The sequence below is a fragment of the Chiloscyllium punctatum genome, chromosome 27 (genome assembly GCF_047496795.1).
Source record: "Chiloscyllium punctatum isolate Juve2018m chromosome 27, sChiPun1.3, whole genome shotgun sequence".
NCBI lineage: Eukaryota > Metazoa > Chordata > Chondrichthyes > Orectolobiformes > Hemiscylliidae > Chiloscyllium > Chiloscyllium punctatum.
Window position 1 is genome coordinate 26,746,162 of NC_092765.1, and position 275,239 is coordinate 27,021,400.

A 275,239-nucleotide genomic window follows, 5' to 3' on the forward strand; every position below is an offset into this window, starting at 1 on the left:
CCCTCTATCACACCCTCTGCCTTCTACCTTCAAGCCAATTTTGTATTCACTTGGCTAGCTCCCCAAGATCTACCACATGGAACCTTTTCGAATGCTTTGCAGAAGTCCATATAGACAAGATCTACCGTTCTGCCTTCATCTATCTTCTTTGTAGCCTCTTCAAAAAACTCAGTCAAGTCTGTGAGACACAATTTCCCACATACAAAGCCATACTGGCTACCCCTAATCAGTCCTCACCTTTCCATATACATGTAAATCCTGCCCCTCAGGATCCCCTCCAACAATTTACCCCTCACTGATGTAAGGTTCATCAGTCTATAGTTCCCTGACTTTTCCTTACAGCCTTTCTTAAATAGTAGCTTCATATTAGACAACCTCCAGTCTTTCAGCACCTCACCTCTGACAGTTCATGATACAAATATCTCAGCAAGATGCCCAGCAATCTCTTGTCTAGCTTTCCACAATGTCCTGGGAAACACCTGATCAGATCCTGGGGATTTATCTACATTTATGCATTTTAAGACCTCCTGTTCTGTAATATGAACTCTTCTCGTCATCACTATTTATTTCCCCAAGTTCCCTTGCTTCCATGTCCTTCTTGACAATAAATATTGACACAATATACTCGTTTAGTATCTCGAGAGTGTGGTGCTGGAAAAGCACCACAGGTCAGACAGTATCAAAGGAGCGGGAGAATTGATGCTTTGGTCCTGATGAAGGGCTTTTGCCCAAAACATCAATCCTCCTGCTCGTCAGATGCTGCCTGACCTGCTGTGCTTTTCCAGCACCACACTCTCGACTCTAATCTCCAGCATCTGCAGTCCTCACTTTTGCCTCATTTAATATCCCACCCATTCCTGTGGATCCACACATAAATGGCCACATTTAATCCTCTAAATAGCCTCTATTCTCTCCCTAGTTACTCTTCTGCCATTAACGTACTTATAGCATCTCTTTGGGTTCTCCTTAACACTATTGCCAAAGCTATCTCATATCCCCTTTTTACCTTCCTGATTTCCCTCTTAAGTGTACTCCTACTGTGTTAGCGTAGTATGGTCTCTCAGTAGTTCACATTGCTGCCTCACGACACCAGGGACTTGGGTTTGATTCCACCCTTGAGCCACTGTCTGTGTGGAGTTTGCATATTCTCCCCATATCAGTGTGAGTTTCCTCCAGGTACTCTGTTTCTTTCCCACAGTCCAAAGATGTGTGGATTAGGTGGATTGGCGATACTAAATTGCCCATTGTGTTCAGGGGTGCTTAGGTTAGATGGATTAACCATGGGAGGTGTGAGGTTACAGGGATGGTGTGGTGAGGGCTGGGTAGGATGTTCTTCAGACTGTCAGTGTGGACTCAATGGGCCAGTGCTTCTGCACTGTAGAGATTCTATGATACTGCCCTTATATTCTTTGAGGGATTCGCTTGACCTCAGCTGTCTATACATGCAGCCACATGCTGCTTCTTTTTCTTGACTACAAGTCTCAATTTCTTTAGTCATCCAGCACATAGCAACCTTGCCCTTCACACTAACAGGAACATACTGTCTCTGAACTCATATTGTCTCATTTTTAAAGGCCTCCCATTTCCCAACCATCTCTTTACTGTGAATAGCCTCCCCCAATTAATTTTTGAAAGTTCCTGTTAATACTGTCAAAATTGGTCTCATTCCAATTTAGAACTTTAACTTTTTGATCAGTTCTATCCTTTTTCATAACTTTTTAAAAACTAATAGAATTATGACCACTTCTCCCAAAGTCATCTCCCGTTAACACCTTAGTCACTTGGTCTCCCTTATTTCCTAACAGGAGGTCAATTATTGCTCTTTGTTGAGAACAAACATCAACATATTGAATAAGAATGTTTTCTGAGAGTCATGCAGCACGGTAGCAGATCCTTTGGTCCGACCAGTCCATGCCGACCTAATACCAAACTAAACTGGTCCCACCTACTTGCGCTTGGACCACATTCCTCCAAACACTTCATACTCATGTACTTTTCCAAATGTCCTTTGAACATTATAACATTTAACATCTTAACAATTTCCTCCCCATACAAGTCCTGAGCGCTATGACAGGGCCAGCCTATGTTTGGAAAGTTCAAATCCCCTACCATTACAACCCTATTATAATTACAGATGTCTGAGATATCCTTATATATTTGCTTCTCAGTTTCCCGCTGACTATGGGGGAGGTGGAGAGGCGAAATACAGTCTCAACAAGGTGACCATCCCTTTTATTCATTTCTTAGATCTATCCAGATAACTTTACTGGACCATCTCATTTCAACCCTAAATGAAAATTAAAAGGACTCGCATTCCTCTTAGTCTGCCCAGTATTTGTCAGCTTAAATCCCAGTCAGGACAAAGGTGATTTCTTGGAGTCACGGCGGCTTTTCACGTACTCTAGCAGGAAAGCAACACACCATTGTCCTTTTGAATAAAAGTTGGCGAGTAGGGGGAGAATGGAAGGACTAGCAACATTGTTGCCTTGGAGACCAATGTAAACAATGAGTTGCTATCGCGATATGAAGCGCACCCGGAATAAGCAAAAAAACCAACGAGGGGAGAAGGTTCCAGGTAAGAGAGATTCCACAGTGAGAGGGATGGGGTTGGTGTTGGAGAAAATGAAAGGCCTTTATTCCGTGAATTTCCGACGGTTCCGTCTCCGGCTAGGTTTTAACTTTACGAGTGCTTAAACAAACGGCATGTTATCTTTTTTTTAAACCAAACCTAACACTTTTGGGAATACATAAATTATTGAGTGGTATAAAATGTTCAGAAAGTAGTACAAATTTTAAAAAAAAATTTTTTTTTAACATGTTAGCTGGTTTTGTTTCTCCCCCTTTTCTGTAGAAATTGACTCTTCACGTTCCGAAAATATTTATCAATGTGAAAGTCATTCAGCCCATCTTAATTCGTCTATCCTGTGCACACCTACACTTCCCCATTTGCTGCACTTTTTATCCCTAAATAATTCCACTGTTTTTGTCTCTCACCCAGTTGGTGATACATACTGAATAGAAAAGAGACTCCCTAGCGCACTCTTTAAGTTAGTTTTTACTATTTTGAACCTATAACTTCTGTCCTACTTCCTGTTGTGCTATTTTCCATGATATTCCCCCATTTCCTCTGCTGCCACTTCAAATCCATACTGCATATCACCCTTCAGAGATGCAGCCTACTTTAAACGGTCAAGGCTCGCCTTGGTGCTAGCCACACAAAAGTCTGAGACCTCTAGCTCACTGAGCATTGGGTTGTGTGCACAGTAAGTATAATTAGCATGAAATTTGCATACTCTCTGCATGATTTTTAAGTCATGCATGCTGATCATACATTGCGATTTTTGCAGGCTAGCCAATTTTGCTTCCCCGCCCCCCCAAACCCTGGAGATGGAAAAGAAAAGCTGAAATCACTTTAAGTCACATTACCTCAAAGTCTAATAGTGCATTTCATCTACTTACTGTTCAGGCCTATTATCATCATTATTTCTCACTCTGTCTGCCATCCAATATCTAAAGTCTGCATTATTGACCCTCATTCAAGGACTGCTCAATGACACAATGCTTTATTGCTAATCTCTGGAGGTTGCAGTAGCTAAAGTGACATCTTTCATTGATCCAAGCATTATGAAACACTTTTAAAAAACCCTTCTAATTTTGCCCTTTGTACTGCTGCAAGGTTGAAACCACACATAACATCACACCGTTCATGCTGACTTTTCTTTTGTGCTTTTAGCATTGCCCAAGTCAAGCTGAGATACTGCAGTCTGAATCATGCTTTTATCAACCAACCATAAATTTTCCTCATTAAAATAGAGACAGAAATATAAAAACTTAAACACCTGTCTGAGGGGAAAAGAGACTTTTTGTAAACAATTTTACAGCACTTACTTCTGCAAAAGCGACATCACAGTTATTAGGTACTCTAGTGCTGAATCAGAGGGAAAGTCCCATTGAGCAGTTCATACAGCTGCTAGCAGCCAATTTTAGAGTGGCTCTTCTATTGGTTGTGTGGTGAGAGGAGACCAAAGTAATTGAAAAAACAGAATTTATTTTCTTACCTTTAAAGAAGAATGAAGCTGCACTTAAATTTTTAAAATAATTTTAGAAATTATTTCAGGCAGTGATGTTGTTTTCTTAGGTCACAAATTGTAATGATTCTACATGAAAGTACAAATAATCATGACCTTTGCTGTATCTGTTTTATGACACTTTGAAAGAAGCAACAGTTTGCATTCATATGGAAACTTTCATGATTTTAGTACATCCCCCAAGGTGTCTCACAGCCCAGGATGGGCTGCTGCAGTGTCAGCACGGTGGTTAAAAACAATGACTGCAGATGCTGAAAACCAGATTCTGGATTAGTGGTGCTGGAAGAGCACAGCAGTTCAGGCAGCATCCGAGGAGCAGCAAAATCGGCGTTTCGGGCAAAAGCCCTTCATCAGGAATAAAGGCAGAGAGCCTGAAGCGTGGAGAGATAAGCTAGAGGAGGGTGGGGGTGGGGAGAAAGTAGTATAGAGTACAATAGGTGAGTGGGGGAGGGGATGAAGGTGATAGGTCAAGGAGGAGGGTGGAGTGGATAGGTGGAAAAGAAGATAGGCAGGTCGGACAAGTCATGGGGACAGTGCTGAGCTGGAAGTTTGGAACTAGGGTGAGGTGGGGGAAGGGGAAATGAGGAAACTGTTGATACCCTGGGGTTGAAGTATTCCGAGGCGGAAGTTGAGGCGTTCTTCCTCCAGGCGTCTGGTGGCGAGGGAGCTGTGGTGAAGGAGGCCCAGGACCTCCATGTCCTCGGCAGAGTGGGAGGGGGAGTTGAAATGTTGGGCCACGGGGGCAGTGTGGTTGATTGGTGCGGGTGTCCCGGAGATGTACCCTAAAGCGCTCTGCTAGGAGGCGTCCAGTCTCCCCAATGTAGAGGAGGCTGCATCGGGAGCAACGGATGCAATAAATTATATTAGTGGATGTGGAAGGCTCCTTTAGGGCCTTGGATGGAGGTGAGGGAGGCGGTGTGGGTGCAGGTTTTACAATTCCTGCGGTGGCAGGGGAAGGTGCCAGGATGGGAGGGTGGGTTGTAGGGGGGCGTGGACCTGACCAGGTAGTCACGGAGGGAACGGTCTTTGTGGAAGGCGGAAAGAGGTGGGGAGGGAAATGTATCCCTGGTGGTGGGGTCTTTTTGGAGGTGGCGGAAATGTCGGGGGATGATTTGGTTAATGCGAAGGTTGGTAGGGTGGAAGGTGAGCACCAGAGGCGTTCTGTCCTTGTTACGGTTGGAGGGGTGGGGTCTGAGGGTGGAGGTGCGGGATGTGGATGCAATGCGTTGGAGGGCATCTTTAACCACCTGGGAAGGGAAATTGCACTGTTAAACTGTAAGGAAATGCAACAGCCAATTTGTTGTCAGCAGTGTCCCACCCATTGGCAGTCTGATATTGACTAGATAATCCAATTGTTCAATAAGATGGGCATGTGTGCATGTATATTCCATATCAACAGTGAGCCACCACATTGGCGAAGGCAATAGCAAAGGCATCCAGATTTTAAGATTTTTATTATTAAGCTTAAAGACTGAGTTCTACTTTTAAGCCACCTGCCCTAAATGTGGCAGGTCTGAATGAAATCAGTGGAGACCATCCCCGCAAGAGGTGAATTTTGTTAAAAACAGAACCAATTTCAATGAAGATGAGTCTGTCTCCCAACTCCAGAACTGTCCCAAAGACCATTAGCTAGTGCTTCTCCTCCTTTATCCTATCTTCTGCTCCCTGTAGCCCCTGGACCGGAGGGTGCCTGATGTGTGTTTTCCCAGTAACTCATCAATGGAAGCTAGCTGGTCTAAATCAGTAGCATAATACTTATTGAGTTATAGAGTCATAGAGATGTACAGCACGAAAACAGACCCTTCAGTCCAACCCATCCATGCCGACCAGATTTCCCAACCCAACCTATTTCCACCTGCCAGCAGCCGGCCCATATCTCTTCAAACCCTTCCTATTCATATACGCATCCAGATGCCTTTTAAATGTTGCAATTGTATCAGCCTCCACCACTTCCTCTGGCAGCTCATTCCACACATGCACCACTCTCTGCGTGAAAAGGTTGCCCCTTAGGTCTATTTTATATCTTTCTCCTCTCACCCTAAACCTTTGGCCTCTAGTTCTGGACTCCCCCACCCCAGGGAAAAGACTTTGTCTATTTACCCTATCCATGCCCCTCATGATTTTATAAACCTCTACAAGGTCACCCCTCAGCCTCTGATGCTCCAGGGAAAACAGCCCCAGCCTGTTCAGCCTCTCCCTATAGCTCAAATCCTCCAACCCTGACAACATCCTTGTCAATCTTTTCTGAACTCTTTCAAGTTTCACAACATCCTTCTGATAGGAAGGAGACCAGAAGTGCACACGATATTCCAAAAGTGGCCTAACCAATATCCAGTACACCCAAAACATGACATCCCAACTCCTGTACTCAATAATCTGACCAATAAAGGGAAGCGTACCAAACACCTTCTTCACTATCCTATCTACCTGCCACATTTACTTTCAAGGAGCTATGAGTCTGCACCCCACGGTCTCTTTATTCAACAACACTCCCTAAGACCTTACCATTAAGTGTATAAGTCCTGCTAAGATTTGCTTTCCCAAAATGCAGCACCTCCATCTGCCACTCCTCAGCCCATTGGCTCAGCTGATCAGGATCCCATTGTAATCTGAGGTAACCTTCTTCATTGTCCACTACACCTGTTCAGGCTTTGTACCTGTAGGCCCAGTTCATGCAGTTGGGTTAGCAGCATTCAATTCCTTCTTCAGTCTTCTACTCCAATCAATGGTTAGAATTGTCCAATACGCCTATGGCACTGATCTGTGATATACAGTACTTGTCAAAATCAGTATTATCCCTTTCAAATACAATCTGAACCAGACTCATCATTGAAAATAAGCATAACGTCTTGACAAAGATGAGGGGTATGATTCTCTCCTCCTGCATCTATGGGAATTGAGTTGGGAATTGATAAAATAAGGTCCATGGGGCAAGAGTTTAAAACTTACCCCACCATTACAGACTCATGCCAGCTTCCCCTGGTCAGTATTGATGGTGGCCGAAGGATAGTTTGAATGTCATGTCCATCGCTATTTGTTGTCAATGGAAGCATTGAGAAACCTGTAGAAATCCAACCAGGTTAAATCAGTGTGTGAACAATGGGGATGCTTGCTGTGAAGTTAAGAAAGTATTGGCTGATAGGATTAAAAGGTTTTGCCAATCCTTCCTTAATTCCCTTCCATGCAGCCTCAGATCCCCTATGCTGCATCCATGCTCCCATAAATCCCTAGGGTACTTCCATGCCCTCTTATTTATCCAGTACTGATTTATGCTGCCTCATAGACCCATTTACATCCAATCCCATCCATTATTCCATGCCCTTCCCTAATGAGGAATTGAAAATTTCCTTTGGAAAAATGGCTTACCCAATAAAAAATCTCAACCAAAACCATTCACTATGTCAATGAATATTGCCTAGATTCTTTTCAAACTCCTTAACCATGTCAAAAAGACAGGTGTTGAGAACAACAGCAAATGGTTTCTTTCCATGCTGTATGACTCCATGTTTCTGTAAACTGATTACACCCTCACAAAAGTATCAGTCAAACAAAGACAGCCCTCCCCTACAAACTTGTAAATGGGCCCCTCTTGAGTTAAGTCCATTATGCATTCTTAGAGCTTGATCAAGTGTTCATAATGAGGTCACCTGGAAAAACAATTGTCTGGTCATCTGTTCAAATTGCTTCTGAATAATGAACTCAGCTCTCCAAAGCTATGTCAATGCAGCTTACAGGAGGGTTTGTTTAACATTTTATGAGGCTTGAGGTTGTAATAAGTTTTTCTTCCTTGGAGTTTTATTTTCAATGCTTGTTTGTTTTACAGGGTGTGAGGAGCATGGGGTCATAAAGGGGCATGGAGATATGGGAGGGTGTAGGGGTGGATGAGGTAGTGTTGATACGATAGAGCTATAGGGCTTAATAATGACCTAATTCTACAACAATGTCTCCAAGAACAGAAGTGGACTAACTGAGCAGCCTGCCACATCACCCTGTTACATTCAGCACTATATCAGGCATGCTTGGGAAGGGGGCAGACTTAGAATTTGCCTGCCCACAGTTCACGGAGATGAAAATTCTGTGGGAATGGGATGGATGATGGGGTCAGGATTGCAATGTCAGAAAATGGCACTACTCCAGGTTCCTGCTGCCTGAGAGAAATATCATGAGTGAAATGTCATTGGGGCCTGGACCAGGTGGGCTAATGTAATGAACGTGACAAAGTCACATGTGAAATTCGGCAAGACCTGTCTCAGTATTGAGAACAATTCAGGTTTAACTAAACTCTGGGCATCGAGGCAACAATCTTGCCAGGCAGTGGTGAGTTGCTTACAAAGGGGGCTTTCATTGCTTGTTTGTGACCTTATTAACTGCAGATGTTCCCGCAGTAATATTCAGATTTCGATCTGACCATCCACTTTTAGCAAAATAAATATTACAAATTCTTGCTGTGGACCTCAGTGAGTTCCTGGTGGCTTCAGTTCACTGCTTGCACCAAACCTCCATGTTGGATACCGGGCATCAATATCACATGAAATGCTGCATTGGCACTGACCACAGACACCACATTTGCATGGACATTGGCATTCAACATGTGCCAGTCTTCAAGACCTCTCAAGAAACATCTCTGAGCCACTTACAGGATGCTTCAACTTTTCAATGTGGCACCTCTGAGCACATTGGCAATCCTCACTGTATCGCTGCAGCAAGGACACTGCTCGAGGACATGCACCCAGCCTATGAACTGAACCAGGCTGCATCACAGGGTTGTTCAGTTGCTCTCTTTGTGCTCACTCACTCTGAGGCTCTTTGGCTGGACACAGAATTTCTGCCTTTGTATTACATTGCCTTTTTGTTCTGTGTCCCCTCAGCCAGGCTCACAGCGCTGTTGTATTACTAGGCTGTTAGTACAGACACAAAGCTTGTTATAGTTGTTCTCGATCAAAAGAGATAGGCAATGCTCAGAAGGTCCCGACTCAGTCAGTCAAGGATACCGTCACTCAGGGAGATCAGAGTTGGGCCCCGCCCCTAAGAGAGGTGAGGAGCCTATTGTCAGACAGTCCACCTCCCATCATGACTCTTTCTGCTCTATAGTGGACTGTTTTCCTCCTGAAATGAGAGAGAGGCAGGTATTGAGGAAGGTGAAAGTGGATGGAACAGTGGTCACTTCCTGTGCAGAGGGCCCACAGGATTAATGGGCTTAGGGGATTGGGTTTGGTGATAGCGACTGAGGACAGATTTTGAAGGCAATCGTGAGACATGTAGAACCAAAATCAGAAACAACTGGAAAAACTCAGCAGGTCTGGCAGCATCTGTGGAGAGAAAGCAGATTTAACATTTCGGGTCCGGCAAACCTTCCTCAGAACGTGGAGACTTGTAGACCAAGTGGGAGGTGGGGACAGTAGCAGCGAAAGAATGAACGAGTATGAGATATCAGAGAGAAAATGGTGGCAGTAACACTGGTGGAAGAGTGATTGACTTTCTCCCTACGTTGCTGTGCATTCCTCCAGATGGCTGAGACTGCAATGACCTGCAAAGTCACCTTGGAGCAGGCTGGCATTGAGACCTCCTCTGCTAGACCTGGGGGACAAAGATAGTCCTTCTCTGCATCAGCCCATCCACCAGGACCTATAGGTTGCTGCCCTGAAAGGAGGCTGAAAGTGGTCCCTTGTCTGCCATGTGTGGGGCAAATGTCAGGAACCACGCAACATAGTTGCAGACTGTTAGTGCTTATCTGGGAGCACAGCTGCCTGTTAAAGGTTTGCAGGATATCCCAGAAGTGGTGAATTGTTCCGGGTGCAGTGAGTGGCAGAATGGAGCTGGAATCAGATAAGCAGGGCACCATGGAGGTGTGTAGGAAGTTAATGAGGCAGCTTTGGTAAGATACAGTGAGAAATCTCTCTCAACCTCCGAGAGAGAGAGAGACCCTCCACAAAACTTGATGAAATTAACATTTAGCCATAAAAGTAAGAGTCAACCCATCATTTTCTATTCATTTGTTCTATAAAGAAAATTTAATTTCTATAGCGTTATTCACTATTTAATTGCATTTCTTATGGTGTTTTATCTTGTTCAGATTTAAACAACCTTTCCAATATTTATCTTGTCAAAATTGCAAATGTTATTATTTGCCAAGTTGCAACTAAGAATTATTTGAAAATTTTAATTGGATATTTTCAAATGCTGAAGTTTATTTATTCTATTCACTTTTTTTCTACAAACACAATTTAAAAAGACACATCCAGATTTCCTCTATTTCATTCCTGGATTTAATAATTATGTTCACTGCTGACAATCCAATTCTCTTTCAACTTCCAAGTTCAGTTATTTTTATTTTATCTTATTCATGAACAGGTCATCAAACTTGTAAATTATCAAAACAAAATCCAGTTCCCATGTCACAGGTGCCATCTGTTTTTATTAGCTAATAAAGTTAATTTAGTTCAATTTAATTGATAAAATTAATCTGAGACCAGAAAATCACAATTAAAGGTGGTTTAATTGATGCAAAAGTCGCTGTGCACAGTAGCTACCTATTATGTTAGGAGAAAGTGAGGACTGCAGATGCTGGAGATCAGAGCTTAAAAATGTGTTGCTGGAAAAGCGCAGCAGGTCAGGCAGCATCAAAGGAGCAGGAGAATCGACGTTTCGGGCATAAGCTGCCATTAGAAAATCTTAGCAGCTCTTCTATTTGCAATCAATGGAGCCTGATACACTTCAGATTTGGATATCTGCTGCTCTCTGGTGGTAGATCAACTGCCAATAGCTGCAGAGAAAAAGAAATCGAATTAAGTGCGTGCATGATGAGGCAAGATTTTTATTAAACAAAGAGTAACAATTTGCAATCTTACGAATTAATAGTTTTTGTTTTAAATGCCAATTGTTGGACAAACCGATTGATTCATATGCAAGCTATCACATTCCAGGTGCCTGATCAAATTATCAATTATTTGACAATGTATCTCCATTTTACTTAAATACCCTGTATTTGCAGGAGTACAGTTGTAGCTTAAGAAGTTCATGCCTAAACAGAAAATCAATCTGTTCAATTGTAATAGAGTCATACAGCATGGAAACAGACCATTTGGTTTAACCACTCCATGGTGAACATCATCCCAAACTAACATAGCCCCACCTGCCTGCTCCTGGCCCACATTGCTCCAAACCTTTCCTGTTCAATTACCTTAGTGTCTTCTAAACGTTGTAACTGTGTCCACATACACCACTTCATCAGGAAGTTCATTCCACACATGAACCACCCTTTGTATAAAAGATTGGCCCCTCATTTTGAATTTTAGTATAAACATGTTCCAAAAGATTTTCATTGATGGTTTATATCGTGTTTAAAGTTGCATGGATCACATACAATTTTTGTATCCTGTATCTTTATTCTGTTGTAGTTAGTGCATCATCTTAATAGACTGTTTTCTTACAGGTATTTTACAATTGAGCTATAACAGTTATGTGTCTGATTAAGAAATTTACATAATTTCTTAACAGCGATTTAGTAAAAAGCGACACGATTTACAAGTTTATTCAGGAAATTATTGACCTATGTTCCTAATTTAGTACTTTAACTACTGGATAACGCCTGGTTAGAAAGCAACAATTCAAGTACATGTCAAAAGAAATCTTGCAGATATTAGAAATAAAACAGTCTTAAGCTCAGAATATTCAATTGTGCTATTGTGTTTTATTTGTTCACGGGTGTGGGTGTTACTGGCAACACCAGCATTTATTGCACTTCCCTAACTGTCCTGGAGGAGATGGTAGTGAACTACTGCAATCTATATGGGATAGGTGGTCCCATAGTGCTGCTAAAAAAAGGAGTTCAAGGCTTTTGACACAATGTCAGTGAAGAAATGGTGAACTTGTTCTGTTGGGATGATGAATGGCTTGGCGGAGTACCTGCAGGTGGTGATGTTTCCATGCGCCTGCTGCCCTAGTCTTTCTAAGGTGGTAGAGATTACAGGTTTGGAAGGTGATTAGATTAGATTAGATTAGATTACTTACAGTGTGGAAACAGGCCCTTCGGCCCAACAAGTCCACACCGCCCCGCCGAAGCGTAACCCACCCATACCCCTACATCTACATCTATCCCTTACCTAACACTACAGGCAATTTAGCATGGCCAATTCACCTGACCTGCACATCTTTGGTGCTGTCAAATGAGCCATAATGAGTGCGTTCTGCAGGTGACACACACTGCTGCCACTGTGAATCCGATGGGAGTGCATGTTTGTGGGTGTGGTGCTGGTCAAGTAAGCTTCTTTGTCCTGGATGGTATTGAGTGTTATTGGGACTGTACTACCCAGGCAAGTAGAAAGGACATTTTCCTGACCTATTACTGACTTATGCTGTGTAGATGTTCGAGAGGCTCTGGGAATCAAGAGATGAATTAGTTGCTGAAGAATTCTCAGACTCTGACTCGCTCTTTTAGCCACAGTATTTTGTGTGCTGATCCAATCAGTTTCTGATCAATGGAAGATGCTACCATATGAATAATGGGGGATTCAGTGATAACAATGCAGTTGAATGTCAAGGGTTATCATTAGATTCTCTCTTGCTGAAGTAGCCATTGACTGGCCCTTGTGTGTCTGCTGCTTACCATTTGTTAGCCCAAGGCTGGAAGCCATCCACATCTTACTGTATATCGGCAAAGATGCCTTCAGCATCTAAAGAATCATGAATGATGCTGAACATTGAGAAATCGTCAATGGAATTTGACACTTCTGTCCTTACAATGGAGGGAATGTCATTGTGTGTGTGATTAAAACGGCTGCAATCACAGACTTTCCATCAGTGGCTAAATAACCTAGCTGAGACTGGAATCAATATTACACACTTCTATCACTTCTACATTGCAGAAAGTAAATTGTGAATATACAGGATTAATCAAGGATGAACCCTGGTTAATAAATAAAAAGAAATATATAATAGTGAGAGACTGGGACAGAATTAGCTTTTGAGTTTTCCTTGCCCTCTCCATAGATGGGTGATGTCTTCATTCAGTATTTACCTTAGCTTTGAGATTCAAAATCATGTAGAAAGTATTTACAAGAATAAATGTAATAGTCAATATACATTAGCACACTTCGTACTTATTCCAGAACTACCTTGAATTTGTCTGGAAGATTTACTTCAGCCTAACAGTAGTTTCTGGGGTGTTAGGATATACTAAAAGAATGAAGTACCTCAAACAATGTCTATGATACATTTCCATTTCATGCGCAATTCCTGTGCATATTCAGAATGTTTCGCGTCTCCCATTTACTTGCTCAATGATTCAAATGTTCCTTTTTGAAACAAGTAAAATATCTAAAACCGAAGCAGGACTTCTCAAAGAAAATGGAAAAAGTCAAGTTTTCTTCTCTGCTGTCATAATGTTTCTCCTGGGTTCCTCACTGCAGTATCCAGAAGATTAAACTTTGCAGATAGGATGGTTACAACCCCAGAATGATGGTTTAGAATTCCAAATCATTTCCATGAGATTCTCCCAGGCATATCTCTCTTGAAAGCCCACCACTAAAACTGGACTATGGGGGTTGTGAGGTCCCAGCATCAAATTGGAGGGTCTGCAAACATCACCAGCAACTTCATCACAGATCAGCTAAAAAAAGGCAAGGTCCATTAGTACTCCAAAGTATGCTCAGATATCCATTGGCTGCTGTTGTCAGGAACCTGCACATATTATAAGCGATGACTTGCAACATTGGCATATTTTCAACCTGCACACTCTTGATTTAAAGGAATGACTCATTTCCAGATGATAAACAGAGCATTCAGAAAGAAACTGAATTTGGACACATTGCCAGCCTCAACTGCTTTCAGACCAGATGCTTGAAGAGAGCACATCATGTAAGTTGAGCTGAGGGGCGATGTGGAAAATTGGATAGGTACTTGTAATTTTCCAGTTTTTGAAAGTATAGAGTCATAGAGATGTACATCACAGAAACAAACCCTTTGGTCCAACTCATCCATACCGACCAGATATCCTAAATTAATCTAACCCCATTGCCAGCACTTGGTCCATATCCCTCTAAACCCTTTCTATTCATATATCCATCCAGATGCCTTTTAAATGTTGTAATTGTACCAACCTCCACCACTTCCTCTGGCAGCTTATTCCATACCCCCATGATTCCGAGAACAGTGGCATTGTTGATAATTAACATTTTAAGCTGTTTTAGCTTATCCACTAAGTTCCTGCCACAGTTCTGTAACTGTTCAACTGAGAATGCCCACAAATGCTCAAGAAATTTGCCTTCAAGTTTTCACTCTCTCTGGTGCCCAAGTCTAATGGACCAAGTTGATTGGAGGTAAAATCATAACCTATGTCATGCACCTGAAATGGCCACTTGTGTGCGCTGGTAAGCCATCTTTTCCTCTGCACAGGCACTGTTTGAGGAAAAGTTTGATAAATTTATTTTCTTTTTGTACCTTCTTGTATAAGCGACCCTTTGCAACTCAGAAATAAAACAGAAAATGCTGGAGAAATTCAGCAGGTCTGGTGTTATCTGTGGAGAGCGAAACAAAGTTAATGTTTTGAGTCCAGTTTGACTCGTCTTCAGATCTCCTCCATTTGGACCCTGGCTCCAAAGCCACTGCCAATGCTGTTCTACTGGATCTTGTCTGAACACAAGGAATCCGTTAGGTCACTTTCCTGCAGTTGTCAGCCTCTCCGTATGGTCAGGTACATCTGCCCTGTTGGTTGGCTGAAATTGTGAAGGCTTTAGAAGAATATTTGTGCAGAATATTAATACACAATATTTTTGACTGGAGTGAATAGATTAAGTAATTTCTCTGTTATTGCTTACATCTCATTAGATTACCTCAATTTGAGATTGGAAAACTGTCACTAGCCTCAGTTGCAATATGGTGGACTTTATTCAAACCATGGAACCTATGAACAAACGGACTCAGAGGCCTAAGTACAAATTCATTCATCACTTAGCATCTGGAAATTCTGGTAGGTAATAGTCAGAATTTTAGTTATAAGTTTATTTTCTGCTTATTGGCCTTGCGTGCACTTAGTGCTCCATGTTTCTGCTAACCCCTTTGAGTGAAACACATGCTGAAAATTCTCAGGACTAAACCCAATTTGTCATAAGCTGTTCACTTTCAGAAATGTATTTGCTTTTCTTCCCAAATTTAAATGTTCATTTTTATTAGATTAAGCCACTTCAAATACTTCCTCATTTTACAAAACCTTTAATGCCCTAACTTCCAAAGACCATAACAAAATGCTTATTTAAAATCTTTAAGAAAAGTAAAAAATTAACGTGTAAAATAAATCTAAATGTCAACAAATCAAAAATTGAAGAACGCCCAAATATCCTCACTTGTGCTTCTTTCTACTTTAAACTTTAAATCTCTGACTAGGCAATACCTTTTGATCATGTAACTTTTTAAATGAACATTGATAGTATTTTGGACGATGGTTCTTGGTTATTCTCCTGATTTCTCAACTAACTTATAAGTTAACATGCATCTTCTTTCTTGTGTCGTAGAGTGGTCCAGCACAGAAACGGACCCTTTTGGTCCAACTCATCCATGTCGATGAGATAGCCGATATCAATCTAGTCCCATTTGCCAGCATTTGGCCCATATCCCTCTGAACTCTTCCTATCTAAACCCTGTGGTTTATTCCCAATATGTATTTTCCACTATCCACATGGGGAAATCTTGTAGGACATTAGGTAGCAACTCAGCCAGAAGCCCTGGTTTTGAGACCCACTTCAGAATTTGATGGCCAAGGAAGATACATTCACAGTTTAGATCAGAGTGGTGCTGGAAAAGCACAGCAGGTCAGGCAGTATCTGAGGAGCAGGGTTCCTGATGAAGGGCTTTTGCCCGAAACGTCAATTTTCCTGCTCCTCGGATGCTGCCTGACCTGCTGTGCTTTTCCAGCATCGCTCTGATCTAAACTCTGGTTTCCAGCATCTGCAGTCCTCACTTTCGCCTAAGGTGCATTCACAACCTAACAGATTGAGTGTCAATCTGCAAATTATTCCAGCACAAGTGGGCAGCACGGTGGCAGTGGGCGGTACGGTGGCACAGTGGTTAGCACTGCTGCCTCACAATGCCAGAGACCCGGGTTCAATTCCCGTTTCAGGCAACTGTCTGTGTTGAGTTTGCACATTCTCCCCGTGTCTGTGTGGGTTTCCTCCGGGTGCTCCGGTTTCCTCCCACAGTCTAAAAATGTGCAGGTTAGGTGAATTGGCAATGCTGAATTGCCTGTAGTGTTAGGTGAAGGGGTAACTGTAGGGGAATGGGTCAGGTGGGTTGTGCTTTGGTGGGTCAGTGTGGACTTGTTGGGCCGAAGGGCCTGTTTCCACACTGTAAGTAATCTAAAAGCTAAAGGTAGGCATTCACAGCATGGGGAAATTCTGGTCATCTATGTAATGGAAGGGACCCTCTACCCTCACTATCTATAACTCCAGACAATAATGCACAGGTAAAAGTGTGTTTTGCTATATCAAGTCCACTTTCTTGAATGAACTGCCACCATCACCAATGTGCCATATACATATGTTATTATTGGTTAGCTCAGTTGGTTGGATGGCTGATTTATAATGCCAACAATGTGGATTCAATTCTTGCACACCTTGAAGGTCCTGCTTTCTCAACATCACCTTTGCCCTGAAGTGTAGTGATCCTCAAATTAAACTCACTATCAATCGTCTTGCTCTAATGAGAGAGCAGCCCCATGGTTTTCTGAAACTATTGATTTCATTTCACCATATGTGATACTACCTTAACATTACTGACAGTACACCATCACAAATAGATTTCCATTCTGTTACTAAATTTTTATGTATACATTTTAAGAACAAAATATACACCACAAAAATATAAAGCAATGATCGCGACAGAATGAAACAGGTTAAAAAAAAATTTCTACTCTCATTTACTTAGTTATATATGATTAGATTCCCTACAGTGTGGAAACAGGCCCTTCGACCCAACAAGTCCATACGGACTCTCCGAAGAGTAACCCACCCCCCTCTGACTAATGCACCTAGCACTATTGACAATTTAGCATGGCCAATTCACCTGGCCTGCACATCTTTGGATTGTGGGAGGAAACCAGAGCACCCAGAGGAAACCCACACAGACACGGGGAGAATGTGCAAACTCCACACAGACAGTTGCCCAAGGCTGGAATCGAACCTAGGACCCTGGTGCTGTGAGGCAGCAGTGCTACCCACTGAGCTGCCGTATTTGTTGTTGTAAAACTAAGTCACACTTCCCAAGGGGGTTGAAGCCAGCACCAAATAAAATGTAAAGGATACTAGGACCAAAGAGGTAAACTTCTAAAGTAGGAAAATAAGTTCTGGAAGAATGTTCTAGAGCATATGTTTTCAGTGCTGAATGATTTTTAATGGCGGACCAGAAACAGTAGGCAGTGAGCAGTGGTCACAATTGAGGAAAAAGAGTGTTAAGTATTCATTCTCTAAAGTTTTCCCGCTGAACTTCCCATCTCCACCCCTCACACCTGTTGAACAGAGAAGGTTGAAGTGAGAGCAGTGAACAATTTGAGTATGAGGATAAGGATCTTGAACTTATCTGAGACACAGAGACGCACAGGAATTTGATGTGGGTAAAGTGAGGGGTGTGTGGGACTTTGTGTGGAAGATTTACAAAGCAGTGTTCCAAACTGGCTGGAGTTTGTAGGTGGAGATGCAGAGAGTAGAGCACCTGATAATCCATCCTCCAGATAATGAAATTATTTCTCAATAACTGAAGGGCTGGTGCCAGGACTTCACAATGAATATTACCTTGAGGGATTTCTGACAAATGAAGCTTCTCTACCTAGCAATCAAAGTTAATGTTGTACAATGGGTGGAGGTGTTCTCATTCTTATGTATGTAATTAAATGACTGATCTGATTGGTGGACCTGCACATAACCATAAGGTAGAAGTCAGAAACCAAGATCCACCACAACAATCACTTCAAACTTGTCACATGATTTATCAAGCTTCATCATACTCAAAAAATGCACATCCTAAGTGATTGCTTAATCAACCGACAACCTTAAAACATTCCTGGTATTATGGTCTGTGCAGAAGACTGAAGGAAATCTTCCTTTAGAAGATCGTGGGCGGCACAGTGGCACAGTGGTTAGCACTGTTGTCTCACAGCGCCAGAGACCCGGGTTCAATTCCCGACTCAGGCGACTGACTGTGTGGAGTTTGCACATTCTCCCCGTGTCTGCGTGGGTTTCCTCCGGGTGCTCCGGTTTCCTCCCACAATCCAAAGATGTGCAGGCCAGGTGAATTGGCCATGCTAAATTGTCAATAGTGCTAGGTGCATTAGTCAGAGGGGGATGGGTTACTCTTCGGAGTCCAAAGATGTGCAGGTCAAGTGAATTGGCTATGCTAAATTGCTCGTAGTATTAGGTAAAAGGGGTAAATGTAGGGGAATGGGTGGGTTGCGCTTCAGTGGGTCGGTGTGGACTTGTTGGGCCGAAGAGCTTGTTTCCACACTGTAAGTCATCTAATCTAATCTGATATTCATAAAAAATTCATGCTTCATAAAAAGTCCATGCGAGTACATAAAAGGGAATCCCATTTGTACTCACGTCTTCACTTTGCTAGAAATTCAACTAAATCGAGATTGTATTACGCATTCAGAAGTAAATACTTTGCATACCATTAGTGCTCATCTATGCTATTATGTGTTGCAATATAGGCATACACCATTGCACAGTGCAATGCAGCAGGGCAATTAATTAACCAACTCAGAACCCTGAGGCATCCTCCAAGGTAGTGATAATGAAAACTCTGTTCTGATGAGAATTGTTGTAGATTTGATAAAAATACTATATTGGATTATGTCTGTAGCATTGTTTTACCTTCTCTCACTCTTTGCAAGGGGATCGATGCATGGATTTAATAAAACAAAGAACTGCAAATGTTGCAGATCTGAAACACAAACAAATTAATGGTGAAACACAGCAGGTCTAGCAGTAACCAAGGGGAGAAAGCAGAGGTAATGTTCCAAGTCTGGTGACACTTCTGGACCTGAAATGTTAACTCTGCTTTCTCCCCACAGATGCTGCAGACCTGCTGAGTTTCACCCATAATTTCTGTCCTTGTTTCAAATGAATGGATTTATCTAGTAATCAAAACAGGCCAGGAGCGCAATATCAAGATAGAGGGCAAGGAGATCATAGCCTCCTGAACACTGCATGGTTCCTTGGCAACTATATGCTTGAGTAACCTCGCTATTTTCCGATCAAAATTAGATTTCCCTCTTTGTATTCTGGTAGGACAGGGATTTTGCCCACCTCAAATTTCTGGGCTGAAGATCATTTCACCTGGTAAGCTGCCATTGAGACAAAGCCAGTGAATGCAACCGGGAAAGTTTGAGTGGAACTGCAGCAAGGATGACACTGTTGTAATCAGAGACAGGGTATGAGGCCTTGAAGGGGAGCAGAGTCAAAACATGTAGCACTGGAAAAGCACAGCAGGTCAGGCAGCATCTGAGGAGCAGGAGAATTGATGTTCTGGACATAAGCCCTTCACCTTAATGGGGAAAAGGTCCAACTTTAAACAAGTGAGACTTTTGGGGCAGAAACCGAGTGAGAAGATGTTTACACTGGCCTTCTCCATCCTTTTAAATAACTTTAGGTTCCCCAGGCTCACAAAGGAGTGCATGCAAGCATCAATAACTAGTGCATTAGGGTGGCCATTGACTGAGTGCATGACCTCTGTCCTCACCATTATGTCCCAGAGGCAATCTAAGGGCACAAAGACAGAGACAAATCAATATTGGCAACAGTATTGAGTCCCACTGCTCCATTCTCCTGCAGGCTTTACAGAAATCCTATGGGATTAGACAGGAACATGCAACCTCTAATTACGTAAAGTTACTGAATGATCAGACAATCAAAATAAAATTGTAAATCACTTGTTTAGACACATCAGTTGCTCAACCAGTCTGAAGAAATCAATCAACCCAGATTTAAATTAAGACTTATTTTTACATTTTAAGATCAATTTGACATGAAAGTGTGAATAAATCTGATAGCACTGGATTCAAATTGTTTGACTTGTTTTGATGAGGATTGCATTAATACATCAGATGTGCCAGCAGAATTTTCATTTATAGGCATGTATTTGGCCTTTGACTTGCAATTTATAGTTGATGATATGCAATTAGACCAGGATAATTGTGAAAACAGCACAGAGCACTTGCTATAATCATTCTACATCTCCATCAGTAAACAAATAATGCAGACGTGAGGTGCCTATCCCATGATCACCCAAGACGGTGAAAATAAATCTTTATTTCTTGTTATATTTTGCTAGCTGGTGAATGGGCTAGCTTTTCTAATCTCTATATCTAATACTATTACTGTTCTGTTGCTGTTGCACTGCAGGGTTGAGCGCATCAATTACCACTGCTACGATACCAAGCAAGTATCAAACTGTGAGGTTTGAAATTCCTGAGAGGAAGGGGTTTGGTTCTCAAACAAGAAGGTTTGATGATGATTTCCAGGTAATATTTCTTCATTGTCCACGAAATGGTGATAACTACAAGCACTTTTTTTTTCAATTATTAATTAGAAAATGTATACTGCCCATGTAAACACCCTATGCAAAAATGGTAAATTTCCTTTCAAGATGAAGGCCTGAAAAATGGAACATTGCTTCACATGGCTTAAACATGAGACACTTTTTGTTCAGGTTGAGTGTAGATCTAATTCAGAGTAATGGCCCCAAAATTTCTTTAGCTGCTTTACTACACTCCCTCTGAGAGACAGGCAGAGGCCACTGTACAAGGACATGGATCCAGTTAGTTCATCTGGCATGCAGGGAACCAAATTTCTGACCTCCTCTTGCAAGCCAACTGCTTGTCGAGATTTACTCCAGTGCACTGTCTCATGCCCCCAACTCATTCAGATTCCAGCATAGCACTGGAGGCCTGTGTGCCAGGTGAGATGAGAAAAATGGCTTTCAGCTAGCTATGTGGGTTCCAGTGGAGGGTGCGGGTCAATCCAGGCATGGGAAGCAGGCTGGACTTCAAAGTCTTTTTTTAAATCAGGGTGCTGTAAAGGAGCCAAAAGAACGTTTTATTGAAGTGGACATAAGGTCCGAGCAATCTCCCAATCATGGTATCTGATTTCTTTCAGTTTAATTGGGGATATAGGTGCTGAATGTGTATCTGCATTGACATGAATGGCACAGTGCCTTTCGTAAATTAATGCACGGGTAGCTCATTGACCAGTAAGATTATGACCTGCAAATTTACGGAAACTAGTTCTTGGTGCAAATGCTGTGATTCAGCATTTACTGCGGTTTAAAGTCATCAATTTCTTCTTCAAAGAGAAAAAATTGAGTTATTCTGGGTGTCCTGGAGAATATTTATCGCACAAGCAGCATCACAAAAACTAGTCATTTTTAATATAACAAAGAACTGCAGCTGCTGGAAATCTGAAACGCAAAGAGAAATTCTTTCATCATCCTTTGTCATCCAACCTAAATCAAATCATCTACTCCTGCTGTGAATTCAGAATCAGAATCAACCACAGAATTGAACACATTTCAATATTTCAGTGGGACTATGGGGAATATTTTACATGGAACACCATCCACCTCCAAGTTCCCCTTCAAGTCACGCATCCTCCTGATGTGGGCATGCCTTTACCACATGGACTGGAATGGATCAGGAGGGCAGCTCTCCATTGTCCCCTCAAGGCAATTGGTGATGAGCAGTGGAGTCTAGTCCTTAATTGCACGTCCAACAAATAAAACAATAAAAAGGTCCAGCAGACAGAGCAATCTTCATTACAAACCACTGTGCTATATGAGGCTCAGCGTTGTTGTTCACCATGTGAGTAAGTTTATTGCCACCATCCTCTTTTAGAGTAAGGATCTACAGGGTCCACTTGATCTGATATGGTGGAGGAAAACCACTTGCTAGTCTAAAGAGAAAAGGTTGTTTATTCCTTAAACACAATGGAGTTTATTGTATGTTAGCAACTATGTCCAGGTTACACTGATATGATAGGCATTGTTACAGTGACTGTGAGGGAGACCTGGATGGTTAGTCTCCTCCTTTGAAGCTGTTCTTTTACAAGTCCTTATGACCCATGTTGGGTAGTGCTTAAGGCATTCCTCAGTATTAACCCTTTTAGACTGTTAACCCTCAATCAAAACAAAGGACTTTTAACTCTCCGCTTTCTCACTAATACAATAATGTTTGCACTTTCCATTGGCTGTGAAACACTTTGGCATCTCCTAAGGTCAAGAAAGGTACAATAGAAATACGCGTTTTATTTTTGTTTTCTAACCTTGCTTCCAGAAAAGAAACAAATGGGCAGAATCATAATACCATAAAATATCAGTGTAGAATTAGGCCATTTGACCCATCAAGTCTGCTCCACCATTCCATTCCATCATGGCTGATATGCTTCCCAAACCCATCCTTCTGCCTTCTCCATGCACTTGATCTCCTTGTCAATCAAGTACCTATCTATCTGTGTCTTAAATACACCCACTAACCTGGCCTCCACAACCCTCTGCAGCAATGAATTTCACTGATTAACCATCCTCTAGCTGAAGAAATTCTTCCTTTGCATCTCACAGAATTGGAGCTGGAATCCTGTTCTTAGGAAGGCAATGGTCTAGTGGTATTATTGCTGGACTATTAATGCAGAGACCCAGCTAATGTTCTGGGGACCCAGATTCGAATTCACCATGGAAGACGATGAAATTTAAATTCAATAAGTATCTCGAATTAAGACTCTAATAATGACCTTGAATCCATTGTTGATTATAGGAAAAAACCCATCTGGTTCACTAATATCCTTTAGGGAAGGAAATTGCCATCCCTACCTGATCTGTCCTGCGTGTGATTCCAGACCCGCAGCAATGTGGTTGACTCTTAACTGCCCTCTGGGCAATAGGGATGGACAATGAATGCTAGTCTTCTCAGTGATGCCATCATCCTGTGAATGAATAAAAAAACAAAATTCTCCTCATCTCAGTTCTAAAGGGTTGTTTTTTCACTCTGAGGCTGTGCCCTTGGGTCCCAATCTCTCCTACTAGCAGAAACGTCTTCTCCACATCTACTCTATCCAGGCCTTTCTTTATTGTGTAAGTTTCAATAAGATCCCTCCTTATCCTTCTAAATTCCATCAAGTACAGACCAGAGTTTTCAACCATTCCTCATGACGAGCCTTTCATCCTCTTGATCATTCTTGTGAACCCCTTCTGGGCCCCATCCAACGCGAACACATCCTTTCTTACATATGAGGCCCAGAACTGCTCACAATTTTCCAAATGTAGTTTGACCTGACTGCAGACTCTTTGGCATTTATAACATTTTCTGAAAAAAGGACCATTCCTGGGTTCCTAACCCCACTTGGGTCAGGGAGGCTTTGCAGGAGGTAATCATTTAACAGGCTGCCTCCATGGTTGTTGTTGATTTGAGGGTCTCGAGTGTAACAGGAACCTGGAAGTGCCAATGGGAGATCTCACCGGAAAGTCCAGCCAGCAGCTCCACCTCAAGAGGTGACTGTTGCTGACGTAGAGGGAGTTCTTGGAGCAATTTCAAAATAGAGACACACACAAAGTTCCAAAGACAGTTTTAAAAATAACAGGGCCCAAAACTGTGAGCACCCTCAAGGTGGAAATGGTGCATCTGCCCAAGAATTCCTGTGCCTGTTCTTTAGGTATTACAGCTTGCTGCCATCAAATAATACAATATCCCTGCATGATCTTCACAGATTTCAGACATAGAAGCTTTCTATTTAATAACTTGATTGTCATTGTGTATTTTTGTCTTACAATTTTCTTATTTTTAACAACCTGAAAACCTTGCCAGACAAACTCTGTTGAACTCTCCATTTTAGGAATGTTGTGAGAAAACAAGATTGAGATGGGAGCTTGTCTGTGATATAGGAGAATGGTAATGAGGGGCTAAATAGTCTTTTCTTCCTCCCATTTCCAATGATCTCAGTTTTTAACCATTTTTTAAAAGCTCAGTTTTTATTAAAATGGTGTGAAAATTTCGGTAAATGTATAACTTTTTCCAAATCAGCTGGTTAAACCAAAGTCAGCATCTGTCTCTGGATGAGATTTCAGGATTCTCTCGAAATGGTGTAATTTATTTTAACATGAGTGAACAGCCAGTTAAGTGGGCCTACAATAATTTGAGTCAAACCTTCTCCTTGTGGCCTAAATGTCTTCACAATCATCATTATTGAGCTTGTTGCTTCTTGCCCTTGTTTGTGGTGCCTGGTGGTGAAGTGGTTGTTGATATGCAGATGGGTGGAATAACTGAAAGATTGATCTGCAATCGGGGTGTGGAGGAGGAGGTGGAGGGAAATGAGCAGTTACCAAGAGGGACGGAAGGTGTGGGTTGGAATTTATGGCTGGAAGAGATTACTGGGTGAGGCTGGGGAAACCATTCAAAATAAAGATGGAGGATTGAGAAGTTAATTTGGTGATACTGCACATGAGGGATTAAAAGGTAAACCGAGCTCGATGTGGAATGGGACTTGGCTGCAAAATTCTAGATCAGTTGAAGTTTGTAAAAGCGAAAAGCTGAAAAGGAAAACATTTCAGAAGTTGCATTTTGAAGTGTAAGGGTAAGTTTTAACACCGGTGGCAGAGAGCTAAACAGTGAGTGGACAAGCATTCGAAGCCTCAGGTCAAGGTGAAATGAGCATCCAATGCAAACACCGTTGGACTAAACCTATCCAAGCATCAGAGTATTGATGGAGGCCGACAGATACTCAGAAGATTTCAGAACTGGATGACCTCAACTTTGCCATCATTTGACCTTTATAAATTTATAACTCATCCAGAACTTAATACCACATATGAAGACAGTTCCAACCTTGTAAATGGGCTCTGTTTCGGAGTCCGATTGCAAGTCGATTTGTATACAAGTTGGAACACAACACAAGACAATATATAAGAGCTGTACATAAGTACTCAAAATGTTTGTATGTCAGATCTTTAAAATTATACCCCTGTTTAAGATCACATTCCTAAGGCTAAGTGTTTGGAAGTCAGACATTAGTAATGTGGGGTCCCCTGTAATGAGTGTATTTCTGTTTATTATACTGCTGCTGGAGTTACTAAGGTGGTAGAGAGGTGGAATTGAATGTGAGCAGTGTTCATGTATAAGCCAACTACATGTAAATGGTGTTATTGAGGGTGGCAGTACATGGGTAACAACAAACCGGGGACAGAGATTGGAATCCAGGGCACACCAAAGATGACCATGAGACAAGGGGAAGAGAAAGGATTTGAAAATGTCCAAATTAAGTGTTAACAGCAGATGAATATTAGTCACAATGTGCGAATAGTCTTGACAGTTACAAAATGTATTTTTACTTGCTGCTGAATAAATGCCTTGCTCAAAATTTAGAAATTTAATGAGTCTTCTTGTCACAAAGCCGGTCCTTTTTTTTTCTTAAAGTTGTTCCTTTTCTTAAGGAACACTGTGTCCTTGGTTGTTCTCAGAGGGATTGTAAACAGCTCCCAGTTCCGATTAGACTGGTTTGGTACAGAGATTAAAGAGTATTGAGAGGTGCTTTTATTTATGTGTAAACAGATTAAACTTCAGGCCAAAGTGATCATGTTTTAGAAGTGACCTGTATAATGCAAGAGGCGTGGTCTGCTCTCTAGCTGAGCAGTTCAGACCAGAACTAGTGAGGAGTTCAACAATGAGCTGTATGAGCAGACTGCAAACACTCTCTCTTTTTCTGCCCTTCTAACTTCAACCTGTAAGCATTTGTTCCATTTTTACTTTTATTTTAAGAGGGTTTGCTTATTGGGACTGTTGTGTATATTCAGAACAGCATATTTAAGCCTAGTTTGGATAGACTGAGTTCTGTAGGGGTACTTTATTCTGTTCTTTGTGTTTCATTGTGTAATTTTGTGAATACATTTTTGTCTGTTTTAAAACCTGGTAGTCAACCCAGCTAACTTACTGTGGGTAATTTTCACTGTGCACTTAATCAAACAAATTGCAACGTTATGGTCTGAGCTGCGTGCTTAAGAATGTTTTGAGTGGTCTGATCTAGTCCATAACATACTGAGGGCTCTTTGCAGGATTTTAAACAGCAAGTGGTAGGTGCTAGTGTCTTTATTTCAGGTGTTGGTTTGGTTGGGTAGACAAAGCTTGGGATAATAATGGGTCTTGCTGTCACCAGAGGTTTTCTGGAAATGGATTGGGTGACTTTGGAAGTTTTGCAAAAGGTGAATAAGACCAAACTGCAGGAATTAGCAGACCAGTTAGGATTAGACCTGCCCGCTTCTGTGTGGAAAAGAGATAATTACAGCAGTAGCTCAGCATTTAAACTTGCTGGAGAAACTATCAGAATGTATAGAGATGACAAGAATTCAGTTGCAAATGAAGCAGCTTGAGTTAGAGACGAGAGATAAGGAAAGGGCAGCAGAAATGAGACAGTTTGAGTTACGATTAAAAGCAGAAGAGAGAGAAAAAGAGAGAGCAGCAGAACACAGAGAAACAGAGTGCGCATTTGAACTTCAGAACTTGGCCGTTAAATAGGGAAGTCAGCTTAAAATGCTGGAGATAAAGGCTGAAGGTAACCTTAGCGAGGAAGTAGTGCAAACTCGTGGAAGAGCAGAGACTTAGTATGGCAAGGTTAGCAGCTGAAGTGGCTGATGATTACGAACTGGTCCATAAAACTCGGTTTGGCTTCCAGAATCTATTTCAGTCCATGAGGGATAGAAATTGGGACAAAGAGAAATCCTCACGTGGAAAGGGAAAGGTAGAGCTCAGTGAAGATCGTAGGGATAACTTACCACAGGTGAAAAAGAAACCCTTGAGGGGGACAAAGAAGTTAAAATGCTACAGTGTTTTCATTGTAATAAAGTGGGCCACATGAAAACAGTGTTGGTGGGCGAGGAGAAAGCCAGATGTAGGAAAACCAGGCAACCCTGGAAGTTTTGTTGGACTAATAACAAAATGCATAAGGGAAGTTAGACAACTGCCTCGGAGTGTACATGATGATCAGAGGGTGATTAAGGAGGAAGTGTCAGATCTGCTTAGAAAATATACATACAAGGGTAAAGTTTATTCACATAGGCCAGAAGGAGTAGGTAAAGAGGTTACAATATTAAAGGACACAGGATCCTCTCAGTCTGTAATGCTGAAGGATGAGGAGTTATGCACTCCTGAGGGTCTATTCCAGAGAAAGTATTGGTAACAGGAATTCATGGTGAGACAAAAAGTGCTTAATAATGTAAAGTGAGGCTGGAGAGTCCAGAGAAGAGTGGAGAATTTGTGGTAGGAGTACTGGACAAATTGTCAGCTCCAGAAATATCATTTGTTCTTGAAAATGATATAGCTGATTCACCGGGAGGCATGCTGCCTACTCTAGTTGAAAAACCACTGGAGACACAGGAAACTGAAGAAATGAAGGATGTTTATCCAGGAATTTTCCCAGATTGTGTGATCACAAAATCACAGAGGCACAAGGTGAAGCAGGAGAGATCAAAAGGCACAGGTAAGGAAGCTGAAGTAGCTTTATGTGAGACTTTTTTGATCAGATAAGTAGGATAGAGCAGGAGCAAATAGGTAAACATGTAAGTATCTTTAGCTCTGCCAAGCTGATCGAGTTACAGCAGAAAGATGAGAATTTAAAACAGTTAAATAAAAGGCATTTACAGAGAAGAAGAGTAAATGCATTCCTGTGTGTTATTACTTGACAAATGCTGTCTTCATGAGGAAATGGAGACCATCACACAGTCAAGCAGGTGAGAAATGGGCAATGATTCATCAAATTGCTTTGCCAGGAGGATATGGAAAGGAGGTACTGCAGGTGGTGCATGAGCTACCACTTGGAGGTCATTTAGGGGTGAGGAAAACACAGGCAGAAGTACAAAGACATTTTTACTGGCCTGGACGACACAAGGATGTAGTTGAATTTTGTCAGACGTGTCATACATGTCAGCTAATCGGAAAGCCACAGGCAGTAATGAAACCTTCACCTTTAATACCTATTCCAGCATTTGAGGAACCTTTCACAAGAGTCTTGATTGATTGCGTAGGTCCCCTACCTCAAACAAAAAGTGGTAAGTTGTATTTATTAACAATAATGGACATGTCAACTAGATTTCCAGAGGCAATCCCATTACGCAACATCACAGCCAAAATAGTTGTCGGAAAATTATTTAATTTTTTTACTCGATTGGTAATTTTTTTTACCAATAGAGATCCAGTCAGATCAAGGATCAAACTTCACATCCAAACTATTCAAGGAGGTGATGGATAACTTGGGAATAAAGAAGTTCAAATCTACTGCATACCATCCAGAATCACAGGGAGTGTAAGCGAGATGGCATCAAACACTAAAGACCATGTTGAGGGCTTATGGTCAGGATTACCCAGATGATTGGGATAAGGGAATTCTGTTTGTACTTTTTGCGATCAGAGATGCACCGAATGACTCGACCAAATTCAGTCCATTTGAATTAATCTTTGGGCATGATGTAAGGGGACCATTAAAATTGATGAAGGAGAAATTACTAAGTCAGAATTTAGAGACCACCCATTTCGACAATGTGTCAAATTTTAGAGAATGATTAATAGAGCTGGTGAGTTGGCTAGACAGCATTTAAAAGTATCACAGCATTCAATGAAACAGGAATCGATGAGAAATCACAAATTTGCAGTTTTGGAATTGCGGATAAAGTATTAGTGTTACTTCCAGTAACAGGTGAGCCTTTAAAAGCAAGGTTTAGTGGACTGTATCAACTCGAGAGGAAATTGAGTGAGGTGAACTACTTGATAAGGACTCCAGACAGGAAGAAATCTCACAGAGTGTGTCATGTGAAAATGCTCAAAAGGTATTTTGACAGAGAAGGAAAGCAAGAGGTGAAGGTGTTAATAATTACAGCACAGAAGGAAGAACCAAGCTCAGAGGATTCTGAATTGGACATTCCTCAAATCAAATTGGACAATGAGGAAGTTGTCAACAATTGGGATAAATTATTGATTTACCTTCCAGAGGAAAATTGAAATGACTTGAAAGAATTATTATAATCATGTGGGGCGATATCGGGAAATAAGCTGGGAAGTACTAACCTTATTGTACATGACGTAGAGATAGGAGATGCTATTCTGATTAAGAATAACCCTCTAAAGTTGACACAAGTTCAGATAAGTTAGAGCACATGCTCCAAGATGGCATAATTGAAGTGAGTTACAGTGATTGGAACTGACCCATAGTCATGGTGCCAAAGCCAGATGGTACCCAACGATTAAGCGTGGAATATCACAAAGGCAATGCCGTTACAAAGACTGATGCATGTCCAATTCCACAGTTGGGCGACTGTGTCAAAAAAGTGGGACAAGCAACTCATATTTCTAAGTTGGTCTTGCTCAGAGGCTACTGGCAAGTACCTCTGTCAGAGAGAGCAAAAGCAATTTCGACTTTCCTAACGTCAAATGGACTATATCAGTTCAAAATCATGCCATTTGGTATGAAAAATGCTCCAGACACGTTTCAGAGACTGACTAATAAGGTCATTGCTGGATTACCCAACTGTGTGGTGTATATTGATGACCTGGTGATTTTTAATCAATTATTGAAGGAACATTTACAGCATTTATTGGACTTGGTCGATTGACTTCGGAAGGCTGGTTTGATAGTGAAACTGGGCTAAAAGTGATTTTGCTAAAGCCCAAATCACCTTCCTTGACCATGTTATTGGGCATAGACAAATGGCCCCATGGGATGCGAAAATGAATGTAATTGGGGAATTTTCCACACCATCAATGATAAAAGCAGTACTATGGTTCCTGGGATTGAGTGGATTTTATCAAATGTTTGTGCCAAACTTTAGCAGTGTAGCTGCACCCCTCACTGAATTGTTAAAAAAGGGCAAGAAGTTTCAGTGGATAGCAGACTGTCAAAAGGCATTTGACAGCTTAAACTGTATTAACCACTGCCCTAGTATAAGTGATACTGGATTGCACCAAGCCTTTCAAGGTGGCTATCGATTCCAGTGATGTAGTTGTCGGTGCGGTGCTCCTGCAGGAGGATGAAGAAGGAATAGAAAGACCCATCGGATATTTTTCTAGGAAGTTAAACATTCATCAACAGAAATAATCAATGGTGGAGAAAGAGACTTTAAGCTTGGTGTTGGCCTTACAACATTTCAGTGTTTATATTCCCAGCAATGCATCTGAGACAATCGTATACACCGATCACAACCCATTGACTTATGTGGGAAAATTTGAGTACACAAATGCCAGATTGTTTAGATGGGGCTTGTTGTTGCAGCCATTCAATTTGACAATTGTGCATGTGGCAGGTTGCGAAAATGTGATTGCCGACGCGGTATCGAGACTTGAATGAGATACAGAGGCGTTCAGTGGCTGGTGTGCCACAGCTTGAATATGCATGTGGTTGTGCATATTTGCATGTTTATAGTTAGTATAATGTATAGACTACTAAACAGCTTGTTTTTAAAGTGTCTTAAAAACAAAACCATCTTTTGATGTCGATGGTTTTGTTTTTAAGGGGGAAGGTGTCACAAAGCAGCTCCCATCTTTCTAAAAGCTGTTCCTTTTCTGAAGGATACTGTGTCCTTGTTTTTTTTTCAGAGAGGTCATAAACAGCTCCTGTTCTGATTAGACTGGTTTAGAACAGAGATTAAAGAATATTGACAGTCCTTTTTGTTTATATGTAAATAGATGAAACTTCAGGCCAGAGTGGTCATGTTTTAGAAGTGACCTGTATAATGAAAGAGGAGTGGTCAGCTCTCTAGATGAGCAGATCAGACCAGAACTAGTGAGGATTTCAACAGTGAGCTATGTGTGAACAGCCTGCAAAAACTCTCTCTCCTTTGGCCCTTCTAACTTCAACCTGTAAGCATTTGTTCCATTTTTACTGTTTTTTAAAGAGGGTTTGCTTATTGGGACTGTTGTGTATATTTGGAACAGTATAATTAAGTCTAGTTTGGATAGACTGAGTTCTGCAGGGCTTCTTTATTCTGTTCTTTGTGTTTCATTGTGTAACTTTGTGAATAAATTTTTGTCTGTTTTAAAACCTGGTAGCCAACCCAGCTAACTTACTGTGGGTAATTTTCACTATACTCTGACCGAAACAAATTACAAAGTTATGGTCTGGGCTGCGTGCTTAAGAATGTTTTGAGTGGTCTGGCCTAGTCCATAACACTGCGATAAACCACTGATGGCAAAACCAATCACAGGTGGAACGAAGGAAGAGAACATATTTTTCTGATAAAGTTTGTGATCCTCTGAGCTATCCAGACTGGTAGCAGGCAGTGTTTGCAAGTGAAAGAGAAAACTCTGCTCCTAAATATGTTAAGCTTTTGCTGAAAATGTTGTGTATTGCTCGATTCAGTTTGCCAGTTTTCCATTTGCTGTCCTCACAGATCATGCTGTGACACACTTTCCTTCCTTTTAGCTCACACATCCTGTCTGCTGTCTCTCCCTCCCACTGAGACTTCCTACTAGCCTCACTCTACCCTCCTCTGTTTGGTTCTACCAGTTTCCACTGCTCTGTTAGGTACCATGGGTGTGATGTCCTCAACTTTGTAGTCCAAACACGCAGAAAACTAGCACCAGGTTACTTGAATATCAACTAGCCAGAAAACGACATGATCCTCTCTCACTAGTATCCTTAAATACAGATGAGGAAGGACACCACTTCGACTGGGACAGCACATCCATTCTAGGACAAGCCAAACAGAGACATGCTCGCAAATACCTAGAAGCATGGCATTCCAACCGGATGTCTATCAACAAACACATCGACTTGGACCTGATTTACCACCCCCTGAGAAAAAGAACAGTAAATGACATCACCATAGAAAATGACATAACCACAGGAAATGACATAATCAACCCAAAGAAACGCAAACATATAAATGGAAAGCAGAAATCATCATCAGTGCTTCATCCAGAGGCTCACTGAAGATGTTACCTAGTATGGTGATGAAATGTCTGAAAAAGAGCCTTCCAGCTCAGCGAGCAAACCTACATCCACGGCACTATGTTTGCAAATTAGCACCAAACTGGCAGTCATTATTATATATGGTGGAATTTAAGTCGTGTTTATGTATCAGTCGTCCATATGTAAATGGTGTTACTGAGGGTGGCGGTATGTGGATAAGAAAAGCAGGGAACCAAGTTTGGAATGTAGGGCACACCAAAGATGACCCTGTGACCTGAAGAGAGAAATTATTTAAAAATGGTGTAACTGATGTTATATTGACTGCTAAAGTTGCTGTCAGATTTTGTTAAATAAGCCATTTCAGAGTCAGTAAAGATCACTGAGAATTCAGAGTCACATGTAGGCCAGGCAAGGCAATGATTGTAGATTTTCTTTCCAAAAGGACATGAGTGAAAGAGATGGGTTTTTATGACAATTAGTGAGAATTTTGTGGTCACCATAATAGAGGTTGCCTTTCAGTATCAATTTTATTAAATAGATTTAAATTCCGCCACTTGTTGGGATTGGATTTGAACCCATTTCTTCAGAAATTACTAATGTAGTGACATCCACCCTCATCCCTGAAATAGTGCTATGGGATCTTTTAAGTCTACCTGATTGGGAAGATAGAAGATGGTAACTCCAACACTGCACTCCTCCCCCCCCATTCTGCACTGTTAATGCCAGCCTTGATTTTTTTGTACTCATGTCCTGCATTGGGACTTGAACCTGGAGCCTTGTGATATGCAAGTGAGTGTGTTACTGATAGAGGTACATTATTCTGTACAATTGTGGCAACCATGGCTACAGTGGATATCCCTGGTTCCATTGAATCCAATAGTTCAGTTTATCTAATCCTGCAAATAATATTACCAAAACTTATTGACTCAAAATGATTATTTTCCGGGAAGTACACATTTGTTTGTATAAATTAATTGTTATATACCATAAGACCAGAAGACATGGGAGCAGAAATTAAGTGATTCAGCCCATCGAATCTGCTCCACCTTTCAACCATGGCTGATAAGTTTCTCAAACTGATTCTCCCACTTTCTCCCCATAAACCTTGATCCTCAACAACCTATTTATCTCAGTCTTAGAATTAAAATTACTCAGTTACCAGGCTTCTGTGGCAATGAATTTCATAGATTCACCACTCTCTGGCTGAAGAAGTTTCTCCTTATCTCCATTCTAAAAGGTTTTCCCTTTACTCTATGGCTGTGCCATCGAGTCCTAGTATCTCCTACCAATGGAAGCATCTTCCCAAAATCTACACTGTCCAGGCCATTCATTATTCAGTTGTCCAAGATTAAACTTAGAAGCTTCCCATGTGTAATGAGATATGCAGCAGACAATGGACATCTGGCCATTATTTGTATAACTTGTTTTTCCCCTGGAACATATTGATAGCTTGTCACCAAATGCATTAACTTGGGCAGTGCCAATAAATATTAAGCAGTTCTGACCAGTAGACTCTCACATTCATATCACCAAGCATGTACAAGTTGATAGCTTACTTGGCCACATTATTAACAAATTTCTATGACTGTCGGGTCTTATAGTGGGTATTAAACTGAAACTTCAGGGTCAGAAGCAGAGGCATTACCAGCTGTGTCACAAAACCACCTTCCCTTGTCCACAACTGCTGGAATATGAATATGGAATGCTTTTCTATTCATTGAAGCCATGAAATTATGACCAAGGGCAAAGTTGACCAAATCAATCTACTTTCAAATTGTCATTGGTAAACGTTCTCTGACTTTTTGTGTTAATGTATACTTTCAGAGATCATTACATTCTCTACTAAACAATGATGCTATCATGTATTGAATATATTGGTACACAAAGAACTGGCTAAATTAGCAAATGTCTTCATGATGACATGAAGGGATAGTGGAATAAAAATGCAATTCAGTGGTGAGGTAATATTTGCAAAGCTGTTCTATGCTGTAATTTGTCTAGAAGTTGTAGGAGACAGCAGCACCTCTATGACAGCTACACTTATGGAACATAAATGACTAAGCTTTCTTCAGATATACCCAAGTAGGTGTGCCTAGACATTACATGCAGCTCCTTGATCATGTATGGGTGGATACCAAATGCCTGAGGTTGTGATTGTACATGCCTTTGTTCCATCCACATGAATTCCCAATCCTCCTCCAAATCAATGATGTCCACAGGAGTATTCAAAGAAATATCCAGACTGGGCAGTTTGGTTACTGCTCGTAATTAACTCACATTCTGACTTTCCAACATCCTTCAACCACCTATACGTTTCGACTCAATAATGTGATAGAATATTTGCCACTTGTCTGCTTTGCTTCTCCAACAACATGCTTGACATAGGGCAGGAAATAGAATAAGTCTGGGGAGGCTATAAACCAATTAACTTTGTGATCAGCTGCGCAAAGTTAACATAATTGTTACTCAACGTGTAATAGAAAAAATGTAGAAACCAAAAAATAAAGCAAATACCAAAAAGGAAGGTTTTGTGTAATCAACATTATTGAATTATTTGAATAACTAACCAAAAGGAGAGATTAAGGTAGTGTAGTTGATGATATGTATTTGGATTTTTAAAAGGCCTTTCATAATTTGCTACATTAGTGGACTCATGACTAAGATACAAACAAATGGAGTTGGGTGACAACTAATGGAATGGATAGCATGTTTACTGCAAAAGAGAAAACACAGAATAAGATAGTTCCTCAGACAGGGAAAATGTTAGAAGATGGAGAAATGCAATGTTGATGCTGGGACCATGATTGTTTAATATTAATTGAAATATTTTGGACCTGAGAATTGAAATTCCAAATTTTGCATATGACTGTACTTAATCTAGAGGGGAATTTCAATGAATTCTTTGAAGAGATTAAGAAACTTGCAGAATGGATGTGTGATTGACAAATTAACTTCAAAATAGGCATGTGCATGCTAGGAACGGTAAGGTGCCCATGTACTCCCTTGTAGCTAAAGTGACTAACTGTGGGAGGGAAACTGAGGGATCTGAGAGCACTGATGTAGCAATCACTAAAGGTAGTGGTGGAGGATGCATAAAAAGGGTAGAGTTAGAGGACGAAAGGATATCAGGAGGAATATAAGACTGTAGATACCTAGGATGGAATATATTAAAAATACTTAAGAGTTGCAACTATTGACAGATTCAAACTCCTTACTTGGTGTCATTATGCCAGTCTGGGACATCTTTTGAGAAGTGACCCATTCAAGGCCAACTCCGGGCCCACCACCCAATTAAGAACAGTAAGTTTCTTCCAATGAGAAGGCCTGCAGCCTTGGAAGGACACAAGTCACTGCTGGAAGTGGGCAATGCTGCTGCAGGAGAGAGCAGTTGCGTCCAGTACAACTCATCCAGGCACATGCCAGATGGCATGAGATGTTGTAAGATCCTCATGGTATTTCTAGTCAGCCCATAAATGGGCAGCTAAATTTGTTAATTGGCTACCTGCTACTGTTTGATGGTTAGCTTCTGCCAGTGATGACCCACCTCTGGGAAAATCGCTCAGACTCGAGAATGCAATGGCCTACTGCCCTAACATTAATATTTCACCTGGCTTCATATCCACCCCCTTAGGATTGGGAAGTATCCACTAATAGCGATGGAAAGGCCATGAAGAAATTGTAATGCAAAGATTAAAAAAAAGTTGTGACAGGAAACATAAATTAGTGAAGATGATAATGCTAGCCAGCACAATTCATTTTGGGCCAGGATTTAGGTAGCTTCCTTTTGAACTAATTTGACTTTGTAGAGGTTCAGAGTCAATAAGGGGAACATTCAAAGAATGGAGTCGGGACATTCCTGAGCAATTTTTCACATTGCCGGACAGATACCAATATTGTTGCTGCACTGGATTAGCTTTGCTAATGGAGTAATTAGTTATTCAGTAGAGATCCTCAGCACTATGACCCAGATTTTTTCAGTACCCTTGCTGTATTCCATGCTCTCAACTATTTTTTGACATGTGTGCATTAAAATAAATCAGTTAATGTAAAATACTTGCTTTTAATCAGTTCTCTGTTTGTTACTTTTCATTTCTGTTGCAGATTACTTTTAGTTTTCAGCTGCTGCTTTTGTCATTGTGATTTGCAACTTTGAAAAATTGCTGCACTGTCTTATTGTTTAATCAATCTGGTGGGACATGTTGCAAACCAGCTTGGGGCAAGTGGGATTTGAACACAGATTTTCTAGCCCAGACACAGGTCCACTGCCACTGTACCATAAGGCCCCTTGCATCATCTCATAGATGCTATCTAAGAAATTATTTTTATTTTTTGATAAAGTCCTGTCAGAAGTTAACTAATCAAATGAAGGCATATTTCATTTCACCTGATTGTTTATCAGCTGTAAATATCAACATTTTTAGTAAAGAGCAAGTCTCTTTATTCATTTCTATGTTTGAGAGCATTGCACACTTTTTTATATTCTGCCATGGGATGTGGGTGTCCCTGGGAAGGCCAAGTTTTGTTTCTGATCTCTGATTACCCTTGAACTGAGTGGTCCGCTAGGCTTTTTCAGAAGGCAATTAAAAGTCAATCATATTGCTATGGGTCTGCAATCATACGTCGGCCAGTCTAGATAAGGAAGGCAGATTTCCCTCGCTAAAGTGAACAAAGTAATCTTTTTGTACAACAATTGATGGTACTTTCATGGCACCTTTACTGAGATTAGCTTTACATGCCAGATTTATTGACTGAATGTAAATTTCACCAACTGCAATGTTGGGACTGAACTTTGTCTTGTCCAGGCTTTATATTTGAAAGCACAAACTGACAAAAAAATGAAGTTCGGACATCTTACGGAGAATGAACTTTTTTTTTAAACAGCTCAGAGATTAAAGGTGGAACTGTATGGTGTTCCCTTATTGGTTATATGATGAAATGTAACTTATAGAGAAACAGGATGTTTTGCTTTTGTGACATCAGGTGCCTTTCATTTGAAAAGGAAACTGTATACCAACAGACTTTTTTAAAGTGGCAGTTTGTCACAGAATGTGAGAAGGCAGTTGCATGAAGACCTTCAGAAAACCTGCAAGCAAACACAAGTGTCTCTCTCTCTCACACGCGCACACACACACACTCACTCACACACACACACACACACACACACACACACACACTCCTCACTCTGACTCTCACTCTCACTGTGTCCCCCCACAAGTAGAGGAAAGCGTCCACCCAGTTATACTCTCTTCCAAATTCAGGCAGAAGATACAAAAGCTTAAACACACGTACCAATAAGTTCACAAACAGCTTGTTCCCCACTGTTATTAGATTTCTGAATGGACCTCTCAAATTTCAAACCCAATGTTGATCTTGTCTTTGTGAACCTTCCTTGCAGCTGTAACTTTGTATTCCTCCATCTGTTCAAGCAAAATGTTTCACTGTACTTAGGTACATGTGACAATTATAATAAATCAGTCAAGTCAAATCAAAAAGAAAAACTTGTCTGTCAAATGAGGCCTAGGTCCAACTAACCAACCATGAAATAAAGAATTTTCTACAATTGACAACAATGTGATAGCATCAGCTAAAAACATAAGAGCTGTGAGCAAATCACGTAATTTCACCATTTTGATTTGGACTCTTAATTCACAGAGTATCATGGGTGAAAAGTCACAAATTCTGTCAATTCAGAGTACAAGCCACCAGAGTGAAGTTATGTGATTTTTCTGACCTTGTCTGCCCTATTTGTGAATGAATGTGATGTGTTTGGATACAGTAGGTACTGGCTAAGTTTTTATAGCAGCAATTAATAATCCATTTTGCTACATATTAAAGAATAAGTTTGTTTATAATTTTTGTTTTCTTGTTTATTAATGGAAGCTATTAAGTGAGTTTCTTTTCCCTTAGAGAGCAGTAAAAGTCAGGCAACTTAACCATCTTGGTAATTCAGTTGATCATTTATACATTTGTGGTGGATCAAGGAATAATGGCACTTGCTTACCAGTGTACTCTTCCCTTTAAGGGAATGAGCTGTGGGTTATGAATCTGCTGGCATAACCACCACACCATCATCTCTGACAATATTATTCCATTTGCTTCCACTTCACCTGAAATCACCAATTTATTAAGCTGTTCATGGATGCTCAGTTTCAGTTCTGCCAGAATTGTGTGGTGCCAAACACCATGATAACTTTAGTCCAAATTTGGACCAATGTGATAAATTTTAGAGAAAAAGTGAGAATGACTTGGCATTGAGGCAGCATTTCATGTGGTATGAAGGACTAATACAACCAAGAAATGTGAATGCTGGAGATCTGGAACATAATCAACAATTGCTAGGGAAACCAAGCAGGTTAGGCAGCAACCAAGAACAGAAAGCAGAGTTAATATTTCAATGACCCCTCTTCAGCACTGGTATTATAGGTGTGAAGGAGCCTTGGGAAAATTTAAGTCCATGTGACACAGGGGAAAACTTTCCATTAGTTGGAATCATACCTAGCACAAAGATGGTTGTGATTGACAGAGGCCTATCATCTCAACCCTAAGACATCACTGCAGGAGTTCCTTAGGTTAATGTCCTAGGCCCAAACATCTCCAGCTGCTTTATCAACAACATGTTTTCCATCATAAACACCGAAATGAGGATGTTTGTTGATTTTTGCATAGTGTTCATTCACAATACATTGGTCCACACCTGCATACAACAAGAGTTGGGCACTATTTAGGTCTGGGTTAATAAGTCTCAGGTAACCTTCATGCCAGATAAGTTCCATGTGTTGACAGTCTCCGACAATAGAGCGTCTTTGACATTCAGTGGTATTGGCATTGGTGAAACGCCACTAGCAATATCTTAGGAATCACCACTGACCAAAAACTGATTGAGTCAGCCATAAAAATATTTTAGTTACAGGGCATGCCTGAAATTAGTAATTCCGTGGTGAGCAACTCACCTGTTGACTGCTCAAAGTCTGTCCTCTATCTACAGGCATATACCAGAAGTTTGATTTATCCAGGAGCTGGATAAGCACAGCTCAATTGACACAAGAAGTTCAACACCATTCAGAATAAAATAGTGCTTGATGTGCAGACCATCACCAACCTTAAACACTCACGTGTCCCACCACCAGCACACCGTGGTTGAATCATCTATCATTTATAAGATTCACTGCAGCATCTCACCAAGGCTCCAACAACGGCAGCTTTCAAACCTGTAATCTCCATCAAATAGTTGGACAAGGGCAGTAAGTCATGTGAGAATATTCTCTTCTCTAATTTCTATCCATGTCACCAGTCAACCTGGCATAAGAGGATTGTCAGTGAGTCAAATTTCTAGAATTTCCTCTCTCCAAGATTGCTGCTGTTCACGAAGGCAGCTCACCAGTTAGGGATGGGGAATAAGTGCCCATATCTCATGAATGAATTAAAGAAATCCCTGTCATGGTGGTGATTATCAATGAATGCTGTAATAACATGTTCTTTTGTTTGGATCAGTAAGTATTTACACAGACTTTCTTTTACAGAGTGAAAACCCAGGACCAGGTTCCTATGATTACGTTCATAAATCAATCGAAACTTTCAGCACCTCAGTCTCCAAAAGAGGAATGGGTGGACTTGCAGCCAAAGTGAGTTATTGCATTTTCTCCTCATAATGTAATTGTAATATCAAGGGAAATGTTCACTCCTTGTTTGGTGATTGCTATTTGTTCTATCACTGGCTAAATCTTCATGCAAACAGCCTCTGTAAAGCAGAAAAATAACATAAACTGTATTAATATATCATCCAAGGTTTGTGTATTGGAAATGATAAATAATTCCAGATTAATCTAAATGTAATTTTTAGAGCCTGAAATAAGCTGACACATTTTGATATTGTTTTTTTTCCATGATTGTTCCAATAATTAGATCTCTTCATCTCTTCCCTCTGTTTAGGCATCCCGTCAAGGACGGAAAACCATTTCTCAGACACCAGGAGCAAATGCATACAATATTCCATCTCGATTTTTATCGAAGGTCGATTATCATCAGGGAAACAGCAGTATGTTCCAGCGTCCCATTGCTATGAAAGTGGATGATCTCAAAAACATTACACCAGGTCCCAATGAGTATAATGTGAGTAAGGCAACTCAACACCTTTGAAAGGTTACTGCAGTTACAGCAATCATCAGCAAGCTACCACTTGAGTGAAGCATCTTCTACTATGTTACAATGCACCCCAAATGGAGGTGTCAAATAATTCAGTCTTCATCATTTCTTTGAGGTTTGCTTCAGTGTTCCTTTTGAATATTTATCACATGAGTATGTAAAACATTGTGTTGACAACAACAGCAAGTATTATTTTTGTTCAAGTAAAGATGTTGTTTAGCTTTACAGCCATATAGATAGAAATGCTTTAAGAGATACAAGTGTGTTTACAATATCTAACGTGGGAGTATCACTTTTACAATTATTATACTGCTGCCTCACAGTGCAAAGGACCAGGGTTTGATTCCAGACGCAGGCGACTGTCTGTGTGGAGTTTGCACATTCTCCCTGTGGCTGCTTGGGTTTCCTCCCGGTGCTCCAGTTTCCTCCCACAATCAAAGATGTGCAGATTAGGTGGATTGGCCATGCTAAATTGCCCATGGTATTTAGAGATGTGTAGGTTAGGTGCATTAGTCAAGGGTAAATGTCGGATAATAAGGTAGGGGAATGGATTTAGATGGGTTCCTCTTCGGAGGGTCAGTGTGGATTTGTTGGACCAAATGGCCTGTTTCCACACTGTAGGGATTCTATGATTTCTTCTATGAAGTAAAGCCAAAGGACCAGGTCAGTGCATTGTGGTACACTGTTGGAATGATCATGAATGATCGTTGAATCGTATTAACAAGACGGGGCATTGATGAGCATGTAGCATCATATGGAGAGATACAACTGATGTTCAACACTTATTTCAATGTTTGTAGAAATGTAATTATTGAATAGGCAAAGTTTAATTGAAGGAAAGAGAGGCCAGAGAAAAAGAGATCAATTCTTTATATGCTGGCAGAGCATTGCTCTTATGAAGAGTGAAAGATAGAATTGATTCAAGAACAACTTCACATTTAGGATGGTAAACAAGACTTCAAAAACAGAACTGGATGATCTTTCAAGTGAAACCGCTGTACCACGGTAAAATTGAATGGGGTAACTCAGTTCACAGGCTGCAAAGAAGAAAGCAAACAAAAGCCATATTCCACCAAAATGGAAAAGAAGCAATTAACCATACTTTGAAATGTATTCAGTGTAAAGGTAACAAGCTGTACAAATGAGAAGAATATCTGCATTGCCAAATTGTGGAAAATTATTAAATTACCCTGTCATTTTAAACTGTAGAAACTTGGAAAACAATGGGATTTTGAAAACCAGCAAAGTCAGAAAGAAAAATTGGGAGAAACCAAAGATTCTGAAAATAAATCCTGGAGTGTCAAATTTGGAGACAAATCGATATCCCACAGAGTTCAGCTAAATATAGGAGTTGGCATTTTGGTATTATTGGATAAATTTAAATGGCTTAAACAAATGAAATAATAATCATTGTCATGAGATTACAAGGTCTTTGATGACCACCATTGAAAGTTGAAGACCAGCTAACAATGAGAGTCACATAAATGGAAAGAGAAATCATGGAATTGGAATCCAGAATATGCTCTGTGAAGCAGTAAGAAGTGCTTAAAGCTGAGATTAATTTGTAACGTTAATGAGATTGCTGATGCAAAGTAAGCACATTCATTTCATGATGACTTCCTAAACCTTTCCTCCAACTTTGGAAATTAAAGATAGAATACCACACCACCCTGTGAGATAATACTCACTCAACTTGCTATACATGTCGAGGAGAGTATCTCATTCACTCTTGGAAAAGGTTAAAGAAGAAATAAAATATATGCTAAGAGTATTTCACTGACCCAATGAGATGCTATTCAGATTAGGTTATGATTCCAAAACCAAATGGTTTGAAAAGAATCTGTCTGGATTAACTCAGTTAAACCAAGTACCAAAATTGAGATTTACCCAAAAACTAACCGAGAGCACCTTATTCACCAAACTGGATGTAAACGATGGATTGTGGCTATTACTTCTGGATGAAGATTCTAAAATATAACCATACTTATCACACCTTTTGAGTGTTATTGTTTTAATCGTTGACATTTGGAATCATGTCTGCTGCAGAAGTGCTTTAGGGAACAATGTCTAACACAAAGCAGCAACACATTCACGAACCCCTCCACACATCCACCTGCCCCCCCCCAACCACCGTCCCCCTCCCCCCAACCATCGTCCCCCTCCCCAACAGCAGTGTGTCCAATCTGCAAGGTGCAGCCATTCACCAAGGCTCCTGAGCTAACACTTTCCATACGACCACCATCTCGAGAAGGATAAGGGCAACTGATGCATGGGAGCACCACCACCCATATGTTTCTCTCCACTCATCATCCTGACTTGGAAATATATCAGCATTTCTTCACTGTCACTGCGTCAAAATCCTAGGACTCCCTCCCTCATGGCATTGTGGATCTACCTGTAGCGGTTCAAGATGGCAAAGGCAACTAGCAATGAAATGTTGATTGAGCCAGGAAAATTAGAAGGCATTAATAAACCACATGAATTATGTACTAATACCTGAAGAACATGACTGAAACATGAGAACGCAACGTCCAATAAATGCAGAAGTACAAGTTTGCAAGACCTTGATAAAATTTCTTTGGCTCATCGTTCAAGCTAATAGAATCACAGTTGATCCACACGAAAAAAATGTCGATAAGAGAATTCCTATCTATAGGAACATCACAGAACTTCAAAGTTTTCTCAAAGTGGGCACTTTTCAAACTAATTTGGTGAAGATTAGTGACAGCTCGGGGAGAGAGAGTGTGGTATAAGATTAATAGAGACGAATAATGATTGGAGCGAAACCACCACAACTGAGATCGTATGCACTGGGTAAATATCATATGGAGAAATAATAATGCATTGAAATCATCCAACAAAGAAATATAGAAACTTGGTCTTGTTACTCAGAAGAAGAGAGGAACACTGACACTGACAAATGGATAATGCAGAACATCCTCAACCTCAGAATGAGATTAGAACCAACACCACAGTGGCCCTGTGATATCTGAGATTTTAAGGCAAGATATTTAGATTGCAGAAATAATAGGGATAAATAGTTAGGGGGAGATGTAGAGTGATGGGATTAACATGAGGAGCACATGTGATGAAATTAAGGAGATTATGTCAGAGTCACATCATTAAATTTTGAAGGCTGGAAGGCAGCTGATGCTCTCACTCAATGCAAAAATAATGGCCTGACTTTCCCCAAAAGTCAGACAGTTATTTCTGCAGCGATGAGTATGGGGATTTTCTAGAATCTCCAACTTGGCTGACTCAATGAGGAATTGAACGTTTATCCATTTAAATGAGAATTCAGAGGTCTCCACTGCAGTTAGGAAATATTCAGCAAAAGGTGGCCTACTGATCTAATCCCTGAAGGACTATTCAACTGAGACTTACCCCACACAGACACACACACACACACACTCTCAGCTACACCTTTAGTAGAAGCAGCCGCCCCACCACCCCTGGAGTGTGACCTAACAGCTTGGCCTAACCCTGGGATCAGAAACTCCTACCTCCTCCTACAACCTGACCGCTAGCCCCCCCCCCCATCTTTCCCTGCCACCAGGTCTGAGGTGCCCTTTCCACCACCACTGCACCTGACCACCAAACTCCATCACACTCGCACCCCACCCACAGGATCTGACACCTCCTCTACCACTGAACCCGATGATCCTCCCGTCCTGATCCAGTCCCGTGTCTGATTGTCACTCCTTAGAAAATCTGGCCCAGCATGTGTCTCCATAGGTAAACAGAAATGTCCACAGAATCGGGCAGCATTGTTTTGACAGACTGAACAGAGTCAGGCTCTGCACAGAAAAAAACAGATTGCGAAGTCAATTGGAATGTTCCAAGAATGTGGCAAATGTTGAATTAAAGTAAAGGCAAGGGGTCAGTCATTCTATATATGCAACTTTGTAACATGCAACCCGAACAGCTCTGGGTGACCATGTTTACTTAATAAAAACTTGACTGAACTACTGTCCCAGAGAAGGTGTTATTTTTACAGAAAAAATTAGCACAACGCCATAAAACAAAGATAGTGAAGAATGATTCACTGCAATTATTTTGCCATAATAGATAAATGTAAAGTGTATGTCGATGTTGTTTCCATTAATGCCTTTAACAGCTTTTAATGTGTTAACTGTTGAAAATTCCATTCGGCCTTACCTATGCTCATAATAATAGATGGAGGAGTGGATAGATGTGTCATTTGATACGTGCAGAAGGATTTCAATCTACTATTTGCAAATCTTTGCACAGGTTTCTAATGTTTATCTTGGGAAAACTAACAATGTCTCTGCTGAATCAGCATTTTTATCACGAACCAGACGAGACCTGATTCCACCAGGCAAACTGAAAGGACCCTCCCCATGTAAGTATATACATTTTATGAATACAAGGAAATAGTCTATGCTTAATTGTTCCACGTATAAACATGAAAAGACTGCATTGTTCTGAAAAGAGGTGGGCCATTGACAAAGGATACTAAATGTTTGATCACTTAAGCTGCGGGTGTATGGTCACAGAATCATAGAATCCCTACAATGTGGAAGCAGACTATTTAGCCCATCGAGTGCATACTAAAGAGCATCCCACCCAGTCCCACCCCCTTACTCTATCCCTGTAAGCCTGCATTTCCTATGACTATCCACCTAACCTGCACAACTTTGGGCTGTGGGGGGAAACCAGAGCACCTGGAGGAAACCCATTCAGACATGGGGAGAAATTCCACACAGTCACCCAAGGGTGGAATCAAATCCAGGCCTCTGATCTTGTGTGGCAACAGTTGTGTCACCCTCGTCATAGATCCTAATCATAGATCACGTATAAACTTTTTAAAACTGTTTTGGCCTCTTTCCACTGAGGAAATAAAATTCACTATAAATTTCCAAACAAAAAACATCTGCATAAAACGTATTTTAAAGGCGAACAGCATAATGAAATGAGTTCAACAACTTTGTTTTCATACCAAGGTCCTCAGTAAAAATCCAAACCCCATTTACTAGACACCAGGTCTTTTCTGCTAATGTTCAGTTTCAAACCGGATTTTGTTTTGTGAGTAGAAGCCAATGTTGCCTGTAATTTTGTGCACAGTGATACTAAGTTAGCTGTTGTATATCTGAGTCATCATTTATTTCAAAAAATGAGGAGGGGGATCTGCTAGTAACCTATAAAATTATAACAGAACTGGATTGGGTAAACTCAGGAAGGATGTTCCTTATTACTCGGGAGTACAGAACCAAGAGTCACTGTCTAAGGATATAGGGTAGACCGTTACTGACTGAGATGAGGAGAAATTTCCTCACCCAGAACGTGATAAGCCGCTAGAATTGTCTTTCACAGAAAACAGTTGAAGCATTGAATATTTTCAGGAAGGAGTTATATATAATTCTGAGGTTTGAAGGGCTCAAAGGGTATAGGGAGACAGCAGGAACAGGAAACTGAGTCGGATGATCGGACTGAATGGTGGAGCATACTCAAAAGGCAGAACAAAATATCTGTGTTCATGTTTTTTATGATTCTATGTATGCTGCTGAGCTGTTTACCTACTGATTGTAGTGCTTCACCTCTCTTATTAGATGGTCAATAAAATACCTCAGCTACTCTTTTTGGTTTTGTTTTGAGATGAAGAAGAGGAGAAGTGCCGTGTCTATATTTAATACTTTTGTGTCAATGATGCAATGCAGTTGTTGAGCAGAGAAATCTACTTCTGGTCTCTTACTGTAAGAAAGCATTGTAATAGGTAAAAGAGTTTTCCTAGTTTTAGAATACATCTCTGCATGCAACAAGGCTCTTTTGCTGCATTTGTCCAGGGTTAATAAATAGTGAAGATTATCTGTTTGTAAATGTGTGAACTGTATCATTACTGCTAACGTGTCTGCTTGAAATTCCTTTCCAGGTCAATACAAAGTCAACCATTCTCTGACAAAGGAGTCACCAAAATCCATAGTCTCTTCTTTTAGATCCAAGACAATCCGCCTGAAATATCCAAAAGACTCAAACCCAGGACCAGCAACTTATCAACCCTATAAATCGATGGGACAGGAGCAGGTGCAATATGCACATTTGCATCCGTGGTATGTGTAACAGGGTCCGTTTGAATGGTAGCTACATTCCCAAATCCAGTAAATCCTATTTTCTCAAAGATCTGATTGTGGAGAAAAATTGACTGCAGATTCCGAGCTTTCAGAAGATGCAACGTTTGGATTGTCTGAGTGTCAAATGAGGACATTGGGGGGAAGGAAGGGAAGTGGCATAGTAAGTTCCCCTGTGTGGATCATTTTTTGGTTTCTGGTACTGCCATGAGCATGTAATTTTAATGTTTTGTAAAGAAAACTAATCTGCCTTTAAAATGGTCGTGGATGGCACCTTACAGAAGTCGAAGGAATGTGGTTCATGGAAGCCAAAAACAGAAATAGCTGGACCATCTCAGCATCTGGCTGCATCTGTTCTGCAGCATCTTCTGAAGAAGGGTCACTAGACCCAAAACATTAACTCTGCTCTGTCTCCACAGATGCTGCGAGACTTTCTGAGTTTTTCCAGCAAATTTAGTTTTTGTTTCTGATTTCCAGCATTTGCAGTTCTTTGCTTTGTTTTTTGTTGTGGTTTATAGAGAGATTTTTGAAGAATCAGCAAGCCCCATCTCAATGTCGGGAGCATCTTGCTGCATCTTTTATGCTTTGGCAGAGTGCATGGTGATTCTCTCCATCGACAGTGATGAGTTGCCAATTATGGGGTATCATTGCTCAGTCGCTTGTTGACAGCCCAGCTCTCCTCATCAGTAATCAGCTCTCTATCTCACCAAACTCACCAACATGGTAGATGTTGAGAAAACTCAGCATGGAAATCAGAGCAGGTAGCTGGTGATTTCAGCTTGCTGCCTTCTCTGAAGCAGCTCCATAGTTGGATACAGGGCACCAAAATCTCAGGGCAATGCTCCAAGGGCACCTATCACATGCACACCTTATCCACAGATGTTAGTATTTCAGTTGTACCCTCGGGGCACATCCCCAGCTGACGAGCTGGACCAGGCTGCATCTCTGGAATCTTTGCTCGCTGTCATTGCCCTCACTCACTCTGAGCCTCTCTGGATTCTCATGGCATCCCTGACTTACACTGCACTTGGCTCCTCAGCCTGAGTCACCTGGCTCATGATACTTCTATCCTGCCTTGCTCTTTAGCATAGATACAAAGTTAGGAAGCGTGACAAGGTTGTCAGTGAGGTTGGTAGAGCCTTGGTGGGCAGCGGATACAGTAGCACAGATAGAGTCAGTATGAGGTAACGGACAGAAGACGGGGGCACCTAAACTGACAGTTTGGAGAAGTAGATTGGTCCAATGCCTACAGTGCTGGGCATATCTCCAGCTGGCTGAGACGTCTTTAACCTGATGGTAATCTTGCACCAGGATGGCATGGTCTGCTGTCTGGTCTCCACTATTGATCCTGAGGGAGGAGAAAAGCCTGCATGTGTGTCGCTCCAGCCAGCAGGACCCCCGGTCCCTGACCATTAAAGGGACTGAAAATGTGTTGCTGGAAAAGCGCAGCAGGTCAGGCAGCATCCAGGAAAAGGAGAATCGACATTTCGGGCATGAGCCCTTCTTCAGGAATGAGGAAAGTGTGCCAAGCAGGCTAAAATAAAAGGTAGGGAGGAGGGACTTGGGGGAGCGGCATTGGAAATGCGATAGGTGGAAGGAGGTTAAGGTGAGGGTGATAAGGTGAAGGTGATAGGCCGGAGTGAGGGTGGGGGGTGGAGAGGTCAGGAAGAAGATTGCAGGTTAGGAAGGTGGTGCTGAGTTCGAGGGTTGGGACTGAGACAAGGTGGGGGGAGGGGAAATGAGGAAACTGGAGAAGTCTGAGTTCATTCCTTGTGGTTGGAGGGTTCCTAGGCGGAAGATGAGGTGCTCTTCCTCCAACCGTCGTATTACCATGGTCTGGTGATGGAGGAGTCCAAGGACCTGCATGTCCTTGGTGGAGTGGGAGGGGGAGTTGAAGTGTTGAGCCACGGGGTGGTTGGATTGGTTGATCCAGGTGTCCCAGAGGTGTTCTCTGAAACGTTCTGCAAGTAGGCGGCCTGTCTCCCCAATATAGAGGAGGCCACATTGGGTGCAGCGGTTGCAGCGGTTGAAGTAAATGATGTGTGTGGAGCTGCAGGTGAATTTGTGGTGGATATGGAAGGATCCCTTGGGCCTTGGAGGGAAGTAAGGGGGGAGGTGTGGGTGCAAGTTTTGCATTTCTTGCGGTTCTGGCGATGGAGCAGTCCAAGGACCTGCATGTCCTTGGTGGAGTGGGAGGGTGAGTTGAAGTGTTGAGCCATGCGGTGGTTGGGTTGGTTGGTTCGGGTGTCCCAGAGGTGTTCTCTGAAACATTCTGCAAGTAGGCGGCCTGTCTGCCACCCCCCACCAACCCAACCTCCACTCCCAGCCACCCCCCCCCCAACCCAACTTCCACTCCCAGCACCTTCCCCTGCAACAGCAATTCTCATCTGAACAAACCGTGAACAGCTTTTGAGAGTTGTGTTTTCTGTCTTGCTGGCAGAACCAATAATGTAAAGGGGCCTAAAGTTTAGGGAGGGGTGCACTGATATTGTAGACAACATTGATATTACTAATATCTTAGTATCTTAATATCTTCAAAGGAGGCAAAGGAGAAGATTGCTAAGGCCTTGACAAAGATTTTTGTATTCTCTTTAGCCGCAGACGAGGACCCAGAAGACTGGGAAATAGCCAAAGTTGTTTTATTATTCAAGAAGGGCAACAGGGATAATCCAGGAAATTGTAGGTCGGTGAGCTTTACATCAGTGATGGGAAATTATTGCAGAAGATTTTTTTTTGGGACAGGGTTTACTTGCATGGGAGTTATTAGGGATGGTCAGCATGCCTTTATGCAGGGGAAGTCTTGTCTCACAAACTCCCTTGATTTTTTTTTAGAAAAGACAAAAAAGATTGGTAAGTGTAAAGCAACAAATATTGACTGCATGGACTTTATTAAAGCAGTTGACAAAGTTGACTCATCCGGAAGATGAAATTGCATGGAATCTGTGGCGAGTTGAATACAAAATTGACTTGGCCAAAGAAGACAGAGGGTAGTTGTAGAGAGGTGTTTTTCTGTGAGGTCTGTGAAAGTGGTCCAAGAGGGTCAGTGGTCGGACCACTGTTGTTTGTAATTTATAAAAATGATTTTGATGAACATTTTGGTGGTCTGATCAATAAGTTTGTAGACTACATGAAAATTGGTGGAGTTGTGGATAGTGAGGAAGGTTATCAAAGGATGCAGCACAATACAGATTGACTAGAAAATTGAGTGGAGAAATAACAGATGAAGTGTAATCTGGACTAGTGTGGGGTAATGAATTTTGGCGCGTGAAATGTAAAGGAAAGTATATAGTAAATTGCTGGGAATTCTTAGGAACATTGATTTACAGAGGGATCTTGGGTGCAAGTCCAAAGTTCCTTGAAAGTGGCAACAAAAGTTGATAAGGTGGTAAAGAAGGCATTCAGCATGTTGGCCTTCATCGGTCAGGTCATTGATTAGATTCTCTACTGTGTGGAAACAGGCCCTTCGGCCCAACAAGTCCACACCGACTCTCTGAAGAGCAACCCACCCATACCCCTTTTCCCTCTGACTAACGCACCTAACACTACGGGCAATTCAGCATGGCCAATTCACTTAACCTCCATATCTTTGAACTGTGGGAGGAAACTGGAGCACCCAGACACACACACTGGGAGAATGTGCAAACTCCACAGAGACAGTCACCTGAGGTTGGAATCGAACCTGGGACCCTGGTGCTGTGAGGCAGCAGTGCTAACCACTGAGCCACCATGCCGCCCTAAAGTGAGTATAAAAGTTGCATATTTCAATTGGATAAGACTTTGGTCAGTCCACATTTTGCGTACTGTGCGTAGCTCTGGCCACTACACTTTATGTGGAGCTTTGGAGAAGGTGCAGAAGAAGTTTATCAGGATGTTACCTGGATTTGAGAGTATTGGCTATAAGGAGAGGTCACAAACCTAGATTTGTTTTCACTAGAGCATCAGAGGAGAGAAGCAACATGAAGTCTATAAAATTATGAAGAGTATGGCTAGGGTGGATAGTTAGAGCCTCTTTCCCAGCTGGAAACATCAAATACTCAGAGGCATTGTTTTAATGTGAGAGGAGGAAACTTTAAAGCAGATGTGCGAGGTAAGTTTCTTACATAGAGGTGAATAAGTGCCTGGAGTGTGCTGCCAGGGGAGGTGGTAGAAGCAGATGTTAAGAGTCAAGTTTGAGAGCCATTAAAACTGCAGAGAATAGAGGGAAATGGACCACGTGCAGACAAATGGGATCAGTTTAGAATAACATCATGGTTGGGACAGATATGGTGGGCTGAAGGGCCTGTTCCTGTGCTGTACTGTTCTATTTGGACCAATGAGGAAGCAGACCTGTAGTGGGTGGTGTCCAAAGAAGTGTACTTGGTACCTGAGAAAAGCAAATCAGAAGACTTTCTTAACAAGAAGAGAATGGAGTTGTGGAAGTGAAAAGGTGTTTTGGAGGCTGTAAAGGCCTAGATTGCCTGCTGCAGTAAATGGAGCTAGTTATTCCCCAGCCAGCCAATCAGAAAGGGATAAACTACATTCTTTCATTTAAATTTTGAATCTCCTGCCACTTACCATTGCAACATGGTACGTGCTGGTGTTCGTTTGTCCAGTGTTGTATTGTCAGATCTTCCCATCATTACAGTATTATGAACTTATCACAACTCTGCTTGAAGGCAGGTCTGGCTGACAGTGCCACAAACTCCGTCACGGGTAAGGCAAGGAGCTAAACCCTGAATCCATTGCAGCCAGGATGTGATTGAACCCATGCTGTTGGCACCAATCTGGGCCACACCAACCTTCCAGTCAACTGAGCCAACTCCAAGACCTGATATGGCCACATGTATTTTTACCTCAGTGTTTTTTTTACTTCATGTATTTTTACCTCAGGAGTTTGGAAATTGGCACTAGAGGCTCCAGTTTAATTTCTATCGCATAGATCACCAGAAATCTCTCCTGATCTTATTGTCTGCTATTTGCGTGTGCTCTGAGAATTTACAGTTTGACACTCAAACTGTTTAGTTTCATTCAAAAGACACCTGCTTTATTAATGACATCCTGACTTTGACCCCGTTTCTGATTCTGAGGCTGTTCACTGTGCCAAAAGGCCTTTACCTTTCAATATGCCCTCCCATATTTGGGAAACATATTCAATAGTTTGTCATTACTTTAGCTGAAAGTAAGCAAGATGCAATGGAGCCTGCTGAACGGCTCCCTGCAGAATTTCTCATCCTCGCCTGAGTTGGAAATGATGCCATAAAGAAAAACCCAGAGCCGAACTTTAGAGTGATGTAATTCTCTCTCATGAACTGGTGCTTACAAGCACTGCGCACACACCATTGGAGCAAAGTTCTACATTGATGGGGCTTATTGTTTGTTGATGAATGATCTCCAAAATTGTGGTCTTACGCATCTTTCAGAAATCAGTTCACTGCATGCAGACTCTATCAATGTTTCACTTTAAAGAACAATACAAACATTCAGTCCAATGAAATGAACACGCTTTCAAAGTGTATGATGTCATTTATGTGTATTTGCCTTCAGGATATCTATATGTCGTACTTCTCCCAATTTTATTCTTTAATTTATAAGTCCCAGGATGAACAACTGATTCCAGGCTGCTGACAATGTCCCTTTCTTTTGTGACAGCAGTTGATTAAAGACACCATGCCTGAATTACTTTCCCACAACAGAAACATACTTGTGAAGTTTCCAGATTGCAATCTTGGTAGTTAGTCTGGATTATGCCTATTGGTGTCATACAACACAAGACCCATGAATGGTTGATGTGGTTCATGGGAAGCCTTCTGGTTTAGTTGGGGCTGACAGGTATAAATGCCATGAATGATCCAACTCCGATTTCCGCCTGGCCAGGTATTCTGGTGTCTGCCCTACATGGAGGATAGTTCCAAGCCCTCCAAACCCAGTCATGCCTCCTTGAAAAAAGGGGGTAGTCACAAACATGTTGAGAAAAGAAGCTATCCTTTTTTAATCCAGATGATCTTCACAGTCTGGATTCCACTAATGGGCCCTACTTTTACTTATCTTATTACCTTTGACATCCAGCCATACAACAAATCTAGACTGGTCTAGCAAAAATGGTCTTCATGTGACAGTGCAAAGTGAAAGGAAAGGTTTTGCACTTTTAAAACATGTGAGAAACATCTTAATGTGGTGGATGTACAGTTCAAGCAACATGCTGTCAGCAAAACAAATCATGCTACTCGTGGATTTTCAAGGTATGGGGCTATGCTTGACAAGTTCCTAAAGCAGGAACAAGTGAGGACTGCAGATGCTCGAGATCAGAGTCGAGAATGTGTTGCTGGAAAAGCACAGCAGGTCAGGCAGCATCCGAGGAGCAGGAGAATTGATGTTTTGAGCAAAGCCTTCCTGATGAAGGGCTTATGCCCGAAACATCGATTCTCCTGCTCCTTGGATGCTGCCTGACCTTCTGTGCTTTTCCAGCAACACACACTGGACCAAGTTCCTTAAGCAGCTTGGTTGAAACCAGAAACTCAGTGGAGTGGAGGATTTAAGTAGTTTGTTGACATACTAACAATTAACAATATAATTAACGTATCACAAGATTATGTTGTGCATTTGCAAATCGTAATTTTGTGTCTTCTGGAGAACATTTCTAGGCTTGGCTGAATATATTGCTGAAACAAGAGACCGGTTGCCAGCACCTTTCATTTTGCTGTATCAGAACAAATACAAGAATACCAAATTCAAATGGTCACAACAATTTATATTACGGTAGGAAAGGAGGGAGATTGATAGGCAAATTGACTCTGATTAACTGAGTAAAAGGCATTCCAGTAATTTCACAACTGAGGTTGAATAAATAGCTAAAACACTATAAAATTACTTACATTCAGTATAGTACACAAAACATTAGGGCTGATTTGCTGTTTTTATGACATAGACTTATTTTCTTTTAACAAAATGTTCATTACATCTCATATTGTTCTGTTGTCATTTATCTTTTCTAGGAAGAAACATTATATGTGCATTTCTGCTCCTCCCTTCCCAATATGCAAAAACCCGACTCCTCCTGGTCCAGGCTATTATGACGTTGTTGATTTTCATGATCCACCCAAGCACTATATGTCCAATGCTGTATTTGTATCTAACACTAGCCGATGGACTGGGAACGCTCAAAACAAAGATGCTCCTGGGCCAGGTAGGGCGTTCTGATGGTTAGACATCAGGACCAGAATAAGCAAAATATTATAACTGTAAAAATGGATGATTGCCTTTGGTTTTGAAGGTTTGCAAGGCACACAAGAATATGGAAATTATGTCAGAAACAACTACCCTTGTTACAATCAGGTGAAACGTAAGAATCATCTTTCTTTTTAACCTTCGCACTGCAAATATTTTTTGCTTTCTTTTTGGCACATTGCTATCACACTTCAATTCGAACATAATTTACCAGAAAATGACAAAGCCAATTACCAAGGTTTTCTTGAGCAAAAGGAAGAGGAATTTAATTGCCTGTGAACTCCAAGAGAAACAGGCACAAACACAGTGAATAAGTTTAAAACAAGAAGTGACTAAGATAGAATGGAAGGTAAAAGCTTATGCAACTTTAAGTCTAAGGAGTCTTTGAGATGTGAGAGTGAAAACAGAGTCCACAACTGTTTAGCTGTTGACTTATTTCCTCAGCAATACTAAAATTTATAAAATTCTGAAATTCTCAGTGATTGGCTGTTTTCCCAAGTTGCTTTGACACTGGTCACTGACTTCATATACTGAGAGAGAGATTCATCTGTAAGTTCTGTTGTTATGAATCCATATTCTTCCTCCCTCTCTACTCTGTCAAACAAACTACTCAAATATTGTTCATTTGTTTATTCCCAAATCTGGCTCCATTGTCTTTTGAATCTGAATACTCTTAGCAATCTTTCATCTCCCAGTTTGTGAACTTATTGTGCAAGTGTGAATTAACCAGGAGATGTGAATTTCTTGACACTGACTTAGCTGCCTTATTTCACAGTCTTTAGATAAAATGACAATTACATTGTAGCCAATTTATTGTATTCTGTACAGGTCCCCTCAGTGTGCCTCATTCTGTAGTCTCAAAACAGCCAATTAAGATCAATATTTGAGTATTTTTAAAATCTCTTTATTCCATGAAGGTTGCAAATATTAACATCAGGTGATGTTAGTTTAGTATCGATAGTCCATTGTCAATACACCATGCATTGTTTACTGTTTACATTGTTTGCTGCTGATTCTAGGAATATTGGTCAGCTCAATAAGAGACTAAACCCATCCTAAATTAGATTAGATTAGATTACTTACAGTGTGGAAGTAGGCCCTTCGTCCCAACAAGTCCACGCTGACCCTCCGAAGAGCAACCCACCCAGACCCATTCCCCTACTTTTACCCCTTCACCTAACACTACGGGCAATTTAGCATGGCCAATTCACCTAACCTGCACATTTTTTGGACTGTAGGAAGAAACCGGAGCACCCAGAGGAAACCCACATTCTCGCAGGGAGAGTGTGCAAACTCCACACAGACAGTTGCCTGAGGCAGGAATTGAACCCAGGTCTCTGGCGCAGTGAGGCAGCAGTGCTAACCACTGTGCCACCGTGCCGCCCACAAATGGGCAACACAATAAATATTTTCCACTCCTGACTCAAGCAGAGCTCAGTTAATGACTGATGGCCAGCACATTGAGTCAGATGATGCATACCAGCCTCCAAACGGGAGCAAAAGAGGTTTGAGAGGAGATTTTATCAAGATATTCGGCAGTGCAGTGAGAGAGAAACTGTTCCCTTTGGTAGAGCTGTTGAGAACCAGAGTATATGGATTTGAGGTGTTTTGCATAAGAATCAAACGCACTGGTGAGGGAGGGAGGGCGGGGAAGTTGGTGGTGGTGGAGACAGGTTCCATTGTCAATTTCAAAAGGGAACTGAATAAGTTCCTGAAGATTAAAAAATAATTGCAGTATCATGGGAGATACAAATGGCAACTTGAAAGGTTGAGCTATTCTTATGAATAGCTAGCACAGATTTAGTGGACTGAACGGCCTCCTTGTTTTTACCATTCTATAATAATTTAATTGGACACCTCTGGGGGTGTAGGGTTGGAAACTGATGAGTGGAGCTGCCTAAACTCTACAAGAAAGTATTTTTTTATAACACAGCAGAGACTGTGCAGATAAAGGGGCAGAGTGACACCTTGGCTCTTCAGACTGTCTGGGGAAAGATGTTTCATTTGAGTCATGTAGTGGTGTACCTACTCTCCATGGTCCCAAGCAAATATGGTCCTCTCCAGTTACCTCTGAAAAATTTCTGCTGACTCACAGGAAATGATTGACAATATATGTTTTACATTCCATTAAGACAAATGATAAATCAGACTGACTGTGCTGGCTGAGGTTTTGGCAAGTGTTGTTTATTAATTCCCAGGAAGTCAAATACAACTGCAGAATGATTACAGAACAGTTTTGTCTCTGTAAAACCACAGATGAACCTTATTTTAAAGTCTGTTCTTGGAATGTGGGTGTTGTTGGTCAGGCTGACATTTTTTGTTCACACCTAATTGCCCCTACAGTCTTCAACAATTACAGACCTTGGACTGTATGGTCACCCACAGTGGTGTTGGGGAGTAAGTCCAGGATTTTGGCTCAGTAATAGTGGTTTTATGGTTCCAGGACTGGGTTCTGTGAGACTTGGAGGGGAACTTGCAAGTCGTGGTCATTCCATGCCTTTGCTGCCTGTGTCCTACAAGATGACAGAGGGTTGTGAGTTTAGAAAGTGCTGTCAAAGGAGCCTTTCATTGAGTAACCTTTTAAAGCTGTGAAACACAAGTAAACACTACACTTTAAGAACATTGGCACACTTGTAAGGCTTTGAGAGCTGTGTGAAGATGGATCTCTTTTTGAGAAAAGTAAAGGTATTTTACAAACGTTGCTATTACAACCACATAGCTTTTAAGGATACGAACATTTCTTTTCCACCTTGACTGCAAAATATCCCAAACATGCATTACATTTCAATTCGGCTGTTTCACAATATGTTATGATTTGGAGACGCCGGTGTTGGACTGGGATGTACAAAGTTAAAAATCAAACAACATCAGGTTACAGTCCAACAGGTTTATTTGGAAGCACTAGCTTTCGGAGCACTGCTCCTTCATCAGGTGGTTGTGGAGTATAAGACCATAAGACACAGAATTTACAGCAAAAGTTTACAGTGTGATGTAACTGGAATTATATATTGAAAAAGACCTGGTTTGTTTGTTAAGTCTCTCATCTTTTAGAATGACCTTTCATAAGTAAATCGCAAAACTTGTTAAAGTTACATTCTCAAGTGAACTTTAACAATTGGTGTCATGTCATTGAAGGTGTGAGGTGCCCTGTGTGAGACTGTCTGTGCCACAATGTTCAGGTTGATTCTCATCTTAAAAAATGAGAATCTTTTTCAGAAAGATTTTACAGAATCTTACATGGATTCATGCAGTTTTTTGAGCAAAATAAAATGTAATTCTGCAAGTATAAATTCACCCCACAAACTTAGATGTGTATGTGTGCATGTGAGTGTGTGTGGAGTGGTGGGGTGTTACAAGTGTTTGTGAGAGAGTATGTGTGTGAGTATGAGTGTAAAGGGGTATAAGTCTGTAAGAGGGTGCGTGTGTGCATATGAGTATGGGAGTGTATATATGAGCATACGAGAGAGAGCTTGTGTATGAGAGAGGGTCTGCATGAGTATATGGGTCTGTTGGAGTTTGTGTGTGTCTGTAGTAGTGTGTGTAGAAGTGTCTGTCTGTGTGTCTGTCTGTCTGAGTGTGTTTGTGTGTGTCTTTGTATAGTGCAGTGGGGTCACCTGTAGTGTGACATGACCCCACTGCAGGACACAAAGGTTGAGGCCATCCCCACGGGTACTGAACTTGGCTATCAGCTTCTGCTTGGCCACTTTTCTGTCTGTCTGTCTGTCTGTCCTGAAGTCTGCCTTGGAGGACGGTCACCTGAAGGTCCAAGGTCGAATGTCCCGGACCGTTGAAGTGTTCTCTTGACTGGGAGGGAACACTCCTGTCTATTGATTGTTGTGCGATGTTTGTTCATCCGTTGCCATAGTCTCTGTTGAGTCTTGCCAATGTACCATGCGTCAGGGCATCCTTGCCTGCAGCATATGAGATAGACAACATTGTCTGCACAGTGATATCAATGAGTTTAATCCCACCATCAAACTCACCATGGACTACTCTCTACTATCTGTCTCATTCTTGGACACGTGCATCTCTATCAATGATGGTACCTCAGCACCACACTCTACTGCAAACCCACAGAGAACCTCACGATGCTACACTTCCCCAGCTTCCACCCAAAACATATTAAAACAGCCATCCCCTTTGGACAAGCCCTATGCATACAAAGGATCTGTTCAGATGAGGAGGAATGTAATGGGCCCCCTGGAAGTACTCAAGGATGCCCTCATAAGAACAGGGTATGATGCTCAACTCATCGACCACCACTTCCAACATGCTACAGCAAGAAACCATACTGATCACCTCAGGAGACAGACACGATCTGCAACCGACTACCCTTCGCTGTCCAGTACGTCCCAGGAGCCGACAACCTACGCCATGTTCTTCGTGACCTGCAACACATGATCAATGAGGATTAGCACCTCGCTAAGACCTTCCCCATGCCTCCATGTCTCGCCTTTAAACAACCCCCAAACAGATCAGTGTTTGTAGCAAACTGCCCAGCTTTCAGGACAACACAATACAACGTTGTCATGGTAGACGCTGCAAGATGTCTCAGAGTGTGAACACGGATACCACCATGTACGTGGCAGGTACTCATGCAACTCAGCCAATGTTGTCTATCTCATACGCTGCAGGCAAGGATACCCAAAGGCATGGTACATTGGCAAGACCGAGCAGAGGGCTACGGCAGCAGATGAATGGACACCGCACAACAAACACAAACAGGAATGTTCCCACCCAGTTGGAGAACACTTCAGCGGTCCGGGGCATTCGACCTTGCACCTTCGGATGACCATCCTCCAAGGACTTTGGGACAGGCAACAACACAAAGTGGCTGAGCAGAGACTAATAGGCAAGTTCGGTACCCATGGGGATTGCCTCAACCGGGACCTTGGGTTCATGCCACATTACAAGTGACCCCACTGCACGACTCACACACAGACAGATGGGCACACACAGACTTATACCCTTTACACTCACACACACACACACTCTCACAGACACTCATACCACACCGCATGCGCACACGCACGCACTCACACAGACACTCCTACACACACACTGCCACAGGTATGCACACACTCCTACAGACCCATACACTCACGCAGACCCTCTCTCATACACAACCTCTCTCTCATATGCGCACACACACACTCCCACATTCATATGCACACATGCACCCTCTCACAGACTTATACCCCTTTACACTCACACTCTCAGATATACACATAATCTCTCACAAACACTCATAACACCCCCTGTACCCCACACACACTCACATGCACACACACACCAGTTTATGGGGTGAATTTGTACTTGCAGAATTACATTTTATTTTGCTCAAAAACTGCATGAATCCACATAGGATTCTGTAAATCCATTTTTTAGATTAGAATCAATCTTGACATTGTAGCACAGACAGTCTCACACAGGGCACCTCACACCTTCAATGACATGACACCAATTGTTAAAGTTCACTTGAGAATGTAACTTTAACAAGTTCTGGGATTTACATATGAAAGAACTGAAACCAACATGGTCATTCTAAAAGATGAGAGATTTAACAAGCAATCCAGGTCTTTTTCAGTATATAATTTCAGTTACATCACACTGTAAACTTTTGCTCCAAATTCTGTGTTTTATTATCTTATGCTCCATAATCACCTGATGAAGGAGCAGGACTCTGAAAGCTAGTGCTTCCGAATAAACCTGTTGGACTATAACCTGGTCTTGTGTTATTTTTAACCTCACAATATGTAACTGTTGACAAGTCAATTTGCAAATACCAGACAAGATGCAAATAAGTGCATTTACATTGTTCTTGCTAAGATAGACATTCACACTGCCATTTCCCTTATATGTTGCCAGGTTTTAGCAAAAATAAGCCAGCTATGTTGAAAGAAGTATTTGATTCTTGTTTAAAACTTCCTGTTTTATATTTGGAATCTGGGTAAACATTTAATTTTTCTACCCTTTGTCAGTGAATTTGGTGAGTGGAGGTGGAGAGGGGTGGGTGAGGATGGAGGATAGCTGTGTCGAATGGGACTGGTGATAGTGGATTAGCAGCTTAATTTTCCTTGAATTGCCATTTATCCATTAGTTCTTTTCCACCAATCAGTGTTTGGAATGACTACCAGATATTCAGAAATTAGCTTCGGAAAAAGACTGAAATAAGTTTTGCCTTAATAAATAATCACTTCTTTTATGTGGCCAATTTCTTTACCTTTACTTTCTATCACAGTTCTTAAAGGATAATAGATGTTAGATATTACGCTTATGCATTAAATATTCAGTCTTTCAATGTGTACAGAGAACACCTTCCAAATACAGAAATGAGCTTACCTTCAAAACTCATATTAGGTCAACTCTTGCTGAATATGTAATGCAGGCAATTCAGACAGGATTACGTAAGTAACTCTAAAATTGCAAAGAGTAAAAGAAGGCAGTTTAATTCAGATAAATGTGAGGTGCTGCATTTTGGGAAAGCAAATCTTAGCAGACTTATACACTGAATGGTAAGGTCGTAGGGAGTATTGCTGAACAAAGAGACCTTGGAGTGTAGGTTCATAGCTCCTTGAAAGTGGAGTCGCAAGTAGATAGGATAGTGAAGAAGGCATTTTGTATGCTTTCCTGTATTGGTCAGAGTATTGAGTACAGGAGTTGGGAGGTTGTACAGGACATTGGTTAGGCCACTGTTGGAATATTGCGTGCAATTCAGGTCTCCTTCCTATCGGAAAGATGTTGTGAAACTTGAAAGGGTTCAGAAAAGATTTACAAGGATGTTGCCAAGGTTGGAGGATTTGAGCTATTGGGAGAGGCTGAACAGGCTGGGGCTGTTTTCCGTGGAGCGTCGGAGGCTGAGGGGTGACCTTATAGAGGTTTACAAAATTATGAGGGGCATGGATAGGATAAATAGGCAAAGTTATTTTCCTGGGGTGAGGGAGTCCAGAACTAGAGGGCATAGGTTTAGGGTCAGAGGGGAAAGATATAAAAGAGACCCAAGGGGCAACTTTTTCATGCAGAGTGTGGTACATGTATGGAATGAGCTGCCAGAGGAAGTGGTGGAAGCTGGTACAGTTGCAACATTTAAGAGGCATTTGGATGGGTATATGAATAGGAAGGGTTTGGAGGGATATGGGCCGGGTGCTGGCAGGTGGGACTAGGTTGGGTTGGGAAATCTGGTCAGCATGGACGGGTTGGACCGAAGGGTCTGTTTCCATGCTGTACATCTCTATGACTCTATGACTCTAAGGCAGCAAAAAGGAAAAATGCTAGAGAAACAGAGAGAAATATCAGATCAGAACAAGAGGAATTAATCCTGTACAGATGGAGCAAACTTAACACCAATAACAGAAATGATGAAATGTTTGTGATTGTTACCCCCAGCTTGTAGAATGTGTTGAGGAAGGGAATGAGGCAGATGAGTTAGGATGGGCACTGAAATACTATAAAAGTTGGCTTTATATAAAACAAAATCTGTGTCTAAAATAACTATCTGGGGCCATAGCATTACTTTGTCGAGGCCATAGTCAAGGAACTGAGAAATAAGCTGACCCAGTTTGTCACTCTAACGTTTAACTACAGCCATTATCCAGCAACACTTCCTCATCCACATGGAGAGGAGTGCAGGTTGGAGGTTTCGGGTGTCACAGTTCTTGCGGATTGTAATGATCGTTGTCTTATTGCAAGGCATTATTAAAGTGCAAAGTACATATCATTGTGCTGTACCATGTTAAACTAGATAGCTGTTTAGTCCAAATCTCCTTTGGAAGGTAAGCTTATTTCTGTATTTGGAAGGTGTTCTCTGTGCACATTGAAAGACTGCACATTTAATGCATAAGTGTAATATCTAATATCTAATATCCTTTAAGAGCTATGATGGAAAATAAGGGTAAAGAAATTGACCACGTAATGGAAGTGATGGTGTGATCAGAGCCTGCATACAGAAGCTAACCTGAGATTGATCATCAGGTTTCATTGTAGTCACTTGGTGAGCTTTTGCCACTCATCATGTCTCCAGTAGTACCTTTCTCATTATAAAGTTTTCAATTTCAGGCAAGGTATTTTCTCAGCAGCAAACTTGAGGTAGGTCCTGGTAGAGGAATGATAGGAGAATGGGAAAGGACCAAGCATCAGTCCTCAAAAATGCTGTACATCTACAAAGACGTCTGGAGCATTTAAATAAAAGCTGATAGACATTGGCCTCTAGTTATGGTAGCTCATTCTGTATGATGCCAGTTCATTTAGTGTAGGGTCCTGAAATACGTTTGTAAGGGACCACAAATATTTTTCAGGCTAATGCCCACAAACACCTGTGCAACTACACATGCTAACATTTCAGTTTTCCTACCTTTTAGTGCTGATCATACCCTTAGCAGTGCAAAATTGATTCATATTGCGAAATAGCCATAATGCAGCTAATAGTTCGACCTCTCCATGTTTTAATACTGCAATTCCTTATAAATGTATTTTTGATTTCTTTATTTAACTCCAAAATATGAAGTAATTTCCTTAATCATAGGGCATTGACTTTTTCATCATCACGGTCATGGACTTCCTTCCATTTGAAGTTTCTGTTCAGTAGATGTCACCAAGTCGGGGTCAAATACCCTTGCAAGACACATTAAAACCAGCCTGATTATGAATACTTCAGATTCCTTATCAAAATATTTTGATAAATAAAGCTGTTTTTTCTCATGGATTATGAGGCAGTTGGTTATTTTCAAAGTTTGGCTGTGGTAAGAGCATGCGAGTAGACTAAAGTCAAGCCTTTTCAAGACAATGGTGAGATAGAGAAGAGTTGTGTTTGATCGTATGTACTATATCTGACAGCCAAAAAAAAAACCTTGTCAGTGGCTTTCCCACATCTCGTGACACAAGACAGCCAAAGCATATGCCTTTTTCAATTGGTAGTTTTTCATGTAACAGGTTGCCAGCCCATCATCAGATGCTATAGCTTCAGAGACACGACTCTGCATCAAACGTGGCCTGGAAATTCTCACACTGTTACTGCCTACTATAAACTTCTTGCAAAGATTTAATATGCTTATGTTAAGGACATTGATAGTTGTTAAAATACACTTTGATGGCCATCAAGACCTACAGTGAGACTTTCAAGTTTTCCTGCACTACCTAGTGTACCACAAGATTCCCTTCTGTTGAGATAAGATGAAGAAAGCACAGACTAAAACTGTGAATTGTACTCATCATCAGTAAAACTAATTCAACAGGGTAGAAGAGGCAGGTCACCACAGCTCCATTGGATCAAATTGCCTGCTAAACCCATGATTGCTTGTGCCATCCAGTGAGCTAAATCTAAGCAGAGAGCAAATGGGAATTTCACACTAATTTAGTTATGTAGACAAAATTTGCCAATTTATGTAAATTAATTATTAATTCAGCTAAAGAGCCAAGGATTATTATTACTTCTCAGAAAGAGAGGAGATTAAAAAGTGGAGAAGCAAGTTCTTATACTTTCTCTCTCTCTTTCCCTGAAATCCAGAATTGTCAATCCTTGAAGAATGTAATTAGTAAAGTCAGTCTGGGCTCTTTTAAATGGATCTTCAGTGCTTTGAAGTTGTAATTATTGCAGCAAGTGTATTTTCTAAGTCATTCTATATGGTATCTGCCAGGCTAGAAATAATTATCAACAAATCTTAATTTAAATACTAGTTGAAACACCTCCCAAATGCTATCAGGTAGTAATGCTTATCTGTTCTGCTTTTCACAGCCTCCTATGCACCGAAGAAAAGTGGAAAACAGTCTTTCCTGTACAACACTGATAACAAATGGGTGCCATCATAGATATTGAGGGAGAAACAAGCAAGGACAGATGGACTTTTCATTGATTTCACTTCAAATCAGCTTATCAGATGCAAGCTGTGCTTTGGTGGCATTGGACATGAGCATAGAGTCATCATGGATTTAAACATAATTCTATTATTGAAAAATATGATCAAGTATTTGAATTTATCATTAACCTTCAGATGGAGACAGTTTCAGTTGCGTGTATTATCTATCATATGATAGATCTCATTCCTAATCAAGTCTAAACATTTTTCCAAAAGGAAAACATTATTGCTTTCTCCAGGAATCAGTTGTTATGCCAAACCTGCTAATGAGTCAGTTTTCATGTGAACTTATATCATCCATGCATGCATTGAAAGCATAATGTTGTGATCATTTAATATTTATTTATTTATTTACTTCAAGCAAACATTTTTAGTAACACTTATTTTCCAAGGTAAAATTCCATTATTATGGCAGTAAGAATTTGGGGAGACCGTGATGATTCGATACTGCTCGAAGCAATGATTCTGTCTAAGTCATTAGTGTTGTACCAATTGAACTTTACATTGTTATTGTATCTGAATAAAGAGCAGAATCATTGTGGTAATAATGAGCCATTTTGCTGAACCTTCTTAAAATTGGTCTCTTTTTATGAAGAACTTGATCATTTGACCTAATATCATGAAGGAAGTATACTGCAGGTCCTGAAATCTGAAATAAATACAAAAAAATGCTGGAAACAGTCAGCAGTCTTGTGGAATCAGGGTGAGAGAAACAGTTATGATTTCATGTCTGCCACTTTCCATCAGAACCCATCTTGTAGATGAGTTGTATTGTCAGCCTGCCACCCACTATATAGAAAGACATTTGTAAGATTCAGTGTCTGTTTGCGCAGTGCCTTCTGATCATTTGCAAGGCTGTTGCGATTACTTTCAGGTTGTGAAGTGTTTGAGCTATTGGATATATGTAATGCGTCATGTCAGCTTCATTTTTTACATCAATGAGAAATACCACCTCAGTTGATAGCGCTCAAACCTTCTGTAATGCTTTAGCTGTTTCTTAACAAGTGCCAAGCCTCAACAATATTGGCATTGGTATACCTTTGGTAAGTAGTAATCATTCTAATGCCAGTGCAAAGTATTGCTATTTGCCATCATTATTTGTGCAAGGGATATTGATATGTACCAGCCATCATGTTTGGAATTTCAGGGGTGAGTCTTAGTGGTTGGTGTCACAAACTGAATGCTGAGTTTGAACTACCTGTTTCTTTCAAGTCCCAGTCTTGAGAGTTTGATAGTCTCTTTCTTGGTTATTCACACAGCTGAGTTTAGACTTCATCAACTTCAAATAGGGTTCTAACCAAACTCTTCTGGTCTGGAACTTATAAACTAACACTCTTTACATTGAAATAACCTATTTTATATCGGTTCTGAGCTACCTCCTATTTTCAGGAGAAACTTTCTTACATCTGATTCTTCTGGACCTCTCCAAACTGAAATCAAAAGCTTTTCAAGACATGGGCTTTTTTTCCTTAATCAAACTGAAAATCAAACCCTCTTTCTTTCTAAACCAGAAATAAGCTAAATCTTTTCAATCAAAACAGAAATTGCTAGAGAAACACAACAGGTCTGGGAGCATCTGTGGGGAAAAAAGCAGAGTTATCAGTCATCAGAAGAGTCACCAGACCTGAAACGTTAGCACTTTCTTCCCATGGATGCTACCAGATGTTTACGAATGGCCTGTTTCCACACTGTAGGGATTCCATGATAATTCTACAATGATTATCCCCACATCACATTAGCAACTAAAAATCTGTCAATCTCGGTCTTAAAATAATTTAATGAGCGAGTTTCCATAGCCCTGTGGGATAGGGAATTCCAAAGCTTCTCCAAATTTCAGTCCTAAATGGAGCACCTTTTATGCTCCGACTTGTCCTCTGGTTCTAGACCACAGAGGAAATAATCTTTTAACATCTGCATTGTCTGTCCCTGTAAGAATTTTGTAAGTATCTATGCGATTACTTCTCCCAATTCCAGGGTCAATGTACAGGCTAAATACACAAACAATGATGAAATATTTCCCTGCCTCCCCTGCTTTTGTACAGCCATGTCTCTACTTTTACATTTAACATACTTTTCAGTCATTTTTGAGGTAATGGTTTTGCCTGTCACTTTGAACCACCAGTCAATTTTACTTCCTGGCTTCAACTTGTTCACTCATTTGAATTACCTTTGTCATCCATCAACTACAAGTGCCCAGACAATGATTCACCCAAGACATCAATTTTGTCCTTAATTAAATTGATTTAGTAAATTGCCAAATTTACAGTTCTGTTCAAGTCCAAACAGAGCATTATTAAATGTTATCAATAATTTCCTCTTGTCATTGGGAATGCTTGTTAAAAGCCATCTGATAAAGATTGAATGCCATGTTTCACTGGAATAGCACACTGGGAATCAAGCTCTGCAATTCCATGATTTTACCAAAGTACACTGAAGTTCCCCAACTGATCTGTCTGTTTAGACCCAGGCAAGCAGAACACACAGACCAGGTTTTGTATTTAACAAGAATTACTATAAATTACAGCTACATGTAAACAAATGAACCATCAACATGCAATTCTCCTAGATAAAGCTCTAAAGCCCTTATTAAACTCCTCCTTTACACAATATAGATACATGCAGTGAAAAACATTGATGTATAAATAGAATAGAATCCCTACAGTGTGGAAACAGGCCCTTCAGCCCAAATGTCCATACTAACCCTCCAAAGAGTAACCCACCCAGACCCATTTCCCCTCCCCTATTATCCTACCTTTACCCCTGACTAATGCACTTAACCTACACATCCCTGAACACTATGGGCAATTTAGCACAGCCCTTTCAGCTAACTTGCACACCTTTGGACTGTAGGAGGAAACCAGAGCACCCAGAGGAAACCCACGCAGACACGAGAAGAATATGCAAACTCAACAGAGGCAATTGCCCAAAGCTGGAATCAAACCTGGGTCCCTGGCGCTGTGAGGCAGCATTGCTAACCACTGTGCCACCCGTATATAGGTGAAGGAAAAATACTGGGAAGATAGTTCAATGGCCTCTGTCCACATGGTTCATTCAAATGATCTAATTCCTTGTTAGGATTTGCTGTTCTTCAATCTCTCTTCTCCAAGTATATTTCACATCCTTGTAGGAGGCACAGAGTGACTTGTTCTCTGACTTATTGGTCAAAGGCTACAGCTTACAGCAATGAGCGTCCTTCTGTATTTGTGTATTTTCTATTGCAGAACAAACATCACCCACTTCTGTGTGTCGAAAGGCATCTGGCCATATCATTCACAGTCACAAGCTCTTCAACTACCCAGGAGTCAATCACATGGTGGTAGCCTTTGTCATCCACAGCTGGCCACAACTTCACAAACCAATCAGCTACTCGTTGCTGGCTAAATTTCACTCTGTACACACTGCCTGATGCTTGTAACTAGTCCCTCTCACTACTTGAACAAGGGAGCAGTGTAAACACCACTGACAATGAGTTTCAGTAACCTATTTCGAAGAAGTGCGGCAAATCCTTCCACAGCACTTGTTTTTAGTAAAACTTTTCCCATTTCAGTGTGCATTCAAAAGTACAGAAAAAAATGCTCTTGATATGAAATAGTCATCGTGTTTTTATTATTTTCTCGTACATAGGTTTTTTTTAATTGACTCTTTGCCTGAATAGGACATTGTCTGCACATCCATGAATTGTATGCAATAGTATATGAACAAGTTAACCCCTCAACTTCACAGCCAGGCCAAATGCAGTTAAAAAAAATCACACAACACCAGCTTATAGTCCAACAGCTTTTTTTGGACTTCCAAATAAACCTGTTGGACCATAACCAGGTGTTGTGTGATTTTTAAGTTTGTCCACCTCAGTCCAGTACAGGCACCTCCAGATCAAGGCCAGCTGCAATGTGATATCTAACAAAGCTTCAACAACAATTCAGCACATATCTGTCCGGTTGGGACCTGTAGCTCACTTCAAATTTTTCAGTAATGCAAGAAACTTTTCTGTATTGTTCTTTCACTCACTGTCATCACATAATCTTGATTTTGATGTGCTGCTAAAGAGTAGTTAGAGTCTCCTAACATGAGGAAAACATTAACTTTGTTTAAGAGAGATGCCACTTTGTTTCTTCACTAGGGTGCAAGAGGGAGCTAGATCATGTCACATTGTATCTTTTCCTGTGCTGATATATCCTGGTCTCATTAGCATACCACAGGCAGACTGACTCCCACAGTCATAATTCAAAGCTAAAAAAAATGTATCTTGCAATAATAGTTCTGAAAGGAAACACTCATTCCGGAGTATGCAGGAAAGACAGGTTATGCAACACTAGAACCATAATGGAAACAATTGTAATCATAATTGCAGAAATTATTTCAACTCATCTACAGATTTAAAAAATGTTAAGATTTCCTGAACTTGTGTGGATACTTCTCAGTAAGATGGACAATGAGTTACATGGATTTCATAACAAGAGCAGTAAATGTTAACATTTCCCTGGTTCATTTTCAGAAGTTAGATTTAAAATTAGGTTTTATTGTCACTGTACTCAAGTGCAGGAGTATCGTGAAAGGTGTACAAAGTCACCACTCACCAGCACTATCTCGGGTATAAAAGCCTGAATTTTAAAAAAAATCACCTAAATACAAAAACCAAAGCAGCCATCTAAGATACAAAAACCAGATTTCTTGAAAATAAGTAGAAATACAAAAAAAATGCAATGTCAGGGTTCAAAGCATTTTTGGCACTAATTGTCAAGAGCTCACATTACAATCATGTCTTAGCCCAACGTTGAGTCATTATACTGGCCATAAGCAAATGATCTGAAGTTTTCTGATGCATTGTAACAATTATACCCTTGGCATCAATTGTCAGCTCTAGAACCTGCTTCACTAACGATTGAAATAGCAGTGGTATTGTTCAAATTCCTCAGAATTGTTTCAGTGTTTCCTATATTTTAGGATCACCAAGGGCTTCTTGTTCACTATTCAACTGTTTTCTAAAATCCACAAAGAATCGAAAAAGCCTGAGCCCTTGGACAATATTTGTAAAGTATTGGAGAGCCATTGGTTTGGTTGAGTTTGGATTAGAGTGGTGCTGGAAAAGCACAGCAGGTCAGGCAGCATCCAAGGAGGGGGAAATTGGTTAAGTTGAGTTAATCTAATGGTGGAAGTGAGAACTGCAGATGTTGGAGAGTCAGGGTGGATATAAAGTGGAACTGGAAAAAGCACCGCATGACAGGCAGCATTGGAGGAGTAGGGGAGTCAATGTTTCAAGTCAGCACCTTGGTGTCCTGTTGAAAGTTTCCAACCTGAAACATCGACTCCCCTTCTCCTCTGATGCTGCTTGACCTGCTGTGCTTTTCCCAGCTCCACTCTTTATCCACTCTTAATCTAGTGGAAAGCAAGATCTTTGACTATGGCCAACCAATCTAGTTTCTGACGACTGGCTAGACTGAAGCAGAAATCCAGGAAACATTCCTTGTCTTTTCAATTTATGGCCTCTGCTTTGAACAATTACCATTGGTCTTATCTGAAGCCCCACACAAGAGAACTACCAAGACTTTGTTTGATTGTGGTCTCAGTATTTTCGCTATGTAGGATTTTGGTCTCAGTATTTTCACTATGTAGGATTTTAAATCATGTAAAATCCATTCACTTGTACAGCATTGAGACCAGGCCCATTCTCTTCAGCTTCTAACATAAGTATGAGAATTTGCCCAGTTGTTGAGCACTTTTACCATGCTACACCATGAATTTTAATATCACTAATATCGATTTCTTTAAAGCATCGACTACCATTACGAGGTTAGTGGGTTTTTTTACTTCATCGCAACACTATGATGTAACTTAGAATCTTAGCTCCTCTGCCCACCATTAAATCTAGAGACACTAACTAGCTTCTAGCAACACTTTGCTCCTTTTTGTACAATGATGACATTTAAACTGTATACAAAATTGAGGAAGAATTCCTCCACCTGACTATGGCTAGAGAAATGTGTTCACTCTGGTCTGTTGAATGCACTGGTACTTAACTCACTAGCAAACCTGGCAGCAGTTGACACCCAAAATGTTATTTTGGGAGTTTTAGCTGATGGGAGTCTATCTTCTACTAAAGACTTCATTGGTGACAATGAGCATTATCTCCCAGCTGCTGATCGACATGGGCTATGGAGAGAAATTTGGGAAAATTGGGTGAGGTGTCCAGGGAAGATCTTTTCAATGTCAAGAGCAAATGTTTCATTTTCCATCCAAATGTTGAATGGTGAACCAGATTCTTGCTACTAAGCTGTTAGAAGCTTATTTGCATGGATCATCACTCATTATCACCCTCATTACTACCAAGTCTCATCTTATTAACATGCAGTTTCCCATTCTCCCACCCACCACATGGAAACTAAATGCCAAAAATTCCCAAGATGAAGAATGCTGCTTACTGCTGTTGACCTCCACCCAGCACCAGCATCTTAGGGCACTTTCCATGGAAATCTCTGGGTGGGGGAGACCTAACAACACACTCAGGTCAGAGTGTACTACATAATCCTAGCATGCTAAGCTCTACACATTGGAACAGTCAAAAGGAGGATGTTGTGGAGGTTGATAAACTGGGAGAATGAGATTAATCCTTCTCCAAGGAGGATGAAGACTGTGATCAGGAAGAGCATCACCTTCTGTATGGTAGAATACCGCAGCATCAGATGCTATGAGCCAGACAGGACTTTTTGGCACCTGGTTCCGGTAACAGAGAACTGGGTGCAGTGATCACTCATTAACTGTAGAATTATTAGTGCTCAATGTTAAGCAGTGCCAAGAAAGAAATACGCATCCAGGTTTTGTTTGTTTTATGTTAGCTTTTAGTTTTGGAGAATACAAGTAATGTACTTCATGTATTTGAAGGCTCTGCTGTATATGATAATCCCAATTTGAACATGTTATGATGTTAAGCTAAAGACAACATTGGGCGATAGGGCAGCTGTGACTTTGAGAGTGATGCATAATGGGTTATGGTTATGGACAGGCATGGTGTGGCCTGGTGCCTAAGCAGCAATAGATGCAGGAATGGGCAGTTGTGTTGGTAAGGAAGTGTCACCTGTGTGTCCTGAGAATTGTTGGTCTGTGGGTTCTGTCGTACCATATGCACAATGAAAGACAACTCCAGGTTGCCAATGTTTGATCAAATGCCCAGCTGGAATTCAAAGATTTCATTGGCACAAGGGATTCTGAGGTATCCTGCAGTGGTGAGTATTTCTGCCAATGGTGAATGAGAGAATTGGGCTAGCATCAGACAAGCTGAGTGTTATTGGGGAATGGTACATAGTTAATGAGGCATGTTTGGGATAGTGGTGCAAGAACTCTCGTAGAAAGGAACCTCCCTGAAACACAACAAAATAACACTTAGATAATTTATGGTAAGATTCAGCCTAATGGTTCTGTCAAATGAAATTAAGTGGCCATTTGTGGCATCATCCAGAAACACAATAATGTCAAAGTTCCTCAGTTCTGCCATAATCTAAAAAGCAATATCATCATTTTGACTCAATTGGTTAAACTTGAACTGTTCAGTAATTGAGGTGTTTCAAATGATTTGTTCATTGACTGTTTATGGGAACATGGGATTTAAGAGCAGCAGTAGGCAATTTTGCCTTTTGACCTTCACCACGGTTCAATACAATCATAACCAATCTGGTTATAGTCTCTGCTCCACTTTCTTGTTTGTCCATCATAATCCTTGACTTGCTTGGATATCAAATATCTATCCAACTCAACTTTGAGTACGTGTAAAGATCCATCCTTCACTTTAGGGAATAGGATTCAACACTTGAACACATTCATCTCTATCTTAAAATAGATTTTATTCATAAACCATGTCCTCCTGTTTCAATCTCCCCCTCAAGAGGAGGCATCTTCAAGACATCTACCCCATCCAGTCCCCTCTAGATCTTATATTTCAATAAGATCACCTCCCATTCTTCTAAACTCCAATGGATATAAGGCTAGCCTGTTCTACATTTCTTCATAACATCAGCTCTTCTCCTGAGAAATGAGCTGAGAGAACCTTTTCTGAATTGCTTTAAATCAACTTTATTTTTATTTCAAATAAGCAGAACCAAAATTGTACACTTGATGTAATCTCTGCAGCTGTACAACATCCCTGCTTTTATAGTTCATTCCCATTGCAATAAATGACAACATTCCTCTTGCTCTCCTGATCTTGCTGTACCTATGTGCTAACTTTCCCTGATGCATATTTCTGGATACCCATGTCCCTTTTCATCACCAGTCCTGCAGTCTCTTCATTTAAGGTGCTGGCAGGTGGGACTAGATTGGGTTGGGATATCTGATCGGCATGGACAGGTTGGACCGAAGGATCTGTTTCCATGCTGTACATCTCTATGACTCTAAGTACTATGCTGTCTTTCTATACTCACTGCCAAAATGGAAAGTTCATACTGGCCAACATTATACTTCATCCGAGAATGTTTTGCGTACTTAGTCATGGAGTCATGGAGACATGCAACATGGAAATCAAGGCATGTCTGCCCCATGCATTTAGTCTTGTTTCCTTTGTCAGGAAACATTGAACTGCCCTTTTACTCTTGCTAGTGTGTTCTGGTGCCTCTCTATTGTCTGAGCTTGAATCTTGCAAAGGCATGTCCCAGAAAGAATTGACTCTGTGTCCATATGTCTTGGCTGAGATATTCCCAGCATACCTTGCTTTTTGGCCAATTTCTGAGCCTACCTAACTGGTAGAATCGTCTTTATTTTGAAACTAAATATGGAAGCAGATTAAAAGCTGAAGGGACAGAATGGGTTCTTCCACATGATTGCATTCTTCGCAGGTTATTACATATTCATGTATGGATAAAATGCCAAATCTTATACACAGGCAGACAGGCAGGAAGTACTGAAGCCTGTTGCAATCTGCTGGGCTCCAAGAAACCAGGAACCACATTTAAACAGCACCCAGCTAGCACTTCACCCTCTGCAACCCAGAAGCACCACCCAACCTCTGCTCAACCCAGCCCTTTATATGTCAGAGATCAAACAAGAAGCGGCACCACACTGTAGCAGTCCCACCAATTTTGTGAGGACTGTCACACAGGAGACTGGATGCTAGGCAATTCCATTAGATGTCTCAGTACAATCAATGCCTGTCACTTAATTGCTGTTATTTTAATTGAGCACTATTGGTATCACAGAGGTACTGCCTCTCACACATCTTCCAGAGTTCACATTTAGAACATAGAAGAAGCTACAACAAACAGCAGCTCATGCATTGTCAGCTCATTGATTGTTCATCACAACTTGGTAAGGATACACATCTATTAACTTTTAACCAAAGCTTGTGTGAAAGAAGGACACAACTGCAAAGGATGGCCCTTTAGGTTGCCCCCCATCTTGAGTTCAGGCCTGTTTACCTGTCAGGTTACTGACGTCAGCTAGAATGGACTCTCGAGCCTCAAACAATGCCGGATCTTGCTAATGTTGATCTCACGTAGTGCATGTCCAGTGCAATGGAACCTGTCTGCCTCTGTCTAAGTCTTTTTGATCTGTTTACTTGTTTACTATGATCTACCTGTACTGCTCATAAACAAAACTTTTCTCTGTACTTCAGTACATGTGACAATAAAACAATCAATCCATCAATCAGTCAATCAATAGTGTGAGTGTCTCACTTGGACAGGCCTGTTGGTGCAGTCGTTCTTGCTATGACAATGATAGTGGATGGTGCATCCTGAGATACAGCATTGAACTGCAGAAGCATTCTTTCAGGAGATCAGAGATGTGCCATGAGAGATCTTAAGAAGCTGGCATATGTCAGATACCACTGTCTGTGGATGTGGGGTGCATGTGGCCAGTGCGAATGCAGTGTGTCCTGAGATGTTTGCTCCTGGCATTCAACATGGAGATGCTTAGGAACAAGCAGTGAGCTACAGTCGCCAGGTACCTGCTGTGACTTCCATTTCCAGTTTGTTTGGTGCATTCGGTCAGATAGGAAACTGAATGTTGATGGGGTGATTTGTGCCGTTCCTAAGGCACTTAACAAATTATAATCTTTAATTTCTGCCGAGTGAGAAACTCACCTCATTCTTCAGCAAATGCATAAAGGATGCAATGAGTTGCACCTAATAAGCCTTGCTGGACCTCTTGCATGATTTTGCCAGAAGTCTAAACATAGCTCATGTCATTTAATCACAGAATTGAAAGTTAGAATCCATTTCTTCCCAACATAGAAATCCAAGTTACCAAACAATAACAATGTATAATGGACCTCCATTACAAACTGCATTCAATGAACAAATAAAGGATAACTTGATGATGGGATATCAGCCTCTTTGGAGATATTTCAGTGGCAATAAAATTAAAGCACTTTCCTGAAGAAACCAGCTTGCAGCAGTCATCTTTAAGTTGGAGTGAGCATTTCTTGCATCATGCCTTTGTTTGGGAAGCTTGACTTATTTGACCCTGCCATCGAAGACTGGGCCTACTATGTGGGAAGAATGTATTTTTTTTTCAGGCAACCGACATTGTTGCAAATGAAAAGCAGTCAGTAATTCTCTTGAGAACCTGTAGAGCTGCAGCTTTTTCTGTTGTTACGAGCCTAACTTTCCCCAAGGCACCAGATACTAAACCCTTTCAAGAATCGATGGACAATGTTCAGGATTATTATGACCCCCAAGACTCCTCTTATTTTGAAATGCTATCATTCTTACTCGGCAATCGGAGAATCAGAGGAATCCGTATCGGAGATGTTTGACTTGATTAAAATGACTGACAGAGCATGTGACTTTGGTTTAATCCTCAATGGAGTGCTGAGAGACCATCTGGGATGTAACTATGCAAACACGTCTACGAGCTGAAACACAAGTGGTCTTCAAACAGGCACTACAACTGGGTTTATCAGCAAGTGGAACATATGAGTTGCAGGGTATTCCGATGGAAATGGACACCCTCACCAGTCTGACTGGGCTTGGGGAACTTGAGTTAAGGTAATTGCATAGCCTCACTCTGGACATCTCCTGAACAGAGGGACTCTAGGTCGACCCACAGCAAAATCCCAAAAACAAAGCCAAGCCTTGGCCAAAATGTTAATATTTTCTTCAGGATTCTGGCTGACAAGCCACTGCAGTTGCTGCTGGTATGCGGATTTGAGACAGTTAAAGAATCCCACGAGACTTACATTGAGCAAGATAACTCATAGACTGGCATTCAGGAGTATACACACTCTGGAAAGTCTGTACTGGAATAGTTAAATTGGATTGGAATCTGAATTGGAATAGTTAAGTATCTTAGGAACATCCAAATCAGAACCAATCAAGATAAATGTCTGGTTAAATGGTCACCCAGATCTAATGGAGGTCATGGCCGTTTCAGTGACCTCAGAACCAGTTTTTAATAAAATTCATTCTGGACTTCAGCCCTTAAGTTTGTGCGAGACCTCGGCTAGACTGCAATCCAATGCTGGGGAACCTTTACGCATTAAGGGTACAATTTTGGTTCCAGTTTTTTATGAGAAGCAACTGGATCAGTTACCACTGATTGTAGTAAAAGACTCAGATCCAAGCCTGATTGAGAAAAATTGGTTGTGAAAGGTTCACCTGAATTGGCTCAACATTTTTCAATTAGAAAGTGGCTGCCCTGAGTGAAGTCCTAATTAAATACCTGACAGTCCTCCAAGATGGTTTAGGGACTATCGTACGAGACAAGGTCACCTTGACCAGAAGTCAATCCCACAATTCGACAATGCTCAGTGCCATTTGCCTTACAGGCAAAAGTAGAGGCAGAAACAAGAAGGCTGAAGAAATCATTAAACCAGTCCAAGTTGCAGAATGGGCAGCACCGGTCTTACCAATCCCGAAGCCTGATGGGTTGGTTTGCCTTTGTGGGGATTTTAAACAAATGGTAAGCCACTTTTCACAGCTGGATAAAGACCTAACTCCTCAATAGAGGATTAACACACAAAGCTAGTGTGGAGGATCTGTCCTTCACAAAGTTGGACATGAGCCATGTGTATTTGTAATTGCGGCTAGATGAGGATTCCCAGAAGTATGCTGCAATTAATAGACATAAGGGTTTATACCAATATACAAAACTGCCATTTGAGGTATTGTCAGCTTGTTCAATTTTTCAGACAATGATGGAGAACATTTTGCAAGGTTTACCTCAGGTCGCCATTTATCTAGCTGACATTCTAATAACAGGGAAAAGAAATAAAAAACACCTAGAGAACTTGGAGATAATCCTAAGGCATTTTTTTTTCTGGCAGGCGTATGTTTAAGAAGGGAACAATATGTGCTCCAGGCACCCCAAGTGATCTACTTGGGTGACAGAGTCGACAAGATGTGGTTATACCTGTTAGAATGTAAAGTGAAGCATGAAAGCTTTGGAGGCTTGGCTCCATTGGTAGAGGAATTGAGTTCAGGAGTCCTGAGGTCATGTTGCAGTTGTATAAGACTCTGGTGCGACCGCATCTGGAGTATTGTGTGCAGTTTTGGTCGCCATACTATTGGAAGGATGTGGAGGCACTAGAACGGGTGCAGAGGAGGTTTACCAGGATGTTGCCTGGTATGGTAGGAAGATTGTATGAGGAAAGGCTGAGGCACTTGGGGTTGTTTTCATTGGAGAAAAGAAGGTTTAGGGGTGACTTGATAGAGGTGAACAAGATGATTAGGGATTTAGATAGGGTTGACCGTGAGAACCTTTTTCCAAGTATGGAGTCAGCTATTACAAGGGGGCATAGCTTTAAATTAAGGGGTGATAGGTATAGGACAGATGTTAGGGGTAGGTTCTTTACTCAGCGAGTCGTGAGTTCATGGAATGCCCTGCCCGTAGCAGTGGTGGACTCTCCCTTTTTATGGGCATTTAAGCGGGCATTGGATAGGCATATGGAGGATAGTGGGCTAGTGTAGGTTAGGTGGGCTTGGATCGGCGCAACATCGAGGGCTAAAGGGCCTGTACTGCGCTGTATTCTTCTATGTTCTATGTGTGTCTAGGAGCTTAGGTCATTTCTTGGGAGAGTAAATGATTGTGAAGAATTCATACATTCACATCTATTCCTAACAAAAAAGAGTCAGCCTTGGAAACGGTCACAAAGACCAGCCCTAGCATAACATTATGGGTCTACCTAAAGCACATGGACAGCAGTGGTTCAAGGAGATAATCCATGCATCACCTTCTCAAGGGCAACTAGGGACAGGCAATAGATGCTGGCCCAGCTGGCATTGCCCAAGTCACAGGAGTGAAATTAAAGTAAATCTTTCAATCACCAAAGCAATTTCCCAAAAAGGAAAAATGGATAGAGCTTAAAAATCAGAAAGGAATGATCACCTTATTGGGATTGTATTATAAGCGCCCCAATAGTTAGTGGAAAATTGAGAAGCAAATATGTAAGGAGATCTCAGGTATCTGTAAGAAAAATTGAGTTGTAATGGTAGGGGATTTTAACTTTCCAAACAAGGACTGAATTTATATAGTGTTAAGGACTTGGAAGGGCAGGAATTTAAGAAGTGTATACAAGAAAACTATCTTATTTAATTTGTGGATGTACCGACGAGAGAAGGAGCAATGTTTGACCTTCTGTTGGGAAATAAGGCAGGGCAAGTGACTGAGGTGCCAGTAGGTGGGAACTTTGGGGTAAGTGTTCATAATTCTATTAAAATAGCTATGGAAAAGGATATAACTAATTAAAAAGTTGAAGTTCTAAATTGGGGTAAGGCCAATTCTGATGCTATTCGACAGGAACTTTCAAAAGTTGATTTAGGGAGGCTACTTGCAGGTCAAGGGATGGTTGGAAATTAGGAAGCCTTTAAGAATGAGATAGCAAGAGTTCAGAGGTAATCCATTCATGTTAGTGTGAAGAGCAAGGCTGGTAGGTGTAGGGAATGCTGAATGACTAGAAACATTGAGGCTCTAGTCAAGAAAAAGAGCAGGTATAGACAGCTTAGATCGAGTAAATCTCTAGAAAACATAAGGGCAGTAGGAGTATATTTCCAGGAGGGAAATCAGGATGGCAAAAAGAGGACATGATATAGTTTTGGCAAATAGATTTAAGGAGAATCCAAAGAGATCCTGTAAGTATATTTAAGAGCAAAAGAGTAACAATGGAGAGAATAAGCCTCCTTAAAGATCAACAAAGCCATCTCTGTGTAGAACCACAGGAGATAGATGAGATACTAAATGGGTATTTTGCATCAATATTTACTGCAGAGAAGAACATGGAAGCTAGAGAACTTTGGGAAATAAATCGTGATATCTTGAAAAAATGTCGTTCTTAAAGAAGAGGTGCTGAAGGTCTTAAAACGCATGATGATAGATAAATCCCCAGGACCTGATCAGGTGTTTCCCAGCACTTTGAGGGAAGCCAGTGAAGTGATTGCTGGGCCCTTGGCTGAGATATTATATCATCTATAGCCATAGTGAGGTGCCAGAAAACTAGAGACTATCTAATGTGGTGGAATTATTTAAGAAAAGCTGTTAAGGAAAAGCCAGGGAACTATGGAACAGTGAGCCTTATGTCAGAGGTGGCTAGGTTTTGGAGGGATGTCTGAGTGACAGAGTTTACATGGATTTGGAAAGGCAGGGACTGATTAGGGATAGTCAACATGGCTTTGTGTGTGGGAAATACTTGCTCACATTTGTGAATGGTGGTGGACAATTAAACAACTCACTGGATGAGGAGGCTCCACAAATACCCCCGTCCTCAATGATGGAGGAACCCAGCACATCAAAGATAAGGCTGATGCATTCACAACAAACTTCAGTCAGAAGTGCTGAGTGAATGATCCATCTCAGCTTCCTCAAGTGCTGCCCAGCATCATAAGTAGCAGTCAAGATTAGAGTGATACTGGAAAAGCACAGCAGGTTAGGCAGCATCCAAGGAGCAGGAAAATCGATGTTTCGGGCAAGAGCCCTTCATCAGGAATGAGGCTGGAAGCCTCAGGGGTGGATAGGTAAATGGGAGGGGATGGGGCTCGGAGAAGATAGTTGAGAGTGCAATATGTGAATGGAGGAAGGGGTAAAGGTGATAGGTGAGAGAGGAGGGTGTAGTGCAAAGGATGAATGTAAGATTGACAGGTGGGATAGGTCATGAGTATGTTGCTGAACTGGAAGTTTGGAACTGGGGTAAGGTAGGGGGAGGGGAAATGAGGAATCTGATGAAGTCCACATTGATACCCTGGGGTTGAAGGGTTCCGAGGAGGAAGATGAGGCGTTCTTCCTCCAGGCGTCGGATGGCGAGGGAGTGGCGGTGGAGGAGGCCCAGGGCCGACATGTCCTCGGCAGAGTGGGAGATGGAGTTGAAATGTTGGGCCACGAGGCGGTGGGGTTGATTGGTGCAGGTGTCCCAAAGATGTTCCCTGAAGCGCTCTGTGATGAGGTGTCCAGTCTCCCCAATGTAGAGGAGACTGCATCGGGAGCAACGGATACAATAAATGACATTGGTGGAAGTGCAAGTGAAACTTTGATGGATGTGGAAGGCTCCTTTGGGGCCTTGGTTGGAGGTGATTCAGGTGTGGGCGCAGGTTTTGCAATTCCTGCGGTGGCAGGGGAAGGTGCCAGGACGGGAGGGTGGGTTGTTAGGGGGCGTGGACCTGACCAGGTAGTCACGGAGGGAATGATCTTTGCGGAAAGTGGATAGGGGTAGGGAGGGAATTATATCCCTGGTGGTGGGATCCGTTTGGAGGTGACAGACATGTCGGCAGACGATGCGGTTTAGGCAGTGGTTGGTGGGGTGGAAGGTGAGGACCAGGGGGGTGCTATCCATGTTGCAGTTGGAGGAATGGGGATTGAGGGTGGAGGTTGGGGACATGGATGAGATGCATTGGAGGGCATCTTCAACTATGTGGGAAAGGAAATTATGGTCTTTAAAGAAGGAGGCTATCTGGTATGTTCTGTGGTGGAACTGGTCCTCCTGGGAGCAGACACGGTGGAGGCGGAGGAATTGGGAATACGGGATAGCATTTTTGCAGAAGGTAGGGTAGGATGAGGTGTAATCTAGGTAGCTGTGGGAGTCGGTGGTTTTGTAAAAAATATTGGTGTTGAGTCGTTCATCATTGTTGGAAATGGAGAATTCTAGGAAGGGGAGAGAGGTCCAGGTGAATTTAAGGTTGGGGTGGAATGTGTTGGTGAAATTAATGAATTGCTCAACTTCCTCATGGGAGCACAAGGTGGCACTAATGCAGTCATCAATGTAACGGAGGAAAAGGTGGGGTGTGGTGCCGGTGTAACTGCAGAAGATGGATTGTTCTACGTAGCCGACAAAGAGACAGGCATAGCTGGGGCCCATACAGGTGCCCATGGCTACCCCCTTCATCTGGAGGAAGTGGAGGATTCAAAAGAGAAATTGTTGAGGGTGAGGACCAGTTCAGCCAAATGAATGAGAGTGTCAGTGGAAGGGTAGTATTGGGGACCTTGGGAGAGGAAGAAATGGAGGGTTTGGAGGCCATGGTCATGACGGATGGAGGAGTAGAGGGATTGGATGTCCCTGGTGAAGATGAGGTGATGGGGGCTGGGGAAACGGAAGTCTTGGAGGAGGTGGAGGGCGCAGGTGGTGTCCCGAATGTATGTGGAGAGTTCCTGGACTGGGGGGGGGTGGTAGGACAGTATCGAGGACAGTATCACAAATAGCAGTCTACAGCCAATTCGATTCACTCCACATGATATCAAGAAACAGCTAGAGACACTGGATACTGCAAAGGCAATGGGCCCCGATAACATTCCAGCAATGGTACTGAAGACGTGTGCTCCAGAACTTGCCACTCCCCTAGCCAAGATTTTCCAGTACAGTTATAACACTGGCATCTACCCAACAAGGTGGAAAATTGTCCAGGTATGCCCTGTACACAAAAAACAGGACAAATCCAACCTGATCAATTACCACCCAATCAGTCTACTCTCCATCATCAGTAAAGGGATGGAAGACATCATCAACAGTGCTATCAAGCAACACCTGCTCAGCAATAACCTGCTCAGTGATGCTCAGTTTGTGTTCTGCCCGGGTCACCCAGCTCCTGACCTCATTACAGCCTTGGTTTAAACATGGACAAAAGAGCTGAATTCCAGAGGTGAGGTGAGAGTGACACACCTTGATAGCAAGGCTGCATTTGACTGACTATGTCATCAAGGTACTCTGGCAAAACTGCAATAAATGGGTATCAGAGGGCAAACATTCCAATGGTTAGAGTCATACTTGGCACAAAGGAAGATGGTTGTGGTTGTGGAGGGTCAGTCGTCTCACTTCTAGGGCGTCTCTGCAGGAGTCCCTTAGGGTAGTGTCAAAGGCCCACAATCTTCAGCTGCTTCATCAATGACCTTCCCTCTGCTCTAGGGTCAGAAATGGATGTTTGCCAATGATTACACTGTTCAGCACCATTCACGACTCCTCAGATTCTGAAGCAGTCTGTGCTCAAATGCAACAAGATCTGGACAGTATCCAGGCTTTGGCCGACAAGTGGCAAGTAACATTTGCGCCTCACAAATGCCAGACAATGACCATCACCAGTAAGAGACATTCTAACCACTGCCCCTTGATGTTCAACAGTATTACCATCACTGAATCTACACTGGAAGGCAAATCAGGGCAGGACTTATATTGGGGAGTCCTGCCAAATAAAGAGACCTAGAGGCGCAGGTATCTAGTTCCGTGAAAGTGGAGTCACAGTTAGACAGAGTGGTGAAGAAGGCATTTGGCACACTTACCTTCATTGGTCAAAACATTTAGTGTAAGAGTTGGGATGTCAAGTTGTGGCTGTACAGAACATTGGTGTTTTCTTCCTGTCCGAGAGCAGTGGGAGATAGAACAGAGATGACATTGGAGACAAGGAAGTTGCTGGGAAGGTAAGAGAACAGTATTAATTCTTACCGTCGAAGTCCGCAGCCTTTTTTCTGTCCAGGAGTAGTGGGAGACAGAGCGGAGGTGACATTGGAGACAAGGTGGTTGCTGAGAAGGTAAGGATCTAGTTTAAATTTGAGCAGCGGCTAAACCTGAGATACTATACGTGTAATATTTCACTCCTACCCACCGTCCTCTAATCAGAAGAGAAAGGATTCTGTAATATTTTTTAATCTTTCTTTTCTTTCATATATTTAAATGTATTGTTTGGTTTTAGTTAGTTGATATAAAGCTAAAGCTTACAACGGCAGGGTACCTCAGACCCATGCCTCTTGTCTGATGTGGGAGCTCAGGCAAGTGGCTGATGTCCGGCTGCAGCTCTTGTTTGACCACATGACAGCTCTGGAGCTGCGGGTGGACTCACTGTGGAGCATCCGCGATATTGAGGAGGTCGTGGATAGCACGTTTAGTGAACTGGTCACACTGCAGATTAGAATGTGCTGAGGATGACAGTGAATAGGTGACCAAAAGCCAGAGATAGAGTAGGAAGGCAGTGCAGATGTCCCCTGCGGTCATCTCCCTCCAAAACAGGTCTTCCATTTTGAATACTGTTGTGGGAGATGGCTCACCAGTGGAGGGCAGCAGTTGCCAGGATCATGGCACCTTGGTGGACACTGCTGTTCAGAAGGGCGGGAAAAAGTCTCATAGGGCCATAGTCATAGGAGATTCTATTGTAAGGGGAGTGGATAGGCAATTCTGTGGCCAAAAACGAGACTCCCGGATGATATGTTGCCTCCCAGGTGCTCGGGTCAGGGATGTCACCGATTGGCTGCAGAGCACTCTGAAAGGGAAAAGTGAACAGCCAGTTGTCATGGTGCAAGTAGGCACCAACGATATAAGTAAAAAAATGGGATGAGGTCCTGAAAACAGAATTCAGGGAACTAGGAGAGAAGTTAAAGAGGAGGACCTCAAAGGTAGTGGTCTCAGGATTACTACCAGTGCCACGTGCCAGCCAGGGTAGAAATGAAAGAATAGGCAGGAGGAATACATGGCTTGATGGATGGTGTAGGAGGGAGGGATTCAGATTTGTTGGACACTGGGATCGGTTCTGCAGAAGGTGGGACTATTACAAATTGGACGGTCTACACCTCAACCAGACTGGAACTAATGTCCTGGGGGACGTTTTTGCTACTGCTGTTGGGGAGGTTTTAAACTAATGTGGCAGGGGGCTGGGAACCAGAAGAGAAGACTACCAGACAGTGAGGTGGAAACTGGAGCATTAATAAAGGGAAGAGTAGCAAGACAACAGATGAACGCAAAAGAACTGGTGGCCTGAAGTGCATATACTTTAATGCAAGGAGTATAATGTGTAAGGCAGATGAACTTAGGCTTGGACTGGTGCCTGGGAGTATGATGTTATTGCGATCACAGAGCCTTGGTTGAAGGAAGGGCATGATTGGCAACTAAATAATCCAGGATATAGATGCTTCAGACAGGACAGGAAGGGAAATAAAAGAGGGGAACGAGTTGCATTGCTGATCAGGGATGATATCATGGCTGTGCTAAAGGCAGACACTATGGAGAGCTTGAGCAGTGAGGCGTTATGAGTGGAGCTGAAAAGTAAGAAGGGTGCAGTCACATTGGTGAGGTTGTATTACAGGCCTCCACACAGTGAGCATGAGGTAGAAGAACAAACAGGTATGGAAAGAAATAGAGACAACAGGGTGGTGGTGATGGGAGATTTTAATTTTCCCAACATTGACTGGGATAGATTTAGTATCAGAGGTCTGGATGGGGCAGAATTTGTAAGAAGTGTCCAGGAGTAGTATGTCAATAGTCTGATGATGGAGGGGCCATATTGGGCCTGGCGTTGGTGAATGAGCCAGGCCAGGTGGTAGAAGTTGTGGTGGGGGATTTCTTTGGGAACAGTGACCACAATTCTGTAAGTTTTAGAATACTCGTAGAGAAAGATGAGAGTGGTCCTAAAGGAAGAGTACTAAACTGGGCCAAGGCCAATTATATCAAATTTAGGCAGGAGCTGGGAAATATGGATTTTACACAGCTATTTGAAGGGAAGTTCACATTTGATATGTGGACGGCTTTCAAACATAGGTTGAAGATAGTGCAGGACAGTCATATCCCTTTGAAAACAAGGGATAGGAAAGGCAACATTCGGGAAGCGTGGATGACAGGAGAATTTGTGCGATTAGCCAAGAGGAAAAGGGAGGTGTGCATAAGGTCCAGGCAACTAAGAACAGAACGGGCCCTGGAGGAATATCGGGACAGTAGGACCAATCTTAAACAAGGAATCAAGTGGGCTAAAGGGAGTCACAAAATAACTTTAGTGAGCAGAATTAAGTACAATCCCAAAGCCTTTTATTCTTCTATAAGAAGCAAGAGGGTTCAAAGTTTGTGAGAAGATTTGTAGCTCGGGTGCTCGTTGTTGTGGTTCTGTTCGCCGAGCTGGGAATTTGTGTTGTAGATGTTTCGTCCCCTGTCTAGGTGACATCCTCAGTGCTTGGCAGCCTCCTGTGAAGCGCTTTTGTGTTGTTTCCTCTGGCATTTATAGTGGTTTGTCTCTGCCGCTTCCGGTTGTCAGAACCAGCTGTCCATTGCAGTGGCCGGTATATTGGGTCCAGGTCGATGTGCTTATTGATTGAATTTGTGGATGAGTGCCATGCCTCTAGGAATTCCCTGGCTATTCTCTGTTTGGCTTGTCCTATAATAGTAGTGTTGTCCCAGTCGAATTCATGTTGTTTGTCATCTGTGTGTGTGGCTACTAAGGATAGCTGGTCGTGTCGTTTCGTGGCTAGTTGGTGTTCATGGATGTGGATCGTTAACTGTCTTCCTGTTTGTCCTATGTAGTGTTTTGTGCAGTCCTGGCATGGGATTTTGTACACTACATTGGTTTTGCTAGAGGAAGGGTTGGTCCACTAAAGAATAAGGAAGGAAGATTGTATGTCAAACCTGAGAAAATGGGTGAGATTCTGAATGATTACTTTACATCAGTATTCACTGAGGAGAGGGACATGATGAATGTTGAGATTAGAGATAGATGTTTGTTTACTCTGGACCACATTGACATGAGGAGGGAAGTTGTGTTGGGTAGGCTAAAGGATATTAAAGTGGACAAATCTCCAGGACTGGATGGGATCTATCCCAGGTTGCTGAGGGAAGTGAGAGAGGAAATAGCTGGGGCCCTGACAGAAATCTTTGTAGCATCCTTAAACATAGTTGAGGTGCCGGAGGACTGGAAGGTTGCTCATGTTGTCCCCCTGTACAAGAAGGGTAGTGGGGATATTCCCAATAACTACAGACCAGTGAGTCTGACGTCAGTGGTGGGAAAGTTGCTGGAGAAGGTACTGAAGGATAAAATCTATTTATATTTGGAAAAGAATGGGCTCATCAGTGACAGACAATATGGTTTTGTGCGGGGGAGATCGTGCCTTACCAACTTAATAGAGTTCTTTGAGGAAGTGACCAAGTTGCTAAATGAAGGAAGGGCTGGAGATATCATATACATGGACTTTAGTAAGGCGTTTGATAAGGCTACCTTGGTAAACTAATGGAGAAAGTGAAGTCATATGATGTGCAGGGTGTTCTAGCTAGGTGGATAAAGAACTGGTTGAGCAGCAGGAGGCAGAGAGTAGTAGTTGAAGGGAGTTTCTCGAAATGGAGAAAGGTGACCAGTAGTGTTCCAAAGGGATCAGTGCTGGGGCCACTGTTGTTTGTAATATACATAAATGATCTGGAAGAGGGCATTGTTGGTCTGATCAGTAAACTTACAGATGCCACAAAGATTGGTGGAGTAGCAGAAAGCATAGGGGACTGTCAAAGAATACAGGCGTATATTGATAAACAGGAGAGTTGGGCAGAGAAGTGGCAGATGGAGTTCAATCCAGGCAAATGTAAGGTGATTCATTTTGGGAATTTGTACACTACATTGGTTTTGCTAGAGGAAGGGTTGGTCCACTAAAGAATAAGGAAGGAAGATTGTATGTCAAACCTGAGAAAATGGGTGAGATTCTGAATGATTACTTTACATCAGTATTCACTGAGGAGAGGGACATGATGAATGTTGAGATTAGAGATAGATGTTTGTTTACTCTGGACCACATTGACATTAGGAGGGAAGATGTGTTGGGTAGGCTAAAGGATATTAAGGTGGACAAATCTCCAGGACCGGATGGGAGACTATAGAGTGAACTATACTATAAACGGAAGCATCTTTGGAAAGGTTGATGAGCACAGAGATGTGGGAGTTCAGGTCCATTGTATCCTGAAGGTGGCTGCACTGGTGGATAGAGTGGGCAAGAAGGCATATGGTATGCTTGACTTCATCAGATGGGGTATTGAGTATAAGAGCTGGCAGGTCATGTTAAAATTATACAAGAATTTGGATTGGCTGCATTTAAACTACTGTATACAGTTCTGGTCACCACATTACCAAAAGGATGTGGACGCTCTGGAGAGGGTGCAGGGAAGGTTTACAAGGATGTTGTCTGGTAAGGAAGGTGCTAGCTATGAAGAGAGGTTGGGTAGGTTAGGATTGTTTTCATTAGAAAAATGGAGATTGAGGGGGGACCTGATTGAGGTCTAAAATCATGAAGGGTGTAGACAGGGTAGATAGAGGTAAGCTTTTTCCCAGGGTGAGAGATTCAATAACGAGAGGTCACATGTTCAAGGTGAGAGGTGAAATGTTTAAGGGTGATATACACGGCAAGTACTTTACATAGAGGGTAGTAGGTGCCTGGAATGCATTGCCAGTAGAGGTAGTAGAGGCAGGCATGGTAGATTCATTTAAGGTGCATCTGAACAGATGCATGAGTAGGTGGAGAGCAGAGGTATACAGATGTTTAGGATTTGGCCGATACAGTTTAGAAAGTGGATTTGCATCAGCTCAGGCTTAGAGGCTAAAGGAGCTCAGCAGTTCAGGCAGCATCTGAGGAGCAGTAAAATCGACGTTTCGGGCAAAAGCCCTTCATCAGGAATAAAGGCAAAGAGCCTGAAGCATGGAGAGATAAGCTTATCTCTCCACGCTTCAGACTCTCTGCCTTTATTCCTGATGAAGGGCTTTTGCCCGAAACATCGATTTTACTGCTCCTCGGATGCTGCCTGAACTGCTGTGCTCTTCCAGCACCACGAATCCAGAATCTGGTTTCCAGCATCTGCAGTCATTGTTTTTACCTTAGAGGGCTGAAGGGCCTGCTCCTGGGCTGTAAACTTTCCTTGTTCTTTGTTCTTTGTTTGTTTGTTCTTAGTGAGGCCGCATTTGAGATACTTCATGCAGTTGTGGTCTCCCTGCTACTGAAAGGACATTGTGAAACTTGAGAGGGTGCAGAAAAGATTTAGAAGCATGTTGCCACAGTTAAAGACTTTGAGCTATAGGGAGAGGCTGAATAGGCTGGGGCTTTTTTCCCTGGAACATCAGAGACTGAGGGGTGATTTTATAGAGGTTTATAAAACCATACGGTAAATAACAAAGGTTTTTTTTTCTGAGGTTGGGGGAGTCCAAAACTAGATGACATAGGTTTAACGTAAGAGTGGAAAGATTTATAAAGGACCTGAGGAGCAACTTTTGCACACAGCTGATGGTGCATGTGAAATGAGCAGGAATGAGCAGCCAAAGGAAGTGGTGGAGACTGGTACAATGACAACATTTAGAAAGCATCTGGATGGGTATATGAATAGGAGGGATGTGTACCAAATGATGGCAAATGGAACTAGGTCAGATCAGGTTATATAATCTATTTTTGCTTTTTAGAAAAGGGGTGGTACAGTGGCTCAGTGGTTAGCCTCACAACGCCAGGGACCCAGGTTCGATCCCTGCCTTGGGTGACTGTCTGAGTGGAGTTTGCACATTCTCCCCATATGTGCATGAGTTTCCTCCGACAATCCAAAGATGTGCTAAATTGTCCATAATGTTAAGTGCATTAGTCAAGGGTAAACATAGGGTAAGGGAATTGGGTCTAGGTGGGTTATCCTTCGGAGAGTTGTGTGGACTTGTTGGACTGAAGGGCCTGTTTCCATACTGTAGGAAATCTAACCTAGTTTTAGATTAGATTAGATTAGATTACTTACAGTGTGGAAACAGGCCCTTCGGCCCAACAAGTCCACACCGCCCCGCCGAAGCGTAACCCACCCATACCCCTACATCTACATCTACCCCTTACCTAACACTACGGGCAATTTAGCATAGCCAATTCACCTGACCTGCACATTTTTGGACTGTGGGAGGAAACCGGAGCACCCGGAGGAAACCCACGCAGACACGGGGAGAATGTGCAAACTCCACACAGTCAGTCGCCTAAGGCGGGAATTGAACCCGGGTCTCTGGCACTGTGAGGCAGCAGTGCTAACCACTGTGCCACCGTGCTGCCCACTAGTCGGCATGGTTAAGTTGGACCGAAGGGTCTGTTTCCATACTGTAGGGAATCTAACCTAGTCTAGTCAGCATGGTTAAGTTGGGCCGAAGGGTCTGTTTCCATACTGTATGACTCTAAAGCCACATCAGTTTCAGAGAAAGTTGCTTCAGCTCCACAGAACGCCCTGATATACAGTGCGGTCCTTCACACCTCAACTATCTAGGATGGCTGAGATAGATTTCTTGTCAGCAAAGCTTCTTCTTGGTGTTCGTCTCATTTACTGATAATGTATAGGGAAAGATGCCCACACAAAGTCTTTGAAAGAATATAGGCTCAATAGTGATAAACAGAAGAGGTATTTTACATTATATTTAATAGTTCATACATTACATCTGAGGTTCATGAAAGTCATTGGTAAGACCTCAGAGTAGACTTAGAAGGAGGTATAGGTCACAGCTACTGAAATACTCTGGTACACAAAAGCCAAACATTGGTTAGCTCCTTTCAGGAACAGTCCTGATGGGCAGAGCTTATCTGGTGATGTCAGCTAACCTTGTCGGGTACAAATTGCTTTCAACAACATTCCCAATGTCTCCCAGCTGCTCTTACTGCTCCATTACATATATCTCATCTTTCCATGACCTTCCTTTCAGTTGCTGTCAGTGTGCTATGTGTCATGAAGTTCATCCTCTTGAAGTCTGTGTGATACTCTCAGCTCACCCTAATATCAATGAGTTTCTCAGCTCACCCTAATATCAATGATTGTGTCATGGGACCCAGAGCACAACACTGATCTTAGGCCGAAAATCAAACCTAAAGAAATTTTCACCACAGCTTTGGAATGTCTTCCAAGTTAAGAATGAATGGATACAATTAACAAATATCTAAAAGAGAAGATTCTGCCAAGCAATTTTCTACAGGTCAGCTGACTCCTCTGAAATATTGCTTAACTGCTGCATATATTTGCTTAAAATTCTCTTTTCACATTGCATTAGCTACTTGTGAAAGTCATTTCAACAAATTGCTTTCAATGTACTGGACAGTTGTAAGTCCCTGGTTTAATTCCTTCATTGGAACATCAGAAACAGAACTAGGCCCTTAAGCCTATTCCGATGTTTAACGAGATTATGGCTCAGCCTTAGCTTCAACTTTACTTTCCTTACTGATCTCATTACTTTGATTCTGGTAGAGTTCAAAAACATGTCAACATTCAGTCTTAAAAAGAGTCAATGACTGAACATCTCTAACCTGCTAAGGTTGAGCACATCAAAGTTTCTTCCTAAATCATATTCTTTAGTTGCACATGCTGTTAGCCATTGGAAAAAGCTACAGCATCACAGCAACAAACGTGAAAACTGAAGCATATGCAATTGTAAATAATTTTATATACACACGTGCTCTTAAAACCCTGTAAGACAGTAATAGACTTCTTGGCAAAAGCTTCTAGCTGGTAATAGACTTCTGTGTTAGTGTCTATTTATTATTATTCTATGTTAATGCCTGATAACAGTTTATAAAATCATGAGAGGCATAGACACGGTTGACAGTCAGATTTTTTCTTCCCAAAATTGAAATATCTATTACTTGAGGGCATGTATCTAAGGTAAGAGGGGGAAAATTCAAAGGAAATGTGAGAGGCAAGTTCTTTGCACAGAGAATGGTTGGTGTCTGGAACCACTGCTAGGGGTAGCGGTGGAGGCAGGTACAACAGGAGAGTTTAAGGGACTTTTAGATAAGCACATGAATAAGCAGGCAATGGAGGGGTATGGACCATGAGCAAGCAGAAGGGATTAGTTTAATTTGGTATCATGTTTGGCACAACATCATGGACCAAAAGGCCTGTTCCTGTGCTCTACTGTTCTATGTTCTATTTTCTAATATCGTGTGCCATGGATTAAACTATTCTATTTTGCCCTTGAAATCTGTGACACTTATTATTAATAGTATTTCACAAACCTGGTCCAGCATACTGCTATTCCCAAATAACATTGCATATTAACTGTGTTGGCCACTTGCATTCCAAAGCCCTCCAACGCCTAATGTTGATTGGTCAGATGAAGGAACAATTGTGAATATACCCTTCGCCTGCACAGCATCCACCAGTACGTGCATGGTTTCACCCATGTATGGCAGCAATGGCACGTGCCCATTAACTGGTATCACTAATGATCTGCATCTGCATGCTTGATGGCATCCCTTGCTCAGCAGGGAGTAAATATAACACAGCAAACTATAAATTACATGTTTTATTTTATTTTTTTAAAACTTAAAAAAAATTGCTCACATAACAATTGTCTCCCAGTTAATAAAATCTGTTTGTAACTTGTATAATCTGCAATTTTCTAACATTATTCACAATCCAGTAAATTCAACATCACAGTACCTGGTACAAAAGGATTAATGGGATATGTAGTTTATCCACAAATAAAGGTTAACTCATAAACATAATGCAGCAAAGGGTAATCATCCATGGACCTTAAATTTCCAATGTTGATGCTTTAACTGCTGATGTCTGTCATTGCCATTATTTGCTTTAGTCAATGAACAGAATGTTTCCTTTTGTGCAGCAGTGGAAGCTTGTGACCCAAGTACTGAAGGAGAAAAGAGATTCACAACACCTTAGGAAATATTTCTCCACCCAAATACCAGCCAAAAGGTTAGGATCTGATGCTATGAGTAGTACAGGGGATATTTTTAGTTTCCTTTATTTTTTCACGGGATGTGGGCATTACTGGCAAAGCCTGTGATTTATTACTTGTCCCTAATTGCCCTTGAACTGAGCAGCTTGCTAGACCCTTTCAGAGAGCAGTTAAGGGTCAACCACATAACTGGAGTCACACATGGGCCAGACCAGGCAAGGCTGGTAGATTTCCCTCCAGAGCAAATTGTGGAGCAGATGTTAATGCAAGTAAATAATTCATTTTGCTAATATAAGAAACATATAAAATCAAGGTTTTTCAATGTTGTGGCAGATGTCATCATCATTTTCTTTTGAGATACATCAAACTATTGTTCCTCCTTTTACAAAAAGCAAAAGAGGCTGTTGCACCAATTATGGACCTGGTGTGGAGAAGAACAAGATTTCAGTGGCCAAGTAACTTCTACATTGTTGAAAAAATGTATCTAGTTTGTTACTGTCCTTTAGGGAAGTCAATCTACAATCGTTACCCAGGGTCTGAGTTATCGGTGATTCCAGACCATAGTAATGTGGTTGATTCTTAACTGACCCCTGACCTTGTTAATATTAAAACTGTTGGATCACCCAGCACTGAGCTGACATCAAATTCAATATCACTAAAGCATCCATTGCCTTTCCATATGTTGTATATGAAGCAAGTGAAGGAGGAAGGGAGAGTTGGAAGAAGAACTGAATTCTGCTTATTTATGCATTATACAGGTGTTTGATAGAAATTTATTTTCTTTGGAACAGTTTATGTTGAAACAAAAAGCACATTTTTAGCAATTGTGACCTTAATAAACTGCATCTTAATGGATATGTGAGAGATGAATGCCATGACAATGGCATATAGAGAAATCCCTGGACAGGAGGTACTTCATAGGGCAATAACCAGGGCTGCAATCCTCGGGGGATTGCTGGGCCCAGGGCAGTTCTGGGACCCAGAATAGAAGCAACACTGGAGCCTGTGATATTTGTCCTTGCTCCTGCATACAGACATTGTAGGAGTCTCAATTAACTAATTCGAAGAGAGGTGTACCAACTCCAGGAATTTCATTTTAAAAGTTACATTTTTCAATTGAAATCTTTACAGGAATTTGGCAGTGAAGTTTAGATATCATATTATTAAGAATACTCCAGGAAGCTAATTCATTTCAGTGGGGTAACAAAACTATATATGGCAATTCAGAGATCGTGCCTGTAGTTTGAAAAGTATCATGAAGAATACATGAAACATCCTTCACCATATTGTTCGTACTTGAGCCTTATTCTTTATAGGTAAAAGGTAAAGGTCCTGATGAAGGGCTTTTGCCCGAAATGTTGATTTTACTGCTCCTTGGATGCTGCCTGAACTGCTGTGCTCTGCCAGCACCACTAATCCAGAACCTTATTCTTTATATATATATAATACACGTGCTTCACAATGCAGAGCACAATACAATAAACATGACCAATGCACTGTATCTCAATTCACAAACCCCTTAACAATTATAATAAGTCAATAGAAAATGAGGCAACTCAATTCATAACAAGATATTTTCCTGCTGTTGTGCACTGATGGTAACCTAAGTGTCAACCTAATAGACATTTCTGACAAGTAAATATTCTCACATACATTACTTAAGAAGGGAAAATATACTTAGAGAAAGACAAAAATCTTGAATCACTCTGATTTGTCATATCTTCAAGCATAGAAATGTAGCATTACCTTAAGTACTTTGTAAGAAACCTATAATTACATTTGGAAGCTCAGTTAAAATGCAAAAGTTCAAGACAATGAGCCAATAGCAATCAAGGGTTTACTGCAATGTAAATCAACACTTCTTTTGCACTGAGTTTGACAAGTGTCAATACTAGAGAACATTTGCTATAAAAATAAAGAATGTATACATGATTTTTTTTAAAAGTAGGCAGTTAACACATCTCCTAATATTTTAAATCTAGCCACCTGATTTGATTTTGATAAATGAGGGATATCAGGTCATCGTGTATGACAGCCAAATGAATCCAGGATACAATATTTTACATGTATCCATAGTACATTATTTTAATGTTGCAAATCATGACATGATACCAGCACACCATGATTCAAAATCACACATGACCTCTGTATGTGGATGGTTTTAAAGATTTTGGAAATTCTTGATCATATCAGAAGGTCCCAGTATCATTCTGTGGCATTAAAATGAGTACATAACAATATTTCCTTGACCGAACCATGAGGGAACTATCTCACAGATTCAAAATGTGTGAAAGGGAAGGATATGATTTTGAAACCATTAACTTAATGAATATTTCAAGGAAAGACAACTTTTTAATTATCTTGGTATTAACGTCCCTCAAAAAGAATTTTTTCTTCTGAACTTTTTCAAATGAGCAATGCAATCTTCCACATACTTCATGAGCACCAGAAAAGACTGATATTCCTCATGTAAGTATTTCATACTGAAAAATCTGCTAAAAATGTGAAATTAATTGAAATTGCAATAACAACTGGCACATGTAAATTGCATTAAAAGATGAATAATTCAAAAATATCGCACGTTGAAATACACATACATGGACATCAACTGGCAAGTGATTCCACGAATATAGTTCAACAGTCAATAAGATGTTGTGGAGCTGAAAGCATTTAGCACTTTGACACTGGAGATTTAACAAGTCCTTTAACCAGCAGTGTAAACAGGTCAGAAAAAAAAATCTTCAAGTGGTTTCATCCAACAGGAATGTAGATTAAAAATGTTCAGTTCTTCATGCTTGGCTTCAATAAGCTCATTTATACACCTGGTCAGTAGAAAATATTGGCACAAAGATCTTGAATTCAAATATCGAAAGCAGCCAAAAGCATATGTACATGGAGAGAAAGGGAAGAGGTAGAGCAGTAACTGGTTTGTTCCTAATGTTGAGGTTTCTTTGAGTTTGTCCATGAATGTTGAGGCTCTTTAAACTTCTTTAAGTGTTATTTGACAGCCTCCATTTACGTCCTTTATTTCCACCAAAAATGCAGCATGGTTACAATAATGCTGCACAATGTTATCATCCATGTTTACCAAGATTCTATAGGAGGAAGATGGAAAATGAATGTCAATTACAGCTCATTAATTGTGGTCAAAGCTCTTATGCTTACAAAAGAAGAACTGCTGTCAGGGGATAGCTTCTCACCACATATGAATCATATGAAGAACATTCAAATGTAATTGTAAATAATCTTTAAGTCTAACCTTCCTCTGCATGACAGTGCAAAGTGGGTAAAACCACAGTTCACCAGCTAACTAGTGCTATGGCAGATCTTTCACGAAACAATAGAACACATGCTTACGGAAAATACTTTGAACATGCGATTTGCACCTCTCCTCTAATTGGTCTCTAGCTGTTGCGAATGTAATTGCGCCACTACAAGTAGCAACTTGCTTGGAAAATCAGAGCTAAAATCATCAAACTAGCTTACAACATTTATGATTTCTAAATTTAAATACCAAATTCTTTCTAATGAACTCAGAGCACCTGCTTTGTGTTCTTGCAATGAGTCATTGAGCAAGGACCAAAATCAGTGTTCAAATCAGCAAGGCCACATTCCAATCCAGTCACGAACAAACATTCCAAACATATTAACTATTTGTGCACAATTATTTCCTCTTATTCACTTACAATACCTTTTGTCTTGCCACACGCATATTAAATCTATCAACTCATAAATTATCTTAATTTAAAATTAAATAAAGCTCCCACATTGACATTTTCATTATAAGGTTGAGGAAAAACACCTCAAGGAAAGATTCAGAAATAAATTTGCATTCCTGTTTTGCCTATTGTTCAAACGTTACAATAATGTTCTCTTAGTTATTTTATAAATGAAGCTCACAAAAATTAACAAAAAATGTATCACTTAAGAAAAAAGCAGACATAAACTTTAACATTTTGGGACCTGTATCAACATTTTGCTTTGAGAATTACAATAGACAAATGAGTGAAAAGTGGTTTATCGGAACAACATCAGCATTACTTTGGGACTTTACAATTACGGTGCATCTTTCCAGCGTTTTAACATTTGTGTTGATCTGAAGTGGTGTTTATTTCAGCTACACAAGCTGTTTTGTGTAATTTGGGAGTGAAGTCAACTAGATGGTATTCTGTATGGCACCACTTTGAGGAAGCAGATGGAAGCAATACAAAAACAGCTGGCATGAGGTGAACATTAAAAATATTTGTCTTTAAGGATGCCCTGACCAATTCTTAAATGTTAACAGGGTTTATCTTAATTATCAACTTAGTAGAAAAAGTCCACAATCTCATAAATGTCTCTGTAAAAATGTTTCCCATTCTGTTTGTTTTTAATTTTTTACATTTAATCTCATATCTTCTTCCCTTCATTAAAGGAGTTTCAAAACTGGTGATAGACTTTTTCCATCTTCTCTCTCCATCCCTTATTTATTATGTTACCAGCTATTGTTCTCCCATTCCACACCTTAGTGGTACAAAAATGAATACTCTATAATTCTGGTTAGATAATGATACAAATTAAAGACAGTAAACAGGATGTAGATTCATGTCTGGTGAATGTCCACAATTAATTCATACATTACTTCACATAGTACAAACCTATCTGTATATCCAGAAACATAAACATGACAGTATGTGCATGCCAATCAATAAACTAAACAGTTCAGGTCACAAGTGAATGACTCACCAAAATGTTTAACTGAAATGAGAGTCCTGCCCATGAGCTAAAATTCTCCAATTACCGATAGCTCACAATATCAGAGCTTCCCAGTTGTACCAATATGTAGTAGCAGAAAGTCAATTTAAAAATATTATAATGTTGTTTGATTTTTATTCATTGCTAGTATGTAATTTTACAATAATGTTAATTCAGCCATACCCTTCCTTTCTTACTCTGACCACACCATCCTAGTTGCAGGATTAATTTGTTTCTCAACTTTTGTTACTATTTGATTTTTACATGCTTGCGTATTTTAAACTAACTACTTTGTCTGAATTTTCTTATTAAGCTATGCCACAACTCAGCCTTAGGATTGCAAAAATGTTCTTGGACAAAATAACACTCCTAACAAAATACCATTATGAGAGTAGTGTTGGATGATAGCTGAAATCACTCCACTGTTGTCTAACAGGGAAAGTCACTCCACAGAAGCAAGCAATAACTACATTACCCTGATTTCAAAGTATAATTGACTTAAAAATGCAGTTTGAGAAAATTTCCTGTACTGGTCCTGACTCCAATATTGTGAATGAGGTACTTATAACACAGAGATAAGATCTTTTTGATTACTCACCCTTTCATACAGTTCTTGTATATTTTTAAAATTCTCTCTTCAAGCAGCCCATACTTTTCTGAAATCTAGGTTAAGAACATTAAAATTCAATTGTCAAAATGGTCAAGTAAAATTGTATCTGAGAAAGTCAACTGTGTTTAGAGCTTTATATTGGTGAGTCCTAATAAGGGTTGAACCATGCACAAGAAAGAAAGACTACATAACAGTGGTTAGCACTGCTGCCTCACAGCACCAGAGACCCGGGTTCAATTCCCGGGCGACTCTCTGTGGGGAGTTTGCACATTCTCCTCGTGTCTGCGTGGGTTTCCTCCGGGTGCTCCGGTTTCCTCCCACAGTCCAAAGATGTGCCGGTCAGGTGAATTGGCCATACTAAATTGCCCGTAGTGTTAGGTTAGGGGTAGATGTAGGGGTATGGGTGGGTTGCGCTTCGGCAGGGCGGTGTGACTTGTTGGGCCAAAGGGCCTGTTTCCACACTGTAAGTAATCCAATCTAATCTAATCTAAAACATTTAATGGAGGCTTTTTACCATCAGTTGTGACGCTTAATATTTCCTTACATTTCCGAAATGATGGATAATAGTCAAAGACAAAACCAACAAGTACTTAAATAGTAACTTTAATGTAATTAAGCATCCCAAGACACTTCAGAGATTTATATTAAAACAAAGCATGTCATATTATTGGGATAATAGGGCTGATAACTACGAGCAAGAGCAAATCGACAAGTTTTTAATGAGCATCCTAAAGGAGGAAAATAAGGTAGAAAGCCAGATGGATATGGGAAGACAATTCCAGTGTTTAGGTTTTAGCAAAGTGAAGATCCAGTCACTGATGACTGAGCAATTAAAATCTGGAATTTTCAAGACTCCAGAGTTAGAAGAGGTACCTCAGAGGGTTGTTAGAAGGTCATAAAAAAAGGTGGGCAGGTGTATGATCATGAAGTGACTTATAAACAAAGGGGAGAATATTAAAATCAAGCTGCTGGTTAACCAATCAATATATGTGAGCATGAAAATATGGAACAATAGGATATCCTCAAGCTTACACAGGCAACAAAACATTCCTGACATATCGTTTCTTCAAGCCCAGTTCATTACTCAGTGCAGGGTCATTTGTTTTTCTATTTTTCCAAGGAACGTTTCTGTAACAATTTTAAATATTTCTTGTAAAACTTGATAGGTGCATTTGCCACATGCATAATATTAGTGAAGAAAATTCCAAGTATTGAAAGAAATCAAAATATTTACACCTTTGGACCTGTTGCTCTAGCACAAATTATCAACAGTAATAAACTTTCCTCAATAAAGTGGGGGCTGATGAACTTGAGTTTTTCTGGATGGTCTGAGCATTGTGAAAAGTTAGCGAAAACCTTAATTTGACAGGGTGAGAAGTGAGTTTTGGGGACGTGGAGCAAGTCACCATGTTTAGTAAAGTAAGGCTGCGATTATTTTAAAATGTTAATGCCTTCATTAAAGTAGTACGCCAGAAACCATTTTCACTCACTCATAAACCAATATCGCATTTTCACCTCAAAAATAATTTTTTACTTTTAGCATGGAATGAGTTATGCTTATGTGTTTATGCTTTCCGTGAGCAAACAGTTCTAAATACATTTTCCAAATCCCTATTCCTTCTTCCCATTATCCTAGTTGAAGCTGGCTATTGGCACACATTTCTTTCCCCCCAACCATGTCCATGTGTATCCCCCCCGCCCCTCCTCATGCTCTGCCATAGTTTTCTCTGCCCTCCAGTTTCAATCTCTTGTGCTTAATCCTGTCTCTCTTGCCCCCTCATTGATGACTCTGCAACTACTGGAAGAATGTTTGCTTCTATCTGCCATGCTTTCAACTGTTTAAAAACTTATGTTAGATTGCCTCTGAATCTCAATCCCCACAAATGTAGTAAGAGGTAGAAGCGCTGAAAGATTTCAAAAAGGAAATTGGATGGACATCCTGCAAGTCTCTGGGGATGAAACCATATAATGAGACTGACACCATTGCTATGTAAGAGAGCCAAATGGCCTCTTTCTGTGCCATAAATTGCTCCACATTTTGAAACAATATACTCAATAAAAGAAGTAGGAAACCTGATACTAACAGCATTCTTCAATCCGTTAAGGTCAGGCGTCTTCAACAATAGAGCATCAAAAACTTCTTCTGACTCCCTCCGCACATACAACAGCACTAGAAAGGAAAATGAATGTTTGACTTGCATTAAACTTTACACTTAGTCATTGCTCATCCCATCTTCCAATGAAAATCATGCAAACTGAGAAATCAGTACCAATATCAAATTGTCTTAGTGCATTAAATTTAACCAGTCACAGTTATGGAACAATTTAATTGGTTAAATAAAAGAAAGTTTAAACATTTGGAGAGTTGAATTGTTTTCAATAGCTTTCAAAACTGCTCAATACTCCAATAATGATTATGAATTGATTATTTATATGATAACAAGTATTATTAAAATGGTTAACGTCTGTGTACAGTGTATTAAGTTTGACACTGTACATTCAATAATAATCTACACTGCACATCCACATCATGTCTGTTGCAATCCAAACTGCTTAAGCACAACATCCATTCTATCCTGCAAAGCAAGGATCTTCATAACAAGCTATCTTCTAAATGAATAACACTATTAGGACTTTGTTCTGTTTTTGATATATTTTCCAGATGAGATTACATTATGTAATATAAGTTTGTTGTCCAATAATTAAAACCATCAGTGGTATTAAACAAAATATAGCATTTTTAACCTCCAATCTTCAAAAAACTTAAAAATGAATTGTACTCTTTATGCTTTCAACTTGGGAGCAAATGTCTAAAATAAGGATATCTGCAGAGAGATTTATAGTATACAGTAATTAGAATTAAAATTTCATTTTGATCATGTATTTTTAGTATTTTATATAGCATAAATATTTTAACTGATTTGTGTTTAGTAGGATACAGTACATATATACACACACAAATCATATACTTTCTGTAATATTTGTTAATTGTTCAGTTTTCATGTGGGTAAATATATTTTTATGATAATATTTAATCATGATGAACAATCACAAAGATGGGTTTTATGAAACAGTGATATATGGATCAGCTTGATTCACTAACACTTGTGTATCATCCATGAGAAAAAGTCAGAATTTAAACAGAACTTGTTGGTTTAGCTCAGTTGGCTGGATCAATGATTTAAGGTAAAAACAATGACTGCAGATGCTGAAAACCAAATACTGGATTAGTGGTGCTGGAAGAGCACAGCAGTTCAGGCAGCATCCAACGAGCAGCGAAATCGACGTTTCGGGCAAAAGCCCTTCATCCTGATGAAGGGCTTTTGCCCGAAACGTCGATTTCGCTGCTCGTTGGATGCTGCCTGAACTGCTGTGGATCAATGATTTACAGAGCAGTGAGATACCAACAGCATAGGTTTGATTCCCATCACTGGTTTGAGGTTACTATGAAGGACTTTCCTTCTCAACTTCTTTCCTCGCACAAGGCTTGGTGGCCCTCAGGTTAAATCACCACCAGCTGCTTCTCTCTCTAATGAGACAGCAGCTCCTACGGTCTGGTAAGACTATGGCAACACAACAACGTAGGAAAGTAGTAAAATTAAATCCCAGTGGCAGCTGCCTGAGGAAAGTCCTGAATCTGGGAAATCTTCAGCAAGTGACACAACGCTTGCCTGTGGCTGAAAAGTACTTAATTTATTCTTGACAACTTGTACTAATGTACACAAATTATATAGATTGTCAGAGTGAAAAGATTCTTTGTTAAAGGTTTGACTGTACGTTTTGATGGCGTAGGATGGAGTTGGTGGACGTCTGGCACTGTAGCCAATCAGTTTGGTCAGCAGCTGCTGGGGACCTTCTGGACATGGAGGGGCAGAATTCCAACCATCAGCCTTTTTATGCACCCCCTAACATGTTAATGTTGTAAGGCAGGCTTTTTAAAAGATGGTCCATTTGGCTACAATGCACCCGTCCATAAAATCCAGTCTTCAGAGTAATTTCAAGGCAGTAACACATTCAATGAGAGAAAAAAAGCATTTACAAGCTTTTAAATTTTGATCTTTGCCTCATCAAAACTAGTTATCTATCTCGTTACTCGGAACTTCCTTCTGATTTTTATTACGTTTGTTATTAAATGTCAGAAATCAAATACACCCAGCTTTCACAACCTTTACTTGCATTATCAGATGGATGTTTATTAGGGGAACACTCAATTAATTATTTTCCCTGATGACTTGGGAAGGTCTGTATTGTAAGTGGATATATAGCTGTTTCAGTAGACTGGGCAGCAGGAAACCACCTAATACATGGCCAAATGTGCTTCTGATGGCTATTCCAGTTTCTGATGTTGTTACTGTTTAGGTTATTGCTGCCTGCAGGGAAAGCAATGAAACCTGAATCCTTTTTTTATCATCTACAAGGACTACAGAGAAGCCACAGTGAACTACTGAGGTGATGCCATGCTAAAACCTGACACTTACAGCTATCATCCACGTTAATATTATAAACTTGTAATTAGGTTTCAAAATTAGTGTTTGTTCAATTTGATCCACTTCTGTGGATGTCATAGTTTTTAACTGAAAATCTATTATTAACCCAGCATGCTCTATCAGGTCATTACTATTTCAGGCAGGATTTTCTGATACATTCCTGTTTGTCACCACTCATCAATAAAATAGGCACAGTAGGATTATCAGCCAGAGGCTTCCTTTATATTTAAAAATTACAGGGGCCCAAACTTCTTGCTGGAATTGGCAAGACTTGTAAGAAAGACATGGAAAAAAACCATGCTAAGTATTTTCATATTTTTTTTTCTGCACTGCATCAAGAACACCAAAACTGGAAATGTAGTGAGCAGTGAAAAAGGTTATCTCAGAGTACAATGGGATCTTGATCAAGTGGGCAAATGGGTTGAGGAGTGGCAGATGGCGTTTTATTTAGGTAAATGTGAAGTGCTGCATTTGGAAAAGCAAATCAGAGTAGGACTTATATACTTAATGGTAAGGTCCTAGGAAGTGTTATTGAACAAAGAGGCCTTAGAGTGCAGGTTCATAGCTCCTTGAAAGTAGAGTCACAGGTAGGTAGGATAGTGAAGAAAGGTACACTTTCCTTTATTGGTCAGGTATTGAGTATAGGAGTTGGGAGGTCACGTTGCAGCTGTACAGTACATTGGTTAGGCCACTTTTGGAATAATGTGTGCAATTCTAGTCTCCCTCCTGTTGGAAGGATGTTGTGAAACTTGAAAGGGTTCAGAAAAGATTTACAAGGATGTTGCCAGGGTTGGAGGATTTGAGCTATAAGGAGAGGTTGAACAGGCTGGGGCTGTTTTCCCTGGAGCATTAGAGGCTGAGGAGTGACTTTATGGAGGTGTATAAAATCATGAGGGTCATGGATAGGATAAATAGACAAAGTCTTTTCCCTGGGGTGGGGGAGTCCAGAACTAGAGGGCATAGATTTAAGGTGAAAGAGGAAAAATTTAAAAGGGACCTAAGGGGCAACTTTTTCACGCAGAGGGTTGTACATGTATAGAATGAGTTGCTAGCGGAAGTGGTGGAGGCTGGTACAATTGTAACATTTAAAAGAAATCTGGATGGGTGTTTGAATAGGAGGGGGTTTAAGAGGGATGTGGGCCAAGTGCTGGCAAATGGAACTAGATTGGGTTGGGATATCTGGTTGGCATGGATGGGTTGGACTGAATTGTCTATTTCTGTGCCGTACATCTCTATGACTCCAAGAGAAATGTGACTGCTCCACTTATCCAGTAGGGATACTTGGATCTTCCTATCCCTCATCTAGCATCTTCTTCCCAGCAGTAGCTAACCTTAGCTCTCAAATCTCCACACAATCTGCCACACTAACTTTATGACATAAATTGTTTTGATATATTTCTGGGGGTGCTGGACTCCCAGCCTAAATTTCCACTCCAGTTTACTGGAGCTTAAGTAACTCATACAGGCTTGGAGCCACAAAGTAAGGGACAGTGCTCCACTATTTGAGTGAGATCCAGGGATTAAAATGAGACAAACAAAATAATGCACTTTAGGAGATTCCCTTCTTCCTGCCCAGCCTGAACACATGGCTTTAAAGACATTTTTCTTTGTACCTCTTTCTGGTTCACAAAGTCTAGCTTGTTTGATTGGAGGGTCCAATTCATCCTTGTACAGAGTCTTGTTATCCCTCTTTATTGGAAACCTGTACATTTAAAGCACAAGATTATTGATTATAAGTGATGCATAATACTATTAGGTGCCACATAAGAATGGAATTATTGTCAATTGAAGCATCTATTATCCATCTACATTCCAGTATGTGTGTAATGGAAGTTGAGATATCAGTCACCTGATGTGATTTTTAGATGAGTTGAATCTGATTCTTAAATGGCTGTATCCAGTGTGACTCTTTGTTTTGTGGCAAAAGTTAGTACGTAGGTCACTGGCCACATGTCATCCAGGCCTTCTCATATTCAACTAAAGTGCCCGTCCTAAACGGATTCCCATTGCTGTGTCAGTGCAGAGCAGGGCTACACCAAATGCAGCCCACAATATGAGCCCATGGGATGATTTGATGTTACTAATCTGTATGAATTATTGATAATACCTGTCTCAAAAATGTATCCATTTAGTCTAACATTGAGAGTACATGTCATAACCTAATACAATATTTTGAGCATATTTACACTGTAGCTACCCATCTGAGACTGATTGCTAGTGTGTAGGCTCAATCAAACTCAACACTGCCTCCATTAATTGACTTCTGCCTGGTTAGATTCTGTTTACAAGAAGGCTCTGCAAACATCTGCATGCACGATTGGCTCTTACATTTGCAAATGTAAATGTTTGCGGAACAGGTGGGAGAGCAATCTCTGATCCATTTACATTGAGGATATTGCAGGTTGTTTTGACATTCACTCCTTCTATCATTACAATTGTATGATGTCCAAGCTGCACTGCAGCAAATTACTAAGGTTTCTTCCACAGTAATCCCCAAACCTGCAACCTCCACAGAGGCAGTGAATGCATGGGAACCTACAATTCTTCTTATAGTGACTCAGTGGTTAGCACTGCTGCCTTACAGTGCCAGGGCGAAAGTGAGGGTTGCAAATGCTGGAGATTAGAGTCAAGATTAGAGTGCTGCTGGAAAAGCACAGCAGGTCAGGCAGCATCCGAGGAGCAGGAAAATTGATGTTTCGGGCAAAAGCCCTTCATTCCTGATGAAGGGCTTTTGCCTGAAACGTCGATTTTCCTGTTCGGCGGATGCTGCTTGACCTGCTGTGCTTTTCCAGCAGCACTCTAATCTTTACAGTATCAGGGACACAGGCTCGATTCCAGCTTTGTCTGTCTGGAATTTGTGTGTTCTCCTCGTCTCTGTGTAGGTTTCCTCTCGGTGCTCTGGTTTCCTCCTAGTCCAAAGACGTGCAGTTTAGGTTGATTTGCCATGTTAAATCACCCCCAGTGTTCAGATATCTGTAGATTAGGTGCCATGGGAACTGCTGGGTTACAGGAATAGGGTATTGGGATGGGTCTGGGTTGGATGCTCTTCAGATGGTTAGTGTGAACTTGTTGGGCCAAATGACTGTTTCCACACTTTGGGGATCATATTTTAAAATAAAATTGAGAGAAGTGCACTTGTACCTATTGGTTTGCCATTGGCATGGGACCTCTACCTTTGCTGTAACTTGCTCTCACTTTAGTTGTTGGCAGCCATTAAAGGCATTACTGAAGGTGTGAAGCTGATATTGAGTAAACATTTAGAACTATAAAAAAGTCAACTTAAGGAAAACGACATCAAGGAAGAATTAAGACCACAGTTTGCAACATTTTACTGCTGAATGAGTCAGAATTGCTGTGTATTTTCCATTCCTAGCTGCCATGAAAATGAAAGGTGGTAAGAGTTGGGAATGGAATTTGTCCCAGTCTTGGTGGGAAAAGTTTCAGAATTAAATTAAAAAGACCAAGCAAGTAAGACTAACAACCCTGTTATCAGTGCTGGGGAAAGCATGCTAGCCCTTACCATCTCTGCAGAGCAGAGAACCCAGACAGGAGAGACATTTGATAGCTTTCAGGACATACTTTGAACCCCCTAGTAATGTTATTTGTTATCAGTATGTTGGAGCACAGAGCAAAGGGAGGCAAGTGATCATATTGATACATTTAGTTGAATCTTAAGAGATTAGACAAGTAAAAGATTATCTCATTAGAACTAGCATTTTCTTAATTATAAGAGATCATGATATAGCAATATACCTGCTTTGAGAGGAGAAACTCTCAAGAAAGCTATGGATATGTGGAGAAGCTCTGAAGTTATCAATCATCACTCAGGTCCAGTTGATGGGGGAACAAGCAATATGCTGACAGACATTCCAGACTGAATGAGAACAATGTACGAGAAAAAAGGAAGAAACATTTGTGGGAAAGCTACCAAAAACATCAAGGTAAGAGGACAGGATATAAATATTGTGGAGGACATCAAACAATCAAAAACACGTGTATGTCCAAAATAAAGAGAACAGTGCTCTAACTGTAAGAAGCCAAGTCATTTTGCAGACAAGAGTTTTGCAGTAAAGAAGCCAAGCAAGATTAAAAGAATGGCTACTGGAGAGATGTCAACCAATGATTCTGATGAATCATTCTACACCATGAAACAAGATTGGCATTATCAGGACTATAGGTGGTTATTAGTTTGTAACTGTTAGAATAATTATCGGCATTGGGAGAGGATCAAGGCAATGTGAAGTATCAGATCGATACTGGAGCTTTTTGCAACACCATGAGCTTTACAAATCTGTATGAGGTGGCTCAAGATGGTGACACAGAAATGAAACCATTAAGGTTAGGGTTGAAATGTTCTAATGGAATAACTCTCATCCAAAAAGGACTATAAATCTGAAGAATGTGAAGAATGTGAAGAATGAAGATCTCAAATTCCAGACAGTAGATGTTAAACCAAATCCACTTGCCTCTGCTGAACCATCTCTAAAGTTTGAGCTTGTAACCTCATATTTGCTCGAGAGAATTTAGAAATGCAAAAGTTTGCAGCATTTTGAAGGCTATTGACAGCTAAACACATCCAAGAAGATTACAATAATGTTCTTATACATCTTGAAGATCTTCCAACTGAAAATCATTCCTAAGTAGATGAGAGTGAGAGACCAACTCAAGGAGAGATAAAGCTGCCCTCAAATCTAGACTGAAAAATATGACAGAGAACCAGAAAAGAATGGAGGATTCAAAAACTACTACAGACTGGATTAGCAACATGGTAGCAATGAAATGAACCCTTGAAAACTGAGAGTGTATATAGATCTAAGAAGATCTCTGTAAAGCTTTGAACAGGTCTCAGTGTGTCATGCCAATTAATGAAGATGTCTTGTCACACTGGCTAAGGCAAAGGTCTTGACTGCCCTTGTTGCAATGTATGTTTACTGGCAAGTGAAGATGGAGGAAAGCAATGGTTTTCTAAGTGTATTCTGGACTCCATTCAATTGATATAGCTGGTTATACATGCTGCTTGTCATTTCCACTGCTCCAGAAGGATATTAATGCAGACAGAAGGATACAGTCACAGTGGCTCAGTGGTTAGCACTGCTGCCTCACAGCACCAGGATCCCAGGTTTGATTCCAGCCTTGGGAGACTGCGTGTGTGGAGTTTGCACATTCTCCCCATGTTTGCATGGGTTTCCTCTGGGTGTTCCGGGTTTCCTTCAAAGATGTGCAGGTCAGGTGGATTGACCATGCCAAATTGCCCATAATATTAGGTGCATCATTCAGAGGGAAATAAGTCTGGGTGGGTTAATCTTTGGAGGTTTGGTGTGGACTTTTTGGGCCAAAGAGCTTGTTTTCCACACTGTAGGGAATCTAATCTAATCATCTTCCTAAAATGGATGATCTGTTGGGGCTAATCAGCAAGGCTATGGATGTAAAGACACACTGGAAGAAGCCTTGGCACAGCACTATCAGAATCTAGTGCAACTGCTAAAGACAGAAAGTTAATTGAACCTGAAATTGAACAAGAAAAATAATGCAATTGAAATGCCTGAAGTCAAATGCATAGGTTATGTACTGACAGCAAAAGGACTGTACCTGATCCTGAAAAGGTAACAGAAGTGAAGTGACTAACAGATGTGAAAGCGGTATGATTATTTGTTGGATTTGTGCTTTTAACAAGGCACCTACTTAACATGTCATCACAGTAAAACTCTATACAAAACTCAGTGCTAAGGATGTGCAGTGATTTTGATGCACAGAACACAAAGGAGCTTTCACTAGAATTAATCAGTAAAGACAACGCCAGTACTGAGGTACTACGATCTGAATAATGAAATTGCCTTGCAATGTAATGCCAGTGAGACAGGAGCATGCCTCATGCAACAACGGCAACAAATTGCAACTGCATCCAGGGTGTTATGCAAACTTAATGACATTACATTCAGATTGAGAAAAGGTGGTTGGCAGTTATCTTTCCTTTTTAGCATTTTAATCTACACCTGTCTGGGAGAGACAAAGTGGCATTGGAGTTCAACAATAAACCACTTCAAAATATCTTCAATCTATCTGAGATGGGAAAAGAGATGGTGAAATTCATCCATGTTAGCCACCAAGGAACTAAGTTGTGCTTGAAGAAGACAAAAGAGGTGTTCTGCTGGCCCAACATGGGCACTGAGATTGAAGACTATATCATCCAGTGCAATGTTTGGTACTGAATACAAAGCCAATCAATGACATCTCTGATAGGGCAGTGATGAAGCTTGAGTAGATCTGTTCGTTCTCAGAAGAGCTGATTATTTTGTCACTATTGACTATTATTCCGACTACTGAGAGTTAGAGCAACTGACATCCACCAGTGAGATTGGAGAATTCCTGAAAACGCACTTTAGTCATTACAGCATTCCAGACATTCTGATGACTGTTTTAGTGCTGTAGTTGTGGATATGTTTGCCAAGCTGGAATGTTGATTTGCAGAAGTTTCATCCCCTATCTAAGTAACACCTTCAGCGCTTTGGAGCCTCCTGTGAAGCACTGCTGTACTGTATCTTCTGGAATTTATTTGATGCTATTCCTGCTGCTTCCAGTTGCTGGCTCTGGTTGTTTGTTGTAGTGGCTGGCATATGGGGTTCAGGTCTATGTGCTTATCAATGGAGTTTGTGGATGAGTGTCCTATGATCGTTGTGTTTTCCAGTCAAATTTGTGGTCCTTGTTATCTGTGTGTATGGCTAGTCATGGTGTTTAGTGGCTAGTTGGTGTTTGTGGATGTGGATTGCTAGTTGTCTACTTGTTTGTCCTATACAGTGTTTCATGCAATCTTTGCACTGGATCTTGTAAATTACGTTAGTCTTGCACATGTTGGGTATAGGGTCTTTTGTTCAGGTGAGTTGTTGGCTGAGCGTGGCTGTCGATTTATGGGCTGTCATGAATCTGAGCAGTATGGTCCTCAGTGTAGAATTCAGCTGCTTCATAAAGGATTAGGAACTTCAAGACCATACATCTTCACACTCTATCCCTCATTAAACGGAAGGACTAAGGTGGCAGTGAAACTTGCTAAAGGGTTCATAAATAAATCAAGTAAATCCAGCAGAGAGTTATTCAAGACACAACTTCAATGAGAAACATGTTTAATGAAAGCATGGGAAGCAGTCCATTTCAAAGACTAACATTATACTAAAGAAACAAGAACTAGTAACAAGATTGAATGACAAAATCAAGGTGAAACAACAGAGAGCCAAATTTCACTTTTATCAAAGTGCTAAAGCATTGCCAGAGCTGAGTATTGAAGAGTCAATCAGAGTGCAGATGTTCAACAGTCTTCAATAAGAATTAGCATGCGTGGCAACTGGAGGCCTATATCGACCTGCACAGAACACTTTAATTGTATGTATTGAATATGAATGACCAGTTATATCCCTGCAGCCTTAAACAGATATATACAACTAACAAATCTGTTCCTTCAATGCAAACAGCTGATCAGAAAGATGTGATCTCAGCATTGGCCCAGAGTACAGAACAACCATCAGTCCCAGAGCTTTATCAATCTCCAAATAAATAAATTAATCAGCAACAATAGTTACAATGGAAACAGCACATAAATAACACTCACCAGAGAAAGAAAATCACACTAGGAATAAGCAGATAACTAACAACAAAGCACATATACCATTAGAAGATCAGCTGTTAAGTGGAACTGCTCCAATTACAAAACAATGTAGAATTTCCAATGAGTTGGTTCAAAAAGGCCTCTCACTATTGCCTTCTCAGTGACAGCTAGGAACAGCAACAAATACTAACATTGTAGCTAATGTTCACATCACAATAATACATTGCACAAAAGTAATGTTTGTCACTACATTAGAGTTTCCTTGCAGCAAACCGAAACAATATGAGACCATCCCCTCCAGTCTCACCTTGCTTTGCTCTAATGTTAGGACAGGTTCTGACTTCATGTTTGCACTGCTCGTTTCACATCAGTCTAAAGCTAAATTGACTTCATACTGACAGCAAATTGACAGTGAAAGTGGATCTAACAAGTAATGATCTAATCTTTTAATTAAGCCACAAGAACTGTAATACATTTTTGTAAACCACGTAATCTACAGTCTTGCCTGTGGCCTAACAAAACTGTGGAACTCATTTAGCCTATATTATGCTGCTGAAACTGAAGCTGTTTAAAATTGAAAATGAAATCAAAGTTGTAAAACATATAATTCTCACCCAAACATGGGTCAAAACATTCTAACTTCTAGTTTCAGCTGGTGGAGTTTATACCACATATTATCCAATGTGCTCTAATGTTATTTTGCAATTCAAACCTGGGGCTTATTCTTAAAATTCTTTAAAGCTTAAATACTTTCTAAATGTAGACAGTCTTGCAATTTTTCACAGTACTCCCACCATTCAGCTTCAAAGTCAGTATAATTTAGATGAATCAAACAATAATTTGCAATTGAGAGTTAATATCTGATGATGTCAGTTTAACTTTCAGAGTCATTTGAAAGTTTGCAGTAAGAATTGGTTAATCTGTTACATAGGCACTCAGAATATTATGCTGACTTCGTAAGATGTGTAGTACGATTCCATAATTAGTACTGAAAAACAGTTTCTCCATTATTTACACTGACATGAATTGCAGTGTAACTATCTCAATTTTCTTCAATATTTTGTTTTTGAAACTGTATCATGCAGGATAAATTGTTGCTGTTTGAAATTTACCTTTCTTGCATATTGTCAGATAAACCCTCACCCATCAGTTAAAAAAGATTTACATTTATATGATTCCTTTCAGGATGAAATGATTTTCCAAAATACTTAACAATCATTTAAATTCATTGAAGTGCAATGCAAGAAGTCAAATTTCCTCATCCCCTATAGGAGATGGTGTCAATGCATAAGTCAATTTAAAATTTCCCAATGCCATGCACAACATCTTCTGATGATCAAATTATAGCAGGGAGGCACATCTCTGGAAAGGTACAGAGGCAAGTCATCATCAACAATGCACATACATAGCACCATTTACATACAAAATTATCCCAAATCACTTTAACTTTAGAACAAAGAGAGAGTTTCCCTTACCTGTCAGGATTTGTGACTTCACAACTCATCGAATGCCCCTACAAGATAGAGCACCATTTTAACACAATCTTCAATTATTATGAACTTCAAAAACAGCAGTTAGTGGTACAATCGAAACAGCAAAGTAGAAGTAACTTTGTGAGTCACAGATTGAAATTTGGGAGGTCTGAACTTGGCCATTTACTTTTTAAAAGCTGTTTTAAGCTGCTGAAAATATTGCTAGAGTGGTTTATTAATGCTCACTGCTAGTGGTGTTACTCAATATAATGTTCTGGCAAACAAGGATCCTGCTTTGAAGAAGCAGTTGTGCAGAGGTACTGCAGTGCCTAGAATTCTGTGTTTTTGGTGCAGAGAATGAAGCTCGGGCAGGCAATTGATTCACTTGATGCAATACAGTGACACTTTCTAACATGAAGCAGTACCTCTAGTCGAATTAAATTAAATTGAATTAAATTGAATTTATTGTCACGTGTATCGAGGCACAGTGAAAAGCTTTGTCTTGCAAGTAATACATGCAGATCACAGAGTTAAGTAGCATAGATTGTAAATAATAGGTAAACAGCGGCAAAAACAAAAACACAGGTACAGGCGAATGTTTATTCTAACAACAGTAGGGTAGATTTTCAATAAGGAAATTTTACTCTGACCCCTAGATTCCAAACAACGTGGAGACAGGGTTTTTGTTTAAATTCATCTTCCACCTCTGTTGCCCCTCACTGTTTTATCTCCATATACTTTGATTTTCTCAGTACTTGATAATGTATCGATTTCTGACTAGAATATGCTCAACAATTAAGCACCCACAGGTCACTGAATAGAAACAATTAGATCCCCAACTCAATTCAAAATGTCCAACCCATTATTCTGCTGCTGTGCTCTGATTTGGGGAAGGTCAGGCTGGAGAAAACATCCTCCCAGCTTCTACCAGTCACCTGAGGAATTGAGTATATCGATTGGCTGAGTTTTCCAAAGAGTAGCAATCTCGTGCCAATTTCTTCTGCAAACCTTTATTCTTATGTAATGACAGATCAGGGCTCCTTCAGAAATGCAGAGCCATACTTCCATTTGACAACACTCTCATTTTGCAGAAAAAATTGAAGAAAGACATACTATGTTCCCTTTATCAAAGCAGTCAGCGGTTTATGGGTCCAGGCAGACACTTTGACCATTGTTACCAAGTTGTAAGTTCACAAGTGTGAGATTGTACTGCTGGGAGGGTAGAGTCCCAGGTGGCTAGGCTGCTGGGTTAATTCAGATGCCAGGTGGATATTTGATAGGGTGCCAGAGGATAAGTGCCAAATGGCTAGGATTCCTATTATTGTTATATTGTATTATTGCAGTTATCATCATATATACATACCAATCCAGTTCGTTGTGAATACAGAAAATGGGCTTCTGGGGTGAAGAGAATAGGAGGAGAAGTGAGATCTGTCACTGGTTTAAAATAAGTGGTGTCACTTCCTTTGTGGTCTGACAGTGGAATCCTTTTGTTATCAGTGGCTGTTAAATGAGAAGTACAAGACAGAGGATCAAGTATTAAGAATTTATCATTTGTAGACTGATCATTCATCAGATAATTTGATTTATTTTTGTCACATGCAGCAAGATACAGTGAAAAGAATTATACCAAAGCCCAATCATACCTTACATAAGTGCATCAGCATAATAGAACAAAATGTAAAATATAGTGTTACAGCTACAGAGAAAGATCAACTCTAATATATGAGGGGTCTGTTCAAAAGGGTGATACCAGCAGGGAAGAAGCTGTTCTTAATGCTCTTGGTATCTGTTCTCAAACTTTTTATCTTCTTTCCAATAGAAGAGGGTGGAAGAGAGTATAACCAGGTGGGAAGGGTCTTTGATTGTGTTGGCAGCTTTCTTGAGGCAGTGGCAAGTACAGCTGGAGTCAATGAAAGGAAACCTGGTTTTAATGATGGACAGGGCTTCATTCACAACTCTCTACTTTCTTGTGGTCTTGGGCAGAGCAGTTGTCATACCAAGCTGTGATGCATCTGGGTAGAATGCTTTCTATGGTGCATCTATAAAAGTTGGTAAGCAACATTGTGGACATGCTTAAATTCCTTGGCCTCCTAAGGAAGTAGAGGTATTGGTGTGCAGTCTTGACTGTAGTGTTGATGTGGATGGACCAGGACAGGTTGTTGGTGAATGAATGATTTTCATTCTTCAATTCTATGGAATTCTGCCACTCCATCTCAAACATTATTTTACTCACTCTCTGTGGTAGAATCAGGAAACTTGCTTTTTCTTTTCGATTGCTTGCGCTCTTCATCTCTCATTTTTCTCTCAGCACCCTGGAATGATGGATATGAGAAGAATATCTAGTGACTCTCCAGAAATTGGATTGCAGATGGATCAGTTAACAGAAGGAAATATATAAAATTCATCAAATAGTTAATTGTAACAGTAGTAAGCACTGAAGTACTAAAAATCAAACTCTCCTTAATTATTGTCAAAAGATGTTATGGTTCTGTTCGCTGAGCTGGGAATTTGTGTTGCAGACGTTTCGTCCCCTGTCTAGGTGACATCCTCAGTGCTTGGGAGCCTCCTGTGAAGCGCTTCTGTGATCTTTCCTCCAGCATTTGTAGTGGTTTGAATCTGCCGCTTCCGGTTGTCAGTTCCAGCTGTCTGCTGCAGTGGTCGGTATATTGGGTCCAGGTCGATGTGCTTATTGATTGAATCTGTGGATGAGTGCCATGCCTCTAGGAATTCCCTGACTGTTCTCTGTTTGGTTTGTCCTATAATAGTAGTGTTGTCCCAGTCAAACTCATGTTGCTTGTCATTTGTGTGTGTGGCTACTAAGGATAGCTGGTCGTGTCGTTTCGTGGCTAGTTGGTGTTCATGGATGCAGATCGTTAGCTGTCTTCCTGTTTGTCCTATGTAGTGTTTTGTGCAGTCCTTGCATCGGATATTGTACATCGGAGTTGTTGTCTGAGAGTGGCTGTTGGTTTGTGTGCTGTTATGAGTCCTAGTGGTCACAGTAGTCTGGCTGTCAGTTTGGAAATGCTCTTGATGTATGGTAGTGTGGCTAGTCCTTTGGGTTGCGGCATGTCCTCATTCTGTGGTCTTTCCCTTAGGCATCTGTTGATGAAATTGTGCGGGTATCCATTTTTGGCAAATACATTGCTTTCGTAACCACCACCCCAACACACACAAAAGAAGTTGCATCAAGACACTATTCAAAAGGGCCACAACACACTGCAGTACACCAGAATTGCAAAAAGAGGAAGAAGAACACCCCTACAATGTATTCGCAAAAAACGGATACCCGCACAATTTCATCAACAGATGCCTAAGGGAAAGACAATGGAATGAGGACATGCCGCAACCTAAAGGACTAGCCATACTACCATACATCAAGAGCATTTCTGAACTGACAGCCAGACTACTGCGACCACTAGGACTCATAACAGCACACAAACCAACAGCCACTCAGACAACAACTCACCAGAACGAAGGACCCAATACCCAGCATGAGCAAAACCAATGTAGTGTACAAAATCCCATGCAAGGACTGCACAAAACACTACATAGGACAAACAGGAAGACAGCTAACGATCCACATCCATGAACACCAACTAGCCACGAAACGACACGACCAGCTATCCTTAGTAGCCACACACGCAGATGACAAGCAACACATGAATTCGACTGGGACAACACTACTATTATAGGGCAAGCCAAACAGAGAACAGCCAGGGAATTCCTAGAGGCATGGCACTCATCCACAGATTCAATCAATCAATCAATAAGCACATCGACCTGGACCCAATATACCGACCACTGCAGCGGACAGCTGGAACTGGCAACCGGAAGCGGCAGATTCAAACCACTACAAATGCCGAAGGAAAGATCACAGAAGCACTTCACAGGAGGCTCTCAAGCACTGAGGATGTCACCTAGACAGGGGACGAAACGTCTGCAACACAAATTCCCAGCTCGGTGAACAGAACCATAACAACGAGCACCCGAGCTTCAAATCTTCTCACAGACTTTGTCAAAAGATCTAAGCATTATTTCCTGTTGAATCATTCAATCATATTATCACAGAATGATACAGCAAAGGAAAATGCCATTCATCCCATTATGCATGTGTTGGTTCTTTAGTAAAGGCAACCAATTTATCCATACCTCTGATCTTTCCCATTAACTATTCATCGTTTTCTTTAAAGTGTTTATTTAGTTTGACTTTGAAGATTCTTATTGAATTTGATTCCTCCACCCTTTCACACAGTGCATTCCAGATCATATTAACTAACTGTAAATAAATATTTCCCAATGTCACCTCTGGTTCTATTGCCCACCATCTTGAATGTGTCCCTTGTTTGCTGAACTTCTGTCACTGGAATTAATCTCTCTTTATGTACTCTATCAAAACCATTCATTTTAAACAAATTTCCTCCCTCTTAACTTCTTTTGCTCTGAGAAACCATTCCAGTTGCTCATGCATTTCTACATAACTAAAGTTCTTTATCTTTGTCACTATTATGTGAATCCATTCTGCACCCTTTCCAAGGTCTTAGCATCCCTCATAAAGTATCATTTCAGAATTGTGCATATTAGCTCTGCCAAAACCTAGGCCATGCTCTATTAGAGGGCAGGGGGAGATAAAACGTTTTGCATTCTATTAATAAACGCAAAGGCAACTTTTCGAAAAATAGCCTTCACTCCTTGTCTTGTCACAAACTCAGACATGTGTCTACGTCTCAGTTCTCCCCACTTAGGCATTGTCTTTAAAACTTGCCTATTAGTTCATATTGCCTCTTCTCTTTCTTCCTATTAAAACTTTTCACTTCACATGTCCCAAAGTTAAAATTTCATCTGCCATCTATCTGCTTTTGATTGTTTGAAGTTAGTTATTTTCCTCATTGCCATTCTACATTTGGAAATTTATATTATTTGCAAATTTTGATATTCTATCTCATATACCCAAAACCAGGTTATGAATGCATATTGTATTAATCTTTATCTTATTAGCATATTCCACATGCATATCTTAACATATATCCACATGAACATAAATCCTAATATTGAGTCCTGTATTTATATTCGAATTATAAAATTCGAACAGTGCAGATACATTTCTTGTAGCAGTCCTATAGATCTCTTCACATCATTTGATTTCCAGCTTTGCTAATCTATTATTTAATCTGCTTTCAAACACTCAAAAAATAGACTGGAGCCAAAAAATGTTTAATCTATCTCAATCTATTTACTATCTACTCGTCTATGTATGATTAGGAGACAAAACATCACCTTATTGCTAGTTTCCAAATCATGCACTTAAATGGCTTTTGAAATATACGGGTGGGGTAAAGGACCACGTACCATATCATTGAATAAACAAAACAGATTATCTCTGTACTTTGGGTGCACCTTAAACTCCAATTAGTTCTTTCTCACCCATTCTCTCTTTCACTGTCACATTCCATTTCAACTTCATCTGTTATTTTGTGATGGTTGATGCCTCAGGTATATATTACATATCTTTCAGTAATCCAGGCTTAGGTTTTAAAAGAGATCCTATCTCTTTTCATTTTTAATGGAAAAGAAAAACAGACTTACACCAAAGCCCTCTATAACATATGAGAGATGTGATGAATTGTCAACCAGTGTAAGTTTAACACAATACTCTGTAGATACTGCAGTCAACCAGGTGATATTTACCTACCATAACTAAATTGCTAACTAAGTACTGCTAATAGCTGCAAACCTTTCCGTTGCATTCAATCACTGTCCCATGAATATGATAGTACAGTTGAAAATCTATTAATGCACTGGTCAGATAATCTCCATTCAACTTAAGTTAATCATTGATACTTCTTTTAGAAACTATCTGCAGCCTCTTTGCATTTTTAGCAAATCACCCTTTCATAATATTCCATGAGTAAGACATTCACAATAATACTATGAGAAAGTGAGGACTGCAGATGCCGGAAATCAGAGCTGAAAATGTGTTGCTGGAAAAGCGCAGCAGGTCAGGCAGCATCCAAGGAGCAGGAGATTCGGTTCCTGAAGAAGGGCTCATGCCTGAAACGTCGATTCTCCTGCTCCTTGGATGCTGCCTGACCTGCTGCGCTTTTCCAGCAACACATTTTCAACAATAATTCTATGTACAAGAAAATCAAATGTGTGTAGAAATAGATGATATTCACATCCAGAAAGCAGCAGTGTCACACTATTATAAATGCAAAGTTTTCATAATTAGGTTTGCAGTCTAATGCAGTGCCTACAACATTTAGTTTCAGATATCATCTGCAAAGCACAGGTCCTAGAAGCATACTTGGAAAACCAATAATAATTTCACATTTTTATTTATAGCTTGCCCACAGGTAACTTATGACATGACCTGAAGAGAAGCCTGCAGATCTTTTCCAGTATTTTCTGCTTATCATTTCATCATTTTCAATGTACCAATCAAGCTACAAAGAGTTGACATAACTCAATCACACAAACAATATATGCACAAGTCAGGGAGCATTCCTCAACTTCACTCATCCAAACTCTTCAAAAAAATCTATTTTGCAAGTTTCAGAATTTCAGTTGTGCAACATATGTTCTGATTGCTGATATTATTGTCCCTGCAGCAGAGCTTTATCTTATACATAAGAAGAAAGAATCTTTATTGACAGACACCAATAAGGGTTTCACAAAGGGATGGGTCAGGATAAATACTATCCCATGAAGTTCACTCTTTGCACCACAAGGTATAATTTATGACACTTAAACATAACAAATAACACAATTAAACAAAGTTTATTGCAAATACATACTACAATCTGTTATTGGGCTAAAATAAACTACCTCAGCCAGTCCACTTTGACTGAGAATTCTCACAACTAGGATATCATTTTAAGAAAATAAATAGACCATTTTCTACGAATTCTAAAAATTCTATTACTATTAGCTTCAAAATAATGCTTCTCTTTATTTTCTCAAAAATTTGAATTAATCTCCAAACTCAAAAGAAATCTTGGTTGCAACATTTCCACCTTCGACACTTGTCTAAAACCATAGCTGGGCTGACAAGTCTGTCCCAGTCAGGATTGAAGGGAGGAGGTAATAATGCAGTAGTTTGGTGCTCTCTGGCAGGTAGATTGAGACAAGCAAAATTTACCATTTTCTTTTTATTAATGTCAGAACTTCTTTTTATAATTTTTCTACTTTTAATTTTCTATACTTCTGTTTTCATATTTCTTGATAGTCATACTACTAAATATCCATATCCCCTCGATACAAAACACAGTAGCTTTCAAAAAAAAACAGAACTATAGATTGTTCAGAAGAAACTGTACCTTGTCCACAAATATTTTAATCTGACAGACAGCCCGGTGAATAGGCTTTTCTGATTTGGCTTCACAGTCATAGGTGTCTATCTGGAGATTCAAGGGAAGGCCTTTGACTCCCTTCTGTGAGGAGAAATCTGTGCTAAGGCAATTAATTCCAATGTAAACCTATTGGAAAGACAAGAAAATTGAAAGATTATTTCTTGCACACTGATCAATGCCTTTGTAATAAAAATACATGCCATTCGAGGTCGACCAGTTTTTTTTGTGGATTCAGAAATTATTTATTACTTGGGAGTGGGTAACATATCAAAGTTTTCAATCTTTAAAGGTAAATCAAATTAACTCCTTATTAGTGAACTCTATAGATATTTAAATGAACACAGTGCTAAACAGGATAAAATGAATTGGGATCATGATGTCAGATGGAGTATGATGTGGGAAAGTGTGAGGAGGTTAGTCACTTTGATAATCAGATTACAAATAGCATTTTTTTTGGATGTTCTATTCGAACATCACAGAAGGTTCGCACAGGTTACAGCAAGCAAACATAAAACACTTTATTGCCAAGGGACTGAAGTATAAGAGATTTTGCCATAAATGTACAGGACTTGGGCAATATCAAAGTTGGAGTTCTATGCACAATTTGGTCTCCATATCCAAAATTTGCACAGATGGCCAGCAAACAAAGGTGCACAAGATCATTTGGGATGAGTGCGAACTTTCTCCATTAAAACAGATAGTTAAACTTCAGAATTGTCTGTCTTTGAGGATTGCAGTTGCTCCATCATTGGATGTTTCAGGTTGAGACAAACAGACTTTTGGTGTCTTGGAATCAATAGATTTGGGAGTTGGTGAGAAAGTGGAGTTCTATCATGATTATGGAATGATGGAACAGGTTAGAGGGGTTCATACCTACTTCCATTTCTCTTAAATACAGAATGCGATTACACTATTTATTGGCGATGATGATGTTTCTGAACACTATTATTTCTAGAAATAACCAGACAACAGTGATACAATTTCAAGGGTTGTCTTGGTGTGGAATTTGCATGGTGTGATTTTGTTTTTAAGCCTGATTTGTCATTTTATTTAACTTATTAAATAACATTCATAACTAAGGTTATAAATTGACAGTTGTGACAATATGACAAGATCATAAAACCTAGTTGAAGGTCTTCAGAGTATTTATTGTATAAAATACACACAACATCTGCTGCTTTGCCTTCAGGATAATAAAGTATGAGCTATAATAAAACAAATCATGTAAGAATATTGAAATTCAAGTCAACTGCTTGCTATGTTCTTTTCAGGTTCACACAACAAACAACTAGATTCAGTTAGTCAATCACTTTATTGGAATTGTTTCTGACTGCATCATTCATGACTATTAAAAAGGTTAGAGACCAGTTGGGTTTTAACATCCAAAATCAACCAATTGAATGAACTGTGTTTCAATTTCAGTTATCTGATAATCAGCATCCATGTTCTCCATGCAATTTAAAAAAAATAAGCTGTAGAGTTCACTGGACTTTCTTCTAAATCAGCGAACCCACATATGATTCATTTTGGCAGGACAACATTAACCTTTAACAGCATGTTTCAAATGTCTTTTGTGGTCTTAATTTTATTGTGGACTTCGAAACCCTGATATTAAGATGAAATTGGGGGTCCAGAGCCCAATGCTGCCAATGAACAAAGGTCAGTGATATTAGAGTCATAGAGATCTATAGCACGGAAAAGAGCTCTTTAGCCCACCAAGTCTGCACTGGTCAAAAACAACCAACTACGTATTGTAATCCCACTTTCCTGCACTTGGCCTCTCGACTTGGCGATGCAAGTGTACATTTAAATACTTCTTAAATGTTAAGAGGCTTTCTGCCTCGACCATCCTCACAGGCAGTAAGTTCTAGATTCCCACCACTCTTCAGGCGAAAATAATTTTCTTTACATCCCTCTAAATCTCATGCCCTTAAATATATGCAGCCTGGTCATTGATTCACTCAATCAAGGAGAAGGTTTTCTTCCTGTCCACCTTGTCAATACCCCTCATAATTTTATACCTCCCAATCATACTCAATCTCAGTGCTGTCTGCTCCAGGAAAACAATCCCAGTCTATCCAATCTCTCTTCATAACAAGAACTCTCCAGCACTCGCAACAGCCTGTTATATCTTCTCTACAAACTCATCAGTGCAACACATCCCTTCTATAATGTGGATTCCACAATTTCATATTTTTGTGACTTAACCAGGGCAACCCACATTCCTCTCAATGAGCTCATCCCCCCAATACCTGAAATGAAAAAAATATCCTTGTTCCTTCACCATTGCCAGATTAAAATCCTAGAGGTCTCTTCCTAAGAACATTGTGGGTCAACTTACAGCAAATGAACTGCAGTGGTTTAAGAAGGCAACTCACCTTCTCTACAGTAACTAGGGATAGTTAGTAAATGCTGGCCCAGGCAACAATGCCCATATCCTACGAGTGAATGAAAAATATTCTTTTTAGCTGGGATGTGGAGGGGTGGAATCCAAGGCTGGGTATAGTTTAGTCCTTAGTGACAAAAGATTGCAAAATAAGATTCTTAATATAAGTTAAAAAGTGGAAATAAGCTATTAGAAGTCCATAATATTATGTCTCTGTGTAAAATCACAATGTGAATCAATATGGGCTAAATAATTTTCCAGGAACACTGAAATGAACTGTCATCTGAGATGTTTATTAATTACAAAACAAAGCAAATCAACAGTATTATCATAATGAACAGCAATCTCACAGGTCAATTCTTATCTGTATCTTAGGCCCCTAAAAAGTGTGATGTGACTTCACAAATGAAAAGTGCTCTTGTGCTATAATCACAGAGCTTCATTTCAATCCTGTCTCACAACTTGGCATTTTTAAAATCATTCCCAGTGAAATAAAACTGATTGAATTGTAAGCTGCTTTTAGATTTGGACCACAATGTAATCCTGCTCCAGTCATGTGATCTCATTGGCTTTTCTCACCGTCTTACTCAAGTTTCTTTCAACAGATGAAATTAGGCCAGCTGCAGAATGATTACAATCAGACCCTGAAGGAGTTTCGTTTCAAACACATTTATAAACTGTGCTGTCAGAGGAGTTTTAAATCATCTGTCACAGCTGGATTGGAATTTTTTTCTCTGCTTTTATTTCCTTGTTCTGTTTGACAGAAATGAACAGGGACATAACAAGTGAGTGTTAAAAGTTATTTGCACAGCAGGAAGCTATCTCGATACTGCCATGAAGCAATTCAGGATATAGTTCCAAATTATGAGAATGGCAAAGGACAGGTGTCAGCGTGAAAGAGGAACATAGGGGATAGAACGTTTGCTTTTTCCTTCATCTGTCCACATCTGTAATTATCTCTAGCTTGAATGTAGCATGCAATTCCAAACACTACACCTTTTAGAGAGAAAAGGTTCCTAACATTTCAGGTACCTCTTCAAGGTGACATTTCTTTTATTTCAAAAATAGACTTTATTCATAAAAATATCTTTATATACATACATAGGCCCTAAAGCAGTTTGGTTCTGTACAGTAGCATATGGAGAAACAAATAAACATTGAGAAAAAAGACACAATAACAGAAATTACTGGAAAGGCTCAGCAAATCTGGCAGCATCTGTGGAGAGAAATCAGAGTTTTGGTGATCTTTCCTCAGAACTCAAGAACAGAACAAACGCCCGGAGTTTGACTCTATCCATCAAAACAAACAAAAGGCATTTCTTATGTTTGCAAGACTACATTTGCATATATCTGAGGCATCAAGGGGGTGGTGTCCAATAGCTGAACAGATCCCCATTTAACTTCAGCAGATAGACCTCTTTCCACACTGCACCCTTGCTGGCAGCTGCCCCAGCTTTAGTGCATCCCTTAGTGCTACATTTCAAAACAAATGCCTTCAGGAATGTTAAATACCTAAAGTGTTTTTGATAGACTGATGCCCACATTCCTACTCCTCAAAGTAACTTTACTATCAGGTTATCAGTCTAGTCTATGATTATATCCAGATATTTATGTAAATGTGGCTTTGTCCTGTAATTGTTGTGAAAGGTCTAGTCAGAAGTCATTTACTTTCAGTAGTGATCTTCAGTTCAACAATGCTATTATAACATGAACAATCAAACGCCGTCAGAGTAATTTAAATATTTGAGAAACTCTCATCAAAAAAATCCTCATTGTTTTTGAAGCTGTGATAGAAATTGTATTTTTTGCAGCAGTGAAAATTTGTATTGAGCAAAACTCATGGCAACTAGTTGCCAGTTTTACAAAAAAGGCTTTTGGTAAGTGTCATGGGACAGAAAGTAGGTCACGTCATATTTTACTTGCAGTCTTTCATCTGACCAAAACAGTGTTCCACACTCTCCTTGAGGTTGGAATTGCAGCCACGTAACAATAAGCAGATACTCAGGAATCTAGACTGAGGGAATGCGCTGCTCAGGTTGTAAGTTTGCTCATTTGTAAGTCGTATATCCTGGTGGCTAGTTGGTGCTCGTGTATCCTGGTGGCTAGTTTCCTGCCTGTCTGTCCAATGTAATGATTGTTGCCGTTCTTGCAGCACAGTTTGCTTCTGATGTTTATTCTGCTGGTTGTTGGTATGTGATCAACTATTACTAGTATCCTTACACATAGATGATGAGGGACATCAGTTCGACTGGGACAATACATTCATCTTGGGTCAGGCTAAACAAAGACATGCACAGGAATTCCTAGAGGCCTGGCATTCAAACCAGAACTCCATCAACAAACACATCGATTCGGACCCCATTTAGCCAACCTCTTAGAAAAAGAACGAGAAGTGATATCACCCACCACAACAGACCAAGACAGATAAATAGCAAGTGGGACAGAACACCAGCACTTCATCAGAGGTTCATTCATGTTACCTAGCATGGTGACAAAACATCTGAGAACAAATCTACCAGTTCAGCAAGCAAACTTACAACTCTAGCCTCAAACTGAGCTACAAATCTTCACAAAAATTGCAATGCTGTGCTGTTAGGAGGTTTCTTAATGTAGTCAATATCAGAGGTCAATCCTGGTATTTTGAGTTGTCACATTTCTAACATCTCCTGCAAATTAATTGGGCTATATGAGAGTTTCATAAGGAAGGCTTTGTGAATTCTTTCTGACCTTAATGGTGTTACTGAAGCTCAATGTCAAATTGATTGACTGCATTTTCTTCTGTTTATATATACGATAGGATTAATCTGACACTAGCGAATAACATTGTTTTTGAAACTCTGCAGTGTTAACTAATAATAGCTATGCATCCTATATAACTGATGATGCCACAGAGAAGTTGATAAAGATATTTCTTTTACAAATACACAATTTATCCATGAAGCATGCTTATATTGCAGACTCTTTACGTAGCAGCTTCTACCTAGATTAGTGTTGAAAGACCCAGTGAGGTTGAAGGCTTCATAGTCTGGTTTGTTGCAATTTTATGTGAAAATTACGGATCTTGACTGCAGCACAGTCCAAATCTGTGACAGAGCCTCTAGTGAAATAGATGTAATGGAGACATAGACATTTTATAATCAACCTGTTCAAATGTGTTATGACATACCACTGGAGCGGGTGGGTCATGAAACCAGGCCTCCTGAGGTATCATACCTCAGAGTGCACCTATATCATGGAAGACTCTTGGGAGTGTGTGATATCTCACAAGCCTAATGTGATGCATCTCATCTGATGATACTGCACTATGAACAAACACAAGCTCTTTCTCTTTGAATATCAATTAGAATTAGATGCCATTGAATCTTACAACTCTTGGGAAGGCTCCATTCCCATCATATTAACATAAAACAAAACAGGGTAGTTAAAGATAAACTATTTCCACTGGTTGGGGATGCTAGAATTAGGAGCATAGTGCTTGTGAGGTATCACCCACTCCCAAGAATCTTTCATGATAGAGATGTATTTTGATGCCTGAGAAGGGCATTTATAAATAGATTCAGTGCAGTGCCAGGTACAGACAAAATACTCCCGGTATCATCCTGTGTTTATATAGTCCACCTTGAACTCATCTAGAACACGCTGTGCTTTGGATCATAATAGCAGACCATATAGCCACTTAAGCATGTTCTGCTATTCAATTATACCACAGCTGATTTGTAACACAATATCCATCACATTTTTGTTCCACATCCCTTAATACCTTTGCCTCATGAAAATCCATTATCCTTACATTTTCAACTAAGTCTTTTGGGTGTTGAGATGGAGATTGTCACTCCCCTCTGTAGAAATAATTCTTTCTAGCGTCTCTGAATGACCTCGTTCGAACTATAATCTTATTTGTCACTTTGTCTGTTCCTCTACCATGAACTTGCTGGAGGAAATATTTTTTCTCCGTCTTACATATCAACGTCTTTAATCATCTCAAACAGCTGAATTACTGATTAATCTTCAATATACAAGGAATAACAGGTCACAATAACCTGTCCTCATAATTTAACCTTGTTAGCCTCAGTGTTGTTTAATTGGTGGTAGCAAGAAGGATGGATGGATTTGGCAGGAAAATAGTGCAAATAATTGAGCCATAAAATCTTAAGGCTGACTGAAGTCATTCTGCTTCTTGTGCCTGTGCCAATTCTTTGAAAATGCGACAATTAGTGCCACTTCCCTGCTCTTTCCCATAAACCTACAATTATTTCCTTTTATATATCCAACTCTCTTTTTAATATTATTACTGAATCTGCTTCCACCTCAAGTTGAGAATTCAGAACAAAATCAACTCAGATTCATTGATCTTCCTTTAAATGATTACTTAAGCAGGTTTTACTCCAGACTTTTGAAATAACTTATTAAGTGAAAAGACCATAGGAATAGGCGTAGGCCATTCAGCCCCTCCAGTGTGTTTCATCATTCAATAGGATCATGGCTGATCTTTGGCCTAACTCCATACCCATAACTCCTTAACCTCTTTGGTCCGTATCTCTTAATACCAGTATTTAACAAAAATGTATCTGTCTCAGTTTAAAAATAATAACTGATCCATAATCCACTGCCATTTGTGGAAGAGACTTCCAAACATCTAACAACCTTTCTGTGTGGAAGTACTTCCTAAAGACTAAACCTAATTCCAGAATCCCCATCCAGTATTTATCTTTAGCTCCCCTGTTGTTTTATGTTAATATGTTGGGGATGGAGCCTTCCCAAGAGTTGTAAAATTCAATGGCATCTAATTCTAATTGATATTCAAAGTGAAAGAGGTTTGTGTTTGCTCATAGTGCAGTATCATCAGATGGGGTGCACCATATTAGGCTTGTGAGATATCATAATTCAAACAGATCTTCAACCATTACTTTAGAGAAACTGCTTAATCCTGTGCATGATAACTGTTGCATTAACCTCCACAATACCTGTTTCTCACAGTTTGATACATATTAGGACATAACTGAGAGACATTTGGTTAGATGATAAAAGTGCTGTCAGCAGTTTCCTACTGGCGAAGTGAGATAAACATTATCCTCTCTGTATCAGAAGCACAAAGTTTATCTTCGATTTACAAAAATGCTCACATTACTAATTTAGTGAAAAATAAAATAAATACAATTTGCAGGACAGAGTCAAGCTGTTTGTCCCAATAAGTTCATTCTTATATTTATGCTGTATGAGCCGCCTACCAGCTTACTTTATCTAACCTTATCAGCTTATCCTTCTATTTCTTTCTCCATCAAATCTGCTTATCATTACCTTAAAGGCATTGATACTCTATGTTTTAAATATCCCATGGGGCAACAAGTTCCACATTCTAACCACAGTCTTGGTTAAAAAGGTTGGAATTCCTGTTTTAATTTATTTTGAATCTGAAGAGAGAACTGAGCTCTTTTCTAAACTGCAGTAAGCAGTATAAGTGGTTCGGTTGTATCAAACCTGAAAAGAAGATCTGGATTCCAACAACTATAGCAAGAGGTCGGCGTGGTGGCTCAGTGCTTACACTGCAGCCTCACAGCACCAGGGACCCAGGTTTGATTCCAACTTTGGGCGACTCTGTGTGGAGTTTGCACATTGTCTGCATGGGTTTCCTTCGGGTGCTCTGGTTTCCTCCCACTGTCCAAAGATGTGCAGGTTAGGTAAATTGACAATGGTAAATTGCCCATAGTGTTAGGTGCATTAGTCAGAGGGAAATGGATCTGGGTGGGTTACTCTTTGGAGGGTCAGTGAGGACCTGTTAGGCCGAAGGGCCTGTTTTCACACTGTCAGGAATCTAATAGGTCAATTATTTTGCATATGTGTAATATTTTGGGAATATTCTAACTGTTTATTCACAGAAAACATTTGGAAAATTATTTTATTTATTTTTTGGGATTTCAAAGTCAAGTATATTCATGCAATTTTTAAAAATAAAAAGTGAAAAGACAGTCCTAACATTCTTGTGAACTAAGCATTGCAGTTGTTTCCCCAAGGATTAAAAACATTAAGCAATTTATGACAGTGCTGTGATAACCAATAAATATTCCTCCCCTTTCCCAGATTGTAATAGGAATTTCCTCGTCATGAACACTCAAAAGGATAATCAGGTGGATGCTGTCCCACTGATTCTGAACAGAAGGAGATAAGAAGGTCAAAAATACACTTAAAAAAATAAGATTTTAAGCAAATGGCTGCAGGGAGTACCTGCACCAGACATGAGATTAGAATGTAGGAGGATAATTAGATGTAGTTTGAGTTAAATAAGATGACTAACTGATGTGAGGTTATGCAGTGTAGTCAGTACTGAGTACAACATTAGTTCATGACATTAATTTGCTCTCTATGAAATTCAGCAGCATAATAATTTACAGCAGCCTTAATCTCAGTAATGTTGTTTTGTTGAGGATTTTTAAAAATCTGTCCTTCATGGGATGTGGGTGTCACTAGCTAGGTCAGTGCTATTGCCCAACCCAAACTGTCCTTGAGAAGGTGCATATGCGAATGACATGGCATCTGCTTCAGATCACTGAAGGATTCTGTTGTTAGACCCTTGGGTTATGCTGTCATAAAGGTAATTACTAGGCAATAGTGGTACATACCTCGATGTTAAATCATGGAAGTAATCCGATTATTGCATATGAACAAAGATCTAAGAAAACTTATACAAGTGGGACGTGTTAATTTTGCATTAAAATTTATTTTAATGCAAAATTAATTCATCCCACTTGTATAAGTTTTCTTGGATCTTTGTTCATATGCAATAATTGTTCATATGCAATATGCAACATATTGCAATAATAAACTTATAAACATCAAGGTATAAGTTTATTTTAATGCATATCTCTTAAAACCTCTTCATGTTTAAATTAGCTTATAATCAATTTTATTCCTTTTGACAGTAAACATCATCCCTGTCATTTTCCTGATTTTATGTAAAATTTGAAACTTAACTGGAAGGTAAGAGCTCTTCTTCGCCGGGAGGAAAATGAGTCGATAAAACATCTGATTATCTCCTCCTCATTCTTATAATAGAATGGATGTGGTTCTCAGTATTCACTATGAGGAAAACATTATAGAGTCATGGAGTCAGAGTCGGAAACAGCACGGAAACAGACCCTTCGATTCAAGCCAAACATGCCATGTCAATTCCATGCCAAACATAATTCCAAACTAAATTAGTCCCACATGCCTGCTCCTGGTCTATCTCCTTTGAAAACCTTTCCTATTCATGCATCCATCCAAATGTCCTTTAAATGTTTTAATTGTACCTGCATCCACCACTTCCTCAGGAAGTTCATGCCACATGTGAACTACCTTCTGTGTAAACAATTTACCTCTTAGGCCTTTTTTAAATCTTTCTCCTCTCACCCTAAAAATGTGGCCCCTGGTCTTGAAATTCTCCAATTTGGGGAAAAGACAGCTACCATCAACTCTATCTACACCTCTCATTATTTTGTAAACTTCTATTAGGTCACTTCTTCACGTCTTATGTTCTAGTGAAAAATATCCCAGTGAAAAGGCTTATCCAACCTTTCTTTATAACTCAAACCTTCCATATCCATCAACATCCTGGTAAATCTCTTCTGAACCCTGTCCAACTTGATTATATCCTTTCTATAACTGGGTGACCAAAACTGGAGACATATTCCAGAAAAGGCCATCAACCTCAAGGTGGTTTTGCAGTCAAAACTGGCAAAGACATTGTATTTCCAATAACAGGCATGACTGTCAGAAAGAAGGTAGCTGTCACAATTCACAATGACTATTAATTCTAATCTTCAATATTGAACTTAGGTCAATTGACTAAAAAAGCAGCTAATTTATTTTTCAAAGTAGCCCCTATGGGTTGTAATCTTTCACAAAACCTAAATTTTGGAGTGAATACAATAACCACTCTACCAAGATGAAGTCAGTAATTCATCATGGATCCCAAATAGAGTTATTATTCACTAAGTTTAGATTAGGTTCGATTCCCTTCAGCCCAACAAGTCCACACCGACCCTCCGAAGAGTAACCCACCCAGACCCATTCCCCACATTTACCCCTGACTAATGCACCTAACACTATGGGCAATTTAGCACAGCCAATTCACCTGACCTGCACATCTTTGGACTGTGGGAGGAAGCCGGAGCACCCGGAGGAAACCCATACAGACATGGGGAAAACGTAGATGGCAAAGTGTTGGGGTAACCGCAATGTCAATCTGAATATTTCTAGAAGATACATGCTTTATTAAGTTGAACGAGATGCAGAAGAGAAAAGATTCAACATCATCTGTTCTCTCAGAAAGTGAAAAATATTTTAAGAAGGAGTGAGGGAGTGGTCATCTCTCAGTATACTTTCAGTGGAAATTCAACTGTCCTCACTACCCTATCTATCTCATTGTTTCCACATGACATTGACAAGAATGACACCACATTGTCCGTGTCAACAAAAGATATTGTTTCCACACTAGTAATATTGTCTATCATGACAGATTAAGAATATTTCTCACAATCCAGTAATCAATTCATCAATGAGGTTTGGGCCACAGCAACAGCATCAACTTGAATACCCTCACAATCTAATTTCGCACATCCATGAATACTACTCCTCTATCAAAGTAGGTGGTAAATCCTGCTTCATTAACGAGCACATATTGGCACGCCAAGAATAATGCCATGGATACCTTAAAATAAGGCACCCACACAATGAAACAACAGCTCAAAGCTAATTACACGCAACACCGCCAAGCATTAGCTATTGGATATAGCTGAATAGTGCCACAACTCGTATTGATAATAATAGTTATAATAAGGAAAATAGAATAAAGATGTGAATTAAGCCCTATTACATCTTCAATGATAGTGAAGAGTCAAGCTTCTAAATAGAAGAGGAAACTCCAGGAACATTGTCACTCACAATCACATTCTAAATAAAAGGTGAGCTCAGGAGGCAAAGCTGAAGTACATACATAATTGCTTCTTCCAAAAGTGGCATACACACAGTCTCTTCCTGAAATGCTGACAGTCACAGAGCCAATCATTCAGTTTGTCGTGGTCAACATGACAATAAGGAAAAACTCAGTGCACTAAGTGCAGGAAACTCTCTGGGTCCTCATGTTTATGCCTTAAAACTTGTCAAAAGTCAAAGGAATGAAATAGTCGATCTTTTGGCCAAGCTACTTCAGTGCAATTACAAGTCTACCGTATCAAAATTGATATGACAAATTACACAGTTATGTCCGAGGAATTCTGAACAAATCTAACTCATAATTACTGATCTATCTGTAACTTCTCAAACAGCCATACAATAATGAATGAAGTAATCAGCCGTACCACCAGATCTCACCAACTTATTAGTAACATGCACATCCATAATTAGCTAAGAATCTGAGAGATCTATTCAGATTCTTAACTCATTACAGTCAGGTGACAAGAGCTGAAGAGTGGGGGAGAGTTCAGAGTGGTTGTCCTTGCCATTAACATATTTTACTGATTATGATCACAAATTGCCTTTACAAAAATGAAATTAATGGAGGGCAGTAAAAACAGTCTTCAATATTTGGAATTCCATGAGGTATTTATAGTTGTTCAAAGCCAAACACAATTAGCTCCAGATTATTGCTGATGGAATTATGTAGGACAGAACTCCAGATTTTCAGCTGGTTCCTTCATAAGTTAATAGTGGGGCTTTCTGCTAACAATTTAGAGTGTCCAACTCTATTCACAACTTTGTAAGCCTACTGTAGGACCTCTGCAGCATTCAGGGCACAGCTAATTAGTGGCAGGCAATAGACATACCTTAACTAGCCTCTGGCCTGGACTTGCAAGCCATTCAATTATATCAGAAGAACTAAGAACAGGCAGTAACTGTTGACCTTGTCAGTGATGCCTACATTACTGCTTTCCAAAACATTTTTTTCCCATTGTTACCCCATTTGATGTTTGAGTATTGCTGTGACCCCTGGACTGAGAATATTGAGGTTTTTGGTGGAAGGAAAAGGCAGTGTGATACAGTGGTAAAAGTGTGGGGGGGAGAGAAGACGGGTGGCAGGGAGATAGATTTGTGAGAGTGGGTGCATCAGACAACAGTGCAACACGCTGCAAACATTCCCTTAAATACCATAACTCCAAGATCATGTTCTAACATAAAACAAGAGCACTTCAAATTATCAATAGTAAATCATATTGATGCAGACAGAGCAATTCTGAATGTGCACACAAACTGTGGGAACTTGTATGCAAAGGTGTAGTTAATAACACTTTTCAGTTAGCAGGGTAACAGCTTTGAGGCAGACATTTAGACCAAAAGCAGGCTGTGGAGAAAGTTGGAATCTTATGAAAAAACATTATTGAAAATAATTAACATCAAAACATCATTTCAGAAGCATGGATTATTAAGTAAGTATGCAATACTTCATTTTTTGAGGCTTAAGTAGCTACATTTTTGATGCATATATACCATGGGTAAAATATTTTCGGGAAGCCATTTTGAGAAATTTGGTTGATCTAATTTCTGGGACAGATTTCTGAACTGTTGTGACTAAAAAGATTTTTTTAAAACTCTCTAGATTGACTGAGCTTCTACTTTCATTCCTGGTAACCTCATATAATGGTGACATTGATTTATTGCTGTTTTCTGAATGCAACATTGAGGCAAATGAGTAGAAGCAAGTGAAATATACATATCATATCTCAGATGGAGGTTTGGAAATGTGACCGATTGCATAAATCTAGAGCCAGACAGTGTGGTAGATATGGACGGTAGACTGTACGCTTTGGGTAATATCTTGTTCAAAGCAATGACATATTGGTTCTGTTAAATCAAATTACTATTATCATTTTATGAATATCATTGGTGACTCGGGTTAGCCTATCAAATCTCATACATCTGTTTTACCTTTGCTTCCTTGTTGGAATCCCAGATGAAAGACAGAGCATTAAATGCCACTTCTTCCACACAGTTGATTGTGTTGTTGCTTTCTTTGTAATCTGCTATAAAAACAAATGGACAGAAAATCAGCCATGTCATGTATGTAATGGTGAACAAAACAATCCTTTGAGAGTAATGTCAGCACTGTCTTCCTAGTGATTTCATTTTGCTGAGATGGCATTTCCCATACACCAGCATCACTCTGGCCCAGTTTCCTGACGGACACCATATTTCTGATGGAATTCCACCTCCAAGACTTATCTCGCTATCCCCTGGCTGCTAGAACCTCGTAGTTGGACTGCCAATGCAACACCAGAAGAGACCACAGACAGGATAAGGAGCAGGAGAGCCTGAAGATCAAATCCCTGGGCCTACTTCCACCAGTTTTGGGGCAGGCATGATAGGTGGCAGAAACATGCATGGATTACTAGATTATCCATTGGAATCCTGGGCCCTCCCTCCTGCTATTATTTATATGGGGCAAACAGGGGAGGAGCACTCAGTGGTAGACACTGTGGGGGAGAGAAGGGAAGGGAAATGTAGTCGAGGTACTAGGGTCTCACTGCCCAAAGTCTCCATCCTTTTCCATTGCTACTGTGCAGGTGAATCTAGCCCCAACTCTCCATAATAATATATTTCCAAGATATTGTTTTTACTCCACCTGTATAAAACTTAAAATTATGCTGGGTGCTTGAAACCCAGACAGTGAAATTCATTTTAATTTAATCAAGAAAAAGCTTTGACAGATGTGATCTGAATGAACTTCTATGGTGCTGTACCCTTCCTTAGTTTTATATAAAAGCCTTCCTTTACCTGTTGAAGAACATAGGGCCTCTTGCATCCTCTAACCCTTCAGGAAAACTGTCCACTAATATTGGAACTGATCATGTAAGGAATCTTTTGGTTTTGATAAGCCCAAAAGTGATTGAGGTTAGTTTTAAATTTCTTTGTTTGAGCTTTTTGTGTGGGGATTTCAACAGATACCCAGTATTGACCTCTTGGTTGGTGATCTCGGAATTGACTTTGTTCTTCCTAAAGTCAGGGGTACAAGGTTCATTTCTAACAGGTGAGTGGAACAAGCAAACCATCTCACCAAGCACAGCCATTAAGCTCCATACAACACACACGTTAGGAGAAGGAATAGGTCACTCAGTCCCTCAAGCCTGTTTCAACATTTAATGAGATTACAACTGATTTGATTGTGGGCTCAACTCTATATTCTTGCCTACCCCAATAATCTTTGGTACCCCTGTTAGTCAACTTCATTGTTGCATTGTATGACTTTGCATTTACAGCCAAGAAACAAACTATTCAGCTCATTACATTGCACTGATTATTAGGCTCCACATGGGCTTCATATTTCTTGTCCTAACCTTTAAGTGGCCCCAACCTATCATGCTGTTGATATGAGGCCCAATTCATGTCAGGAGATTGTTCTGATTATTTAGCTCATTTGACTTTGTAAGGTTGAGTATTGTCACCTTGGAGAACTTTTTTTCCTCAACAGCACTGACATCTCTAACACTCTTGGCACATGTTTAGCTGAGGTATCATTCTGTTCTTTATGTGACAAAAGACATAATCACCAATTATAGTATTCACTTTAAATCTAAGAGCTATGACTGTTTTACATGATTAAGTATTCTAAAAATTTCCCTGTGCATTTGACTTCATCAATTGACCTATTCAAGAACTAATATAATGGAATCCTTGCTGTAAGGATGTTGAATGGATCACGTGTAAAATGGATTTTGAACACATCAATAAAAATTAATGACAACTGATATTAAATATTATGCACTGTATAGATTGGTATAAATGCTCAGCCCAAATTAAAGCTGGAAAACAAAAGGAATTGAAAAATAAAATGCATTGATTGAGTGTGCTTAGGTCACGATGGCACCAATTTCTTACCAAAATCAATGACCCGTTGCTTAACTGTATGTTGTCGGGAATGCCAGTGTTTCCAATACTTCACTTGGTCCTCCGGAGTCTTTGCATTGTCAAAAACAGCCATGATCATACTCTACATGAGAGAATGCAGTTATTGATCAATGATTATCCATTTAGTTATTATACGCTTCCTTGTAACACATCGTCAAGAAATATCGATAGGACAGATTGTGAAGTTGTCATTTGTTAGTGTCGACACTGACTGGAATACCAAACCTATTTAAATAATTAAGTGATAAAGTGGCATGCTGGGATGAATATTTTCAAAATTATATATGAATCTGTAAATTGCTCATTATTTATAAATAGACTGCAAAGTGTTACATCACACTATTATCACATACGAATTGGAAAGAAATGAACGGAAATAATTTGGGCCTTAACATTAATACAATTCAAGTGACTGTCTACACAATCCTTTTAATTCAGGAGGAATGAAAGCTGGAATTTAATTGAGATGACCAGAGTCTCACCTACTGACTGAAGAGCTGGTGAGAAACCACCCTGCCACCATTATCTCCTTTCCAGAATGCCCACCAATCAACCTCTTAACTGGGCAGCAGCAGGCATTCCTCAGGATCAAAGACCGTAGGTGCAGAAATCCCACCCCAAGAGCCGCAGGCCAATCAGTGTACATTGCTCAGCAGTGCCACTGGGCAATGCTGGCTGTTGCTAATAATACATCCAATCACACACTTGGGATCACGGAGAACTCATACTTCCACATGAGGACAGCAAAGTGGGGGTCATGGAGGAGAGTATGGCTAGGTGTGGAGAGGGGGAGGTTGGCATCAAGGGCAGAGAAGTGACTCTCGGGTCACCTTTACACTTGGTAGGGAAGTGCCTAACAATAAGGAACATACGTATGCCCACCCTCCCAAATCCAGGAAAATAGCAAGCAACCCTGACACGACTTGCTTTTTGGGATACCCAACCAGTGAGTCACCACCATTAATTGCCCAATCAGGAGGCTCTATTGGCAGCAGGACCGGAAGTCTGCCCACAAGCTGTCCCAGCTGTCAGAAATAGGAAGGTGGCACAGTCCCCACACCCACCCCATGCTCTATCAAACTCAGCTCAGGTGGAGACAATTGAATTCCACCAGATAAGTCTTGAAGTGGCCTAAGAATGACTGCTTTCTGACCAGGCTGCACTGCTCAACAATATCACGCTGATCTTACTAAAGGTTCAAAACCACAGCAAACACAGCAGTGCCTCCCATTTGAGATTGTTTGAGAGTTGTTTCTGAAATGCTATTGCTAAAGGTACATTTCAATGGGAATATTTAACAATTCACTTCCCAAAACTTTGCATATATTAAACAGTGCTGCATTTTCACTATTACTTGTTTTGTCCATTTAATGAGTTACATTAGCTTCAGGGACAATTTGGATATAATTTTTGTACTGCTTTAACGTATTTATTTTTTCACGACCAATCACTGAAGGGAATTTGACTCTCAATGTAAACTCCACTGAAGGGTTGGCCTTCCCTTTGGGAAATCCTGCTTTCCATACAGCCTCAGGATTAGAAGGAATTGTGGAGAAACAATCCAAGGGAGATCTGAACCACATGAGGCACATTGTACTAATGTGCTATTGTTCAATTATACAACTCTGCAAACGTTAAAGCAGCTGCTTGAACATATCAAGTGATGTCTCTCTACAGGTTGTGATTATGCTTCTGATGTCAAGGAAGCACTTGTAGAACGATGGACTGCTTGTTTTACAGTGATTCACGGTGTGAAGCTCTTAAGGTATAATTGTGCCTTGGGTTTCAAGTGAACACAAATCTTGTTCGACTGCAATGAGAAAGCTGTACAGTTGCGAGGGCTTGACAGCATAGAACACAAAATGAGAAACACAGTAAATAGCCCAAGACTGCATGACACATCATCCAAGGTTGCACACCACATGCTGGAAGGAAAAGTGCACTGCTCTCCTCTCTCAGCTATCAAACAATAGGTATGCGGCCACAGTACCATTCAGTCATTTGGCCACCAAAGCTGTTTCACATCCTCCTTTTGTACTTTTTCATGTTGTTTCTCCTGCTCTTACCCACTGCCTGCCTCCCACCATGTTCCATTCCAACGCTCCCCCTCTCTCCCACCCCCCCAACTGCATCATGTTTCCCAAGTTGACAAACAATTAAATTGAACATTGAAGCTTTATAAAAACCAAGATTTGGAGATGCCGGTGTTGGACTGGGGTGTACAAAGTTAAAAATCACACAACACCAGGTTATAGTCCAACAGGTTTAATTGGAAGCACACTAGCTTTCACCTGATGAAGGAGCAACGCTCTGAAAGCTAGTGTGCTTCCAATTAAACCTGTTTGACTATAACCTGGTGTGTGTGATTTTTAACTTTATAAAACCAACACATTGTTTCTTTTCTCTCTCCATAAGTAGCTATTTATCACAGAATCAGAAATTGCCCATAGACCATTGAATCCCTACAGTGTGAATACAGGCCATTTGGCCCAACAAGTCCACACCGACCCTCCAGCGAGAAACCCACCCAGACCCATTCCTCTACCATATTATCCTAAATTTACCCCAGACCAACACACCTAACCTACACATCCCAAAACACTATGGGCAATTTAACATGGCCAATTCACCTGACCTACACATCTTTGGACTGTGGGAGGAAACCAGAGCACCCAGAGGAAATCCACGCAGACGCAGGGAGAACGTGCAAACTCACACAGACAGTCACCCGAGGCTAGAGTCGAACCTGGGTCACTGGCGCTGTGAGACAGCAGTGCTAACCACTGAGCCACCATGCTGTGTTATTGTGCAGAAGCAAGCCATTTAGCCCATTATGTCTACAGCAGCTCTCTGAATAAGCATCATAACTTTAGGTTTTATGCGTAATCCTGAGCAACATTTAAGTAATCATCTAAACCCATTCTGATTGCTTTGATTGTACCCAACGCCCACACTTCCAGGCAGCACATCTCACACCTGAACCACTCACTGCATGAAAAGGTTTCTTCTCACATCACATTTACTTCTTTGTTAATGACTTTAAATATGTGCCCTCTCGTTCTTGAGCTATCCACAAACAGGAACAGTTTCTACCTATCTATTTTGTCCAGGACTCCCAAGATTTTGAAAACTTCAATCAACTCTCCTTCCCAAGAAGAACAAGCCCTAACTTCTCTAATCTATCCTTGTAACTGAAGTTAAAAATCACACAACACCAGGTTATAGTCCAACGGGTTTATTTGGAAGCACTAGCTTTCGGAGTGCTGATCCTTCATCAGGTGGTTGTCCAACTCATAACTGAAGTTTTTCATCGAGTTGCCATTCATGCTGCACTTACTCCAATGTGCTCACATTCTTCTCAAAGTGTGGCTCCCAAAACTGTACAGTACACTCCATCTGAGGTCTCACTAATGTGTTATAAATGTTCAGCATAACCTCCCTGCTATTGTATTCTATGTCACTATTAATAAAACTTAGGATTCTGTATGTTTTATTATTACTTCCTCTACCTTTCCTGCCACCTTTACACATACAGTACCTAGCCCGGTCTCTGTACTCCTACACATCCTCTACAGTAGTACCCATGGTTTTATATTATCTCTCCATTGTTATTGTAACACATCCCTTTCAATTTAATCTACTTGATAGATTTTCCTGAATCTCTAGGGTTCTTGCAGAAAGAGCCATCAATAGTTCCTGAAATGAGCTGACCAGGGAACATTATTGGCTGTGAGTTCACTGTTCTGCCAGTTTGCTTTATATCAGTTTAGGCAGAAAGGTCAAGAGGCTGAAATTCATCATTGCTTCTCTGTGGTGGGTGACTGCTAGGATCCTTCACCTTTTTTTTAGATTAGATTAGATTACTTACAGTGTGGAAACAGGCCCTTCAGCCCAACAAGTCCACACTGACCCACCGAAGCGCAACCCACCCAGACCCATTCCCCTACATTTACCCCATGCACCTAACACTACAGGCAATTTAGCATGGCCAATTCACCTAACCTGCACATTTTTCGACTGTGGGAGGAAACCGGAGCACCCGGAGGAAACCCACGCAGACACGGGGAGAACGTGCAAACTCCACACAGTCAGTCGCCTGAGGCGGGTCTCTGGCGCTGTGAGGCAGCAGTGCTAACCACTGAGCCACAGTACCGACAACAATCTAATCTAATCTTAACATGGCTTTGAAAAAGAATCAGATTGACTACCTCAAATACAGGGAGGAGAGGTGGACAAGGTCAGGGTCTGGTGCTGGAGATGCCTGAGTGCAAGGCCAATATCGGTTTGTGTCCACTTATCCCTTGCTAATAAGATTTGGTTTTGCTCACCCCAGTCTTTGGTGAAGTCAGCAGGAAGGACAGAGGTGGGCGCAAATCCTAAGCTCAGGCTCTCAAAGTTTATCTTGGAACACAGAATCAAAATTGCCTTTGAATTCATCAAACAACACAATTGCTCCATAAAAGTGTTATGAAACAGAAAATCAAATGTAAATGTTGGAAATGTAAAATGAAAACATCACTTGTTCGATGAAGGGTTTATACTGAAATATTAATGGCTTTACTTTCGCTCGGCAAGTAATATCCAGTTAACTATTTCTAGCATTCTCGATTTGATCTTGTTTAATAAATAGAAATTATTTAGATGGAGATTTCAATGTAACAGATGTGAAAACTAATTCATTAAGCAAACAATAACAACCTCCTGTGCCAATAAAAGAACACATTGAAAATTGTCACTTGTTCATCCACATTCTAAAACACAACTGAAACATGAGTCACTTAGGAACCCTTTTACAAGTGAATACATGCTAATATTTATTTGTGTGCCCATCAGGAAGGGTGCAGTGATGTAAAGAAAAAAAATGCATAAGGAATGAAGGTGCTATTAGGCAGATTTTTAAAAAAATATTTATTCACAGGATGAGGGCAGTGATAGCCAGGTCAGTATTTATTCCCAATCTCTAACTGCCCAAAGAGTAGTTAAGTGTCAATCACATTGCTGTGGATCTGGAGTCACATGAAGGGCAGACCAGATTTGGGCTGTTTCCTTCCCTAAGAAAATTAGTGAACCAGATGGGTTTTTCTTGGCAAAGGTTTCATGGTTACCATGAGTCTCCTAATTCCAGATATTCATTGAATTTAAATTTCACCATGGACCATGGCAGATTCGAACCTAAGTCCCCAGAACATTAGTTGAGTTTCTGGATTAATTGTCAAGCGAAAACACCACTCAGTATTACCTCTCTTCAAAGAAACCATAGGTACATATATACAAACATTGAATGATGGATTGGGTGAGATTTCATCAACATCCTCAGAGTTTTGGAAGAATAATCAAAGCCCCTTAAGTGCATTTACATCATCAACAGCATGTTGCTAATCCAAAGCTTTGATGGATGATTTGATTTTAGGTTGAATAGTAGTCAGTGTGAGGAATAATAAAGTATCAGACTTTCTACTGTCTATGGAAGATTTAACTTCAGAAAACAAAATCCAATTCACAATGCAGGCTGAAATCAGACTCCAAACAGGGCAGTACTGCCAGGGAACACCAGGGCTTTGAGTGAAATGGTCAGATGAGATTCAATTTGCTCAAAAAAAATGTCAACAGAGAGGGAATCAACACCATTGATCATGCTGTGTTGTTCAAGATGAGGTTCCAAATAGAATTACAACAAATGCCCAGTAAGTGGAGCTATATGCTATGAATGTGGCCATCTGGGTAAGTTTAGAAAATATTGCCAGTTAACAGCCCCTTATCACCTCACAAACAAAGAAGAGTTCCTGCAAAAGGAAAATTTATCGAGAAATATAAATCATATGACCATAAGTAGGAAGCCATTCAGCCAATCGTGTCTCTCAGCAGTCATAACTAATCTATAATTTACAATCTCAATTTCCTGCCTTTTCTTTATAACAATTGTTCCCCTTGCTAATTAAAAATCTGTCTATCTCTCCCTTGAACATATTGAATGAAACAGCCTCCATAGCTGTCTGTAGTAAATAATTCCACAGATTCAACACTCTCCAAGAGAAGGAATTCCTCCTCTTCTGTGTGTTAAGTGGCCAACCCCTTAATCTGAGATTATATCCTCTGCTCCTAGACTCTCCCATAACAGACCACAAGTTTCTACATCTCGTTTGTCAATGTCCCAAAAAATCTTATCTGTTTGAATAAGGTCACCTCTCATACTTCTAAATTCCAATGAGTACAGGCTCAACCAATGCGACTTCTCCTCATAAAAAAATCTCTCCATACCCAGGATCAACCTACTGAACCTTCACTGTACTGCCTCCAATGGCAATATATCTTTCCTTAGATGAGGAAGTCTAAACTGTTCACAATTGGTTACATCATGCAACAATGAGAAAATTCAAGAGGTTAAACATACACGGTAAAAGGTCAAGACAACATTGCAGAGGGAGGTCAAAGGAACTCAGAACAGATTCTTGACCATCAACTTGAAGGTACAAGATTAAAAACAGAATTTAATCATGACACAGGAATAGTTGTGTCAATAAAGGCAAACAGCTTGTCATGATTGAAGTCTTTGAGAGTCAGACGAGCAAATATAAAACTTCAAGGTCCAGGAGGCATCATTTTTTCAGATGCATGGGCAAATCATAGAGTCATAGAGTCATACAGGTGTACAACACAGAAACAGACCCTTCGGTGCAACCCGTCCATGTCGATCAGATATCCCAACCCAATCTAGTCCCACCTGTCAGCACCCAGCCCGTATCCCTCCAAACCCTTCCTATTCATATACCCATTCAGATGCCTTTTAAATATTGCAATTCTACCAGCCTCCACCACTTCCTCCGGCAGCTCATTCCATACACGTACCACCCTCTGTGTGAAAAAGTTGCCCTTTAAGTCTCTTTTATATCTTTCCCCTCTCACCCAAAACCTATGCCCTCAAGTTCTGGACTCCCCGACCCCAGGGAAAAGACTTTGTCTATTTATCCTATCCTTGCCTCTCATGATTTTATAAACCTCAATAAGGTCACCTCTCAGCCTCCTACGCTCCAGGGAAAACAGCCCTAACCTATTCAGCCTCTCCCTATAGCTCAAATCCTCCAACCCTGGCAACATCCTTGTAAATCTTTTCTGAACCCTTTCAAGTTTCACAGCATCTTTTCGCTAGGAAGGAGATCAGAATTGCATGCAATATTCCAACAGTGGCCTAACCAATGTCCTGTACAGCTGCAACTTGACCTCCCAACTCCTGTACTCAATATTCTGACCAATAAAGGAAAGCATACCAAAAGCTTTCTTCACTATCCTATCTACCTGTGACTCCGCTTTCAAGGAGCTATGAACCTGCACTCCAAGGTCTCTTTGTTCAGCAGCACTCCCTAGAACCTTACTATTAAGTGTATAAGTCCTTCTAAGATTTGCTTTCCCAAAATGCAGCACCTCACATTTATCTAAATTAAACTCCATCTGCCATTTCTCAGTCCATTGGCCCATCTGATCAAGATCCCATTGTAATCTGAGAAAGTGAGGACTGCAGATGCTGGAGATCAGAGCTGAAAGATGTGTTGCTGGAAAAGCGCAGCAGGTCAGGCAGCATCCAAGTAGCAGGAGAATCAACGTTTCGGGCATGAGCCTGAAGAAGGGCTCATACCCGAAACGCCGATTCTCCTGCTCCTTGGATGCTGCCCGACCTGCTGCGCGAATCTTCTTTGCTGTCCATTACACTTCCAATTTTGATGTCATCAGCAAACTTACTAACTGGACCTCTTATGCTTACATCCAAATCATTTATATAAATGATGAAAAATAATGGACCCAGCACTGATCCTCGTGGTACTCCACTGGTCACAGGTCTCCAGTCTGAAAAACAACCCTCCACCACCACCCTCTGTCTTCTACATTTGAGCCAGTTCTGTATCCAAATGGCGAGTTCTCCCTGTATTCCAGGAGATCCAAACTTGCTCACCAGTCTCCCATGGGGAGCCTTATCGAACGCCTTACTGAAGTCCATATAGATCACGTCAACCGCTCAGCCCTCATCAAACCTCTTTTTTTACTTCTTCAAAAAACTCAATCGAGTTTGTGAGACATGGTTTCTCACACATAAAGCCATGTTGCCACCCAGATTGACAGGGTTGTTAAGAAGGCATGCAGTGTTTTAGCTTTTATTAATAGAGGGATCGAGTTCCGGAACCATGAGGTTATGCTACAGCTGTACAAAACTCTGGTGCAGCCGCACTTGGAGTACTGTGTACAGTTCTGGCCACAGCATTATAAGAAGGATGTGGAAGCTTTGGAAAGGGTGCAGAGGAGATTTACTAGGATGTTGCCTGGTATGGAGGGAAGGTCTTACGAGGAAAGGCTGAGGGACTTGAGGCTGTTTTCATTGGAGAGAAGAAGGTTGAGAGGTGACTTAATAGACACATATAAGATAATCAGAGGATTAGATAGGGTGGACAGGGAGAGCCTTTTACCAAGTATGGTGACGGCAAGCACGAGGGGACACAACGTTAAATTGAGGGGTGATGGATATAGGATAGATGTCAGAGGTAGTTTCTTTACTCAGAGAGTAGTAAGGGTATGGAATGCTTTGCCTGCAATGGTAGTAGATTCGCCAACTTTAAATACATTTAAGTCGTCATTGGACAAGCATATGGACCGTACATGGAATAGTGTAGGTTAGATGGGCATCAGATTGTTGTGCCGACCTGTCATATCATCGAGGACCGAAGGGCCTGTACTGCACTGTAATGTTCTATGTTCTATGTTGACTATCCCTAATCAGCCCTTGCCTTTCCAAATACATGCACATCCTGTCCCTCAGGATTCCCTCCAACAACTTGCCCACCACAGACATCAGGCTCACTGGTCTATAGTTCCCTGGCTTGTCATTACCACCTTTCTTAAACAGTGGCACCACGTTTGCCAACCTCCAGTCTTCCAGCACCTCACCTGTGACTATCGATGACACAAATATTTCAGTAAGAGGCCCGGCAATCACTTCCCTAGCTTCCCACAGAGTTCGAGGGTACACCTGATCAGGCCTGGGGACTTATCCACTTTTATGTGTTTCAGACATCCAGCACTTCCTCCTCTGTAATATGGACATTTAATCACGCATCAGTACCTTAAAAATGCTGGCCCAAATTTTAGCTTGTTTTTGTTCTAATCCAATCCTGATAGATCAGCTGTGCAATTTTCAATAGTTTGTACTTTTTTTCCTAATAATTTTCAATTCATTAGGAACTATGTATGCATTACACTAAAAACAAAAACAAGATCTGTATGTATATTTGTATCCCTGCTGAACCATTTGCTGGAAATAAATGCATATTAATGGCCTAGAACTTCATAGAAACTTGCACTTTTGTAATGACACTTCAAAATCACAAAAGCTCTTGAATGGTACACAAAACTGAATGCCACTATTTAAACCAAACCAAAGTTCTCTGCATCTTTGAGCCACTCTGTCTGGGTGCTCTCAGAGGAAGTGAAAAGCTAGTAGCTGTGTTCCCATTGAAATCAATAGCAATTATGAATTTCCTAGTTTAACTCCAGCTTTCATGCTGCTGACACTTAGCCTGGTAAATAATGATGTTAATGCCTTGATGATGGAATGATAAATGACTGAAAACATGGTTCATGTGAACCAGGTCTTAACTTCTGTAAATATGAAAAGCCAGTTTCATTTGATGTTCATGCCATTCTTCAATTCAGAAAGAGCATGAGCTCAGACCGTTCATGTTCGAAAGGGATAAATTAATCACCGCTGAATGTTCACTGTTGACTTTGAGTTGTTATTGTGTCATTACTTTCTCAGGGCAAACTAACACTGGGTGTGCAGCAGATGGCTGAACATCTCACATGCTAACCTACAGTTTATCATTTGGATTATGAAGTGTGGATCCAAATGTTTAAGCTTTAAAGTTTAAAGTAGCACCCCTTTGACATGCATTACGAGGATGTGGAAGTGCCGGTGAAGGACTGGGGTGGACAAAGTTAAAAATCACACAACACCAGGTTATAGTGTTGCGTGATTTTTAACTTTATGTGTTACTAAATACAATGCAGCTGTCCAATGCCTATGGGGAAATAATCTGATTATTATTTTGGTATATTTTTCTGCGAAGGAAACCACCCAATCATCACATGCTCTCTCCACAAATACTGACTAGCCCACTGAGCACTTCCAACATTTTCTGCTTTTACTTTTAAGATTTCCCAACATTTGCACATTCTGCTTTCTGAAGGTGAAAGTTAAGTTAGCATCCTGATAAAAAGGCTCTCAGCCCTCACTTTTAATCCTGTATAATGCAGTTTTCAGTTTAAGAGAACACATAAGTTACTGTTAGCCTAGTAATAAATTCACACAGGGATACCCCAAAACAACAGTGCACATGATGGACTGTTTCAGAAGTTCTTAAATAACAAGAACCAATAAGATTTCTTGACTCCATCCAAAGATATTTCCAACATTCAAAAGCTCTCCAAGATAACATGAAAAATATTGTTTGATTCTTAAATCAGGATGAAGCTTAAATTCTTCACATACTTCTCAGTGCAGATTTAAAAGATGGATTTGCATAATTTTTTTTCCATTAGAAGATGCTTCCTTTTATAATTGTGGTTAAATTCGGTAACTTCCTTTTGTTCACAAAACGAGTGGAAATGCAAATTTGTGGGCAATGCTTTCCTCTTCCTAGAAGTGACAGCACAGGTGGCAAAAAGGACAAGTAATCACGCAGATTGGCACCAGACAGACACCTGCCAACTTTCCCCTCACCTCATCAATCAAGATGTGGAATGAGATCCATGGACAACCTTCCCAACCTCCTGCCAATCGATTCCCTTAAGTGATTAACTAATGACCACTTAAGGGTCTCAAGCTTCAAGTGATAACTGGATCAACTACCTGGTGCAGTTCCAGTGCTGTTTCTGCCCTAACACACCCTCCCTCCCTGTCACCCGAGTCTGTAAACAGCTCACAGAAACTCCACCACACAACCCCAGCATTATATGCCCCAAGGGCCCTAGAACCTGGCTCTTAGTTATTGTCTTCTGATATACCCCACTTTCCCACAATCTGACAATTACCTGGCATCCTGGGAGGTGAGAGAAATGACTGCCTTCCTGGTGAAGACCAGCCTGATAAATTAGAGTGAAGGGATTACATTTGCCCCAGTCTGGGAATAGTTGGGAGCATGAATAGAGCAGAGGCTGATTGTAAAATTCCACACTCTTGACTCTTAACATTCTCTCCTGCGTTTCTCATTCTGTGACTTCCCCCAAAATAAAGCACTTACTTTTCTCTAGGCCTAATCTCCAGGACAGAGCAGCCTAGGCCTCGGATAAGAGTAGTGATTGTAATTGGGTGAGACAGGTGGACCTCATAGAATCTGAAATCCCTGATTGGACCAGATTAACAGCTCCAATCAGGGACCCCTGACTGACAGACAAGAACAGGATTGTTTCACACCTGCACACACACACCATGGGTGCGGGGGAAAAAATATATAAAAAAATATAAACACGAGACTCTATTTTGATTTAATCCCTACCCTAAGAAAAAAAACAGGATTGTTGCCCAACTGCTTGTTCTGTGGCGCTGTGGAGTCCGTGGACCAGGGAGTGGAGTGCATCATTTCTCCACGTGAAAAAATAAGCACTACCGCACTTAGGCGGGGGTTTAAAAGAAAAAAAAGAACAGGATTGTTTCACACCAGCACACACACACCATGGGTGCGGGGAAAAAAATATTAAAAAATATATAAACACGAGACTCTATTTTGATTTAATCCCTACCCTAAGAAAAAAAAAGAACAGGATTGTTGCCCAACTGCTTGTTCTGTGGCGCTGTGGAGTCCATGGACCATGTATATATTGGGTGTGGGCGTTTGCACTCCCTTTTTGATTTTCTTAAAAACCTTCTCCTCTGCTTTTGGTTGCACTTCAGTCCCACGCTCCTGATCTTCGGGCACCCGGTACGGAGGAGGGAGGGCAGGTCCGAAGACCTCCTCGTGGGTCTGCTCCTGGGCCTGGCCAAACTGGCCATCAACAGGTCCAGGCAGCGGGCCGTGGAAGGGGTCGTTAGGTCCGACTGCCTGCCCCTCTTCCGCGGTTACGTTAGAGCCCGGGTGTCTTTGGAGAAGGAGCACGCGGTGTCCACCAACACTCTGGAGTTGTTCAGGGAGAGGTGGGCGCCACAGGGAGTGGGGTGCATTATTTCCCCTTTCAACTCTATTTTGATTTAGCCCCTATCCTCCCCTGCACTGTTTTGATCACACAGCATTGCCCTTTGGTTTGAAGGGCAGTGCTTGTCACTGGCCACTTGGGTGTTTTTCATATCTTCCTGGTGGTGGAAATTGAATAAAGATTCATGCACTTTGTGTCTCTCACTGTGTCTCACACCTGCACACACACACCATGGGTGCTGGGGAAAATATAAGCACTACCACAGTTAGGTGGTAGTGTGGGAAAAAAAGGAGGAATGTAGAGCCCAGGAGAAATAAAAATAAATAAACAGAAATGTCCCTCTCCTTCACTGTTTTGATATATAAAAAAAATAAACAAGAGGTCCCCTTCACTGTTAAAAAGAAAAAAAAAGAAAAAAAAGAAGAAAAAAAAGAACAGAATTGTTGGAAATTGAATAAAGATTTGTTCAGCTTGTGTCTCACACCTGCACACACATACCATGGGTGCTGGGAAAAAAAATAAGCACTACCACAATTAGGTGGTAGTGTGGGAGTTAAAAAGGGAAAAAAAAAGAAAAAGAAAAAAGAAAAAAAAAGAACAGGATTGTCAGACATCCTGATCACTCTGACAGCTGGCTCTAAGGGAGCTGGATCAGCATCACAGACACTCCATGTGTAAATAAAGGGTGACTTGGTGATGGGATACCAACCTCTGTGGAGTTATTTCAACAATCCTCTGCAGCTCACAATATTCACCAGTCTCTGATTGACTGACAGCACCAGATGTGGCACTTGATAGATGGAGAAGCACTTAACCTGCCTGTTTGCAATTAATCCTGAAGACTTACTTGGTGGAGGTGGGGAGGGTTCTTACGTGCAACATAACATTCTGCATTTGCCAGCAAGTACCAAGGTTTGGTAAACTTTTCCTTCCCCATGAGACTGTACCTTTGATATGGATATATGTCTAAACCACACATTCCTGAAACTCAGGGTGATGGTGTGTCTATCTTAACACTGACTGATGAGAGACCCATTTCTTCTAGTTTGTAGTTTGCAATTAAAGGATAGAAATGGCTGAGGAGAACATATTGGCAAGTTCAGCACGACAGGCTCTATTGCAAACAACACATCTGGTGTCCATGTTAACAAACCATATCACCAATTTAAAATATTGCTAGGAGATCAAGTGGGTAAGAAAGCACACCAGCTGAGCAGCAAATTTCGCTAACTGTGTAAAAGGAACTCTAGTTTAATAAAGCTAAGGTGAGAAATCCAAAATATCTTACTCGAACTTTGGTTGAGGATGATTGCAGACACTTGTCACTGTGCATAGCTTTCAAGGTGATGGGGTAAAACTGTCCCTTGTTGAGGTAACCCATCGATTCCTCTCCTGGTTTCTGGTTGACAGATTTAGGTGCTTCAAGCATATATTCAAAATCCACCCTTAAAAAATGAGGGAAGAAAGTCTGAATACACTAACGCTGAAAATTTTGCTTTTTCTTTGAACAAATAAGAGCTAATTTTCCAAATTTATCCTTCCTTTCTGTGGCATTTTACATCAGAACATTTACATTCATGGGCGGCATGGTGGCTCACAGCACCAGAGACCCGGGTTCAATTCCTGCCTCAGGCAACTGTTTGTTTGGAGTTTGCACATTGGCTGCATGGGTTTGCTCCAACTTCCTTCCACAGTCCAAAAATGTGCAGGTTAGGTGAATTGGCCAGGCTAAATTGCCCTTAGTGTTAGGTGAAGGGGTAAATGTAGGGGAATGGGTCTGGGTGAGTTGCTCTTCGGAGGGTCGGTGTGGACTTGTTGGGCCGAAGGGCCTGTTTCCACACTGTAAATAATCTAACCTAATCTAATCTAAATCTGGCAATGCATGGGTAACCTTTTGACAATTTAAATATGTGTCAGCAAAAGTCTGAGGGGTTGAATGACCTCATTCTTTCTGTAAGCTTCAAACCTGAATTTCTGTCTGACAACACAAAATCAGAATAATATCTCCATCGCATTTTCTAAAAAAAAGCAGACTTATGATTTTACATCTGTGATGTAGAAACTTAGAAAATGAGAAACCTTTACTAATCATTGTTGATATTTTAAAATTGTACTCTACAGTTTCCATTGAGGAAATTATGTCAACTCCAATTAGTCCCAGTTAAACTATGCCCGGAATTGTAATATATTTTGCTTGTAAATAATAAATGAATCCCAAAGGAAGGATTAAGATTCATTTTTTAGAACTTCTTAAATTGGCATCTTGTCTTGAATTTAACTGAATTTCCACATCAGTTCTGATAGATATGTTACATATGTTATTTAGGTTATTTTCCATTTTGTGCGAGAAATTGCTTCCTGGATCTTTTCTGTAATTAGAGGGGATTCTACACTGTATGAAACTGAAGGAGATTCAGCATTCTGTTTGCTATATCAGTTTTTTTTTAAATGAGAGCATCATTTGTTTCATAAAAATGCTTTTGTGCTTATGAAAATATTGTCTCAAGAGGATTTAAACATAAATTTTGTGTCTTTTCATCACACCTTAAGTGTTGTGTTTTCATTAAAAAATTGGAAAATGCAATTCTGTAAATTACTTTACCTAATGGTACAAATTCTGGTGGGTATACCTACCTCAGTTTATCATGCGTAACATTTTCCTCGACACAGGATGGTTTTATCAAATCATTAAGGAAGGCCTATATAACAAAATGGAAAAAATTATTCAGTTAGTTACATTTGTATTATTTCTTCAAGATTCTCACTGTCCTGTTTCAGGCTTTTCTATTCATTTTAGTAAAATCTGTCCATATGCAGTGCAATTGAGCCAAAAAACCTAATATTATCTCTTGTCAATGTCCAGCAGGTAGATTTAAACATAGAAGAGCCTGTTCCCAGTATTTCATAGATTGCTCTTAACGTTTTGGCTAACACCAGTAAGCTTATCCATTGAGAAAAGCATGTTCCTAAATTAAGTAAAATCATGTTTTGGAATATAGCTGATTTTGGTTGAGGATTAAATTCTGTGGCAGTGTAGTTATGGAGATAGCTCCATTGTTAAACATCAAACTATGCTATAAATACTGCCACTGAGCAGTGTGTAAGTGAAGCAACCAAATTAGGAATGTCCCAGATTCGTTCAAAAGGCTGTGTTGAATTATTTGATCCAGGGGCAACAAACCAAATGTTACCACAGGTCTCATTTAGGATGAAGTGAAGCAGTTTGCTAGGGTTCTGACTCCTCATTAGTATCCCGTGTTCCTCGTTGGAAGTGAGATGTTGTGGAAGAAAATTTCAGGTTTCATTATTATAGTTCTGCCTCTCAACACAACTGTGATAACACATGAAGAGAGCTCAAAAAAATGTAACCCCATAAATAATTAGTTTTATTATTCATGCATGGGATGTGGGCTTTGTTGACTGGGAGCAAGTGAGGACTGCAGATGCTGGAGATCAGAGTCAAGAGTGTAGTGCTGGAAAAGCACAGCAGGTCAGGCAGCATCTGAGGAGCAGGAGAATCGATGTTTTGGGCATAAGCCCTTCATGAATCCCTGCTGAAGGGCTTATGTCCAAAATATCAATTTTCCTGCTCCTTGGATGTTGACTGACCTGCTGCGCTTTTCCAGCACCACACTTTTGGCTTTGTTGACTGGTCCAGTGTTTATTGCCCATCCCTAGTTCCCCTTGACAAGGTGACAGTGAGCTGTCTTCTTGAACTGCTACAATCCATGTGCTGCAGGTAAACCCAGAAAGCTGTTAGGCAGGAGTTCCAGATATAGAAACAGTCGCACTGAAGCAACAGCGATATACTTCCAAGTTAGAATGGTGAGATGCTTGGTGGTGTTCCCATGTATCTGAGGCACTAGTTCTTTTCGATGGTAATGGAGTTGAGTTTGGAGGTGCTGTCTTAGGAACCTTGGTAAATCTCTGCTTAGTATCTTGTTAATAGTGCGCACTGCTGCTACTATTATGTATCAGTGTTGGAAGGAGTGAATGTTTATGGATATGGTACAAAACTGAGTGTTGTTGAAGCTGCACTCATCCAGGCAAGTGGACAGTATTCTATCATACTCTCGACTTGTGCCTTGTAAATGGTGGACGGTCTTTAAGGAGTTAAGAAGTGAGTTACGTTCTGCAGGATTCCTTGCCTTTGGCCTGCACTTGTAGATAAAGTATTTATTTGGCTAGTTCGGTTTCTGGCCAATGGGAACCCTAGGATGTTGATAGCCTAAGGGTTGTTGACATGAAAATAGTAAAATAATCCCTTCATGCCTCAGCGAAAGTTTTTCCTGATGTAGTGGTTGAAATTACAGACAGTCTTGCTTAGCATCAAAATACAGTGGCTCTGATTTGATCACATCAACATCAATGTGTTGAAGGCCTGAACAAGTGATTAGTTTGCATGTTGGAGTCTTGATTGCTTTAATTGCGATTTAGATTCGGTTTTATAAAAATGTCTAAAACCAATTAAGAGCACTTTAAGTTAAATACTAAGGGATAGGAGCTATATAGCTGAATAAATTAATTAGCATAGATAGAAAAAATAACTTCAGTTTATAAAGACAGCTTTCAAATTCTTATTCAGCCGTGTAGCAGATTCCCTTTTTGCTACATTCAGATTCAAAAATTAAAGTTTTCTTCAAAATCTTTTATTGGCAACTTTATACTAATTTCCGTCTTCAGTTTTAGTTAAACAATTCAAGTTGGTCACTTCCTGCGAGCGTTATAGTCAGGACTGACTCGTTACCATTGGCTATAATTTCACAAGTAGATTTGGATAGACATTATTTCTGCATAAATACCTCATTGGACTGAAAAGATGGTCAAGCAAAACTCCAGAATCATTCAAACCTCTTCTGCTACCATCAACTTCCTTGTCTGTCCCTCCTTCACTATAGCAATACAACAATAGTGCTCCACGTCTGCTTCACTACTGCTTTCTTAGTTAATTCCTTAACTGTAATCTTTTATTTTAATCTTTTCTTTGAAGCTATTTTGTCAGACAATATGTTTCTTCATACTTCATCATCACTTAGCTGAAAGCTGCCTGATGATTCACTTCAGAGCTGCTATCAAAGTATATTCTAGACAACCATCAGGGATGGTGTGTGTGAACAGGGAAGATTAATGACCTCGACTGTTATATCCCCTCACAATTACCAAATCAAGATCAAAATCATGTCAAGAGTAGAAACACAGGCCTGAACCTGAATTATACAACTGCTTTATCACACAACCCATTGACACACAATAATTGATATAATTAGTCACTTGGGTCTTAACACATATTACAACATTGCTCAATTTGAGTCATTTTCATAATCAATTACTTTAGGAAATATTTGGATTGCTATTTCCATTAAACCTACCTCAGGTGACATGTCTTTAAATGCATCTTTGAAATTGTTCTCAGGAGCCCACCTTTGTGGTAGCTGAGTCATTAAAATATTATCAAATGAATCAATTAGATTGCAGTCATATAGGTCCGTGGGAATACTAGTATAGTTATCCAACAGTGGCTGAGATTTAGAAGCTGTAAAGATCGAATCTGACTGGAGCCGGTGGGATCTTTTGTCTGGATCGGGGTACTCTGTTGATATTGTGATATCTTCAGGCAAAAGTTTCATACTTTGAATAGAACAATCCAGTGATGTCATGTCATCGAATTCAAATCCATTTCCAGTGTTACTCCTGTAGAAAAGAAATGTACTTGTGAAAAAGGCACAGTCTAGTCTTCCCTCTCATTTTATTAGATTTTTCATTTTCTGGATGGCTTTCAACTTTAACTATCCACTTCAGTGTGGAAGACAGTGAATCTTAGTTTGTATCCTTCAGTTGATTTCTAGTTAGGGAGTAGATCAATTAATCACTGAGGAGCTAATTCACCAGACTCCTTTCATTCTAAGAGCAGATTAACCTCACATGCTGGTGTTTACCAGGCATACACATAGTTAATTGACCCATTAATCCTCTGGTGCATTTGCATTGATCCTGATTTTAACCTGATTATTTTCAATAAATGGCCAAAGCATCTGGCTGAAGTCCATCTTTAGATTTGCAAATAAACTGCAACAGTTTGACACTGGCCTGAATGGGGAGGGCAGCTTCAGCCTTCCTTCTAAGAGGAACAGAGGCTGCTGATGGCTTTTGTTCTCACTTTCTTTAATGCGGCATGCATGGAACCCTCAGACTATCATTTTAGAACAGTACATAAACGATAACAAGATAAACCTAAAGAGAAGATTGGCATTAAATTTGTGGAGACAGAAGGAGTATGCTCTATGAAACTAAACTGGGCCACTAACCCACCATTCCTAAGACTAGATAACAACCTTGCTCCATTCACTTCCCCACAATATTATAGTAGTCACTGGTCTGTCTCTAGGGAATTGTTTCCCATCAGCAGTTTGCCAGTCAAATGCTAACATAGACTAGGACTCCCACTGGGAATATTTGTGATGTGGCTGTGCAATCTGCCATATGCAATTATGTTCTAATTTGGGAAGAGAAAAAGAAATGACACATTGCCACATTTAGGCAAAGTTTGGGAAGAGACACTTTCTCCATTCTGAAACTTAGAGAGGGGAGTCTTTGCCTATGCTGAAAATGTGAGAAGACCCCGGCTGAGTAATCAAAGGCCACTTGAGGTGGCAAGTTGAAATAAATGTTTGTCCAAAGGGATATTCATTCAGCATTTCCTTCTTTTTTAAAAAAAATGAGCAAGATGTGACGTGGCCATCAAAATCTAAAAATATCTCGTACCTTTTTACTAAACTCGATTCACATGGGCGAGGCACTTTTCCGGGCAGAATAAGTCTTTCCTGCTTTGGGACCTTTAAAAGAAATAACATCATACACTTAAATAAAGGACACAGACAATTCATAAACTGTTGAGATTCAAAAAAAAATCAGTCAACAGGATTTGGCTTGATTTGCTGATAGCAATTGTAGAATAACAAATATGTCAGATAATTCATTAGCTTGTTCATATGACTTGTTGTAAACTGAGTAACTAGATCTTATCTGACGTTTGAAAATGAGATAACAGTGATGTTGTGTGTGTTTCTCGAATTTTGAAACACATTTTATACTGGTCTCATTATTTCCATTTGCAAGTTCAATTGCACGCCTCAGAGACATAAGAAAAAGCCTCTTTTTGCTTCCTCACATTTACATGTCTCTGTCCTGAAGTACGGGGAGCAAATAGTCATGTAGCAGCCCAAGTTTTCATTTATGTAGGCTGCTGATGTCACAATGAATTTCTCAGTGGTTTGGTGGACCATTACATGCTGAAACTTATCACTAAAGCACAGAAATAGCTATTCAGCCCAACCAGTCCAGAACGGTGTTTTTTATACTCCACTTTAGCCTTGCCTATCTTATGAAATAGAAGTTTCTTCATATTTTGTGCTCCAATTGAGCCTTGCCCAACCTATGAATTGGAGGTTTGTCCTTTTTTTTGCTTCAGTGCCAACCATTAATGGGACAAATGAATGTATGAACTGTATCTTAAATTAAGCAAAATCTTATTTGGCATAAAACGTTTTCCTGACCATGGCATCTCAAATCTTCAACCTTATTTTAATACATTCATGGAATGTGGGCAATGCTGGCTAGGCCAATATTTATTGTTCATTCCTCATTACCTTTGAGAAGTTGGTGGTGAGCTGCCTTTTTGAATTGCTGCCATTCATTGGTGTATGTAAACCCACAATGCCATTAGGAGGACATGTATAGGATTTTGACACAATGACAGTGAACCAACACCCATATATGTCAAGGAGTGGATGGTGAGTACCTTGCAGGGGAGCTTGTAGGTGATGGGATTCCCTTGTATCTGTCGTTCTGTTCTTCTGGATGGATGGCATCGTAGGTTTGGAAGGTGCTGTCTAAGAAGTCTTGGTGAATTTCGGCAGTGCATCTTGTAGAGTATACACTGCTGCTACTGAGCATCGGTGGTGGAAGAAATGAATGTTTGTGGATGTGGTGCAAATTAAGAACTGGTTTGTTCTGGATGGTGTAAAGTATCTTATGTGTTGTTGGAGCTATACACATCCGATCAAGTGGAGAGTATTCCATCACATTCCTGACTTCTGGCTTATAGATGGCAATGGGCTTTGGGGAGTCAGGAGGTAACTTACTATTGTCGGATTCCTTGCGTCAGACCTGCTATTGTACACTTTCAATGCTCTAACGAAAACAATCCAATTTGTCCAACCTCTTGTTATCGCTAATATACTCTGAATCCTGGCATCAACCTGGTAAACCTCTTTTGTACCCTCCCAAAGCCTCCACATCTTTGCTACAGTGTGAAAACCAGAACTGCGCACAATATTCCAAATGTGGCCTAACTAAAGCTTGTGCAGGTGCAACTAACTTGCCAATTTTTATATTCAATGCCCCAACCAATGAAGGCAAGCATACGCCTTCTTTACCACCTTCACCATTTATATTATCACTTTCAAGGAACTATGGTCTTGCACCCCAAGATGGCTCTGCATATAAATGCTCCTAAGGGTCCTGCCATTTGCTTTTCTTTTGCATTAGACCTCCCAAATTTATCAAGGTTCCCATTTGTCAAGATTAAACTACATCTGCTATTTCTCTGCCCAACTTTCCAACTGATCCATATTCTGCTGTATCATTTGACAACCTTCCTCATTATCCACAACTCTATCAATTCTCATGTTATCTGCAAATGTACTAAAAAGATGAGTTATATTTTCATCCAATTTATTTATATAAATAACAAACACAGATGTCCTAGCACTGATCCTTTCGGAACACTATTGGTCACAGACTTCCAATCAGAAAAGCACCCCTACACAACCACCTTCTGCCTTCTCTGACCAAGTCGATTTTGTATCCAATTTACCTACTCACCGTGGATTCCATGTGACTTAAACATTTTGACCAGCCTACCATGAGGGACCTTGTCAAATAACTTGGTATTTTTAGAATTGGGGATATGCTGGGCTGTGAGTTTCTAGACTGTTGGAGTATACTTTTCTGCTGTATTTAGCCCAAATAGTACCTCATAATGGCCAGTCTTGAGCTGTTATATCTTTTCAAAGTCCATTTTATTTAGCACGTTGACAGTGCTACACAAAATCATGTAAAATTCTCAGTATGAATATGGGATTTCATTTCCACTAGGACTGGTCACTCTTAACAGTGCTGTCAAGAACAGATGCATCTTGTGGCAGACAGATTGGTGAGGATGAAGTCAAGCAAGTTTTTCCCTTTTTGCTAGTGTTCTTGTAGCTAGCTTCAGATTCAGTCTAGCAGTTATATCCATTAGGGTCTAACAAGCTTGATCAGTAATGCCACTGCTGAGCTACTCCTTGTGATGAACATGGAAGTCTCCTACCCAGAGTACATTCTAAGCCTTTGCCACCATCAGGGTTTCCTCCAAGACCTGTTCAATGTTGAGGAGTATTGATTCATTAACTAAGGGGAGATAGTATGTGATAACCAGCAGGAAGTTTCCTTGTTCATAGTTGACCTGATGCAATGAGACTTCATGAGGTCCAGGCTCAACCATATTGGATTTTCCAGATAAATTTGCCATGTGTTCTCCTAACATCTAAACATAGCAAAAACAAAAGGAAAATGGGTGGCTGGTTGTGGTATTAAATTTATTAATGATGAGTTGTACAGTACCATGAAAGATGCTACACAAAAAAAGATAATTTCCAACAATGTTGACTTTTGCCAACTGAAAGGATTTCCAGACAAAAGACAACAAAATTAAAAACAGTAACCTAGATATTTTAGGTAAAGTGTTATAATAAAAGACAATGTTTAGTTTCGTAGGGGAGCATGTATCAGAGGAACGTTTAACCTGTAGGGCCTATGATACTACTTAATTCTTGGAAAGCTGGAAAACCTTTTGATCACCATTGTCTCAATTTGACTATTAAATGAGACAATGCAAGTTTTCTTAGCGTTTGTTTTTATTGGTTTTGGAACATTGAAATGCTGACAAGATAAGTTATATTCCCAGTCTAATTTAATATTCACTTCCAGATAAATCTTAAGTGAGCAATTTTGTGAACACCACGTTTCCTGCAAATAAGTTGAGGAATATTTAAGCATGGGAGAACCTCCAAAAACCGAGCAAGAGTAAGAGATGTACCTCTTTGAGCCTGCTCTACTGATCCATTCAGAATATGCTAATTTCTACCTCAAATCTACCTTCAACACTATTCCAAAGTAACTGTCTTGAATAATGACTGGGGATTCATATGCCTCTGGATAATTATGGTGCCATAGTATTAGGATTCACTGCTTGGACTACCCTAGCCTTTTAGTAAGGAGGTTGTGTAGCAATGACTCTTGACTATATATAGAATGACACAAATAGGGAGCTTATTCAAGTTTGCATCATGTCAGGTTAGTCATTCTGATATCATTGAAAGTTTGATGCTGTATAAATAGCACTAAGATGCTTTAATTAAGATTTTCTAACTGAGGTAAAAGCTGTTTTATACAAAATAAATTCTTCCTTCAATCACCTACTTTTTAAACAAATCAAATACCTTATAATAGTCATAGAGGAAGCTCAAAGCAGCTACGCTCTCATCATCACCATTGATGCTCATCATGGCCTTTGTTGCTGCAGTTAGTGGATTCTCCAGGTAGTTTTTCCAAGCTTCATCCTCGTTACTGACAGAATGTCGTTGGAAATTAACTGCTTCATTGTGAAGAACCATCACAGGCCTCAAACTGAAAAAAAAATAGGATTTCAGTGAAAAACGGGCAACCTGATGTCACTGAGATAGAACTAAAATGGCTTTTGAAAATGAGGTGAAAAATACAGGGAACAATTACTTAAGGGAAGAGCCATGATGGGAGATCAGCTTGAAGAAGGGTATTTTTCCTACTTCTTAACATACATTTCACGAGTGGGTTTGAGCCTTGGAACACTGCAAGTTACATGACAGATGGTATCAGTAATAATAAGAAAAGAAGCCTCAAATCACAGAAATTTGAGTTGGCTACTGGATCCAAAGCATGATCAGCATACCCAGACTCCATGGAAAAAGTTATTACAAAGGGACCAGTGGAATGATGAATGTGTCCTTCCAACACTAAAGCAAGAGGAATACATAAGACAAGGTGGCAATGTATCATTCAGCCAATTGGTTATGTCAGGAGCAAAGACGTGGTCAATACATTTAACTTTCAAGAAGACTGACTTAAGAACTAAGAACAGATCTAGATGTGCAATAAAAGATCTGAAGAAAAGTGAGGACAGAGAACTTCAACAATTTTAAGAAATGAGGAAATAATTAACAAATGTGAAACATTTTGCTATAAAATGCTATCTGCCATACAAAAATTTATTTTTTAATGTAATAAAACCTATTTGTCAACATTGGCTTCAAAGGCACAAATGTTTCCCGTGATGATAACTTTCCCTATTTCAATGTTATCCATTCTGCATACCATTTTATAAAAATGACACCATAATGACACCTGTCACACCCCTCAGTGACATTTTAATTACAGGGCTACTTGCTGCTCTCCAACATTTTGTTTTCTCAAGCTTCGATCAACTATCTTGTCCACCAATCTAGCTTCTAAAGAAAAATATGAAATACCCTCAGAATTTTGCTACATGCATGCGATCTGCAAACCTTTGATCTTTCTGAGATAATGGTTTCATTCCTGAGCCTGAATCAACACAATATATTCCTTTTAAAGGCACTGCCCTACATTGTACCAAATTCTTCTGTGGTAAGACAACTGCATTCAGTTAATAAGTATGAGGTACATAAGCTTGATTCAAAAGGACATGTTCTTACCATAAAACATGCAATTCAGTTGGGGGAGAGGGATTCTTTCTTCTAGCAAACTTAGACATGCAAATATGTTTCTTTTCTGCTTTAACATGATAGACATTTGGGATTTTACAATAGTTTATTGAGACAAATGACAGTTGGGTCATTTTTACAACTGGTTTATTCTTGTTTAAAGGCATATTTTTTAATGGCCTTAGCTTATTTAATCAGAGTATCTGATTAACAGGATTGAGGATCCAGGTGGACATATAGACTGCACCCAACACCTGGAGGAAGAAAGCATCATCTTCTGCCTTGGGACATTGCAACCCAACCGGATTAATGTGGGTTTCATCAGTTTCCTCATTTCCCTTCCAGCCACTATATCCCTGTCCCAGGCCTCCAACTCGGCACTGTCCTCTTGACCTGTCTTTCCCATCTATCCACTCCACCCTCCTCTCCAACCCATCACCTTCTCCCCCACCTTCATCTACCTATTGCATTCTCAACTACCTTCCCCACCCCCCAGCCCGCAGCCCCACTGAACTCCCATTTATCTCTCAGCCCCCCAGCCCACAAGCTTCATTCCTGATGAAGGATTTATGCTCAAAACGTTGATTCTCCTGCTCCTCAGATGCTGCCTGACTTGCTGTACTTTCCCAGCACCACTCTCTCAACACTCACTTTCTGCCAGTCCACTTACTAACTCTTAGTAGTCCTGTCCCCTGGAATAAATGAGAGAAATATCAAATACTAAATATAGCTGAGAAAAACCACAAACAGAGAGGAACTAATTTTAAGGAAACTCACCCAGCAGAAATCTGGCAGCATTAGATCAAAATCAGATTTACATCAAACATAATTATACTTTCCACTGAAGTAATTTATTTTAGGCAATATGATATAATTTACCTTAATTATACATAGTTGCATATAACACAAGGCACAGGATTTAGCCCCTTATATGTCTGCCAGTTGTTTCCTCTGGCACTCCATTGCTCAACCAGATTCCACCTCCATACCCTAATACTTACTTTTATGTTTGAAATTTGTCCAATTCTTCCTTAAGAATTGCAATAATTTTTTTTCTGTAGCCTCTAGCAACAAAGCATTCCATGTTACCCTATATAAATATATTTCTCTCAATCTCAGTTTCACTATTTTAGTGACCGCTTTAAATTGGCAATCCTTTGTCATCTTACTCATTCTTAATAAAACTGTTCTGTACTATTAATAGTCTCCATCAAACATTCCCTTAGCATGTTATGTTCATGAAAGTAGTCCCAAATCTTAAAATTTCTTCAAAGCTCTGTGTAGTTTCAATTCTTATGTTTTCAGATACTTTCACCTAGTGGGCAAGCTTGTAGATGAGGAAATGAAAACCTCAATAGAACCGTGAAAGACTCTGAAGATAATGGTGCAAAAGTGGGTAAAGAGGCGATGGATATGCAAGTGAAGAACCAATTATGGGCAGTATAAACAAGCCTTATCTCTTATAATCTGAAAGCTGAACCCTTCATTATAATACTTACTTGTGCGAACTGAAGAATAGTAATTAAAATCTTTACATGAGATTTAAAGTGATCCTACTGATCTGGTTGAAGACACCATCATAGTTGAAGACCCAGTCTTCAACTCCATAATTTTTTTAAGTACATATTTTCAGTTAAGTTCAACAAGATCATGTATAAATTTATGATTTACAGTTCCATATAAAAATGTATCAATAAAAATACACAACTGTGGCAATTGATGGGATTCACATTCGACACAGAAAAAAAACTCGCCACAGAAAACTAAATGTTTTTTATAAGTCTTCAACAATCCAATAATGAATTAATTAGCAAAATAAAGCAAAACATTTTTGAGAATTGAATCCAAAAGTACCTCATGGTATTCTGGAATGATTGCATTGTAGTTACATTACTGGAATCATAACCCCAATGATCTGGGGAATGAGTTCAAATCCCGCTACATCAACCAGAGAATTTAAATTCAATTAATTAAATAAATTTGAAATGAAGCTGTGATCAACATTGCTGACCATAAAGTTACCTTATAGGATGGTTATAGTAACCCGTCTCATTCACTGATGGCCATTTCAGAAGGCATTCTGCCAAACTTACCCAACAGATTTACATGCATTTCCAGACCCACGGCAATAGTGTTGACTTCCAATAAAACTTCAGTACAGCCTCAACAGAGTGAATTGGAAATGCTGAGACTGTTCTCCACGGAGAAGAAAAATTGGAGAGGAGATATGATTGAGGTGTTCAAAACCATCGGGATAAAAAGAAACAATTTTCATTGGCGGATGCGATGAGTGGACACCAATCTAAAGTGCTCAGCAAAATAATCTACAGAAACATGAGGAAACACTTTTCACATCATGAGTGGTTAGGATGTGGAATGCATTAAGTGTGTGTGTAGGCTAATTCAATCACGATTGTCAAAAAAGGGAGTTGGATAAGCACATGAAAAAATTACAGGTATGCCAGCGTTGGGGAGGACAATGTCAGAAATCACATGACACCAGGTTATAGCCCAACTGATTTATTTCAAACCACAAGCTTTCAGGGTGTAAACCTGTGGACTATAACTTGGTGTCATGTGATTTCTGACTTTTCCCACTCCAGTCCACCTCCACATCATAGTATTGGGGAGAGAAGTGGGACAGTGGGATTTGGTAGGTTACATTGCAGAGAATTGGTCAGGTTTGTGATCAGCCAAATGACTTTCTTTTGTGCTGTCACCATTCTGTGATTCTCTGACCTTTAACTGTAGTTTAAAATGGCCTAGCATGTCACACAGTTGTCAGGTAGATGGTTTGCTGTTTTAAGAGTGATTTACAACCACAATGAATTCTGAAGCCTACATCCTGTGAATTCATTCAACAAAATTCCAGGATTGCACTATCAGTGGGAAGTTTCAACAAGGCATATCTCTCAATGATAGACAATAACAGGCCACACCTTTCCACACATTAATTTTAATGGGTAGAATAGTGTGATTTTGAATTGCATGACCAGTACCCTCTCACAGAAAACGCATCAGAGGATCTGGTGTAAAGTCCCTTCTTTAATAACTACTTCATTAAACACAATTGCATCTCAGCAATTAACTGTTAGAGAACCAAATGGCCTTAACAGTTTTGAATGTTAGTACCTCCTTTGGTTTTACTTCTGTCACACATCTGTGGAATACACCTATGTAAAATTCCTAGTCTTAAATATTTCAAAGTAAAAGCAAACCTGCAAGATCCAAATTGTAGAAATGTTTCCAGTTCACAACATGAACTAAATTTTCAGTAAATATCCCTATTGCTAAACTACAGATTTTGATACAGAAATATTTGTAGTTTTCAAACAAATTAGAGTAACAATTATTGTTGCTTAACAGTGGCAATATTCTACCAACATCAATCTTATGAGGGTGGAATTAAAATTGAACTTTAAAAGCATCTAAACTATTTCAGAGTTATTGATATTGGACAATTTAACAAAGCCAGATTGGCAGGTTAAAAATCACACAACACCAGGTTATAGTCCAACAGGTTTAATATAACCTGGTGTTGTGGGATTTTTAACTTTGTACACCCCAGTCCAACACCGGCATCTCCAAAAGATTGGCAGGTGCATATGATTTTGCTGAATATCATTCATGCAATGCAAATTTAAAGTTCAAGTAAAGGAATGCTACTGGGGATGTCACAATATTCAAATCCAAGATCTATTTAAAGATAGTCCTAAGTAACTTCGTCATTCAAAAGGTCATTCAAACTCCTGAAAGAAACACATAGTTCAATGTTCAGACAGTTGGAGTTATGAGGAGATAATCTCCTTCAAACTTAGAACTATAAGTCTAGTGAAAATTCTGGATCAATATATTGTTTCACAAGATCAGAAAGCAATGACAGTAAATCAGCACTGATGGCACTAATCCAAAAAACTTGATGTTTGTCATGCATGCATCAGTTGCATTATTATTTACTACTAACCGCTGTTAATTTCCTCAATTAGAGGAATACTCAGAAAGAAACACACATGCACATGAAATTGCAATTTATGAAGCACGCAAGAAATGAAGCAGTGGGTGGTAGATTTTCCAGCATCCTTACCAGGCAGCAAGGAATGTGACACAGCTAGTCCCAAAAGCAAAACGCTGCTTTTTCCTAACAATGGGTTGCTATTCCAGAGAAAATCCTGGTGGAATACACATGAACTATCACTCCAAAACCCACAAAACCCATCCACTTGCCCAGTCACTTTGCCAAATCTTTTTTTTTCACTTCCAGAAACTCATCAGGAAACTCCAAGTAGGAGCCATCAGACTTGCAACCCCTGCCATACAGCACCATTGCTTACCAGGCTTTTGGATATTGGTGCAAAATATAAAAGATCCCTCTCCAAATGAGAAAACAGCAGAAATCTTTATTACAAATGCCATAGTCTGAACCAGACCATGACATTCTCATTGACCTCAAGATAAGCATCAGACCCTATAGCATCTCTAACATAAATTGCTATCCATTTCTACCTCTGGAATCTCAATGCCAATCTCAGCTCCTCTGCTGTTGAAAACCTAACCTCTTTATCATCTTCAGACTTAGTTATTCCAATCGTTTTACAGAACAGTATTTCCTTCAGCTCATCGATGTTCGGCTGTTTCCTATTCTATACTAAATCTGCTTAATCATTAGCACTGTCCTTACTTGTAATGGTTCCTGGTCATCCAACAGCTCCAATTTAAAATTCTTATCCTTGTGTCTAGTGTTGTCATGGCCTTCCACCTCTTTCTGTGTTCTTCCCCAGTCCAACACTGTCCATTTCAAAAGCTATTGTTACACTAGATATGTTCTTTGTGGTGCATCCCTTCTCCCTTCATCCCAACATTTGTACATATTCCTTCATTTATCCTTTGCAGCTCATTCCCTGAGCCCATCTCTCCTGCTTCATATCAATTGTTCTTTCCTTGGCCCTAGATTTACATTTTGTCCAATTTGAACCCTGTTAGTTGCCTGGGGATGTTTGCCCTATTAAGTACACTGTATAAAATTTGAGTTATCATTACAGTACTTTTGCTGGAACATCACAAACACCAATCATTGCATAATATTGTGTTTCATTTACCTTCTAATGTTTTGTTCTTTTATTTTGTGATAAACATAAAGTAATTTGCAGCGGGCAGCAGAGTTCCCTCCATGCATCATACTGAGAAAAGTAATGTAATAAAAGGTCTACTAACATGTTTTCAATTTAGGTATGTCAATACACTAACAGCTACATTTGAAACAGCCTTGGTGTCTTTGGTAATTGAAATAGAGAAAGGATGGGTTAGTATGAGTGGTCTTTAGTGATTCCTGATGTCTGCCTATTTTTGAATCATTTCACGAAGAGAAAATGTGGTCCTTAATTTGAAACCTTTGAAGTAAACTTTATATATTCAGCGAGGTTTTTTTTTAAATTAAAATTATGTCATTAAAGGCTTAAGATTCTTGAAAATATACTTTTCAGTGTAAAATTTACTTTTAGTGATATTAACTGGTAAATGTTTAACATGCTTGTATGATCACTAGTTGAGGGATGGGATCTGATTCCCAAAATTGGGAAATTCTCTGTATTTATATTGCAAGTATGTTTATGGCAAGGATGTGATATAAATTATTCTGGTCTCGGTTGATCTATTTGTAAATAGTGATCATATGTTTGATTTATGAACTGGTTGCAAAACAGAGTTTTCTGGCTTTCACTACACATAGATGTCCAGTGAAATTTGCATTCACCAACATGAGTGCAAATATTTCAAATGCTGAAGGAGCAAGAAAGAACAGTTTAAATAAATAGACGGCATTGGTGAAGTGACACTCACAGACTAATCAATCCCAAAAAAACAAATCTACTACAAGAATCTAACCTCAACCTCTCTGAAAGAGTACAAGATAATGGTTAAATATAACAGGGCACTTGTGATTGATGAATTGTCTATCTGTGACCTACTCACTGGATACTCACTGTTTTTGCAGTGAAATTGTGTATTGAAGCTAAAATCAGAGCTGCCCTTATGCTAGGAAACTCAGCACAGACTGTGAGTTTGCTAGTCGACATGGCACAAATAGCAGCAAGATCACAGGTACTATCCATGCTAACTTTGTGAATCTTGAAAGTTATGATGCTTTTAATGTCTGTAGGTTAGGGAAGGGGAAATCCGAGTTCACTCACATTTCTTTTTTGCTACTGAGCAACACTGGGACACAAGAGCACAGGAAAAGGGAGCAGCATTAGCCCACTCAGCTCCTCAAGATTTTCTTCCAATTTGTAAATTATGGTTGATCTTCTGCATTAAATCTATTTTCTCATTCATTCACAATATCCCTTGATTCCCTGAGAGTCCAAAAATCTGTCTCATGCATTCTTGAATTTTTTAAACAATGGAGCATCCATAACCATCTAGGGGAGAGGATTGCGAAGACTCCCAATCCACTGAGTTAACAAATTTCTCCTCATGCCAGTGCCAAATGATCAACCCTTTATCCTGAGGCTGAGCCCCTCAGTTCTCGATTTCTGAGGGAATATGTCAGGAAAAACAATCTCTCTGAGTCTACATTGTCAAACCACTTCAGAATCATCTAGGCGAAAGTGAGGACTGCAGATGCTGGGGATCAGAGCTTAAAAATGTGTTGCTGGAAAAGCGCAGCAGGTCAGGCAGCATCAAAGGAACAGGAGAATCGACGTTTTGGGCATAAGCCCATCGATTCTCCTTCTTCTTTGATGCTGCCTGACTTGTTGCGCTTTTCCAGCAGCACATTTTTAAGCGCTTCAGAATCATGTTTGGTTCAATGGGAATTATCTCTCATTCTTCTAAATTTCAGATAGTTTAGGACCAATTTACTCAGCCCCTCAACATAGAACAACTCTGTCATTTCCAGAATCTCATCTAGTGAACCTGTGCTGTAACACCTATAAAGTAAATTGACCTTTCTTAGGTAGATAGGGCAACTTAGTACACAGTAGCCCAGCTCTGGTTCCTACGAGAGGCCAATTAAATTGAAACAAGCTTCCCTTATTCTTGTACTTGAAACCCCTTGCAATAAAAATTAACACATCATTTGCTCTGTAATTCTTGCTATATCTGCATGCTCACTTTCTGTTTCCCTATAGAAGGATACCCACATCTCTCATGTAAAAATAATTTTCATTTCTATTCTTATTGTCTAAGTAAATACCCCATTTTCTACTCCATCTATACATTTCCTTGCAGCCTCCTTGTGCCTTGCCCACAGCTTGCATTTCACAAAGTTTGCAGTTTTGTATCATTGACAAACCTGGATACAGTGTTTTCAGTTTCTTCATCTAAGTCACTCACATAACTGGTACATAGCTGAAACTCCAGCATTTATGCGTATGACATTCCACTAATTACAGCCTGCTAACTTGGAAATGCCTCATTCATCCCTACTCTCTGTTTGCTGTCCACTAGCAAATACTCTATTCATGCTAGTGGAGTCATAGAGTCATAGAGATGTACAGCATGGAAACACACCCTTCGGTCCAACCCATCCATGCCAACCAGATATCCCAACCCAATCTAGTCCCACTTGCCAGCACCCAGCCCATATCCCTCCAAACCCTTCCTTCTCATATACCCATCCAAATGCCTCTTAAATGTTGCAATTGTACCAACCTCCACCACTTCCTCTGGTAGCTCATTCCATACACATGTCACTCTCTGTGTGAAAAAGTTGCCCCTTAGGTCTCTTTTATATCTTTCCCCTCTCACCCCAAACCTATGCCCTCTAGTTCTGGACTCCCCAACCCCAGGGAAAAGACTTTGCCTATTTACCCTATCCATGTCCTTCATAATTTTGTAAACCTCTATAGGTTACCCCTCAGACTCTGATGCTTCAGGGAAAACAGCCCCAGCCTGTTAAGCCTCTCCCTATTGCTCAAATCCACCAACCCTGGCATCATCCTCGTAAATCTTTTCTGAACCCTTGCAAGTTTCACAACATCTTTCCGATAGGAAGGAGACCGGAATTGCACGCAATATTCCAACAGTGGCCTAGCCAATGTCCTGTACAGTCGCAACATGACCTCCCAACTCTATACTCAATACTCTGACCGATAAAGGAAAGCATACCAAACACCTTAATCTATTACCTCCAGCTCCATAAGCCCTTGTCTTGCACATTAAGCTTATTATGGCATCTTATCATATGTCTTATGATTATCAAAGTATACAGTCCTACATCCATGGTACTTACCCTTTATCCACCTGCAAGTTACATCCTCAATAGTACACTGTTAAATTATAATTACAAAAAGTACAATTACAAATTGTCACACATCAAGATGACGGCAGAGTAGGGCTTCTTACTAGAACTCATCCGCTCCAACCACTTTCTTTCTTTCTTTCATCTTCTTTCTTCTTTTCTTGCTCTTTCTCTTTCTTTCCTTTCGTTCTTTGGTCCTAGGAGCTTGGTTATGGAGACGGCAACGGCGGCAACTGGGGAACTTTGATGGTTGGTCAAGAGGCAGCTAACGCGGCAATGGAGCATGGCAGCGACTAGGGCCCAGTGCGAACATGGATGGCAACACCAGTAATGTGGTAGCTGGTGGTGAAGGATGGTGGAAGTGGCAGTCAGCAACGAGATGGTGGCAGCAGTCAGTGCTGAAAGATGGTGGCAATGACGGTTGGTCATGATGGATAGTGGCAGTGGTAATCAGTGGTTAAGCAGCAATTGGGGGCCAAAGCCTTGTGAGTGGCGGTGAAGCCTGACGTGTTCGATGGAAATCAGTGGTGAAGGTGGCTGTCGAACACAAGTCCAGCCCAGTGCAGGGGACTGTAAGCCGTGTTGGAGAAAGCCCAGCTTGGAGTAACCGCAGGCTTAAGAAAGGAACGTAATGGCAGACATTTTGACTTTATTTCGGTATTTTTCCACTTTTATACAAATAAAACTATAGCGCTGAACTTTACAGCCTATTTCTTTATTTTTCTACTTCTGTAACTAAGATTTTGTATGTAGTTATTTTGAACCTAAAATGGCACCATGAGTGCCATTATACCCTTTTCAATGTACTCTTGCAATTTGCATTGGCGTACACATGACAAAAAAAATCTAAATCTAAATCTAAGTGTGTCAAACACAAAATACCCCTTTTGTAAAACCAGGTTGACTTGGTTTGATCATTACATTTTTCTAAGTGCCAACTCTTAAATAAAAGATTCCAGCTTTTCCCCCAATGATTAGATGAACAGAAGGTAAAAAGAAAATGTCTATACGTTATTAATCATTTTGCACCACAAAGTTCCTGTCCACAGACTTCACTTCCTATTGTTAGTTACTGGCTCTGAATTAAAATTCTGACATTACAATAGATAAATATGTTACATAGGAAACAGAAAGAAAGATTTATATGGATAAAGTGGCTTTTACAATCTCAGGACATCCTAGAACACTTTACAACACTGTTGCAAGTGTGGACATTATCATACAGCAGAAATAGATCCAAGCCTCATTAAGAGGTGACATGATGGCTCAGTGGTTAGCACTGCTGCCTCACAGCACCAGGAACCTAGGTTCAATTCCTGCCTTGTGCAACAGTCTGTGTGGAGTTTGCATGTTCTCCCCATGTCTGTGTGGGTTTCCTCTGGGTGGTCTGGTTTCCTCTCACAGTCCAAAGATGTGCAGGTGAATTGGCCATGTCAAATTGCCTATAGTGCTGGGTGGGTTGCTCTTCGGAGGGTTGGTGTGGACTTTTTGGGCTGAAGAGCCTGTTTCCAAGCTGTAGGAAATATAATCTCTAGGTGGCATTAGAGAGGTATTTCATAAAGAGGGCAATATGGTTAATTAGTTTCCTTCTTATTGGTCTTTGTTAAAGAATCCCAACCATAAACATAAAGGTAAAGAGCTGCTGGCCAAGTTGACCTAAGAGTTATGCTGTATCCAAGGAGCAGGAGAATCGGCATTTCAGGCATAAGCCCTTCAACTCTCCTGCTCCTCGGATGCTGCCTGACCTGCTGTGTTTTTTCAGTGCCATACTTTTTGACTCTGATCTCCAGCATCTGCAGTCCTCACTTTCTCCTAAGAGTTATACTGTTGGTGTTCTGAGCTGGCCCTAATAGACTCTCAAGAATGATCTTAGAATAAGTCTGGAAAGGAAAGAAACAATTGTGTCTATTTACTACCTTTCCAATCTCAGGGTGTCCCAGTGTGCTTTAGATTTAATTTTTGTTTAGAATTGTTTTTAATGTTACAAAGTAGGAAACTTTGTCTTAGCTTTACCCTCTTCCTCCACTAGGTTGCCATTTTGATTTATTCAGTGCAACACGGTGAAGATGAGGAGCTCTGAGGTACAGTGAATAATACCTGTATAAACCCTCCAATGACTTCAAACAATAGTTTTGTTTCTGTTGTTCTGGGATCAAAGGTATCAAATAACTGTTGAAAGGAGTCAAAAATATCCCTTTAAATCTCTGTCTAGAGGTTTGACAGTCAGGTAACAGAGCCCTCCCATAGGAACTTAATATTTCAATGAAGTGCCAAGATTGCTTAATTAGTCCCGAAACCATTGCACAATTTTAAACTTCTGGAACGATTTGGAGGGAGGGCTCATCAATTGTCTAAAGCATTAGTCACAAACGAAACCTGACAGATATAGACTTGTTGTTGCTAAGGGTGGTTCGAAACCACAGGCTCTTGAAATCCCTGAACTGTTATATGTTACAGTGGGCAGCACACCCATACTTCAGCTCACTGAACATTCCTTCACAGCGAATTACATAGAATGTACATTAAAGAAAGAGACACTTTGGCCCATCAGATTTTAGTTCGTGTGTATGTGCCGCATAAAATTTCTTCACAACTTTCTTCACCTTACCTACCAACAGAACTTGCTATTGATTTCAGCTTCATATAACCATCTCACTGCCCTTTAACTACATTGATGCTATTGACCCCAATCTATTCTGTGTGGCCATAAATGCCACATTCTAACCTCTCTCTTTGAAATACCTTTCTCCAGAACTCCCCAAATTAACAAGATTGCATTTTGCTACATCAAAATATTTATAATGAGCACTGGCAAAATGTTCAGTCATGTGTGCAACAGGTAAGACAAATTATATATCCTTATGATGCATTTAAAAACATTAATTTCAGAGGGAATTGGAGTTTGTAGTTGTGCACAACAGAAGTGGCGGAGGCATTGGCCAGAATCTTGTTGGGGTGTTAAGGATTTTGTCTGCCAGATGGAGAGCTGGTGAGAGATACCTGCTGGCTCTACCAGGGAAGGCCCATCAAACCACAAGCTGGGTAGGCAGTGGCAGCATCACTGGTGGGTCCATCCCTGGAACCAACATCACAGAATGAAGGTCCTACCTCGCAAGAACACTGGCCAATCAGAGGCCTGCATTTCTTATGCTCAGCAACACATGAAAGAAGCTGTGGTTATTGTTGGAAGTGGATTCCTGTTTTCTGAGTGTCACAGAGGACACTGCACAAAGTCAGATGATGCTGGTGGGAGGGTTACCCAGGTTCTTAAAAGGCAACTCCCTCCCCAGCGTCCAGAATCATGATCAGATCCTGTTTGCCTTTGATTCCTACCCCAGAGGTGGTTCTAATATGGTCAGTTAATATGGCCTCAGTAGGCAGTAGGGGAGGAGCTAGGAGAAAGTGAGGACTGCAGATGCTGGAGATCAGAGTCAAAAAGTGTGACACTGGAAAAGCACAGCCGGAAAGGCAGCATCCAAGGAGCAAGAGAGTCAACATTTCAGGCATAAGCTCTTCATTGAGGAACCCCAACCATGGCTTTAATGCCCAGATGTGGATTCTAGCAGAGGTAAGAAGTTGCAGGGTTTAGGTACACCAATATCCTGCCAAATGAAGTGCCCTTGCTGTTTCCAAGCTCTCCACCAGCTGGGAGAAGATCCCACTCAGCATTTCAATGTGGGATGTTATTGAATAAACTTGAGGAGCCAATATTCAGGTCAATGGGTCAGTATAATAACAGCAATGATGCAGCGAAATTACAACAATTCAGCAGTTACTATGATTATTATGCTGAAATAAGTCTCATGCTTGCAGAATGCTGAGTTAACCTTGTCGGATGCTACAAGTCAAGTGATGAACTTATTGGAAATGCTGTTTGTGCAGTCTGACCCTTGTGCATTGAGTGTGGTGAAGCAAGAACTACAGAAGGCTGAGACCATGCAACCTTTGAAAATTAAAGGAATAAACATGAAAGAAATAAGAGGCCCAGAAAGTGAATCAAGCGTTTGACGAATTGAGAAAAATAACAGATCAAAATTCCCCTCTGACTCTAATTTCATTCATGATAACATTCTGGCACATGGGATCAATGTGAGGAGGGTTTTTCAATCCAGTACTCTAGGGAACACATTGCAGAACATTTTAGCACATGATTCACATAGGAGCTGGTGGGCAGGTGGGAATGTTGCCTGCAGAGCTTATTGAATCAGAGAACAAGAAGGTGTCATAAGATTCCATTGATGGAATCTTGCTTTCTCGTTTGGTGTCTCAATCACTTGCTGAAAAGCTTGCGAGGCACCTGAGCTGGTTCTGCAGAGCGGGGGAAGCCATCTCTTCCTTCTATCAGGCTTCTTAGAAGTTAAAATTGGTCTTTCTTCAGAGGAGGAAGTCCCAGGCCCTCACTAATCAGAGTTCAGCAGAGCTCACATTTGACTACACCGTGGAGAAGGCTGAGGATCATAATGCCTGGTATGTGATTTTTTTGTTTTGGGTGGAGAGTTTCTAGGATTGGAGGTCACAGGTAGAAGAGGGGAGCTGGAATCAAGGCCAGAGGGTGCAGCTCTCTGCTGACATTCCTTGCCCAATACCCAGAGACTCAAATGTGAGAAATTCCCAGTCCCACCTGAGTTACTGCAAGAAGCCAGTAAGGGTCAGTATGCCAACTGCCTTTCTGTGTTGTATACATTTTTATTCAACCTGTTCAAATATGTTCAAACACACCTTTGAAACAGGTGGGACTTTAATTCAGGCCTTCTGACCCAGAGGCAAGGATACTACCACTATGTCACAAGATTCTTTTTTGGTTACACATCAAGCTGAGGAAATTGCAGTCAAGGCAGAAACAGGCCATTAAGTGGTTCTTGTCAAAGAGTGTGGTGCTGGAAAAGCACAGCAGGTCAGTAGCATCTGAGGAGCAGGAGAGTCGATGTTTCAGGCATACGCTTTTCATCATTCCTGATGAAAGGTTTATACCCGAAACGTTGATTCTCCTGCTCCTCGAAAGCTGCCTGACAGGCTGTGCTTTTCCAGCACCACACTCTTCGACTCTGATCTACAGCGTCTGCAGTCCTCACTTTCTCCATTAAGTAGTTATAGAGTCGTAGAGTCATAGAAATATGCAGCACGGAAACAGACCCTTCAGTCCAACTTGTCCAAGGCAACCCAATCTAGTCCCAACCTGCTAGCACCTGGTCCATATCCCCCCAAACCCTTCCTATTCATATACCCATCCAGATGCCTTTTAAATGTTGCAATTCTACTAGCCTCCATCACTTCCTCTGGCAGCTCATTCTGTACACATACCACCTTCTGAGTGAAAACGTTGCCCTTTAGGTCTCTTTAATATCTTTCCCCTCTCACCCTAAACCTATACCCTCTAGTTCTGGACTCCCCCACCCCAGGGAAAAGACTTTGTCTATTTATCCTATCCATGCCCCTCATGATTTTATAAACCTCCATAATGGGTCACCCCTCAGCCTCCGATGCTCCAGGGAAAACAGCCCCAGCCTGTTCAGCCTCTCCCTATAGTTCAGATCCTCCAACCCTGGCAACATCCTTGTAAATCTTTTCTGAACCCTTTCAGGTTTATAACATATTTCCAATAGGAAGGAGACCAGAATTGAACGCATTATTCCAACAGTGGCCTAACCAATATCCTGTACAGCCACAACATGCCCTTCCAACTCCTGTACTCAGTACTCTGACCAATAAAGGAAAGATAACAAACGCCTTCTTCACTATCCTATCTACCTGTGACTCCACTTTCAAGGAGCTATGAACCTGCACTCCAAGGTCTCTTTGTTCAGCTACACTCCCTAGGACCTTATCATTAAGTGTATAAGTCCTGCTAAGATTTGCTTTCCCAAAATGCAGCACCTCACATTTATCTAAATTAAACTTCATCTGCCACTTCTCAGCCCATTGGCCCATCTGATCAAGATCCCATTGTAATCTGAGTTAACCTTCTTCGCTGTCCACTACACCTCCAATTTTGGTGTTATTCAGCAAAATTACTAACTATACCTCTTATGCTCACATCCAAATCTTAAGTGATCATTAAATTGACCACATTAAGGGCCTCCCTATTCCCCAGTTTGGGGAGTTTTGTTTTAGAGCTTCACATATTAAGCCATTGGGGGTGTGGGGAGAGAAGAACAGATTTGGTCACCTCAAGCCACTTAAAATGAAAGCAAAGTACTGTACTATGGAACTGGAGTTCTGAAATAAATACTGCAAATGCTTGGAAAACTCAGCTGGGTCTGGCAGCATTTTGGAGCTGAGCAGATTTTATTGGTTCCAAGGCTAGCAGAAAGTACAGCTAATATCAACCTGCATAGCTTAGGTAGCATTCACCCTCAATATCATTGCAATTTAGAGTTGAACCTCCACAAATGTTTCACCTCGTATCACTTACTAGCCCACAGAATGGATTGAGATTGAACACTACACGGTTATCAATGTGTGCTGTGGTGATGTTGGGCAAACATACCATTAAGTGGAAAAGGAAATGGAAATACCGAAAATAAAGCACCTAGTTTATCTAAATCGGTACATAATTTTAATTGATCACAAGACAGAATTTGGACTAAAGATAATACAAATGTAAAATGGTGGATCTGTTCACGATCTGTCAGGTGGGGCTGCCCTTTCTCTTTCCCAAAAGCACTCTATTCAAGCCGCCCTAGCATTAAATTTCAGCCTGTTTAATTCTTTTTCGTCCTCCACAAACAATGCCTGCTGAATATTTTCTGTTTGCCTTTTAGATTTTCATTATCTACTGGATTTTGCATTTGCTTTACAGATTACCTCAGACGAGGAAAATTTAGAAAATGGAGTTTCACGAGAATCAATTCCAGGATCGTTATTCATGATTTACATAAATGATTAGAAAATCCACTAAATGGCAGGTCTCCATCTCATTATTTTTGTGTCAAATCTCAAATGCTTCCTTCAAACTCTTGCTCATAAAGCTAATGGAATCCAATGAAATCGTATGAGTGTTCAGGTTTAGATATCAAAAACACAGACAAAAATGAAAATTATTTGTATTAATTGATACCCTTGCTTTTATCAACACAGAATGAAAGAATCTGACAATTTGTGTCATATTTTGACATTTCCTCTGCAATACTCAAGGAGTGCTGGCAATGAAAGTGCTCCATCTATGATTCTATGATCTATTTATTTGGCTGAAATAAAAAATTGTAACAACAGATGTCTGAAGGTATTGCAAAGGTCTATGCATCATTACTGTCACTTGTAAACATATTAGGAAGAATTTATGTTACTTGTGGGAACAGTAAGCTTCATTTTTCAGGGAAATTATCACTTGTTATGTACTAAAATTGTGTTACTTCACCAGAATAATCACTAATCTTATCTAGTCTGACTGCTCAATTTGTAGATTCTGTTCAGTTTTCTGCTGGAGGTAATGATAAATGTGAACGTGTTTAATCATAGAATTTTTTCTCATAGAATCCGTACAGTGTCGAAACAGGCCATTCGGCCCAACACGTCCACACTTTCTCTCTGAAAAGCATCCCACCCAGACTGACCTCCCCTGTCCTTTTGCTGTAACCCTGCATTTCCCATGACTGATCCACCTAACCTACATATTCTTGTATATTATGGACAATTTAGCATGGCCAATCCACCTAACCTGCACAGGTTTGTGCTGTGGGAGGAAGCTAAAGCACCCAGAGGAAACACACACAAGCACGGGGAGAATGTGCAAACTTCACACAGATAGTTGCCTGAGGGTTGGAATTGAACCCAGGCCCCTGATGCCGTGAGGCAGTAGTACTAACCATTGAGCCACCATGCTGCCCTAGTGGTAATCATGTGGCAACATTTGGATAATTATGGCATTTATAGCATTGATTTCCCTAATTGCCTCAGTGATTGCAGCAAAGATATTCTCATTGTGTCATCATATATCAAAATGGATGGAACATTGGTATTGATCTCAGATCATGTGATGCTAGATAGAGTCCACCACATGTCTGGTAAAATCTGTGGAGCTTCACTTTGAAAGTGGAAATCTTATTCACCAAAGTGCAGAGCTTCTATCAAAATTGAGATAGCAAAGCAGGAACAACTCTCAGGAATTTCCTAAGACTCACATTCTTTAAGACTCACATTTGGTAGCACACTGGATGTTTTTAATTTGATTTATCAATATTGCAGTAAAACACCAAGCACAATATTCAGATCAGGTGTATATCTTGCAAGTGATCAGAATCAAATGAAATGTTATGAGTTAGGTATTTTGCTGACCAGCATCTATGAAGTACCCAAAGGGTTGATCATCATGGTCTAGTGGTAATGATGCTAAATTAGTAACTTCAAGTTTAGGGTTTTAACTTAATCACAATCCTTTGCTAATTAAATTGAATAATTTGGGATAATCAGGAAATTGGTTCACTATGTCAGTCAATGATGGTAATGTCCCTATCTGCTCTAGATATGGCACTACATAGTTGGCTCTAACGCCTGCTAAAGGACCACTCAGTTATAAAACGGTCATTACAATCACCAGCTTAGGAGTATAATCAACACCCAGAAGTACAAAAATGGCATATGGTAACAAGGATTGGGAAATGAAAGCTTTAACAGCTTTGTTCCCATCCTGAGAAAATATTTAAGAGAAACAACCCTGAGAAGGAGCAGGAAATTGGTGATACAAAGATCCTGTTCACCTCATCAGTCTTATTTTGTCTGTCCAGTCAATACTATTTTGTCTGCCCTGTTAATATTATTTACTTCCAGCTACTGTGTGGTGCCAAACCACATTCCAATGGTGATTGTTTCCTTTAATCATTCCGATGTGTATGGGTGCCTATTAATAAAGATGCAGGTACATTAAAGTGTACAAATGAAATAAAAATTGTTACAAAGTTGTTTCATAGTGCATCACTTTTTGAAAGTTGTAACTTTAGACAAGAAGAGTTTCACAACACACTGAGTCATCAAATAATGTGAGCTCCTACTGATTCTAATTCAGTTCTATAAATCAGTGTGTCTTCTCAATCACATTAGCAGGTAAAAGGTCATTTGTTTTCCAGTATACTTATCACCTAATATGCATCGATAGTCTTTTACTGACATCACAGCATGTCAAAGTGTTCAATTGTTTTTGGTATTGAGTACGTGAGCAATTTATAATTTTTTGAGAAATATCAGAAACTATTTCAAAACAATCAATCGAGTAAAATAGAAGGAAGCCTGTGAAAAATCATTTTTTTTATTTACAGGATCGTACACTCACAACGTTTAGGTGCAAATTTGAAGAAAACCTAATTTATATATAAGTGAATAACTTACAAATAACCTAAAATCTTACAAATTTTAACTTGATTCGTGGGTGAAGGTTTTGCTAATAGCTATTGCTAAAATGAGGGAAAATAGCACAGAGGTCTTAGGAATGGAGGAAAAGGGAAAAACATGTTGTGGGTCAACAAACCTGTCCTTCTTGAGTTATATCTAACCACCTACGTGTGTGCGTCCTATCTCTCAATCATTTTTCTCTCATAAAAAAAACACGTGGTTGAGCCTTGAATCCATTTGTTAGCTTCGAATTATTTTTGCGTCAAAAATCTCTCTCTAATAATTTAATCCCTTTCATAAAATGTTTCTACTATTTAAATTTCTAGTTCTGAAATTCTTAACTTGTGACTGACTACTGATACTTCTTCTCACCACATTCATCAAATCCCTCTCATAACCTTGAAAACCTAATTAATGTATTCTCAAAGTCCTTTCCAATGAAAGCAAAACCATTCTCTTCTTTATAACTTTAAAAACCTGATATTCAGAGTCAGCTTCTTTGGTCTTTTCTGTTAAGGACAGTTATAAATCTAGTAATTAATAATAGTGATGAATGTACAGGCATGGTTATTAATGGCGGTTTCATAATAAAATTAATAATGTGATGTTTCCTTATTTGTATTGTTTATTTGTTAATAAACTGAATATCGCATTGACTTTTCTCCTTCTAAAGTCTTGCACAAGGTTGTGCTCTCTGTATACTTACAGATCGATTTGCAAGCTGACCACATAAGTATAATATCCAGGTATAAACACAAAATAGGAAAGGTATTGCATTTACATTCATATGATCTTGTGGCAATTTAGTACAATGGTCAAAACTACTTCTAATCACAGACAGCAAATTATGGACTTCAAATAAGAACTTCTAAATAAGATAGTGGACAAGAAATCTGGAATCTTATGATTCATGATCATACTATTTTATTGCATTGTATATCCTGCATTAATAGCAACGCAAAATTGAACAGCACCATATATTTTCTCTCAAGAATGTTCAACCAGATAAGACTTTTATTAAAGATACGGTCAGGACGATGGATCAGAACACCAGAGTGCTTTTGGATGTATTCAATTTTTAATTCCAACATGTGTATTTTTAAAAGAGGATAGCTACAGCCAAAAGATGACGGAAGATATAAATTCAGTTACTGTCTGGCAGTCTTTGGTGTCCCTATGGAATGTTACACCTGTACAGAGTTAGGGTAACTTTCAGCAAGAAGACTAAAAAAGAAAGAGATTGTAATATACTGATATTCAAACTACTCTCAGCAGGAAGCTATCTCCCACAGACATATTTGTGAAAATAAGGCTTTGAAAACTGACTGCAACCTTCTATTCTGTGTGTGGAAGTAGGCTGGAGCTGATTATGTGTGGACTAGTGTGATGTGAGTATCACAGGTTAGAGCAGACACTGAACATTTCTGCATTGCAGGTAAAGAAAGGAAAAAATCACACTTTCTCAAATTGGGTGTAGCCAGCTTTTCACTGGTGAAAGGAATCAAGGCAAAATAATTTTAATCAACTTGCAAAGCTGAGAATCACACAAGCAATTGCCCTCCTACTAATATACCCCACCAGTACCATCCAACGTAATGGGTACAACTTTCTAATATCTACCCTTCATGAACAATGGACAGTCTGAACCAATTTAAAAATGAAATTGCAAGTTTGGACACACTTCATATTCTTATTCTGCTACATTTATGTGTTGCATTGTATTTCTTTTCATGTATAGTAATTAATAAATTGACTCTTCAGTTGACTCAAGATAGTCTTGTTAAATTGATTTCTTTTGAATTCACTTGATCTGGGGAAAAGGGAAGTGATCTATTTTAAATTAATCTTGTTATGACCCACTGGGGGGGGTGGTGAATAAAGAAAGGGAGCCAGTTTATAGCTCTTTACTTGGAAGCTTAGCTTAATGATTGGAGGTACCCTGTTTAGAACTGTAACCAACTGGGGAATCCTGCCAGAGGTCTGGCGGTAACAATATGGTTTGGGGTTTTATTTTTGAAGCATGATTCTGTGCTCCAAATTGATCATTCCACCAATGAAAAAGGATTTGTAACGTCACAGACTATCTTCAGTGTCATTTTCAGGTCTGGTTATCTGACACCTTTCTCACAAGTCTGAGGACACCGAAAGAAAGTAATAAATAGACCTATTTGGCAGCAGTCCAACATGCTGACCCTCTGTTAAAAACTCTAGCTCAGACTGTTCACACTGAAGCTGAGGCAGAAGCAGTCCCCGAATGTTACTCTGTGAAAAATAAGGTGCTGATGAGGAAATGGAGAAGCCTCGCAAAGACCTGCAAACAAGGAGTGAACATTGATCCTCCAGGCAGTGGTACTGCTGAAATGCCTTTGAGAAATATTGCAGCAAGCTCACAAGATGCCAGTGTTTGGGAAATACAAATCCCAAGCAAGCATCAGTCAACACATTTACTGGCTACAGCTTCACAAGGATTCACATGGTAAGGTGTTTAAAAATGTGTCACAGCTGCAATTAGACCGATGCTGGCTTTTAGGGAACCATTCAGCAAGGTGTTAGTAAACGGTATGGGACCTCTGCCAAAACAAAAGGGTGCTACTAGTAGATCCTTCCCAGCATGAAGATGACTACCTGGGGGCTTGTCCCCATTCAGGATCATATCGACCAAAACTGTAGTGAAGGATTTGACCCACTTCTTCACCCAGAATGATCTTCCCACTGAGATACATTTGAACTAGCGCCCACATTTCACATCCAAAATATTCCAGGATGTCAAAGTTAATTTGAGCGTGCTCCAGCTATAGTCTTCAGTCTATCACATACAGTCACAGAGGTATTAGAACAGTACCAGCAAACCCTGAAAGATTGGGTTATACAGCCATGACAGGGATAAAGGTCTACATTTTCTTATATTCACCATCAAGGACTCACCCAATGGTTCAGTTGATTTCACTCCATTTGAATTAGATTAGATTACTTACAGTGTGGAAACAGGCCCTTCGGCCCAACAAGTCCACACCGACCCGCCGAAGCGCAACCCACCCAGACCCCTACATCTACCCCTTACCTAACACTACGGGCAATTTCGTATGGCCAATTCACCTAACCTGCACATCTTTGGACTGTGGGAGGAAACCGGAGCACCCGGAGGAAACCCACGCAGACACGGGGAGAATGTGCAAACTCCACACAGTCAGTCGCCTGAGGCAGGAATTGAACCCAGGTCTCTGGCGCTGTGAGGCAGCAGTGCTAACCACTGTGCCACCGTGCCGCCCAAATTACTTTGCAGGCACCGAGTATGAGGGCCTCGCAGCGAATGAAGGTAATGTTTTTCGAACAGAAGAAGGAAATCTCGATATTAGACTACACAACAGAGTTCTGAGAGGAGTCTTCAGAGTCTGTGAAGCATTCTGGGAACACTTGAAATTCTCCCAGCCAGTGATGAAACAAAGATAAACTTGTCAGAGACCCAAACCTTTCAGCCAGAAGACCACGTGTTAGGATTTTACCAATATCAGTTGAACCCATAAATGTGCAGTTGAGTGGCCTGTACAGAGTAGCAAAAAAGCTTAGGGGAGTAAATATCAGATTGAGACTCCAGATCAGGAAGGAAAGCAAAGGGTATGTCATGTCAACACGATAAAGCAAGATCGCGACCAAGATGGAAAGGAATGGGTAATGATCAGTCCCATTGCCATGAGAATAAGGGGGGATAAATTGGAAAGAGATGTAGTGGAGGCATACATCGAACTCCCTCTGCTATCCAGTTAGCCAACTCCAAAATAATAGCAAACTTAGACCCCTTAAATGTTCATGTCGATAAGGAACAATGAGTAGATGTAACAAAGTTACTCAATGCATCCAAGGCCTTGTACAGAGACAAGCCAGGCTGCACCACCCCAGCTCTACATGTAGATGTTGTGGGAGGCCTTTCCCCTAAGACAACATCCTTATCAGTAGGAGCAGAAAAGCTGTCCCAGGTTCAGGAGAGATTAACTGTGGAACACCAACAGTGGAGCCTAGCAGCAGCACCAGGATCTCCCAGTTGTCCTTGGGCCCAAGCTGGGTGGCTCCACAAAAGTTAACCACTCAAAAGTTAATGCAGTGACCAGACCAACTCCTATGCAATACTCGGCTGAGAAATTGCATGGATTGGGTAGGTAAAGCAACCTATGTTTCCAAGGTAGATTTACTCAAGGGATACTGGCAGGGTACCTTGATTGCCCGTGCAGAGGAAATCTCTGCTTTCATAACTTTGGTTACATTAGACTCATGCCATGCAGACTCTGAAATGACCCAGCCACCTTTCAAAAACTGATTAACCAGATCATGGTAGGCCTATCAAATATTGTCCCTCAACAACCTCTTAGTTTATGGTTTGTTTTTGTATATATTTAATTCCTTTCCACTTTTTGTGATGAAATGAGAATGAATCTCATTTGGAACTTCTGATCCAAAATTTGTTTTGAAAAAATGAACTGCTACAGACAAAAAAAAATGTAACATAAAAGAAATGAATGTAAAATCAGTGCTTTCTGGCAAAGTCCTGCATGAGACCAATGGGATTTTGCACCTGTAAAGTGTCAGGAAAATAGCAAAAACAGGGAAAGGGACATAATAGGAAGAGAAAATGATTATTAGGCATGCAGGTGTGGATGCAGTGAAAGAGGCAAATGGCATACTGGCCTCTTTATAGTGAAAGGATTTGAATACAGGAGCTGGGATATCTGGCTGCAATTGGACAAGGCTTTGGTGAAATGACACCTGGAGTATTGTGTACTGTTCGGTCTCCTTATCTGAGGAAAGCTGTTCTGACTATGAAGGGAGTGCAACAAAAATTCACCTGACTGATTCCTGGGATGACAGGACTGATATACAAAGTGAGATTGGATCAGTTAAGACAATCTTCACAAGAGTTTAGAAGAGTGAGGGAAACCTATAAACTTCTGACAGAACTGTACAATGTTCCTGACAACTGCGGGTACAGAAGCAGGAGTAACAGTTTAAAGAGATAGGATACTGGAAAAGCGCAGTAGGTCAGGCAGCATCCAAGGAGCAGGAGAATCGACGTTTCGGGCATAAGCCCTTCTTCCTGCTCCTTGGATGCTGCCTGACCTGCTGCGCTTTTTCAGCAACACATTTTCAGTTCTGATCTCCAGCATCTGCAGTCCTCACTTTCTCCTTAAAGAGACAGGATAGGTCACTTTGGACTGAATTGAGGAGGAATTTACCCAACGATTAGTGAGCCTGTGAAATTCTCTGCCACAGGAAAGATTTGAGGCAAAAGCTTTGAATGTTTTCAAGGAGGAGTGACATACAGTCCTTCGGGCTAAATGGATCGGACAGGATTGAGGGAAAGAAGGAATAGGATATTGAGTTGGATGACCAGCCATGATCATCTTGGATAGTGGAGCAGGCTCAAAAGGCTGAATAGCCTCCTCCTGCTCTGATTATCGATTTTACAATTAGATGCTGATTACTTTGCCACCCCTCTGGAAAGATTTACCTCCTGCAGCCATTCTTGGTGTTTTGCCTTGCAGAAACATATAAAGAGAGTGTTTAGAAACTGACTGTGACCCTGAGTTGGCAAGTGCTAATTGAAGAAGTTATACAAATAGGAGAAGGTGTGCAAGTGAACTGAGGCACCCATGTGTACTATCCTGGATCTGAGAAGCTTGGGTTTTGTGAAGGTCACAGTCAGCCCTCAGGTGAAAAAAATATTCTTTGTCTGAGTGTTAGAAGACAGCTAGCCAGCAGCGAGTCAGTAGGTGACACTCTTACTCTGGGTGCTGCCAGCCTAGCATCATCCAAAAACAATAGGATTTCAACTAAACTGTAAAAGCCCAAAATCACAAAATTGACTGTTCAACTATCAATGTTTTCAAATCTACTCTTCATGAATGACCTAGAGAAACTTCTAATTAATATAATTAGATTAATATAACTTCTGACTTTTATCTTTTTTGCACCCACTTCATGCTAAGACCATTCTCTTGCTTACGAGGGAAAACATAGTTATATTGGCTCCTTTAAAGGTTTTTATCACAACTAACTGAATAGGAGATGAGTAAACAAGTGGAGGCAGCTCATCCCTCTGCACTAAGGAGTTCAATTATTTTGTTATCTGTCTAAAACCATAATAACTGAGAGAACTTCACCAGAAGTCTAGTTGTAACATTTGTACCTTTTAAGTCTAAAATGAATGAGTTCACATTTGTGCGCATTGAGATCTATTAGACACAGTTTTGTTTATTCACGTAATCTAATAATATCTTTTTATAATATGTTGTATTTATTTTCAGATAATGTTTAATTTATTATTTGTAAATTTCATATCTTCAAATAGAAATCAAAAATTGCATTTGATAAAGACAAGGGTACAAATATTAAGATAAAATGTTGGCAAATAAATGCTGACAAACTTTTCTTCACTTGTGTAAATTAACAGCACATATGCAGGTAGTAAAGTTCAATAGCTTTAATAGCTGTTGTTTAAACTTCACATCATCCTTCTTTCACCAGGATTACCTTGTCCCGCCCTGCCCTATACCCTTTTCCCTCATAGATACTCTCTTTAAGCGAGTTGATGTTATCTGGAACTGCGTTCTACATTCTCAAAATTCTGCATGAAAATCATCCTAAATTCGTTTTTTTCAATCTGTTTGTGGAAATCTCATGTTTATAATCTTGTTCTAGACTCACCCACATATAGAAAAAACTTGTTCATATTGAATTCTTTCAAACTTTGAAAGACTTAATCAAGTTCCTCATTCTCTTTTTTCAGAGAGTCAAACCTGTTCAATATTTCCTAATAGTTGAATCCTCTTAATACTGGCAACATGTTTGCAATTTTTTTTCTGCACTTTTTCCAGGACTTCAATGTTTTCTTTATAATATGGAGACCAGAACTTGCACATAGCATTCCAAGTGTGCTCTAGCCAAGGTTTGAAATAAATTTAACTTATCAATAATACTTCCACAAACAGGTTATCTATTAAAGAGTACTTACTGGACAGTATACAAGAATTTACTTCCAGTTAAAATTTACCTGCACAGCAATGTTCTTTACACTTACAAAGTAATTCACTGTGTGATATGATATTGTACTGTGTAAGAACAAGCATTATTAATCAAACTTTTATAAAATAGAAGCATTAATTGCATATCGTTCCCATATTGTTCAGTATGCAGTAAATACACTGTGCTGTAATTGTTTGTTCACCTCTGACAAATACATTACTGCGAGATTTCAGACAGGTTATACACAGACTTTACTACTGTCCTGATCTAGTGTACGTACATACATACCTTTTCTTGAGTGAGTTCGTGGGATCTTGAGTATCCTCTAGTGTTCAGTATCCCTGACTAAATAATACATTCGGCTTTCTGTTTTAACAGAACTATGTTTTGCTTCAAATCTTGCTGCTACTGATAATGCTGCAATAATGTGTGAACGTCATCTTTAATTTATTGAACCACATGCAGAACCACAACTCGCTCAAACATGACATGCCATTGTGGAAAATCTGTTTTCTTTCACTCCTACTACTTCCGTTTGAAGGAGGTAATTGGCCTGAAATTCTGAATCCCTCTGCTCTCATGTGTCAGGATCCCCCAAGTGTGGATCAGATCCCCCAATTTGTCTTGAGGACCTCAAAAAACAAAACCTAAGTGCTGGTTAACGAGTTCAATAAAAAACCCTGGCAGAAGCTGTGGGGAATGTAAGTGGGGAATGCTATGTACACACCAACAAGAAAATATGAACGATTTTAAACAGTGTCTTGAAGCTAATACAAAGACTAATACAAAGGTTTTAATAACTGATAACAATCTAAGCATACAATATAATGTGGAGATGCCAAAGTTGGACGGAGGTGGATAAAGTCAGAAATCACACAACGCCAGGTTATAGTCCAACTGGTTTATTTGAAATCACAAGCTTTTGGAGTATAGCTCCTTAGTCACCTGATGAAGGATCTACACTCTGAAAGCTTGTGATTTCAAATAAACCTGTTGGACTATAACCTGGTGTTGTGTGATTTCTGACTTTAAGCATACAACAGCAGTGCTTCATTATTAGGTTGAGCACATCTATGTCCATCTCATGGCCTAACTGCCTCATGCAAAAGAGGCACCAGCCCTAAAAACAGCAGCAAACAGGTGCCCTTTCATTGGTATTGCTTAGGTAAAGCCACTCACAGTGCTTTGTTAGAAAGGGCCTTTGCCCTGTAGCAGTTGGAAAAACAAAACCTTATTAAATTTTGAGTGCTTCACACATGTCGAAATCACATACGCAGACAATGCTATTTCATTTTAATGAGTGTCTTCAAGTTCCCAACACCCACTCAATAAGGAAGAAAACTATGTGCATAAAAAATTTGCCTCTGGCAAAATAGAGTTCTGCTGTCGACATTGGCAAGTGACAGCAGAGTGCCTTAAACTTGTTTAATTCAAATGGGGCTTGGTCTGACAATGTGACAAGTTATCTGTGATCACCTTGACTTACAACATCACAATAGAAACTAAGGAAACTAAACGTTTATTGACAATAGAGAGATTTTCCTAACCTTCTCTCCTCAACTCACGCAATCAAGTTCAAGCACATTACAACATAGAGCAGCTTTTTTTTCCCCAAAACACATCGGCTCTTTCTGTTTGTTGAATTTGGAATGAAGCAAAAGAATAGTAATTTCTTTCCTACAGAATTAATTTTGACCAAGGAAGCAAAATACTGTGGATGTTGGAAATCTGAAACAAATACAGAGAACACTAGAGATTCGCAGTTAGCCTGGCAGCATCATTTGGGAGTTCATGGCTCTGTTCCTCTGAGGGGTGGCTATCATTGACAGATTGCCACTCCACCCAAACTTCTTCCCAATTTGATGCTGCTCCACATCTTGCTCTGTCTTCTGAGCCAAGCTTTACCAGAAGAGTGAAGCCAAGAGTCCCTCAAAGGGCTCCATCATGGTTGGACAACACTGGGGAAAAGATAGGTTTGGAGGATAAAAAAGATAGGCAACAAGCAGCCATATGGTAAGTTTAAGGTCAGTTAGAGAATGAGAGTGGTGGTGGTGAGAGGATGAATCAATGAATGGATGGAATGGTAATGTGGGTTGGTAGGTGAGTTAAGTGAGTAAATGGGTAGGTGGGAAGAGTGGGTGAGCTAATAAGTGGGTCGGATGGCAAAGGCTGAAATGGTACATGGGGGAGATAAACAGAACGGCAGGTGGATGGGGTAGCAGGTGGGTGAGTTAGTAGATGGTTAGGGTGGTAGGTGATGGAGGAAGGTGGGTGAGGTGCTAGGTTGGTAGGATGGCAGGTGAAGGTGGCACAGAGTTGGGGTAGCATGTGGTGGAGGTGGTAATCAGATCACAGGTGTATTGACTGGTCAGGAGAGAAGTTGAGGGCTCAGTGGGGCAAGAGAACACCCAGATGTCAGGTGGTATTCAGAGGGTCAGAGCAGTAGTTGGGGGTACTAGAAAGGACAGGAGATAATGAGTGGGGAGGTATTTGGCATAGAAACTATAGCAGAAGTGTCAGTTCTTGAGTTACCCAGAAGTTAGACTTTTTTATCTGTTAAACATTTCAGGTAACTATTCAGGTAAGTATATCAGAACTGTCTGAAGTCTCCAAGTCTAACTCAAAGTTAACTGGGGACACTCCTACATAGGTCAGGGTGTCAAGAATTTCACAGCATTTGACGCTCATCTTCAGTCACACATTTGATCTTGGATGATCTGGAGACCAGAAGATTTTGGCCATTGTTTCAAGTCTATTTGCATAGAAGGTCAGAGGCTTGAAAGATCAGTCTGGATTTAGGTAGCTTGATGGGGGTTTCTCTCCAGTGGTCAGAGCACTGACAGGAAATCACCTTTCAGTTACCGTGGAGGATGCCAAACCATAAAGTGTCCCTCAGTACTGAAGTGGCTGCCCCCTGGAATTCAGGAACTTGGCAATGCAAGCTCCACTCTACAACTCTATGACCTGTCAAAAAGTTCCAAATGGACAGGAGCTCTTCACTGCTCCCCACTGCTATTAGTGAAGAGATGATGGCTAATGGGAATGCACCCACTAGAGTCTGGAATGCCAAGGGACCCCCAAGTCAAAGATAGGTGAGGGAAGAACAATAATCACATGGAGGTCAGAGATAAGGATTAGGGCACTGCGGCCCAGAATGCCAGAAAACAAGGGATCCTTCCATTTGTGATAGCCTCAGGAAATCTGTATGGATCTTATTTAATCCCTGAGCCAGCACAGAATTGTAGTGGGTTCATGGATAATGGGTGTCAATTGGCACATGGATGTGCTTAACTCACAACCCACCCTAGGCACCCACACCAGCCCTTTCTCTCTTCTGGTGTAATGAGGGGAGAGTTTGCCACTGTTGGTAGACTGTCATGAGTTTCGCCCAGGATTAAACAGGTCTGGATGCCATGGTTCTGCCATGATGGACTGCCATTCACTCAGTTGATTAACTCTGTTTATTTTTCCACACATTGTCGGAGAACATCAAGTATCTTCTGGTTTTATTTGAGTATGGAAGTTTGCCTCAAAAGTAGAATACCATGAGAAGAATATTAATGGTCTCAGCTTCTTTCTATACAAAACATATTTCCCATGCCTCTCCCTCAGCTCCAACGATAACACAGGTATTACCCTTTTAAAATATGTAATTGGCTAAAAACCACTTTGAGATGGCTTGGTGTTATGAATGGTGCTGTAAGAATGCATATTTTTTCTACCTTCTGTATTTTTCTTCTGACTCCAGGTTTTGCTGCATTTGTGATTTGGAGATGCTGGTGTTGGACTGGGGTGGACAAAGTTAAAATCACACGACACCAGGTTATAGTCCAACACATTTAATTGGCAGCACTAGCTTTCAGAGCGCTGCTCCTTCATCAGGTGGTTGTGGAGGACACAATTGTAAGACATTGAATTTATAGCAAAAGTTTACAGTGTGATGTAACTGAAGTTATAATTTGAGTACTCCACCTGATGAAGGAACGGTACTCCGAAAGTTAGTGCTTCTAATTTAACTTTGCTGCATTTGGGCTTCTGTTTTTGAGGAGTTACAAATGGTGCTGGACATTGTGCAATCATCAATGAACAACTCCACTATTGACTCGATGATGGAGGTCAAGAAGCTGAAGATACAGTAACAGAAATTGCTGCAAAGGCTCAGCAGATCTGGCAGTATCTGTGGAGAGAAATTAGAGTTACTGTTTCGGGTTCAGTGACCTTTCCTCATTTCTCTCCACAGATCCTGCCATCTTTTCCATCAATTTCTGGTTTTTATTTCTGATTTTCAGCATCGGCAGCTCTTTTTGCTTTTTATTTAAGAAGCTGAAGATGTTTGGGTCTTGGGCGTAACCCTGAGGACCTCCTTCAGTGATGGTCCTGGAGCTGAGATGACTGACCCTCAACAACGACAGTCAGCTTCCCTTGTGCAGGTATGACTCCAACCAGCGGAGAGACATCCCTCTAGTTCTATTAACTTCAGTTTTGCTCTGATTCCTTGATTCTACACCATAGCCTGGATGCCAATGTCAGTTACTCTGCACACTTCTGGAACTTAGCTCTCTGGTCCCTGTTTGAACTAAATCTGCTATGAGGCCAGGAGCTGAGTGGCCCTGGCAGAAGCCAGAATGAGTCTTAGTGATTAGGTTAATGCTGAGTAGGTGCTGCTTGACAGCACTGTTGATGATACTTTCCATAACTGTAATGATGATCAAGAGTGGACGAATGGGGTGGTAACTGGCCGGATTGGATTTGTGCTACATTTTGTGTGCAGAATGCACCTGGGCAATTTGCTACAATATTGGGGAAACGTCAGTGTTGTAGCTCCACTTCAACAGCTTGGCTAGGGTGTGGAAAGTTCTGAAACACATGTTTTCATTACTAATGTTGGAATGCTGTCAGGGCCCATAGCCTTTGCAGTATCGGGTACCACCACCAATTCTTTTAAATCACATGGAGTGAATGGAATTGGCTGAAGAATCAAATCTCTGATTGGAGGTGGCTGAGGTGAATCATCTATTCTCCACGTCTGGCTAAAGATTGCTGTGAATGCTTCAGTTTTATCTTCTGCATTGATGTGCTAGTCTCTCCCGTCAGTGAGGATGGGGATATTTGTGGAACATCCTTTTCAAGTGAGTTGTTTAATTATCTATCACCACTAACAATTGACTACAGAACATGGAATCACCCGTTGCTTGTGGAATCACTATAATGAACTGAGCTGCCTGACAGAATTCAATCTGAGCATCGATGTCCAAGTTATTACTGAACAGGTGCTGCTTGACAGCACTAATGATGGCATCATCCGTCATTTTACTGGTGATTGAGAGTAGGCTGATGGAATAGGAATTGGCTGGCTTACATTTGCCCTGCCTTTTGTTCATAGGACATACCTGGGCAATTTTCTACATTGTCAGATAGATGCCAGTGTTATAGCTGTACTGGAAAACTTTAGCCAGGTGCACAGCTGGTCTGGAGCACATGTTTTCAGCTTAACATATGAAGAATATTTGAGGACTCTGGGTCTATACCTGATGGAGTTTAGAACGATGAGGGGGGAATCTAATTGAAACTTAGAGAATACTGAATGGCCTGGACAGAATGGATGTTGGGAAGATGTTTCCATTAGTAGGAGAGACTAGCACCTGAAGGCACAGCCTCAGAGCAAAGAGAAGACCTGGTGAATCTATGGAATTCTTTGCCACAGGATGCTGTGGAGGTCGTGTCATTGAGTATATTTAAGACTGAGATAGATACGTTCTTGAATATCAAAGGAGATCAATGGTAATTGGAAAAGGTGGGAAAATGGGTTTGAGAAAATTAGCAGCCATGATCGAATGATGGAGCAGATTCCATGGCCTGAATGGCCTAATTTCTGCTGCTAAATGTTACGGTCTAATGGTCTTGCTATTGTTTAAATATTGTCAGGGCACACGATACTTGACGTATCCAAAGCTTTTAACTGTTTCTTAATATCATGTGGAGTGAATCGGATTGGCAGAAGACTGGGATCTATGATGCTGGGAACCACTGGTATAGGCCAAGGTGAATCATCCACGTTGCATTTATGACTGAAAATTGTTGGAATAGTTCAGCATTTTTTTCACACAGATGTGCTGGGTTCCCCTAATATTGAAGACGGGAGACTCCAACTCTAGTGAAATATTTAGTGGTTCACCACCATTCACAACTGGATATGACAGGACTGCAGAACATAAATCTGATCCATTGGCTGTGGGATTGCTCAGTCCTGTCTATCACATGCTGCTCAGTACACAAATAGTCCAGTTTTGTAGTGTCACCAGGTTGATAATTTCATTTTTGGTATTGCTTGGGTGCTGCTGCTGTCATACACTTCTACATTCTTCGTTGAACCAGGACTGATCCAGACTTTGTTACTATTGCACTTTGTGGTGGTCATTCCTATGGATTCTGTCCTGGACAGATGCATCTGTGGCTGGCAGGTTGGTGAAGATGAAATAAAATAGATTTGGATCCTTTACCATCTGATGCAGACCCATATTAGTAGTTATGTTCTTTAAGACTCAACCAGCTTGGTCAATATCGGTAGTGCTGAACCTCACCTGCTGACAGACATTCACATTCTCCACCCAAAGTTTGTTCTGTGCCTTTTCTACCTCCAAGTAGTGTTCAACCTGGAGGGATGAGGAGGGATGAATTGAAACCCATTTTCTTTAACCACTTTCCCTTCCCATCCCCACAATCCGCTCCCCCCCACCCCCCACCCATACACCCTTGAAGGTTTGCAAAAAGATTAATTGCCAAAGATCCTTTCCCTTATAACTAACTTTCTCCTAGAAGAAATGAATTTATGTTGCAAAATGAGACAATTTAACCAGGTCATCCTCTATTAACAAAAGACTATGTTTAATAATTACTGAATGAAAGATGAAATAATGATGTAACACATACACACAGATTAACAATGAAAATATATTCCAAAATATTCTAAGTTATATGAATTAGTCTTTAGTTCACTTGTGAAGTGTAAATCTTGGCTTTGAAGGTTCATTGACTTTCTTTTCTTCTGTTGTCTTTCCACAGGCTTTCTGACTGGAGTCTAGCACTCAGAGCAATGGATTATTTTACCTGCGATGCAGGGGTGACCATGGGATGGCTGTTTGACTGTAACTTTCATTACACATGAGTGCATGAACCCAAGCTGGTACACCAACCCACTTCAGACTGCAATTACATCTGCCCACCAGCACATTGACCAATGCTGACGCTAACTTTTAACCACTGACCTTGTATATTCTTGAAAGGGGAAAACACGACCTTGCAGTATCAAGAGTCATGGAGTCATAGAGATGTACAGCATGGAAACAGACCCTTCAGTCCAACCCGTCCATGCTGACCAGATATCCCAACCCAATCTAGTCCCATCGGTCAGCACCCAGCCCATATCCCTCCAAAACCTTCCTATTCATATACCCATCCAACTTGAGAGGGTTCAGAAAAGACTTACAAGGATGTTGTCAGGGTTGGAGGATCTGAGCTATAGGGAGAGGCTGAACAAGCTGCGGCTGTTTTCCCTGGAGCATCAGAGGCTGAGGGGTGATCTTATAGAGGTTTACAAAATCCTGAAGGGCATGGATAGGATAAAAAGGCAAAGTCTTTTTCCTGGGGTCGGGGAGTCCAGAACTAGAGGGCATAGGTTTAGGGTGAGAGGGGAAAGATATAAAAGAGACCTAAGGGGAAACTTTTTCATGCAGAGGGTGGTACGTGTATGGAATGAGCTGCCAGAGGATGTGGTGGAAGTTGGTACAATTGCAACATTTAAGAGGCATTTGGATGGGTATATGAATAGGAAGGGTTTGGAGGGATATGGGCTGGGTGCTGGCAGGTGGGACTAGATGGGATTGGGATATCTGATCGGCATGGATGGGTTGGACTGAAGAGTCTGTTTCCATGCTGTACATCTCTATGACTCTATGCCACTTCTCAGCCCATTGGCCCATCTGGTCCAGATCCTGTTGTAATCTGAGGTAACCCTCTTCGCTATCCAGTACACCTCCAATTTTGATGTCATCTGCATACTTACTACTGTACCTCTTATGACACAGCACCGATCCTTGTGGCACTCCACTGGTCATAGGCCTCCAGTCTGAAAAACAACCCTCCACCACCACCCTCTGTCTTCTACCTTTCAGCTAGTTCTGTATCCAATTGGCTAGTTCTCCTTGTATTCCATATGCAATAAGTTTCTTCGGCCTCTGCTGTAGACATTTTTGAAAATTTCTGTTTCTGAGCAGCGTCAGAAGGTGCGCAAGAGCCTATCATCCACCATTTTATTTGCTTCCAAACTTACCTGGATCCAAAAGATATTTCCTATGTGCAAAAGCTTTTACTCCAATCAATACTGAGTGATTTTCAGTTCAGTAATTTGACAAGCTATGGAGTTTGGTCTGGATTGAACTGCAACATTTAGCGAACAAGATTTTAAGAACACCTGTTTGTTGATGCATTGCTTGTATCGATGTGGTTCATAAATTGGACTCAATTCTTATTCTCATGACAAAGCCCTTTTTTTGTGAAAAATACCTTAATTATTTTCTCACCAATCTAGATATGTGTTGGAAGAGTTGTATGATTTCTAATTTGCTAACAATTTATACAGGCTGTACCTGCCTAACATCTCTCCCCCACCACTTTCTAAAAACACAATTTTACGAGATAAGTTGCATTTCTAATGGTGAGTCTGGGAGCAGACTAAAGAACAGGATGGTTGTATTCTACCAGACAGCAAGGCAATTAAGTGATTAGCACATCAAGATTTACAATGGGAAGAGCAGATGGCACAACAAAATACCCAACTGAAAATTCTCCTGATCTTTGTACTCTTGACAGCACAGACAGTGACACAGAAATGTGGGAGAGATAAATGCTGCTCTTTCTGCTCTTTGTCAAAGTTGTATACTTTCCAGGTATATGCACTTGGATATATTTTAATTTACCAGGGCACCCAGATCTGTCCTTACACTAAATTTCTACAGACTTCCTTCATTTAAATAATATTCTGGCATTTTTGTATTCTTAAAATGTGACAAACCCACATTTTCCCACATTATTATCCATCGGGAATTTGTTTCTTACTCATTTCATCTATCTTTATCTCTGGAAATTCTTTAAGTCTTTCTGACCTGTTATCAGCAAATTATCCCATCATCCTAATCATTAATGTAGATTGTAATTAGTGGACGCTCCTGCACTGATCCATTTGATGCTCTACTGGTTAGAATTTGCTGACCTCAAACAACATGCCCAAGCTCTCTGCTTCCTCGTACTAACTAATCGTCTATCCATGTTAAAATGCTACCCTGAACATCATGAGCTCTTATCTTGTGGAGTAACCTTATTACGCACATCTTATTGAAAGTCTCTTGGAACTCCAAACACACTCTATCTACATTAGCCATCCACCTGTTACTTCTCCACAGAACTCTAATATGATTTAGTCTAACATGATTTCCCTTTCACAAAACCATGTTGATTTTGTCTGATTTTGCTAAATGTCCTGGTATTACCTCCTTAATAATAGATTCAAGCATTTTTTTTTCTCAATGACAGATGTTAGGCTAAAATTGGCATTATTTCTTGATTAATAGGTACTGAAAACTGTCCCAGAATTTAACATGGTTCAGACAAAGGTTGAAGAGACTAAACTTTGAAATGATCAAAATTAACTAGAGTTTTAATGTCAACGGATTTATTTTTCTCTGATGTACAGTAGTAGAAATTAATTAATATTCAAATATTTCTAATATACATGATGGCTTAAGAGGTACATGACTTAGGGAAAGTTACTGTTTTGCTTTCTGCCTCCGCATAGCTGCAGTACTGTATGGACCTCTCAATATGATTTGATGTAGCTAAACACAACTCCTCTCCAATAAAGCCACATAAATCTCTCTATGGTTTCCTTGCTATCTGACACATATGGTGTCAATCTCATGCACCCCATGATGGAGGAGGTCTCAAATATGTTTTTTAAAAAAAGACTGTTTTACCAAAAAACACAAAACATTGCTGTTCAAACATTCAGTGTCAGCTAAAGCAAATGCCTTAAAGGGACACTTACCTATTGACAACGACTATCTGCTTTGATCATCAATGTCTCAATGACAACCTCAGTCCATGTCCCTGTTATTTCCTTATCATTGAATACCAATCCCAAGCCAATGGAAAATACACGTTCTGTTCAGATTCACAACTGCTCCAAAGTAAAACATTAGGCATCATGGCACAGTTAGATATGCACCAGGACACTTTAGACCACACATTGTTTTAGACGCATTAAAGAATTCAGCAATGTTTTTATTGCAGATTGGTTGTTTTCGTCCAATGTCCTAATGTTTTCCATGATGTGAATTTATTTTCTAACCTCTTACTGCTCAGATTTGCCTGCTGCCTTTCTTTATTTTGTTTAGCAGCTAGGTTGCAAAATGAAAGTACAACAGCCTATATCAAACATACAGGTGCTGTAGAAGAGACTTCAGACTTAAGAGAGTTAGCATGACATTTCATATTTGTGGCATTGCATAATACCTATTCCGAAATAAACACATTTAATTACATTTTCATGAATATATAGTATGCAATGTAAGCCATTTAGTACAGCTGAAACAACAGCAGATACAAATTATATATATGCTATCTATTTAAGGGATTCAATGTAATCCCAGAGAACAAAAAATAAAACTCCAGTCTCTGAATGCAAAGTCTATACTCAGCAAGATAATTGTATCTGACAAGAGTGGGGTGATAATCTCTTTTGCATCTAAATAGAGTCTAAATAGTGTTCTAGATTGGACAGTGAGTCAGGCCAACACAATGTCCAGGTAAAAAGAAACTTACTATGGAAAACATTCTGGTGCACAGTCCTGCTGCAATGAAATCAATTAGTTGCCTTGTGCACTATCAGTCACAGAAATGAATGAGAAGAAATGTTTTCCAATTTTGAAGCACATTCTGGAACATGATTATCAAGTTAGATCATGAATGATCTGTCAGTGGATAGTAACTCAGATCATTCACATACCTGGAGTAAATATAAGATCAAGTATAAACTTGTCCAATTTCCCTGTAAATTCTCCTTTTTGACATTTCAATTCTAATCACTATTGCTAACATAGAACTAAAGATTTGCTGAAGTTGTAGCTGCAAGATGCTCTGATGTTATCACGTGGTCAGATTTAACCTTTCAATTATATCATTCAGGTTTCTTACAATGGCAAAGAAGGAAGATGACAGCCTGAGGAACGAAACAGTTGTGAGAAAACTCTAGTGACTTTCAATCCTTCTGCTCAGAAGCAAAAAGACACACCAAAGACCCATCAAACAGCAGCAGAAACTGAGCACCCATCTTTTGTGGAAAGTTAGCAGATAGTTTAAATTGGCACATGTACTCCTTATCCAAGAGCAAAGTAGCATCTCAGAAGAAAGTAACATTAACTGATGACACTTATCTCTGCCAGAGCAGTCACTTACCCAAGCTCTTTGGACATAGTCTATCTCTTCACAGTCACCTTCACAAGTGATATATTTTTTATAACAGTTGCTGTTACTCTCCCAGGTCAAAAAAACATCCAGGTGGTTTTGTGTGATATTTCTAGTTAAAAGCTAACCGTGTCAGTGATGGATCTCTATTTATTTCCCTTAAGGTTCACTGCAGGAATTTTGCTGACAGGTAGATTCTCCTGCCTTGTTTCTGATTGGTCTCCACAGATAGAGGTACGCCTGCAGGTGAGTCAGACAGGTGTACAATAACAGGTGCAACAGCTTAACTCCTTCACCACTAGATTCTTTGAGAATTTACCTTCCCAGACTTTTGTATACTATATATTTACAAAAAAGAAGAATGAAAAATTTGCATTTCTATAGTGCATTTCCAGGACTTCAAATCCCTAAAGCGTTTTACAGAAGATTTCTTCCTCTTAAAGAAGTTGTTTGGTTGTACAGAACTTGTGCACTGCATACCCTTTGGCTGTTCACATACAGCCAGGTACTTGACTGTACTGAACCAACTTGCACTTGCAAAATCTGCAGCAGAGCTGGTTGAGACTTAATTCTCAACATTAGATTCAATTCTGCAATTAGACCATATTTGCTATGAAAATTTTCTTTGTCAACATTTGCTCCAACTAGAGAAGAAGCAAAACTTGATCTTCTTTTGGGTAATAAGCAGGCCAGGTGACTGCAGTAAAAGTAGGGATCACTTTGGATCTAACAATCATAATTCTATTAGTTTCAAAATGGCGATGGAAAAGGATAAGCCTTCCATAAAAGTTAATATTTTTAATTGAAGTAAGACAAATTTTAATGATATTAGACAAGAACATACAAAAGTTGATTGGAGTAGACAGTTCACAGGTAAAAAGACGACTGACAAATGGGAAACTTTCAAGAGAGTTGATGGCAAGGATTAGGAGGCATGATGTTCCTGTTAGAGTGAAGGGTAAACCTCGTCAGATCAGGGAACAATGATGAAGAGAGATATTGAGGTTCTAATCAGGACTAAAAGAGAATCTTATTTTAGATGTAGACAATGGGGTCAAATGAATCTTTTAACCAATATAAAGATGCAGGGGCATTCTTAAGAAGGAAATCAGGAAAGCAAAGATGGGATATGAGATTGCATTGGCAGACGAGGTTAAGGATAATCCAAAGAGGTTGCACAAGTACATTAAGAGTAATGGAGTAACTAGAGATAGGGTATGAACCTTATAAGATCAAGGATGTCATCTTTGTTTTGAACCCCAGGAGTTAGGAGAGACACTAACTGAATATTTTGCATCAATTTTGACCGTGGAAAAAGAAATGGAGGTTAGAGAACTCATGGAAATAAATATTGATATTTTAAAAATAGTTTACATTACAGAAGAGGAAGTTCTGGAGATTTTAGAGAATATAAAGGTGTATAAATCTCTAGGACCTGATTTAATGTATCCTGAAATGCTGAAGGAAGTAAGAGATGAAATTGAAAGACCACTTGCAGTAACACTAGCATCACGTTTAACTATGTGTGAAGTATCTGATGACTGGAGGGTGGCTAATGTTGTACCTTTGTTTAAGAAAGTTTGTAAGGAAAAACCGAGGAACTATAGACCTGTGAGTCTGACGTTGGTTGTGAGTAATTGGAGGTGATTCTGAAGGATAGGATTTATAGACATTTAGAGAGGAAAAAATTGATTAGGGATAGTCAGCATAGTTTTGTGCTAGGAATATCATGTCTCACAAACCTGAAAGAGTTTTTTGAGGAAGTTACAAACTAATTGATAAGGACAAAGCAGTAGATGTCATTTACATTGACCTTAGTAAAGCCTTCAACAAGGTTCTGCATGGTAGACTAGTTAGTAAAGTTAGGAGAAAGTGAGGACTGCAGATGCTAGAGATTAAAGTCGAGAGGGTGGTGCTGGAAAAGCATAGCAGGTCAGGCAGCATCTGAGGAGCAGGAGAATCTACATTTTGAGCATAAGCCCTTCATCAGGAACAAGGCTTGTGGTCCAGGGGTGCTGAGAGATAAATGGGAGGGGAGTGGAGTTGGGGGAATGTAGCTGAGAATGCAATAGGTGGATAAAGGTGGGGGAGAAGGTGATAGGTCAGAGAGGAAGGTGGAGCAGAAAAATTGGAAAGGTAATGGACAGGTCAAGATGGCAGTGCCGAGTTGGAGGCTTGGGACTGGGATAATGTAAGACGAGTGGAAATGAGGAAACTGGTGAAATCCCCATTGATCGCACGTGGTTGCCAGGTCCCAAGGCAGATTATGAGATGTTCTTTCACCCTGACCTCAAATTCACCTGGACAATCTTGAACACCTCCCTCCCCTATCTGAACCTCTCCATCTCCATCTCCAGTGACCGACTAACCACGGACATCTACTACAAACCCACCAACTCCCACAGCTATTTAGACTACACCTCTTCCCACCCTACCTCCTGTTAAAACATCATCCCTTATTCCCAATTCCTCCGCCTCCATCGCATCCGATCTCAGGATGACCATTTCCACTTTTAAAAATCCCAGATAGCCTCCTTCTTCCAAGATCACAATTTCCCTTCCCACGTGGTTGGCAATGCCCTCCAGCACATGTCCTCAACTTCCTGCACCTCTGCCTTTGAAACCCAACTCTTCCAACACAACAAGGACAGAACCCCCCCCCCGCCCCCCGTCCTCTCCTTCCACTCCACCAATCTCTGTATACATCATCTTCCGCCACCTACAAATGGACCCCACCCCTATCAACATTCCAGAGAGACCATTCCCTCTGTGGCTCCCTCGTCAGATCCATAACACCCCCCCCCACCAGCCCACACCCCACTCCCAACACCTTCCTCTGACACCGGAGGAAGTGCATACCTCCCACCTCACCTCCATCCAAGGCCCCAAATGATCCTTCCACATCTGACAGAAATTTACCTGTACCTCCACAAATGTCATCTATTGTATCTGTTGCACCCGATGTGGTCTCTTCTACATTTGGGAGACAGGGCACCAGCTTGCGGATCGTTTCAGGGAACATTTCTGTGACACCTGCACCAACCAACCCCACCATCCCCCATGGCTGAATACTTCAACTCCCCCTCCCACTCTGCCAAGGACAGGCAGGTCCTGGGCCTCCACCATCACCAAACCCGTACCACCTGATGCCTGGAGGAAGAATGCCTCATATTCTTTGGATACCGCAACCACATAGGATCAATGTGGATTTCACCAGTCTCCTCATTTCCCCACCACTCACATTATCCCAGCCTCAAGCCTGCAATTCGGCACCGCCATCTTGATCTGTCCACCACCTTTCCCATCTACCACTCCACCTTCCTCTCCTACCTATCACTTTCTCCCCCACCTTCATCTATCTATTGCCTTCACAACTATCTTCCTCTCAACACTGCCCCCCCTCCCATTTATCTCTCAGCCCCTACTAGCCCACAAGCTTCATTCCTGCTGAAGTGCTTATGCCTGAAACATAGATTCTCCTGCTCCTCAGATGCTGCCTGACCTAATTAATAAAGTTAGGTCACATGGGATTCAAGATGTGCTTGCTAACTGGATACATATTTGGCTTAATGGCAGGAGCCAGAAAGTGGTGAAGGGTTGCTTTTTGGACTGGAGGGCTGTCATCAGTCGTGTTCCACAGGGATCAGTTCTGGATCCTCTCTTGTTTATCATTTATGTGCATGATTTGAATGAGAATTTAGAAGGCATGGTGAATAAGTTTGTGGACAACAACAAAATTTGCAGCATAGTAGACAGTGAAGAAGGTTTTCTACGATTACAAAAGGATCTTGATCAAATGATTCAATGGACTGAAAACTGGCAGATGGAGTTCAATCTAGATAAATGCAAGGTATTGCATTTTGGTACAACAAACAGGACTGATAACATCAATGTTAGGGCTTTGGGTAGTGTTTCAGGAGAGAGGGACCTAGAGGTTCAGGTACATCATTCTTTGAAGCTTGCATCATTTATAGACAGGGGGTTAAAAAGGCATTGTCCACGCTTGCCTTCATTGCCCAGTCCTTTGAGTATAGGAGCTGGGAAATTGTGTTAAGGTTGTGCAAGACACTGGTAAGTCTCTCCTAGAGTACTGTGTCCAGTTCTGGTTGCTCCATTATAGGAAGGACATTATTAAGCTAGAGAGGGTTCGGAAGAGATTTCCCAGGATGTTGCTGGGTATGGGAGGCTCGAGTTATAAAGAAAGGCTGGATAGGCTGCGACTTCTTTCACTCGAGCATAGGAAGTTGAGAGCTGATCTTAGAGAGGTTTATAAAATCATGAGGTGTATAGATAGGGTTAATGATATGTTCTATTTCCCTATGATGGGAGATTTAAAGATGAGGAGGCATGTTTTTAACATGAGAGGGGAAAGATTTTAAAAAGACATGAGGGACAAATTTTTTTTGTAGGGGGTGGTTCACATGTAGAATGTTCTTCCTGAGGAAGTGGTGGATATAAGCATAGTTATAACATTCAAAAGATGCTTAGATTAATACATGAAGAAGAAAGTTTCAAAGGGATATGGGCCAGGAGCAGGTAGGTGGGATTAGTTTAATTTGGGACTATGTTCAATGTGGACTGGTTAGACTGAACGGTCTGTTTCCATGCAGTTTAACTCCATGACTCTGTGTTCTGTTTTTTTTTCATCTTGTGTTGCAGAAAGATAAATATTTGCAGGTATACTGTTCACAGGACTCCCTGCTTTTTTGGAACAGCACCTTCCTTAAGAACTTCCTGAAAAGTTTGACCTCCCACTGGAGAGATAACACTTCTGATAGAGCTCTGTTCGCTCTGCATTTCACATAAGTGCCTGCTCAGATTTTGTGTTGACATGTCTGCAGTTCCCATTCTAAAGTATGTCCAATTGATAAATGGAAAGACCTCATCATGCCTTTGACAAACACTAAAATATGCTGGGAAACTGCTTGTGTCATAGCACTGGCGTGCCTCTAAATACATTACCTGGTGTCTCTGAATCTCCACAAATATACTCACCAAAAATAAATGCAACACTTGCAATAACTGATTGGTCTCAGGCATCAGTACATTCCATTATAAATAAAATACAGAACACTCTTAATTGTCTAAATATGCAGATGCTGTGAAATGAACTATTGGCCTGCTTCCAAATGTCAATATTGAGATGAAGGCCATTCCCTTGTGAAATATTTTGTACATCACACAGTGCCATGATAGATTTCCAATAGCACTGAAGCTCAGGAAAAGGACACTATACTTGACTCATGCATCTGGATAACTTCAGAATGTGATCATATAACCAAAAACCAAATGTAACAAACAGTGAAGTGAAACTTTCATGTAGTTTTTTTTTGTTTCCTGGATTAAGAACATTGGCATTGCTAAATGGAAAATAAATTGTGGTCAATCTAGATCTCCTTCAACCATTCTCCTACTCAGACAATAAAGAAAATAGTGAAGTAGTTGACTACCCACAGCAGTCAATCATTATCAATTAATTCAGAACAGACCCAGACATGAACCAAGGAAAACATCCAGTGGGGGAAAGCTTTGAGAACAGTCGGTCCAAAGCCATTTCTTCGCCCAAAGGATACTACACTTACCATATAATATGTCTCCAATTATTCACATCCGTAAATCAAAATATTATTTACTGATATGTATTTATCTAATTTATATTTGAATCAACTGCTTCCATTACTTATTTCCATAACTTCACCACAAACTAAATGCAATCGCAAGTCTGAAGATTAGCTCCAAGCGTAGGCCATGTCTCTGGCTCAAAAGCTCTGGACAAGGCGAAATAGCTTATTATGGTCTATGTCATCTAATTCCTTTACAATGTTAAGTATGCCAATTACATCACATGGTTCTTTCGATGTCATTTCTTGCAATTCACCCTCTCCTCTCTGGTGCTAAACAATCTGACATTAGCAAAGTATTCAGCTACACCTCCCACTGCACAACAGACTGTGGACTGCAATGGTTTAAGAAGGCAGCTCACCACCACCTTCTCAAAGGCAACTAGAGATTGACAATAAAGGCTGACCAGCCAGCAAAACCCACATCCCACAAATGAATAGAAAAAATATATCTTTTTACCTATTTCCTGTGTATTCCCCTCCACTTGGCTCTTTGTTCTCTCTTTCCATTGAGAGGTGGAAGCAATTGCATTGGATGACTTAATTTTTATCCACCCCTCATATACTCCATCCTAAAGCTGTCTAAATTTGCAGCTCTCTGTCTTCTCAGGTCCAACCGCAACATTGTTATTAAACCTTTTGACAAGTGTGCTACTGTTGTTGTTTATCATGCCAATGTCTACCTAGCAGAAGCCAAATGCCAACTCTCTGACTTCCTTCTACCTAAACCTGCTCCCTCTCCCCTGAACTATGTATCCACCACCAAATGTCAATACATTGTTCCCAGGAGAGTTCACACCCTCAGCTACTCTGGAGATCTTCTGTCCAATCTCATATTCCTTCAATATGGAGATGCACTCACATAATACACAAACAAGACTGCCCTGGCAGACATTTCATTTCAGCCTGCTTCTATCTTACCGAACTGTTTGCTTCCTAGTTAAGTCAAGAGTGGGGTGTTGGAAAAGCACAGTAGATCAGGCAGCCCCTTAAGGGCTCTTTCCAGGAACATCGATTCTCCTGCTCCTCGGATGCTGCCTGACCTGTTGTGCTTTTCCAGCAGCACACTCTCGACTCCGATCTCTAGCATCTGCAGTCCCCACTTTCTCCCGCTTCCTAGCTAAACCTATTTTTTTCTTCTCTTGTTCTGTTTCTTCCAACCTCGAATCATGACTATTCCGAAGGCCTCTATCACTTTAATACTCTCCAGTCTTCTGACCTTAACCACTTCTTTCTCATCATGGACATCCAATCCTTCTGTATTCCTAGAGCTCTCTGCTCCTTCCTTGAATGGAAACCTGCCAAGTCGTCTTCCACCAACCTCACCCATCAGGCTGAACACGTCTTCACATTCATTTAATTTCACTCACTTCTTCCAAATAAAAGAGGTTGTCATGAATACCCACACTTGGCCTGACTACGCCTTGTTTTTTTGTGAGATGCTTGGAACTCTCTGTATTCCAATCTCAGTAAAGGCCTCACTCTCAACTTTTCTGAGACATTGATGACTGTAGCAGTGTTATTTCCTTTCCCTAAGCTGGAAGATTGCATTGATTTTACATCCAATTTCCATTCTTGAACTCTGTTAAAACCTTGATGCAATCCAAGTTACTATATCCACTGCCTGATCCCTAACAATGTTGGTCATTGGTCACAGCCTTAAAGAAATGTAGTACAATGAGTTAACAAAACAACCATATGTACCAATTTTGGCAATCGTTCAAAATTCTATTTCTATCCAGGTATTCCGTGATCTTATCTTCAATAAGTGTTGTGCAAGTTGTTCATGCTGACTATGAAATACATTAGACTGTGGTATCTTGGGTTAGTCATGCCACCCTTTTTGCAAAATAGAATAATATCCGCCCTTATCCTGTTTCTGGCAAGCTCCAGTGATCAGCGATTTTAAGCCAGATTTCATTCGGTTCCTCAAGGATTTGTGGGTTGAATTGAGAATTATTTGCCTTAATTATTTTAAACATAGTAATAATGGGGAAACCTGCACAGTTCTTTGCTTCTCTTTCCAGTTCAAGTAAATTACCTCTTTGCTTCTTGATAAAAACAGAAGCACATAATGAATTTTTGCATCTATTGTGATGTCCACACTCAATCCAACATTCACTGCACCCCCTTGCTGGACTGGACTTTACAGTTATCAGTCAGACGAAGGGGACAGAATGGGGAATGAGTGCCCTGATTGCTCTTGCCTCACCATCTCAGTGATGGGTGGCAGTTGGTTGGTACTTGGCTGAAAGTTGGCCATTTTGTGTTGAGGGAAGCCCATGTCCAATTGGACTACTAAGTTTGGAAATTAAACAGAACAAGGGTTCAGTTGTGATTACCTGCTCGTCCAATCTTTTGTAGACAGACTCAAAAAAGTGAATAATTGAAGTAAAGAAATACCAGAACTGTTGATACATACATCTGTGGCCCCAATGGCAGGGCCCTGCCTGCCTCATCGTACCTGTCGTAAACTACTCCAAAACCTTTTTCCTTCTGATGCCTGAGAAATGAGGTGAGTAACAGAAAAACAGCATTGAACAGCTGAAGAATAAGCTCAGTAACTTGTTCATTGGTTATTTGAATATTGCGACCAGTCTTCTGATTTCCACACCTCACTCTCCACAATATTTGAGACGAGTGAATCGGTGAGCCGGTGTCATCACATGACTTGCATCCATGAGGTAGACCACCTGATTTGTGACCACAATATCCAGGTATATAAATCTTGTTTTCCTTTCTCTTTTAATATTTAATATAAAAATTATTATCCTTCCCTTTATTCGCCGTAATAAATTCAATGATTTTAGTTACTACTTTGATTTGTTTGGATCCTGCTGACATACTTCTGGATAATATGGATCATATGTCATAATTCGGTACTATTTTCCTTTATGGGTTTCTATTGTTCAGTGAAGTAGGTGATGGCTTTTAAACAAAGTACCTTTGCTTTTCACAATTAAACGTTGGTCCATTTAATTGAAAATCACCTCCTTTGGATCTTCAATTACCTAGCCATGTTTAACTTTTCTGAAAAGGTGTCTCAACTGTTTGACGTTCGTCCTTTGAAACTTTGTTTTTATTAAGTTTTTGTTTGTGTTTCTCTGTGAGTCTTCATGATTCAATGGTCTCTGCAATTTTTATAATGTTAAAGGTGATTACACTATGATGACTGTTAATTAAAGCCTCACCCACTCTTGTATTGGGGAGCTGATCATTACAATTAGTCATGATGAAATCAAAATATTTTCTTTTATTGCTGGCTCTTTAATAAACTGAGTCATAAAAGAGAATTCCATTAACTCTAAATATTCCTTCATTGTCTGACATCAGGCCAGATCTTGTGGTAGAAATAGCAATGAGGCTCACCGCTACTTGTATAGAAATTGTGCAGCAAATCCAAGCAACCACACATGCAATGTTAAGCACAGAATAGAAGCTGTCTAAAATGGTCTGTTACTTCACTCAAATGAATATGAAATTGTGTAGAAAGCGCAAACTTGATTTTCTCATTTTAACACATGGCCTCACAGACAGAAGGGCCACAGAGTTCCCATTGGTTCTCTAGCCTTCATTAACAACAGTAAATTCCCTTGATGCTTTAAACTGAAAGTAAAGCTCTCTGTGCTCTTTGAAGCAGAAAGCAATTTCATATAGATGGCCACCATCAAATATCTCTGGGACAGAGACAGTACAGAGTTAGATACAGAGTAATGCTTGCTCTACATTTTTAAACTGCAAGTATGATGTAAGTAAAACACCCCCAATACTATCCCCATCAAATGCTCCCAGGACAAGGACAGCATGAGGTTACAGATGGAGTACAGATCCCTCTACTGTTGTAAACAGAAAGTCACAAAGTAGTTAAACTGCCCTTGCTGTGGCATTGCATCAAACAACACAAATTAACAGTTGAGCAGAAACTTCTATAATGAAACAAAACATACTCAATTAAGATAGCATCATCCCGGGTGATGATATACCCTAACTCCTACAGTGCTACAGAGATCACTTTCATTTGTGTGAACATGCAATTCTCCCTCTCCAGGAACACCCAACTGTGGACATAACTGTGAAAGAGGGCAGATAGTCAGGAACAAAAATTCTTTCCCCACAGTCCGCACACTTTTGTATTATATGCCCTCTCAGTCACATATCTGAATAGTAGGCTTTATATTTCCGCATTTGTCCCCTTTTCTTTTAATATAAGCTCCTCAAAACAATTTACATCCTTCCGAATATAAATTCCATTGATTTGAATCATTCCACCTTGTCTCAAGGATGTTGATGACATCTAATCCATCAACCACTGTAACACCTTTCATGGAGATACATTTTATTTGTCTGTCAACTGAAGGAAAGCGGAAGCTTCACAAAAAAGCATCGAATGACAATGAAAGGGTATGTGGTCCCAGGTTAATTGTACATTGTCTCGGTGACCATTTCATGAATAACTTTGCTGGAGAGTTATAAAACATTCACTCACCTCTTGTGTCACATGGGGAAGAATGTTTGGTGTTGGTTGGATCAACACACATTTAGAAGTAATTGCAGTGAAACAATCCATTGCACTGCAAAGGAAAAGGCAATAAAAAGATAATTCTGCAAATGATGTAATTGGAACTAGTTGGTTACTTTGTTTTATATCATACCATAGAGACGTCAGGTATAGTGGTGTAATTGTGTTCCAGCACTAATGGTTTAGAAAACTAGCTCAATGATCTGGAACTGTGAGTTCCACCACAACAACTGGGTGAGTTATAGCAGCTAATTAAATAAATCTGACATTAAAAAAATTCTTAGTAATGGTCACTGTGAAAGCACCAGAATTTATGTGGCCCACTAGTGATTTTGTTTGGAAAGACATTCTGCTGAGCTGACCAGCAGGCCCATAGTAATGTGGTTGATTCTTTACCACCCCCTGAAATGGCCCACAAGCCCTCCTGGGGAAGAGTGACACCGGACTTAAGACATTAACTCTGTTTCAGTCTCCACAGACATTTCCAGATCTTCTGAGCTTCTCCAGCACTTTCTATGTTTATTCCAAAACTGCACACAATATTCTAGATGCAGTCTAACCAAGCTCCAATGCAACTGAAGCTAGACTTCACCATTCCTGTACTTAAATCTTCATGCAATAAAGGGTAACATTCCATTAGCCTTCCTAATTGCTTGTTGTCTGTTAGGTTTCAGTAACTTATAGACCAGGACCAAGATTTATTGACTTATTGGACATCTACACTTCACAACCTTGCAACTTTGAAGAAATATGTGACACGTCTATTCTTCCTAACAAAGTGGGTAATCACACATTTTGCCACTTTATATTTCATGGTATGTCCTTACCTAATCATTAAACTTTTCTAAATCATCCTGAAAATGTTTTATTTCTTCTTCACACCACTCATAGTTTTGTATCATCTGCAAATATGGAAATATCATATTTGGTCCTCATGTTCAAATTATTTATATGTATTCTAAACAGGTCCTGAATACCAATCTTTGTGGTAACTCACTAGTCACAGCCTATCAGTGCAAGAATGACCCAATTATCACTATTCTCCATTTTCAATCCAATCATTAATCTATACTAATGCATTACCTCATATTCCATGTGCTTTACTTTATTTAAACACCCGCCTGCGGGAGGCTTTATCAAATGCCTTGTAAATATTGAAGTATAATACATCCATCAGCTCTTCTTTATCAATTTTGAATGCAACATTTCCCAAGAAACTGCAACAAGTTCAGCAAGCATGATTTTGTATTCTATTTCCGATCCATGCTGGTGATATCCAATCGGATCATTACCAGTCAGGTGTTTATTTATCCTGTCTTTTGTGATAAATTCTACCAATTTCCCTTATACTGATGTAAGGCTGACAGTTCTGAAGTTCCCTGCTTTCTCTCTCACTCTCTTCTTAAATAATAGGTGTATAAATGTCCTAACTGTGTGTGTATGATCTTGTTGTATTGGCATCACCATAACTAACATTAAGTTGTCCTTAAGAGCATTTATGTCAGAGAGCAAACGCCTTAGCTAACTTTGTTAAACATAGCGTAAGCCCCCTGGATGATTACTTAATAATCTCTTTCAATATTACATCCAGGAGTGCAAATAAACTGATGTACAAACATATCAGTGAAAGGAACAGTACTCAAGCCAGACAGAAAACTAACAAAAACATCCCCTTTAACAAATTGTTTACAAAAGGTATTGAACTGCAAATTCTGTGGAATCGTTACTCAATCAGCGTAGGTACCTATTCTCAGTATGTACTTTTTATTACCATTTGCACACATACTTAACATATCAACTAAACCCTTTCAAAAGTGATGCATTGACTTTGCACACAATGCTATTGTAGAACTAATGGGATTTTTCAGGTCAATCACATATCATTCTTTAGCAATGACTTTATGAATACACCAATGATTTAGCAGTACACCTGGCAGTTGTACTAAAATTACATCTTCATCACTTTGAAAACATTGTTCAAGATGCAATGCACTTAAAATGACAAAGCTGTCAAAGATGCATGGATGGATTTCTTGTAATTACACACTATTACAGCTAGAATTGGAATTAGAATTAGAGTAATGTTTTATTGTCACAATTCCTGCTAAGTCATTGACAACACTGAAATTCACAGACTTAGCAGAGTTAGATCATACAATCTTCCCAAAAACAATGCACACAGACATCTTAGTATTTTGTAAAAATAAGTCAGTTGTCAGTGATATGGGCATTCCATAATTGATCAAATTAACTTTATCTGTTGAGCGTGAAGATGACAAGTGAGAAAGGGAGTGAGATTGAATAGATAAATGGGACGAAGATGTTTTTGTCTTGACTTGACAAACATCCTTCCGTCTGCATCACAAAGTTATGAGTTCAACATTTTCTCCAGAGGCTTGAATGAATGACCTAGGCTGATATATCAATGCAGTGCCAAAGAGTACTCAGCAGTACAGCATTTCTGGCTATGGGGTATTTGGACAAGACAGACGGGGGGGGGGGGGGGGGGGGGTAAAAGAGGAGGGAGTTTACAATATTGATTCAGAGATCAATTAAAAGCAGTGAGGAGGAATTACATCTTGGAAACGTCATCAAATAAGGCTGGATGGGTGGAAATAGAAAAACACAAAAGGCTAAAACTTGTTGGGCAGTTACTGGAGACTCCCACACAGTCACGGGCAGGCAGAAGATCAAATGTGTAATCAAATTTCAGGGAGCAGTAATAGGGGATATTAACTTTAAGCTTTAGGTAGAAGGGGGCAAAATTCCTAAATGCATCTAAGAGAACCTTTTTAGAGACCAGATAGAAAGACTGACAAAGGAAGGGACAGTTCTGAACCTTATATTTAGAAATGAACCCAGGCAGGTGGAAGACGTATCAGTAGAGGGACATTTTGGAGATAATGGCCATAATTCAGGATGTCAGAGCAGTGGGAGGCAATCAAGGCGGAAATAGAATAAACACAGAGCAAATTTGTTCCTGTAAAGACAAAGGGTGGAATTAAGGCTGGGTAAGATTGAAATGCCAAGGGATTTAAAGATAGGATTAAGAAAATTAGAGAAGCTCATGCAGTTACTGAGGGCTCAACACAGCACAGTCTGCAAAGGAGGATAAAAAGTACCAGAGGGAACTTAAAAAAAAAGGAAAGCAAAAAGAGTGCATGAGAAAGTGTTGAGGTGTTGAGTAAAGGAAAACCCAAAGGGATTTTTTTAAATCTATAAAGAGCAAGAGAATAGCTAGCGAAAGAACAGAGTCATTAGGGACCATAGAGGTCATCTGTGCACAGACATGAAAAACACGGGTCCTTCAGGAATGCTTTGCTTTGGTTTTCAAAACAGAATAGGACAATGTAGGTATAGATATCAGGGTGGAGAATTGTGAAATGTTAAAAGAAATTAACATAGAGAGAGTTTAGTTTAGCAGCCTTAAAAGTGGCTAAATCTGGAGGTCTAACTGAAATGTTGAGGGAGGCAAGAGGGAGGGAAGAGAGGAGATGTCATGCGCCCTGGTAGTAATTGTCAAATATTCTCTGACCAGGGGTAAGGTGCCAGAGCACTGGAGGACAGCTAACATTATCCTGTTATTTAAAAAAAGTGAGGGAGAGATAGGCTGGGAAATTACAAACCTGTGAGTCTAGTGTTAGTGGTGGGGAAGCTATTAGAACTTATTCGGACAGAGAGAATACACCTGCACTCGAAGAGAGCTGGATTAATCAGGGATAGTCAGCATCGATTTGTTAAGGATGGACCAAATTTGACAATTTGATCACTTTTTTTTGAGCTGATAGCCTAGAGTGTCAATAGGGGTATTTGCAATTGGTTCCATCTATATGGACTTTAGCTCGACTTTTAATAAGATCCCTCAAGGAAATAAGAATCGGTGAGATCCAAGGATCCAGTTGGACACATTGGATCCAAAATTTGTGAAGAGACAAGAAGCAGAAGGTGTTTGTGTAATTCAAAGTGTGTTTCCAGTTGGGTTATGCAGGGCTCAATGCTGGGATTCCTGGTGTTTGTCAACAAGTGTGGCGCTAGAAAAGCATAGCCACTCTGGCAGCATCTGAGGAGCAGGTAAGTCAATGTTTAGAGCATAAGCTCTTCATCAGGAATGGGGAGGAAAGGTGGCAAGGAGGCTGAGAGATAAATGGGAGGGAGGGACTGGGGATAGGTAGTTGAGAAGGCGATAGGTAGATGAAGGTGAGGGGTGATGGTGATAGTTGGAGCGGAGGGTGGAGCGGATAGGTCGGAAGGAAGATGGACAGGTAGGACAGTTCAAGAGAGCAGTGCTGAGTTGGAGAATTGGATCTGAGATTATCCAAGGCCCCAGAAGATACTTCCACACCCATTAGAGATTTTCCTGCACATCAAAACACCTCATCTACTGCGTCTCAATGTGGTTTGCCCTACACTGGGGAGACAAGATGCCAACTTGCGGAACATTTCAAAGAACATCTCCGGGACACACGCACTAAACAATCTCACCACCCTGTGGCCAACCACTTCAACTCCCCTTCCCACTCCGCCAAGGACATGCAACTCCTGGGCCTCCTCCACTGCCAAATCCTAACCACCCGACAGAAGAAGGGAGGAAGAACACCTCATCTTCCACTTTAGGACTCTCCAACCACATGGAATCAATGTCATTTTCACCAGTTTCTTCATCTCCCCTCCCCCCACCTTATCCCGGATTCAACCCTCCAACTCAGCACTGCGAAGTCAGTTTGAGTCAGAAACACTCATAACATTATTCACTTGTATTTCCATAAGTTGCATTGTATTGTCTCCAGTTCAAAAGCTGGAAAATAACACAGTCAGATCCTTGTTAACATGATGGGCTGAATAGCCATTTTTTGTCCTGTAAATATGTGTGCTGGTTGCTCATAACTTACATTATGAAAAGTGAATAAACTTCAAAGTAATTAATTAACAATGGGGCATCTGGTTTTTGTCCTTCAAGTTACTGCATTATTGCAAATCCTTCATCTTCAAACAGTGAAAGAAAGCTAGATGTAAAAAGACTTTTTGAAAAAATATTAACCAAATGAAAGAAGAGACCCAGCAGCAGTGGCTAGCCACTTTGGGTAGAACATTTTCCCTAATTTAAGGTACAGAGAAAAAAAAATTAAGAGTCAGTAGAGCTTGTGTAAAATAGAAGAGAACAATGAAATTAAGCTTCTAATGACAAAGCAGCACAAAATTACCAGAATAAATGTAAGTTCACCATTTGGACTTATGCAGGAAAGAACCTGAAAGAGGCCGTCTCACTTCATTTGAAAATCTTCTCCACTCTCTGGTTACTGCAGCCAGTGAGCACAAAGCTAACTTGCTAAAGTTTTAAGGCAAAACTTTGGAAGAGTTTCAGCTGGAATACTGTGTGTGAAACCACTTGAAAGTGTCAATCAGGATGTTCTGCATCCATTTCACAGTCAGGCCTAATTTGAGTTAATTTGATGACCAGCCAGGCTGAAATATTGTCCCCCTCAACAACCAAGTGCCATAGAAGATTATAGAATCATAGAAGCAAAAAATCCCTACAGTGTGGAAACATGCCCTTTTGCCCAACAAGTCCACATCTACCCTCCAAAGAGTAACCCACCCAAACCCATTCCTCTGACGTATTTTTACCCCTGACCAATGCACCTAACCTACATATCCCTGTAAGCAATGGGCAACTTAACATGGCCAATTCACCTAACCTGCATATCTTTGGGTTGTGGGAGGAAACCAGAGCACCTGGAGGAAACCCACGCAGACATGGGAAGAATATGCAAACCCCACACAGATAGTTGCCCGAGGCTGGAATTGAACCCGGGTCCCCGTGCTGTGAGGCAGCAAGATGGCAATGATGTGAGCAGTTGGCTTCTTCCTGAGACACTGCTCAGCAAAGGGAATGGATAACGTAACAGTAGAAAGTTTGTGACAAGGGTCACCAGCTTCATCTTTGGTCTTCCCAAAATTTAGCTGGAGAAACAGACAGTTCCCAGAGGACGGGATTTTGGGCAAATAGTCAGGTGGTCCAGAAGCAATAGCGGTTTTGAGGCAGCAACTAGGAGTCATCGTGTTACACATATGAATGGTTTCAATGATATCAAGAAACAGTACTTAAGTAATAAATCAAATACAGCTAAGAATGGATCCATAAAACTTTGAGGCTGCTATTGGAGACCAGGGAAGAAGTGCCACTGTTATAGAGGCTTATTGAGGGAATCACTATGAACCTCTAATCTCCTTCAGACTATTTCTCCTTTTACAAGTTTCAGGCCTTTAAAACCCAGGTTTTGTATCATTTAATATAAGTAATTTATTTTAATTTTCTGCACCTTCCTGCTATCTTACACCATGGGCCTGACACCTTCATTTTTCAATTAATAAAATTGCATTGAGAAATTAGGCACAGCTATACTTGCATGGTGTTGAATTGTTATTTCACATCCATCAACAATGAACTTCATGTGATTGAACAGCTTAACAGATGAGGAACCTTTGAGGACTCTGGGTGTATACTCGATGGAGTTTAGAAGGATGGGGGGGGCATCTAATTGAAACACACAGAATACTGAATGGCCTCAACAGAGTGGATGATGGGAAGATGTTTCCATTGGTAGGAGAGATGAGGACCCGATGGCATAGCCTTAGAGTAAAGAGAATACCTTTTCGAACAGAGATAAGGGGAAACATTTTCAACCAGACAGCGATGAATCTATGGAATGCACTGCCACAAAAGGCTGTGGAGACCAGGTCATTGAGTACGTTTAAAATGGAGATAGATAAGTTCTTGATTGTAAAGGAGATCAAGGGCTTGTAGGAGAAAACAAGAGAATGGGGTGGAGAAACTTATCAGCCATGATTGAATGGTAGAGCAGACTTGATGGGCTGAATGGTCTAATTTCTACTCCTGTGTCTCATGGTCTCATGGTGATTGGAACTGGGTCAAATGTAGACATTTGGAAATAGGATTAGGGTCTCAATTGGCAGTGACTCTACAACTATGCATTTTCAAAGTTGTTACCATAACATCATCTCCACACCCTCTTCAATAGAATTTCATACAAGCTTCAAGACGACAAAAGTTATGCATTTGAATGTTTTCTATTGTGAATTCCAAAGGCTGGGTTTATGCCAAACCACATTGGAGACCTATACGGCACTCGTATCAATAAAGCTATTGTGTAGAGAATTCCATGAGGTCTAGTACTGTCCTCCCTATATCATCATCTCCACAATTTACGGAAACACCTTCCCTGATTACTTTCTGTTTGCTTCTTTTCCATTTTAACGTGTGTAATATTGTGGATCTGGTACTATTCCTGAAGTGGTAGTATATGTATGTGGTCAGCTCCTGGTGAAGTGAATGAAGGCAATTTTGTCTGTTTGGTTCTTTTGCCAGATATTCAACAATGATCTGGATAACTGGCTATGCCAGGTATTCATTTAAAACATTACATCTTTGCACATTCATTCCTGTAAACACAGATGTGCTAAAAATAGCCTTGTCTTATTTTCGAGAAGAGCATGCAACAATCGCATCAATAAGAACATCAACAGAAATAATTAATTATCGTTGCAGAAAGGATATGCTAATATCCTTAAAAATAGGACAATTCAAATATTGAGGGAGAAGAGACTGGTGTTCAGAAATGTATGAAGTGTAGTCACTGTTTTCATCATGCAGTGAAATTGCAATGCGTCAAAAATCAGATAACAAACCTCCAACTGTGTTGAAATTGTCAGCCATTCCCACTGGCAGAATAGAAAATCCAATCAAAGGCTGTCTATGAAGAAATAAAGTTCTGGACTGGTAACTTTGGACCTACTAATCTTATGCACACTTTTCATATGACCATACCAACCAATTAAACTAATTACACATTTCAGTGGGAAATTATGGGTAAGTCGTTAGCCAATGCCAAGATCTCTCTGCACTGGAACTAAACCCAGGAGAATGTTAACTATCTTGTTAATTGGAGAGAGAGTGGTATGCAACAACAAGCTGAAAACCGTGGCATGAAGCAAACAATGGGCATTGCTCAGGACTGGGAGATTCCACCATCAAGTTTGTCAACTATTTGGAAGTGCAGGGAGAATTTGGAACAGTTTGACAAGCAAGCTTTCTCTCCTTAAGGGAGAGGATGAGAACAGCTGGCTATCCCAGCAGTGACAAAGCATTGCTAATGCAATTGAAGGCAGTTTGAGCAAAGAATATTCCCAATTCCAGTCCATCCTACAGGAAAGGGGAGTTGCCCATAAGGATGACTGCGGTGATGGATGACTGGATCAATTCAAGACAAGGCGTGGCACTATCTTCCAATCTTACACCATGGTGGCTGACACTGTGCACTGCACAATGGAACTGACAGATAAGACAGCTGTAGATGAGGTACAATCTTCAACAGAATAGTCTGAGGACACCAAGGAGAGTGAACCCACCCATTGTTTGCCCCTAGCTGAAGCTTCAAAGACTGTAAAGAAGATGCTCTGGGATTTTCGATACAGCACAGAAACACAGGGAAAAAAAGTTTGACGGTAATCTTGACATGGTGTGACCTGTATCATTTTCGCCCATAGACAGCATGCTCAGCAAGTGCCAGCTCCAATGTTTCTCAATGCCTTTACTGGAAAAGGTCAGACCATTATGACGTTTGAACAAATAACAAAGAAAATTTCCACATATTTACTATGTGGCTGTGTTCGTTTTATTTTTGATATAAATTATGTCTATTGGCAAAACTGAATTGAACAAGAGCCTCTCAGCTATCTCAAAATGCTATTTAACATGGGTTTTTGGTTGGGACTCCTGCACTTCGAGTTAGCATGATTTTATGATATTAACAATCACAGCAGGCAGTTTCTGTTCAAACAACGTGAAGTGTGAGAAATGATTGAAGTTTCTGAAGGAGAGATCTGTGCAGCACCAAAAAGCAAAATGGCTGTCATGCCTAGATCACATGTCCAACAAATTGGAACATTAGGTTTTGGGCAGGGCTTCAACTGAAATAATGAGGGGTGGATGTCAGTCAAGTGGTTCGATTCAGTGCACCAGTCAAGCTGTGGGAAATTCCACAGGCTCTACCATGAAGCTGAGCAGAGCAAGATCGTCGGAGAGGTTGGGGGGCTGGGTGGCGAGCAGGATAGAGATGTGTTCATGCTGGTAACAACTTCCAATATCTTCTGAAGTCAGGATTAAACAATAACATAAAGAGGTCCATAGGATCATGCAGCATGCAGGGAGACTATTCAGTCCACCATGTGTCATAACTGGAGAGTTGGCGTTCAACAGGGCTTATGCACGAAACTTTGACTCTCCTGCTCCTCAGATGCTGCCTGACCAGCTATGCTTTTCCAGCACCACACTCTTTGACTCTGATCATCAGCATCTGCGATCCTCACTTTCTCTACTATATGTAATGACAACCCATCAAAACCATCAAAGTGCAGTTCCTATGGAGTGTTGCTGAACAAAGAAACCTTGGAATGCAGACTAATAGTTCCTTGAAAGTAGAGTCGCAAGTAGATAAGATAGTGAAGAATGCATTTGGTATGCTTTCCTTTATTGGTCAGAACATTGCGTATAGGACTTGGGAGGTCATGTTGCAGCTGTACATCACATTGATTAGTCCACTTTTGTAATATTGCATGCAATTCTGGCCTCCTTCCTATCAGAAGGATGTTGTGAAAATTGAAAGGGTTCAGAAAAGATTTACAAGGATGTTGCCAAGGTTGGAGTATTTGAGCTATAGGAAGAGGTTGAATAGGCTGGGTCTGTTTTCCCTGGAACGTTGGAGACTGAGGGATGACCTTACAAGGGTTTATAAAATCATAAGGGGCATGAATAGGATAAATAGACAAAGTCTTTTCCTTGAGGTGGGGGAGTCTAGAACTAGAGGGCATAGATTTAGGGTGAGAGGGGAAAGATATAAAAGAGACCTAAGGGGCAATGTTTTCATGCAGAGGGTGGTGCGCATATGGAATGAGCATCCAAAAGAAGTGGGCAAGGCTGGTACAATTGCAGCATTTAAAAGGGATCTGGATGGGCATATGAATAGCAAGGGTTTAGAGGGGTATGGGCCAAGTGCTGGCAAATGGGACTAGATTAGGTTAGGATATCTAGTAGGTATGGACAAGTTGAACGAAAGCAATTACAGATGGGCAATAAATGCTGGTTTAGCAAGCAACGTCCACATCCTTTGAATGAACTTTTTAAAAACTCATTGCATTACAATGAGTAAAATATAGAAGAATGAAGAAATGAAAGGTCCAGAAAGATTCCATTCCTTTTCATTATAAAATGTCACAGTGTCCATGCTGTACATCTCTATGACTCTATGACTTATAAATGTATCAAAATTTTAATTCCAGTATTTTTCTTTTGAAAAGGTAACTGCTACAGTGGTGATTAATGGCCAGAAGCTGAGACAGCAGATAGCCACTCAATCTTAGAATCAGTCGACCCATTGAGTCTGCACGTACTCTATGAAGAGCATTCCACCCAGACCCAGTCCCCCACCCTATCCCGCTAGCCTCCCTATTTACAACGACTAGACCACTGAACCTGTACCCATCCAGGAAGAGGTAGCTCTGCCTCTCGGTCAATCCCCCTAAACCCCTCATCCCCTCCTTCCCAAGCCCTTTTGTCCCCAGCCTTTTCAAGTATTTATCTAATTGCCTACTCAAATTTAGTTGTGAATCTCCTTCCACCAACATTCAGGTCACTTGCTACAGATCTTAACAACTTAGTGTGTAATAAAATTCTCCAAATCTCTACCAGTTACCTGTAACTTTCAGTTACTGACTAACTCTGTCAAAATCCATCTAAGTTTGAACAATGACCTTAACTGCCCTTGTTCTAAGGAAAGTCTATCACTCTCAAGTGAAAACTTCACGTAGACATTTGCAAATCTGCATACTCTAATGCCAGATCCTTAAACAAGTGTTAGGACCTATGTTTGAGTATTCAAGGTATCTAATACTCTCGACACTGGGAAGTTGTTGGCATTCAATTTGGCAGCTTCCTGGACAGATTAGGAGTGAAAAAGAATTTAAAATTGTTTTCTCCATCACAAATATTCAGTCCAGATAATTGACTTTGAACTGGTGACCAAAACGATTGTTCAAAAGAATAGGTCTGAGGAGCAAGTTTAAAGCAAGAGATAAGAAGAGAGACACAGAAATTTAGGGAGGGAATTACAGAGCTTTGGGCCTGGGCACCTGAAGATATGACCAACAGTAGCAGAGTGAGTGAAATCACGGCTACAGACAAGACCAGAACCGATAGAGAGACAGAAATCCCTTGTGCCTTGTGGAATCCTTATATCCACTGAAAGGCAGATGAAGCCTCATCTTATCTGGTCTCAGCAGCTTCAATGTGCAGTACCTCTGCAGTTTAGAAAAGGAGTTGAAATCCTGGATGGTTGCTTGAATCAATCTCAGTTGTAAGGTTGCTATCAGCTGAGTCAATCTGGGACATGTGTGTCTGTTTCAGCCTCATATCTGCCCTGCGATTGAACCTAAAAAATGAAGCCTGCTGACTGAAACTGATCTAAAGGAGTTGTTCCATGCACTTTCCTTCTTTCACCTAATTCTGCATATCATTGAGAAACTAGAAAGTGGGGATGGCATACATTATGTAGCACACAGACAGGGTTCAATATGGTTGAACAAGGTTCCTAGAGTGATTTTGAACTGTGTTTATTCAGCCCTTGTGAAATTAATCATCGTGAATCTACATCCTCCCAGCCCTGACATCTGTGGCATTGTAAGCCAATAAACTCTCCATGGGTCTAACAATAAAGTAAGACCATAAGTCCATAAGACATAGGAGTGGAAGTAAGGCCATTCGGCCCATCGAAAGTCTACAGGAAGAGGTTGAATCAGCAGCGATGCACTATATGGTGGAACAGCACAGGACTATCCATGCTGTTCATTTCTTCTTCTGTAGTTCCTTTCCTCTATCAGTGCGGCCTGCCACACTGGGACATTTTATAATGAAAAGGAATGGAGTCTTTCTGGACCTTCCATTTCTTCATTCTTCTATATTTTACTCATTGTAATGCAATGAGTTTTTAAAAAGTCCATTCATAGGACATGGACATTGCTGGCTAAACCAGCATTTATTGCCCATCTGTAATTGCTCTGGACAAGGTGGTGGTGAGGTAAGGTCCTTGAACTGTCGGGACAACTTCAGTGCTCTTAGGGAGAGAGTCTTGATCCTGCCAACAGTGAGGGAACAATAATATACTTGCAAATCAGGATTGTACTGCCTTGGAGCAGAACTTGTAGATGGCACTGTTCCAATGCATCATGCGCCTTTGCCCTTTGAGATGGGAGAGGTAGCAGGTTTAGCAGGTGCTGTAGAAGGATCCTTGGAAAGTAGATGATACACATTGCTGCCAATGTACAATGGTGAAGGAAGTGAATGGCTAAAATAGTGATTTTTTTTGTTATTTAAGTAGGCTGCTTTGGTTTGGATAGTCATAGAATCATAGCACAGAAACAGACCCAACAGGTCCAACTTGTCCATGCCAACTAGATATCCTAACCTAATCTAGTCCCATTTGCCAGCAGTTGGCCTATGTCCCATATCTTTCCCATTTGCGTACTCATCCAAATTCCTTTAAATGTTGCAATTGTACCAGCCTCCACCGCTTCTTCCAGCAGCTCATTCAATACACCCTCCACACTCTGCAGGAAAAAGCTGCCCTACATCCCTTTTAAATGTTTCCCCACTCACCTCAAATCTTGGATGGGTTTATGTATTAGGAAAGGTTTTGAGGGATATAGGCCGGGTGCTGGCAGGTGGGACTACATTGGGTTGGGATATCTGGTCAGCATGGACAAGTTGGACCGAAGGGTCAGTTTCCATGCTATACATCTCTATGACTCCATGTCTCTATGCCCTCTAGTTTTGGACACCCCCAGGCCAGGGAAAAGACTTTGTCTATTTACCCTATCCACACCCCTCATGATTTTATAAACCTCTTTAAGGTCACCCCTCAGCCTCCGACACTCCAGGAAAACAGCCCTAGCCTATTCAGCCTCTCTCTATAGCTCAAATCCTCCAACCCTGGCCACATCCTTGTAAATCTTTTCTGAACCCTTATAGTGTAGAGCTTCTTGAATGTTGTTGGAGCTACACCTATCCAACCAAATGAAGAATATGTCTTTACAGTTCTGACTTGTGCCTTTTAAATGATAGAGAGGCATTGTGGAGAGAGGAGTTGAGTTAATCACCGCGGGATTCCTTGACTCTAATCTGCTCTTGCAGTCACTGTATTTATATGGCAGGTCCATTTCAGTGACTAGTCAATGGGAAATGCCAGGATGTGAATGGTGACTGTAACACTGTTAAAGTCAAGGGGCTAGGTTGTTCCTTGTTAGTGATGGCCATTGCTTGGCACTTGTGAACATTACTTGTCACTTATCATCCCAAGCCTTGTTGTTTGGGCGCTGACTGCTTCAATATCTAAGGAACCACATATAATTCTCAATCTTGTGCAATGTTACAACCAGTCTCTGGTGAGATTCCCAATAAGTTATGACTCGAGGCAGAGGATTCCAAATCATTAAGCTCCCAGGTGAAAATGGACAAGTTGGCACCCTCTCTTTATCCTCCTGTCCTCCTCAGTTGGTCACACAAGGCTAATTTTTTTTAAAAGTCTTCATTCAGACATAAATGAACATATGTTTTACAAGAAGTCAATTTAACCTGGCTTTCTCTAAGTTAACCGAAGAGTGAACTGTTTACTTACTAAATATGAGAAGAAATAATTTCATGACATGTAAATACACAGATTAAATATAAGGAGTGAGTCCAAAGAAATTTAAATGTTCAATAAAGATGTATGAATTAGTTTCTGAGTCGTTTGCAAAGAGTAGATTGTAGCCTTTACATGGGATGGTACCAATAGCGCTGGCATTGGTGGTTGAGCAGTTGATTTTGAGATGCTTGACTTTTCAAGTTACCCTGATTCGTTTCAATGATGACTGGCAGCATTAAGACTGTGAAAGTTTCTTTTATTCCTTTACCTGTAGTGCAGGGGTACTTAATGGTTGTCATCACAGCACAGTAGCAGACCTCAGCTACTTCAGGCCACGAACACAATCAGACTAAGTGTTGCAATTGGTTTTTAACTCTTGTTTTGGACTGCAGGAGATGGTTTCCTCTTGAGAAGGTTGCGTGGGGTGGGAATGGGCTAGTAGGGGTGGGAATGGGGGTAGTGGGGATGGGGGTGGGAAGGAGTTGCAGTAATCAGTCTCTCAATATTTACAACTAGTCACTTAATGGCTATAACAGCCCTCTTTTTAAAAAAAACACATACTGGAATTAAAAGTTTAAAATGTTCACAAGCACTTGGAGAAGGGAAGTCTTACATTACTGAAGCAGCTGAAGATGGTTGGGCTTAGGACATTGTCTTGAGGAAGTGGCTCTTGAAGTGCAGTGATCATATCCCTACCTGAGCCTGGAGACCTGGGATCAAGTCTAACCTGCTCCAGAGGTAAATAACATCTCTGAACAGGTTAATTTGAATATATCTTGTCAACAGAACACACTGAGAAACTCCTACTGCAATGTTCTGGGACTGAGATGATTGATCTCCAACAACCACAAATCTCTTCTTATATTGTATGCATGATTCCAACCAATGGAGAATTTCCCCCCACTTTCCATTGATTACAGCTTTGTTGGGGCTTCACTCAGTCAAATGCTGCCTTAACGTCACAATAACTCTTTCTTAACTCATCTCTCCTGGAGGCAAACTCCCAGAGAGGACAGGTTTTTGAGCCCATTTTGTCCTTTGAGAATAACAGAAAGACTACTAATCATTATCACAATGTACATCATACAGCAAATATCAGAATCTATATGTGCAGAGCTAACTGCAGAAATTTGAAAGTTGCAGTACAAGTTAACCTACTGCAGCAGCAACTGCACTACACCAGTGTCTCACTGATAACCTTCGCATTACAATCCATGTAAACATGAGAAGTTTCAATATTTATCCATTTAGCTACTGAGTTTATACAACTGAGAAAGATAGGACTCATGCAGTTTGGTGATTGTGAATTCCTAGTTTCATGATAAATTGTAATTTCTGTCAAACAGTCTCTCTGATGTTGAAAATTTAACATGCTAAATCTGAAGTCTCATTCATTCAGAATTTTTTTGTTTTTGATGCAAAGAACAAAACTATACATCCTTTTTCTCTATTATTTTCATTCGATGTTATCTCTCTCTCTCTTACTCCCATAAATCTTCATTTCCTTTCATTTAATTTTCTGTGATGATTTGATGATGAATGAAATCTAATTTATATTCTCTGGTTTATATTTCCTGCTTTCAATGCTATGTGTTTATGTGGGTTTAGTGGTCTGATTGGTTGAAGATACGTTCTGTTCTTGCACGATGCAAACATGCTGCATGGCCTGTAAAAGGCAAAGCACTGGTTCAGATACCCAATGGCAGCAAGTTATCACTCAAATCCCGTAAAAAGAGTCTGCGAGTGGCTTTTGACATGGAGAACGGAGTGCAGTCCTTTACTGCTGACTAGAAACTGTCAGCCACTGTTCCAGACTTCATCCCCGAAACAAATTCTTCACTTCTACATCGCGGTATAATTGTGCATTTACTCCACCCAGGAGTTAGTCTGAGAGTGATTGACTGACCCAACTGATGAAAGTGAGTTTGACTGGTGTCTGCTCTGAGACTTGAACGGGTGACCTTTTAGTTCAGTGCAAAGTGCTTTTAATGTCTAGGCTCTGACTAATTGTCCTTTCATTGTTGATTTCCCACCAGTTACCTCATCCAATGTAAAGTCTCAAATTGTTTGGTTAAAAGGCACTGATACACACCCTCTAATCAATGGGAATGTGGACCATTTTAATTGCTACTATGGATCAGACAGTTTCAAAACTACTACCATCTTTTAGCATGAGACAAATGTACATAGGAACCTTCTGAATGACTCTGACGGCACAACAAAGGGATATTTCAGGAGTACGTAAAATATATGCACGCTGCAGAATTTGCCTGCGGGATACTACCAGCCGAACTGCAGTATACAGTGACTGGGAATTATAACTTGGATTCTACCTAGACGTGCATCTGTAAGTGTGATGCATTGATCTGGGATGATCTATATCAGGTCCATTATTTTAAGATTGTTTTGTTAAAAATTCAACTTTAAAACTCCAAAAATGCTGTTAAGGTTTGTCATTGTTGTATTATATAAATACCTGGGGGCCAAAAATTCATCTTGAACAATGTCGCAAAACAAGCAATATTGGATTCATTGCCTGTTATAAACTATGCCTAGAATGGACTGCACTAAGATTCAGTACTCAGTGCCACAAATAATGAGGGACCATTGAACAAGTGCACTATTCTCCCAAGGAAAAGAGGAGAAATCAAGGAGTGAGCCACCCTAGCCCATTGTTGTGTGTGACTCTGCAATTATTTCCTAAAAAATATGAGGTGCTAAAAGTTAATAATACTTGAAGAAATCTATGACAGATGGCAATGACAATTAACAATTGCTTGTGCTTACAATGCAAAGTTAAAATTCACACAACACCAGGTTAAAGTCCAACAGGTTTATTTGGAAATTCAACCTTTCGGAGCGCTGCTCCTTCACTATCTGTGAGTTTTAATTTGTCCACCCCAGTCCAATAGTGGCACCTCCACATCATCGTTTACAATGCAGGCAGTCTGCAAACTGTGGTCTACCTACTTACTTACTGATTGTACTATTCAGTCAGCAAAAAACTAAATTATAGAATTTGTATGAAATGTGGCCTTAATTTCATGACACCTTTTGTGCCTCACTGAATGGATGAATCAGCACAGTTTACACACCTCGTAAATCATATGATCCTTTGAATCTATGCTCCTATGTTAAAATATAATGAATGCCTGCAAAAAACAAAGTGTTGAGATGTTGCACAAAATCAAGTGACACAAGGGAGGAGCACAAGGCAGCCTGACGGCCGAAAGCTGACATCTTTTCTGACTGAGGATTAAACATAGAACATAGTACAGCAGAGAACAAGCCCTTCAACCCACGATGTTGTGCCGACCACTGGTCCTCATGGATGCACCCTCAAATTTCTGTGACCATATGCATGTCCAGTAGTCTCTTAAATGTCCCCAATGACCTTCCTTCCACAACTGCTGCTAGCAATGTATTCCGTGCTCTCACGACTCTCTGTGTAAAGAACCAGCCTCTGACATCCCCTCTATACTTTCCTCCAACCGGCTTAAAACTATGACCCCTCGTGTTAGTCATTTCTGCCCTGGGAAATAGTCTCTGGCTATCGACTCTATCTATGCCTCTCATTATCTTGTATACCTCAATTAGGTCCCCTCTCCTCCTCCTTTTCTCCAATGAAAAAAGTCTGAGCTCAGTCAACTTCTTTTCATAAGATAAGCCCTCCAGTCCAGGCAGCATCCTGGTAAACCTCCTCTGAACCTTCTCCAAAGCATCCACATCTTTCCTGTAATAGGGCGACCAGAACTGGACGTAGTATTCCATGTGCGGTCTAACCAAAGTTTTATAGAGCTGCAACAAGATCTCACGACTCTTAAACTCAATCTTCCTGTTAATGAAAGCCAAAACACCATATGCTTTCTTAACAACCCTGTCCACTTGGGTGGCCGTTTTAAGGGATCTATGTACCTGCACACCAAGATCCCTCTGTTCCTCCAAACTGCCAAGAATCCTATCTTTAATCCTGTACTCAGCTTTCAAATTCGAACTTCCAAAATGCGTCACCTTGCATTTATCCAGGTTGAACTCCATCTGCCACCTCTCAGCCCATCTCTGCATCCTGTCAATGTCCCGCTGCAGCCTACAACAGCCCACTATACTGTCAACGACACCTCCAACCTTTGTGTCGTCTGCAAACTTGCTGACCCATCCTTCAATCCCCTCATCCAAGTCATTAATAAAAATTACAAACAGTCGAGGCCCAAGGACAGAGCCCTGTGGAACACCACTCACCACAGACTTCCAGACAGAATATTTTCCTTCACTACCACTCGCTGTCTTCTGTTGGCCAGCCAATTCTGTATCCAGACAGCTCAGTTCCCCTGTATCCCATTCCTCCTGACCTTCTGAATGAGCCTACCATGGGGAACCTTATCAAATGCTTTACTGAAGTCCATATACACCACATCCACAGCTCGACCCTCATTAACTTTTCTAGTCATATCCTCAAAGAACTCGATAAGGTTTGTGAGGCATGACCTGCCCCTCACAAAGCCGTGTTGACTGCATTTAATCAAGCCATGCTCTTCCAGATGGTCATAAATCCTATCCCTCAGAATCCTTTCTAACACCTTGCAGACGACAGACTTGAGACTTACTGGTCTGTAATTGCCGGGGATTTCCCTATTTCTTTTCTTGAAGGGAGGAATTACATTTGCCTCTCTCCAGTCCTCAGGTCCGACTCCAGTGGAGAGCGAGGATGCAAAGATCTTCGCAAGTGGCGAAGCAATTGCATTTCTCATTTCCCAAAGCAGCCGAGGACAAATCTGGTCTGGGCCTGGCGACTTGTCAATCTTAATGTTTGACAAAATTTTCAGCACATCAGCTTCCTCTATCTCTATCCATTCCAGCATGCACACCTGCTCTTCATGGTTTCATTCACTACAAAGTTCGTTTCTTTCATAAAGTCAGAAGCAAAAAAACTCATTTCGGGCTTCCCTTACCTCCTCAGACTCCACACACAAGTTCCCTATGCTATCCCTGATTGGCCCTACTCTTTCTTTGACCATTCTCTAATTCCTCACATAAGTGTAAAATGCCTTTGTGTTCTCCCTAATCCGTTCTGCCAAGCCTTTCTTGTGCCCCCTCCTGGCTCTCCTCAGACCATTTTTGAGCTCCTTCCTTGCCTGCCTGTAATCCTCTAGAGGTGAGCTTGACCCTAGCTTCCTCCACCTTATGTAAGCTACCTTTTTCCTTTTGACGAGAAACTCCACCGCTCTCGTCATCCAAGGTTCCTTTATCTTACCGCTTCTTGCCTGTCTCAGAGGGACATATTTATTCATCACTTGCAACAACTGTTCCTTAAACAGTCTCCACATGTCTATAGTGCCTTTACCATGGATCAATTGCTCCCAATCCATGCTTCCTAACTCATGTCTAATTGCATCATAGTTTCCTCTTCCCCAATTAAATATCCTCCCATTTTGCCTAATCCTCTCCTTCTCCATAGCTATGTAGAATGTGCGGCAGTTGTGGTCATTATCTCCAAAATGGTCTCCCACCACAAGATCTGATACCTGCCCCGGCTCGTTTCCGAGCATCAAGTCTAGAATGGCCTTTCCCCTCATCGGCCTGTCAACGTACTGAGTTAGGAAACTTCCTGAACACACCTTACAAAAACAGCTCCATTCAAATCTTCTGCTCGAAGGAGGTTCCAATCAATATTGGGAAAGTTAAAGTCACCCATTACAACAACCCTACTACGTCCACACTTTTCCAAAATCTGCTGACCTATGCTTTCTTCCATCTCTCTACTGCTATTGGGCGGCCTGTAGTAAACCCCTAACGAGGTGACTGCTCCCTTGCTGTTCCTAATTTCCACCCATACTGACTCGGTAGGCAGATCTTCCTCGACAAAGGAAGCTTCTATAGCTGTGATACCCTCCCTGATTAGTAGTGCTACACCCTCTCCTCTTTTTCCCCCCTCCCTATTCTTTTTAAATGCTCTAAACCCTGGAACATCCAGCAACCATTCCTGCCCCTGAGAAGCCCATGTCTCTGTTATGGCCACAACATCATAGCACCAGGTACTGATCCATGCTCTAGGTTCATCACTTTTATTTCTGATACTCCTATCGTTAAAGCAAACACACTTTAACTGATCCCTTGGTTCCTTCCCAGGAAAATCCTTCCCACTAGCTGGTCTACCTCTTGCTATTGCCTCATCTGCATCAACTCTCACCTCTGGTATACAGCTCAGGTTCCCACCCCCCTGCCATTCTAGTTTAAACCCTCTCGAACTACTCGAGCAAACCTTCCACCCAGGACATTGGTCCCCTTCCACTTCAGATGCAACCCATCCTTCTTCTACAGGTCCCACCTTCCCCAGAAGGCATCCCAATTATCTACATATCTGAAGCCCTTCCTCCTACACCAGCTGCACAGCCACGAGTTAAGCTACGCCCACTCCCTGTTCCTTGCCTCGCTATCTCGTGGCACCGGTAGTAAACTAGAGAACACTACTCTGTTCATCCTGCCTTGCAGCTTCCATCCTAACTCCCTGAAACCACTTTTTACATCCTCGATCCTTTTCCTGGCTATATCATTAGTGCCAATATGTAACACGATTTCTGGCTATTCGCTCTCCCCTTTTAGAACCTTATACACCCGATCAGAGACGTCCCGGACCCTGGCACCAGGGAGGCAACATACCTTCCGGGAATCCCGATCCTGACCACAAAATCTCATGTTGATTCCCCTAACTATTGAGTCCCCTACCACGAGTACTTTTCTATTCTGCCCCCTTCCCTTCTTTGCCACAGTGTCAGGCTCACTGCCAGAGAACTGACTGCTATGCCTTTCCTCTGGTAGGCCATCCCCCCCCCCCCCCCCCCAGCAGTATCCAAAACGGTATACTTATTGCTGAGGGGAATGTCCACAGGGGATCTCTGCACTGTCTGTCCCCTTTCCTCCCCCTAACTGTAACCCATCTATCCTTGTCCTGAGCCTTAGGAGTGACCAACTCCCGGTAACTCCTCTCAATTACCCCCTCAGCCTCCCGAATGATCCGTAGTTCATCCAGCTCCAGCTCCAATTCCCTAACACGGTTTCCAAGGAGCTGGAGTTGGGTGCACTTCCCGCAGATGTAGCCAGTGGAGACGTGTGCCATGTCTCCCACCTACCACATTCTGCAGGAGGAGCAAGCAACTGCCCTAGCATCCATACCCAACTTATCTGAACACCCACTCAGTACTAAAGTAGAAAGCTTAGTTCAAGTTGCTATAAAATTAATAACAGACTTATATTCAATAGAGGAAGTTTAGAATGAACCTTACCTTATTGACTAGGATTGTGCTGGGAATAGTTGCAGAAGCAACTGTGAGTAACAAAAAGGCTGAAATCTGCTTCAATATGACAAGTTCCAAGATTTCCCAACATTCCACTGAAGGTTTTGGTCAAGGTGATGCAAAAAAGGAGAGAACCCTCAACATAAACTCTCACAGGTCAGCTGGTCCCTTGGGCCTGACCAAACCATGGTGCATATTTGCTGGCCAATCTCTCGGGTTCAATGAGGCACAAATAGACCCACCCAATGCCTGGCAGCTGTATTGAATGCTTAGGCTGAAGTCATGCTTTATCAACATTCTTCCATCATTGCTACAGGAACTGGGTCAAAGAGTCCTGTGGGGTGTTTCAGTAATCTAGCAATTGATCCTCCAACACATTGCAGGGCTTGTTGAAGTGTCGCACCCAGGGAAGTGACAGTGATTCCATGGTGCACAAACTTACTATCGTCTTTCAGGATGGTAGCATTCATCCTGAAACCAATACCATTCCGTCAGCAAATTTGCCCTTGTGTGTAAGCCAGGTAGCCTAGCTACAGCAGCCAATGCTGAGGCAGTGCCAATGGAATCCAGCTTTCCCCAGCCTGAGATAGTCATGGTCATGTTGAAAACCATCTACTGTGTCCAGTACTGAAGGGCAGCAACCAGCCATACTGTAGGTACTAGTGTAACTTTGTGAAGGAACATTAGGAGAGCTAAAGACATACACAATATAAACAACATGGGTGATAAGCTGATTTTTGTATAAGATGTATAAGATGTTTCTTTTATAATCTTGTCAAAATATATTTGGCTTGTAGAAACTTATTTTCATACTGTGGTCAAAAGGATGCTGTGATAGTCAGTGATGAGGCAAGGTAAGTTGTGATGTTGTGCTGGTTTGGCCACAACTGGTGTACTGTGTGCAGTTCTGATCACCACATGATTACACCAGAGAGGGTGCAAAGGGTTGCTCTATGCCACATGTGTTCATTCTCCCCCTCACGTTGTAGGGGAAGCCAAATGGAAACAACTGTATCCCTGTCAAGGACACAAAGTTCATCAGCATGAGCGCTACCACTTGCTGCTGCATTCAGCAACTTGAAGCAACTCTGGAATCCACCAAACATTTCTACAAACTCCAGACAGAGCCAATAGAAAGCAATCAGCAACTTACTTTGAAAATAGTTGATTCCTTTAAATAGCATTATGAACATATGATCAACTTTGTAAATTTAAGACCCTCTGTTAGCTGGAGTATTGGTTTTCAAAGCGGTATGTTTGTGGATTGATGTCACAATTTGCCCACATTGTATATTCCAGTGTGCAGGTACTCTACAGCCAATATTTTCAAGGTGAAACAACACTTGTCATATCAAATACAAATAGATGCAACTCATTTGAATACTGATTCCTTTGCCTCAAAATGACACACTGGCTGAAATATAGGTAAAGGAGAATAAATTATAGAATTTGTTTGAAATGTGGTCTTAATTTCATTAGTATTGGGGTATATATATATATGTATGTGTGTGTGTGTATGTATATATAGTACACACATGTACTTGTGATTTATGACACACTTTGCGCCTCACTGAATGGATGAATCAGCACAGCATATGCACCTAGTAAATTATATGATCCTATGAATTTATGCTCCTTTATTAAAATATGATGGGTTCCTGCCATTCACTACCTAGAATTCTGCTTGTAAAACATTTAAATCATGTAAGTAATAATGTCTGACACCTTCCTGGGTTTTGGTATTCATGTCTGCGTGATGGTGTGAATATAAATCAACTGACAACCACAGCATACATATTTACCAGGGTTTTACTAGTTATTTTCTATCATGGGGAACTTCTGTTCAAGAGTAACCATTTTAAAATAAAATTATGCTTGATCATCAAGACCTCACACCGATATGTTGATTAGACTTCTCTATTGTTCATTTCTTTCATACACTTATGGACAAGTATAGCCAGAAGGAGGACATTCGGCCCACAGTGTCCACACTGGCCAACAAAGATCTGACAATATTAATCATATTTTCCAGCTCTGGAGCTATAGTCCCAGAGCCATTGCAGAGCAAGTGGATATCTAGCTAGTGCTTGAATGTTCCAAGAATTTCTGATTCGACAATCCTTTCAGACAGAGAATTTGAATCTCTCATCATCCTCTGAGTGAAACAGTTTCTCCTAAACCCTTCCCTTAACCTTTTCACTTCAATCTTAAATGTATGACTCTGCTTATTGACTCTCCATCACTTGAAAATGCTCCTTCATATTCAGCACATCTCTTTTTGGCACTCCTTATTATATAGACCTTTATCAAGATCCCACTCAACCAAGGAAAATAACTCCAGCCTAGCCAATCTTTCCTCATCAATCAGACATTCCCGCTCAGATAGCATCTTGGTAAATCTCCTCTGCACCCTTTCTAGTGTAATCATGTGATGATCAGAATGCCACACAGTGCCCCAGTTGCTGCTGAACCAGCCTAACATCCCTGCCTCAACTCATAAAATTAATTATCCCAAATGCCTTCTTAACAAACTTATCCATCTGCCCTGTTACCTTCAGGGACCTGTGTTTATGCAGACTAAGGTCCCTCTGATCTTCAATACTTTCCAGGGTCCTACCATTCATTGTATAATTCCTTACCTTGTTAGCCCTCCCTGAGTTCATTAACTGACATTTTGTCCGCCTGATCATTGATACCTTCTTGAGATATACAGCCATCTCCCTCCCTATTTATCATCCACCAATTTTTGTGTCATCTCTTTAATTACAATGAAATACATGCTATGCTAACAGTCAAATTTTAATTTCCACATTTCCAAGATGAATGTTGAGGCAATAAAGGAAAAACGATATTGATTCATCATAATGGTTAGTGTTATGAAATGCAAGGAGAACAAAACCCTTGCAAAACTGGAATTTTTTTTCTCTCTGCAACTGAATTACAGAGCAATTTTAGCTCCCATCGATTCAGAAATCTAGAACCTTTTTCCAAAGTGAGAATGGAATGAATTGGAGTTTGTGATTGAATTCAAGGCATTTTAGACTACGTTTGATGGCTAAAGGACTTTGGCTCATGTGGAATTTGAATGAGAATCCCTACAGCGTGGAAACAGGCCCTTTAGCCTCCAAAGAGTAATCCACCCAGACTCATTCCCCGACTCTATATTTACCCCTGAGTAATTACCTACATTATGGGCAATTTTATCATGGCCAATTCATCTAAGGTGCACATCTTTGGATTATGGAAGGAAACCGGTGCACACAGAGGAAACCCACGCAGACATGAGGAGAATGTGCAAACTCCGCACAGACAGTTGCCCGAGGCTGAAATCGAATTCAGATCCCTAGCACTGTGAGACATCGTGCCACCCCCTAATAGGAGGATGCATAACACAGAACGGTTAATCAGAATGGTCTGTTTCCATTTTGTAATTTCTGTGTAGAACAAAACACTGAGGATAGTCAGATTTTGGAAAAGTATAGGGGTAAATGGGGCAGACGTTTACTTCAACCAAAAACTTAAGCCTGGAAATGGACTGAATTTTATCACTAATTGGCTGAGTGTCCGGTTTGGGGAATTTCATGGAGGGTTTCTGTTTGTGAGCTCTAGCCTGTTAACACTGCCCACCTTGCTGTATGTGATACATTCAAAGGGCATCACTCTCATGCTGTCTTGTGCCCTCTAGCTGCAGACATGCTTGTTATGACTGCTGGGACCTTCCAGGATCCGTGCTGCTGGGACCATATTTAAAGCCAAGCTCTGCACCCGATCAATTGATGCCATACTCCTTAAACAGCATCTTCTAATCCCACAGCCATAACCATCTAGAAGGATAAGGGCAGAAGATATGTGGGAGCACCATCACCTGTAAGTTCAGCTCCAAGCCGTATACCATCCAGATTTGGGAAAAAAAGGTTGTTGCTTGTTGACTGCCATTAGCTGAAATTCCTATAGTTCCCTCTGAATGGTATTGATGGTCTACCCACAGCACATGGACTTGGCTGGCATGAGATGGATTATGACACCTGGCATATAAGGTAATGGTTGAGAAGGGGTTGATGTTCATTTTATATTGGTTTCACCTCTTCTACTGATATCATACACACCGAGTAGGTGGACACAAGGATGTTTGCTCTAGCTTTTGGAGGGGTTAGATATTTCTATCAGCTCCCTCAGTCTGACTAAGTGTGGTTTACAGTATTTATTGCTATCATGTAACAAACCTTTTTGTCATAGTGATGAGGTTGAAAAAGGAGAGGAGTATTAAATTCAAAAGCCTTAATGCTGTTAGTTTTGCTCCCTTTATTTGTATTCTGATTCTTTTCTCCTGTGAAATATCTACAAATAAAACTTGATTTTCTCAGTGAAAAAAATGTTGCTATCTAAGAACAGTATTTGTTCTGTAGATACTGCATGGTGTTGTATACTGTAAGAACAGTACCTCTTCTGTCAATACTCCATGGTGTTGTATACTGCACGTCTGATCACTTGATTGACCCTATACAAAGCAAAGATAAAGGAAGGTTCATTGGCAACAATCTCTTGCCCTGTACCAAGGCTGGTTAAGGTGCCAACAGTGGTGATCTCGACAAACAGCACAAAACTGCCTGGAAACGGGGCACAGATTTGATGACCTTTTGGTTGTGATTACATACTAATTGCACCTTAATAGAGTGAAATTCCTTGAGGTTAGAACATGTGCTGACTTGTCCTGAGCTGCGTTGATAGTGTGATGAGTAAGAAGACAGCTATGCTGTCCCAGTTTATAGAGCTAAAAATCACGCTCACACACTTAATGCATTATCTGAGCTGAGATGACACCTATTATTAGATAAACTGACCCCAGCTTGGGATTTACCTCTTAAAGAACCTAAAACTTTATATCCCATTTTAAAAGATGGCAGACTTAATCTAAATTTATTTAAGAACTATAACCAGGTATTGTGTGATTTTTAACTAAAGTTGTTTCATATATCATTACAACTCCATGACACTGTAACCCTTTTGCTATAAATTTTGCATCATATGGTCCTTTTCCACAACTACCTGATGAAGGAACAGTGCTCCGAAAGCTAGTGCTTCCAAATTAATCTGTTGCACTGTAGAATACATAGAATACATAGAACAATACAGCGCAGTACAGGCCCTTTGGCCCTCGATGTTGCACCGATCCAAGCCCACCTAACCTAACTAGCCCACTATCCTCCATATGCCTATCCAATGCCCATTTAAATGCTCATAAAGAGGGAGAGTCCACCACTGCTACTGGCAGGGCATTCCATGAACTCACGACTCGCTGAGTAAAGAATCTACCCCTAACATCTGTCCTATTCCTACCACCCCTTTATTTAAACCTATGCCCTCTCGTAATAGCTGACTCCATACGTGGAAAAAGGTTCTCATGGTCAACCCTATCTAAACCCCTAATTATCTTGTACACCTCTATTAAGTAACCCCTAAACCTTCTTTTCTCCAATGAAAACAGCCCCAAGTGCCTCAGCCTTTCCTCATACGATCTTCCTACCGTACCAGGCAACATCCTGGTAAACCTCCTCTGCACCCGTTCCAGTGCCTCCACATCCTTCCTATAGTATGGCGACCAAAACTGCACACAATACCCCAGATGCGGCCGCACCAGAGTCTTATACAACTGCAACATGACCTCAGGACTCCGGAACTCAATTCCTCTATCAATAAAAGCCAGTACGCCATATGCCTTCTTCACTGCACTATTTACCTGGGTGGCAACTTTCAGAGATCTGTGTACATGGACACCAAGATCCCGCTACTCATCCACACTACCAAGTATCCGACCATTAGCCCAGTACCCCATCTTTTTGTTACTCATACCAAAGTGAATCACCTCACACTTACCCACATTGAACTCCATTTGCCACCTTTCTGCCCAGTTCTGCAGCTTATCCATATCCCGCTGTAACCTGACACATCATTCCTCACTGTCAACAACTCCACCGACTTTCGTATCATACGCAAACTTGCTCACCCAACCTTCTAGCCCCTCCTCCAGGACATTAATAAAAATGACAAACAGCAATGGTCCCAAAACAGATCCTTGCGGAACACCGCTAGTAACTGCACTCCAAGATGAACCTTTACCATCAACTACTACCCTCTGTCTTCTTCCAGCCAGCCAATTCCTAATCCAAACCTCCAACTCACCCTCAATGCCATACCTCCGTATTTGTTGCAGTAGCCTACCATGGGGAACCTTATCAAACGCCTTACTAAAATCCATATACACCACATCTACCGCTTTACCCTCGTCCACCTCCTTAGTCACCTTCTCAAAGAATGCAATAAGGTTTGTGAGGCACGATCTGCCCTTCACAAAACCATGCTGACTATCCTTGATCACATTATTCCTATCCAGATGTTCATAAATCCTATCCATTACAATTCTCTCTAAGACTTTGCCCACAACAGAAGTGAGGCTCACCAGCCTATAGTTACTCGGATTATCCCTACTCCCCTTCTTGAACAAGGGAACCACATTTGCTATCCTTCAGTCTTCTGGCACTATTCCTGTAGACAACGAGGACATAAAAATCAAGGCCAATGGCTCTGCAATCTCCTCCCTTGCTTCCCAGAGAATCCTAGGATAGATGCCATCAGGCCCAGGGGACTTATCTATTTTCACCCTTTCTAGAATTTCCAACACTTCTTCCCTACATACCTCAAAGCCGTCCATTCTAATTAATTGTGACTCAGTATTCACATCGGCAACCATGTCCTGTTCCTGAGTGAATACTGGCGAAAAGCATTTATTCAGTGTCTCCCCAATCTCTTTAGCCTCCACACACAACTTCCCACTACTATCCTTGATTGGACCTATTCCTACCCTAGTCATTCTTTTATTCCTGATATACCTATAGAAAGCCTTTGGGTTTTCCCTAATCCTACCAACTAAGGTCTTTTCATGTCCCCTCCTTGCTGCTCTCAGCTCTCTCTTCAGATCCTTCCTGGCTACCTTATAACTCTTAATCACCCCAATTGAACCTTCATGCCTCATCTTTACATAGGCCGCCCTCTTCCCTTTAACAAGGGATTCCAATTCCTTATTAAACCACGGCTCCCTCACATGACCCTTTCCTCCCTGCCTGACAGGTACATACTTATCAAGGACACTCAATAGTTGCTCCTTGAACAAGCTCCACATATCAATTGCGCCCTTGCCTTGAAGCCTACTTTTCCAAGCCACACATCCTAAGTCGTGCCTCACCGCATCATAATTTCCCTGCCCCCAGCTATAACTCTTGCCCTGCAGTGCACACTTATCCCTCTCCATCACTAGAATAAAAGTCACCGAATTGTGGTCACTGTCCCCAAAGTGCTCACCTACCTCCAATTCTAGCACCTGGCCTGGTTCGTTACCCAGAACCAAATCCAGTATGGTCTCACCTCTTGTTGGCCTGTCTACATATTGTGTCAGGAAACCCTCCTGCACACATTGGACAAACACCGACCAATCTAACGAAAAAAATCTAACTATCACTTGGTATTGTGTGATTTTTAACTTTGTATACCCCAGTCCAACATCAGCACCTCCAATACAGTTTATAGAGGATAAGAGAGCACACAAGTAATCGATATGCACATTGCCAAGCCACTCCATCTCCAATAAAATCTGTGCATACCACTGTACTGAATACCTGCAGATTTTAAAATCCAGCTACCTGTGAAACTGAATGGGCTGGGCAATGGGCATGTCTTCCATTCAGGCATATTGGGATCACATTGGCATGGTAATTACATCACAGGGATTTGCTTGAAATTCAAGAGTCATAAAGTCATAGAATCCTTCAGTTCAACCTGTCCATGCCGACCAGATATCCCAACCCAATCTAGACCCATCTTGCCAGCACCCGGCCCATATCCCTCCAAACCCTCCCTCTTCATATACTTATCCAGATGCCTTTTAAATGTTGTAATTTTACCAGCCTCCTCCACTTCCTCTGGCAGCTCATTCCACATACGCACCACACTCTGTGTGAAAAAGTTGCCCCTTAGGTCTCTATTATATTTTTCCCCTCTCATCCCAAACCTGTGCCCTCTAGTTCTTGGCTCCCCCATCCCAGGGAAAAGACTTTGTCTATTAATTGTATCCGTGTCCCTCATGATTTTATAAACCTCTTTAAGGTCACCCCTCAGCCTCCAACACTCTGGGGAAAACAGACCCAGCCTATTCAATCTCTCCTATAACTCAAATCCTCCAATCCTGGCAAAATCCTTGTAAATCTTTTCTGAACCCTTTCATGTTTCATAACATCCTTCCGATAGGAAGGATACCAGAATTGCATGCAATATTCCAATAGTGGCCCAACCAATGTCCTGTACAGCCACAACATGACCTCCCAAGTCCTCGACACAATACTCTGACCAATAAAGGAAAGCATACCAAGCACCTTCTTCACTATCCTATCTACCTACGACTCCACTTTCAAGGAGCTATGAACCTGCACTCCAAGGTATCTTTGTTCAGCAACACTCCCTAGGACCTTACCTTTAAGTGTATAGGTCCTACTAAGATTTACTTTCTGAAAATGCAGCACCTCGCATTTATCTAAATTAAACTCCATCTGCCACTCCTCAGCCCATTGGCCCATCTGATCAAGATCCCATTGTAATGTCAGGTAACCTTCTTCGCTCACCTCAGTTACTTCAATTACCTTGTAATCTGAGGTAACCACTGCACCTCCAATTTTGGTGTCATCTGCAAACTTACTAAGTACATCACATCCAAATTATTTATACAAACAATGAAAAGTCGTGCACACAGCACTGATTCTTGTGGCACTCATAGAGTCATAGAGTCATAGAGATGCACAGCATGGAAACAGACTCTTTGGTCCAACCCGTCCATGCCGAACAGATATCCCAACCCAATCTAGCCCCAACTGGCAGCACCCGGCCCATATGCCTCCAAACCCTTCCTACTCATATACCCATCCAAATGCCTCTTACATGTAGCAATTGTACCAGCCTCCACCACTTCCTCTGGCAGCTTATTCCATACACGTACCACCCACTGCATGAAAATGTTGCCCCTTAGGCCTCTTTTATATCTTTCCCCTCTCACCCTAAACCAATGCCCTCTAGTTCTGGACTCCCCAGCCCCAGGGAAAATACTTTGTCTATTTATCCTATCCTTGCCCCTCATAATTTTGTAAACATCTATAAGGTCACCCCTCAGCCTCTGACGCTCCAGGGAAAACAGTCCCACCCTGTTCAGGCTCTCCCTGTAGCTCAGATCCTCCAACCCTGGCAACATCCTTGTAAATCTTTTCTGAACCCTTTCAAGTTTCACAACATCTTTCCTTAGGAAGGAGACCAGAATTGCACACAATATTCCAACAGTGGCCTAACCAATGTCCTGTACAGCTGCAACATGACCTCCCACCTCAATATTCTGACCAATAAAGGAAAGCATACCAAACGCCTTCTTCACTATCCTATCTACCTACGACTCCATTTTCAAGGAGCTATGAACTTGCACTCCAAGGTCTCTTTGTTCAGCAACACTCCCTAGGACCTTACCATTAAGTGTATATGTCCTGCTAAGATTTGCTTTCCCAAAATGCAGCACCTCGTACATATCCGAATTAAACTCCATCTGCCACTTCTCAGCCCATTGGCCCATCTGGTCCAGATCCTGTTGTAATCTGAGGTAACCTTCTTCGCTGTCCACTACACCTCCAATTTTGGTGTTATCTGCAAACTTACTAACTGTACCTCTTATGCTCGCATCCAAATCATTTATGTAAATGACAAAAAGTAGAGGGCCCAGCACCGATCCTTGTGGCACTCCACTGGTCACAGGCCTCCAGTCTGAAAAACAACCCTCCACCACTACCCTCTGTCTTTTACCTTTGAGCCAGTTCTGTATCCAAATGGCTAGTTCTCCCTGTATTCCATGAGATCTAACCTTGCTAATCAGTCTCCCATGGGGAACCTTGTCGAATGCCTTACTGAAGTCCATATAGATCACATCTACTGCTCTGCCCTCATCAATCGTCTTTGTTACTTCTTCAAAAAACTCAATCAAGTTTGTGAGACATGATTTCCCACGCACAAAGCCATGTTGACTCTCCCGAATCAGTCCTTGCCTTTCCAAATACATGTACATCCTGTCCCTCCAACAACTTGCCCACCACTGAGGTCAGGCTCACCGGTCTATAGTTCCCTGGCTTGTCTTTACCGCCCTTCTTAAACAGTGGCACCACGTTTGCCAACCTTTAGTCTTCCGGCACCTCACCTGTAACTATCAATGATACAAATATCTCAGCAAGAGGCCCAGCAATCACTTGTCTAGCTTCCCACAGAGTTCTAGGGTACACCTGATCAGGTCCTGGGGATTTATCCACTTTTAACCGTTTCAAGACATCCAGCACTTCCTCCTCTGTAATCTGGACATTTTGCAAGATGTCACCATCTATTTCCCTACAGTCTATATCTTCCATATCCTTTTCCACAGTAAACACTGATGTAAAATATTCATTTAGTATCTCCCCCATTTTCTGTGGCTCCATACAAAGCCACCTTGCTGATCTTTGAGGGGCCCTATTCTCTCCCTAGTTACCCTTTTTTCCTTAATGTATTTGTAAAAACCCTTTGGATTCTCCTTAATTCTATTTGCCAAAGCTCTCTCATGTCCCCGGTTTGCCCTCCTGACTTCTCTCTTAAGTATACTCCTACTTTCTTTATACTCTTCTAAGGATTCACTTGACCTATCCTGTCTATACCTGACATATGCTTCCTTTTTCTTAAGCAAACCCCCAATTTCTTTAGTCATCTAGCATTCCCTATACCTACCAGCCTTCTCTTTCATCCTGACAGGAATATACTTTCTCTGGATTCTTGTTATCTCATTTCTGAAGGCTTCCCATTTTCCAGCTGTCCCTTTACCTGCGAACATCTGCCTCTAATCAGCTTTCAAAAGTTCTTGCCTAATACTGTCAAGCAACACTCCACCATAACCATCTGTCTTCTACCTTAGAGCCAGTTCTGTATCCAAATGGCTAGTTCTCCCTGTATTCCATGAGATCTAACCTTGCTAATCAGTCTCCCATGGGGAACCTTGTTGAACACCTTATTGAAGTCCAGATAGGTCATGTCCACGACTCTGCCCTCATCAATCCACTTTGTTACTTCTTTAAACAACTCAATCAAGTTTGTGAGACATTTGCCTGCCCATAATGGAAGCCATTTACACAGTGGTGAGGAGCAGATATTGAGAGTGAATTGACCAATAATTGTAACTGCTCCATATTTACACAATTTGTTTCTGCCTGGCAAGTGAAAGGCAAGAGGGTTAAAACTGCCTGCTCTGCATCTCTGCTATATGTAACCAAAAGAGTGAACATTTATGGTAGACAAGTTATTTACTCATCAATAAATATAGCAAATATAAAATGTGTTTTCCTACATAAGCCAGAGAGAAGTGTCATTAACATTAATGGTTAAACATTTAATGCTCTTATAATGACATTCCTAACTGCTCTATTTGAACAAAGGCATTGTCCCGTTTTAAAGAAACAGGTTAATATTTCCCAGTAAATAGCAAACACAGGAATGTCAGCAGGTCATTGTGCTCGAAAGGAGCATAGTTTAAAGATAGGGCACAACACATGCTAACCAGGAATCTTTGGTCCAAATCCTTTGAATGCACCACTGTGCTGAGAGCACAAAATCAGTTAGTTACATTACAATGTTCAGTAGTGCTTGAGGCTTCCATAAATCATTTCATGAAGATATTAAACTTGTTGACAATGTACACTGAACTTTGAGTTACCGAAATTGCGTTAGGTGTGCCTGATGCAAGGCAATGTTCCATGAAACAGAAAGTGCATTGGTGAAGAACATGCAGCTTATTCTGAATCTAGTCAGGTAACTGGTCTATCCTTTATTCAAGAGTACTTTCTGTAACAGTTCTGTAAACTCACAACAAACTTGAACTTGCAGATTAAGTATAATTGGAGAAAATTCTGCACTGTCTGGGAGTTGAGGGTAAACTTCAACACAAGCCTTGTAATGTAAACATGGTTTTAGTGCAGATAAAGACTACTAAGGGGGAGGATTAGGACATTTCAGACTTTCAAAGCCATGACACTTTTCAATCTTGTCAGACAAGAGCCTCAGATCTGCAGATAATACTAATAAGCCAGTATGGTGATAGCAGTTCCTTTCTGGCAGATTAGATTGGTGCATGCCATTACAGGGAGTCACCTATCTATTTTAAAGAGCACATAATTACAATGATTATGACTGTACCCTTTTGCAAAACTGACAACTCATCCACATAATTTTCTGAAAATGTATGGTACTTGCCTCCATTTCCCACTCATTGCAAAGAGCTGTAGAGAACACAACAATTCTCAATCCCCTGTGAGAATTTAATCTTTCTTGAGGTTGTGCATATAAAGATGGAATGGTGAGAAATTGTGATAGATGTACCATATCTGAGATTTACAACAACATGTACATTTATTGTGATTCCCTTAGTGTCTTTTGCATTTCAGTCAACAATAAAACATCTCAGCCATACAAGGTCTCAGAATTACTTTGACCAGCAATAGAATATGTAGTAACCAAGACTTTTTCAGCATATTTGGTATCTGTAGTTCCCTTACTTATTTAATTCCAGCATTAGAAGTATTAGTTATATGAATAAATATAAAATATATAAAAGGAAACTCATACATTTTTCCACTAAAACAAAAACAACATATTTTAAATAATGGGAATGTTTCAGTTTGTGACCATGCATCAAAACAGTCATTTCCCTGAAACAATAACGCTGTTGCTTTCTCCACAGATGCTGCCAGACCTTCTGAGTACTTGAAACATTTTGTGTTTTAACTTCACGTATTTCCCTGTTGTTGATTTTAAATGGATCCCAACATAGCTGTGTGAGTCACTTTGCTCTTTCCAATGGCGTTTCCGTAAATTATAAGAAATGCTTTGGTCCGTGCAGAAGAATCCTGTTTTATTAAATTAAAGACATCGGTTAAAGATATTTAGATAAAAATATTGGGCTACATCTTGGGTTTTTTTGTTTCAACCAAACTACTTACCCTTCATGCCCTCTGTGCTACATACCTACTCACTAGAGACACCTCACCACCTGTCCCCCCATCTGCACCAGCACTAATGGCTGAGCCACTCACTTGCAAGTCCTCCCTTTCTCCCATTCAAGGAGAAGACATACCCCCCAATCCAATGTCACCTTAGTTTCGGAGAATAGACCTAGCAGAATGGTCATGACATATCCCGAGCAATCTAATGGGACACCCATGGATGAGAATTGCCCAGACCCCTGACTGATGGCTATAAATCTCACCAACATGTTCAACCCAATCACCCCGATTGGATGATTAACCATTGCCAATCCCCTGGTCTGGAATCAGAGGCTATTCTTGACTTACTGTGCAGGATCCCCTGACTTACAGGTATCTTCATGGACTTCAGTGAGACATTGAGACATGAGTGTGTTTGAACAATAAGCTGCAGACACATGACGCAGGTATGAGTTTGACAGAACACAATACAATAGAGAAAGCTGTCAACCCCTTTGACTGAGGACTGCTGAGCAGCAAGGCAAGCTGCCCAGTTGCTTGACTGCACTAACTGGCACGATAAGGCAAGGCACAGATGCCATGAGGTAGGCAGTATGAGTGAGCACAAAGGAGTCCTGAAATGCAGCCTGGTTCAATCCAGTAACTTGTGCCCCAGTGCACAAAGTGTCCTTGCAGCAGCTTTGTACAGCTAAAGTTATTGAAAAGAATTGATGAGGACAGAGCAGTAGATGTGATCTATATGGACTTCAGTAAGGCATTCGACAAGGTTCCCCATGGGAGACTGGTTAGCAAGGTTAGATCTCATGGAGTACAAGGAGAACTAGCCATTTGGATACAGAACTGGCTCAGAGGTAGAAGACAGAGGGTGGTGGTGGAGGGTTGTTTTTCAAACAGGAAGCTTGTGACCAGTGGAGTGCCACAAGGATCGGTGCTGGGTCCTCTACATTTTGTCATTTACATAAATGATTTGGATGCGAGCATAAGAGGTACAGTTAGTAAGTTTGCAGATGATACTAAAATTGGAGGTGTAGTGGACAGCGAAGAGGGTTACCTCAGATTACAACAGAATCTGGACCAGATGGGCCAATGGGCTGAGAAGTGGCAGATAGAGTTTAATTCAGATAAATACGAGGTGCTGCATTTTGGGAAAGCAAATCTTAGCAGGACTTATACACTTAATGGTAAGGTCCTAAGGAGTGTTGTTGAACAAAGAGATCTTGGAGTGCAAGTTCATAGCTCCTTGAAAGTGGAGACGCAGGTAGATAGGATAGTGAAGAAGGCGTTTGGTATGCTTTCCTTTATTGGTCAGAGTATTGAGTACAGGAGTTGGGACGTCATGTTGCAGCTGTACAGGACATTGGTTAGGCCACTGTTGGAATATTATGTGCAATTCTGGTCTCCTTCCTATCGGAAAGATGTTGTGAAACTTGAAAGGGTTCAGAAAAGATTTACAAGGATGTTGCCAGGGTTGGAGGATCTGAGCTACAGGGAGAGGCTGAACAGGCTGGGGCTGTATTCCCTGGAGCGTCCGAGGCTGAGGGGTGACATTATAGATGTTTACAAAATCCTGAGGGGCATGGATAGGGTAAATAGGCAATGTATTTTCCCTGGGGTCAGGGAGTCCAGAAATAGAGGGCATAGGTTTAGGGTGAGAGGGGAAAGATATAAAAGAGACCTAAGGGACAACTTTTTCACGCAGTGGGTGGTACGTGTATGGAATGAGCTGACAGAGGATGTGGTGGAGGCTGGTACAATTGCAACATGTAAAAGGCAATTGGATGGGTATATGAGTAGGAAGGGTTTGGAGGGATATGGGCCAGTTGCTGGCAGGTGGGACTAGATTGGATTGGGATAACTGGTTGGCATGGATGGGTTGGACCGAAGGGTCTGTTTCCATGCTGTACATCTCTATGACTCTAAATGGAACACAGAGCTGCCATGATGGTCATCATGGCTTGGTAAATGTCAGTTGGCAGTGTCAATGTGTGAGGTTGTGCAGCTGGTGGGAATGGATTGTGCATCAAGATGCTTTCTGGGGCTGAGTAACATGGAAGTTGGTCGCAGCCAGTGGGAGTTGAAGTCACCAGATTCCAACTTCCACGTCAGGATTTCTCAATGTCTAGTGTGATCATCACATTTGTAAAAAGGATGCTGAAAATTCTCTCTCCTCCTCACCTCATACAAGGAAAGGATCTTAGAGTTAATGGGTTAGAAGGGATCTGCTTATGTGGTGATGCTGATGCATCAGTGTTCTGGTGATAACTAAGATTCATTGTCAAGTGCTGCACTGTGAATATGTTCTTAACATGTTCAAACTTCAATCTCTATAACTCAACTCATTCCTTCTATTGTCTTCTGCTGGAATCAACAGCACCTACATGGTTTCTACCCTGGAGAAGCCAGCCTCTTAGGTTATTATCTCCTCCTCTATCTCTGAAGAAAAAGTCACAGATCCCTCAGAATCCAGCATTACCATCTTCTGTACCATTCACCAGCTCAGATACTGACACCTCAGGGGGTATTCTAGTTAGATTAGAGTCAGGTACACATCACTGGCATACCTCCACAGCTGGCTGAGGAAGAAATAGTCAGGCTACTGGCATTCAGAGGACTGTCAGATTCCTGTTCAGCTCCAAGCAGGAGGGGACTCCATGATCTCATCCATTAATAACCATGAAAATGTGCACGCTGACACAGGAGCAACAGGCAAATGTGTTGGATACACCTGGGAAACTGATTGAAGGTTGAAAGGGTGCACCAAGCCTATCCGTGATGGCTCTGGCATTTATGTGTCTTGCTGTCCTATGGTCAGGTTGCCATAGAGATGCAAGTCCAGCACACTCAGTGTCTGCCAGATAGATACACAGACCTATACTCCATCATGTTAGCCATTGGTGACAACAAGATGACAGGGAGATGGGGGATCTTGACCTCCGCCCAAGTACCTTCTTCCTTACAAAGAAACACAAGGCGCCAGTAGGTACTCACTTGGAGGAGAAGTCTCATCTCAACACATCACAGAGGTGCCATGCCCTTCAACCTTCATCCTTCCTGCCACTGTCAGTCCTGTGGGAGATCTATCCGAGGATGGGGGCAAGACTGCAACTGGCCAGAGCATTCTCAGCACATGTGGGTCCTTCAGCCACAAATGTGCCCCAGTCACCCACTCAATATTCTGAAGCCATGTCACATCTCAATGAGGTAGCTCACTCGGGTTTAACCCTGCTATTCCCAGATTCATCTGAAAAATTTAAATATTTTATCAAACTACACAATTCCTCAACTTACTTGTTCCTTTAGCCCCAAGTTAACAGAAAACACAGGTTTCTGCACTTAACAAGAATTCATAAATGTTATGATTAAATAGAACCTAGGTGCAGGTGAACTATGAATGCTAACATATATTTCTACAAGTTAAAACTGTAAATCTATTTATAAAATACCAAAAACACACACACACACAGACACACACACACACACAGACACACGGACGGACACACACACACACACACACACACACACACAATTGCTGTTATGGGTGGAGGGGTAAAGTATGGGAAAGCAGTTCAATAGCCCCTCTCCACAGGGTTTTACTGAGATGATTCTTCTGCTTGCCAGGACCTGCTGTTCATCAATCTCTCATCTTCAGACACTTACATGTATTTGAAGCTGCATATATTAATATACAATGCCATATTATTTACAAACATAGCATGTGCATGCACTACTGTGTACGTTTCAACGCAGCAAAATAAGTGATAGCTAATCATTGGTTTATTTCTCAGGGCAATGCTCTGACTAATCAGACTTTACCTACCTGGTTTAAAAGTTAACCAAAGCCTGGTTGATAACTGTCAGTTAGCATTAATGTATGCATTCTTCGTGGCAATACTCTTCTCCCATGCAGTGTAGATGTTGTTTCTGCTAAAATTGCATACTTGCAAAACGTCCTGATGAGTGCAAAATGAAAATTTTCAGCAAAATATAAAGTTTTGTTTCAGCTTTACTGAGTAAGAAAACCTGCTGAGGTCACATAAATTGCATAGGTAAAACTTCACTGTAAATTGATGATAGTATTTGTAAATATATGTTCACTTTTTATCATCAGCTGTATGATCAACTGTCATTTTAGCTGCAGTTACAAGAATGAAGCTCAAGAGGTTAACTATTGGTACAGACATAGTTACAAATCTGTCAATAAGATAGCTTTTATTTGTGTAGTGTTCATACTAAGCATAAACATTTGTCATTACTGATTGAGGAAATACCAGATATGGTGAAGTCTTCCATCAGTTGCAATGTTAACTTTGATTAAAAAAAACAGGATCGCGCTATAGTGAGAATCTTGGAACGGATCTTGAGAATCAAAGTCAGGCTAGATCTGATGTCCCTCCTCTTGGGTTTGCCAAATTTCTCCTCTTTGGACGCACATGGGAAGAAACTGCTTGAAATTCTTTCATTTTGTGCGAGGAAGAACATTCTGAAGAGTTGAGTATCAGAGATTCCCCCAGGGCTCTCAGGGTGGCAAAGATTAGTTATGGAGCACATCCCCCTAGACTTCCTTACAAGTACGGTGCATCAAAAATGGTTTGTTTACTATCATTGTTGTTGTATTATATGATTGTTATATTCTTTTGTAGTAATTTTATAATTTTGTCAAAAATTCAAAATCTTTTTCTCAATAAAAATATTTACAGAAGAGAAACAGGATCAGCAAAGGAAGTACAAACTGAAGCTGCAATTGCATTTGGAATTAAACAGGTGATGTTGGTCTCTAACTTCAAAATATTTACAGTCATGTAAAATGACTTCATGCAATTCATTTTCATTGCAGCTGGTTGTCAAAGAGGTCCTGCCTGTGTTGCTTTGGTCAATGCTGCTGTATTGCCAGATGATGAAGGCGATGGTCCTCCGATAAAGTCAGAGAGGCATACAATACAGAAGCAGGCCCTTTGGCCTAACTCGTCATGAACATCCTGATTTACTACTCAGTACAATACTGCACTCTTACAGATCCTCATCAGCCATCACATTGCCCCATTACATCCTCAAGTTATCCACAGTAAAGCGTCCATGGATTAAGCTGTGTCCTCTATGCATGTTGTACTGCAATAAAATCCAAACCTGATACGCATGGGAACTTCAGTTGAGGATTCATCTTACATCTCTCGTTGGCCTCAGTGGCAGAAGATGTTGCATTGCAGATGTGCAATTAGGGTATCATAACTTGGTGTTCTGACCCACATCTCTGTACAGTGGACACAGTCACTGACCTTCTCTCACTGCACAATATTCCATGGAAAACAAATAATTGTGGGTCACCTGCACTGTCACAATATCCCAAGGATACTTTTCCTGGAAACTCTGAACTTGGATGCTGCTCTACATCTGCTGGATGTTGATGCTAGTTTTATGCTTTTAGACATGTGTTCCTTATCCATTGCTGGGCATTTCTGTCGAGGTAACAATGACTCCTGTGCCTGGATCCATTGGGGATTGATTTAACGAACCCATGTGGACAACATCAGAAACAAAGTAGATCCTCAGTTATGTGATCAATCAACAGTCACAGCACAGATAAATAACATTTAAACATTGTCTCTAAATATTGAGGTAATGGGCTGACTTTACATGGAAATTTAACATCATAATATAAAACAAAGAAATTATTGGAGAAACTCAGTAGGTCAGTGGAGAGAAAGCTGAGTTAATATTTTGAATCCAGTGACACACCTTCAAAACTTCTGAAGAAAGGCTCATGGACTTGAAATGTTATCTCTATTTCCTTCCCCACAGATGCTATCAGACCCACGGTGTTTCTCCAGCAATTTCTGTTCTTGCTTTAACATAGTCGTCTTGATTCAGATGGATGTGGCACAAGACTTTTAGCACATATACAGTAGGAGACTGTCATTGTGGTCAGGAATGTGAGAACTCCTCTACCTTGTCGCTTCCCCTAAACCCTGCTTCTCCCGCCCACCCCACCCACATTCGCCAGGAAAGGTAATGTTGCATTTAGCACAGTGTCGTGCACATTTTATAGCCCAAGGGTTAAAGTAAGCAGCGACTCCAGGACCTTACACAAGCTATGAAACTTTGAAATGAGTTTTTGAATTATGCAACTTAGGTGAAACTTCAGAGCTCGCCTGACATTACCTTCTGCTTCACGGCCATTTCTATGATTAATTTGTAATGTTCAATGACAGGGTCAAGATTGCCTGTGGCCAGGATTGTAGTCGTCATTGTTGGTCAATGCATGGAGTTCACAGTCAGAAGTCTTTGAAAACACATGTCTTTAACCTGTATTGGATAAGTGTTCGATAAATACAATTGCCCTTTGAAGGGCTACAAATCACTCAGAGATGGAGCACTTTCCCTCAGAGATTTAAAAAAATACTTATTCTGCCCACTCCATGTATAGAGACTGCCATTTTTCAAATCCGCATTGCGGTTTGAAGATTGAACACAACACAGAGTAAGTTGTTTGCCTGAAGTTCTTTCCTGAAGAAGGGCTTATGCCCGAAACATCGATTCTCCTGCTCTTCGGATGCTGCCTGGCCTGCTGTGTTTTTCCAGCACCACATTTTTCAACTCTGGTACTCCACCATCTGCAGTCCTCATTTTCTCTAAGTTGTTTACCTGTCAAGCTCAGCAATTACCCAGATCATCATGTTCCTTTCTGCTTTACCCTCCTTGCTAACCCATCGGTTTGTTCTTCCCCATGTTCCCACCCAAACCTTTTGTTTAATTTATCTCCCTACATTATCCGCTGAGCTCCATATCTACAACTAAAAAAAAGTGATGACCTGTCTACCCATTAAAACCAGGATGTGGCTGTGACCCCTGAGGAATTCCCACTCCCCACTCAGGAACCCCATGACCTCCCAGTCCACATCGTCCCCACTGCCTTATACATTGAGTTGTCCCCTTAATAATTATTACATCCTCTGTATCCCAGTGTGCTGCCTCCCCATAAATAACCAGAGCCACATGCTGTGGGTGTGACATGGATGTAACAGTGCCATTCACCAACATATTCAACCATGTCACTACTCGTTGCTGAGAAACATGACCCAATTACCTGAATTAACATCTGTGCTAAAAGGCAAGGTGAGCACTGAATTTCTGAATGAACTGGCAATGCATAAAGAGGTTAGGCAGAGATGCTGTGAGCATCCAAATAGGCTCCAAATGAGTGAGAGCAAGTTAAGAATCTAGAGATGCACCCTGCTCTGATGTTTGAGATCAGGCTGACTGATCCTGCTCAGAAAGCAGCCTGGCAGCAACAGTACGATGTAATGTGTTGCTGAGCTCCAATGTACGGCATTGAAGTGTTCAATTGTAGTATAAGTGAGTCAAAGATATGCCACAATGATGTAATGAGGCTGGTACTTGTCAGTTTTCAACTTTCTTGCCAAAGTCTGTAGACAGTCACTGCACGTGGAAGGTGCCTGAGATGTTGGCAAGTTGCAGCAACTAAGTATCCAATCAGACTACTGTATGATGTTGAGAATTGCCACTGTGTAGGTTCTCTCCACTGCCTGTAAAAATAATAAACTACAATTAAATGTGGCAGAATTAGGTAATAATGAAATGCCAACATATGCAAATAAGCCTCTTGCTTCCACTACAATGTTCTCATTTAGGTGTTAAAACCCTACACGCAAAATCAGACTTTTTCTTCCCCGATGTCAGTAATCCAATTGAGGAGGCACAGTGGCTCAGTCATTATCACTGTCACCTCATGGGAGCAGGGACCTGGGTTTGATTGCACCCTTAGGTGTCTGTGTGGAGTTAACACATTCTCCCTGTTGCTGCGTGACTCTCCTTCAGGTGCTCTGGTTTCCTTCCACAGCCCAAAGATGTGTGGGCTAGGTGGATTGAACATATCAAATTACCCTGCAGTATCCAGAGATATGTTGGCTAGGGGTTAGCCATGGGAAACGCAGGGTTACAGGGATAGGGTAGGGTAGGGGGGAATGATGCTGGTGAGATGCTCTTCAGAGGGTCAGTGTGGACTCATTGGGCTGAATGGCCTGTTTCCACACTGCAGGATTCCATGATTCTGTTCTCACCATATTTTTCCAACTGGCTCACCATTGATCGCATCATTCAGGACCTGTGAAAATTCGAGCCTTTGATTCTGATTGACAATTCCATCTCCATTTCCATCTACCTATTGCATTCTCAGTAACCTTCCCCCAGCCTCACCCCCTCCCATTTATCTCTTCACACCCGAGGCTCCCAGCCTCATTCCTGATGAAGAGCTTTTGCCCGAAATGTCGATTTTCCTGCTCCTTGGATGCTGCCCGACCTGTTGCACTTTTCCAGCATCACTCTAATCTTGACTCTGATCTCCAGCATCTGCAGTACTCACTTTCGCTTAATTCCTTCTCAGTCCTTTTTCTAAAAGTAAAGACAGTACATTTCAGTTATAGAGGGCGCTGGAGAGACCATTTCTTAAATACTGTGACCTTTTGTCAGAGAGGAATGTTTCAGCTATAAAGGAAATTCTGTTCTAAGCTCTGAAATAAACCAAAGCGTTGTAGATGCTGGAGATCTTAAACAAACAGAAGTAGAAATTGCTGGAGAAACTCAGCAGGTCTGGCAGCATCTGCAGAGACAGAAACAGAGGTAACACTTTGAGTCTGGTGAGTCTTCTTCAGAAGGGTGCATTCTGAAGAAGGGTCACTGGGCTCTGTTTCTCTGTCCATAGATAATGTTAGTGAGTTTTTCTAGCCTTTTCTGTTTTTATTTGTTTTTTGAGAAAGAGAGGCTAGTTAAGCTGGGTTGTTTTCCTTAAACATAGTTATTCAGCAGGGTAAGAGGCCCTTCAGCCTATCACGTCTGTGCTGGTCATCAAGTGCCTATTTACTCCAGTGGCAGATACAGAATTATGAGGCGATGCACTTTGGAAGGATTAAAAGCAGTATACTCTAAATTAGCTTGGAAAAGTATAATTGAACAGAGAGATCTTTCTTTACATATACACAAATCCTTTTTGAAAAAATAATTAATTTCTTCTAAATGAAATATTTTTATAAAGCATGGATTTATAAATAGACAAGCAGAGATTACTGTTTGGGCCTGAGCTGGTGTATTGAAGCCGAGTCTGGGCACAACACTTCAGGAAAGATGTAAAGGCATCTCAAAGAGTAGGAGAGGGATTTACCAGGATATGATCGAGTTCGGGTAACTTGAGTTATGAGGAAAGACTAGAAAAGTTCAAGCCATACTCCCTGGGGCCATAGTGGTTAACAGGTGACCTCATAAAAGTTTTCATGATGATGAGAGGCTTTGGTAAGAGTAAATGGCGAAAACAAAGTCCTCTGGCAAGTGATTCAATTGCAGGATTATAGCTAGTCATTAATTATAACTAGCCATAGATCCAAAATTGTTGGATGTCAATGAGTAGTGAGGAGAAATATTTCCACTCAGTGTTGCAGGGATCAACTTGAAAAAGTGGTGGATGTATATTCTTCAAATAGTTTTAAAAGGTGGATAAGCACTTGAGAATGAAGAATATTAAAGGGTCATGAGGAAAAGGTGAGGCTTTGAGACTAAGTGTGATTGCTTTTGAAAACAACCTTCACAGACAGCATGGACCAAATGGCTTTCTTCCATTCTGTGAGATTCTGTGATTTTGTGAGATAAGGCGAAACCATTTTACGCGGCTTATTGTTGTGAACTGGAATGTACTGCCTGAAAGGGTGGTGCAAACAGATTCAATCATAACTTTTGAAAGAGAATTGAATAAATATTTAACAAGGAGAAATTTGCAGTGCTATAGGGAAAGGGCAGGGCAGTGGAACTATTTGGAAAGCTCTTTCAAAGAGCCAACATTGGCACAATAGGTGCAAATAGTTTCCTGCACTTTACTTTTCCTTGTGTAACAAGCCTATAACTGATAAACTATAGTAAAGCAGGGGTTATATTCTTATTGCACAACATATGTGATACCCATATAAGTCCTGCATGTTGACAAAAATGCCATTAATTTATTACTATTTACTGATAGTTAAACTGCAAGTTACATATTATATGTCTATTTGTTCATTGCAGAAAACATAATGTTAATAGAGAGAATCACTTGTGTTCATGAGCGTAGTAAACCTAAGTAAGAATTTTTAAGACATTGCCACAAACTTAAAAACCCTGGAGGCAAATACAAGAGTGATGGATCATGCAACAGGTAGTTATTCTCTGTCACTGTCTTGTCACTGCTCCAGGCAAATACCCAAGAATGTACTCTTTATTTAATCAGATTGTTGGCTCCTTTTAAAATTAATTGTGAACTGGATTTCAACAATACTTTAGTAATTGAGGATTAAGTGTGAAATTCCTGCCAGATTTGGAGTCTGATCTGTACCACCAGTTTAGTATACCAGTGAAATAAATGGTTAAGTATAAAACAAAATGAAGTTACACTGGAGGTGCAGCAATAACAAGTAATTTTTTTAAAAATAGAGGCCTAAAATGTTATTACACATCAGTTTTGAGTTTTTGTGATTAGATGTGGTAGTTTTTCTATATATTTGGCTACTAGGAAGGAAATCATGAATTGCTGTTTTTTCAATGTTTTACAAACTTCACTGCCAGCTGAAGAATTGCACACACATTGCTGTTATTTTCTCTTATTAGTTTCAATCATTGCTACCTCCAAGAAGAAAAAGGCATACATTTATCTCGTGCATCTCATGGATTCAACATTCAGTCGGTGCTTCACTGGGTATAGGCATTGAGGAGGTGTTCTCCTGACTGCGAATGTAGAACACATCAGCACAGTCGCAGGAGAAAGGATGGATCATTTCAGATTAAGAGAGGCCATTTCTTCACACAAAGTTGTGAATCATTGCAATTCTCTACCCCAGAAGGTATTTTGAGATAGATACACGTGGGACTTGAAACTAAGTCACTGACTCAGAGGTAGGTACACTGCCACTGTACCACAAGTGTCATGATTGGTGATGTGGAAAACCATGGGATATGTGCAGCAGGTGGCAAAAGAAGTTGAGACAAAAGGGTTAGTCATGATTAGAGTGAAGTGTGGAATTGGCTCTAGGGACAATGTAGTCTCTGTTGGTTTTATTAAGTTCTTAAAGCTCTTTATAGGCAATGAAATTCAGAATGAACTGGCTCAGTTTTGTTTCTCTTCCAATTTCTTTTGTAAAAGGCCCCAAATATATGCACCACCTTATTCAGATCCATCAATCAAGCACTGAGTGCCAATTGGCACCATCCCATTATCAGCCTGGGAGTGTGCAGGTAACCACCCATAAGGGTTTGTTTGTCATACTTCCTGCATGGCGAGTCCTCCATTTGCTGGTGGGTTAATACCAATAGTAAGGGAGGATGCCCTTAAGTGGGCATTAATTGTGCACCAACCTCTCTTTGGGGTGTGAAAGCACTAGTTCCATCCTGATGCTCCAGTCCCGCGTTTCGAACCCAGTCAACAGTTCCCTCTTGATGAACAGCACAGCGTTAGTAATCACATATTCACTGACTGTACATACTGTACCATTTGTAGTTTTAACTTCATGCTAATGGACTTTAGTTAAATCCAGTTTCAAAACCTGAATCTTTTAGTCAATATTGAATGCTAATGATTAGCAATCAAGACCAACAACTATGGCCATACTAGTCTGAAAACACCCAATCTCATCTAGCCTTGGAAGCTAAGCAAGCTCAAGCCAGGTTAGTACTAGGATGGGTGACCATCTGGGAATACCAGGTGGACTAGGCTTTAAGGGCAGTCCGGTGACTCAGTGGTTAGTACTGCTGCCTCACAGCGCCAGCGACCCGGGTTCGATTCATGCCTAGGGTGATTGTCTGTGTGGAGTTTGCACATTCTCCCTATGCCTGTATGCATTTCCTCCAGGCGCTCTGATTTCATCTCACAGTCCAAAGCAGTGCAGGTTAGATGAATTGGCCATCTAAATTGCCCATAGTGTTCAGATATGTGTAGGTTAGGTGCGTTAGTCAGGGGCAATGTAAAGTAATAGGGTAGGGGAATGGATCTGGATGGGTCACTCTTCGGAGTGTCGGTGCGGACTTGTTGGGCCAAATGGCCTGTTTCCACACTATGAAAGCACCACAAATCGCAGCATCTGGCCTGTACATAATTACAATTTATTAAGAGAATAGTAATCATGCAGCTTTGCAAATGATGTGAGAATTTCTAACAATATAATGGTCGCAAGACTATGGAATGAGTCTAGCTGTTTAATGAATGTTTTAAATCACATCTCTAGGAGCATATGAACTATCAACTCAAATTCTTAGTTTTTAAAATAGAATTTAGTTCACTTCTTCCCTTATAGCTTCCACTTTAGTTAATCTGTTATGCCTATCTTCTGTCTTTTTCTGTGTCCTCTCCCCAGGCTTCAAATAATAAGCACAAATCTAATGTCATTGTTGTACTTGGCCATGATGAACTGTAAAGTTCAAGTCATGTTTTTGCGGTTCCAATGTTTATTATCATGCCAAATGCCTAGCAACTGTGCATATTTAAAGTGGCTACAAACTACAGGGCATTTAAAAAACCTTTTGTTTAATTACTGGATTTACTGTAATAAATGCATGTTCATACCTTTTCAATCATCATTTCATCTTGGCTTGGCTGTTGTCCAGGTTTCTCTGTATTGAAAGAATACTATTTATATGCTTCACTTTTCCTCCTTATTTTCCTTTTCTCTTGTAACCACCTCACCCTGCACGCACATACCTGAACACATCATGAATCATTCTCTGTGCAAAAGTCATCGCTGTCTAAATTCTGGATGCAAACCTTTTAGTCAAGAGTTATTCACACACGAGCGATGTCCTGTGCAAACATTTTGGCTGTAATCTCTGCAGTTGTGGGAAAAGAAAGCTGGCAGAAATCGCTAATCCCTTTCCTAAACTACCAAGATACATTACTGGAGACTTGTGGCTAAGAAATTGTCTTGAAGGAAAGCCTTTGCTACAGTTGTGTGTCCAGAGTGTTCGACTGGAAATGCTCCTGATTCAATTTATCTTTTAGTTTATATTCAGTTTATCTTTTAGCTTCTGTATTTTGCTTGTTTGCTGTTGTAGTTTGATCAGCTGAGTTGAATATAATGCTGGAGTTTCAGACTCCTCTCAGGCGTGGGCACTCCATTCCTTGTTAATGGCACTGAGCTTCATTTTATTATCACGGTGACTTTAGACAGGCATGGACAAAGATCTACTTATTCTGGTTTTAACATTTCACCCTAAAGCTCACAAGTCTGGGAAAAATGTTTACTAAAACGTAAATGAAAATGTGTTTAGTTATTTGCTGTCCAGCTCACATTAAAAAGAAGGCTTCTCAAAAATATGATAATCTGTTTTCAAAGCAGTGAAAACCAGACAAGGGAGAATTTGGATGGTTGTAAAGGTTATAGCAAAATATTAAACCATACAAAAACCCCTGGACTGGACAGATACAGAATGTTGCTAAGATTCATCAGAGACAGAATTTCTAGATGCTTGTTCACTTACACTTTGCTTCAAGAACTTAATCATTACAAATCATAACAATGATGTGGGGGAGCCAGTGTTGGACTGGGGTGGACAACATTAAAAAATCACATAATGCCAGGTTGTAGTTTTGGAGCACTGCTCCTTCATCAGGTGGCTGTGGACACAGCAATAACTAATCATACGTAGGAAAAAAAGTAAACTTAAACATTCACCAACACGATTTTCATGAAGAAATTAACTTTCCAATTTGTTTTTCCCCCATTTCCAACATTTGTGCCATTCATGTTCAGTGCAGGCTTTTTGTCTATAACAGGCAAATGGTGCTGACTATTCACCCATTCCATAACAGTCAATTACATGAGCTAATTTGGGCAGTTCTTCACATCTCTTTCATCTCTTGTGCAACATTTACCAATGTCCAGTTTTTTTTTTATCCCTGATGTTAGCACTGTCAACTCGTCTGTCACAGTATTGGTCACTTTGTTGCTACTTCACCAGTCACTACATAAATGGAATAGAATCTGCAATCAATCCAGATTTCAGTGATCAGTTAGACATAGTGGAATCCTCAAGATGGCTTTACTGTTGACTGTTCCTAGCATGTAAATCACATTAAGTTAAGTAATAAATGATAAAAAGTGCATTGTGGTGTAAGCCCCTGCATGTCTGTAGTCTGGAATACTAATTATGCATATTTGTGACTGTAATCTGTACATTATTAACATACATCGTGCCTAGATTCAAACAGGAAATTTAAACACATATGTAGATATATTTTGAACTGCATGTCAAAATCGGAATCAATTTTAATGTTAATCTATATAATGGTTCATCCCTTCCAATTGATCAGGATCTGATCCTAGAGTACAAAGGTGAAACAGTCAATCTCAATTGATTATACTACACAGTCCCTTGAAGTGAACAATTAAAATTAATGACAGTAACTGCAAAGGAATTTACAAACCTTTTAACTTTTCTTATTGGCTGTTCAGTGTCAAACACACAGTTAAATTTTCAGTAAGGATTTGTTTGTTTTTCCTGATAGTGTTGTTATTCACACAGAAGTTTCAATTTTACAGGAATATTAAGAACTACAGTGTTTAGCATTAGTTTATCAGTGTTCAATGTGTCTCAGTTGGTAACACTGTTATCTTTTGAGTCAGAAGATAGTGAGTTCATGCCTGACTCTAGGGATGCCCTTGAGCTGACACTCCAATGTAGTACAGAGTGCTGCACTGGCAGAGATGTTAAATCTAGGTCTTGTTTGATCTAACAAAGATCCTGTGCCACTACTTCAAAGAAGTAAAAAGGGGTTCTCCCCGGTGATCGTAATGTGTCCCTCAGCCAACACCAACAAAAACTTTCAGTCACCAAGGGAGTTGTTGCACAAAAATAGACTGTTATATTTCTGAAGCTGCAACAGAAAACTACCTAAAAATACTTTCCTGGAAGGGATGCTGGGATCTCCTAAAAGGTGCTAAATAAAGGCATGTCCGTCTTAGTTTCACAGCTACTGTAACTGGAGAAAGCTCCTTGTTGGCTCTATCAACAAGGAGATTTCTCAATCAACATCTCCAAACTGCAAGTGTCTCTTTGCTTTTTCTATTTGTTTGCAATTCCTTGTCAGAATTGTTTCACTGGTAAGTCAGATGTATCTTTAACCCTGCTAAAAAAAATGTCCTGTCAGAAAAGCTTAAAGGATAGGTCTGTGAGGCTTCTTTCATTTGTTGACAGGTAACAAAGAGCTGAATGTACAGTCAGACCTGTTTATTATTCTTATAATCTACCTCAAACCATTTCGGCTCAGTCTGAAGGATTTATTCCATTTACTCCTTAAAATAAAGCTGTTTGGGGTGAGAAAATAGTTCTGTTCAGTGATCCGGGACATGTCTAATTCCCTCATGGGCAGAGATTTGTTTCCCATCTTATGGCTGAGTACTGTGAAGTCAGATGTCTAGAAACTGCAACTTATTCCTACCACTTATCCTTAAATCTTCTGAGCAATATCAAGAATTGGGCTCTCAGTTTTACAGTTTCTGCTTTGAACTTTTGAGCCATGTAACCGAAAAGGCCTGCATATAGACGTAGTAATCTCAGCCTGGAGAAACTTATGGGAAGACAAAGACATGATTACATGGCCTCAATCCAGTGGAGGTGATGCTGCTCACTAACCTTACAGCAGCCATGATCACTGAAGGTGAAACTCAGTCACTTACTCTCACACTCGCAATCACCAGATGAAATCACTGTCACTTGACATACTTTAGAAGCATGGTCTGTATGTGGTGAAACATTAGAGATCAGTAGGCTGTAACTAGGACAAAGGGTAGCATAGGTTCCAGCTCCCATGGAAGGTGAGGTCACAAGCGTTCAGCTCCAGATGACTCAGATGAAGACTTTAATGATGTGATGCACATTAAAAGGCTGATGGAGTTGCTCAAGGAAATGCTTCGTGCAATGGCAGAACAGCTAGGAAGACTGACACCACTGTCAAGGGACACAGAGAAGACCAGCACCAACTTCACACAGGATTTATGAAATGCTGGGAGCCCAGTGTTTCCAGTCTGGAATTGATGACCAGATCCAAAAGGACATTTGCACCCAATCATGATTCACTGCCCAGTGACTGAAGTCTCAGCTTCCAGTCCCTGGGCAGAAGCCATCCAATATCTGAGCGCTGGAGTGCAAGTTCAGGTTGAAGACTTATAAGATCAACTTGTGGGCATAAAAACTCTAAATGTTGCCATTAGGAATGTGGATGCCAATGCTTAAAGCCTGTAAGATGTGACAGCAAACTAAGGGATCTCCGACATATTGGTAAGATTGCTGAGGCACCATCCAGAACAGTGGTCATGTTTCCACTGACCACGCACTTGACTTTTCTTTTAAGGATGACAGCATTCATCTTTCCAAAACTGATCAGTCCATGCCCTTCCTGTTGCCTGTCAGCCTGGACTTCAACTACCCTTGATGCTGACCATCCTGGGCTAAAGTTGCATGAGGTCATCCTTCCAGACCATTGCAGTCTCACTGGAACTGTGGTTGGTTGAGTTCATCACAGACTGCGCAGTAGAAAGAGCCTGTGATTTTTGCTTCCATCTCCTCCACAGTTGCTCGGATATACCTGGTGATAAGGTCTGCAGTGTCATGATGGCGAGACTTTACAAGATGATGAGAAATAATAGAAAGCATTTCTGGGGAGTACTGCACAGCTCCTCCAGGGTAGACCAGCCAGAGGAAGCTTTGCTTAAGCGACCGAGTGATCTGGTCAATGACATTTTGTGTCACGATATAGCTGCTGGTATGATTATGTCACGTGTATATGGTTTGTACACCAGAGTCATCAGTTATATGGTCAACAGATAACTTCTACTGGCTGCAATAGCCACTGTGTGGTTTCTTAGGCAAAAGTGAGGACTGCAGATGCTGGAAACCAGAGTTTAGATCAGAGTGGGACTGAAAAAGCACAGCAGGTCAGGAAGCATCCAAGGAGCAGGAAATTAGACGTTTCAGACTAATTTTGTGAAGGACTTTTGCCCGAAACGTCTAATTTCCTGCTCCTCAGATGTTGCCTGACATGCTTAGCTTTTCCAGCACCACTCTGATCGAAACACTGTGTGGTTTCTTGTTAAGGTTTTATTGTTCATGCTACAGCAAGCTGCTGCCTGGAGAGTAGGCCCTGAGCTACAAGACAGATATGCATCACTGTAACATTGAAGAAACAACCATCTGCAGTTGCAGAACGTCTCTGAATTTACATATAGTACCTACAAGTGATATGTGTGTTGCCTATGGCACCCCAGAATGTAGGAAAGCCATTATTCTGGTCAAATTCCCACTATCTCCTCTCTGGGAGAGAGAATGCAATTTATTCTACTGTCTTTGCAGTTGCAGTTGTTAGACACCTCAGGACAGCAAACCATGAGACGTTGCTGTTCCAGCCTGGCACGAGCTCAGCATGAAGCAGATTGAAAAGACAGTCACCTTTATAGACACTGGCCATGCCATCCTCACCTTGCTTTCATGCTGAGGTCTGCTCCAACTTGGGGCAGGTTTTTGTAAGCACTTCCTTTATGAAATGGAAATGTAGGATGGGCTGTTTCTCACTACCTCCTCCTCCTCTTCCTCCATGTCTAACCTGCGACTAAATCTTTTTATGATTTTTTTCTGCCATGCATATCTCTAACCTCCTCAAGTGACATAAACTCCCTCCTCAGAACTATCTATGCTTTTAGCTCTAGCATCGTGTATATTTCCTTCTTTAGGTAGTCCAGTACTTGGAGTGCTGCCTTCAGCCATCTCGGCCACAGATTCTAGAAATTGCCCTCCCTCAAATCTCACTAAATTCCTCTCATAGAATCATATAACCCCTACAGTGTGGAAACAGGCCCTTCAGCCCAACAAGTCCACACCGACCCTCCAAACAGTATCCTCCCCAGACCCATTCCCCATTTACCCCTGACTAACACACCTAACCTATAAATCCCTGAATGCTATGGGTAACTTAGCAAAGCCAATTCACCTGACCCGCACACCTTTTGGACTGTGGGAGGAAACTGGAGCACCCAGAGGAAACCCACTCAGACACAGGGAGAATGTGCAAACTCCACACAGACAGTTACCCAAGGCTGGAATCGAACCCAGGTTCCTGGCTCTGTGAGGCAGCAGTGCTAACCACTGAGCCACCGTGCTGCCCTCCTTTAATAACCCTCCTAAAACTCTGTGACTATTGACTTTGGACTACTCTTTAATGACTTAATGTTTGATCACCCACCTCTGCAAAATGTTTCAGGGTTTTACAAAGTTAAATGCCTCCATGTAAATGCAAGCTCTATTGTGATCCTTACAGCCCCTGGAGCCATCCCAGTGGAATGATTAGACAAATTGCCCAGGATTTACAAGAAAATGGAATGCAAACTGAAGGCCATTAGGATACCAGAATACTTGACGTATTTTTGTGGTATATGGAATACAAATCATTGCTGAGAAGATCACCCACTCCAATTTCATTCAGTTGAATGCTCAGCCATTTTCCAAATGTACCATAGTTGTCAATGACCATTATATCTTACTTGGCTAGGTACAGAAATTACTTCCAAATTTCCAAGATGGGTGAGGATCTAAGCCATTAAATCTATATTACTAAAGTAGTTCACAATTAAGCTTGAAATCGGTGAGATCTGGATGAATGTGCCCAGAAGCAGTCGAAGTCTGAATCCCAATCATTAACCTCCCTACTTTCATTGCTGAAGCTTTCCACAAATCCCTTTGGGGTAGAAATTCTCTTACAGTTTCGAAAGGTTAATGTGGGAATAGCTTAAAATGATCTGTATGCTTTTAAAGAGAAAACAAAATTCCAATGTAGTGATGAGCCTGAGGCAGGATTTGTGTTAATGTGAAAGATAATCAAGAGTTGTCAGAAACACAGACCATGTCACACACCTGTAAGGAACTAAGATACAGCAAAACCTCAGAAACACACAGTGTCAGCACTCAAGCAAATCAACTGCTCAAGGCGTGTTAACCCTTGGAGCAATTTGGGCAATAAAGTATATGGGAAATTGACAGTGGGCAATACAGGGTAGGGAACAGCAGAAAGATACCTTTTATTCTATCATGAAAGACAAATTTCTGGGTGTTATGAAGACCTTTCTCACGACAAAGTAAACTATGCATTCCATTGTCCCTCCTGTACATTCAGTTTTGTAGCATTCATTCAATCTCATTGTTACTGCAGTTTTGTTTTGATAGGAATTACTACAAGCACAAAGGACAGTTAAATATCCTATTCTGTTTAGTGAGCACCCTCTCATCTCCACATAAGATTGAGGTTAGTTGCTATATCAAAAGTTTACAAACCGAGGGATCAGTGTTAAAGACGTATTGCTCCATCTGATAATACTGTACAGCTCCTGCCATATTTCACACACTGTATCATGTTTAACACTGTTGGCCTCAAATAGTTGAATTGTGCACAACTTTGTGACAAAGTATCCACTGATTTCTTATGAGTTGGATCCTTTTCCCTCTACCTGCCTGACTTCAAAATATCAATACCTCCTTGACTGAAAAGTTGAGCTTCTTGGGAAGCACTCAGGATTGGAAATGTGCCGAAAGAAAAAAAAATCAATTTCCAATGGTAGAAATCTGAACAATATAGTTGGACCATCAGAACAAGACAGGTTAATAATGTCAATAGAACATTGTTCAATTTTCATCATTTCATCTTTCCTTTCAGATGCTAACAGACTTGCTGAATATTTTAAGCATTTTCAGACTTTGTCCACGAATTTGGCATTGCTGCATGGACCAACAGTTTCTGTCATATGATACATGACAGAAATGACAGAGGCATCTGTAAACAGTTCTCCTTCTAGAAACTCTTGTGTCAAGAGCAGAATTTGCATGCATACATGAGTTACGAGAGCTGTCATAGTTATTGACACAGACATCCATGAGAACATTCCTAGGATAGCACAGTATCTGTTTATTATTGAGTTCAGGTGGACATTAACATTCCTAGATAGTGCAGGGATGGGTGGGTGGGTGGATGGTGCAAATTGGTGAAGACCGTTAGAATTTCCTTTCCATGCCCTCACACACCCACTCTCGCTGGAATTGTAGAAACTGATAAAGAAGTAAACGAGAAGATATTATATTTGGACAGGAGAGACTGTCTTGGTCAACGACTCCCAGGAAAGGAAAAAGAAATAATTGCAAATGCTTGAAGTCAAAAACAAAAACTGAAAATGCTAGAAGTTAAAAAATAAAGGAAAGTTTTGCATTTGTTTGGCACCTGAACATATTCTTCAATTATCCTGTATGCTTTAGTCAGTGTTTGATCTTTTGAAGTCATTACATCTTTCATTAATGGCAGCATTGCAATGTCTCAGATTTTCATCAAATTCCTCAGTCTGTAATGAAGCCAATTCCATTTTGTTGCCTCAATTGCCAAGCATTTTCTTTATTTAATTGGAAATAACAAGATAAAGTCAAAGAATCATATAAAAATTTAGACAGAACATATGGGTGGAATTCTCCCAGACCCATGGAGATGCTGTTGTAGATGAGATTGCTGGGAAAACAAGGTACAGTATCAAGACAGCTCCCAACACATTCCTAACTTTTCCATGATTTATGCCGGTGTTGGACTGGGGTGTACAAAGTTAAAAATCACACAACACCAGGTTATAATTCAACAGGAGCGTCGCTCGGAAAGCTAGTGTGCTTCCAATTATACCTGTTGGACTATAACCTGGTGTTGTGTGATTTCTAACTTTTCCAGGGATAGGTTGGGAATAGAATCAGCTGTCCTCTCTCCAGAAGCAGGCAGCCAATTTTGCCAGTGGAGTCTCTATCTAGGGCTGTTCTGTTGGCTTGATGGCATTTTGCTGACAGCAGAATGACCCCACCTTTAGCTCAATGGTGGTAACTTCTGTACAGCAGGCCAGGGCCAACTGAGCCAGAGACTCTATGCTCCGATTATGGGCCCAATCATTTAATCCATATAGACTTTCCCTCTTTTTCAAAGGCCCACTGACTTTGGCCTTCACAATGTCAGAATTGGACCAAGTCTCTATGGGAACTTCCACATTGAGATACCTTCAGTGTTTCTAACCTGCCTCAGCAGCAACCACCTCTCATGGTGGAATCACGAGATTCCAGAGTTGTTGACCTCTGACTGAGCAAGCAGCATCAAGAGTCGGCCTGCCATCTTTAATAGGATAGCACTCATGGAGGTGAGTAATTAGGAGGACATCTTCTCGAGGCCTGTTTCTCATGTCTCTCTGCCAGCATGCACTGGTTTGGAACCATCACTTGGACTGATATCAGGGCCCAGATGCTGCAAGGAAATCTAACCCTTTGTGGCCAATGTTACCTCCTCCCATTACTGAGTTCTGAGGTCAAAATTGATTCATTGTTGGTCTACGACTTCCAAAGTTAACCATTTGCATTCAGACCTATAGTTACCACCAGTATCACAGACGCCCTCTTGTCCATTTATACAGTCGCTTTGATGACCACAGTCTGAGTGAGCTTCCCCAATGTTCCAGATGGGATGCCCCAAGCTGCTAGGCTCCTGGGTCAGGAATATGAACGTGCTGTCCTTCTTTATTCATCCACTTGTTCAGTTGGTTAAAAAGAATTCCTTTCTCTCAGACCCAAATGAAGTTATGCTTTAAAAGGAACCAATTTAACCATACATTATTGAGCTAACAAAGAATAAGATTATTGATTATTAAATATGAGAAGAATTAGTAACACAAAACAAACATACACACAAATTACAATAAGAGGCTAAATCTTTCAGTGTTTTGGCTAAGTGCCACTTTTGTTGAGTTTGATGGAGGGTTCCCCCGTGGGGCCTTGTGAGTTTCTCACACGATCATCTCAAATACACCTCATGAACTATCTATAATATCCAAGGTGCTCCTCTCATCCAATGATAATCCAATTCTTCCTCTCATCATAGCCAGGAATACTTTCCACTGCCATGTTTATACTTGACACTGGTGCCATCCTTAAAAGATTGTTGTGCACCCATTCAAAAACTGGCAGTGTGAAGCTGTCCTGACATTTGGCCTGGACAAAGAGAAATCAGTGTATTGCCCTGTGGACAGAGACCCAGAGTTCTTAATGGATAGGGTGGTGAAAAGGACAGCCATCCTTTTCCTCAGCACTGCCAGAGGTAGCCATAGCATTAGATCCTGCCAGGTTGGTTGACCTGGGCGAAGCACACAAACTGGAGGAACAACATCTAATCTTCAGACAAGGCAATTTACAACTTTCTGGACTTAACATTGAGTTCTGCACCTTCAGATTGTGAACCCATTCCTATTCCTTCCCTTTCTTTTGGCTTTACTGGTTGCATTCCCCGTCATCATGTCCTCTCTCCCCTCCCCCAATTCCAGTAAGGAAATCTGTTGTTTCCAGGCTGGCACTCAGACACACCATTGTTCTGTCATTCTCACATTCTGATCACCTAATCTGCCCTATCAGCAACCTTTCCCCAAAGCACTTCCCCTCTCCTCCCTCCACCCCCTACCATTACATAAATGCTACCCTCTTCCCTTCAGCTCTGCTGAAGAATCACCTAGGCTCGAAATGTTGGCTTGCTCTCTCTCCATGGATGTGCCTGACCCACTGAGATCTCCAGCATCTTTTGTTTTCAATATGGTTTCTACTGTCTAGAGGAACAAGAAGCTGTGCCACAAGTCAATGATCTTCTCTCCTCTACCCAGGTAAGTGCTGCAGTCTTCTCTCTTTTACCTCACACTCACTCTCTGCTAATGCACCCATTGCCCACCAAGCCTCATGCACTGCCTCTCTCACTATTGCCTGCAGCGTCTTTCCTCACTGACCCTCAATCAGGCCAATCTCCCACCCAACCAGCCCTGCACAGCTTCCGCACATCCTACTCACTCACATGAAACACCTCAGCACTTCTCCCTCAGCTACATCACCACTGTGCAACCCACTCTCATTTCACTCAATCCTTCCCTCTCATTCAGTACAGGACAAAACAGCCTTTAACAGAGCCAAAGGAGCTAAGACAAGTGGCAGGGTCCATGATGTTTGTCCCCTCACCCACTACAATGAGAAGACCTGGAACCCAATGGTCCCAAACACTTACTGACCATGCCCAAGACCCTGCACTAATTAGAGACACTGTCTTTGACTTGCTGTACAGGGTCCAGGCTGTCTCTTTTAATTTAATTGAGGACTATTTGCCTTAGACTTTGAGACATGGTCATCTGCTAACAGCATATGTTTGTCATGTACATACTTAGTATATTAGATTAGATTAGATTAGTATGGGGGTGTGGGTGGGGGTGTGGATAGGGGTGTGAGCGGGGGTCTGTGAGTGGGGATGCGTGTGTGTGGGTGTGTGTGGGGGGGCATTGTGTTGGGGGTGTGCGCGTGTGTGTGGGTATGGGGATTTGGGTGTGTGTGGGTGTGGGGGCTTGGGTGAGTGTGTGGATGTGGGGTGTGTGTGTGTGAACGTGTGTGGGGAGTGTGTGGAGAGGTGTGTGGGAGGGTGTGGGGGTGTGTGTGAGAGGGTGTGTGGGGGTTGTGTGGAGGGTGTATGGAGGAGATGTGTGGGGGGGTGTTTGAGAGGGGTGTGTGGGGGTGTGTGGGGGTGGTGTGTGGGGAGTGTGTGGGGGGTGTGTGGGGTGGGTGTGGGGTGGTGTGTGGGGGGTGTGTGGGGGGGAGTAGGGGGGGTGTGTGTGTGGGGGGCGGTGTGTGCGGCATGGTGTGTGTGGGGCGGTGCGTGGGGGTGTGCATGTGTGTGGGGGGGATTTGGGTGTGTGTGGGTGTGGGGGTTTGTGTGGGTGTGGGGGTTTGTGTGTGTGTGTGGATGTGGGGTGTGTGTGTGTTGGGATGTTTGTGAGTGTGTGGGCGTGTGTGTGGGGGTGTGTGTGGGGGGGGTGTGTGGGGAGGTGTGTGTGGGGGGGTGTGGGGGATGTATGGAGAAGGTGTGTGGGAGGGTGTGTGGGAGGGGTGTGTGGGTCGGTGTTTGGGGAGGTGTGTGGGGGGGGGTGTTGGGGGTGTGGGGTGGGTGTGGGGGCTGTGTGGGGGGTGTGAGGGGGTGTGTGTGGGGATGTGTGGGGGTGTGTGGGGAGGGTGTGTGGGTGTGTGTGGAAGGGGTGTGTGAGGTGGGTGTGTGGGTGTGTGTGGGTGTGTGTGGGAGTTGAGTGTGGGGGTGTGTGGGGTTGTGTGTGGGGGGATGTGGGGGGGGTGTGGGGGGGGTGTGAGGTGGGTGTGGGGTTGTGTGTGGGTGTGTGTGGGAATTGAGTGTGGGGGTGCGTGGGGTTGTGTGTGGGGGGGTGTGGGAGTTTGTGGGGGGGTGGGAGGGGTGTCGAGTGTGTTTGTGTAGGGTGTGTGTGGGGGTGGTGTGTGGGGGGGCATGTGGGGGCGACGTGCGGGGGTGCATGGGGGGCCCTTTGGGGGGGGCATATGGGTGGGCGAGTGGGGGTGTGTGTGTGTGTGGGGCGGTGTGTGGGGGGGTGGTGTGGGGGGGTATGTGTGGTGGGGTGTGTGGGTGTGTGTGTGTGGGTGTGTGTGTGGGGGTGTGTGTGGGGGGGTGTGTGTCAGGGTGTGCGGGTGTGTGCGTGGGGGTGTGTGTGTGGATGTGTGTTGGGGTGTGTGTGTGGGGGGTGGTGTGGGGGGGTATGTGTGGTGGGGTGTGTGGGGGGGGTGTGTGGGTGTGTGTGTGTGTGGGGGGGTGTGTGGGGGTGTGTGTGTCAGGGTGTGCGGGTGTGTGCGTGGGGGTGTGTGTGTGGATGTGTTTTGGGGGTGTGTGTGTGGGGTTATGTGGGTGTGTGGGTGGGGGGGGGGTGTGGGAGCGCGTGTGTGGGGATGTGTGTGTGGTTGCGTATGTGTGGGTGTGTGGGGAGGGTTTGTGTGTTGGGGTGTGATCGGGCAGGTGTGTGTGGGGTTGTGGGAGTGTGTGGTTGTGTGTGTTTGGGGGGTGTGTGGGTGTGTGTGTGGTTGGATGTGTGTGTGTGGTTGGGTGCGTGTGTGTGGTTGGGTGGGTGGGTGTGGGTGTGTGTGGGGGGTGTGTGTGGGGGGGTGCATGTGGGGGTGGTGCATGTGGGGGGGTGGGTGGAGTGGTGCGTGTGAGGGTGTGTGTGTGCAGGGGTGCGTGTGGGGGTACGTGTGTGGGTGTGTGTGTGCGTGTGTGGGGGTGGGGGTGTGGGGGTGTGTGTGTGGCGGGGTTGTGTGTGGGGTGTGGGGGAGTGTGTGTGTGTGGGGTGTGGGGGAGTGTGTGTGGGAGGTGTGTGTGGGTGTGTGTGTGTGGGTGTGTGTGTGGGGGGGTGTGTGTGGGGGTGTGTGTAGGGGGTGAGGGGTTGTGGTTGTGTATGTGTGGGTGTGTGTGGGGGGTTTGTGTGTTGGGGTCTGATCGGGTGGGTGTGTGTGGGCGTGTGGGAGTGTGTGGTAGTGTATGTAGGGGTGTGTGGGGGAGTGTGTGGAGATGTGTGTGTGGGGGTGTGAGTGTGGAGGTATGGGGTGTAGGCGTGTGTTTGGGGGGGGGTGTGGTGTGTGTGTGTGGTTGGGTGTGTGTGTGGTTGGGTGTGTGTGTGTGGTTGGGTGGGTGGGTGTGGTTGTGTGTGGGGGGTGTGTGTGGGGGTCCGAGTGGGAATGTGCAAGTGGGGGGTGCTTATGGGCGGGGTGCGTGGGGGGTCCGTGGGGGGGTGCATTGGGGGGGTGCGTGGGGGGATGCATGGGGGTGGTGCGTGGGGGGGGTGTGTGGGGGGCTGTGTGTGGGGGGGTGCGTGTGGGGGATGCGTGTGGGGGGAGTGCATGTGGGGGTGTGCGTGGGGGAGTGCGTGTGTGAGGGATTTGTGTGTGGGTGTGTGGGTGGGCGTGTAGGGGGGCGTGTGTGTGCGGGCGTGTGTGGGGGGGTGTGGGGGTGATGTGTGTGGGGGGGTGTGTGGGGGATGTGTGGGGGGGATGTGTGTGGGGGGTGTGTGGAGGGGGGTGTGTGTGGGAGGTGTGTGTGTGGGGGGGGTGTGGGAGGGTGTGTGGGGGGTGTGGGGCGTTGTGGAGGGAGTGTGTGGGGGTGTGTGGGGGGAGTGTGTGGGGGTGTGTGTGGGTGTGTGTGTGGGGGATGTGTGTGGGGGTTTGGGTGTGTGTGTGGGTGTGGGTGTGGGGGTTTGGGTGTGTGCATGTGGATGTGGGGTGTGTGTATGTTGGGATGTGTGTGGGTGTGTGTGGGGTTGGGGGTGTGTGTGGGGAGGTGGGATGTGTGTGTGTGGGGGCGGGGGAGTGTCTGGCGGTGTGTGTGGGATGTGTGTGTGTATTGGGGGGCATGTGGGTGTGTGGGGGTGGAGTGGTGCCTGTGTGGGGGTGTGGGTGTGTGTGTGTGGGGGTGTGTGGTGTGTGTGTGTGGGGGAGTGTGTATGCGGGTTGTGTGGGGGGCACGGGTTGTGTGTGTGGGGCTGGGTGTGTGTGTGTGTGTGTGTGGTGGGATGAGTGTGGGGTGTGTAGAAGGGTGTGTGTTGGGGTGTGTGGGGGGGGTCTGTGGGGGTGGGGTGTGTGTGGGGGGGATGTGGGTGTGGGTGTGTGTGTGTCGCGGGGGTGTGGGTGTGTGGGGGATGTGGGTGTGGGTGTGTGTGTGTCGCGGGGGGTAGGTGTGTGTGTGTGTGTGTGTGGGGCTGCTGCCCATGAAATGTATCGAGAGAGTTTGGTACTGACTCTCCAAGATGAAGGTCTGGAGGGGTAAGCAGCCAACTGGTGTCACCAGGTACCCACCCTGCTTTTCACGTCAAAAATTCATAACATCTGATTTCTATCCGGTGGGTTGCAGAATGGGAGCCTGCGTGTTAATGAGGTAGTAACGAGGGTGACTTTGGGTGATCACCCCATTGACTGGCTTCTCGCAGCTCACTGTTACGAACCTTACCTCTCATCCAACTTTCCCAAGTTTGTCACCATAGACCATGTCATTAGGGACTGGGAAGATCCCACCCAAGAGGTGAGTCCAACATGATAAAAAAAAACAGACATAAGGATCAGTTTCTGAATTATTTGTGATAGTTGAATGTTGAGACCATTGCAGTGAAAGTTACCAATATCATTGATGTTGTTAGACGAAGGGTCACTTTATGTAAGACTCTTCGTTTGGATTTCGTAGGTTGATAAGATTCCTTTGTCCAGACTGCAGCACTCAGAGTGAGAGAGGGCCTTTTCCTGTAACACAAGGGTAACAAGGGGGGAGGTCTTTGTCTGCGTTATGCATGACTTGCACAGATTGACACAGAGAAGCCCCCATTAGTTCACTTCAGTCGAGTTGAAATTGTTTTTTTAACCCATGTCCTGGAGGGTAAAACAAACATGGTTGCAAGTGATGGTTTTCTGCATAGAGGGGAGACATAGTTGATGTTTACTTATCAATTTATCTGTGCAGTATTCCACAGGTTTCAGACGGGACTTAACCAGACACTCAGAACTTAAATTCACTGTTTTTCTCTAGCAATCATTCTTTAAAACAAAAACTTATTTTGGAATGAAAAGTTAAAAGCAACTATAATTACTTTAGGATTCTGATCTATTGTCCTCATGCTATTTACTTAATTTGTACAGTTGCACTTTCTATAGCTTGCTCAACATTGGCACACTGTCATCTTGTGTCTGAGGGCTATTGGACAATCTATAATGTGCTTAATGCTGAAATTTAAAAAAAGGGAAACTCAATAGATATGGCAGCATCTGTGGAGAGAAAAACAGTTAACATTTTGCGTCTGATTGGAAATTAAGTGGAGCTGGCAAATAATGATTTTTATGCTATTGACAAATTGCAGGGGGAAATGGAACAGAGAATGAGAGTTCCCAGAGAAAATGACAAATGGAGTGCCAGTGGATTGAAGGAGAGATAAAGATGGAAAATGTTAGTTGTCAAAAGAACGTAACAGATCTGCTCTGCTGAGGAGTAAAGCCAACAAGTTTCAAACAAGACCTGGCTGTGAACTAGAGGGGAAGTGGAGTGGGTTGTGGCCAGACTGGAGGACAGAGGTCATGTTCTGAGGTTGCTAAACTTAACACTTAGTTCAAGAAGCTGAGGTATCTGAATCGATTAGATTCCCTACAGTGTGGAAACAGGCTCTTCAGCCCAACAAGTCCACACCGACCCTCCGAAGGGTAACCCACCCAGACCCATTTCCCTCTGAATGATTCACTTAACACTATGGGCAATTTCACTTGGCCTGCACAGCTTTGGACTATGGGAGGAAACCAAAGCACCCGGAGGAAACCCATGCAGACATGCGGGGATCGTACAAACTGCACACAGTCATTCGAGGCTGGGATTGAACCCAGGTCCCTGGCACTTTGAGGCAGCAGTGCTAACCACTAAGCCACCGTGCCACCTGGTGATCAGAAAACAAAGTGTTGTTCCTTCAGCTTGCATTGTGTTTCATTGGATATTCTTGTAGACCCAGGATGGAAAAGCTTGCATGGGACCAAAATGATTTATTGAAATGGCCAGCAACTGGAGGGTAGGGAGCAATCTTACTGTCAGAGTGGAGGTGTTCCACAAAGCAATCACCCAATCTGTGTTTGGCTTCGCCAATGTAAAAGGCAGCATTGTGAGCAGCAAGTACAGTGGACTGGATTGAGAGAAGTGTAAGTCTACTGCTGCTTTACCTTTAAGGTGTTTTGGGGGCTTGGGACAGTGGGGAGAGAGGAGGTGAATGGGCAAGTGTTAGAGCTTCTGCAATTGCATGAGAAAGTGCCATGTGGGAGTGAGGAATTGTTAGGAGTGGAGCAGGGCATCAGTCCCTGCAGAATGCTGGCAGCAGAGGGGAGGGGAAGATGGGTTTGACAGTGGTGTCCTGCTGGAGATGGCAGAAGTGGATGGAGGACAATCCCTTGAATTAAGAGTCTGTTGATGTGGAAAGTGAGGAAAAGGGGAACCCTATCATTGTTCTGGGAGGAGGGGGAAGGGGTGAGGGCAGAACTGCAGGAAATGGGTTGAACACATCATGAGGGATAGTCAAACACAATGGGGGAATCCTCAGCTGAGGAAAATGGAGGCCATGTTGGAGGTAGCCCAGTGGAAAGTCATAGTTGGAACAGATGAGATGGAGATGGAGAATCTAGGAGAATGGAATGGAGGACCCTTGGAGGAAGCAGGGTGCGAGGAGGTATAGGGAAGGTAACTGTGGGAGTCTATAACAGATACTGATGGACAGCCTATTCCCAGAAACGGAAATAGTAAAGTCAAGCAAGAGAAGGGAAAAGTCAGAGATGGACACAAGTGAAGGTGAGAGGACGGAAATTAGAAGCAAAACTGATCATTTTTTTCAATTCAAGGCAAGATCTGGATGTTTAATGTGCTCAGCGCTGCCCCACTGAGCTTGCTACATTGCAAAGTAGCTGTAAAATCTTTCTCGTACACTCTTAACTAAATAAGAGAGTCAAAGGTTAGTAGGAATGTGAAAGTGAGGCCATAATTTGATCAACCCTGAGTTTATTGAATGACAAAGCAGGCTTGAAGGGTTTTCTCTAACTCCTAAGTTATACATTTGCAGTAGGTTTCTCTTCTGAATCATTAATCAGGACATGTGTCTGTGCTAGACATACACATATATAATCATGGTTAAAGACAGTTACAAGTTTGGCAATAACATTCCCAATGATTGAACACCCTAGGGAAACTGAATGCGGAATGACTTCTAGGAAAACTAGAGTTCAGATACCCATTCTGCGTGCCAGACAGCACCCGCATAATGAAGGGCTCTATAAGTGGTAGCTGGCTCCAATTAATGACGGAGCCTGGTGGACACATACTGTAAAGACACAATCCCACAGGTAATTTATATTGCCTAGATTAGGTAAAGAACAGAATGACCTGAAGGTGTTCTGTGGGTTGTTATGTTAAGGTAAGGAAGTAAAACCTGAGAAGCTGCTAGTCTGTCTTTCACTGAATAATTAAAATTTGTTCATAACTGTTTCACAAACTTTTAAAGTGGTAGCCTTCCTGAGACAGTGAAAGTTCAAAAAGTTCACAAAGCATAGTCAACTATCATCCAATGTTTTACTTGTAATTTCAGTACAGTAGGAAAAGGAAATAATGTTGTATGCAGTTTAAGGACACTTTAAAGACTGAGAGAAAGACAACTTTAATTGGAGAGCTCTCAGAAACATTCTAAAATGCTTCACTTAGAACCTCTACATCAAGCTGATATTCCAATGTTTCTTGAGAATAACTACAAAAGTCATCTTGTTCACTGCAATGTCTCAAGAACAGCAAGAAGACACATTATCCACTGGGAAGAGGTTTTGGTGGCATAAACGAGGGAAGAGGGGAAATCCTAGCCTTCCTCAAATGTTTATGCATAGAATCTTTATGCATTGATTCTTCTAAGGTAGATGCTGTTTGGGAGCAATCAGTCTGTCACCAACAAGCCAGTGCATCTGTAAGAACGAAGCAGGCTATGAGTTTCCTCTGGACCTTCATCTACCTATTGACAGTGAAGGTCAGATGGAGACATATTATTTGACACAGGGCCAGCATGTTTCTTAATAATGAGCACTGCTGTCTCACAGCGCTAAGAACCCAGGTTCGATTCCAGCCTTGGGAAACTGTTTGTGTGGAGTTTCTACATTCTCCTCGTGTCTGCATGGGTTTCCTTCGGTCTCTTCCCACAGTCCAAAGATGTGCAGGTCAGGTGGATTGACCATGCTAAATTTCCCACAGTGTTCAGATATGTGAAGGTTAGGTGCATTCGTCAGAGGCAATGTAAAGTAATAGTTTAGCTAAATGGATTTGGATGGGTCACTCTTCGGAGGGTAGTGTAGACTTGTTGAGCCAAATGGCCTGTTTCCACACTGTAGGGATCCTATGATTAAAGCAACATATAGTATAGTAATATGCCTATACTGTACTCATTTCATATTGTTCGTTGAAGCTTAATTTTCCGGCAGGTAGTTTTGAATTGAGTAATCCATTGTTAGCCTAAAGCATAATGTATGAACGTCCCAATAGTTCCAAAGTCCTTATCTTCCACAACATCAACTTCATTCTGCTGGAACTGCAGCAACTTAAGAAAGATCTGAAGTATCTTGGCAGACTGCATTAGAGTAAACTGGCAAAAGGGTACCAATTGAGGGCTAAGAGAGGAAGTAAGTTAATTAGATTAGATTACAGTGTGGAAACAGGCCCTTCGGCCCAACAAGTCCACACCGACCCGCCGAAGCGCAACCCACCCATACCCCTACCCCTACATTTACCCCTTACCTAACACTATGGGCAATTTAGCATGGCCAATTCACCTGACCTGCACATTTTTGGACTGTGGGAGGAAACCAGAGCACCTGGAGGAAACCCATGCAGACACGGGGAGAACATGCAAACTCCACACAGTCAGTCACCCGAGGCTGGAATTGAACCCGGGTCTCTGGCGCTGTGAGGCAGCAGTGCTAACCACTGTGCCACCGTGCTGCCCCTTAACAGGCCCTTCGGCCCAACAAGTCCACACCGACCCGCCAAAGCGCAACCCACCCATACCCCTACATTTACCCCTTACCTAACACTGTGGGCATTTTAGCATGGCCAATTCACCTGACCTGCACATCTTTGGACTGTGGGAGGAAACCGGAGCACCCGGAGGAAACCCACGCAGACACAGGGAGAACGTGCAAACTCCACACAGTCAGTCGCCTGAGCCAGGAATTGAACCCGGGTCTCTGGCGCTGTGAGGCAGCAGTGCTAACCACCGTGCCGCCCGCAGCTGCGAACACAACAACGAAAGCGCATAGGATTCTGCTATGTTCAACAGCCTGCGGTAGAACAGACGCCACCTTGATCGTGGTGGGATTCGAACCCACGACTCGATAGAGACTGGAGCTTAAATCCAGCACCTTAGACCGCTCGGCCACGCTACCTTACCAGTTAATGTGTGAAAAATGGTGGTGTCTGGAAAGGAGGGGGCTGTTGATTTGACTCAAGGCTTTGATTCTTATTCTGAGAATCAAGGGGTAGATGGACAGTAAGGTTGAGAGGGAATTCCTATGCTGAAGCAGGAAAGCAATTGTTGCTGATGCTCAAGATGCCCAAAGCTCTGACAGGATTTTGTGGATGTTGTTACTCAAGTGCTTCAAAATAAAGCACATCATAAAAACTAAGCTACAGGTACACAAGTGAATACAAAACCCATCAGCAAATGAGAAGCAGTAATATTGTTCTGCAATAAGCATTGAAGCAGTAAAATACAGACTTTTCTTGACAATAATAGCGCACTGTTTAAAATAGCAACTCTTGATACAGTGACACTGAGCTTTTCTGGGAGAGGTCTGACCTCTCAGTGATGCAGCAGTTGTACTAAGTTTTTAATACACATACATCAGATGCAGTTGTACCTCAGCACAGTTAGGTTATCCACACAGAATGCCATTGTGAAAACTCAGAGTATGTTAGCCAGGTACAGAATGGCAAGAACAATTAGCACCTGGAAAAGTGATTTCTAAATACTGAAACACAATGATGATTCAAGGTATCAGGTGAAGGGTTATACATTCCAAAACACAGCATTCCTTGGTTGTGTATTCAAGTCTGGACACTGGCTTGAGCAAGCAATCATCTCTCCGAAGTGAGAGTGTTCTTGACTGAGGCAACCTGGAGGAAGAGTGGTGTCAGGAGGGAATTCCAAAGGCCAGGGGCCAGAATGCCTAATGATAGGCCATTGTTCCTTGAGCAGAGAAAGATGGTGAGGAAAAGCAGCAATTGACAGCTATGGTTAGAGAAGATCAAGCAGGTTGGTCTGTTTGTGGTGATGAAAGAACTTGAAACTGGGGTCAAGGAGCTCCAAAGTAATTAATCAGAGGGTTAGGTAGGGTTAGATAGGGTTTTTCCAAGTATGGGGACGGCAAACATGAGGGGACACAACTTTAAAGTGAGGGGAGATAGGTATAAGACAGATGTCAGAGGTAGTTTCTTTACTCAGAGAGTAGTAAGGGTATGGAATGCTTTGCCTGCATCGGTAGTAGATTCACCAAGTTTAAGTGCATTTAAGTCGTTATTGGACAGGCATATGGACGTACATGGAATAGTGTAGGTGGGATGGGCTTCAGATTAGTTTGACAGGGTGGTGCAACATCGAGGGCCAAAGGGCCTGTACTGCGCTGTAATGTTCTATGTTCTATGTTAATTTGACATGTGGAACTTGGGCTGAATGAAGCATTGGATATGGAGGATAAAGTCTGAAAAGTATTGAATGTATGAAAGCTCTTCTGCTATTACATAGAGTCCAAACCACACTCTCAGGTGACAATTGAAATTCCAGGACAAAGCTACCCAGCTCACTTTCAGTAGTAGACAGTCAGTGCTAGTTCATAGCAGTAGCAGTCACTGTAGCTTTGGTCTTTGTATCCAGTAAGCGCAGAGCTCCCAGACTTTTTTAAGGCTGAGATCTTATAACAGTTTGCATAGTTAACATTGATAATAAATTTCAAGGCATCTGCTTCACCAAGTATCCTATCTTCATTACAAGATTTAAGATGAAGGGAACATTCAGATCATGTCATATTGGAAGTATGTTTTATAAAAGGAATCAAATAAGTAGCAGCGGTGTATCCAATCTACAAGATGCACTGCAAATATTCACCAATAATCCTTCCACAGCACCTTCCAAACCCATAGCCACTATCATTTAGAAGCACAAGGGCAGCAGATACATGGGAACACTGCCAAGGTCCTCACCACCCTGACCTGGAAGTGCATCACTGTTCCTTCAGAGCCACAAGTTCAAACATTTGGAACCTCCTCAAATGACATTATGGGTGTCCCTAATGGGTGGACAGCAGTGGTTCAAACAGGCAACTCACCACCACCTTCTCATGAGCAATTAGGGATAGACAATAAGTGCTGAACCAGCCAGCAATAATCACATCTCCTGAATTAATTTTTAAAAAAGCAACAAAAGGAGGGTTTTGGAGAAGTTCACCCTAAAATGATTAAGTCATGGATGTGATGGCAACAGTAAAAGGTCAGTTCCAAATGGTGAAAGAATGAGAACAGATATATTGTAACAGCCTGGCAAGTGAACAAAAAGATCATTTTCATTCTTTGAATTTCAGCTGGAAGGATAGAAGGGAAGGCAATAGACTTGCAGCCAGAGAAACGTTGAGCTGGATGGCATCTGTCTTGCCATCTTTGAGCTGGAATTAATTTGAATTCTTTCAGGATCTAGAATTGAACACACACGCAGTGGGAATGGTTAGAGACTTGGATTCAGCAACGAGAGATCTCTTCACTTATCCTTCTGTTTATGAATTCCATCCTAGCTCAATCAATACAGACAATCTCTTCATCAAATCTATTCTTTCTCAATAGTTCATATCTGTGAAATTTCACAACTAATTTTTAAAAAGACTTCATGACTGTACATTCTGACTTTGATGGTGTGTGTGAAATAACAGTGTGTTCACTGCCAGTAGACAGTGAGGAGGAATGATCTCCTTGATATAATTGTTAAATCTTAAATGAAACTAACCACTTGATAGATGTTAATGTTCAGACCCAGTGACTGTGAAAAGAAAACTACCAAAAACCGTACAAACTGTGTCTTCCTGCTTGTATACGGTACTCTATTTCAAGATTCCTTCACACCCCCACCCTCACCTCGTATGCATCTGATAAAATTTCTTCCTGCTTAGGTCAAGTAAGAAAAGTAGATATTGAACTTAAGCCAGGAAGTCAGTTACTAGAAGCTAAAGTGAGAGAAATGTGGAACTCCACTGCTGCCCACAGTGTTTTATAAATGATTAAAACTTGAATTATATTGAAGAGAAATAAGAAAGAATGGTATTAAAGTCAGGTGATATTTACAGGCACTCAGACCAGTCTCAAACACAGGCATAAAGGCAGAGCGCAGGCTGTCTACCCAGGCCTTGTGACCTAAAAACTCATCTGAATTTTGTTTTGCAGCAGGGATCCAACTGGAAAGACAAATTACATTCACCCTTCTAGATTGCATTATCATTATATCAGAAATATTAAGCAACAAGTGCACATCATACCTGTGGAATCATATCATGAACTTTTTCCATGTTTGCTGCTTCAGATGTATCCTCACCACCATTTGTGGAACAAGGACACCAAGTCAGGATCCTGGAATGTACTAATTCCATCAGCATTCCCTCATGGCTAAACTGACAAAGTCTACATTGGCTCAGGCCAAACTACAGTGGAATGATGATGGTCATATACACAAAGATCTCTCATATACTGAATTGGCCATTGTGAATGAGCTCCAAGGCATCCATATTCTGCTATAAGGACAGCTGGAAGTGAAGTAAGAAACTTGTAGACAATGACAATGATTACTGGGAGACAGTTGCTGACAAGCATGACCTCTGGGCACTGATGGTTTGGAAGTTTGGGGTTCAGAAAAGATTTACAAGGATTTTGCCAGAGTTGGAGGATTGGAGCTATGGGGAGAGGCTGAATAGGCTGGGGTGTTTTCCCTGGAGCGTTGAAAGCTGAGGGATGACCTTTTAGAGGTTTATAAAATGGTAAGGGACATGGATAGGATAGACAAGGACTTTTCCCTGGGCTGGGGGAGTCCAGAACTAGAGGACATAGATTTAGGGTGAGAGGGAAAAGATTCAAAAGGCACCTAAGGGGCAACATTTTCATGCAGAGGGTGGTGTGTGTATGAACTGAGGTGCCAGAGGAAGTGTTGGAGGCTGGTACAATTACAATATTTAAAAGGCATCCGGATGGGTATATGAATAGAAATGGTTTAGAGGGATATGGGCAGGGTGCTTGCAAATGGGACTAGATTGAATTAGGATACCTGGTAGGCATGTACGAGAAAGACCTAAGGGTCTGTTTCCGTGCTGTACATCTCTATGATTCTATAACTCTAAGAGCGGGAGAGAGCAGAAATGAAAGTCTCAACTGGCCATGAAGATGGTCCAAAGGAAACAAAGGCCAGTGAATCACTTCTCAGCTCACTGTCGTCGTCTGCAATAAACACAGCAGAAACTGCCCTGTCAGAATGGGGCTGCTGAACCACACAGAGTTGACGATAATCGCACATACCGACATCTTATATTAATCAACTGTTGCCACCCTGATATATTCTTTTTTTTAAGGAGAATTTGGTTATGAGTAACAGCTTTTTTCTACTTTTATAGAGTGTACAGGTCTGTAGCCTCATGTAAAACACTATTTACCTTCTTTGGTTTTAGTAATGTCTGTTACTGATAGTGATTAAGTTACTCGGTTGCATATGTTGCACATTCCTGATGAAGGGTTAATGTCGGAAACATTGACTCTCCTGCTCCTCAGATGCTGCCTGACCTGCTGTTCTTTTTCTCGCACCACACTTTTCGACTCTGACTCTCCAGCATCTGCAGTCTTCACTTTCTCCTATTATGGTACTCAGTGTCTACTAATCCAAGTCAGATCTTGTAGAAAAAAGTAGAATGCTTTAAGAAAAAAAAACTTTGCTTTTATGCACTTTTATCTGTACAGTTAAAAGCAGTCCCTTTCAATTCTTAAACTCACTGCATAAGGACTCTGTACACTGAGTGCCACCATGTGGCATGCCATTGCATTGCATATAGTAAAGTTCATGGGGTATCCAGAGATGATTTGACAGACTGTCAAAATCATGTGATTGTATGGTTCAGTTGAAGTGTGGACACTGACAGAAAAAAAACTTGCATTTATATAGTGTCTATCATAATCTTAGGACACTTCAAAGTACTTTATACTGAATGTTCAAAGCACAATCACTTTGTAGGAAACATGGTAGACACAAATAGCAATGCAATGCAATAGTAAAAACTGAAAGAATGGTGAATACTGCAAATCAGAAACAAAAAATAGAGGAAAAGCTTAGCAGGTCAGGCAGCATCTGTGGAGAGAAATGACCAGTGGTGTGTCCCAAGGATTGGAACTGGGTCTACTGCTATTCATCATTTATATAAATGATTTGGATGTGAACACAGGAAGTATGGTTAGTAAGTTTGCAGATGACACCAAAATTGGAGGTGTAGTGGACAGCAAAAAAGGTTACCTCAGAGTACAACGGGACCTTGATCAGCTGGGCTAATGGGCCGAGGAGTGGCAGATGGAGTCTAATTTAGATAAATGTAAGGTGCTGCATTTTGGAAAGGCAAATCAAGTCAGAACATATAGACTTAATGGTAAGATCCTGAGGAGTGTTGCTGAACAAAGACTGCAGATTCATAGTTCCTCAAAAGTGGAGTTGCAGGTAGACAAGATGGAGAAGAAAGCATTTGGTGTGCTTATCTTTATTGGTCAGCGCATCAAGTATCGGAGTTGGGAGGTTATGTTGAGGCTATACAGGACATTGGTTAGGCCACTTTTGGAATACTGCATGCAGTTCTGGTCTCCATGCTCTAGGGGGGATGTTTTGAAACTTGAAAGGGTTCAGAAGAGACTTACAAGAATATTGTCAGGGTTAGGGGCTTGTGTGACCTATAGTGAGAAGCTGAACAGGCTGGGGCTCTTTTCCCTGGAGCATCAGAGGCTTAGGGGTGACCTTATAGAAGTCGATAAAATTATGAGGAGCATGGATAGGGTAAAACGACAAGGTGTTTTCCCCAGGGGTGAGTCTAAAACTAAAGGGCATAGGTTTAAGGAGAGAAGGGAAAAATTTTAAAGGGGCCCTAAGGACAACCTTTTCACACAGAGAGTGGTGTGTATACGGCATGGGCTGCCAGAGGAAGTGGTGGAGACTGGTACAATTACAATATTTAAATGTCATCTGGATGAGTAAATGAATAGGAAGGGTGTAGAGGAATATGGGCCAAATGCTGGCAAAAGGGACTAGATTTATTTAGGATAACCAGTTGGCATGGACGAGTTGGACTGAAGGGTCTCTTTCCACGTCGAATATCTTTCTGACTTTATGACTCTGAATCAGAGTTTACATTTTGGGTCAGTTCTGAGGAAGGATCACTTGATCTGAACCGTTAACTCTGATTTCTCTCCACAGATGCTGCCAGGTCTGCTGAGATTTTCCATTAATCTCTAGCAATGTAATAGTAATTAGTTGCTACGTTTTCGTGGTGTTGGCTGAAAGGTAGTTATTGTCCAGATTAACAGGGAGATCTCCCCTACTCTAGACTGACTGCAATGTGATTGACTCTTACCTGCCCTCTGGGCAATGGGGATGGAAAATAAATACTGCCTAGCCAGCAATGCCTACATCCTGTGATTAAAAAATAAATAAAAGTATAACAAGTAAATGTTAAAACACTGTTGTAATTAAAAAATGAACATTCACTGACAATGCAGCATTACCTCAATGTTGAACTGAAGTGTCCAGCAACACAATGTGTTCAAGTGATGAAATAGAACTTAGTACTAGAACATTCTGACACAGATGTATCATGGTCAAGTAGCAGCATAGTTCATGCTCTTAGACACAAAATAGACACGTTCCCTTCATACCACATGGAAGACTCAGCACCAAATCCATGGTTGATTGGTGTCAAAGAGAAACCAATGCAAGGAAGAAAGGCTCTGAGCTGCATAACCTTATGATAAAGAACTCTGGAATGGGCATAAGTCACACAAAAAGTCAACCATTTTACCAAAAGTTCCTTTTGTAGGGGTGGCACTGTGGATCAGTGGTTAGCACTGCTGCCTCACAGTGCCAGGAACTTGGATTCGACTGTCTGTGTGGAGATTGCACATTCCCCCTTTGTCTGGGTGCTCCAGTTTCCTCCCACAGCCCTAAGATGTGCAGGTCAGGTGGATTGGCTGTGGGGTTGCAGGGATAGGGTGGGAAGTGGATCTGAATGATATGCTGTTCATAGGGTCAATGTGGACCCGATGGGCTAAATGGCCTGCTTCCACACTGTAGGGATTCTACGGTTAAGGCATGTTAAACCTGAAGAGCTTGTGCCCCAATCATGGACGTTCCTGTTCCTCGGGATGCTGCCTGGCCTGTTGTGCTTTTCCAGTGCCACACTCTCAACTCTGAAGAATACCAGTCAACATGTGATGATGTAAATGTTCCATTCATGTTCTGTAGTATTCTATGGCTCGATAATTAGTCATGGTACTTACCACTGAGTTTAGGCATCCAGGTGGGTAACACAAGATGAATTGTCCCATACACATCCATTCACCAGCCTGATGAGGTGGCTCAGACCAGGTAGGACAGCTGCTGGGAAATATTGTCCAGAGGTTGGGTACAGAAATATCCACTCCAGGGCTCGGTAAATACCATGTTAAATTTGTAAAGGAGCACAAAGTTTCTGCTAATCTCCAATGCTATTCATTCACTTTGAATTGAC

The 275,239-nt window shown here is 41.1% G+C and overlaps 2 protein-coding genes and 1 pseudogene across 3 annotated transcripts; 2 read left to right on the forward strand and 1 right to left on the reverse strand.

Annotated features, from left to right (window-relative positions):
- Positions 1–2,528: 2,528 nt before the first annotated feature.
- stpg1 (sperm-tail PG-rich repeat containing 1) lies at positions 2,529–63,705 on the forward strand. The gene is made up of 10 exons (XM_072547853.1): positions 2,529–2,575; positions 13,835–13,943; positions 14,913–15,054; positions 20,474–20,592; positions 39,523–39,624; positions 39,932–40,111; positions 44,396–44,507; positions 46,035–46,212; positions 53,202–53,392; positions 63,164–63,705. The coding sequence occupies exons 3-10, from the start codon at positions 14,961–14,963 to the stop codon at positions 63,235–63,237; spliced, it is 1,050 nt and encodes a 349-aa protein (XP_072403954.1). The 5' UTR covers positions 2,529–2,575; positions 13,835–13,943; positions 14,913–14,960; the 3' UTR covers positions 63,238–63,705.
- A 25,989-nt stretch (positions 63,706–89,694) lies between these two features.
- LOC140453575 (grainyhead-like protein 3 homolog) lies at positions 89,695–191,833 on the reverse strand. Of its 2 annotated transcripts, XM_072548377.1 has the most exons (17): positions 191,684–191,812; positions 186,757–186,828; positions 154,324–154,510; positions 150,545–150,615; positions 149,152–149,473; positions 146,417–146,481; positions 145,071–145,227; positions 131,582–131,693; positions 129,635–129,729; positions 116,317–116,475; positions 111,237–111,315; positions 110,364–110,503; positions 109,004–109,041; positions 101,545–101,633; positions 97,529–97,614; positions 95,433–95,497; positions 89,695–93,195 (listed from the first exon to the last, which is right to left on the reverse strand). In XM_072548377.1, the coding sequence occupies exons 2-17, from the start codon at positions 186,768–186,770 to the stop codon at positions 93,081–93,083; spliced, it is 1,794 nt and encodes a 597-aa protein (XP_072404478.1). In that variant the 5' UTR covers positions 186,771–186,828; positions 191,684–191,812; the 3' UTR covers positions 89,695–93,080. The 2 variants fall into 2 exon arrangements, with proteins under 2 accessions (XP_072404478.1, XP_072404477.1); XM_072548376.1 differs by lacking the exon at positions 186,757–186,828 and having other exon boundaries at positions 191,684–191,833.
- Positions 191,834–247,596: 55,763 nt separating this feature from the next.
- LOC140453737 (5S ribosomal RNA) lies at positions 247,597–247,715 on the forward strand (annotated as a pseudogene).
- Positions 247,716–275,239: the final 27,524 nt, after the last annotated feature.

Excerpts from the sequence above, each read along its gene's own strand:
- stpg1 (XM_072547853.1), top strand. The coding sequence starts at position 14,961 with ATGGTGGACTTTATTCAAACCATGGAACCTATGAACAAACGGACTCAG. Across the intron at positions 15,055-20,473 it reads CTTAGCATCTGGAAATTCTG|GGTTGAGCGCATCAATTACC; the intron begins GTAGGTAATAGT and ends GTTGCACTGCAG. Across the intron at positions 40,112-44,395 it reads CAGGTCCCAATGAGTATAAT|GTTTCTAATGTTTATCTTGG; the intron begins GTGAGTAAGGCA and ends ATCTTTGCACAG.
- LOC140453575 (XM_072548376.1), bottom strand. Across the intron at positions 150,616-154,323 it reads TCCTCTATGACTATTATAAG|GTCCCAAAGCAGGAAAGACT; the intron begins GTATTTGATTTG and ends TTTCTTTTAAAG. Across the intron at positions 111,316-116,316 it reads TTAAAATATTTGTGGACAAG|GGTGCTGAGAGAAAAATGAG; the intron begins GTACAGTTTCTT and ends CCATCATTCCAG.